General features: G+C 45.7%; 5 protein-coding genes and 1 long non-coding RNA gene across 16 annotated transcripts; 3 read left to right on the top strand and 3 right to left on the bottom strand.

Annotated features, from left to right (window-relative positions):
• Positions 1-27379: 27379 nt before the first annotated feature.
• LOC132249456 (uncharacterized) lies at positions 27380-35692 on the bottom strand. Its single transcript, XR_009460930.1, has 2 exons — positions 32176-35692; positions 27380-28966 (listed from the first exon to the last, which is right to left on the bottom strand). It is a non-coding gene; the product is annotated as an uncharacterized LOC132249456 (long non-coding RNA).
• Positions 35693-35789: 97 nt separating this feature from the next.
• Positions 35790-44941, top strand: LOC102573545 (thioredoxin). Its single transcript, XM_006259210.4, has 5 exons — positions 35790-35901; positions 39224-39328; positions 40588-40647; positions 42719-42784; positions 44714-44941. The coding sequence occupies exons 1-5, from the start codon at positions 35878-35880 to the stop codon at positions 44774-44776; spliced, it is 318 nt and encodes a 105-aa protein (XP_006259272.1). The 5' UTR covers positions 35790-35877; the 3' UTR covers positions 44777-44941.
• Positions 44942-45761: 820 nt separating this feature from the next.
• Positions 45762-90956, bottom strand: PTGR1 (prostaglandin reductase 1). Of its 6 annotated transcripts, none has more exons than XM_014596348.3 (10): positions 90854-90956; positions 68178-68290; positions 65610-65655; positions 64399-64458; positions 62494-62661; positions 60826-60943; positions 60120-60275; positions 49918-50023; positions 47804-47922; positions 45762-46439 (listed from the first exon to the last, which is right to left on the bottom strand). In XM_014596348.3, exons 2-10 carry the CDS (start codon positions 68281-68283, stop codon positions 46329-46331), a joined length of 990 nt encoding a protein of 329 aa, XP_014451834.2. In that variant the 5' UTR covers positions 68284-68290; positions 90854-90956; the 3' UTR covers positions 45762-46328. The 6 variants fall into 6 exon arrangements, with proteins under 6 accessions (XP_014451834.2, XP_019346257.2, XP_019346258.2 ...); XM_019490712.2 differs by lacking the exon at positions 90854-90956 and adding an exon at positions 73605-73760; XM_019490713.2 differs by lacking the exon at positions 90854-90956 and adding an exon at positions 73387-73534.
• Positions 90957-111295: 20339 nt separating this feature from the next.
• Positions 111296-152775, top strand: SMC2 (structural maintenance of chromosomes 2). Of its 3 annotated transcripts, none has more exons than XM_059724627.1 (25): positions 111296-111522; positions 112509-112750; positions 114009-114158; positions 115509-115631; positions 117841-117879; positions 118104-118214; positions 119491-119535; positions 120019-120252; positions 121849-121998; positions 124127-124360; positions 126772-126931; positions 129433-129550; positions 129941-130079; positions 130677-130796; positions 131898-132102; positions 133157-133292; positions 134994-135118; positions 141949-142142; positions 143303-143446; positions 143734-143928; positions 144415-144615; positions 145435-145551; positions 147945-148105; positions 150345-150492; positions 151535-151814. In XM_059724627.1, exons 2-25 carry the CDS (start codon positions 112583-112585, stop codon positions 151709-151711), a joined length of 3594 nt encoding a protein of 1197 aa, XP_059580610.1. In that variant the 5' UTR covers positions 111296-111522; positions 112509-112582; the 3' UTR covers positions 151712-151814. The 3 variants fall into 3 exon arrangements, with proteins under 3 accessions (XP_059580610.1, XP_006259270.1, XP_019346335.1); XM_006259208.4 differs by lacking the exon at positions 151535-151814 and adding an exon at positions 151830-152775 and having other exon boundaries at positions 111297-111522; XM_019490790.2 differs by lacking the exons at positions 111296-111522; positions 151535-151814 and adding exons at positions 111570-111649; positions 151830-152775.
• Positions 152776-159371: 6596 nt separating this feature from the next.
• On the bottom strand, positions 159372-250244 carry ECPAS (Ecm29 proteasome adaptor and scaffold). Of its 4 annotated transcripts, none has more exons than XM_019490725.2 (50): positions 250132-250244; positions 232224-232354; positions 223936-224052; positions 222111-222229; positions 220773-220922; positions 217956-218124; positions 216645-216784; positions 213420-213501; positions 210718-210837; positions 208343-208428; positions 207930-208008; positions 207086-207106; positions 205543-205592; positions 204910-204976; positions 204679-204801; positions 203403-203506; positions 202495-202618; positions 201302-201382; positions 200271-200496; positions 199589-199680; positions 197868-198002; positions 196416-196578; positions 194474-194646; positions 193730-193831; positions 190969-191092; positions 189566-189711; positions 186547-186601; positions 185657-185771; positions 184942-185007; positions 184504-184621; positions 183040-183207; positions 181225-181304; positions 178275-178380; positions 177562-177609; positions 176544-176665; positions 175037-175187; positions 174433-174498; positions 173303-173392; positions 172371-172437; positions 171778-171869; positions 171617-171683; positions 171124-171315; positions 169480-169688; positions 168664-168707; positions 167717-167909; positions 166788-166932; positions 166023-166128; positions 164774-164862; positions 163168-163239; positions 159372-162303 (listed from the first exon to the last, which is right to left on the bottom strand). In XM_019490725.2, exons 1-50 carry the CDS (start codon positions 250151-250153, stop codon positions 162164-162166), a joined length of 5547 nt encoding a protein of 1848 aa, XP_019346270.1. In that variant the 5' UTR covers positions 250154-250244; the 3' UTR covers positions 159372-162163. The 4 variants fall into 4 exon arrangements, with proteins under 4 accessions (XP_019346270.1, XP_059580608.1, XP_019346271.1 ...); XM_059724625.1 differs by lacking the exon at positions 250132-250244 and adding an exon at positions 249874-249950; XM_019490726.2 differs by lacking the exon at positions 250132-250244 and adding an exon at positions 234464-234700.
• An 11800-nt stretch (positions 250245-262044) lies between these two features.
• Positions 262045-273165, top strand: DNAJC25 (DnaJ heat shock protein family (Hsp40) member C25). The gene is made up of 4 exons (XM_014596328.3): positions 262045-262355; positions 266807-266959; positions 270872-271342; positions 272299-273165. Exons 1-4 carry the CDS (start codon positions 262080-262082, stop codon positions 272419-272421), a joined length of 1023 nt encoding a protein of 340 aa, XP_014451814.1. The 5' UTR covers positions 262045-262079; the 3' UTR covers positions 272422-273165.
• Positions 273166-288358: the final 15193 nt, after the last annotated feature.

Below are 288358 nucleotides of genomic sequence, written 5' to 3'. Positions count from 1 at the left end.
GGGATTTCCAACAGATACCAAGGAAGTCAGTGTGCCCACAAAAGATTAACTGTATATTCTACTGTCCCCTCTAAAAGAGCTGAGGCTTTATGTTCCATGGCGTGGCAATATCTTCTTTGGTGGACAGGTGAGAAGCATGGACATTTTCACATCAACACACAAAAGAGCTGGAGAGCAACAGCACCTTCCAACTATTATGCATACCAAGTGGCAAGACAGAATTTCTGAATAGTAAGGTTTTTACAAAGAGCCAAGGATTTCTTATGGATGATATCTTTTTATTTGGACCAACTATGTAGGTGGGATAAATTTAGACAAGATTTCAAATGCAAGATATTCTCAGGACCTGGTGAAGAATACCTGCTAGAAAGGTTGGTCCCCACTGGTTTAGACTGAGAATTCAGACACTGGACAGTTTCTATCATAGAGGTCACCAGACTTCCAAAGAAAATGCTGCATAGTGCACTTCCAGGGTCCTGCACCCATGCCCAATCTTGTGAATCAATGGGGTTCTTCAGATATCTCCAGATGTCATGTTGCCTCGCAACATAAGACAATGACTGTATGTCTTTATTCATAAGTATAGAAGTAAAAGTTTTTAAATTGCTCTGTCTTAAGTCTTAATGATCATCTAGTGCAATGGTGTTCAATTTCCACCCATGGGCTGGATCCAGCTGTGTCAAGCACATAGGGCTCCAGTGGTAATTGCTATGGCAAAGCCTAGAGCAACAGCTATTAACACAGCCACCGTTCCCCCACCACCAACCTGATTGCCTTTTACGATCAGGTCACAAAAGCATTGGATGCAGATGTCGCCATGGATGTAGTCTTTCTGGACTTCAGCAAGACCTTTGACACTGTCGACCACCCCATCCTCATTAAAAAACTAGGTGACTGTGGCATTGATGCCTACACAGTCAGATGGATTGCTACTTGGCTGAAGGGTCGTACTCAGAGGGTGGTGGTGGACGAGTCATATTCGACCTGGGGGGAAGTGGGCAGTGGAGTCCCCCAGGGCTCATTCCTTGGGCCCGCAGTGTTCAATTTCTTTATCAGCGATTTGGACGACGGGGTGAAAAGCAACCTGTTCAAATTTGCTGATGATACCAAAATTTGGGGTGAGGTGGGCATGCTAGTAGGGAGGGAAAGACTGCAGAAAGACCTGGATAGGTTGCAAGGGTGGGCTAACAAAAACAGGATGCGTTTCAATACGGACAAGTGCAGGGTGCTGCACTTGGGCAGTAGTAACCAGCAGCACACTTATAAGATGGGAAACTCCCTTCTTGAGAGCACGGAGGCAGAAAGGGATCTTGGAGTCATCATTGACTCCGAGATGAACATGGGCCGACAATGCGAGGTCACGGTCGGTAGGGCTAACCGGACCCTATCATGCATCCACAGGTGCATCTCAAGTAGGGCCAAGGAGGTGATCCTCCCCTTCTACGCGACACTGGTCAGGCCACAGCTGGAGAACTGTGTCCAGTTCTGGGCACCCCACTTCAAGAGGGATGTGGAAAACATTGAGAGGGTCCAGAGGAGGGCCACCCGCATGATCCAGGGACTGCAGGGCAGACCCTACAATGAGAGGCTATGGGATCTGAACCTGTTCAGCCTTCACAAGAGAAGGCTGAGGGGGGGACCTGGTGATCGTCTATAAACTCACTAGGGGGGACCAGAAGGGTTTGGGGGAGACCTTGTTTCCCCTAGCGCCCCCCAGGATAACAAGAAATAACGGTCACAAGTTGTTGGAGAGTAGGTTTAGATTAGACATCCATAAGAACTACTTCACAGTTAGGGCGGCTAGGATCTGGAACCAACTTCCAAGGGAAGTGGTGCTGGCTCCTACCCTGGGGGTGTTTAAGAAGCGGCTCGATGCCTACCTGGCTGGGGTCATTTGAGCCCAGTTTTCCTCCTGCCCAGGCAGGGGGTCAGACTTGAAGATCTACAAGGTCCCTTCCGACCCTACTTCTATGATTCTATGATTCTATGAAATTCCCAGATCCTGGGGGAGCCCCATGAGCTGGATGACATGTCCCCACATATCAGCGTGCAAGCTGGGCTGGTAAGTGGGGTTGCAACAGTGGATCAACCCTGCACTCCTATCCTGCATTGGATCAGGCCCACAGACCAACCCCATGTTCAGAATCCAGCCCAGTGACTAGCCCTATGTCATTCAGTCCATCCACAGGGCCAGATAGATTGAGCACCACTGGTCTAGTGTGAGTGCTGGTTCAAGACAATTTCTCTGAAACTCCTGCCAATATTTCATTGAGTAAAGGGTTTTATTTTCTTTTTCTGAATATTTCTAACTGTTGTGTAAACTAAGTGTAGGTAGGACCTTTTGCAAAAGAAAAGCAAACCTGCAGGGTTTCAGCCACAAAATCAAGGTCCAGTTCTCAATTTGTCCTACATTTGGGGAAGTTTAGTTCTCTGACTCAATTCAACACAGTTAAGAGTTGAATCCAAAACCAAAAGTCTAGAGATTGCAGAACTAGATTTTCTTTTGGCCTGGACTAGTCCCCAGTGTTTGTTTTAAGCCACCCATCCCTGGGCTCTGCTTTGAGTTGTTTTTTTCAATCCAGTGTGTGTATGGCACCCCCAGCAACTTAAGCTGGACTTGGTAAATGAAGAAGTACATGAAATAATGAATGGTAGATTGAAGTTGTTCTCTTGATCCAATCATAAAATACAAGGTCACCAGAACAGTGGATTCAACAAAAGCCTGAAATTGCACCTAAGGTTTAGGGGAGAAGGGAAGGGCTGGGTAAGTATAATATGCACAAAAAGTACTTTTGCAAAGCCAGATTGAGCCAAAGGCTGTGGAAGTCAGTGGGAGAGTCTCCCATTCACTTTAGTGCGCTTGGAATCATCACATTTGTGTAAGTAACTTTGTGTGTGAGTAATTTTTGAGGAAGCTTTGCACATGTTGGGCCAAAGGGTTTATTTAGTTCAAAAAGTACAAATGTAAAATAATTCTTCCCATGTAATTAACCTGTTAAACATACAGCCACCACAGGATATTATTGAATCAAGTAGCTTAGTGAGATTTTACAAGTGAGTAAGTCTGTTATCTGTAATGATATCCTGATGCTGCAGGGCTTAAGCAGCTTACTAGCAGGTGTCAGGTCAGAAGCATAGTATGATGTGCTCTGCTCTGCTTTGGTAAATTATTGTGCAACTTGTTAAATGAAACACAAGAATGGAATAGTGTGTTTTTTTCAGGAATTTCCAGTTTGACTAGCCACCCTGTGAATGTCCCAGCTAAATTATCATTTTTGTCCATCCATCCTGTCTGCACTGGGATATCATTGCAGGTATCGATGAGTTGAACACAGCTCTGGTTGCTTCTCTGGGACTGGTCATAGACCCAGGACAGCAGCTAAGGCAGTGAGCACAGCCTATCAAGCCCATGGGGGTGCAGGGAGTGGGGGGGCAGGGGCAAGGACCGTGGTCCTCTGCTCCCCTAGGTGGCTGGAGGCTACCTCACCCCAGGAGCTACACCCAGCTGATGTGCATGTAGCATCAACTGAAGACAATCTGTCTGCCATTCCCTGTTTGGGGGTAGAGGGAAGCAATGGAGCAGCTCCCTATTGCCTCTTGGCTGGAAAACACACCTTTTGAGGCAATTATATTACTCTCCAGCTAGGTATGCTTCCCCTCTTGCCACATCTGCCAGCACTGGATATTTGGAATTGAATGCCTGTCTTGTTGCATCTATTAGACACTTAAATCCACTTGGATACCTAAGTGTGATGCTATTCACTCTTGCTTGAGTGCCTGAAAAACTGTTAATACAAAAGGTGAGTGGGTCGTCATTTTTTCCTCACTGCTTTTTGCTCACCGTTAAAGCTAAAATGACAGAAAGAAGAAAAGAAAAGTAGATATGTCCATGGATTTTCTGAAATTCAAACAGTATGGAATAAGCACCTAAGTACATTTAGATATCTCATGGATGAAATAGGATTCGGCCCTTCATGCTCAAGTTGTGATTCTGTGTAAATGCATGATGTGTATAGCTTTGCACATGGATTTCCTCCCACTGAACCCATTTTCAGTAGATATTTGGACTTGATCAAGACCACTAACTTATCTAAAGATATGTGCAGATATCTGCAGGATCAAGGCCTTATGACATAAAAAGCAGGTATGCATGGGGGTTTATATACAGGAAGTGGTCTAATAGAGGCAAAGGTCTGAGATTTTATCTTCTAGGATATGATTCAGCCTAAGCATGTGCTCATTTTAAATGGGTGCTTCAATCTAATGGACTTTGAAGGAACTCAGACTCTTGCTTAATAAGTGTTTTGCTGAAGCAAGGCCGAAATTCTTTACACAATGTTATTCTTTACTGGAAAGAAAACCTTTCTGAATTGTGATTTGCTGCTTTATCTCCTCACAAAAGAGTCTGCAGATTAATCCGTGTCCCCTTTTATTTGCAAGTAGATTTTTCAATTATTGGCACTGACACTGGAAAATTGGAAACAAAGATTAAAGAACTCATGTAGTCCTTGCACAAAACAAAACAAAACAAAACAAAACAAAACAAAACAAAACAAAGCATTCCAGACAAAGAAACCTTCCACCATCTCCTACATGTGTTCTTTGGTACAGTTATTCAGAAGCAGTGTATGAAGAGGTCCATCTGCGTGGGAGTGATGGACTTGTGTTTTAGGAACTGAAGTGGAGCTCTGGAAGTGAAGGTTCATTCTCAACTCTGCCAGAGGTTTCAAAGTAAAATCCTTACTCCCACTGACTTCAGTGGAGTCAGGATTCCAGCCTTCTTAGCTAAGTACAGCTAGTCAGAAAGCCCGAGGCTGAATCAATCTGTGCAGGTTAATCTATGCTGTGTAGATTGAACTGATAAACAAGTGAACAAACATTCACTTTTGATTCCAGAAATATAGCCACAGCTGCACTGGCTCAGGCCAGAAGCCAGGAGGCACTAGCGCCTGCCTTCCTGCTCAGCTGGAGCAGGCAGCTTGGGCCAAGGGTAGTCTGCTCACCCTGTGAAGAGAGGTTTGTGGGGGAGGTGCAAAGCATCCTGGGAGGCTGGGGGACTGTGAGCTACCTTGAATCTGGAGAGGATCTGGGACAAGAAGTTCAATAAACTGATTTAACCTAAATCAGTTAAGCCTGATACTACATCCATCCAGGTTTATCTTAAACTGGTTTTGACCATTTTGAAAGTGGTTTATGTGCACAGAACTTCTGTTGTGTTACAGATCTGAACTGGTTTCTGATCACTTATACTGATTTATGTGTAACTTCTGTCCCTAGGCCTTGTGGCCTTCTGCCAGTCATAGGGCCAGACTTTCTGAAGAACATACGGGCTCATTTTTGAGTACTTCATGTTCAGCATTTCATCAGGAGCTCAGCACTTAGCAGCTGCTCCTGTGATTCTTACGGCCAAATTTTCAAAAGAGCTCAGGATTTCAGGTATTATCGATGAAAACATTGCCATTTTTTTTGGCTCCTAATGGAGAGCTGAGCTCTTAAAAACTCAGTCTTAAACAAAATTAATTAAGTAAGGAAAGAGGAGATCCTATTGTGACATCTCAAAAGGCCTCTGCAGTCAGCGTGCAAACAATGGCTTTTTATTTTTGTCCTCAAATGGAAGCTGAGTCCTTTTAAAAGAAAACAGTTGCCAGTTTTGGGTATTGAGTCCTTTTTGTAAAGCGGGACGTTAATCTCCCAATTTCTGTAAAATAGGGATAACAACAACTCTTCTGTACATCACAAAACGACTCACAGGACTTTTCAATTGTGATAAGCACACTAGTAAAGCATTTAAATACATGTCATGAAAGCAGCACACTTTCTCTTGAGAAGACATGTTAGCAAGTTGTAAACAGACCTTTTCCCCTTTCTGTTCCCAGTGCCCCTTCGTGTTCCCCTCTGGTCCTCTAGCTACAAATACTTTTCAATTTGTTCTCCTTGGTTTGCTGATGGAGAGCCTTGCATCTGCCTTGTGTGATAACCTTTCCAGTTTCTCTGCTTCATTCATCTCCCTCTCGTAGGATTGCACTTTAAATTACTCTTTTCTTTCCTGGTCAATGCCCCTTAATTTAACTTTCCCTCCATTTCTCTAAAGCTCCCTTTATTTCTGCCTCGTCTCTCCAAGCTTCCTGGAAGCATCCCAAAGACAGGGGAGCAATGACAATGTGACTCTAATGAAGCCCTAGTGCCAAGTAATGACACCTGGGCAGAGACACAGGGCTTATGCCTGGATAACCCCATGTATACTTTCCTCTGTGGAAGTAAGGATACTCTTCCCTATTGTCCCTCAGTAGAAAAACAAAGAAGTAACTCCACAGGGAAATCATAAGAGGCCCAGATCCTCTGCTGGCATGAAGTGATAATAGAATCCAAGGGAGTGATGCCAATTAACAACCCATGTTTGGGCCCACAGTTTCTGCCCTTCTGCATGGGTATTTCTATGAAATTCTGTCTTTCTCAACCTGGGTTTCCTCTACCCTAGGTGACTATCCATCTGGCTATTGGCAATTCTAGGGTGTCTTTTTAGGTTTAGTAAAAAAAAATAATTCTTTTAATTATGCTTCCTCTTACAAAAGGAGCTGATTTCTCCCTCCCACCCAAAGATCCTCTGGATCATCGTTTGAACATGTGAAGTAGAGAGGAGATTTAGCTGTCTGCTTTTTATAAAGCTATCTCTGCTATATACCCAGTAGCAGATATGGTTTTAAAAATCTTCCAAGACTTATTTTAGTAAACCACACAATGCATTTTTAAGAACAAACAAAACACTGGCAACTGTGGAAGCCCCAAACCACTGCTTTCTTCATGTACCAGTCCCTGACATGCATAAAGAGAAACGAACTGTAATATGGTTTGGACTTCAGGAAGGCCTTCGATACGGTATCCCACCCCATACTGGTGAACAAATTAAGAGGCTGTGATGTGGATGACTGCACAGTCCGGTGGGTGGCAAATTGGCTAGAGGGTCGCACCCAAAGAGTCGTGGTAGATGGGTCGGTCTCGACCTGGAAGGGTGTGGGCAGTGGGGTCCCGCAGGGTTCGGTCCTTGGACCGATACTCTTTAATGTCTTCATCAGCGACTTGGACGTGGGAGTGAAATGTACTCTGTCCAAGTTTGCAGATGACACAAAGCTATGGGGAGAAGTGGACACGCCAGAGGGCAGGGAACAGCTGCAAGCAGACCTGGATAGGCTGGACAAGTGGGCAGAAAACAACAGGATGCAGTTCAACAAGGAGAAATGCAAAGTGCTGCACCTAGGGAGGAAAAATGTCCAGCACACCTACAGCCTAGGGAATGACCTGCTGGGTGGCACAGAGGTGGAAAGGGATCTTGGAGTCCTAGTGGACTCCAAGTTGAACATGAGCCGGCAGTGTGACGAAGCCATCAGAAAAGCCAATGGCACTTTATCGTGCATCAGCAGATGCATGACAAATAGGTCCAGGGAGGTGATACTTCCCCTCTATAGGGCGTTGGTCAGACCGCAGTTGGAGTACTGCGTGCAATTCTGGGCGCCACACTTCAAGAAGGATGCGGATAACCTGGAGAGGGTACAGCGAAGGGCAACTCGTATGGTCAAGGGCCTGCAGACCAAGCCCTAAGAGGAGAGACTAGAGAAACTGGACCTTTTCAGCCTCCGCAAGAGAAGGTTGAGAGGTGACCTTGTGGCTGCCTATAAGTTCATCACGGGGGCGCAGAAGGGAATTGGTGAGGATTTATTCACCAAGGCGCCCCCGGGGGTTACAAGAAACAATGGCCACAAGCTAGCAGAGAGCAGATTTAGACTGGACATTAGGAAGAACTTCTTCACAGTTCGAGTGGCCAAGGTCTGGAACGGGCTCCCAAGGGAGGTGGTGCTCTCCCCTACCCTGGGGGTCTTCAAGAGGAGGTTAGACGAGTATCTAGCTGGGGTCATCTAGACCCAGCACTCTTTCCTGCTTATGCAGGGGGTCGGACTTGATGATCTATTGAGGTCCCTTCCGACCCTAACATCTATGAATCTATGAATCTATGGTCACATGATTTCAATGCTCTGATTTTCTACCTGTAACCAAGTTGCCATGCTTAAAGATAATATCCCCTTGGCTACAGATTTCCACCCTTTTTATAGACTGCAGCTTTTCTTTTTATTTTATAGCTGTTTAAAATCCCAAAACAGAAAGGGAAGTTTTGTATTAAATCCAATGGCCTTTGGATCTGCTTTTAAACAATGTATAATCTTTCAGTGACTTATTAAGATATTAAGTTCACGTTTCCATTTTTCTCCTACAATTATTGTAGATACTGTAAACACCAACATCAAGGCAGGGGACAGTGTGTTGCCAGCTTCCTCCTTTCACTGCTTTGAGTCACCAGCTTTTATTATTTCCTCTTTGGTTCTGCTGGCTGAAATGAGCCAACTTGCACCAACCTAAAATTTAGAAAGGTTTAGATTCAAATCTGGACTTCAAAGATACCTCCCCAATGATGGAGTTTAGATCTGGGGTCCTTGTTATGCCCATCTCTAATAGTTTTTCTATTTTAATTACTCCAGGTTTGATCATAGTTATAATCTGAAGATAAAGCATTTTCTGGCAATTAACAGCACAAAGCCCAAGTGATTCTCAAACAGGGTATTGTGGCACCCTTGGGTGCCTTTCAGATCCTTTCAAGGGTTCTGTGGGGGTGCCACACAAAAGGAGCTCACAAAAGGACTGTACCTCTATTGTGATAAGCATTTAAATACATTTCATGAAAGCAGCACTGTTAGGCATACAAACATGATTCACAAGATAAACCCAAGGATTTCAAATGGGAAGCCATAGTATCAAAACCGTTCTGACCTGTTGTGGTCTTTCTGAGTTCTTCGCAACAGAAAAATTGCTCTATTATTTTTCTGTAGTCAACAACTGAGTGAAAACTAAGAGCCGGCATTTTTCAAGTCTAAGAAGGTTCCCAAACACTGCTCTAGACAGGTACAAAACAGTTTCTGATGTAGAAGGTGCACATAATACACAGTCAATCATAGAAAACACTCAGATGTTTAATACCAATCAGGCCTGTCATCCGCTACAAGTATTTCCAGACTTAGTTGATTATTCTAGCCTCTGGTTAATATATAACTTGTTTGTCATGCAGTCTTCCACAGCCATTCACAAATTGTGAAGAGGAATTGTGTAGCAATTCAGAACAGTAGCTGGCTTTAATTAACTGATAGCAAGGTATATAAAAATTAACTTTGCTTGCAGATGATTACCCTGTTCAGTTCCCATCTCAGAAGTCAACCTTTTTTGAGGTCCTGATTGTACAGCCTTGGCATCCAGCAGTAAAAGTTGATAGCAGCAGTTGCAACCTTTTAGACTCCTGGCATCTCTTGGTAGACTCAGTTGCTGCTGGTATAGGCTGGATTTGAACTGGTCATGTAGAAGTGAAAGGCTCAGTATGGTTTGAGTTTTGTATCTGTTCACAGATCCTGTCTGTGATGACATTGTGCTTTGAACAGTTCATCAGCACATACAGGACTGTGGAAGAGAAAAGTCTGGGTGGTTTATTGACATGAATTACTTTAATTTTAATGTGACCACTCCTTTTCCAAGAAGCATCTGTTATTGCATTTCCAGCACTTGGTCAGGAATCCTGCCAGGCCTCCATGACTTTCTGACCAGGTCATATGGCAAATCTAAAAATAATGCAACTGTAATTTATGAAGAAGAAATTACATTATATGAAACTGGGGGAAAAAAGGAATATTCAAAATGGATCCAAAATGTAAGGCCTAATTTTTAGGAAGGCTAGACAGACAAATGTATAATATTGGGTGCTTCATCTGCACCTTCAAATAACTTAGAATCACATATAAATCAGGGACTAATTCTGACTGACGTCCACCTCAGAACAGGGAGTGGCCCATAAACTCAAGAATACCACTAAGAAAGAGATAGTGTAGTTCAAATATACACCAGAACACTCTTCCTTCTTGGCTGTCTCTCCATTTAGTTAATATGGTACCTATTGACTATTAACTTGTACCAATACAAAATTATTCTTGCCCTATTCCCATGTTGGCTCATCTACTATAATAAGTAGGGAAAGTGGAGATAAAAGTTCTGCCCATTCCACACATTCTTCCATGTACTCTTTGCCCACCTACTCTATTTTCACCTACAGATCTGGAAATGAGGGTCAATATACTGAGTAGAAGCCCAAGTCAAATTGTGTTCTTAGTCCCTCTTAATCATCTGAATGGATTTGCAGCTTAGTTTAAGCAGTCATTTGTGTATGTAGATACCCTGGTGCATAAACTGTATGTGTGAGTTAGCTAGCAAATGCATTTTGTACCTACATTTGCCTGCCCAGAACCCATCTTGTCTGAACATCTGACCCTTTGAGTGTGTAGAAATAAGTTTGTACAAGCCTAAGCTCAATATAGATGTCCCAGTAATGTTTTTAAACAGAGAAACGCTTCACGCTGTCCCATGGCATTTGCAGCCAAATCATTGCAGGGCTGACAGCTTAAAAGAGAAGGTGATTAAACAAAGATGAAATGGTTATACATGAATTTCATGTGAAAAGTTACAAATAGCAAATTGGATTTTTTTTTAAGTTTCAGTTTTAGTAATGGAAGATGTGTTTAGTAACATAAGTGAGGAAAATAGCTTGAAAAACAGGGCCAAACTTGACATCCAGCATATAGTCATTCAGTATTTTTATGTAGGCTTGAAGGGTTGGATCTTCAGTTGGTCAAATAGAGAACTATTCACAAGATCTGAAGATCTGTCTCTTCAAGTGTAATTGAGATAATAAAAGTCACCCCAAGATATTTTAAGAGATGATGTCCCTTTAACTGTAGATAGGACAGAAGCAGAGGAAGAGGACTTCCATGTAAACATGCAAGAGAGTGGCCATGATTGGAATGACATCAGTCATCAAAAAAATGCTCTGCATACCACAGGTTCTTCTTAGATGTATTAAGAATATTTTAAAGGGCAGATCATTAATGTGATGGTCTACGTGACTCCTTCCCATACATAGCAGGGAAGATTAATACGAAGAATGTAGTATTATGTTAAATAGGGCAGTGTGCCGGATGAAAAGAAAAAGAACAAAAAAGAGAACAACAATAAAGAAGAAAAGGAAAAGGAAGCCAATAGGAAGCAATGTTGGTTGTGTGTTGGAAGACAAAGGAGTTAAGTTTGTAGAACAATAAAGCTTGTTTATTCAGGAGCCCTTTTAGCCTGTTGATCTGCTGTTGCCTCTCCTCCTTTCCTGGGCCAATGTAACAACTTACACATAATACTCTTAAAGGTATCTAGTTTTAGTTGCTGTTTATGGAGCTTTGACCCCAGCTTTATCCATTCAAAGTCAGTTGCTTTTGACAATCACACCCTTTCATTACCACTTAATTCCTGAAAGAGGGCCAATTTTCTTTTTAGCACACAGGCTTTTTGAATTCCATGAATAAATATGTGCATCCAGTTGCAGCCTGACCTTTGCCTATGTGACTGCAAAGCTTGCAAGTCGGGTGACTACATTAGTTACAGGATGGGTAACTGATCAGTGACGTATCCACCCTCTGTAGGTGGGAACTTGCATTTTATGTCTACTTTACGTCTATTTGCATAGCATATGAGTCCTACATTTTTACATGTGGGTAATGATTTTGGATGCCTCCATTTTCAAATGCTTCCCTAAAGATGCTTTAAAGGAGACTGATTTTTCTCAGCGTATGCCCCATGAAAAATCAAATACTTTAAAGCATCTCCAGTGGAATGCCCAAAAATTCAGACACCTAAAAACCACGAATCACTTTTGAAAATGTAAGCCTAAATACTTTTGCAGTTTGCTCATACAGCATTAATAACTGTACACTCTAAGGCAGATGGGCAGTAGCATGAGTGTTCTTGTTTGTGGATCTTGGACCTGGGTCTGTATAAACCTGTATGGATGAACTGTATTTTTCTGAACAAACATTTCCACAGACCTTTTACAGAATGGACTGTATTTTTCAAACTTTTTTTTTTTAATCTCCGTACAAAGAAACTAAAATCCACACTAAAAACCCTGATTCTGTATGTGGCCATGTGGCTGCCTTTCAAAGGCCCCCTGTACAGGTGCTGGAGCAGGAAGTATGTGAGGGTCTGGGCTGCGAGACACAGTATTGAAGAGGTCCAGCAGCAATATAATCTAGAGGGCAATCCCAGGAGGCCTGAGTTTGGACCTTAGATTGGACCCCAGGGCTGCCTAAATTATGATGTGGTTCCCTTTGCAGTCAAAGATCAGGAAACTATAAATGAGACTGCAAGCTACTACAGCTCCACTTTATCCAGCTACTTTGAGTTCTTCATTGCATCTCTCAGAATCTCACCTTGTGTCATTTGTTTTCTCCAAGGCTGCTGTTTCACATTGTACCAGCCCTCCACTCCAAGTACTGCTGGGTCCAGCCAGCCTTGCTGAGCTGATCATTTTATCACTGTGGTGGTGCAAAGAATCCACAACTTTTGGTGGTACATTGTACAAGCTAAAATGCAGTCCTGATAAGACCAGAGACAAACTGTTCTGGTTTCACTGTAAGAAAGGAGCTGAGTATTTAATTAACCCTGGCAAACACGTCACTCCAGAAGGTCAAAGTCTCTGGACATTCCCAGAACATATGCAAGAGTCCCAGAAGCTAGTGCTGGTGTCTGCAACCGTTACCATGAAGTTCATGCAGGAAAGTGGCAATCCACTTCTCAAGAAATATCTAGGCAGAGGGGATGATCTGTTAAGCAAAGATACTGCTCTAGAGAGAAATGTTAAACATTTGAGTCTATCTTCTTTGCAGATATTAAAAAAAAAGAAAGAAAACTGGGGAGAAAAGTAAACTAAACCAAACCAATAGAGAACCAAGTGTAACAAGAGAAGAACAGAGTGAGGCAGTTGTGTCTAAACAGGCAATTTTCTGGCTTTCAGGGCAAAGCTATTACTGTTTCATAATCTGAATATGATGTGGAACAAAAAAGTATAGCAGACATGTACTAAATGAATTCTTTCACTTACAATGTGGCTTCTTGCAAATACCACCTCATACTCTGCTGTGCTGTCCAAGGGGAAATAATGTTAATTCTGAAAAGCAGGTCAGAAGGCACTAAGCAAATGTAACTGTGGGATTTATCTTAAGACATTTTACTAGTAAGAGTCAGGGAAAGCACTTACTGAAGCTACATTTTCCATGCTGTGTGGTTTAACAAAATCTGGCCAGGTTTTTTCAACTTCCTGTGATTTTTAGTCAATGGTAAGAAATCGTGCCTTATATTTAATGCCAATACAGTGCCCTCATCCCTATGCTGCACCTCCCTTTTCCCTGTATAGTTATATACAGTTACATGCACATGTACCAGAGAAGGGAATGAACCAAAACCCTGGAAATAAACACCCTGAATTTTGGGGACATTCCAGGCTGGCTTTAGATCTGAATACATTTAAGATTCAGGCCCATTTCTAATATGCATAACTGTTGCTTTGTATGAGCCTTTAGTAAAGACTACTTTAATTCATGTTTGAAGCTTCCTTGCATTCCCTCATAAAGTTTCTGGGTATGACTTGACTCTCACACCACTTTTAAGCACTATTTTGAACATTCCTCCTGATTTTCACTGGAGGAAGCAAGACCAGAATCAAAAACCCTTGATTTAATTCACAGAACTGGGGTTCTACTATCAGGGGAAATTTAAAATGGGACATAAGCAAGATTCCCATAGTCTGGGCTGTAGCTGAATAGCACATTTTCTGAGACTTGCCCTATGTAAGATTCTCTGTGTCATTATCTGTGTTACGTTTTCTTAGGTCATGGATCTGACTCTACAGCCTGTTTAATAACTGTAGGTCTGATTCTTCCATGGCCTGCAGCATGTGAAGTCATTCACAAGGTGCTAGCACACCAGCATTCTCCACTCCTCATGGGGATAAAATTTTTCATCTGTTTTGTGCAGGTACAGATGGACACACAACATTCAAGGCAGCAGAGAACTTGGTTTGTAAGATCTAGAATCCTGTTTTTTCTGTTTTTCACCATTCTCTTGAGCAACATGAAATATCCTATGTGTATCTTATGAACAGACTGTACCAGGATCATTTTATTGCTTTCAATTTTACAAGTCATATGCGTTATTCTGGAGAAGGGGATCCTATTTTCTCCACGGCATATGTTGGCTTTAGCATGAAACATAGCTATATCATTGTTAAACCAGGGGTCAGCAGCCCCCGGAACATGTGCCAGAGCATGGCACATGAAGCCATTTTGGTTAGCACGCTACAGCCACCCTAGGTCTGGGCAGGTGCCTATTACCAGCTACAGAGCCCAGGCTGCTCACAACAGGTGGTGGGGAGGCTGCAAGCAAGTGTATCAGGGCCCATGGAGACCCACCCTGTTTCATTGTTGGCAACAGATACATGCATGACTTGGAGTGGACGGTGGGAAAGGGGCCAGAACTGCGCTGCCACAACAATGAAAGAGTCCCTCGCAGCTTCTCCACCATCCACCCCTGGCATACCAACATCTTACAAGCCCAGGTTGTGGGGTTTTTTGGCACTGAGCCCCAAAACGTTGAAGACCTTTGTGTTAAACTTTTATTGCAAATGTTATAGATCCACTTAAAAAAAGCAAAGAGCAGAGGGGAAATGAAGCTTCTCAGCAGTGCCACAAAGCAGGGTATAGTACACACCCAATGGGGCTTTTCTCAATTATGTTTAGGGCACAATTAAGTCATCTATGCTTTTTAGCAAAGCTGTTATGTCTGTTGATATAACCACTGCCTGCGGTAGCTTTTTCATTGCAACACCTGTTTGTGCTATTGCAGAAAACCGGAAAAGCTTAAGCATCCACAGTGCAAATATTGGTGACATGTTTGTTTTAGAATCCCATTCCATCACATATTTGAATGTTCAGCTGAAAAACAACCTTTAGTTCCATATGCATTTCTTGCTAATTGACTTTGACATCATGATATCATCATAGAAAGCAGAAGAATTGTGGTGTTGTAAATAAAGATAGCATCTTGCTATCTGCTTATGTATCCTAGTTGTTTTATAGTGGTGTATAACTTTACTGACTCCTGGTTTACACTGGTGGAAGTGGAAGAAGAATTAGGTCCAGAGTTTCATCCAAATAATTGTGCAGAAATAGTAATGAGAGTCAAAGGATTCACTTGTTCCCATTTACATGTGGATATACATGTATATCAAATGGATAACAGCATGTCACTAGAATTACAGCCTTTATCCTCTTGTTAGGAGCCTAGAGATCATTGATTCTGAGAGTCTGTTGCAGAACCTCTTGCTTAATATGCTTCAGTACCAGTAAAAGTTTGTGAGCTGTGCTGATGTGGAATGGGCTGCTGAGCTCTGATCCCACAGTGAAAATAACCAAGGCAGATTCTTTCACCCAGGTAGGTGAAAGAACCATTTCAGGGTTTCTGCTTTGGCCAGAAGCATCAGTTGGTTCAATAAACTGGACAGAACAGACTTGGAGACACGCCTATAGAATGGATTCAAGAGCCTGTCTTCACTGTCCTTTCCTAGCAAAGACAAAGGCACAAAAAAGGCTGGGAGTTATGATTTGCCTGTATGCACTCTGCTTGTAGGAAAATTACACAATGCAGTGCCATGATGAGAAACCTGAGCTAACCCTAAGGAAGCTGGCAAGTGCAGGAAGCAGTACATCCACATCAGTACATTACTCCATCCGGCTAATACACCCTGCTTCTCCTTGTGCTTTTCTGCTTCTGCTCTATATTGTGCTGTATAGATGTACTCATAGGCTTAGCTGAGAACAAAGTGGATATTACATTGAATCAGGATGGTGTCATTTCTAATGCTTTGTGCTTCCATGATGCTATCCATCCTCAGCTTTCAATGTATATTACAGAAATAAATTAATCAGGCTGCACCAGAGGGCATAGATCCCATTGAAGTCAGTGACATCCCCTCCACTGGTCTTAATAGTGCAGAATTAAGCTCCATGTCTTTCTAGGTTGCTGTAATTTTATAGATAAAGGAACTAAAAGCAACAGAGTTGAGATCCAGTATTTTGTAACTAAAATGCCTTAAAGTTAGATATGTCAGGAATCAGAGCAGCGGCCGGTCAGCTGCTTGCTGACTCCCGGAGCCGGGCAGTAAACCTTTCGCCTCAACAGGCGGGTAGTGATGGATGGGTGAAATTAACCAGGCACAGACACGTGTAGGTTACAGGAGTTTGTTTACTTACGTCGCCTAGATAGTGATGACGACGCAGGCGAGCCTTTGTTCCATTATAGCTTCGGTTACAGAGTTGAGTACACGCATTCAGGTTACAGCAAAGTAATGCCGGACGTGGCGCCGGAACGCTCGGGCTAGCAAGACTTTTTACGTCAATATTTTCCGATGACGGGGAGTTTATTGGGAATTGATCAAGTTCCCAAATCTCTCTGGTGACGAACACAGGTGTCTCTCCTCTGAAATCCCCAGAGTTCTCCGCCTTGGGCGGAAACCGTTAAACTATTTATAGGCAGAGGTGTTTGACAGAGATACCCAATCGTGAACCGTTATGTGGAATCTTTAATTTTTTGGTAGGTAGCAGCTCTTTGTCTCCTCAAGTTACAAGGTAGTGGGTTAGGTTTCTCTACCTGTTACGTGTGTGCTACGTGTGAGGAGCTTACGCTTATTTTTGACCAATTATATATAGTTTCCCCTAGCATTTTATTTCAGGGATTTATGGCAGGGCTATCCCTTTTCACCCTGACCAGTCTTAAGTTTCGTTTCTCGTTTGTGACGTGGGCATAAATTTAAGTCTCTTGCTTGGATTTTTTTTTCTCAGGAACTTCTGGACAGAGATTTCTTTAACCCTTAATTGACTGCTGTGTGCATCTCTTGCTAGTGACATGGGCACTGATTAATTTGGTTGTGACAAGATACAAAAATAAGACTAGGCTGATGTTGCTGGGTACTGGCACTGATGTCTAGGGGAGCTATAAGTGCTTAGCTTCTTTGAAAATTAGATCTCTTTTATTTTGGTTCCCAAATACAGAATTAATTACCTAGTTTAAGTCACCTTAACTTTTTTAAACAGTTAATTTACAATTGTTGACTCACTCTCCCACAGTTTTTCCATTTGTCAAATGGATTTAACAAATCTTACCCATACAACAGCTTTGTGAGGATGAATTAGTATTTACAAAACATTTTAAAGATGAAATTCACTCTGGAATAACTCCTAAGGTGTTTGCTCAGTTTTTACTCTGCCTAACTCAAGCAAAACTGCTACTGACTTTATAAGTGCTAAGTAAACATTCTTCCTGAGCAAAACAGGAATTCCTTTGAAAATATCAGATATGTCATGGTTAACTTTTGGTTTAGACCTTGATCCTCATTTGAGACCTTGTTGAGTTGTCATCTGTCTGGTCGTGAGACTCATGAAGTTGGAGAGAGTCCAGTGTAGGGCAAGGAAAATGGTTACAGGGCTGGGGCACATGACTTAGAAGGAGAGGCTGAGGGAATTGGGCTTAGTTAGTCTGCAGAAAAGAAGACCGAGGGGGGATTTGATAGCAGCCTTCAACTACCTGAAGGGGGGTTTGAAAGAGGTTGGAGCTAGACTGTTCTCAGTGGTGGCAGATGACAGAACAAGGAGCAGTGGTCTCAAGTTGCAGCAAGGGAGGTTAAGTTGAATATTAGGAAAAACTTTTTCACTATGAGGGTGGTGAAGCACTGGAACAGGTCACCCAGAGAGGTGGTAGACTCTCCATCCTTGGAGGTTTTTAAGGCCCGGCTTGGCAAAGCCTTGGCTGGAATGATCTTGATGGGGATAGTCCTGCTTTGAGCAGGGGGTTGAACTAGATGACCTCCTAAACTAGAGGACCCTTCCAACCATAATTTTCTATGACTCTATGATTCTATAATGCTGCTGAGAGGTCTGCTTCAGGTGCCTGATTTTTTTTTGTTTCAAACTTTCCCAGGATCTCTTAATCTATTCTACCTTTTCCACTTGATGTTATTTTAAATGGCTTAATTCCTTCAACATTTTCAATAATTTAGAAAAAAGTTGCACCATTTTTTGCTCATGCAATATGGAAGCTGTTATAAGAAACCAGTGACACAGCCAAAACATTATCTGCACAGACAGCTGAGTTATTTATCTGCGTAGACAGCATGGGTGAATAGGTAGATGCACAAATGCTTCAGTATTGTTCATATAAATAGTGACTTGCTCCATAGAATTAGAAATAGATGTAAATAACAAGACAGCACTTTTCCTAGCTTAAGGATCCAGTTGTATAGTACAATGTTAGTGTTATATTGATTACACAGCTACTCTAAGCATACTCTAAGCATAAAAGAACTGTCGTAGAGCAGTTTAATCTCTATCTCAGTCTTTCTTATAGTATCCGTCTCCCTAATATTTTGGACCCTCATTCTCTCACACACATAAGCTTGGATCTGACTTTAAGCATGTTAGTACATTCATTACAATCAATGGGACCTACTCACATGCTTAAAATGAGGCACACATTTTATCTAAAATAACCAGATGATCTGGGACCTTTGTGCTGAACAAACAAGTCCATAGAGCCCTTTTTGATGTTCTGATGCTTCACCTCTCCCAATTTCTAGGATCCTCTTTTAGGGTATTTATTTTTTCTTGTTCACTCCTAAAGTCCTACATTAGCATTGCATAGATAGAAGTGTACTAATGGAGTTGCCTAGCCGTATATTTTGAAGATGTCCAAATTTCAACTGAACTTTATCTTCTAGGGTAGTTTCCTTCAAGTGCCCTTGATTGATGATGCTTTTTTGCTGACGCTCAGGAGATTCATCCTAGATCTTAGGAGCTACATTGTCCCAGAAAAACACAGCTGTTTGGGAGGTTGTAAATGTAGATCTCTGATGTAACTGGGTTCTGAAAACTAAGATCAAGGTCTTAAATAAACAAGCAAAAAAAAGGAACAGAAACAAACGTAGAACAATGGAGGGCGTTGACCTCCAAAGTTATGTTCCCTCTGTGGCTTTAGCTTACAAGAGGAAAAGGGTCACAGCAGTGTTTTAGTGTATTTCATAGATTAAATACATTTCATAGACATGAGGGCTGGGAGGGACCTCGTAAGATCATCAGGTCCAGCCCCCTACCCGAGGGGCAGGAAGTGAGCTAGGATCAAAGGATCCCAGCAGGATAAACGTCCAAATGTTTCTTGAAAGTATCCAGGGTAGGTGCTTGCACCACCTCTGGGGGGAGTTTGTTCCAGGCCTTGGGGGCTCAGACAGTAAAGAAGTATTTTTCTTATGTCCAGCCTAAAACGGTCTTGCAGGAGTTTGTGACCATTGGACCTTGTCATCCCCCGGGGTGCTCTGGTGAGCAGGCATTCCCCCAGATCCTGATGCACACCCCTTATGTACTTATAGGCTGCCACCAAGTCACCCCTGAGCCTGCGCTTCTCCAGGCTGAAGAGTCCCATGGCTCTCAGCCTCTCTTCATAAGGCCTGTTCTCTTACCCTCTGATCATGCACATGGCTGTCCTCTGCACTCTTTCAAGCTTCTCCACATCCTTCCTAAATTGCGAAGTCCAGAATTGGATGCAGTACTCCAGTTGAGGCCTCACCAAGGCCAAGTACAGTGGGAAGATGACATCCTGGGTCTGGCTCAAGATGCATCGGTAGATGCAAGCCAGAGTTTTATTTGCTTTGCCAGCTGCGGTATCACATTAGTGGCTCATATTCATCTTGTGGTCTGTCATGACTCCCAAGTCTCTTTCGGTCATGGTGCTAGCAAATGTGGCATTGCCGGACCTGTAAGTGTGATGTGGGTTTTTATTCCCAAAGTGGAGAACCTTGCATTTCTCCATATTGAATGCCATCAGGTTTTCATCCACCCACCTGGTACGCCTATCGAGGTCGGCCTGGATCACCAGCCTATCCTCTAGTATGTAGACTCTTCCCCAAAGTTTGGTGTCATCAGCAAACTTGGCCAGTCAGCTTCTGACACCAGTGTCCAGATAGTTTATGAAGATATTAAAGAGTACAGGTCCAAGAACAGAGCCTTGGGAGACACCACTAGTCACCGAGTGCCATGTTGATTTGGTTCCATCTACTACCACTCTCTGGGTCTGACTTCGGAGCCAGTTCTCCAGCCATCAGACTGTGGAGTAGTTGAGGCTACAGTTGCCCAATTTTTCCATGAGGACATCATGGGACACCAGGTCAAAGGCTTTTTTAAAGTCCAAATATATGACATCAACCACTTCCCTTTTGTCCAGGTGATATGTCACCTGGTCATAGAAGGAAATAAGATTGGCTAAGCAAGACCTACCCGCAACCCCGTGCTGGCTATCCCTCAGAACGTTACCTTCTGTTAGCTTGTCAAGAATGGTTTCTTTGATAATTTTTTTCAAAATCTTCCCAGGGATCGAGGTCAAACTGATTGGCTTGTAGTTTCCCAGATCTTCTTTCCTTCCTTTCTTGAAAATGGGCACCGCATTGGCCCTTTTCCTATCTTCAGGTACTTCACCTGAGCACCATGAGCTACTGAATATCCTCGCCAGTGGCTGTGCTATGAAGTCTGCTAGTTCCTTTAGCACTCTTGGGTGCAACTTATCCAGACTAGCTGATTTATGGGGGTCTAGCATCTCAAGATGCTCCTTCACAAAATCCACACCAATGGTAGGCATATATTCATTTTCACCCTGGTCATACCGCATTATGTTAGGCAGGGTGGTCCTTTTGGCCTGGTGAAAAACCAACGCAAAGTAATCATTAAGCAGATTGGCTTTTTCCTGGGTGTTGGTAGTCAGCTGCCCCAGCTGGTTTGGCAGGGGTCCAATGTTGCCCTTGCTTTTCTTTTGACTCCCCACATATCTGAAGAAGAACTTCTTATTGTCCTTGATTCGTGTAGCCAGATGGAGTTCAGTTGCAGCCTTGGCTTTTCTAGTTCGCTCCCTGCAGGTGCGGACTAGTGCAGTATAATCCTCCACAGTGGCATTTCCTGTCCTCCATCCGTTATCCTCTCTTTTTAGACGTAGGAGGTCCATGAGATCCCTGTTGAGCCAAGGGGGTTGTTAAGCCCTTTTACCACCTTTCCTATGGGTGGGGATAGACTCACCTTATGCTTCTAGGAATGCTTCCTTAAGGAGCAACCATTCATCATAAACTCCCTTCCCTGTGAAATCATGGCCTCCTTCTGAAATCATGGCATTTCCTAGAGTAGGTTTATTATAGAGCTCAAGCTGCCATTTAAATCTATCATCCCCTAGCAGAAGTAGCAAGGAAGTTGAGGGAATAAGATAGCAGTACTTTTCTGATATGAATTGCACTTATAGCGCAATCATAGAATCATAGAAAATTAGGGTTGGAAGGGACCTCAGGAGGTCATCTAGTCCAGTGGTTCGCAACCTTTTTTGTACTAGTACCCATCTGTAAACATTGATGGCCAGTCCCAACCCAATACCCCTCACTCCTGATCTGTTGCCCCAGCCCTCCTCCCCCAAGTGTGTAGGGCAGGGTTTGGATGTGTGGGACAGGATAGGGGGGGTGTAGAGCATGCGAGGGGGTGGAGCTAAGCAGCCCCTGGCAGGCTGGAACTCTGCCAGCCTGCAAGGGAAAAGCTATGCTTTCCCATGTTTTTCTCCTTTAAAGGAGAATCCAGTTTTAAAGCTTGTTCACAACCCTTTCATATATTCTTGCAACCCACTTTTGGATTGTGACCCATGGGTTGAGAAATGCAGATCTAGTCTAAACCCCTGCTTGAAGCAGGACCAGGCCCAGGTAGATATCCCAGCCAAGGCTTTGTCTAGCTGGGTCTTAAAAACCTCCAAGGATGGAGAGTCCACAGTCTCTCTGGGTAACCTGTTTCAGTGTTTTACTACCTTTGTAGTGAGAAAATTCTTCCCAATATCTAACCTAAACTTTCCTTGCTGCAACTTGAAATCAGTGCTCCTTGTTCTTCCATCTGAGAACAGTTTACCTCCATCTTCTTTCAAACCCCACTTCAGGTAGTTCAAGGCTTCTATTAAATCCCCCCTCAGTCTTCTCTTCTCTAAATTAAATAAAACCAGTTCCCTCAGCCTCTCCTCATAAGCAGGGATCCTAGTTTTCTGATAAAAAAAATCACAAATTCTCTGACAAAAAATCACAAATTCTCTGATAAAACCCCCCAAATCCATTATTAAAATTAAAAGCCCCCTGCAGCAACCCCCCCAGCCCTGCTGGTGCCCCTCTCTTGCCCCCCAAGGACCCCCCAGGCCTACTGGTGCCCCTCACTGCCCCCACAACAGCCCCCCTGCCCTATTTGTTCCTCTTGCCCCGACCCACAGCCCCTGCTTCTCAGCCCTGCCAGAGGAGGCCCCCAGCTGCCAGTGCTATGGGGCCAGGGACCCAAGTCTGCAGCTCCCTGCCCCCAACAGCAGGCACTCACTGTAGCAGAAGCAGCATGGAGCTGGCTCCCCCACTACTCTGCCTGCTCAGGCGGGGCCAGCTCCTGGCTCCCCCCCCCCCCCCCAGCCCTGCCAGTGGCCCCAGCCATGACCCGCAACCTCCCAGCCCCGCCAGAGGGGCCCCCAGCCTCCTGCAAGCCCGACTTACCTCAGGCTTCAGAAGCAAAGAATGAAGATGAGCTGAGCCCGGATCTGTGGCTGACTGAGCAACTCAGACCCTACCCTTCCCCCTCCGTCTTGGGCAGGGCTGGGGTTTCCCGCCCTGTTTGCAAAAGGCTCTTGCAGCCTGGAGCTCAACCAGTCCACAAAGCTCTTTACAAAAGCAGGGAACCCGCAGGTTTCTCTGCTAAAAGGAAAAATCCGTGTTTTCTCTGATAAAAAAGGGAAATCCAGTTTTTTTCTGTTTTTCCATGGGAAACAGAAAACCCAGATCCGTTCTCATAAGTCATGTGCCCCACCCCCCTCACCATTTTTCTTGCCTTTTGCTAGATTCTCTCCAATTTGTTCACATCCTTTCTGTAGTGGGGGCCCCAAAACTGAACACAGTACTCCGGATGTGGCCTCACCAGTGCTGAATAGAGGGGAATAATCACTTCCCTTGACCTGCTGGCAAAACATTGCTACCAATGCAGCCCAGTATGCTGCTAGCAGTCTTGGCAACAAGGGCACACTCCTAGCTCACATTCAGCTTTTTGTTCACTGTAACCCCCAGGTCCTTTTCTGCAGAGCTGCTGCCCAGGCAGTCAGCCCCCAGCCTGCAATGGTGAATGGGATTGTTCCGTCCTAAGTGCAGTACTTTGCACTTGTCCTTGTTGAACCGCATGAGCTTTCTTTTGGCCCAGTCCTCTAGTTTGTCTAGGTCATCCTGGGCGCATCCGCATGAGACGCTTTACTGAACCTTAGTCTAATTTACTGCACAGTATGAGTGCGTGTCTATATATGTGAGACCTTACTGCACAGTAAAAATGGCTAATTGTGACTAAATTTGATCCCTGCCAAAGCAGGGATCAAATTTAGGCATGATTAGTTAAAGCACAGTAACGCACATGTAGACATGACCCAGCACTAACTTTAATGCTCCGTCTGCCCAGCCACTAGGGGCCCAGCTTGAGCCGAGCCCCAGGGCTCCTGACTGGGTGTCTCCCAGCTGGGTGCCTCCCCTGCCCCAAGGCTGGGCTCCCTCAGTGACAGCCCCTAGCTGCAGGCTATAAAAGTCTGCACACACAACCAAGAGCTTGGGGGAGCCTGTGCTCTGCACAGGAGCACTGCAGGCCCTGTGTGCCCCCTGGACAGGACACAGGCAGCCTCTGCTCATCCTATCCCCTAGCCAGAGCTGTTGCTTGACCACTGGTGAGTGTTGCAAAAGGCTGCATCCTGCTGCACCCCCTGCCCAACCCTGAGATCTCCCCTGGGCTCCTGCCTGGCTGCCTCTGGCAGCAGGGTCAGCACCTGCTCCCTGCTGCTGCTCACCCCCAGCAGCATCTCTTGTGTTTACAGGTGCTGTGGCACATTTGCCTCTGCTGCAAGGCTCCTAGGCCCTGGCCGTGTCCCTCTGCCTAGCACTGCTGGCCATTGTGCAGGGCCAGCCACACAGGGACAGCCGTATGGGGGCCCAGAAAGCTGTTACAGGACTCACCACCATGTCCTCCCCACCCCTGCCATTGAGGCCAGGCCTGGCCCTGCCCACATGTACACACTTGAGTCCTCCACTTGGGGACCCAACTGGAGCCAAGAGGAGATTGGCAACCTCATGGTGCTATGAGGCAATGTGGAGGTGCAGAGGCAGTTTGCATGGGGTGGGCATTCAAACACCCATATTTCTGAAGCTCTGTCAGGCAGCATGCAGGAGAGAGGGCACACCTGGATGGTGTGGAAGTGCTGCATAAAGATCAAGGCCTTGTGGTCCCGTTCTGCCTGCAAGACCATGCCCTTTATGGGGCAGCTGACCAACATTTTGGTGCCCCAGGACCCAGGCCACATCTCTGCAGTTTACACCAGCGGGGGAGGCCTGCCTGAGCCCCTGCCCCACCCTGACTCCTCCAGTGGTAACACCTCCCCAGAAGAGGGGTCTTTGGGTGTTCAGTACCCTGCCCCACCCACCTCCCCAGCTGCTGCATCCAGTAGCAGCTTGGGGAGCCTTGGCCAGCAGCTGCTTCATCAGCTCCGCATCCCCAGACTCCACCATAAGGAACAGCTGGCCATGACATCACCAGCCACTAGCAGTGCCAGCTCCTCCCCAGGGGGGCCTCTGGCTGGACACCAGCTCACCACACACTATGGGCTGAGGACACTGGGTGCAGTCAGCTGCTGTTGCTGACAGGGAAGCCCACGCTGAGCCACCAGCCTCACCAGGCCCAGACATGTAGTAAATCCCACACTGAAGGGAGGGCCCTCCCAGTCCCAACCCCTCCCCCTGTGCCCCTGGCCCCTGGCCCCAGCCCCTGCCCTTCCTTCCCACCCAACCTACCTGTGCTCCCCTGGCCCCATGTTCTCCCACATAGTACACAGAGAGGTGGGACATAGTTCAAAACTTTATTGAGCAGCCCATGTCCTCACAGCTGGGCAGGCACAGGCCTCTCACACACTAAGGAAGGCACCAATGCTGGCAGCTATGTACTCCTCGACAGTGAGGGCTAGGGATGTGTAGCACTGCCACAGGTAGCCCTTCAGGCAGCAGTGGAGGGTGCAGGGCAGCTCAGACTTACCCCTTGTGCTATTGTAGCTCAGGGTCCCAAACTAGGAGTGCAGGTGTGCCCAGGGCACCAGGAGGATCATCAGCAGCAGGGCATAGTGGGTCTGGCACCTCTCAGCCCACACAAACAGCTCATCATGTACCATCCAGAGCACAGACAGCAGGGGAACACTTGGGGCACAGCAGTAGTATGGTTGGGGGCCAACCCCAAGGCACGTCCCCAGGGAGACCCCCAGTAGGGAGAGCAGGGGTGTGGCACACCCCTTGCCCCAGTTTTCTGGGAGCCTCGTGTGCCCCGAGTCCAGGCACTGTGGGCTGGGTGACAGCACAGCACAGTGGACAATGAAATTAGGCTAATGAGGAGGAGTGGGGGAACAGTGTCTGGAGCCATGGCAGCAGGTGCTGCCAGCAGCCTGGCCTGTCCAACCCTGGGAAGTGGGCAGGGGAGTCAGGCTGCCTGCGGCCAGCACCCAGTAGTCCACCAGCCCCAGGGAAGCAAGCAGAGATGGGAAGCTCAGCTGGTGGCCTGGTCAGACTTACCATGGTCCCTGGGCACCCATGCATGATTGACTCCCGATCGAAGGCTGCGCAGCGCACAGCCCCTGATGCAAAGAATCTTATTTCTGAAATGTTGCGAACTCTCACAAAGGCTTCTGTTTCTTGCCTCCGCAGGGCTGACATCTGGACACAGGGGGAGCCCACAGGCCCTGGTGGGGATGCAGCCTCCACCTTGCTGTAACCCAGTGCTGGAGCCTGCTGCATGCAGTGGCTGCAGCAGCAATGGACTCAGGACCAAACCCTTCTGCTCCAGCGCCTAGTGGTGGTGGTGGAGGCACAGGAGGCACAAGAGACACAGGCAGAGGCCTGGTGGCAGGAGGACCTGGCCCACCAGGAGAGGTAGCAGAAGAAGGACATTGCCCAGAAGGACACATGGGACTGGGCACAGAGGGAGCACTGGGTCACAGTGGAGCACCTGGAGCAGGAGTGGATAGAGCAAGGGGGCCAACCAGGCCCGGGTAGTGGAGGCCATGGATAACAATCGCCAGACCCTGGACACCCTCCTTGGCCTGGCGGTTGCATGCATGCCTCCCACTGCCTAACCCCTATCCCAGGCCCCACAGGACCTCTTTTTCCTGCCCACAGCCCCACACTAGGCCCCCACCTGGACCTGGGAGAAGGCCTTCTGCCACTTCCTGCCTGTTGGAGCCCCTTGCTTGGCCCCTGCCCCAGGTCCCCCATTACCCACCTGGGCCCACGCCCTTGCTTTCCCCTAGCTCATGTGCCCAAGGACTCAGAGGGGCTCTATTTGTTAGAAAGGGAGGGGGAGGGGGCTCTGTTGGTTGAGGGGGGAGGGGCAAGAGGGCTCTATGTGTTGAGTGGGGAGGGAGAGGGCGGGGTTGTGGAGGGAATAAAGCATTTTGTTTCAACCATGTGCATGTCCTGAGAGTGGTGCTGGAGGTGTGCAGGGGGTAGGAGTTGTGTGGGCAGCAGGGCATCAAGGCTGGCAGGCTAGAGGGGGGAGTGCTATAAGAGGTGGTCCGGCAGGGCCTCCCATACCCAGTGCCCTTTCCCCCACTGGTGGGTGCATGGCTCACCTGGGGCCTGGCTGGTAATACCCACTGCTGGCACTGCCACTACAGGATGTATTCTCACCCCCAGGCTGCCTCTGTCTGGTGTGCCTCCTTTGCCCAGGCCTCCCTGAACGCCTCTCCCCAAGCCTCGCAAATATTGTACAGCATGCACATTGCAATGATGACCCAGGGGAGATTGTTCTTGGCCATCTCGAGGTGGGCCATGAGGGACTACCAACGGGACTTCAAGTGACCGAAGGCACATTTGATGAGGGTGTGGGTTTACCCGAGGCACCATTTAAAATGGCCCTGTTGGGGGTCCAGGGGGCTGGTGTGGGGCCTCATGAGTCATGGGAGTAGTGGGTAGACTGGGTCCCCGATGAGGAGGGGTGGGATGACGGCAGTGGGCCAGCAGGACAACAAAGGTGGCCAGAAGGATCTGAGGACCCTGGCCCTGGGTGCCAGGGCTAGGGGCTGGGTAAGCCATGCCTGGTAAGTGCAGCTAGGGAAGGAGTAGAGCGGCCACAGGGGACATAAGAGGCACCTGTTTACACTGTTACCAATGTAGACCAGTTTGCCACTAGCAGTCTTGGACAGATTGGAAAGGAAAAAGCAACATGGCAGAGGTCTCCCAGTAACAAAAGGAAAACACAGTCATACAGGAACCCAGAAAGAGGGAGAGAAGGAAGGCACAACGGGGTTAGTAAAGACAATCAAGAAGCCACATGATTTTTATTTTTGTGTTGAGGATTAAGGAGTGGAGCAGGTATCATCATGAGTTAAACGTCCATTGTGTTTTAAATGTCCATTGTGTTTTGAATGTCTTCTACAGAAAGATAGGCAAGGCCATAGATAATGGATGGGACAGCTGAGGCAAAATATACATTTTTAGTTTCATGTGATGGAGGAAACTTCTTGCTTCAGAATACCCATAAGCCAAAGACAGTCCTCTCAGTTCACTTACATCCAGAGAACTAACCCTCTAGCCACCCAGAACTGTTAAAGCTTGCCTAGAAGTTAAGTGTGTGTTAACCTAGTAGGATTGTAACCATTAATATGATGTCAAGGACTGCAGGCATGGCAGTGCTGCATGTCCTTGAAATTGAATCTGAGTTTCAGTTTCCCTATATTCTCTAGTAAGTTACATGAATTGCTGAAAGATGAGGCCTGATTCTGACTGAAAGCTGTTCAGCACCAAGTGGAAGGAAAAGAGAGGCTTTATACCACCTTCCAGGCTTCCCTTTATTTTAGTCCTCAGTAGGCATATCTACATGTGCACATTAATGTGATGCAATAAACTCTGGTACTTAGCACACCAGAGTTCATTGCTCCCAGACACACATTCCACATGCACCTGGGATCACAGCATGTTAAGTCGGGTTGGAGCATCCCCAAATGGCAGGGGACCCAGGAGGTCATCCTGGCAGCCCAGGGCTAAATCCCCAGCTCAGTGTGCTGCAGAGAGGCTGGCTGGTACACAAGGTTGCTTCGGTACAAGGCAGCAACAGTAGTGCTGCTGCTGTGCTGCTTACAAAGTCACTTCCCAGTCTGTAGGTGTGTTGGTGATCCTTTTTCTCTAGATGCAGCACTTTGCACTTATCTTTGTTAAATTGCATCCTATTTTTCTGCCCACATTCCCAACCTGTCCAAATCTGCCTGAATCCGCTCCTTACTCTCCACTGTTTACTTTGCCCTATTATTTGGTGTCATCCATTAATTTAGACAAGGCAAATCCCCTCAGTTTATTTATAAGGATGGTATGGGATACCTTGTTAAAGGTCTTCTTGAAGTCCAGATAGATAACATCCACCTCGACTCCTGCATCTAAAAAATTGGTGGCCTTGTCATAAAAGGAAACTAGGTTAGTCAGGCAGGACCTACCTGCTAAAAACCCATGTTGGTTACCCCTCCACATCACATTAGCCAGCAGGCTCCCACAGATGTGCTCCTTGATCATTTTTTCTAGGACTTTCCCAGGGATAGAGGTAAGGCTGACTGGTCTATAGTTCCCTGGGTCCTCCTTCCTCCCCCTCTTAAAGATTGGGATGACATTGGCCCTCTTCCAATCCTCCGGAACCTGACTCGAGCACCATGAGTGGAACGCTCATATATCCTTGCCAGTTGATCAGCTATGACCCCTGCTAATTCCTTCATTACCCATGGGTGGAGTCTTTCTGGTCCTGGTGATTTGAATACATCCAGTCCCTCCAAGTGTCTTTTTACCGTGTTGGCACTGACTGCCGGTTGGCTGATGTTCCCTTTGTTGGTGTCCGTGATGTATGTTGAGGGTTCGTCTAGATTCCTATTTAAGAAGACAGAGGCAAAAAACTCATTGAAGAGCTCTGCCTTGTCCCTGCTATCCGTCACTAAGCCCCCCTGCCCATCCTGTATGGGTTCTATGCTACCCCGCCCCCTCTTTTTGCTCCCAACTTACCTAAAGAAGGACTTTTTATTGTCCTTAATCCCTGATGCTAGCCTAACTTCTAGAGTTGCCTTGGTCTTCCTTACCAACTCCCTGCAGTTCCTCCTATCTGTTACCAATTGCCCTAGTCTGTCCTGTAGGGGTCCTGTAGGGGTCCATGCGCCTTCTTTTTGCTCCCTATATGCCTGAAGAAGGACTTTTTGTTGTCTTTAATTTTTGTTGCCGGCCTGAGTTCCATTTCTGCTTTGGCCTTCCTCACTGCTTCCCTGCAAGTGCGAGCCAAGCAGGTATACTCCTCCTTGGTGGCTACCTGCTGCTTCCACAGTCTGTATGCCTCTCTTTTCCCTCTAGGCTCTCCTGGATTTCCCCGCTCAGCCAAGAGGGTTTTTGGCTGTTTTGCCTCCCTTTATGTGCACTAGGATGGTCCCCTTTTGTGCCTGAAGCATCATTCCCTTGAGGAACGCCTGTCAATTGGCCTGAACACAAAGGAATGCTTTGAAAACTGACAGCAGTCAGAGCACAGCCTGGCTAGTCCCCTAGGACACCACCTATTACTTCAGAAATTTCAGAGAGGGGGACTTTGTTCCTTTGCTGGAAAGGTGTGGGTGTGTTACTATGAAGTACAGTAACCCTGGGTGCCTACAGACGAGGGAGGAAGCTGCTTTGGCACACTGTAATTACAGTGTGTCAGAGCAGACTTGATTGAGTCAGCTGGAGCACAGCAATTACTTCCACCAGGGCCGCCCGCTCTCCCCAATCCTTTTTATCAGCACCATTGAACCCCTGGCCCACCACATCAGGCAGGACCCCAGGATGCATGGAGTCCCGATTTTTGGAGGAAGCAAAGAAGAAACCAAGGTCCTGGCCTACATGGATGATCTGAACATCTTGTTCTGGAATAAGTGTGCTGTAGAGAGAGCCCGGAGGTACACATGGGTCTACAAGGCAGCAGAAGGGGCCAACCTTAAAGTGAGCAAGAGTACCTGCCTGGCTATGGGCGAGCTCAGGGATCTGGAGTCCCTGGGATCTCAGTCCCCCATGAGGGGGCAAAGATCCTCAGGGTGGAGTTTGATCCTGAGCTGAGTGAAAGGAGGGCCTGGGAGAAGAAGGAGGACAAAGTGAAGCAGAAATTGGGTCTGTGGCACATGCGCTGCCTCTCCATGGGGGGCATGTGGCACTCATGAAAGCAGTGTTGCTACCAGTGCTTCTGTACACCGCACTGGTCTTCCCTACACACAAGTGTGTCACCCACAGAATCCAGAGAGTCACGTGCATCTTTTTCTGGGGATCCAGAATGGAGAAGGTGGCAAGTAAGACCCTGTACAAGAAGAAATGGGCCAGGGGCAGGGGGATGCCTGACATCCATGTGTTCCTGTTGGCAAGGTACACAAGACAGATCTGCAAGCTGGCAACTCGGCCAGCAACCAAAACAGCCTGTCTTGTCAAGTATTTTACAGGTCATCTCCCGAGACCGTGCTGGGTGCATGCACCAGCCAGAGGGAGTCCGTGCACCATGGAGAGCCCCTGGTTCTACAGTGTGCTGAACGAGTTCTGGAGCGAGTATGAGCTACCGAAGGAAAGCCCAGAGACCATGTTCAACCACAGGAAGATACAGAAGGCAAGACCATGGAGCTGCTCCATGATGACTACTGTCAGGCCATCTAAGACCAGCTCTTCCACAAAGACCTAAGAAAACACCACAGAGACCTGAACTGGCTCATAGCTCATGGTGTACTCCCAGGGAAGGTGTGGAGGCGCAGAGCGAGACGAGAGTCTAGAAACAAACTGCCCCAGGGGAAGCTACCAAAGTGAGAATGAGACCATCGACCACCTCCTTTGGCTCTGCCCCTATGCCAAGGGAGTGTGGAAAAAGGTAAGCCAGCTCCTTGAGGAAGTGACAGGAGTCAGGTTGATGACAGGGGAGGCAGCGCTGTACAGACACCTAACTAAACATCAGGGGTCCCAGACAACCCACTTTGACCAGTTTGTATCCTGCATCAGGAGTGCCCTGTGGCAATGCAGGAACCTCCTGATGTACAGTCACACTAAGTTCGAGCAAACGGATTGTGTTAAAATGTTTCTGAACGAACTCCAGTCCTACTACCAGAAAGTGGTGGGAGAAGATGCAGCCAACTCCACCTGGAAAAGGGACACATGGCATACATAGGCTGTTCAAAGTCCTCCCAGGAAGGGAAGTGGATAGGGAGAACGAAGGGGACAATGACACAACTGGACCTGGAGATAGTGAAGAGGACAACAGGATCAGCAACAGTGGAAGCGACAGCGGCATCTACACCGATGAGGACAGAGAATGAACTGAGGAGGGAAACCCCAAGTCAGAGCCTGGACAAAGGGACTGTGTTTAGGTTAGGGAAGGGCAGAGGGTGGGTGGGTGTGAGCACAGGGGAGCAGGTGCAGTTATTGTAACAGGTGCACGGCTTTCTTAAGGTGGTTCTAAAAAAAAGGTGCGATGGAAGTCTATGATATAGTTATAGATATAGATTTTAATTTTTAAAAAACCAAAAAAAGTAGTAATTACCTAGGGTTGCCAATTCTGAATCTATTCTGGGGTGTTTCCAGAATTCCAACGTGCCCGTGAGAGACAGAGCGAACGTGCCTGCATGCTTGCATATATCAGTTAAAGATTAGTGTAGACTTTACATCAGGAAGGCAAATGCACATTACAATTACATTTTAAAAACCCACTGGATTACTATATATATACTAGATTCAACATTTAATATTTATTTTAATGAATGCCCTATCATTTATCTTCTGGGTGACTCTCAGCAGTATCCTGGAGGTTTATATCTAATTCCTGGAGACTCCAGGACAATCCTGAAAGGTTGGCAACCCCATAATTACTGCACTCCAGCCAGCTTCCGCATCATGTGTATCAACATCCCGTGCTTCAAAATGGCAGCGGGGGTGCTTTATCTAAAGCTCGTCAAACAAACTTTATATAGAACGCCACCACCTCTATTTTGAAGCTTGGAGATGCTGATACACGAGACACTCTCGGCAATTTAATTAGAAGGCTTGCTCCACCCCACCCCTGGAGCATGTGTATGGATGCCCTCTGAGCCTACCTGATAGAGACTTCTGACCCTGGGAATTTCCTGAAGCTTGACGAAAGGTGCTAACTGCCTGCACTGGAACACGCCATGCTGTATAAGAACTGAACACAGTTTTTGCCCCTTATTATCACAATGAGGTTTAATTTACTCCAGAATTTTTAACTACAGAGCAAACACTGAAATACAGGTGATGAGCCCCAAAATATATAAAATACACCAAAAGGTACCAGAAAAAGAAAGTTTCATGCAGAGTTGCATCTGATCTGGAAACTACTAATGGAAATTTTCATGCAAATATAAGGAATATGTCTGGATCCAGCAAATCTTTCAAACTGGTGAAACTTTTTAAGGGTGATCACTGTAAAACTATTAGTGTTATTTTAAATATATATAAGATTTTAAATATATAACCAGAGTAAATTTAACTTATGATACGTGACCACTCAAAGTTTCATAATTTCAGGAAGTATAATAGTTGGAGCTGCTAAACTAACATAAACTAGCTGAACCTTTTCTATTTATACAAGCTATAAATAATTTTACGTCACTTCACAAGCTCCAGTATCAACAATGAAAAGCTGGTAAGGAAACAGAGAAGGAGGAGGGAAAGCAGTTCTGGGGGAAGGGACTATGCGTGTTTTCTGTTCATCATTACACAGCACAGAAATACTTCCCCCTCATCATTACACAGCATTTTTTCCCAGAGTCTCTGAGGAAAACCGAGGACTCATTAAGAGAGCTTAGGCACGCCCACAGCTGTGACTAATACCACAACATCGCATATACAAGGCTGTTTCTCTATTTAATCAGAAGAAGATTTAGAGGCAACATTTTAAAAAAGCCTTACCTATTCACCTCTTTTCCCACCCAGATCTGTCATAGAATATGGTGGAAATTCCTTTTATTTATCTTAACATCTGTTTTCAATTTTCCTACAAGTCAGAGTGCATTTGCACTTCTTTCTTATTACATAAAGTATTTTTATTCAAACCTCAGTGTTCTTTATTTTGCTTGGTTTCCTTAACGGCAGAGGTTCCCAACCCCCGGGCCATGGCCTGGTACTGGGTCACAAAGGGTGGCTGCCGGTCCGCAGGAGGGTTGGCTGCTGGATCGGAAGTCCAGAAGTGATCAGCATACTGCAGACTGGCAGCCAACCCTTTTTTATACTGAGTATATACTCAGTATAAAAAAAGGTTGGCTGCCAATCCACAGTATACTGGTCATTTCCAGTCTCCATTATGCTGGTCCACGGTCACTTCTAGTTTGCAGTCTAAAATGGTTGAGAACCACTGCTTTACAGACAGCATAAACATACCTATGACAGTGCCACAGTTTGGGATTTGCATGATTATGGGCATGTCTACACATGCATTTATACTGGCTTAAATTTACTACACAGTAAACCAGAATAGGCCGGCATCTACATGTGTGGGCATTATAGTATGCATTAACACTGTATGTAGACTGACTTGGGACTAGTTAGTACCAAGTCAGTCCACACACACAGTGTTACTGTGCAGTAAGACATCTACATCTGCGTTACTGTGCAGTAACAAATTGGGTGTAAATTTGCAGGTATCAAATTTACATTCAAATTGGCATAAATTACCACATGTACTGCGCAGTACAGACACAACTTGACATATGCATGCCCATACTGTGCAGTAAATGAGTTGTGTCCATACTGTGCAGTAATTTCCATTACTGAGCAGTAAATGCACATGTGTAGAGTGCCCTATATTTCTCTGAACGTTTATCTGCAGTTTGTCTCTGGCCAAGGTCTTCCCTTCTTTAGTGCAGTATGTATTGTGACATAATATTTATACTTTGATTATTTTGTGGCTTCTGATGGGTCTTTTATTTATTCATTCAGATTATTCTAAGCAGCACAAGCATCAGGTTGGCACATTGTATATGTCAGCATTTTCATCATTATTTCATCTTTGTGTATGAAAGATTGTGTATTACCTTTTAGTGCAACGGATGTGTGTTGTGCTTTCAACAAACCATAAATTTGAGGATTTCAGGAGTTGTGAAAATTTGGGGGATGATGTTTTGTGATAGTTAGTACGTTTGTATGAGGGTGCTCCAGAAAGAAACAGCATTTTTCAAATAAACCCACTTTCTATGCAATGAGTGGGAAAGTACACAGCAGCAGGGCACACTGATAGTGTTGTCAAAGGCACCCAACGTTTACAACTATGTAGAGAAGTGATGTTGTCCAGTAGGTGATCATTGTACACAAAATGGTTTTATTTTAAAAGCACTATTATTTTCTCAAACACCCTTGTGTTCTGTAATTTTAGAGCTCTGTGTGCACTTGGAAGTTTTTGGGGCACTGTAAATATTGCAGATGTTCAATACATTATGTGTGTTTTGTTGTTCTGGTGTGTACATGTACATTTTGGAGTACTAGAAAGCTCTGATCAAGGCTGCTCAAATTCTTATCGTGGCTCAGTTTTTCAATAGAAAACCACAGCTTTGCCTAAACACAATTCTTCGTGAAAAGCATCTATCTGTGCTCATACCTGCTTTCCATAGACAAACAGAATGTCAGTTGAAAAATAAGCACCTGAAACCCATTTATTCCCAGTCAAAAGACAGAAAATGTTGAGCTTTGAACATCCTATAAAACATCTACATATTTTTTGGGGAAAAAGGCCATTTTTGCATGGTATCTAATTTTCATGTCTCCTTCGGATTTGGGGGCTGTCCTCCTCTCAGGGCCGTCTTTCAGCTTTGCCAACGTGTTTCAGTCATTGCCTCACTTAACTATGTGTGCATGCAGAGAACTGGTTAGTGGGCAGGCAACCAGGAGAATTGCCTGGGGCCACGTCACCCAGTGTTACTGCACACCGGCTCCGTCTGTGCACGTTCGCCACCCAACTGCATCAATAAGCAGCTCTCCAGGAGAGGTCTGTAAGACTGCTGTGCTGGGCCTGTTTCTCCCGCGGGGCAGAGGCCCAAGCGTGTAGGACCGCAGTGCTCAACCTGGTGCTTCTGCTGGCCAGGAGGTGTGTGGCCAGTCTGCGGGCCAGATCAGACCCACCCACTGCCACGACTGGGGCCGGATGCACCCAGTCCCCATGCTGCTGGACCAGACCTCTGCTCTGCCCCTCAGCCAGCCCCTGCACGTGCCCCTGCTCTGCTCCAGCGGCCTCTGGCAGCCCCAGATACCCAAATCACCTGAGCTGGCGCAGAGGGGCTCCCCGCGGGTCCTGAAACGTGGGCATTAACCCTTGCACCACTGCCCTGCCACCAAATGTGAGGGCCCAGTGGGCCAGACGGCACCAGGGCGCGGACAGGGGCTGTCCTGACCCCTGCCAGCCCCATGCAGGCGGCACGGGGGCACTCGGGATTTCCTGGCAGATCTCTCCCTTTACTGGGGAAAGGGATTCCCTAGCTCCCCACCCCCAGGGAAGCCTTTTTTCTTTTTTTTCCAACCTTGTTACCCTGTCGCGTACAGCAAGGGAGAATGAGAACAACCCCTGCACGCATGCGCTAAACTACACCCCACCCCTGCTTCCGGCTCCCTGGACCAAAAAAAAATAAGGGCCGGGAAGACGACTGGCTGAGCCGCGCATGCGCCCATCTGGCCACGCCTCCTCCTCACCGGCCTATATAAGCTGACGGCCGGGCGGGCGGCTGGCTATAGGTGCCCGTTTCACGTTAGCAGTCGGCAGAGTGTGCGCGAGCGAGCGAGCAGGCGGCACGATGGTGAAGAGCCTGGGGAGCCTGGTGAGCGACCGCTGCGGGGGGGGAGGCGCTGCGGGCAGCTCGGCTCGTTCCCGTCGGGGGGCGCCTCGCAGGCAGTGCTGGCTGAAGGCGGGGCAGGAGAAAGGGGGCTGGGGCGGAAAAGGGTGGACACGCATGTCCGCCTTTTCCTGAAAAAGGCTCCCTCCCCCCCCATTGGGAAAAAGTCACCCTCTCCACACACCTTCGTTCCCCCCCCCCCAGCTGCAGGGCGGGTCGCCTGAGCTTCTCTCCTCCCCCTGACTGATCTTCAGTCTCATTTTCTGCCTCCATTTTTCTACCTACTATGTAGACTAGTCCCGTTTTTTCTTAAAAATTTCCTTTTTTTCTTTCTTTTTAAAAAGCATGCTCTGAGGGCTCTTGGGCTCACTGAATAACTGTCCTGCTCTTCCCTGAGGATTAGGGAGAGCAAGGCTCTTATTTTTCCTTGCATAAAGACAGTAGTGTAGGCTGGTGCAGCACGAGGCAGTCTGTTTTAGTAATCCTAATGATCTTGGAGCTGTGGGAGCTTCCAGGCGGGAGCTCCTTGCTGTGGGCTCAGGTGTGGGAGGGAAGGCAGGGCGGCGCATCTTGGGGGGGAAGGTGAGGATTTGGTTCTGAAACAGCAGAAGCTTTTGGCTTGATCTTGGCAAGTGTCACATGAAATAAATCATAATTCAGAAAAATGCAAGCACAGCTAATGTTAGCAGCCAGAGTTGCTGCATGATTAGTGCTCTAGATTAAATTCCTCCTGGCACTTGCTCCTACTCTGTAAGGCCTCCTGCACTGCTCTAATTGGGGCAGAGAGGAAAAATCCCCCTCTGCTCCCAGCTATAAAAGACAAATTTAATCCTCCAGTCTTTGTAGTTGACATTCTCTAATTTACATCATAACCTCTGACTAGTGGAACTGGGTCCTAGTACATGAGTCATCCTCTGGTCACATGGCAAGCTACTTACTCGCTGTTATGCATCTGAGTATGGAGTTAAGGGCCACCCATGCCAGCAGGTAACTGGCATTAAAGGGCTTTTGATTTGGGACCAGAAGGAAACTGGTAGATGAAGATGCAGGATGGTTGCTAATTCCACTAGCTGGTTAGCTAAACTTCGTTCACCCATACACTCGCATCTCAGTCTAAAGGAATGCACTGAGTAAGCTGTCTTCTGCCCCGGTAAATGTACACTAGTAATGCCTGAAGATGTAGAGAAGGCAAAAGCAGGGGTGGGTATTAAATATACTGTGGCCCCTGCTATTTGGCCCCAGTGCTGCCCCTGTGTCTGATGCCCCATGTGGGTCTGGTTTCCCATGGTATGGGGCTGGACTGGGCCCATGGACTTCCTTTCCTCCCCCAGCATACCTGATCCAGCAGATGTTCCAGCTGGTCTGTGACCCAAGCTGCATTCAGTGCAGATCCCAGAATGCATGCTGGGTATGGCACAGTCTGGCCAAAGTGGCAGCTGCACTGCATGCAGTGTATACCCAGCCTGTGCCAGCAAGGTGCAATGTGCAGGCCAGATCCTAGACAGGCTGAAGCAGGTGCTGCATGCAGTGCCTAGCCTGGGGTGGCTATCCCTACGGCTCTGACTGGACCATGCATGCCACACAAATCACTTATTCCAGCTGCGCTAGGATCTGAGCTGCAGAAAGTGCAGGTCCTGGACAAGCTGGAGCAGCTGCTGCAACAGGTATGCTGAGATGGGGCCAGAGGGTCAGGGACAAAAGGGTGAGGGAAGCCAGATGAGTTTGACTCCCTGGGCTAAAGGGAGTGGTGAAGAAACTTGCTTTCCTGTGCATAGTTACTCAAGAGCATCAGTTGGCATGCATATACAATAACTTGCACAGTTATGACTCTGATTACTTATATCAGTTTGAACTGTGTATTATCAGGGCACTGATGTAGATACCTATTACTCTGGTATACAAGGTCAGTGCTTTAAAATACTGTATGATCAAAGAGCTAGATTGTGGTGCATTTAAAATTGCACTTTCAGGAATAGCTGTGTGGAAAGATCTGGTGTACAAAAAGAATCTCTGATACAGGAAGTCTGTGTTTTTGCTTGGATTATACCAGATTGCCTAGAATAAAGGAGTTCACTTAGGCTCTGAACTTGTCAGTGTATAAAAAGAGCGGCATGGGGGGGAAGCCCTGCTTAACTTGTTAGATCTGTCTGATGAAGCCTGACCACTTGTACTTTTTCCTCTACTGGTAACCTGTATGCATTATTTATCAGGAACATGTACTATAACTCAAGTCTAGAGCCTAAAGTGGCATCTTTTGATTGGCTGCAGTTTCTGCCAAGACACCATGTCTGCCATTATAATTTGGTGGGGAAAATGGCTTGACTCCGAGTTTAGTCACCTTTTTTTTTTTTTTTTTAATTGGACGAGTGGTGGGAACTTCTTCAGAATTGATGATAGTGCTTACATTTAGTTCATATTGGCTTCCAGTTTTTAAATAAGGTTGCCAGCTTCAAACTGCATTTAAGGCTTAAATTTATGGAATTAAAATCACTTGAATACTTTTTAGGAGCAAATAATGTACTTTCACTTAAGACTGAAAACTGTTTGCTAAACATCTGGCATCACACTTTAGTACTAAACCATCTTCTTCGTGTGATATTGTCTTGGACCAGCTAGTTCCTTTAATTTTAATTTCTTTCAAAGCTGAGACACAAATTTATTGAACTTTAAATGCAGGAGACTTCTCTTTCCCACCCCCACTTTAATAAAAGCTAAATGTGGAGAATGGAAAGCTACAAGTTCTAATACCTTGATGTGGTAGCCAAGTTAATTCACTAACTGAAGATAACACTTTACCTCCCCCATTTTTGACATTTTATGCAAAGCATATTTTGCTAAACACTTTTCTTGTATATCAGCACACTTAAAATTGTGTTGCCCTATTAGTTAAACATGTACTAGATGTGTTAATGGAAATTTGAATTAAAGTTAGACTTGTATTCCAATACAGCATAACATAAGAGACATTTAAGAAGACATCATTATTTCCTGGGACTTAATCTGAACAAAAGTAAAACTCTAGGTGGCATGTCTACTCTTCTGTTAGTAAAAGGTATTAAATTAGTTACAAAAACATTTTATTGTTAAACTGATTCTCATTGTGGATGAGGTAAATGTCTTATTTTGCATTTGTACAAAATGTTGACACTACTTCTTTCTTCATAATGAACTCTCAGCTGCTCTAAAAAGAATTCTTAAGCTCAAGAGCACGCTGGTCGTCAAGAGGCAAATGACTTGTATTCACTTGTAGGAATTGAACTTAATGTTTTTAATTTTTATTCTCTTATTCTTCCCTGCCCCCCCCCAGGCTGAACTTGAGACTGAATTGAAGGCAGCTGGTGATAAACTTGTAGTTATTGACTTCTCTGCTACATGGTGTGGACCGTGCAAAATGATCAAGCCTTTTTTCCATGTAAGTAACTGGCAAACAATACTCACTTCACTGATTTTTTTCAATGGTAAAAAAACTAATGTAGTGCTTCAAAACTACTTCATTATGAGAGGTCTGACAAGTCCCCAGCTGACATAGTCAAGAAGACCTTTGTGCAGTTTGTAACCACATCCCTGACATGGTAGATGGTTTTTAAGCCATTTTACATGGAATAATTTTAAAGAACATGCATCAGTGAGACTTTCTTTTAACTGCACTGTGGCAAATACAGGGTCCAGAGAATGTAAATAAACCTGTTCTATTTGATACCAGAGTCTTGCATCGGCTGCCTTCAGAAGCCCATCTGAAATACTGATGTCACTCTGAAATTGTAATTAAGGCTAAAATGATATCAATGTTTTATATTGCTATATGGTCTGGGTAGCTGTTCAAATCTAGAATAAGTACCTTGCATTTTGATTTCCCCTAAGACAGTGGTGTCAAACTTGTCCAAGGCCTTGGACTGAATCAATACTGCAGGGTGTACTTCTGGGCCAGATCTGTAGGGCCAGCAGCAACTGCAGTGTGGCTGTTTGTGTGGCCCTACATGCTCCCTGGCTTCAACACAGTATTCTGACAGGGTACTGGATTATACGCTTTCCCAATCTGCAAAATTGTAAATGCACATGGAAAAGCAAAGCAGCTCTACTGTATTAAGTTTGGATCCATTCCCTTTTTGAAATGGAGATGGACTGTCTCAAGAATAATCCAATTAAGCACTCTTGCTCAAAAGAAGAAAAAAGGAATACAATGTTAACTTTAAAAGCAGTTCAGTAGTAGGGAGACTACTATCTTGCAAACTAGATCAAACTAGAGAAGAATATGTGTACAGCTATAAATCCTCAACTGACCTGCCTGTGTCTGGAAGGTTCTAAAGCTTAATATTTGTGTGTCCCTATAGCCATCATAATATTTCCAGAGCAAGTTGTTGTGAGACTTAATGATTTGGAGGCAGAGCAGGGAATGCCCAAATAAAATCCTCCTCCTAATCCGTTCCGATTGGAGATGGAAAAGTAAAGTCATGGATGCTTTGGTGACCATCACTGACACTATACTGTTAACTGAACTCTGGAGACCAGAATTCCAGCTAGTAAAATAGCACTAATGGAAATGGGACTTCATTTTTTTTTTTTAAGTGGGGAGGGAGGGGAAATTAGTCTTTCCCCAAAATGACACAAAGCTTGGGGGGGAGGGTAATAAAGCTGCAGCTAGAACACTAATCTTTGGTATTTAAATTTTAGGAACTTGTGGAAAAATATAATAATGTAGTATTCCTGGAGGTTGATGTGGATGATGCTCAGGTAAGGTCTTGAATTAATACAGTGGAAAAAATAATACTATTGGTCATATAACTCCTGACAATAGAACTAGATTTTAACATGCAGTGTAATACTTTGTTTGCTGAAAATGGGTAGTGTTACTCTTGCTCTCGTATTTTCTTAGCTTTACAGAGCAAGAAAGCTAAGGACTGACTGACCTTTCAAGAGTGGGGGTGTCTTATGTCCTACTGGGGAAATGTTAAATTATTATAGTGGACTTATACTTGTGCATTTGAACTTTAATCAATCTGGCTTTGTACTACTGTCTGGCAGACTCCATAGTCTTCACTGCAGGCATAGGGAAGAAAGGTGCTAACAAGATGACTTTAGCTGCTTTACCAGGACTGAAAACTCAGATTTACACTTTAAGATAGCAAGTCTTCAGTCCTGGTAAATCAGCTAAAATTTGCTTGGCCCTTACAAGTGTAACAGCACTCATAGAGCCTGCCATGCTCAGGCCTTGATCACTTAATCTTCCCATGAACTTTGGCATTACTGGACCAGTACTGTTTCCTTTTTGACTTCAGTACAAATAAACTGATGGCATGTCAAAAGGCAGGCAAGTTGTCTAGCTACTGCTCTGAAACGGAGTACAATCACTTTCAGGGATTGTGAGTTCAAGAGCCAATGTAAATTCAACTTTCTCCTTGCTGCTGTACTCTGTTAGGATTGTCTAACTTATCCCTGCTTCTCCCTGACAGCTGTTTTTTTGCCAATATCTATTAAATTTAGAAATGTTCTTTAGTGGGGAAAATAGAGTAGGAATGCTGCATGGCTTCAGCTTTTTTTTTTTTTTTAATTGTATCAACATGAGAAATCCTCATTTGGTAAGATTACATGTTGAGAGAGTTCTTACAGTACATGTTCTGATATTTGAACTGCTGTAAACAACATTAGTCTGTCAAGTATGCAGTCTGACAAGTGCACATACGACAGGCAGGCACTCTAGCTTGCAAGTTAACTTCATAGCCAAGACATGATACTGGAAAAAATAATCTATGCTGTTTTGGCAGGAGCAGTTCTATGTTTTTACACATAGGATTAGCTTCTAATGTTACCAGATGTTTGGCATTGTTGTGGGTGGTGCCCTTAGATGGGGAGCTTTCTTGAGGCTTTTTTTTTTTTTTTTTACAAGGTAATGGTGTGCATTAATTGGCTGTCATGCAATCACTTGAAAGGGCACTAAATACCTATGTTGTTGAGTCTCACCTGACCTCTGCCAAAGAATACATATTTCTCAAACTTTCTCTTGTATCCATTCCCCTTGCTGTTAAGCAAGAGCTTACCCAAGGGTTGTGTCCCAACTGCCCCTAATGGCAGGAATTTCTTTTCCTGTTATTGCACCAGTTAAATTTGATTGGCTGAGACACATAATTGAAATAATGAACGCACTGCCGTAAGCTTCAGTGTTTAAGGATTCTCCTTCTGGCCTCGGACACACTTGAGCAACAACTTCTTTAGCAGGAACACTTCTTGGAATTTGGTAGCTCAACCTATCGGTGGAGTACATCCTCACAACTTGCTTGGAATGGGACCTGACACAATGAGGCTTCCTAGTAGCTGTGTGGACTCTAAAATCCTGGGTTTGTCAAACAGTCCCCCAGAGGAAACTAGAACTAGTGCTTATACTTCAGTGAGTGAGATCGTCTGAAGGGTGCTGCAGAAAGTGCAAGGAGATAAGTGGATAAGGGCAGGCTCTGGCTTTGCCTGCCTGGACACTCTCCTGCCCCTATTACCTGGCTCCTTTGCAAAGAGGAAAGCACTGTAAGTCTCTGAAATGGGGGTACTGCTCAATTTGGATAAACTTGGAGGTGTGCCTTGATTCTGAGGGGTGCCTCTTTACAACTTAAGAGCCACTGCTCTAAATCTAGAAAAGATGAGGAGACTATAGCTTTTAGCTGACTAGTAGACTCCACTGGAATGTACCGCTTTACTTGGTAGCAAGTACATGCTTGGCTCCAGTCTGTCCTCTAGCAGTTTTTAGACAGACTGCTTTCTAGCTGTAACTAAAGTTTTATATCTTAAGATTCCAGTGAAACTTCCTCTCTTCTAGGATGTTGCTGAACATTGTCAAATCAAATGCATGCCGACATTCCTGTTCTACAAGAACGGCAAGCGGGTAAGTTTCCACATTCCTGGTGGAGCAGGTGTGGGGAAAGTAGCCCAGGGAAGGAGAGCACTGGATGCTGAAATCCTTGATCTGAACCCAGATCAATAGTAGCTATGTTTAGGCCTAGAAAGGCTTAGAATCTTAAAATTATCTTAAAATTTAGATAATTGCTTTGCATGATCTTTTGGGGGTAGGGAGGAAGAAGAATGGAATCTGGCTTTGTACCAGGAAAGTCTTCCAAAACTAAAGATGCTCATGTTTTGTAGAGCTTGCTAGCTAGCCTACTTGTCCATGATGCAGATGACTTTTGAACTAATAAAGCACAAGGAAGTTAATATATCCTGAGACTAGATTTTCTAGCCAAGAGTAATGGGTTGCTAAAATATACTTAAAAAAACGAAAACCAACAAACATTTAATAGCCACCCCCCTCCCCCCCCCCCCAAAAAAAAAGCAAACTACCTGTTGAGTCCTGGACAGTTGTCTGGCATGTTGCCATTTCAGGGAAATACCTGAAATGTATGCCCCAGTTCATAATCCTCACTAGTCAGAGTTAGGCACTCTTCACTTTCGCCCCAGGACCCAGACGTTTGTCAGCTGGCTGTGTGCAACTTCTCTGCCTACCCACTGCAATAGGTTAGCATTTACCAGTTACAGTAGTAACTCTCCTGAAACATTATGAAGCATGTAATAAAACAAAAGTCAAGGTAGCCATTGATTACTGTCCATCTTTGTAGAGAGGCTGAAGTAACAATTTTTCACAACGACCAAACTGATGCACCATATTTTCTCTCAAACCCCCAAACAAAAACACGTCTTCCTCTTCCAGAAGGCAAAATGTTAAGGAGTGTGGAGGGAGACTTCTCCAGAATCATGGCAGACTGTGACACAGTAAATCCTCGTGGAAACAGTGTCCAGAAAGTATGGCACTAGAATTTTTCCTTTGTTGCATGAGGCTAGGCCCCAGACCCTTGCAAAGGGCAGTAGAAGGACTACTACTTGTTTGTTGCAAGTAGTTCGTTATGGAACTTCTGTAAATTATGATGTGTTTCTACAGCACGGGCCTCATCAAGATGCTGATAATGGCTCCCTTGCTGCTTTGGGCAGAAGCTGCAGTACTTGACTGATAGCTATGGCTATGGGAGGGCTGACAAGACTGCACCTTCAGTTTTCTGAGCAAATGCAAGTGGTAGCCATCTTGACAGCTGCATGGCATGCAGTGTCTCTAGCTTTGCCCTTCTTTCCAGCACAGGACCTTTTTCCCAAGCTTAAGCACACATGTTGGGGGGAGGGGTTGGAGAAAAGGCATTGTTGTACACTAAAGCCTTTTGTGATTTGGCTTTTAAACTCAGCTTAATTGGCCCTTTGGTATTAGGTCTTTAGATGTTGTGCATCTCAAGCCAGTGGCAGTTAACTTTCTTAAACTGGTAGTGTCTTTAATGAATCTCCAGCAGCGCTTCCCTAAAATTAATTTCTGTAAACAAGCAACTGCCTCAGTAGCTACATGCAAGTTTTTGCTGTGTTAGCTAAACTTCATACATCTTGATGAGTTTTGGTCCTACTGTGTGATATCATGCACTTCCTAGTCAACACATGGGCTTGGCAGTCCATTCTTTGGATAATGACAGTTTGCAGTGTAAGGACACAATTGAGAGCAGTGGACTTACTGGGCTGGGAGTTGCAATGGGCATGGAGACATGGTTCTTAAGAAATGTTTAACTTGGTGGGTACCTGTTTAAAAATGCAACCAGACTCTAAAGTGTCCAAAACCTTGAAAATGCAGCTGGAAAGCAGGAATAGCCATATTTCCCCATCCACCCCCAAGGGAGTGTAATGTGGTATAACTGGAAGTGATTTGGTATTTGGCATTAATTTATCTTTTTTTTTTAATTTAATAATAGAGCTAAAATGTATAGCCTGAAACAACTTCTCGTTGCAGGTGAAGGAATTTTCTGGAGCAAACAAAGAGAAGCTGGTAGAGAGTATTCACGAACTAATGTAGCAATGGATCCAACAAACAGCGTGAACAAATGTTGACTGTTTAAATTATAGCACGTAACTTTTTCTACTTAAAGACTGATCAGGTTAGCTTGAAAATAAATATCAAAATAAACTGTCCCTTCAGACTGTAAATGAGTACAATAAAATTATCAATTCTTTGCCTTCAGTTGTTGTGTGTGGTACTTGAAGCTCATATAAAAGCCTGTCTTTTACTACAGTTTCCAAAGGATAAATTGGATGACATTGCCCTAATGTGCTATCATTTCTGGCGAGTGTTTAAGCCCTTCAAAATGTCTCCTACCATGAGGAGATTAGGGAAAGAGGGAGCAGGCACCCTGACCCTTATACCTCTGTCCCCTGGCACTTGCTTCCACCATTCCTGTGCTTCTCACCTGCACTGTTACATGGCTGATCTGTGCAGTACCAATACCCATACAGGCTGGTGTCTCACTGTACTTGATCCCTGCTGCTGTCCCCTACCCCCTCCTTACTATACTGCTGTTGACTCCTTCTCACCTTTACAGCCTTTCTTTGTTGAGAGGCTAGTTAATTCAGCTGAGTATCTGGCCAGAGCTGCAGTTCATATGCCCTGTCTTGTACAGCTCTATTGCCGAGCATAGTAAGAGGAGCTTCAGCAGTTAGTAACATAAATCAACCACTAAGTTTCCTCTAACCTGTTAAGACGTAACTGTTCAAGTGCCACTCTTGTACTGAGGGACCTGGTCCAAGCCTAAGATTAGATCAAGTTAGCAAAAATCTGCCCTGCCTGTGGGACAACTATACCTTTAAGCCAAAGGTATGCTAATATGTAGTTGGCCCTTTGATAAAGCTAGATTGTAGATCTCCACAGTAAAGAAGAAAAGCCTAAAGAACAAAGATCACTCTACTCCACCAGCCTCTTATCCCTAGATGAAAATGCAACTCTGCAATCCATAGTTGATAGCTTGGAGGCATTTCATTAATTGGTAATTATAAACTTAGTAAAATATTTTTAAAGTATCCAGTTTATTTGTTTATCATGGGTACAATGCAGTTTGCTCAAACAATGATGTCTAAAAGACAGAACTGTTTTAACAACTTGGTTAATATTTGGTACTATTCTTCCCCATATGTTGTTCCTGAAACTAAATGAATTGTTTTAGAGACAGAATTTTAGAAGCTTCCTGCTTTTGCTGTGATCTGTGGTAAGCCTGTTTCAGGTTTGCCTTGGGATATTTGCCAGTAGGCTTCTCAGTGCAAACCCTAACTCACTGAAACTAAGGGTACCTCTGGTTTAGCAATTCTGTATCAGCAGTGCAGTCCTGCAAACATCAGATAAGCAATTCAGTACTGCTAGGCAATTAGTTGGATTACAACTACAAAAATGCTAGCTTATAAGGCTCGGAACGGTTTAATGAATTTATACATTACTGGCAATTAATGGTTAACTATCTGGTAATAAAACTGAAATGTCATTAGTATAATCTCCCTTTAGGTTGTAAATCTTACTCATATAAAATAGTAGTATAAAAGTATCTACATTGTACTCCATGATGAAACAGATCACATTCCCTTTACATTTTCAGTATTGCTTTTCCAAAGTTGTCTCCCTTTAGCATGCCCATGAAAGCAGCTGGCATATTTTCAAATCCTTCAGTGACGTCTTCATGGTACTTAATTTTTCCCTATACACACACAAAAAAAGGATTTTACTCCAATTTCTAGTCATTTACTTTTAATGGTAGCTTAAACTGTTCCCCATTCTACCTTCCTTTGCCTCCTTCCCTGTATTTTGTATTCAGATCACATGGTATTTGATATACTGCTCTGTGCTTTGCCTTGCACAGTATCTGATGAAGTGAACTCAAGTTCAGACTCTCAAAAGCAGATACTATGCATCTAATTTACCTACTCTATAAGATGCAACTCAATCCTGCTTTCTGCTTGACTTCAAACTAGCATGACTAATACCCTGTCTTGACTTAAACTATTGCCAGATCTCTTTGCCTTGCATAACCACAAATTTTAAAGCAAAGGGAAGGTGATAGCCATGTTAATTTGAAGCCAGGCAGGAAGTAGTGAAGAGTTGTACCTTGTAGACTAATTCAGGCATCTCTAGCCTTCCTTCTCTCAATTTTTTTTAATAATATGTTAGATCTGTAGCTGGTATATCTTAGGGTACTGGATAGTAAAATTAAGTTATATCAGTATATTGTCTAAGAGTTCTGCTTTTAATGGCATGTCTACTGCTGTTTTTCTACCTGATGCCATAGTTCTTTTTGGAGTGACAGGCATTTCTAGAGAGGCCTAGAAGAACTGTCTTCAGGAGCGGAGTAAATATTAAATTCTACAGAGATGCACTTTGTCCCTCTGCCCTAGTAATACAGCAGACCTCAAGTGTTTCTAAGTCTTGAATCAGGCCCTCTGTCTAAAACCATGAGGCTTGAAATAATCTTTGGGTGCTTTTTGACATTTGCAGCTTTTACAGTTCAAACTTACCAGCTTTTTTCAGTAACCATGAGGACTAGAAACTTATCTTTCATTTAAAGTACTGCCTGAAGGAGTTGGGCTTTCCAAGTGCCACACAGCATGAAGCTTCAGATAAAGCTATACTATGTCTCATCATTTTAAGAGGAAAGAAGAGTGTAAGAGAGAAATTGTATTCTCTCTAAACAGAACATTTTTATTGGCCAGAGGCTAAATCAAAGCAGAGCATGTAATGTAATTGTAATACAGTATACTTGCATGCATACTTAGGGATGTTCCTTGCTACCTACTCAGCCTCCTTTTTCAGCTGGTGGCCCCTCTAAGAACCAAGTTGTATTTGACGCTTGGTTTCTTATTGGCTGCAACACATTTTAGTTGTAGAAATCATTGTATTTTCCACACTGACTGTGCAGCCTGGTTTGGCCCTACTCTCACCTATGCTTGAGGCATGGAAAAACAGCTTCAGACATGGTTCATCTGTTACAAAAGACAGAGTCTTTGCACAGAAGAAAATGTCAACCTGAGCTGACAAATTGTACTATGAGAAACCATCATCCCTTACCTCTACAACCCATTTTAACAGTGCCTTCAGACCTTCCTCACGCCTGTTGTTCCAGCGTGAGACAATAAATCCTTCCATGCAAAGCTCTTGATAGATCATTGGAACTTGCACATAAGGTCCTGAAAGAGAGAGGAACAAGTAAAACAACAGTGGTGTTACTTCTGTTTAAAACCCAAATAAACATGTAATAAGGAGAGACCTTTCCAATTCAGACACCGATAAAGTGAGGCTAGTCAATGAGTAATCAACTCAAGGCTGCATGCTTGACTTATTCAGTGAGATCATTCAGTATTTGACACTAAAGTTTTTGGGGGTATTTTTTACATGGAGACAGGAAATTTAAAGGCAAAATACCTAAAGGTGTGAAGTTAAAAAGTGCATTCAAATCTGCGTGAAGGATTCATTTAGGAGTAAAGTGGCTTTCATTTGCTTTTGCTTAGCCCTAGGGAGATTTAAGGCTATGTTTCTTGCATAACAGCTCAAATGCTTAATTTTTTTTGAGGGGGAAAAATCTTACAAATCTTGCTTTTTAATGTGATGTACATATATAAACCCAACCTGTCCCCAGCAATAAAGGGTTACATTTTCAACAGTGCCTACATGACTTGGGAGCCTTAGAAACCCAAGTCTCAGTGAAAACTGACAGGATTTGTACTTCAAGGCACTTTTGAAAGTGATGTAGGAAGCCTAATTTTCACTCCCAACTCCTACTGACTTCACTGGGGGTTTCACAGGGCAGGAAGGAATCTCCCAGGTCAGCTGGGGCCAACCTTTTTGACAAGCATACCACAAGCTAGCCCCATACCAGCCCTGGGTGCAACTCCAATCCCCTATCCCTGCCTGATTTGCTCTTCTGCTTTCTGCTCCCTGTCCAATCTGCTGCTGTACTGCCTGTCCCCTCCCTGATCTGCTGTGTGGCACACAAAGAGGCTGCCTGTGCCACCTGTGGTACACATGCCACAGGTGGGCCGCCCCTATCCTCAGTCATCAAATCTAGTCCTTGCTGTTGCAACTGCATCAGGTGATCACTTCCATAAACTGATCAAGCTCCATTGTAACACAACATAAACTTATCTTGCAATAAAAGTAATATGGAACCATAGCATAAGCAAGGTCTAGTATAACAATTATGGGCATGGATTTATATTAGTGAGATTCCATGTCAGCTTTAAAGTATTCTAAACAAATATTCTCAAGGTTCAATACATAACAAAGGGACACAAACAGCCATGTTTGCTCCACTGTAAATTACTGTTGGTCCTCAGCGGTGTTCGGGGGACTCAGGAAGGTTTGTGGAGCTTGTCCCACCCAAATCAACTACTCATTCTAGTGAGTTTAAATACAAACAGTATATGAATAATAGTTTGGTATGGGTAAAACATATCAAGTCAAGTAATTAAATCCTCATTATTAACAAAAGTTTTAATATCTGAAATAGAAAGAGGTTAATCTTGAATTTACTAAGTCCTAAATTCTCAAAAGCCTGTAATAGTTGACCAGCCTGTCAGGGAAAAGAACTTCTTAGCTAGGTTTAAAAACTAAGTTTCAAAGAGAAAACTTAATTTTCTTGGTTAATCTGCAGCTAGGCCATTTAGTAAGAGCTGTAGTTCAAAGCTGAACAGCAAAGATTTTTAGCTGAACCTGCATTTTTATACTCAATTACCAGGCTCAACTTCAAAAAGCTTGTTAAATAAGGCTAGAAAATAGAAATATGCTTAATAGGTTATTTCATCACTAATATTAACATGAACTCTATTTTGTAGGGTTATTGGGTGTAACTTGTTTGTTATCAAGCAGAAATGCCTCTATGTAATCACCTATATAGGCTGCACTTGCCCTAAACGAGATCTAGCTGGTAAAAACCACTAAATGTCATTAAGTGACCCTGAGCCAATTTCTCTTAGCCTGGCTTTCTCTTGCCTTGAACTCTTCTCACATACTATATTTTATTTCCTGCTCATTTCCATTGCCTCTTCACTTACCAAAATCTGGTCCAGCAGATGCAAGCAAATGCTATAATATATCACCAGTCTTAAACAGCTTAGGGCCTATTGCGCCCCCCCCCCCCCCCCAAAAAAAAAAAAAACCCTGATAGACAAAAATGAGATGCATACCTTTCTGGAGCTCTTCGTCATTGTATAGAGAGATGGCTCCACACACTGCAATCCTCCCATATTTCTTCATCTGTCTGAGAGCAATGTCTGAAAACTCTCCACCCACCTAAAGTAGCCAGAACATATCCAGCACACAAAAAAACACAGAAACACAGAAAAACCACATTGATCATGCAAAGACTGGTTCGTTAAACACTTCAGCATGTAAAATGGACCCAGTGAGCAGATGGAGGTGATTTAGAAGCTTCTGACAAGCTAAGTTAGGTGTTTGCAAGATGAGGCGCTTGGTCAATGTCTATCATATTCTCTATTGTATTTGGTCTCCTCTAAAAGCCAGGGACTGACTCAAGTGGCAAATTTCAGCTCCAGATCTTAACTTTCCCAAACTTAGGGAATTTGGGGTTTGGAAGTACAGGCCCAAACTGACTTCTGCAATCAGTTGTCACAAACCCTATTTTTGGCACCCAGATTACTGCATCATACTTTGTAGAATTATGACATAAGTCTTGTTCTGAAGGGTAAATCTAAATTAAATAAACATGTAAGACAGGATAGGAAAGGGACTTACTGTCCAAGCAGCAAGATGAGCATCTCAGTACTAATATAATTAACTCCTATTCATAGGTTGCATCTATATAGATCTATATCCATATATTAGTGGTGTTTAATTTTAATCATGGAAAAATGGATTTTGGGTTACTTTTTTAAATCCAAAAATTGGTGATTTTTTTTTTATCAGAGAAAACCAGGATCCCTGCAAGTGGCACTCTTGTTAATAACCCCAGTACACTGTTGGCTTTTTTTGGTAACAAGAGCACACTGTTGGCTCATATTCAGGTTATGGTCTACTGTAACTACCAGGTCCTTCTCTGCAGTGGTAGTCAGTCATTCCCCAATCTATATGAGTGCACACAATTATTCCATCCAAAATGCAGCACTTTGCACATGCCCTTGTTGAATCTCATCTAACTGATTGCGGGCTATTTCTCCAGTCTACCCCAGTAATTCTGGATCCTAGCCTTAGGGTGTCCCCAACACCACACAACTTGGGGTCATATACAAATTTGCTAAGCTTGCATTTGATATCATAATTCAAATCACTAATTAAGATATTAAACAACATGGGACCCAAAACAGACTCTCAGGGAACCCCACTTGATACCTCCTCCCAACTATACATCAAGCTATTGATGACTACTTGTTCAGTATGATGACCCAACCAGTTATATATTTACCTAATGGTATTTTGTCTAGTCTGTATTTCCTTAGCTTGTTGAAAGCAAATGTCATGAGAAAATGTCAAAAGCCTTACTGTGGTCAAGGTATACCACATTGACTTCTCTCCCCCCATCTACAGAACCTGTCACCTTGCCATAAAAGGAAATCAGGTTGGTCAGATATAACTTGCTTATGGTGAATCCATGCTATTTCTGATCACTTTGTTCTCCTCTAAGTGCTTCATAATAGCTTCCTTGAAGACCTGCTTCATGATCTTTCTAGGTACTAAGGGCAGGCTAACTGGGGCTGTAGTTCCCTGGTTCTTCCGTCTTCTCTTTCTTAAAGGTGGACACTATACTTGCCCTTTTCCGAGACTTAACCCAACCTCCACAAGTTCTCAGCCAATGGCTCTGAAATTATCTCAGCCAATTCCTTCAGTATCATTGGATGTATTCAATATGACTTTGCCTCCTTGACAGCATCTAGCTTCTCTAAGTAATTCCTAACCTGCTCTGCTGTTACTCTAGGCTATTTGTCTCCTTCCCTATATTTGCTGCCAAAGATCATTTGGTACCTTCTTCGTGAAGACTGATGTAAAATATGCATTAAATACTTCAGCCTTTTCTGCTGTCTTCCACATTCTGTAAGAGTTTATGGTATTTCTGCTCTTCCTCTTATTTTTGACATACTTTTAGAACCACTTTTTACTGCCTTTTATGTCCCCTGCCAATTGCATCTCAAACCATGCCTTGGCCTACTTAATCTTCTTTATGAATGCCTGTGTGAAATTAATACTCTTCTCTAGTAGTATGACCAAATTTTCACTTTTCATAAGATTCCTTTTGGAGTTCCAGCTCATTGAAGAGATTGCTATCTAGCCTGACTGGTCTCCTATTGCACTTCCCATTCTTCCATCACATCCGGATAGCTTGCTCCTGTGGCCTTAAGAGGGCATCCTTAAAGTTCAGCCAGCTTTCCTGGACTTCTTTCCCCTTAGACTTGCTTCCCAGGGGATCCTGCCAACCAGTTCCTGATGTTTGCTAAAATCTGTTTTGCTAAAGTTCAGTGTACTTATTCTGCTGCCCACCTTCCTTCCTACCCTTAAGATCTTGAATGCTATCATTTTGTGATAGACCTCTTCAAGATCTAGAGGTCTGTAAGAACCTCCAACAGTTTCTCTCTAAAAAGTTCTCTGCCCTGTCCACAAATGAAGGCAACATTTGAAGAACTCTGAGAGGTTTAAAACCACCATCCATCTGGCCTGTCCTTAATTCACTGGATATCCAAGCCCTCCTTAACCAGAAGAGAATGGTTCATTCTGCTCAGCAAGATGATACCTCATCTCAGCAGAAGCAGATGTACGAGCTCCTCAAAACTGAAGTTCAAAGGAAGATCCAGGAAATAAAAAAGCAGTGGTAACAAGTTAAAGCCAAGGAGATGCAGCTCTATGCTGACAAACATGAGATGCATAGCTTTTTCCGGGTAACAAAAGCCATCGGTGGCCCAACTTCCTACGGTTCTACTTTCCTGCAATTGCAGAATGGCTCAATACTCCTTAAAGACAATGAAATTATCCAAGCTACATGGAAAGAGCACTTTAAGGCACTCCCATCAAGTCCATCAACCAGCACCCTGGAAGGGGATCCCTCACCAATCCTCCTATTCTGGAAGAGGTCTGGAGTGCCATCAAGGAAACCAAGAACAGGGCTACTGAACCGGATGGCACACCTGCTGAAATCTACAAGGCTGGCAGTGAGGAACTGGTACGGAGAATGAATTTATTCTTGGAATTTGGAACAATGAAGAGGTTCCTAGGGACCTGAGGAATGCCAACATGGTGATTATATTCAAGAAAGAAGATAAGTCTGTGTGTGGGAACTATCAAGGTATTGTCCCCATTTTCACAGCAGGGAAAATGCTCACTTGCAAACTCCTAAACCATCTTCTACTTCTTGCTGAGGAAGTCCTGCTGGAATCTCAGTGTGGTTTCAGACAATCCTATGGGGGCAACTCACATGATCTTTGTTGCCTACCAGGTCCAGGAAAACTGTCGGGAACAATGTCAGAACCTGTACATGGCTTTCATTGACCCTGCCAAGGCCTTTGCTCGCAATATCGTGAAGCCTTGTGGAAAGTACTGGCCAAATTTGGATGAACTGAAAAGAATATCAAGGTCTTGGGGCCTTTCCATGACCAATATGACTGTAACCGTTTTATGTAGTGGATCAGAGACAGATTTGTTTGTCATCTAAACTGGGGTCATGCAAGGGTGCATCATCACCCTAACTCTGTTTTCCACTTTTTTTGAGTCATCCTAGTTCTTGTTAAGGACTGCCTTTCTCCTGGAATTGACACTGAATATGGAATGGATGGAGGGCTCTTCAATCTGGGTCATTTTCACTGAAAGACCAAAGTAATTAATACTATAAGGCCGCATTGAAGGCATACATCAAGAAAACAGATGCCAACATCAAGAGCTGGGAGGTGCTGGCTGCCAACTAACTCCAATGGCACCAAAACTTCAACCATAAAGAATCTCATTTTGAGGTAAAGTGCCTTGCCCTTGAAGCAGAGAAGAGAAAGCAGAGAAAGGAAAAGGAGAGGAATCCCAGCCTGCGGCCTGCTTTCTCCTGCAGAAAGAGCTACAACTTCTGTGGATGGAAACTATGGCTCAAGGATTGGACTCTTAAGTCATCACAAGACCCACCAATGAACCATGGTAGAGATCATCCTTAAATCAAGGGATTGTCAAGGAATTGTTCCTTCCTACCCTTAAGATCTTAACCTCTATTATTTCAAGGTCGTTGTCACCCAAGTTACCTTTCACCTTCACATTTGCAACCAATTCCTCCCTGGTTGTGAGCAGTAAGTCAAGAGCTTCCCTCCTTTTTAGCTTCTCTACCATCTCTCTCAAAAGGTTATCCCCAACACACTCCAGGGAATTGCTGCACTGCTGTGTTTCTTTCCCAGCTGATGTGTGGAGTCTTGTGTTGGAGTCTTGGAATTGTCATTGACTCCAAGATGAACATGGGCCGACAATGCGAGGTCACAGTCGGCAGGGCTAACCAGACCTTATCGTGCATCCACAGGTGCATCTCAAGTAGGTCCAAGGAGGTGATCCTCCACCTCTATGCAACACTGGTCAGGCCACAGCTGGAGTACTGTGTCCAGTTCTGGGCACCCCACTTCAGGAGGGATGTGGACAACATTGAGAGGGTCCAGAGGAGGGCCACTCGCATGATCCGGGGACAGCAGGGCAGACCCTACAATGGGAGGCTACGGGACCTGAACCTGTTCAGCCTTCACAAGAGAAGGCTGAGGGGGGACCTGGTGACTGTCTATAAACTCACTAGGGGGGACCAGAACGGTTTGGGGGAGACCTTGTTTTCCCTAGCGCCCCCTGGGATAACAAGGAATAATGGCCACAAGTTGTTAGAGAGTAGGTTTAGATTAGACATCCATAAGAACTACTTCACAGTCAGGGCAGCTAGGATCTGGAACCAACTTCCAAGGGAAGTGGTGCTGGCTCCTACCCTGGGGGTCTTTAAGAAGCAGCTTGATGCCTACCTGACGGGTCATTTGAGCCCAGTTTTCCTCCTGCCCAGGCAGGGGGTCGGACTTGAAGATCTACAAAGTCCCTTCCGACCCTACTTCTATGATTCTATGTTCCAATATTTAAACCTCCTATGACAACCAAGTCCTGAAATTTGGAAGTTTCCAGATGTTTAAAGAAGGCCTCATCCACTGTCTTCTGATTAGGAGGCCGTAGCCAACAGCCAGCCAGACATGCCCCCTGGCTGCTCTCTCCACTGAGATGAAGGTAGAAGGATGTGGCAGCCTTTGGGCACAAGAAAGGAGGCCCAGAAGATGATCAGTACTGAGATATCAACTGGTCAAAATCTTGAACATAAAGAACAAGAGTTTGAGATGGAAGGAAAAAGGTGGCAAGAATGAGAGTCAAGGAAGGAGAGACATGATTAGAACAAAGGACAGGGAAGGCAACTATGACAGTAACCTGGTGAAGGCCCTGCAGAAGAGGCTGCACTAGTTCAGATGAGAAATGAGATTAACAGGTGGGTGCATTATATAGACACATCTAACAAGAATCCCTTCAAGTCTGAAAATACTAGCTTGGGTTACTGGTTCTAGATGCAACTGTTACTAAAGGGTTCAACACAGGGACTGATTCTTGCCTTTTCAGTTACACTTACTTTTCATAGTTGTTAATGGCTATTAAACATCCTCAAATCAGACTGCCAGTATTTTGCTTTCACTTTGTATGGTTGTAAATTGCTACCCAACGTGACAGGCAGTGGAAAAGAAGACCCTAAGACCAGCCAGCGTGATAGACTAGTATGAAAAGAATCAGGAATTACTGCTGATATTAGTTGCAATCTATACCAGACATAAAGCACTGGAATTATCATAGTTTCAAATTACTCAACAGATAAAGGAGGGATAATTATTTAAACACTGAGAAAAAAAGGGCACGCTAGTTTTCCACAGCATTCTCGGTATTATGTAGCACTCTTTCCAAGCCCAGTTTTGTAACGTGCTCTGTGAAGCTTGGCAAAGTTTCATTGGCTACATCCTCTTTTTCCATTTGATTGGCAAACATAGAGGTTTTTTCCCTGTGTTTCTAAACAAAGATTTCTTCATTTTTGTTAATTTGTGCACCAGCTGCACTAGTGTCAGCTCACTTTGGAGCAAAAAAAAGATTGAGAGTACTGTTCCAAAACTAAGCAATTTCCAAATGGCATTGCTCAGTGCTTCAGGAGAGCATTAAGGGTACAGGAGTTCCAGGTTTCTTTTATTCTTACTTCCATTTTCACCTTTGTGATTTTCAGGCTTTGTACTTGAATATCTAATGTTACAGGCTTCTCCCCCCAACCCCTCACATTTCGATTTTGCTGTCTCATGGCTTGCTTCCTTCTGCATTTTACAGGCCGCGTGAGTGGTAGGGAAGCTATCAAGTTTTACACTTAGTCTTGCGAAAGAGTGGAAATGCTCTGCTACCAGAGGAATGCTGAATAGCACAGCTATTGTTCAGTAAGATAGACTTTAATAGAAACAAAGGCTGCTTGTCTTAAACATTCATCCAACAGCTACTGAACAAGTCAGGAGATAAAAAGTAAAACATTGCTGACAAGAATTTAATGATGTGATGTGAGATCACATAAAAGGGAGCCTGGATTTTAAGTTAGCCAGTTTAGATGCACACAATAACTTGACTTGTCCTGACTAGAGCTTTAGAAGTTACTAGTTTATGGTGCTAAAATGATCTAGCTCCTATGGCCTAACACACTTTAAAATCCTACTCTAGACAAAGCCCAAGTGGTTGGAAAGAGCTAAAACAGAATCACCACTAATGAGATCTTGGAATTTGTGATTATTGTCCTTCCCTGTCCCACCAAAGAAAGGGAAACATCTAAGATACCACTGTTGGAGGGGAAAGGGAAAGGGGCAAGTCTTTAGCTCGTGTAAACCAGTAGAGCATTGCTGAACTGAATGCATCTACAGCCATTTACTTTATCTAATCATCAGACCCAGACTGAATTCTGTAATTATCTCCTGGGATGAAGCCACAGTCCTTATAAATAAGGATTTGTTATCGCTGACATTTTAGGGACTCTGTCATGTGGCCTAGAGCGGGAAGGGGAAGTGGAATGTGACAGCAATAGCTGAACCATTTCTCCTTAGCATGTTGAGTGGTGCCAAAATAAAAAGGGAGATGGATGGGAAAGTGAGTGAGTAAGAAACTCTTTAAAGGGCTACTAACTGCCATAGATTCTGTGAGTTCACTGTTTTTCCTGGGAAAAGGTCAGACCCTCATTTTCTTAAGAAAGGCAGCCTTTGCAGAGACTGAGGGAGGCAACAGTATTGAGGGAAAGAAAGGAGGCATGGAATCTGCCTTTTCAAGTCAGCTGGTACTGGAAGAGATGTTTTAAACACTCATTCACTTATTTAAGAGTTTCACATAGGTTTTTGTAGTAAAATTAAGGGTATTTTGATTTTTTTGAGATAATAGCTTGCTATTTCGTTCTTTTTTTTCTTACCTTGCTCTATTGATGTATACCATGGTACTACATGCTAGCCAAAGGTGGGTAAAATATGGCCTATGGGCCAGATTTGGCCCACCAGGCCATTCTATCCCTCCCACAGGGCACCTAAAAAAATTTAGAAAATTAATATTTATCTGCCCCAGCTGCCTGTCAAAGATGACAGGAGACAGGGGCAGTAGGACCCAGGGGAAAACATGGCAGACTTCTGCAACAGCAAGGCCTACCCAACCCTGCCCCCCCTGCAGCTGGAAACCCTTGCCTAGCAGGGGCTTCTGGCCTGGGACCATGGAGCTGTTTGTGCCTCCCTGTATCAAAGCAGGAAATTCAGGTAAGGGCAGGGGAGGAACAAGGGTGATTGCCCCAGTCCTTGGGGCCAGGTCAGCTCCTGCTGAGTCTTGCAGTCTGACCATGCAGCCAGGAGCTGCAGGGTGCAGAGCAGCTGGTAGGCAGGTAGGAAAGTGGGCAAAGCGGTGGGGGCAGGGGGGGAGTGGAAGTGAGTAGGCGTGTGGGAGCACAGGGCCTGCACCAGTGTCTCAGAGCCAGCACTGGTGGGGCCTAGAGTAGGGCAGCAGGAGCGTGGGATGTGGGCTGGCAGGGGTCTGTGGAGCCAGGTTGGGCTGCAGCAGCAGAGAGAGAGAGGGGAGTCTGCCCGGCTTCATAGAGCCCCTGCTGGACGGAACCCCATGCTCCTGCCACCCTGCAATGGGCCCCACCAGCGCTGGCCCCAGGACACCAGCATGGGCCCCGCGCTCCCATTCGGTTGTCACTGGCTTCTGTGCACACACTCATTCCCAGTCCCACCCACCCCAGCCCCTCAGTACAGGCAGGGACAAGCACGCACAGCCCCGACCCTGCAAAGCCATGCTTGCCCGCCTGGGCTGAGCAGTGGCAGCACAAGGCAAACCGCTGCTCAGCATGAGGGAAAAGCAGCCCCTTCCTCTCCCCATGGCCAATACTTCCTGGTGCAGCTGGCCAGAGCCCACACAGGGTGTCCTGTGCGTCTGCTGCATCACTGGTGCCTCTGGGCTGTCCCACAGGGCAGCAGTGGCAGCAGAGAGCAGGCACAGGCAGCATTGTGTAGGCTCTGAGTGGCTGAACCATGGAGCGCTGGCAGTAGGAAGGGGAGGGGCCGCTTTTCCCCTGCGCTGAGCAGCAGTTTGTCCCACACCGCCGGTGCTCAGCCTGGGCCCCGCTCCAGCTCCGAGCTCACCCATCAGGGCTGAGCAGCAGCAGCAGCTGGGCAGAAACTGCTGCTTGGAATAGAGAAAACCACCCCCCCGCCTCGCCGCCAGAGGGCAGTGTTTGCTTCAGCAGCCTGGAGCCTGCACCACGCTAGGCTGCAGTGTAACTCCTTCATTGCCACTTGTGAGCTGCCCAATGCAGCTGCTGCACACAGCAAGGGGAGGCTCTTTTCTCCCACTCTGAGAAGCAGTTTGTCCTGCACCACCGCTGCTCAGCCCAGACGGGCGAGCATGGGGGTGTTTGGGGTTGGGGCTGCATGCACTTTTCCCTGTTTGTACTGCAGGGCTGGGGCAGGGGGAACTGGAAGTGAGCAGGTGTGTAGGAGCCAGCGACAGCCGGATGGGAGCACAGGCCCACGCTGGTGTCCCGGGGCCAGCATTGGCTGGGCCCAGAGCAGGGTGGCAGGGGCTCTACAGAGCTGGGCCAGCTCCCCTCTCTCTCTGCTGGTGCAGCCCAGCCTGGCTCCGTAGACCCCTGCCTGCCCATGCCCCGTGCTCCTGCCACCTCACTCTGGCCCCCACTGGTGCTGGCCCTGGGATACTGGTGCGGACCCCATGATCCCACACACCCACTCGCTTCCACTCTTCCCCATCCCTGCCACTGCTCTCCCCATTTTCCTGCCTACCCACCAGCCACTCTGTACCATGTGGCTCCCATACCCACAATACCATACTCACACATCCCTACAAACTCCCATACCCATCCACCCACAGGTCCCCACATACCCCACACCCACACATCCATACCCCACACACACACACCCCCGACAACACTGCACACCCCACACAATATACTAGTAAGACTGCATTTTGAGCTATTATGCAATCATTTCTACACATACAGCACAAACGCGCACAAATGCACACAAAGGACAATTTAAAAAAATAAATAAATTAATATATATTATTATGGGTGTTTGATTTTTGGTATATAATTTGGGTTTTTTTCCCTAAGGTGACAAACCCACTTCCCCAAAGGAGTACTTCCAGGGGAAAGGGAAGGACTTCCAGTGGCAAAGGTCAGAGGTTAGGAGCAGGACTTCTGGTCCCAAGATGGCAACCAAGGAGCGGTGCTACTCATGTGGCCCTCAATAGCTTGCCAAAACTCGGTAAGCAACTGTCCACCCAAAATAACTGCCTGCCCCTGTGCTGGGCAACGAACAGACATGGTAAGGGACAGACCCTGCCTCAAAATGCATATAGTCTGAATGGACAAGATAGACAAAGGAGCACAGGAGAAAGGTAGGGGGAGTACTGCTCCAGACCAGGAATCAAGACATCAAGAGGGGAAGCGATCTGGCCATGGCTGCACAGGAAGTTTGCAGCATGACCAGGAATAAAACTTCAGGATACCAAGTTAGAGCCCAAGACATCTTATTCCCACAGTGGCCCCATGATCAGTCATGGACAGTCCAGCTCCTCTCCCCCTCCTCCAAACAGGGAAAAGTAAAAATGACTGTAAAAATCAACTCCTTTTTCAGGAAGCTCCCAAGCCAGCACCTTTGGCTAGTGAAAGAGAGATGTGAACAGGAGGTCTGAAAAAGAGGGCTTAAGAACAGAGGGTCTCTAAGGGGACTGGTTCTCAGACAGCCTCTCTTTGGTGCTCCCACTCTACCTGCGAAGTGAAAGCAGTGGCAGAAAGCTGTTCATTTGTCCCCTCCCCCTACCCATTTGAGCTTACATTATCAAAGTAACAGTCGTAGCCACTGGGGGAGGCCTTCCGAAGGGCTTCTTCCAAGGATCCTACAGTCTTATAATTAAAAGCTTCATCAAAGCCAATTTGTTTCAGATATGCAACCTTTTTATCTGAGCCAGCACAGCCAACTACTTTGCAACCCTGTCAGAAAAGAAAATATACCTTAGCCCATGTGTGACTTCAGCATAAAAATCTATGTATAAATGGATGTTACATTGCCTTCAGGTAGTGGGGATTTAAAACCCATGCCTCTCCTTGTTTCAGACAGCTTTTGAATGCTGCAGGGTCCTACCAGGGACCATTGCTCTGAACCACCCCATACAAGTTAGCAGTTTGGGTTCCTATCTGTTCCCTGATTCTCTGTTCTGCCCATATCACATCACAGATGGGAGGAGAGCACATGCTGCATCCCTGGCAAAGGATATACAGCCCATCCAGGTCCCTGGGTAGATGCTTATGTAGTCAGTTCACACTGAGCTCAATGCTGCCCTGGTTTCTTACTGGTACCCAAGCTAAGTAATGTATGGCTACATCTCAATCCCAAGGTATGACTGCAACTCAAAAAGGTATTGCAATGTAGAGAGACCCAAAGAGACATCTCATCCCCCTACTCTTATGCATTTCTGCCTCTTCACCCCTTCCCTAACTTGGCCATCTGTGGTATTAATTATGAACAATTAAAGCCACTTACTCCAATTTTAGCAAGTTGTCCCACAACTGCGCCCACAGCCCCTGCTGCTGAATTAACCAGCAATATGTCTCCTGGCTTTATCCTGCAGATCTCGAAGAGGCCGAAGTATGCAGTGAGGCTGTGAGAAAAGGAAACCATATGCCATGTGGATTAGTAAAGTGGTGACAAACACAAAGGTGTAATGTGGTCTCCTGTCTAGGTGGGGATAATTCATTCTTTCAAAGGTTCATCTTCCCCATTCTGTAAGAAGTACTAAAGTACTTGTTAAAATAGCTTGTGTTTTTAATTAAAGGGCTTTTAATCTCGTAAGCATATGTGCTGGATTTACAAAGACATAATTTGTCCTGGAAAAGCAATTCATCCTCACCTCTCTGAGGACAGTCAGATTTCAGAATCCTCATTTCTCTTGTAACAGTTAATGGAGCTAATTCTCCCCTTGATTCCTGCAAATTCTGATCTCAGTAACACAATGAAAAACCAGAGTAGCTCCTTGGCTTTAACTTAATTACTTTCCTTTATACTAGTGAAGTAATCTTAGACTTGGATCTAACAGAGATAGTTGTATCCTGTAAGGGAAAATCAGGACCAGGGTGGCTACCAGCACCTCTCTGCTTCAGACATCTTCAGGGTCAGCAAAGTATAGCATTGAAATGTAACCATTTGGGGTAGTCTTTTGGTTAAAAGTAGCCTGGAAATGCAAGGGACAACTCCATGGCCCCGGAGGCCCCTCCCAGTCCTATGTTACTATGTTCACCTCTAGCTTCGACCGACAAGGGAAGCTTTTCCAGGTACAAGTTACTTTTCAAAGTAAGCAAGTCTGCATGTGTAGCATGTAAACCAGATAGCACCTTCTCTGCTATGCACAAATAGGTCCTGGGTAGCAAACTCCTCCTAACATTACAAGCTGGCTTCCATTGGAGACAGAGGTTCACACATTCAGGTCCTCAGAACTTCACCCCAAGATCTTTGAGCTCAAATTTCCCAAACAGACTCAGCATAAAAGCTGATCTGTTTGTAATCTGAATGTGAACTGCCCCCATGTGGGAAAAATACACATCTTGCCTGCTTTTAAAATAGTTTTTTAGAAACTTGTTTTGTACTAATAACCAAGTTGAAAGCTTGGATGGTGCTCAATAAGGCATCATCTTGCTAAAAAAAAGAATTGGAGAAAAGCAAAAAAACCCACCAAGTTGTGTTTTTTGTTGCCTGGTTGCTGTGTAAGTGGCATGGCCTGTCTCCTGCCTCTAGAGCAGGGGTGCTGCTAATGTGGATTTCTCTGAGAGTTACTCTGTAATTGTTTTTGGGTCTGCTCAGTCCAACTACCTTTGAAGTCTGCAGGAGCCTTTCTATGGACTTCAGTGTACATTGGACTGAGTCTCTGATCTTCTTTTTATTTCCAACCTCTTAGCAGCTCATAACCCTGTTCCTAAAACAGATGGCTGAAATAAGACTGCACTCTACAATGTGGGTAGAACAGTTTCAAATGAAGGTGTAGATAAAATTTAAAAAACCCTCCCATCCGGAGGATAGAACAAAATTCAACCCCTTTTCAAGGCAAGGACCATCTCAGACTACTCACTGATTCAACTCAAGTATTGTGAAGTGACACTGACAATCCCCCATGCAGCAAAGTTTAGCTGCCCTCTGTCTGTGTGCCCTGTAACTCACCCTGGCATACCAATAGTCCCAAGAGCCAAAGATATGGGGAGTGTCTCTGGCCAGGGAGTAGGCAGCAGCTGCAGGTCCTTCCCATCAGAAATGAAGTGGGTTGTCCAACCTCCATTAGCCACAGCAAAGGCCCCTATATGGTAGGTGGGATTCTTGCTTTCCACAATCCTGCAAAAACAAAAAATCACATGTCACAAGCGTTTCCCGTTATTGGGCACCAACAGGCACCTCCCCCCCTTCCTTTACCCGAGTTGTATTACATTTTTACGTAAGGATAAGTTGCACCATATGGGTATTAGGAGGAAATGCTCTGTGGAGTTGGATTTAACTGGAAGGACATCTGGTTAAATGAACCATGGGTCTTATCCATTATGGCAATTCCTCTGTTCTGAATATACTGTATTTTCTCAGATACAACACACTCCAGAATATAATACATGCAATTGTGTTTGAAAGGTTGAATGAAGAAAAAAAAAAAGTCTTTTCCAGAGTTAAAGCTGCATAGAGTAGTGGCAGAACCTAATCTTCAGCTGATTCCCCCTCCTTTTCCTGCTTAACTAAAGCTGTAATGCTAGCCGTTGCTAAAGACTGCTCTCCATGGATGGGCTTATGATTTTGAAAAGTTAAAGAGTCTTTGTGGTTGTTAAATAGGAAGAGAGCGACCAGAAGCAGGTAGCAGACAGGAAAATTGCCTGAAGAAAAGTTAGCTTGATTAGTGGAACAAGGCCATTAAAAAGGAGAAATGATTGTTAACACCTTAGCTGCCTGAATAGTAATGCAACTGCACTGTGGAACAGGAATCAAAACAGGGTGCTTGTGTTTTGGGCAGAAAATCAGTTTCCCCACTTAATATATAGCTGCCAGTTTTAGGGGGGAAAGTGTGTCTAGTATAAGAGAAAATATGGTATGTTAGAAAAGATCACGTGAAATGAATAGTTCCCTATTCAGAAAACCAAGTCCTCACTCAAATGCTGAAGACATTTCACTCCATGGGGCTGTGGAGCCGCTTGGAGTGCAGTCCGGTGGCGGGAGGCAGGGAGAGCCAGGGCTGTACTCCAATCCGTTCCGCCAGCCCCATGGAGCTCAGCCTGGCAGAGGGAGGTGGGCAGAGCCAGGACTGCGCTCTGCCTCCCCTCACCAGGCTGAGCTCCATGGCCTGCACCGGGCCGGATGACAGGAGGCTGCTGCTGCTGCCTGGGGCCAGCAGCAGTATCAGCCTTCCCTGGCACTAGGCAAGGGCTGTGCCCAGCACAGGTCCCAGGTGGCAGCAGCAGCAGCAGCCTCCTGTCATCCAGTGCAGATCCGGGGGCCTTCACCCCTGGGACGAGTCTGGCACAGCCCCAAAGCCTTCCTGGGGCTGTGGGCTCCTGGATCTGCATGCTGGATGACAGGAGGCTGCCGCTGCCAGCAAGTGTCACCACTTTTGCTTTCTGAAGTTTGAGGTGCAGTTTCCAAGAAACCTTTGCCCCTATCTCTTTGAAACTTGGCAGGCTTCATGCCCTCAGAAAAGGGCTAACATCCCTGCAATTTTCATCCAAATCAGGCAAGAAATAACAAAGTTTTAGGCATTTTCATGATTCCCCACTGTAGCCTATGGGTGAAACGTTGAAACAGTGAAACAGTTTCAATTAAACGAAATGGGACAGTGCTTCGAAACAAAATGAAATGACGAAATGAATCACTGTCCCTTCAAAATCGTGAAATGGACGTTGAAACAAAACGATGGTGTTTCGCACAGCCCTGTCATGAAGGTAAGGATTGCACAATCAGACTTAAGCGACCTCTAAGCAGTAGTGGGAAAAGGTAATGTAAGCTACAAGCAACCATTTCTAGGCCTTCAAGTCTCCTATGCAAAAGGATAACAAATTAGGAAAAAATGAAGCAACAGACTAATGAAGACCTTACCTAGCAACTTGACTGCCCATCATTTTGTCCCCTTCCTTCAAGGACTTTTGACTGTAAGGCCTAAAACAGACCAAATGGAGATACAACATTATAGTAAGTGCCTGAAATGACACTCTACATTCACTACAGTATATTACCCATTTCCTGGCTAAGACATGGTGCATCAAAGGTCCCACTCTGCAAAGAGAACAATTAGGCTGTCATTTGAAAAAAGACACAACAATGAAAATGTTCTTGCTCTCTCACGCAACTACTATACTGGAATAACCAGTTACAGAAGGGTACCCCAGGCAGTTACAAGGTTAATCTGCAATTAAAGAACACGGTTAAAGCTGTCAAGGTAAGGCTGATTCTCAGAAGAACTGAATTCATTTCCTGAGTCTACTACAGTGTCCTTTGTGACCTCTATGTTTTAATGCCCCATTAATACCATGGGGATAACAATATTACCTTTCTCTCACCTGTCACCTGTCTACTTAGATTATTAACCCTTCAGGCCAGGGGTTGTCCTTGCTGAGTACATAAGCAACACCTGACATAAGGGTGTCTTGATTTCAGCTGAGGCTGCATGGTTCTATTAGAATGTGCTAGAGTTAGAACTTGCAGACCACTGGGCACATCTACACGTTCATTAATGCGCCTTAGATACTGCATATTTAGTTTAGCACTTGCTTAATATAGTATTAACTGAATGCACAATAACTAGAGTTACTGCACAGTAGCACCAGCACACAGTTACTTAGTGACGCTTACTGTGGATTAGACTAATAACACTGCACAGTAGGCTATTAGCACAGTTTTTAACCACCATGCTACCGTGCAGGGTATTAGGCTAATGCGCAGTGAGCACCTCATGTAGAAATGCGCACTGTGTTCTGTCCTGCATTCCCAAACTCTGTTAGAGCCCAGTGAAATTCAAGGGCTGTAGCATGGTTGTCCAGCCTACTCAGCATGACTGAACTGTGTTCTAGCTCTATGTTGTAGAAGTCGAGGGGGTACTGTATTGTCACTAGGTTCATCAGTATGATAGCTGTTGCGGAGCAGTGAAGACACAAATAGGGCTCTGGTGCTTTTTATAGGACAATTAGCTCCCTGAAAGATCTGGGGAGAGCTAAATGCTAGAAATGATCAGAGCTTTTTTGATTCTAATAGTAATTCAAGAGAAAAAAACCTGACCAATGGTTAGGGATAAAGGGATAAAGAAAACATACCTCATGTAAGGATCAAGGCTGAGGAATACAGATGCAAGCAACACCTCTGCAATAGAACAGGGAAGCAATTACATTGAGACCTGCTATAAATAAGACATCACAAGCTACAAAGCAAGTATGCTGCTCCTTCAGGCACTGACCACATATCATATAATTAGGGACCTACCAAATTCATGATTTCGTGGTTTTTGCAGAAACCACAAATTTGCTAGGTCTCCTGCGAAAAATCCTGGTCCCTGTGAAAAAGCATGGGAACTGAAAAAATGTGAAAATGGCAGCAAACCCGTGGGGGAAAAGAAAAGGCAGCTGCAAACAGAAAGTGGCGGGAAGGCCTGGTGTCCTGGAGAGAGGGAGGGAGAAGTGGGGAAGAGGGAGAGATTGGCCCTAGAAGAGAGGGAGAGAGGGGCCCTAGAAGTCCCGCCCCACCCAATGATTGACAGATGGCCACCTGTCAACCTCCAGGGAGAGGTGGGAGGGCACCCCAAGTCTCTGATTGGCCAAGGGGCTCTGGAAGTCTGCCTTTCCCCGGAGATTGAAGTGGCCACCTGTCAGTCTCCAGGTGGGGCAGGACTTACGGGACCCCATAGCAAATCAGAGGTTGGGGGGCTGTGCTCTACCACAAAAATGGGGCCCAGAGCCACACCAGGACCACAAAATCTGGAGTCAGCATCCGTGAATTAGGTAGGTCCCTACATGTAAGCAAAATTACATCAAATCAGTCAAGTGTGTTTGAGTTGAGCTGTTAACAAACAAAGCATGTACACATGACCCAGGCTGTGAAAGAAAGCTTCTTGGGTCGCATTTTTCATTCTTAGTGGGTGCGTCTACACATGCAATTAGCACGATGCAATACACTCTGGCACAGTTCATGCCGGAGTTTATTGCTCCTGGTGCACCATTTACATGTGCGCCCGGGACCACAGCATATTGTTGGAGCAGCCCCAGCTGCCAAGGGGCCCAGGGGGTTAGCCTGCCAGCCCAGGGCTGCTCCAACCTGGCTCAACATCTTGTGGAGGGGCTGGCTGGGGCACGAGGGTGCTCCAGTGCAGGGCTACTCGGCAGGCAGCCCCCACACTGAAGCACCCACGTGCCCCAGCCAGCCCCGTCAGTGTCTACATCTGTTACAGTGAATTAAATAATGCTGCCACAAGACAGTACTGGTGTTGACAAGTACTAAGCTACGGCAGTGTCTCTTAGTTTACTGCAACCTAATAAGGCCACACATGTAGACACTGAGACTTTACTGTGGAGCTAATTAGGCAGCTCCACAGCAAACGTCTTGTGTAGATGCACCCAGCTTCTCTCAATAAGAAGCTTTGAAATCCTGACACCCAAATGAGGGAGCTGCTTCCTTTAAAACCCAAGACAAAATGCCTTTTCCTTATTCAACCAGCAGAGGGTGGTGATAGACCACAAATATTCTGAATTGGCACTGCTGTGGGAATAAAAAAAAAATCCATTTGAAAACTCCTCCATGTACCTCTCCTTCCTTTAAATTTTGAAGAGAGATGTTGGCTTGGGTAGTTTAGATCAACATTTTTGGTTTATTTTGTTTTTAATAAGTTATTTGCCAAAAACTAAGTCTTTAAGAAAAAGGTATTTAAAACATAATTCATCCTAGTTTCTTCAGGAAGATTAAGAGCAAGTGGGTATGTTAACAGACCCATGAACAATTCTGTTATGTTTACAGTTGTGTCACTGCAAGTAAGAGAGCCAGAAAGTTAAACACACCTGTCACTTTTCATTACTTAAACTCTAATTGAGGAAATGCAGAAAGCAGGCAGCACCAGTTTTCCAAAGCCAATTCAAATTATAATCAAGTGGTGAAACAGAAGAGCTGGCTTTTAAAAAGCATTACTTTGACCAGGGGTATCTCTGGCAGTTACTACGCAGTAAGCAGGAATAGGCCAGCATCTACACGTGCAGGTATTAAAGTGCATTAACGCTGTGTATGGTCTGACTTGGGACTAAAGTTAGTCTCAAGTCCATCCACATACACAGTGTTACTGCGCAGTAAGGCGTCTACATCTGTGTTACTGCTCAGTAACTAATCGGGCGTAAATTTGATCTGTGCATGATACAGGGATCAAATTTACACTCAAGTCAGAGTAAGTTACCATATTTACTGTGCAGTACAGGTGTGCATTTGTAGATATGTGCCTGTACTGTGCAATAATTTTGGTTACTGTACAATAAATGCACACGTGTAGATGCGCCCTGTGAGTAGTTGGTTCTGCCTGGAGCAGACCCATAGTAGTAAAGCTGGGATTTTTAAAAGCTCCCTACCCAACTCTGGAGTTGATGGGAGTTTTGTCACTGATGTAAGTGGGAGCAGAGTAAGGTTTGAAAATATTCTCCTAAAAATCTGCTTCTATACCTGAACACTGTTGAGTTTCCAGCATGTGGACCTCAGAGGATTCTCTGTGGGAACAAGAGAGTCCATCTCTTGACCAAACCCCCTGGCTGTTTGTACTTGGTAAGACTCTATTTTGATATAGATTTATAAATTATTAGTGAAGGATTAAAATACAGTCACACCACTGGCCTCTGAAGGAACACTCTCCTTACCTCCATCCTTCAGCTTTGGCAGCTCCACCTCTTTCAGCTCAAAGTCGCTAGCTTTGGGGAATCCTTGGAAGTGATTCTTCAGGGTCCAAACCTTGGCCTTCACCATCCTGCCGCTTTGTAATAAAAGAGCACAGTCAAATAGTGCAATGTGATGACTGTGAAACTCATGCTAAGCTGGGGCCTACTCACAAAAGTTAAAATACAAAATACTGATGCTAACTGCATAGTGCAAGAGGATGTGAGTTCATGGCAAGGCCATCTAAGAAGAAATAACGAGTTATCTCTTGCAGCTTATCTTGTTATATTCGTGATGATTTCAAGCAGGCTCCTAGTTGTCTAGCATGCAACTGCGTGAAATGTTTATCCTTGATTAATTAGTATGGTAAATATTTATCTTGCAATTAACTCATGTTATGTACAGGAAGAGTCATTCTCCATGTGTGATAGATATCTTCTCCTGATTTATTTCTGTTTTGTCTAGTGGTTCCCTTGATTTTCCAAGGACACTCCCCAAAACCTTGTGTTTTTCCTGGTTGTTAATCTGTTCCTTGATATGTTCTACACTTAGTAGAAATGGATAACCTCTTGTCAGTGAGGAAGGTAATGCATTCAAATTTAAACTTTCTGGTAACCAATAATGAGCAGTTTGATTAACAGGATTTTCATATTAATTATTGCTTGGGACTCTCTCTTGATTTACACAACTACAAGAACACTTTGAAGATGCTGAACTAAGGGTATAAAAAAGAAGTGGAACAGCTAACAGCACGTGCTTCAGGAATGAAAGATCTCTCTGACAAGAACTGCTGCTGTGCCCCAGCTATCTGGAGATGCTAGAAGAAACAGCCCGTCTCTCTTGTTGCCTGTTTGGTGAGAAACCACCACCTTATAGCTCAGGGGCAGGCAATTATTTTGGGTGGAGGACCGCTTACTGAGTTTTGGCAAGCCATCAAGGGCTGCATGACAGGCAGCCAGGAGCAGATAAATATTAATTTTCTAAATTTTTTAGAGGCCTCGCAGGCTGGATAGAATGGTCTGGCAGGCTGCATCCAGCCTGTGGGCTGCATTTTGCCCGCCCCTGTTATAGCTAATTTCTAGACTTTGCTTTGGTTTGGGCTCATTTAACTTTGAATACTTGTAGTTAAATAAAGCCTTTCTGTCACTCATCGAATGAGGTGTCATGTCAATCCCTTAGGCTAGTCCGGAATCCTAGGTTTTTTATTTGCTAACACAATGCAAATGGCAACAGAGTAACTCCACAATGCTCTGTTGCAAGTTTAGTCATCCTGAGGCATTGTAACTTGTAACATTTTATCAGATCTAATTTAAGGATTTTAGATTTAAAATTGAATCCTGGTAACTTAAAGGTACCAAGTGTGTCTGTGTGTGTGTATATATATATGTGTGTGTATGTGTGTAATTACAATGTCAGCCAATTACCAAGAACAACAAAATCAAACATGAAATCAGTTACAAAAATTTAAGCAATATTCACACCACACTTGGAAAACTAACTGTAACTTCCTTCCTAAATTTTAACCCTGACACAGTGGCTAACCCTTCTAACCCAGCGTGTGCTGCAACACAAATTTTAAAACATGCTAAACATGGATTTGAATCAAATGCATCAAGCCATAAAATCAAAGCTTCTTGTGTATGTAACAGAGGTGGTTAGCCTTGTTGTTCTGAAATCAAACAAAAGGAGGGTCGGGTGGTACCTAAGAGATTAACCGGTTCAGAGAGGCTTGAGGAAATGATCTACTTTTTCAGAAGTAGATCATTTATACCTGGAACATGCTCTTGGATGTTTTCCTTAAAATATCTCCATATTTCTGGCCTTCCCCTTATACCCTTAAAAACCACTAGAAAGGCAAAAAAAATAATAAAAAAGAAAAAAGAAAAGTTGATACTTAGAATAGGCGTTGAAAATTCTTCAGCTGCTGCTGCTAAAGGTACTGCTGCTGTTACCAGGGTTGTAGCAGAAAAGAGGCTGTAATAACTAAATTAGCAGACCTTGCAGCACATAAATCTCCTGTGCTCCTCCCAACTGTATCCACCCTCAAAACTACTGCCAAATCAGCAGCAGAAAGCCATTTCATACAACTCATGCAAGGGAAAGTCATAACTAGAGATCCTCATTCCTGCTGTTTAAACATACAAATTCTCTGATAAAAATCCAAGATTCTCTGATTTAAAAACCCCCATATACATGTTTTTCTGTAATTAAAATCAAACACCACTCTCTCTCTCTCTCTCTCTATGTATATAGGTAGCAGTCAAACACAATGTTTTATTGCTATAAAACATGCTATAAAACATTGCTCATGTAAAACAGGCTGTGCTGCCCTGACCTCCTCCCACTGCCAGCTGCTTATATGCCAGGCCATAGCTCTATCCTGCCACCATGGCCTGTCCACCACCGCTGCTCCCCTCAGGCCACCCATGCTTCCCCCAGCTCCCTTCCCCTCCAGGCTAGAGCTGCAGCCCAATGTGCAAGCAGCTGGCAGCAGGAGGAGGTGAGGGCACTGCAGCCCCCCTGGACTGTTACTCCTTGCACTACTGGCACCATGGCATTACTTGCGTTGTAGAGATAACCCCGTGCTGGTTCGGCCAGGCTAGGAATGGACCAATGAGGAAGCCCGAGGGGTTAGTTCCTTCTCAGGTCCTCTCTTTCACCTCGCTCTCGGGTCAGGGCGGGGCTTCCTTTTGCCTTCCCCTGATTGGTGGGGAAGGAAAAACTGCCTCCACCAATGGTGTCCGAGCCCTTCAGGCTCAATCTGGGCTGCCAGTGAGCCCACCAGCCAGCCTGCCTCATGTAAAATAAGCACAAATGGACCCCTTCTTCACTTAGGGCCCTAGGCATGTGCCTGGTTTGCCTATGTGTTAATCCAAACCTGCCTGAACTAGTTAATTAAGATAAAGTGAGAATGTCTACTCTACACAATCCCAATCACTCCTCTGACTCCCCGCCCTCCCCCCCCACCGAAATAGTCACAAGCCTTGACATTTCACCCCCTCTGCATTAATGAAAAACACTGCAGGAGAGAGGACTTTGAATAGCAGTCACCTCTTATCCTGGACTTCAGTCTTCCCTATTGTAATCATGTTCAGGCAGAATTTAAAACCGGTAAGAGAATTAGCACCAAGTGTCAGGAGTTAAAGTGGCACACAAGCCCTGAGCTGTCTTTGATTGTCCTTGGCTACCAGTGCTTTCAGCAGATGTGGTGCTGCATATAAGCAAAAACCTTTGCAAGTTTGCAGAGCACTGCAACAAGACAGGTCCCCCTTCTGCCTAGCCCCAGTGCCCTTGGTCCCTAGTCTGGCTGTTGATTCCTTGTCCCCTGCTCCCTTTACTGAGGTCAGTGGTTCTCAACCTTGCCAGACTCCAGACACCCCCATTAGACTCCAGACACCCATCAAAAATGCCAGCTCTTAGCTTCCACTCATTTCCTGATTGCTGAAAAATAATAGAGCAAGTCTCCTGTTACAAAGAACTCAGAAAGAACACAACAGGTCAGAATGGTTTTGACATTTCAGATTCCTATTTGAAATCTCTAGATTTATCTTGTGAAGCATGTGTAGGTGTCTACACACCTAACAGTGCCAACATTGCATGACACACTTAAAAGGGTCTCAAGGCATCCCCAACATGTTGTGGCACCCTGGCTGAAAATTACTTCAGTGTTGCCAATCCCACTGTGTCAAAAATCATGAGACAAACTCTTAAAAATTAAGAGCTTTGGAATGTAAAGCATGAGATGCTATTTTTGAATTGTGTGTGTTGCAGGGGGTGGGTATTTGTAAAGGTATGGAGGGCAGTGGGTGGGTGTGTGTGGGGGGGTTGGAGCCCAGGCAGGGGAGGTCCCTGTACACCCTGGCAGGATGCAGGGTACTGTGTATCAGGAGTGAAGGGCAGCAGCAGGGCTGGGGGAGGTGTGGCTTGGAAGTGAAGGGTGCGCGTGCGCGCGCGCGCACACACACACACACACACACACACACACACACACAAACAGCCACCCATGGCTCTGTTGCATGACCCACCCAGCCCTGGAGCCCCATTCACCCCAGCCTCTGCCCCACTCCCTCCCTCACCATGGGGGGGGGTCTCGATCTGCCCTCCTCCCACCCCTTCCCCTCCACAGACTTACCAACTTGATGCTCTCTATATGTGACAAAAGAAAAAATCCCGAGATTTGATTTCTCTATCAGGAGACCATGAGTCAGAGTTACTTTGACTTGGAAATCAGGAGTCTTGATTTTTTCATGAGAGCTGGCATTACTGTGCCCTAGAGCCTGGTCTCCAGCTCCTGCCTGCATCCCTGCCTAACTCCTAGTGTTTGGACTCCCTAGCTCATGACCCTTGGCTCTTGACTACCCAGTCTTGTAACCCCTAGTCCCCTTGAGCCCCAACCACCCATGTCCGAATTGTGCCCATGACACCAAGCGCCAGGCTTAGGAAGGTGGCAGCACTGATTGATAATTAGGACCTTGCAAGACAAAAGGGGCTTAGCACCAATTTCAGATATTGATGGCATGTCAGTGTGTTTGTGTTAGCCCACTGAAGAATACAAAAAAGTTAAGCATTCTTTTGTCTCACAAAAAAACCCAGTCCTATGATACAGGGGTATAGGTTGTAGCCATGTTGGTCTAAGGACATAGGCAGACAAGGTTTTGGGGGTAAATCTGATATCTTTTATTAGACTAACTCAAAATGGTGGAAAAATTTCAAAAGCTTGAAAGCTTGCAAAGAAGAATTTTTCCAACTATTTGAGTTGGTCTAATAAACTATATCAATGCTATGATACACACTATAGTATCTGACAGCTGTAAATGTTGCCCAAGAACATTAGCTGATTTGGTAAAATAACTGGCAACTGTCACCAACACACCACAAAGCTTGGAAGCAAACCCTATATTTGTAGTCAATCCTGTTTACCCCCTTTACTAAGTTCCCTTTTTTACATGCTTTTGGATACCCAGAATACCCGCAAAAGCCGTGCCACATACCATCTCCTCAAATGCTCTTTCCCATATAGTAACTAAACTTTCATTATATCAAAGCATCGGAAGTTAAGAGCCAACTAAAAACCCAGCTCACCATAATCATTACTGGCACGATCACAACTGGAAGAAAGGCCAGATAAACTCATTTATCAGCAATGGGCATTCAGTCACGAATACAAAAGTACAAGAACAAGCTGTGACACACCTACTCTTTGTATTTGTAGTTAGGAACAGGTACAGTGTAGCTTGGTAGTAGAAGTAGACAGGTGCACCACACCTCTAACTTCAACAGTAGCTCCTTGTTCAACCTCCAAAGGACACTAGATTCATTTCACTCGTAGACTTTGTTCAAAACCGACACGTTTGAAAACTACATGGGCCAGACTTTGTCTCAACCCCTCTGCATTCTCCCTGAAATTGTACCTTTGACATAGAATTCTTGTTCGCTGTATCAGCTTACAGGAGTTAATTCAGTAAATGTGCCTCTTCATTTAAAAATAATCAGTGTCCATTTCCTCTGTGTAGGGCTGACCAGGTTCATAGGCATGCTGCTCTCGCTTCTCCTTACTCCAACCTCAAGCGTCTCTTCTTTTTTCCCTTGCTCACCAGTCCCTGGGGGTTTCTGAGAGTTGCAGTCAAAATTAAGAGTCAGCACAGCTCTGCAAACACTCCCCTCCCCCTGTTCCGCCTGCTGTTCCTCACATCACATTCACATTACTGCCCCTTTTAACCGGATGTGCTCATGCATCCAACTGCAGTTACACCATCTAGTCCCAAAGCCACATGGAAGGTCTCCACACCCACTGTGGTCTACCTGGGGATTCAGAGGTGTAGGCCCTCACTGGCTCTGGTAGGTTTGGGGTATCCCCTGTTGTAGCCAGCCTTGATTCTACCCCAAATACTTGTTTGTCCTCACTTTCTTCATTTTCGTCAGTCCATGGATCCCACCCTATATTTCTTGATCCAGAAGCATCCTCTGGCAGCATCCTACTGGACCTACTGGGGGCTGTATTGGTGAGGGTTCTGTTGTGAAGCCTTTGCCACCATCTTGACTGCTGATGAGCAGCCCTCCTAGCTCCTTTGCCAGGACAGTGTCTCTGTCTTGTGAACATACATTGGGTTTTATCCAATTATAGTGTACTACAAATGTTTATCTTCTTAGCCTGCTTGCCAACTCACGTAATACCTCCGACAATTTTTGAGGACTGTATAAGAGCCACTGATTCTCTTATGCAGCTTTTGGCACTGACTCCTTCTCCTGGTTTGATTTCGTACTAACACCAACTCTCCTGGTTCATTCACCCGTCCAGTGACCCTGAGGTCATAGTACTGTTTTTGCCTTTGTGTGGCTGCAGCCTGAGGTCTCTTCACAGCTTAGCTAACTAAACTCAGGTATCCTGAATTCTTTGTAACATATTCAGATGAATTGTTAAATTCTTCTGATAAATTTACTCCAGAGACAATATCACCAGGTATGCAAATCTCCCATCCAAACAACACAATATATGGTGTATATCCTGTAGATGACCGCACACTGCTCCGCTAGGCCACTGTGACATAAGGGAGAACACTGTGACTCGACAGTAATAATCATAGACTTTCTGAGGGTGCTCAAAAGCCATCAATGAGGGGAATTGTTAGGCTACAAGCCTCAGTGTCCCCAGCCTTGAGCTTAACAGTTGTGCAAGCTCATCAGTGTTTGGTTCAAGAAGGCCCCAGAAAGTCTGAACTATTGAACTGTCTCCTACTTTCTGAACTTTGAATGTGCTCAGTTGGCACACAGGTGATAAACAGATTTAGTGCTAAAGTTGCAAAAAGACATGAAGCACCCCTTCTGAGCTGATTGGTACAATGATTGGATAAAGCCTGAGAGACTGATAAATGTGTATCAAAGTTTTGATTAACATGCACATCTGTTGGTTGGAGAAATGATTGACATATCTTCTAAGAGCCGGGTTGGTTCAGAAATGCGGCACAACTGAGGGCCATAAAAGGGCTTGTACCCAAGGCTCAGTGTGTGACTGGGCTGCTGGGTGGGTGATTGGGGCAACTGGGTGATTGTGTGTGGTGTGCAACCTGATAATGGGTGTGGGACTGCATGCAACTGTGTGTATTGGTGCGGTCTGTCCGTTGGTCATTGTTGAGTCTGGAGCGTCTCTGGGGTCTGTGGGTAAGAGACTATGTGAGTGAGAGTGAGTCTGGGGCTGCGCCCAAGACCGCACCAGAGCCCGCAGTTGAGTCTGTATGAGTTGCCTGGTGAGTGTCACAGAGCGAGGGTTCAGGGGACCGATATCTGCAGTGTGTGGATCTGCGTCAGTGATGAGTGGTGCTGTCTGCAGTGAGCACTGGCTACTGCTATTTAGCACCCTCTTTTGAATCTAGCATTGGCACTGTTGTTTGTTGTTGTTGATATTGGGGTTGCTGTTGTTGTGTATATTGTTTGTTGTTGAATACAGTTGTTGTTGTTACCCCTCTGTCTTGTGGTGGTGTCACTGATTCAATAATTAATTATTTTCCACTAACTAGAGCCAGGCTGCAGGCTTACGGTTAGTGAGAGTTGGGGCTCCATCCCTTTCACTGTGGGGTCCTTAATTGGGATTAAGAACCCCATTTGCTTAAGGAATTTCCCTGTTCAACACCTCTTCTGTGGTACTTATCTTCCCTGATCAAATGCCCACACAACAAACAAAATCTACACACTCACTGCAGCAGTCTGCCCTGTGCCTTATGGCCTGTGACCACCAATCTCCATTTGCCTCACCTGTGGGATAGCCCCCTTCAGAATCCCACCCTACCACCAATTTGTGCCAACCCTGCAACCCCATAAACTGGCACAAAAAGCAAGGGGGAGTTCCCACTTACATATAGAAAAGCATAGGGTTTAGGGCCGAGATCAGCAACATTTTTGGACAGAGTGCCAAAAACACCCGCAACCTTAACTTGTAAGATGTTGGCGTGCCAGGGGCAGATGGTGGGGGAGCCATAAGAGGTCCAATCGTTGTTGTGGCAGCACGGCCCTGGCCTCCACCCCAAGGTGTGCATGCCAAGCAAAATGCCTTCACATGCCACTCTCTGACACTAGGGTTGCCAACTCTGAATCTATTCTGGGAGGTTTCCAGAACGCCAGTGTGCCCATGACACAACGTGAACGTGCCTGCATATATCAGTTACAGATTATGGTGTGTAGACTTTACATCAGGAAGACAAATGCACATTAACATTACATTTTAAAAACACACTGGATTACACCAGATTCAACATTTAATATTTAATTTAATGAATGTCCTATCATTTATTTCTCGGGTGACTCTCAGCAGTATCCTGGAGATTTATATCTAATTCCTGGAGACTCCAGGGCAATCTTGGAGGGTTGGCAACCCTATCTGGCACACATACCAGAGGTTGCCTACTAGACCCATGGGAATAGGGAAGTATTTGATTCAGATTTGGATTTGGCCAATTTGGAGGACAGTGATATAATTCGGTGATTCAAATCACTGTCCCCATTCGATTCAGCTGAATCAGCTTCGAAAGATTTGGCACTGATTTGGAGAGATTTGGGGATTTGAATCGGCTGGGGAGAAGCAGGCACAGCTGGGCGGCAGCAGGCTCTTCCATGGCTCCTCTCACTGGGTGGGGGGAGCCATGGGAGAAGCCCCCATGATTCCCCTCCCTGGCCCCGGCCTCCTGGCACTTAAAAAAAACACAAAAAAAGCTCCGCACTCACTGTCTGCAGCAGCAAGCAGCAGCGACCAGGGCCTCTGGGAGCTCGTAGCAGAGTGTGCCCCCCCTATGCAATGCAAAGCAGCAGGGATCACCTCCCCCACCTGGCACCCACATGGCAGCTGCCTCATGGCACGGGTGCAGTGCGGCTCGGCAGGGCTTTGCGCGTTGTCTGGGAGGTATGGCTGCTGGGGCTGAGCACTGCCAGGTTCCAGGTAACTGCTGCAATCAGTGAGTGCGGGGCTTTTCTTTTTTTTTTGGTGCTGGGAGGCTAGGGCTGGGCGGCTGATGGGGCCAGGCAGGGTAGTCAAGGGAACTTCTCCCCCCACCCAGGGAGAGGCAGGCATGGCCAGAGGAGCCGTGGGAGAACCTACAGCTGCCAAGCTGTGCCTGCATCTCCCTGGCCGATCCAAATCTCCGAATCTTTTCCAAATCTTTTCTGAATTGACTCAGAGCTTTTAATGGGTCTCCTGATTTGATTTGGATTTGGAGATTTGGCCCCTGAATCAGGCCGACTCTCCTCCAAATCTAATCGAATTGGTGACTGAAGCTTTGCACTGTCCTATTGCCTACCCTTGGGTTAGGGTCACAAGTCAATGGGCCCAAGGGTGGGAACAGGTAAAAAGTAAAGAGACATCAACACTGTGGTAACATACACTCAGCAATTTAATTTCCTTCCCCCACCCACACACCTCCAGAGGTGGTCCCAAACAAGCCCTTGGTTCCTAGAGCACTCAAACAGCAGCCTGCAGCTGCCTCCCAAGTTTGAGTCCAGGTCCTTCAATCCACAGTCCTGGCTGATCAAGCCAGTAAGATCTCCAGCTCCACTGTGCACTCCTCTGTATAGGGTTGACCAGACTCCATATGCACACTGCTCTCTCTTCTTCTTACCCCAGCCTCAAGCTTCCTCTTCCTTCTTCCCTTGCCCCCCAGCTCCTGGGAGTTTCTGGGAGCTGCAGTCCAAATTAACAGTCAGCACAACTCTGCCCCCTGGTTCTACCTGTTGTTACACACATTACATTCACATTATACTAGTTTACTGTTGAATGAGAGGACTTTGCTTCAAACACACACACAGTTCAGTTTTTATTACAGTGCCATTAAATCTATAGACAAGCATTTTCTTAATTACAATATACTAAAGATCTCTTGAAATTAGAGCACAATGCTAGCACAAGAAGAAACAGTTGTGAATTAACCAGAACTCAGGAAGGGCACCTGATGCCTGAACACCTGATCAACAGTTGGTTTAGTAAAAGATATGACAAAAAGCCCTAACATTTTTACCACCTGTAAGGCACTGACCTAAAAGAATAAGGACTAGGCCAGTGGTATTCAATTTTTTGGCCAGATGAGTGGCTGTTTCTGCCCCACCCTCCATATCAGATGGGGTCCTGCACCACCCCCACCCCCTGGGATTGGGCCCTGCATGTTGGAATCAGGTCCTTTGGCCCCACACTAGCCCTGCACACAAGGATTGGGACCCTTATGCTGCTCCTGCCTAGGCCTGCCAGCAGAGTGCCACAGAGCCATACTATCTAGCCTGCAAAGCTCCCCATAGGTCTGTAAATTTGGCAGCATGGGAGTGGTGCCACTGCTCCCCAACCAGCAAATTTTGGGATATGTGGAGAGCTCCATGGGCCAGGTGACCCACTGCTGGGGTTTGGATGTGGCCCACAGGCTGGGGGCTGAGCACCCCTGCACTGGGCTGTACTATCAAGAGCTTACATCGGGGACCAGGCAATATCAGGCACGAAAGGATCTGCTCCTGGCTCTCCAACAATTTGAGAGTTGATTTTGGCTGAGTCATGTACATAAGATATTTTAATAGATGCAAGCCTCCTCAAAGCCTATGTATATTTCATGTTCTGCAGCTGCTATAAGGAGAAAATAATGTTTTTCCCACATTCATAAAGAACTTTGTGATTCATGGTGGAAAGATAACATGTAAGTCCAAACTGTTATTACTGCTCAAATATTTACAGGATAAGTTCCTCAAGTTGCATCATCAAATCTAAATCACTAAGGTGGTGTGACACAGCATAGGCAACAATGACAAGGTTGAAAGGGAGACAAGATAAAGAGATGCAATGTCATCGCCTTGTAGTGTTGTACTTCAGCGTCATGATGTTGTAATACCACAGGAAACTCAAGCCTCCTTTAGGCTGTGGACAGAAAGAACCCCTAGAACAATGTAAGTGCATTTTAAATCCCAAGAATCTCAATGTACAGGACACTTTGTACTGGTTTAAGCTTCCTGGAACATTCCAAAAGCATGCAGGGCAGTGGGGCTACTCTGGTATGCAACCAGGACTCTGCTGCCCAAAGATCTATCGCCTACAGCAGTGGTTCTCAACCTTTTTGGACCCAAGGGAAGGTGCCCTGCATAGACTCAAGGCATCCCTCAGAAAATGCCAGCTCTGAGTTTTCACTCATTTTTTGCTACAGAAAAATGCTAGAGCATTTTTTTCTGCTGAAAAGAACTCAGAAAGACCACAGCATGGCAGAATGTAAAGTTTTACCTCTGCCCAGCCCTGCAGAGGGTAAGGGTGCACAGTCCAGCTCTGACAAGCTGTATGGGGCTTGGGGTTTGGGAATTTGGCAGAGCAGGGAGGATGGCCATATTAATGGCCACTGCTCCCCCACTGCCAAATTTCCTGACCTGGGAGAGCATTACCCTCAACAGTGTAAGTGTGGACACTTCTGTCCAGAAACATTTGTGAACTGGTTCCCTAGCAGTGACATTCTTGGAAGGTTCAATTGTTATGCCTGCCTGCAAACCTATCACTGTTTTGCAGGGGAAGCTCATAAAACAGAGGGCACTGCCTATGAAAACTGGGACCCATCCAAGAATTTTGGAACATTGGGCAAGAATTCAACACAAAATACAACCTAATGACAGGTGGGATACTAATTAAATAAGGAGGGAAAAAATCAACCCTTTTGCTGGAAGTTATATACTAAGCAAGCAATTCTAGATATCTGAGAAATCCTGTTCATTACAAAGTCTAATCTTCCCTCTACACTGCTCATATCAGCTGGGGCTCTGTGAACTTGGCAATTCAATGTGCCATAGAATTTAGTATTTTTGACACTGAATTCTTCATTTTCTTACAGCTAAAAATCCAAGATTTTGCTTCTCCTTGTTCTACTGGAAACTGCCTGTAGATGATTCCTTTAAAAAGTAATCTAGTGACCCTTCAACTTTCAATACATGAACCCTGAACTCCCCCCTGGAACCAGGCAGCAGGTCTATTGTAACCACTCTTTTTCATTTGTCTCCAGGAAAGATATGACCTGGGTTCTCCACCTAAGGATCAAAACTCCCTGTAAGACAACAAACAGGGCTCAGGGAGTTGCAACTACCCCAACCATATTCTACGTGGAAGGTAGGATACCAGCTAGTAGGAAAAAGATTCCTGAGTTGACCCTAACATAAAAAGTGAGTTCTGATATGGAAAAAGCCAAACTGACCAGGAAAGATCATTGTGCCTGACTAGAATAGTTGCCTTGCAAAAGATGATTTCATTGCAGTTTCACTGCCTAGAAAATATTCACAGAAGAGTATGGCAACTTTCAGGAGTGATGGTTTAGCTGCGTTGGTCTAAGGACATAGGCAGACAAAGTTCTTGGATCTTTTATTAGACCAACTAAAATAGTTGGAAAAAATTTTCTTTGCAAGCTTTTGGGTACAAACACCCTTTTTCAGGCAGAGGAAGAGACAAAACAACTGCAGATACTGCCTCTGCCCGAAGAAGGGTTGTTTGTACCCAAAAGCTTGCAAATAATGTTTCCAACAATTTTAGTTGGTCTAATAAAAGATATCAGATTTACCCAAAGAACCTGGCATCTTTCAAGACTTTGGAACAGACCATAGTAAGATCTGGTTAATTAGTCACTGGGATAACTTGTCTTTATAACCTTATTAGTCAGTGCCCTGATTTGTGCACAAAACCCTCTAGCTAAGTCATCATCAGCTAAAGTTTATTTAGTCATTTCCAGATGTATACACCCTAATCCACAATGGAATTTGCTTCTGATAATTAAGCACCTAGCACCTGTGAAGAACACTGTATGTTCTTCAACTTTTCTTGTATCATTAACTGTTTGTTTGTTGCAAAATCATCATCCATTGTGATGATGAATGCATGTCAGGGTGCAAAGCAAAGTCTTTGTTCCATTTAATCCTTCATAATCCTGTAATTTTTATATTGCAAATGTGCTGATATTTTTAAGTAAGAAAATGTACCTTAAACATTTATCTGTATAATAATATAATCTTCATATAGTGAACCAGAGCTCATGCAATTTATACTCAGAATTTTTGTAATATATCATTTTCTTTATTACAAATGTCTCGATATGGCAGGCAAAATACATTTTACAAAAAGCTGTAAACAGCTTCATTATTACTCATTATTGTTCTTTCAAAGGGATTGGTAAATTAACCAGGTTTTACTGTATTAGGAAATGTTAGTTTAATTTTCTCGCCATTTCTAAAAGTGTTTCACACAAATTCAAATCCTCAGTAGGCTGGTATCTAATGATTTTTCATAATTTTAAAATAAATTGTACTTGTGTAGGCCTTGCTAAAATATGGATTAATATAACCATAGGTCAGTGCATAAATGAATTAAATGGGGGCTCTGCTAACAGCCTGAACCAAAGCGGATCCCAATGAATACAAAACCAAGCACACCATACATAGCTTGCACAGGAATGCTGATGAAGTACCATATTTACTTAAATATAAGAGAACCTCCCAAATAATTAGATTATATATAATTATTACAGATGTGAAAGTTTAAATGTTTAAACGATAAATATATTGATACTGGTAATGCATTACCACTTAACATTTAGCATGGGGTACAGTCCACAGGGAAGGGAAGTGGCATGGTGCCTCAGGAATGGAAAGGCAATAGGACAGATTGGGGAAGCAAGGAGGAAGGGGAGAGGTGAAGGGAGACTAGTACTGTGGCGGAGCACAGTTGGGGTGCTCGCCACATGACTCAGACAGCAGCAGGCTGGAGAAGAACCAGCAGTGAAGGCAGCCAGGAGATACCCACAGGGTCATTTTTAATGGGGAAGGTGTGTGGCAGAGCACCAGCAGGGCTGTTACTCTGTGGGAGCTTGCTTGTGGAGCAGTGGGGAAATGACTCCCCCAGGAACCATTTTAAGGGGGAAGGTGGGTGGCAGAGCACATCTGGTGTCTGCCACTTTAAGAGCTGGCAGGAGGTGATGCCACATCTCTGATGAGCAGCCATTTTTGATCCAGACCAGCAGAGCTTGAGGCAGCAGTTTGCTACCTGACCAGGTGGAAGCTGGTGGAGCTGCTGCTCCTGCAACAACTAGGAGGTAAGGGCAGGAGCTTATAGGGATGGCTCCTGGTCCTGGGCATGACTTGAAACTGCACCCTGCTGGGGAAGGGTGGCCTGGTGGGACTTCTAGTGGCATGGGAGCCCCACCCAGTTACCTCCCCAGTGAAAGGCGAGGAGGGGTGCCTTAACCCCATCCCCTGCCTTCAGGTGGGTTATTTAACACCAGAGGCAGTAGAGGGCCAGGTATGCCCTGGTGTGGCACCTGAGTCTTGTGGGGTGCAAGACTCCAGAGTATGGGTAGTGGGGCCAGGTACGGCTGCAGCCACCTGAGCCCATGTGGGGTACAAGACCTGGGAGAGTGTGATTTGGGGGTCAGGCATGCCAACGAGTGGCACCTGAGCCTGCAGGGGTGTTTGACCCCAGGCCTCAGAGTAGGCGGCAGAGGTACAGAGTGAGGTGCAGAGGGGCACCTGAAGGCCTGCACAAGAGTGGCAGCTATGAGGCTATTGAGTAGAGCGTAGTAATTGTGAGGCCCTGCAAATGTGGGGGCACGAGATAAGGCCCTGCAAGTAAAAAGGCATGAGTTGGGCCCCTGTGAGAAGGGAGCTTGAGGGTAGGTCTGCTAGCATAGGGGCTGAGTCAGGTCCAGGTTAGCCTTCGGATGCCTGAGGCTGCTAGTGGGCCTGAAACCAACTGGGAGGAGCGACAAAGGATGAGCCACAAGTAAATAGGGTGAGTCAGGAGACCCTACTTGAGAGCAGCTGGGTGAGTGACCCAGCAAGAGACTAGAGGCAGAGTCTGGTTGGGGACCTCACACTTCGCCACAGTGCTGGTCTCCCACTGCCTCTGGGGATGCCACCCGCCTCTCTTTCCTGCCATGCCTTGCTGTTCATTAGTTGGTAATTATGTGGGAGCCTGCCTTTCAAGGGCCCTGATGTCTAAGGGCCAAAAGTACATGCTCCTACTACCCCTTAATGTGTCCCATGCCTCGCAGATGTTTCTAACAGCTGTGCTCTGCTCTGGCCTGAGGCCAGGCCCAATTCAGCACAGAGTTAGGCCTCTCGTGTTCTGTCCTATTACGCGGCCATACTTGTACCACCTCCCTGTCACTGAGGTCTCTCTCACTCCACTGGCTCTCACCTGGTCTTTTTCATTCTACCCTTCCTGGGCCTTACTCATACTGCCCCTCCTTTCCCTGGGGCCACACTCACCCTACCCTATCCTGGGGGAGTCCTCAGGCTTGATTCCCTTCACTCCCCGGCCAGCAAGCGCATAGCCTTTTAGGCATCTCCTGCTACCCTCATCTGAGCAAGTTCTGCATGGTTCACAGAATACTGGTCTGACTCTGCCTCTGGTCTCTTGCCGGGTCACTCACCCAGCTGCTCTCAAGCAGGAGCTCCTGACTCACTCCATTGTTTACCTGCAGCTCCTTCTCTGCTGTGCCTCCCAGTTGGCCTCAGGCTCACTTGCAACCTCAGGCACCCAAAGGCTTACCTGGACCTGACTTGGCCTGACCCATAGTTCCAACCTGTAGGGAGCTGGGAGGGAGCAGGAGGAGGATGATGAGACAGGGGTGCCACATACATAGACATGCCTGCAGAGCAGCTCCAGCAGATAAGTGGGGGAGAAGGGGATTGAAGCCCCTGAGAGAAGGAGGGAGCTGTGCAGGGCTGGGGAAGGGGGGTCCCCAAGCCGGTGATTGGGGGAGAGGTCCCCCAGCAGCCAGCCAGCAACATGCTGCCAGCAGACCCACTTATGGGGGGGGGAGCACTAGCACTCTCCGTGCTCTCCTACCCCTACCAGCCAGAGCACTCACTGTCAGGGGGCATCAGTGCTCTCAGTAGGGGCATGTGCCCTCCTAGGCATCACCTATGATGGGCATGGGGTGGGGGCAGGGGAGTGAGAGGCACAAGCAAGGCCAGGGGGCTGTGGCTGGGGAGTGAGGGGCATCATCATGGCCAGGGGGCTGTTGTGGGGAAGTGAGGGGCACCAGTTGGGCTGGGGGGCTGTTGTGGAGAAGTGAGGGGCACCAGTAGGGCCAGGGGACTATGGGGTGAATGAGGGCACCAGTAGGGCTGGGAAAGGCTGTTGAGGGGGGAGTGAGAGTTGCCAGTAGGGCTGGGGGCGCTGTGTGGGGCCTTTAATTTTAATTACGGATTTTGAGGATTTTAATCAGGGAATTTGTCATTGTTTTGTTATCAGGGAAAACCAGGATCCCTGCTCATCAATTTACATGTTAGCTACATGTTCATGGGTGGGGGTAGGAGAGAAGCCCTTAGAAGGAGACACGAGGCCTGCTCCCTCCCTCCCAGCTGGGAAAGCCCTTTGCCACCTGCTGCCACCCATGGCTTCATGTGGGCTCTGTTTTCTGGCAGGGCTTGCTGCTGCATCTTCTCCCCACCTCTGTAAGAGGCCTGGAGGGACAGCTCCAAGCTGTAAGTGTGTCTGTGTGCAGTTCCCAGATCCCTGCATTGCTCCAGGCAGGCAGGTGTGGTACCCTCCCCTGAGGCAGGTGCCAGCCTGGGGCTCCGCACCCCTCAGCTGGGACTAGATGTGTTATCAGTTAAACAGTTAACTGATATAATTACAAGAGATTAAACAGATATTTTAAAAATAATTATATCCCTAATAATTATATTTTATAAATGGAAAATTTATAAATTTGTTATAGTGTTTCAGGTACAGAATTCAATTATTGGAGGTTTGCCTTGAATTTGTCCCTCTCCCACTGCTACAGCATGGAAACTAAATTGGGAGGGAGGAGGGGAGTTGTGGTCTCCTTGCCCTCTGCACCCCAAACTTGTTCCCCCTGCAGCCCCTTCCTCCCTCCTTACTGTCAGTCTCTTCTCTCCCCGAGTACATGGAAGTGAGAGGTAAATCTGAAAACGCTGACTTTGAAATGAACGTGCCTGTAGTAATTTAATTCATCTAGAGCTGATGCATTATACCTTTTTTGAAACTGCTGCAAGTTTTAGCACAGGGACTCCATAAGCACACTTTTAGGCAGCACTTTTATACCTACATATATATAGTACAAACTATCTATCTATCTAGCTCAAGGCCAAATCAGTTCCAATTGGACAAAGTTCAATAGTCAAGTTCCAAAATTTGGCTAAGCAGAGCTCAATCATCAAGTCTGTGTTGCTCTACCACCAGGCAAGTACCCTCCATTACAGACCCATTGGTCAGGGGCTTTGGATACTCCCCAAATCCAGACAAGTATCCTATGTGGACCATGGGTATAGATGGCTTGTACAGGAGAGACTGAATAGATAAAAGGGGCGGGGGTGTAGCTCTCTATGTTAAGGAAAGCTATGCATCCCTGAAAGCTGATGTTGGTGACCAAGGTGGACGACTGGAGACCCTCTGGGTTAAAATCCATGGGGAACACAGCACAGGGGACACAACGGTGGGAGTCTACTATAGACCTCCCACCCAAAGTCAAGAGCTTGACCAGGAGTTTGCCCGGGAACTGGCTGAGGCTGCATGCTCCAGGACCGTGGTTGTCATGGGCGACTTCAAGTACCCAGACATCTTGTGGGAGGATCACTCAGCAAAATCTGAGCGGTCGCAAAGCTTCCTATCATGCGTGGATGACCTCTACCTGACTTAAGAAGTCTACGGGCCAATGAGAGGTAAAGTGCTGCTCGACCTGGTACTGGCTACTGGGGATGACCTAATCGGCGACTTAGTGATTGATGGGAAGCTGAGCGACAGCAACCAGAAGCTAATCACCTTCACCATCCGCCATAAAGCTTGCAAGTCAGTCAGCAACACAGAAGTCCTTGACTTCAGGAAAGCCGACTTTGACAAAATCAGGAGGCTTTTCGGTGAGGCCCTAAGGGACCACACCCCAGGGGAAGGGGAGTTCAGGAAGAGTGCTTGCTCCTCAAGGGAGCGATCCTCAATGCACAAGCTAATTCTATTCCATCTCAGAGGAAAGGCAGCAAGAGGGCACAGCAGCCCCCCTGGCTCTCCAGGGATCTAGCAGACCTCCTGAGGCTAAAAAGAAAGGCCTACAATAGATGGAGCATGGGATCCACATCCAAGGAGGAATATTCTGCACTGGTCCAGTCCTGCAGGGAGCGAACCAGGAAAGCCAAGGCTGTGACGGAACTCCAGCTAGCTACAAGTATCAAGGACAATAAAAAGTCCTTTTTCAGATATGTGGGGAGCCAAAGGAAAAGCAAGGGCAACATTGGACCCCTGCTAAACCAGATGGGACAACTGACACCCAGGAAAAAGCCAACCTATTAAATGGGTACTTTGCATTGGTCTTTCATCAGTCCCATGGGATGCTCGTGCCCACTACGGCACAGGGAGGTCTGGGTGAGGGAGATCCCCTGCCCTCCATCAATGCTGACCTCGTAAAGGAACACCTTGAGAGGCTGGATACCTTCAAGTCAGCTGGCCCTGACAATCTACACCCCAGAGTACTCAAGAAGCTGGCGAGCATCATAGCCCAGCCTCTGGCATGGATCTGTGAGAACTCCTGGTGCTCTGGTGTAGTGCCCGAAGACTGGAAGAAGGCCAATGTGGTGCCTATCTTCAAGAAAGGGAGGAAAGTGGCTCTGGCAAACTATACGCCCATCAGCCTGACCTCTATCCCGGGGAAGGTCTTGGAAAAGTTTATTAAAGAGGCCATCCTTAATGGACTGGCCGACATCAACATCCTGAAGGATAGCCAGCACGGGTTTGTTGCGGGTAGGTCTTGCTTGACCAATCTCATTTCCTTCTATGACCAGGTGACCTATCACGTGGACAAGGGAGAAGAGATTGATGTCTTATATCTTGACTTCAAAAAAGCCTTCGATCTGGTATCCCATGACCACCTCTTGGAGAAACTGGCCAATTATGGCCTTGGGTCCACCATGATCCACTGGCTGGGAACCTGGCTCTATGGTCAGACCCAGAGGGTGGTAATTGATGCAAGTCAATCATCATGGTGCCCTGTGACCAGTGGGGTCCCCCAAGGCTCTGTCCTTGGACCCATATTGTTCAACACCTTCATTAATGATGTGGACATTGGAGTCAAAAGCGGACTGGCCAAGTTCGCTGATGACACCAAACTTTGGGGCAAAGCATCCACACCTGAACACAGGAGGGCGATCCAGGCTGACCTGGACAGGCTCAGCAAATGGGCGGATGAGAACCTGATGGTGTTTAACACTGAAAAATGCAAGGTTCTCCTCCTTGGGAGGAAAAACCTGCAGCATCCTTATAGGCTCGGAAGCGCTACGCTGGCTAGCACTACGGAAGAAAGAGACTTGGGGGTCATCATTGACCACAAAATGAACATGAGCCTGCAATGCGATGCTGCGGCTAGTAAAGTGACCAAAACACTGGCTTGCATCCATAGATGCTTCTCAAGCAAATCCCGGGACATCATTCTCCCCTTGTACTCAGTTTTGGTGAGGCTGCAGCTGGAGTACTGCGTCCAAGTTTTGGGCCCCACAATTCAAAAAGGATGTGGAGAAGCTTGAGAGAGTCCAGAGAAGATCCTATGACCCCAGCTGACTTCTTGCCCTTCGGTCGGGGGGGCTGGACTCCGAAGGGGCTGGTCCCTTCCAGCCCTAATGTCTATGAAATCTATGAAATGTGCAAGCCCCAGGCCTGGAGATGTTGGAGTACAGATATCTTCAAGTCTTGTTTGATCTTAGCCAAAATGTTTTTTATTAATATATATATTATATACATACATACACACCCATCCTCTATCATAGACTTCCATTGCACCTTTTTTTTTTTGACCCATCTTAAGAAACCTGCGCACCCATTACAATAACCACACCCACTCCCCTGTGCCCACGCACACCCTCCCTCTGCCCTTCCCTAACCCAAGCATAGTCCCTTAGTCCAGGCCCTGGTTTGGGGTTTCCATTCTCAGTTCATTCCTTGTCCTCATTGCTGTCGCTTCCACTGCTGCTGATCCTTGTCCTCTTTGCTGTCTCCAAGTCCAGTTGTCTCATTGTCCCCTTTGTTCTCTCTGTCCACTTCCCTTCCTGCGGGGACTTTGAATAGCCTTTGCCATGTGTTCCTTTTCCAGGTGGAGCTGGCTGAGTCTTCTCCCACTGATTTCCGGTAGTACTGGTAGGACTGGAGTTCGCTCAGAAACATTTTAACACAATCCATTTGCTTGAGCTTAGCGTGACTGTACATCAGGAGGTTCCTGCATTGCCACAGGGTGCTCCTAATGCAGGACACAAATTGGTCAAATCGAGTTGTCTGGGACCCCTGAAGTTTAGTCAGGTGTCCGTACAGTGCCGCCTCCCTTGTCATCAGCCTGACTCCTGTCACTTCCTCAAGGAGCTGGCTTACCTTTTTCCATACTCCCTTGGCATAGGGGCAGAGCCAAAGGAGGTGGTTGATGGTCTCGTTCTCATCTTGGCAGCTTCCCCTGGGGCAGCTAGGTCTAGACTCTTGTCTTGCTCTGTGCCTCCATGCCTTCCCTGGGAGTACACCATGAGCTATGAGCCAGTTCAGGTCTCTGTGGTGTTTTTTTAGGTCTTTGTGGAAGATCCGGTCCCAGACGGCCTGGCAGTCGTCATCAGGGAGCAGCTCCGCAGTCAATAGCCTGTCTCTGTCTCTGACTGCCTTCTGAATCTTCCTGTGGCTAGACATGGTCTCTGGGCTTTCCTTCTGTAGCCCATACTCAAAAGACCAATGTTAGTGCATATCCAAAAGGCTCATGATTTACCATATAGTTCATTGAACTAGGCCCCAGCAGAGTCAACAGCATTTCAAGCCATGGCAACTCCACAGCTCAGCATTGCTCAGTATGTGTGTAAACTAGACACCCCCCCCCCCCCCCCCCCCCCCCCCCCCCACAAAAGGATCCATGACTCATGACTGGAACATAGTATTCTTGTCATGAATCCTGGGAGCTTCCAAAAAATATTACATGAAGATGAGGCACAGGACAACCTGGTCCAGGTCCACCTCATGGAGGCTTGGGCCACACGAATCATATGTGACAGGCTGAGAGAGGGGGCAACGGAGAGATTCTGGGTGAACTGTTTGGGGCCCTGTTTGGTGATGTTTGCCAGACATTTAAAGCTGGTGAAGAAACAGGAACTACTGGAAATGGGAAGGGAAGGCACAGCTCAACTGTGGGAGTGAAGATGAAATCAAAATATATTCAGTGTCTTCCTGACTTAGCAAGAACCTCAGAGACAATTTCCTGGTACATTTTCTTAGTGATCTGCCCATTCTTCCATTGCCTGTATGCTTTCCTTTTGCATTTGAGGCATTTTAAAGCTCCTTGTGCAGCCACATTGGTCTCTTTCCATTCCTCTTGTGCTTCTATTGTGTCAGGAAAATTTTTTGTTGGGCTTCCAGTACTATGCCTCTTAGAAACCCCCAGCCCTCCTGGGTGCCTTTATCCTTCAATCTATCCTCCGCTAGTGCCAGAGAACACCACTTGTGCTCCAGGCTTCTTAATCCTCCTGCCAAGAGCCTCAATCACCTCTGATCTGGTCAGTGTTGTTGCTGGCAGTATCACTGGTGCCTATGTAGACAAGCAGGAAGGGGTAGTGGTCTGAAGAGTGGAAAAGCTTTGGCAGACTGTCTGTGATGTCCTGAATTTAGCTCCAGACACGCGGCACACCTCCCGGGCCCCCAAATCTGGATGACAAATTGGTGCCTCTGTCCCCCTGCAGAAGGGAGTCACCAACCACCACCACTCTTCTCTTTCTTCTTGGTGCACTGTTCTAGAGCCCCTGTCCTTGAGGCCTTACACTTCCTATCTCTAGGCTGCCTCATGACTGCAGATGTCCTCTCCTCTGCTTCTTCCTATGCAGTTCCACTGCAAAGTGCTTAAAGGGGCTGCTGACTTCAGCCTGCTCCTCTTTGATTCTGTGGACTCTCCTTCTTTGAGTAGTCACATGCTGCTGCTTCTTATTGCCCTTTGGCCCCTCCAGTACCAGCTTCTCATAACCCTTGTCCAAGTAATCTTTCTGGTCCTGGATGCAAGAGACATACCACAAAAACATGTATACCAAGCACCTTTGCCCACACTCCCAGTCCCGTACTTCCTGGCTCCCTCCTGGGGTGAACTCTCTAGGCAACTTCCTCTTCCGTTTGCTGCCCTCTGTTAGCTGCTTGGCTTTCAAGAGAAATACTTTGTTAACACACTACATATTTGTTTTAAAAAAGCATATTTCCTAATTAATATGATACCAATAGACACAGTGTAATCAAATTAAACAATAAAAAATGCCAGCTGTAAGTTTTCACTCGTTTTTTGACTACAGAAAAAGACTAAAACAATTTTTTTCTGTTGCAAAGAACTTAGACTACAGCAGGGCAGAACAGGTTTTAACATGATGGATTCCTGCATGAAATCTCAAAGTTTATCTTGTGAATCATGTCTGCACACTTAACAAAGATAACATTACATGGCACCCTACGGCACTTTAAGAGGTTCTCAAGGTGCCCGGGTTGTGAATCACGGGTTACAACAAGCAGACAGTTATCCCTTCAGGAAGAGCTTTAGACAAAATACAGAAAGAATCCAATCAACATTTTAAGTGTGTAAGAACCCGCAATGATGCCCTTTAATTATTCAGAATACAATAAACTCTATTCCAAACTTATTGCATTCATTTATTCCCAGTTGCTATTACTCACCTGCACAGTACTACCGGATCAGTTGCTGTCTCCCAGGCACACAGAAAGAAATAAGATCACTCCGCTCTGCTGATGAACTGTTACAACTTTGAAAGAAAATAGCGAATACTCTATGGATCTACATTTCCTTGGATGGCCACCTGCTGTATCTTTTTAATACTACAAGTCCAAACTCTAGTTTCATAGTTTCATGGTTGGTAGGGTCGGAAGGGACCTGAGCAGATCATCAAGTCCGACCCCTTGCCATGGTAGGAAAGAGTACTGGGGTCAAACGACCCCAGCAAAGTGTTCATCCAGCCTCCTCTTAAAGACCCCCAGGGTAGGAGCCAGCACCACTTCTCTTGGAAGTTGGTTCCAGATCCTAGCTGCCCTGACAGTGAAGTAGCGTCTCCTGATATTTAGCCTGAATCTGCTCTCTGTCAGCTTGTGACCATTATTTCTTATCACTCCAGGTAGTGTTTGGGGGAACAGGGACTCTCCCAATGCCTGCTGGTCCCCTCTGACTGGTTTGTAAATGGCCACTAGAATCCTCCCTCAGCCTTCTTTTGCCGAGGCTGAACAGGTTCAGGTCCCTTAACCCCTTCTCGTAGGGCCTGCCTTGCTGACCCCTGATCATGCGGGTGGCCCTCCTCTGGACCCTCTCCATGTTGTCCACATCCCTCCTGAAGTGCGGCGCCCAGACTGGATGCAGTACTCCAACTGCGGCCTGACCAGTGTCGCATAGAGGGGGAGAATCACCTCCTTGGACCTGCCTGAGATGCATCTGTGGATGCATGACAAGGTACGGTTGGCCTTCCTGACCGCATCCCCACACTGTTGGCCCATGTTCATTTTGGCATCAATAGTGACTCCAAGATCCTTTTCTACCTCTGCACTGACGAGAAGGGAGTTCCCCAGCCTGTAGGTATGCTGCTGGTTCTTTCTCCCCAGGTGCAGTATCCTGCACTTGTCAGTGTTGAAACCCATCCTGTTCTCATCCGCCCACCCCTGTAACCTGTCTAGGTCTGATTGCAGCCTATTCCTCCCTTCTAGTGTGCCCACATCCCCCCCACATCTTAGTGTCATCTGTGAATTTGAACAGGGTGCTTTTTACCCCCTCGTCCAAGTTGCTGGTGAAGATGCTGAACAGTGCAGGCCCGAGGACCGAGCCCTGCAGAACCCCACTGCCCACATCCCTCCAGGTCGAATAATTCCCGTCCACCACCACTCTCTCGGTGTGGCCCTCCAGCCAACTAGTGACCCATTTGACTGTGTAGGTGTCAATGCCACAGTCTCCTAGTTTTTTAATGAGAATGGGGTGAGAGACAGTGTCGAAGGCCTTCCTAAAGTCCAGAAAGACTACATCCACTGCTACCCCTGTGTCTAAGGATTTTGTGACCTGGTCACAGAAGGCCACCAGGTTAGTCTGACAGGACCTGCCTCTAATGAACCCAAAGTGTCATACCTAAGAACCTACCCAAATTGAGGCAGCACACGGGTAATTTTGTGGGTTGATTGGAGTGCTGGCTGCCATTTTCATGGGCTTATTGCAGTGGCCCCCCACCTCCACTGCTGATTGGCTGAGGGCCCCCAGCGGCCCTGCCCCTCATCACTGACTCATAGAAAGGGATGCTCTTTATGCTGCCCTGTTCCTCCCTGCTGATTGGTGGTGAGGTGTAGGGCAACACAAAAGGCAGCCCTCTCCACCAATCAGCAGTGGAGGGAGTGGCCACCACCTTGGGAGCTCTCCTTGTCAGCAGCTCCCCCCACCCCCTAGGTTGCGAGGGGCTGGGAAAGCTGCCCGGGCCTGGGGAGCCTGGTGGTCCCAACTGGCCCAGAAGGGCCCAAAGGTTCAAGAGGGGCCAAAGCAGGAGACCAAGTCTGGAGGTCTCAACTAGCCTGAAGCAGGGCTAGAGCCCAGGAGGGACTAAAGGTCCAAGATGGGACCACAGTCAAGGACTGCCAGAGTCAGAGAGCCTGGATATCTCTACTGGCCCAGAAGAAAGATCCAAGTGGGACCACTGCCATGGTCAGGGAGCCACAGTCCTGACCCTGGCAGTGGTCAGGAGGCAGGAGCCTAGAAGCCAGGTATGATATCATGGGCATGGGCTAAAAGGCCCCACAAGAGCATAATGGGAGGAGGCTGATAAGGCCAAGACCCCTATAAAGTGAATGACTATAAAATACTACCTGCAAGGCATGATGTAGGGGAGGATTCAGCAGGAAACAATATGACAACACAAGACAGAGGAGCTTGACAGACAGGAGAAGCAGCTGTTGGAGGCCAATGTGAGAAGCAAAGCTAGCTATATCAGAAGATTTCAGAAGAGCCCAAGCAAGGATACAATCTTTAGAAGAGGCAATGGAGAACTGGAGAAGGGAGTTGCAGAGTGCAAATGAATTAAAGGAACATGCATCTCTTCTGGAAACGCAGCTCACCGAACACTTAGTGACAGCCAGGGCAGAACACCAAGACCACCTCCAGGAACTAGAGGTATTAGCACTAATATGAAACCAATATGACTCCAGATGAGCAGGACAGATGCTCCTCACCACCAATGGTAATGGGCAAGAAATGGGACAGAGGCCTGGAAGGAGACCTCAGATATATGTAAGTAACCTCCCCAGTCCAGTTAAGTGATGGACCATTAAAAGACTATTTGATGAGAAGCCAGGGGAAGTTGCTTACATGAGGTTGTATACTGGTGCTGGAGTAAGACCTATGGGCCATAGGAAGGCTGAGTTTCGCAACAGCGCACAAGAAGTCTTGAGAACCCAATGGGAACTTAGGGGAAGACTTCTGGACCTGAAGGGAAGCCAGCAGAGGTGAAGGGTCCCAGGAATTCCCCAGAAAGGGAGAGAGATAGGGTACCAAACTATCTGGTATAGTTGGACCAGGGGGAGGAAGAAAGCTATACTCCTGGAAGTAGAAGAAGCTTGGTGTACCAAGGTGGAAGGGAACTTCTCAGTTACCAAACTGAAGGCACCAGCTGAGGGAAAAAAAAAAAGCCTGCAGGGGTCAGCTACAAAATCCGAAGTCCTATGTCCTATGCCAGGGAGGTGGTATGGGCGATGAGGGAAACCCACTGGAGGAGTGTCAATGGCCAGAACCCACTGCGGGGACCAAAGAGAGGGCATGTGAGGCGCAGGAAATAAGACACCCACAGGTAGCCACAGAGGACTCCATCGAGGATGCTTAGGACACCCAAGAGAGGGGATCATGTTGGTCCTGAGTAGGTCCTAAAACTGCACCTTACTGGGGCTGGTTAGTGTGGTGGGACTACTCATGGCAAGGTCGCCTCTACTAAATGCGACACACTGCCACCCCAGGTAAAGGTGAGTATGAGGCACCTGAAAACCTCCGCTCCCATTGCCTAGTGGCTTATCCTGTGACAGGAAAAGTCTAGGGGAACACAACCCTAAGAAAAAGCACTTCTCAGTCTAGTCGTGAGAGCCAAGATACAGGGAGCTCCTGGCAGCCGAGCAGCAGGGCTCCTGAAGTGGCCTGGGAACAGGAGAAAGCTGCCTGGGGCAGGGAGAAAGGTTTGTGTACAGGCAGGTGTTCCTTATTTGATGTTAAGCCCTGAGAAAGTTTGGGTATCTGCTAGAGGGCATAGGTGTTTTAAGCTATACCAGTGGTTTAGCCTTGAGCCCTGCTAGGGCAGGATTAAGGCTTACTCAGAGAACCAGTAGCCCAGGAGAGGCTTTAGACAGGGGCTGCCTGGGATTGGGGAGCCTTGTGGTCCCAACTGGCCAAGGAGGGCCCAAAGGTCTGAGAGGTTAAGGCAGGAGAACCAGTCCAGGGGGGCAAGTTGGGCCAGAGAGCCTGAAGGTCTCAACTGGCCTGAAGCAAGGCCAGATCACAGGAGGGGCTAAAGGTCCAAGATGGGGCCACAGCCAGGGACTGCCAGAGCCAGGGAGCCTGGATATCTCTACTGGCCCAGGAGCGGGGCCAGGGCCAGGGCCCGGGCCCCGGGGGTGCCAAAGATCCAAGAGGGACCACTGCCAGGGTCAGGGACCCACAAGTACGGAGACGGGAGCCTAGAAGCTAAGTCTGATACCATGGGCCTGGGCTAAAAGGCCCCACAAGAGCATAAGGGAAGGAAGCTGATATAAGGCTAAGACCCCTATAAGGTGAACTAGAGAAGTGCCCATCAAGAATGACGGGCAGGTGGCGGAGACGGAGTGCCACCACCCACTGCTGCTGCAACTCCACATCCAGCTGTGCACAAACCACCCAACCACACACACCTCAGATACACACACCCACCCAACCACACACAGACCCACCCACCTGCCCAGCACACCCACAAGCCACACCCACCCAGCAGCCAGAGGGTGCTCCCGGTGCAGGGAGGGGCATGGCGCATGGGTGTAGGGGGATGAGCGGGGGATGCGCCCCACCCTACAGTCATGTGCTGCAGCTGGCAGGCACTGCCCATGCTCCCCTGCCCACTCTCCTCGTGGCATCCTATGGCCCTATGGGGCATGGCACGAGGGGTGGGTGCACAGCTGCAGGCCTGAGCAGAGCAGGCAGGGGGACACGGGCAGTGCCACCAGCTGTAGTACCCCTCCCCACATGGCATCTTGTGGCCACGTGCCATGCCCCTCCCATGTTTTAGTGCTTCCACTATGGGGGGGGGACATGGCATGCAGGGGGGAGCATGGCACGTGGCCACAGGGTGCCATGTGGGGAGCAGGCATGAGGGGTTGCGCCCACCCCTGCGGCCATGTGCTGCATTCAGTGGGTGCTGCCCGCGACCGCTTCCCACTCCCCTTGTGGCACCCTGTGGCTGTGCGCCATGCCCCCTTGCTGTGTGCCACACCCCCACCCCATTGCAAACCACGCCCCTGCATGGCCAGTCCCCACACCAGGGAGCACAGCCTGGCCCTGCCTGCCTTAGCCCCTACCTTTGCCTCTGCCTGTCTGTCTGTCCTAAGGCTCTGGGCATGCATGCGCGGTTGGCCCGGAACATTACAGACAGACAGACAGAAGTGTTAAGGCGTTTATTATATTAGATTGACAATAAATTAATACCTGCAAGGCATGGGCAGTGCATGGTGTAAGGGAGGACAGAGCCACTCAATGAGCCCTTAAGGCTACAGGTGCCCTGGAGGGGCAGAGATGTGCAATTAGTCCTTAAGGCTACAAGTGCTCTGCAGGGGCATGGACAGGCCAAGAGGGTCCATTGAACTAAAGGGGTTGGGTGGGACTAGTGGCATTTGAGAGGGACTTAATTGGACTAAGGCTCACTCTAAAGCCCATGGGCAGCCTTCCTTATTTAACCTTCATAAAGCAAACAAGGGATAGCTATTTTAGAAACAGAGCTGGACAGGAACCCCACAGCCACCAGAGGAGCATCAAGGCCCCCCTGGATCCCAGTCCTGCCACAGTGCCCAAAGCCCACTCCATGTCCTGGGCTCCTAGCCCCTGGTGGGCTCAGGACACCTGTGTGCCCTCAAGCACTGTTGGGACCTCTGCCAAGCCAACAGTCCCAAACACAAACCACTAGTCCAAAATTCAAGGAGAAAAAGCACACTAGCTGTAACAAAATAACCTGCTCCAGGCATAGCAAATGACAACAATAGCTCACTGTTTTGCAGTAAGACTTCTCTTTACCCAGGGTTGTGTTCCTCCATAAAGCACCAGTATTCTGCTGGCAGTCATTAGAGCATCTCTGAAATCAGCCTGGCATCCCCCTGAAGTCTTCCTGGCCAAGAGCTCTTCATCCAGTGGCTTATAGGGCCAGACTCTCTGGCTGGGTTTAGTCTCAGGCTTATATGCCACCCAAGCCATGTCCGCATTCAGTCAAGTGGCCAGCAGCTGGCCTGACTGCAGGGCTGTTTATTAACCCCAGCCTTGCCAGCTGCCTCATAGATTTCATAGACATTAGGGCTGGAAGGGACCTCGGAAGATCATCGAGTCCAGCCCCCTACCCAAAGGGCAGGAAGTCAGCTGGGGTCATAGGATCCCAGCAAGATAAGCATCCAGTTTGCTCTTGAAGGTGTTCAATGTAGGTGCTTGAACCACCTCCGGCGGCAGGCTGTTCCAGACCTTGGGGGCTCGGACAGTAAAGAAATTCTTCCTTATGTCCAGCCTGAAACAGTCTTGTAGTAGTTTATGACCATTCGACCTAGTCGTCATCCCTTGGGGCGCTCTGGTGAACAAACATTCCCCCACATACTGGTGGTCACCCCTAATAAACTTATAGGTGGCCATCAGATCACCCCTGAGCCTGCGCTTTTCCAGGCTAAAGAGCCCCAGGGCTCTCAGCCTGTCATCATAGGGTCTGCTTCCCTGACCTCTGATCAAGCACGTGGCTCTTCTCTGGACTCTCTCAAGCTTCTCCACATCCTTTTTGAATTGTGGAGCCCAAAACTGGATGCAGTACTCCAGCTGCAGCCTCACCAAGGCCAAGTACAAGGGGAGAATGACGTCCCGGGATTTGCTTGAGAAGCATCTATGGATGCAAGCCAGCATTTTGGTCGCTTTACTAGCCGCAGCATCGCATTGCAGGCTCATGTTCATCTTGTGGTCAATGATGACCCCCAAGTCTCTTTCTTCCATAGTGCTAGCCAACATAGCACTGCCGAGCCTACAAGGATGCTGCAGGTTTTTCTTCCCAAGGTGGAGAACCTTGCATTTATCAGCATTGAACATCATCAGATTCTCATCTGCTCACTTGCTGAGCCTGTCCAGGTCAGCCTGGATCACCTGCCTGTCTTCTGGTGTGGATGCTTTGCCCCAAAGTTTGGTGTCATCGGCGAACTTGGCCAGTCTGCTTCTGACTCCAGTGTCCACATCATTAATGAAGATGTTGAACAGTATGGGTCCAAGGACAGAGCCTTGGGGGACCCCACTGGTCACAGGACACCATGATGAGTGACTTCCATCAATTACTACCCTCTGGATCTGACCACAGAGCCAATTTTCCAGCCAGTGGATCGTGGTGGACCCAAGGCAACAATTGGCCAGTTTCTCCAAGAGGTGATCATGGGATACCAGATCGAAGGCTTTTTTGAAGTCAAGATATATGACATCAATCTCTTCTCCCTTGTCCAGGTGATAGGTCACCTGGTCATAGAAGGAAATGAGATTGGTCAAGCAAGACCTACCCTCAACAAACCCATGCTGGCTATCCCTTAAGATGTTGGTGTTGGCCAGTCCATTAAGGATGGCCTCTTTAATAAACTTTTCTAAGATCTTCCCCGGGATAGAAGTCAGGCTAATGGGCCTCTGTCTGGTTCACAAAAAATCTTCCCTTAAAGGGCTCATTCCCTTGTCCATAATAAGGTAAGGGTTCCCTGTTATACTGCTGTGTTTTGCGGTGTTCACGGAAACTGCCATTTTTCACAGTTTCCATGAAAATCGCAAAATCAGTTTGAATAGGTCCCTAGTCATAGCTGGAAAGCTGAGATCCTTTACTCCTTGTTTTCTTTGCAGAATATTGCACTCTCCAGGATTTCTCTTGCTTAAGGTGGAAGTATTTCTGCAAAATGAATGCACTCAGTGGTATACACTATGGGGTACCCTGTAGGGGGTATGCAGGCATGCATGTGCACCTCCTAAGAGCATTGGTACATCCCCTGACAGGCAGCATTCCTTGTTTAGGCAAAAGGCGGGGGGGTAGGCAAAGTGCTGCTGCCCCCTCGAGAGCACCAGCCGGGGAGTGTGGGTGCCAAGGGAAGCACCCCTGGCCCTTCCGGGAGTGCCGCTGGCACTTCCAGGTCAGCATCTCCCTCCCCCTCCCAATTGGCTGCAGGGGGACCCCCACACCTCCCGGTCACTAACTAGCCATTGTGGGGGCAAGTGCCCCCTTTGACTCAGGAGGCACCAATCGCCCATGAACATACCTAATGTCAGTATGTTTGTATAATAGAGAAGATTGTTATTGTTACAATACAGCTGCACTACAGGGGTCTGAAGAGATGGAATGAAAGATGGAATGGAATGGAAATAGAGCAGGAAAAGAGGAAACACAGAGAAAAGTGATTAACTGCAGACACTTATGAAACCCTCATCCTCTGTAGGAACTAATTGCCCCTGTTTACTGTAATTTTCCAGCAGTGTTACTGCAATGGTCTGGGTCATCGTTGTAAGAAGTCTGTCATCATCCAGGTGCTACAAAAATGGACAAATCTATTGCCACTAGGATTCCTTTTACCAGAGGCCCCCAAGGGTTGACACAGCCCCTCATCTGATTTGGTATCAAGTGAACTTTAATAGTAACCCCTAAACTTTATTACAAATTTCCTTCCTGTAAGACAACCTGACAAGTGTTTCCTTCAGACATTACAACAGCAACCTTCAGTGGTACTGGCCTCAGATCCTCTGCTGGGTGCATGGGGTGTTAGTTTCTGGATTTCCTGTTGTTTGAACAAGAATTCCAAGGTTGCTCCTGTCTGCCCCGGGTAGCAATGCAAACACACAACTGTCCCTTTGTTTGTCCACTACTTTTGTAGCCTTCTTACCCCAAGCTGTCCAATTCTCAAGTTTCTTACCTCATCTTTTTAGATAAAGTACTCCAATCCTATTTTATTTTTTGTTTCCTTTCTTTTGGAGAAACTGCTATACCTGGTTTCTGCACCATGCCAATCTTAGCTCTCACTTTTCCCAATTTAATTGCTTAGTTCTGGGAAGGTTTAAGCTCTGGTGATAAAGCATTAGCATAATTCAGTTTACCTGCTACAACATCTGTTTTTTGGGAAAAGCCCTGGTGAAAAGCCCAGTGAATTCGGCAGTTACAGCAAGGATGAAATTAGCCCTTTGAACTTAACAAGTCTGCAAATCCGAAACTCTAAAAAGAAGCAACTTGCAATTCCTCTCCCTGCTCCCCACCCTGCTTACCTTCTGCTCCGTTCCAAGGTAGTCAGCAGCAGTGGTCCTGGCTCAGCCCCAGCCCAGCCCAGCCAGGGAGAAGCAACTCAAGGCCCCTCTTCCCCACCACATGAGCCACCTTGGCCTAGGACAGGTGGTGGCTCAGCTCCAGCTTTCAGCTGACTCACCTGAATATTTATTTTCTGTCTCTCTTAAGTTCAACTAATGGAAACCAGAAATGGACCCCTCCAGAAACTAAAACATCTTCTTTTTGTCTTGCACTGAGACTGATTGTGAATCTCCATGTGAGCCCTGAAGAAAATGAAGGTTCAGTCTCAAAGGCTGCCTATACACATGCTCAGGAGTTGGGGGGAGGGTATTTGAATTAGAGCTTGAATTAAAATGGTTCATCATCGTGTGTATTAAGCCCCCATGCATTTTAAAATGGCTATAAGATTATCTAGAAGTTCATTCAACAAGGTTTAGATAAAGCACTCCTGTGGCCATTTTAAAATGTATTGGGGCTTAATTCATGTGACAGTGAAGCAATGCTGGAGTGTTCTAATTAGAGCTGTCAAATGATTTAAAAATGTAATCACGATTAGATGCACAATTAAAAAAAATTAGTCACAATTAATTGTGATTTTAATCACACAGATAAAAACTCAAAATTATGCACATAAAAACTCAAATTTATGCAGGCACTTTGTATGGTTGAAGGGGTTGGTGTGGGGAGAATTGTGAAGGTGTGGGGAGTTGTGGGTGCGTGTGAGGGGGTTTGGAGCCCAGGGAGGGAGAGGTCCCTGCAGGGGGGTCTGGAGCCTGGGAAGAGAGAATTCTCACATGCCCTGGCAGGATGTGGGGTAGTGTGGGTCAGGAGTGAGGGGCAGCAGCAGGGCTCTGGGGGCTGTGGTTTGGGACTGAGGGGAAGGGGTAGGGCATGGGCATATCACTGCCCGCCACAATTATATTACGCCCACCCCCCAAACAGGTGTCCTTTTTTGAAACTGGAAATATGGTAACCCTAGAGGAATGCAGCCAGATGGCATTTAAAGCAGCACCCAGCAGGTATGTCTGTGGAGGGGAAGGGGCAGGAGGGGAGGGAAGGGGCAGGGCGTGCAGACTGAGGCTCTCAAGGTGAGGGACTGAGGCAGGGGCTGGGGTGAATGGGACCCAGGGCTGGGGCAGGGAGAGGGACAGAGCCATGGTGGGGAGGGGGAAGTGGCTCCCTGCTGCTTTGTGCACCCCCAGGGGCGGCATGGGGGGCAAGTGCCCCCTGGATTTGTGTGCAGGGCAGAAGCAGGCTGCCTGCTTTGCCCTGGGAGCTGTGCCCCGCTGCCTGGCCTGCAGCAGGAGGCACAACATGGCATCATGTTGCTCCTGGGGCAAAGGCAACAGGATGCAGAGCTCCAGCCCACAGAGGGCAGACTGTGTCTTCCCTGCGCACAAATCTGGGGGGCACATACCCCCCGATGCCTCCCCCAGGAGTGTGTGCAACAGCAAGGAGCCGTCCCCCTCCCCACCATGCCCCTAGAAGAGCTGCCCGTGGCTACATCCTGTTGTGTCCCTATGACTAGGCAGGCCCTGCAGGAAGAGCCATGGCCGCTCCGCGGGGGCCCCTGAAGCATGGGGCCGAGGATGGTCGCCCCCATTTGCTCCCCCCCTGGGACATCTCTGCTCACAGCACTGTTACAGTATTAAGTAAATTAATGTTACTGGTAAAAGTAAAATAAGTCAAAACAGAAGCATCTTTTCCTTCCTCAAAACATATTTAGCAGATTGTAAAAACCCAGATGATTGTGATTTAACTGTTCTAAATTTTACTAATGCTACCACTAATATTAAATCTTTACTACTGTTCTAGACCTATAGAATCTGGAAGAAAGGGGGATTCAAGCAATGAGTGCACAAGTTCATTGTTCGTGTTATACTGCTTGACTGCACCTCACTGCTACACCTAATGAACTCTGTGGACTTCATCCATCCTGGACTCTTCCCCACCCTCACAATTGTATCCTGTTTCCTACTACCTATAACTGAGCATGTACTTTTGTAAACCATCTCTGAACCCAAATGTGGCATCATTTTGTGGGGTCTTCAGTGTACTGACTTTATAAGCATTGCATCCCCACCCCACCCTGACCCCTGTCCTTTCCCTACTTCCCACTCTTGGGCTTAGTGGGCTGCATGCTCTATATGTAACTTAGGTACATTCCCACCCCTACTCCTATCCTGCACGAAGTAGCCCCTCGCTCAGGTCCTCAGTATTTCCTTCTACCTTGAACTTTGTAACTTGAACTTTAACATTCTCTAATAAAGAAAATCTGTTCTAAGTGATATAAAATAACTGTAATTTATTATAAATTGTCCTTACATTTGCAGATAAAAAGCTATACATCAGATTGGAGGAGGCTAAAATGCAAGTTGTTTCAGTGTTGAATGCTGTCAGGTGGCGAGGTTGAGTGTGCCCACAGCAAGACCTGGTGCAGGCCTGACTTCATTACTGTGTTTTTGGGTCAGGCTGTGTCAGGCCTTCTGGAATTGACACAAAATACCAAATGGATGGAGGGCCTTTCAATCTGGGATGTTTTTGCTTAAAGACCAAAGCATTCAAAATAATCATCCTTGATCTTCGATATGCTGACAACTGCACCATCATTGTACACACAAGAAAACCTCTAGACCATGCTAGGTCTCTTTGCAGAAGTTTACCAAACTTTGGGCCTTTGTCTCAACATTAAAAAGACTCAAGTGCTCTATCAGCCTGCTCCAGGCCATGGATATGACCCCATACCCTTTCCCCCTCAAATTACCATTGAGGTAGATCATGGAGGTAGTCTAGCACTTTCATAGATTTCATAGATTTCTAGGGTCAGAAGGGACCTATTAGATCGAGTCTGACCCTGTGCTCTGGGCGGGAAAGAGTGCTGGGGTCAAGTAACCTCAGCCAGGTGCTGGTCTAATCTCCATTTAAAGGTAGGGGAAAGTACTTCCCTTGGAAGTCCATTCCATATTTTGGCAACCCTAAACATAAAGAATTTTTTCCTGATGTCTAATCTAAATCTGCTCTCCTTCAATTTATGCTTATTGTTTCTAGTAACCCTGAGGGGCGCCCTGGTAAACAGAGTATCCCCTATTCCCTGCTGACCTCCCTTATGAGCTTGTAGACAGCCACAAGATCACCTCTCAGCCTTCTCTTGCGGAGGTTGAAGAGATTCAGGTCCCTCAATCTGTCTTCCTAGGATCTTATCTGCAGGCCCTCACCCATACGAGCAGCCCTCCTCTGAACCCTTTCCAGGTTATCCCCATCCCTCTTGAAGTGTGGCGCCCAAAACTGGATGCAGTACTCCAGCTGCGGCCTCACCAATGCCACATAGATGGGACGTATAACCTCCCTAGACCTGCCCACGATGCACCTACTAATGCAAGAAAGAGTGCAGTTAGCCTTTCTTATTACCCCATCACATTGGCAACTCACGTTCATTTTTGTGTCAACTATGACTCCAAGATCCCTTTCCACGGCCATGGTACTCAGAATAGTACTTCCCAGTCTATAGGCGTATCGGAGATTCTCTCTCTCCAGGTGCAGTACCTTGCTCTTATCTTTGTTAAATTGCGTCCTATTCTGATCAGCCCACTTTCCCAGTCTGTCCAAATCTGCCTGAATTCGCTTCCTACCCTTGAGTGTGTTTACTATACCCAATAGTTTGGCATCGTCTGTAAATTTGGACAGAGTGCTTTCTACACCCTCATCCAAATCACTGATGAAGGTATTGAACAGTACTGGTCCAAGGACAGAGCCGTGAGGCACACCACTGCCCACATCTCTCCAGGTAGAAACCTTCCCATCCACCACCACTCTCTGGGTGCATCCCGTAAGCCAGTTTTCCACCCACCTGACTGTGAAAAAATCCATGTCACAGCTACTTACTTTATTTATAAGAACTGGATGCAACACTGTGTTGAAAGCCTTTTTAAAATCCAAGTAAATAACATCTACCTCTACTCCTGCATCTAAGCACTTTGTGACCTGGTCATAAAAAGAAACCAGGTTAATTAGGGAGGATCTGTCTGCTATAAACCCATGCTGGTTGCCCCTTAGCATTGTGTTACATGCTGGCCCCCCAAAAATGTGATCCTTAATGATTTTTTCTAAGGTCTTGCCAAGAATAGAGGTGAGGCTAACTGGCCTATAATTACCCAGGTCCTCCTTCTTCCCCTTCTTGAAAATAGGGACCACATTGGCCCTTTCCCAGTCCTCTGGAACCTGCCCTGAGCGCCATGAGTGCTCAAACAGTTGCACCAGTGGTTTCACTATAACACCAGCCAATTCCTTTAGTACCCTTGCGTGAAGATCATCGGGGCCTGCCAACTTAAATATGTCCAACCCCTCCAAGTGCCCCTTCACTAGGTCAGCGCTGACCGTTGGTGGATTGGTATCTCTTTTATGCCAGAGTAAAGTCTCATTGGGAGGTGTGTTTGTATCTGCGTCCAGGAACACAAATGCAAAGGAATTGTTTAAGAGCTCAGATTTGTTCATCCTATCTGTTATGAGTTGCCCTAGTCCATCCTGTAGCGGCCCTACGTTACCGTGCTTTCTTCTTGCTCCCTACGTACTTAAAGGACTTTTTGTTAGCTTTAACCTTTGTTGCCAGCCTGAGTTCCATTTCTGCTTTGGCCTTCCTCACTGCTTCCCTGCAAGCATGAGCCAAGCATTATACTCCTCCTTGGTGGCTGTCCCCTGCTTCCACAGCCTGTAAGACTCTCATTTCTCCTCTAGTCTCTCCTGGATTTTCCTGCTCAGCCAAGAGGGTTTCTTGGCTCTTTTGCCTCCCTTTATGTGTACCGGGATGGTACCCTTCTGTCCCTGCAGGATCAGTCCCTTGAGGAACTCACACCCTTCCTGGACTCCCAACTCACTGATGTTATTACCCCTCAGTCCCACTCTAACTAATCTCCTGAACTCGTTAAAGTGGGCCTTCTGGAAGTCTAGCCCTACTAGTTATCTTTCCCAGCTTTCGCTAGATAGTGAATCCTACCAACAGGTGGTCACTATCTCCTAGATTACCTTGCACCTGTAGATCCCCCACCAAGTCCTCCTCTGTGGCCAGCACCAAGTCAAGTACCTCAGTACTTTCCTTACCCCAGTAGCCACCTCTGAGAGCCAACATTGATGGAGATCCAGTACAGGATCTGGTGTGCAAGTGCCTCCTTTGGGAAACTGCTTTGGCATATTTTTATTGATTGCAATCTCTGGAAGGACACCAAGATCCAGGTCTAAAACACAGTCATCATCTCCATTCTCCTCTATGGATGTGAAACATTCATGATGTCATCTCAAGAGCCTGAATAGGTGTCACCAATGCTTCTGGAAAATCCTCCACATCAGCTGGGAAGATTGATACAAATGCCATCATCCTTGCTGAAAGATTACTAATTTCATAGATTTCATAGATTCATAGATTTCATAGACATTAGGGCTGGAAGGGACCTCGGAAGATCATCGAGTCCAGCCCCCCGCCCAAAGGGCAGGACGTCAGCTGGGGTCATAGGATCCCAGCAAGATAAGCATCCAGTTTCATCTTGAAGGTGTTCAATGAAGGCGCTTGAATAACCTCCGGCGGCAGACTGTTCCAGACCTTGGGGGCTCGGACAGTAAAGAAATTCTTCCTTATGTCCAGCCTGAAACGATCTTGTAGTAGTTTATGACCATTCGACCTAGTCGTCATCCCTTGGGGCGCTCTGGTGAACAAACGTTCCCCTAGATACTGGTGATCACCCCTGATAAACTTGTAGGTGGCCATCAGATCACCCCTGAGCCTGCGCTTTTCCAGGCTAAAGAGCCCCAGGGCTCTCAGCCTGTCATCGTAGGGTCTGCTTCCCTGACCCCTGATCATGCGCGTGGCTCTTCTCTGGACTCTCTCAAGCTTCTCCACATCCTTTTTGAATTGTGGAGCCCAAAACTGGACGCAGTACTCCAGCTGCGGCCTCACTAAGGCCGAGTACAGGGGGAAAATGACGTCCCGGGATTTGCTTGAGAAGCATCTATGGATGCAAGCCAGCGTTTTGGTCACTTTACTAGCCGCAGCATCGCATTGCAGGCTCATGTTCATCTTGTGGTCAATGATGACCCCCAAGTCTCTTTCTTCCATAGTGCTAACCAACATAGCACTGCCGAGCCTATAAGGATGCTGCGGGTTTTTCTTCCCAAGGTGGAGAACCTTGCATTTATCGGCGTTGAACACCATCAGATTCTCATCTGCCCACTTGCTGAGCCTGTCCAGGCCAGCCTGGATCACCCGCCTGTCTTCTGGCGTGGATGCTTTGCCCCAAAGTTTGGTGTCATCGGCGAACTTGGCCAGTTTGCTTCTGACTCCAGTGTCCACATCGTTAATGAAGATGTTGAACAGTATGGGTCCAAGGACAGAGCCCTGGGGGACCCCACTGGTCACAGGACACCACGATGAGTGACTTCCATCAATTACTACCCTCTGGGTCCGACCCCGGAGCCAATTTTCCAGCCAGTGGATCGTGGGGGACCCAAGGCGACAATTGGCCAGTTTCTCCAAGAGACGATCATGGGACACCAGATCGAAGGCTTTTTTGAAGTCAAGATATATGACATCAATCTCATCTCCCTTGTCCAGGTGATAGGTCACCTGGTCATAGAAGGAAATGAGATTGGTCAAGCAAGACCTACCCGCAACAAACCCATGCTGGCTATCCCTTAAGATGTTGGCGTCGGCCAGTCCATTAAGGATGGCCTCCTTAATAAACTTTTCTAAGATCTTCCCCGGGATAGAAGTCAGGCTGATGGGCCTATAGTTAGCCGGATCCACTTTCCTCCCTTTCTTGAAGATAGGCACCACGTTGGCCTTCTTCCAGTCTTCGGGCACTACACCAGAGCACCAAGAGTTTTCAAAGATCCGCGCTAGAGGCTGGGCTATGATGCTCGCCAGCTCCTTGAGTACCCTGGGGTGAAGATTGTCAGGGCCGGCTGACTTGAAGGTATCCAGCTTCTCAAGATGTTCCTTCACAAAGTCAGCATTAATGGAGGGCAGGGGATCACCCTCACCCGGACTTCCCGGCCCTGTAGCAGGCACGGGCGTCCCATGGGGCTGATGAAAGACCTACACAAAGTACCTATTTAATAGGTTGGCTTTTTCCTGGGCGTCAGTTGTCAGTTGCCCCATCTGGTTCAGCAGGGGTCCAATGTTGCCCCTGCTTTTCCTCCGGCTCCCCACATATCTGAAAAAGGACTTTTTATTGTCCTTGATGCTCAAAGCTAGCTGGAGTTCAGTTGCAGCCTTGGCTTTCCTGGTCTGCTCCCTACAGGACCGGACCAGTGCAGAATAATCCTCCTTGGAGGTGACTCCCATCCTCCATCCTTTGTAGGCCTTTCTTTTTAGCCTCAGGAGGTCTGCTAGATCCCTGGAGAGCCAGGGGGGCTGCTGTGCCCTCTTGCTGCCTTTCCTCCGAGATGGAATAGACTTAGTTTGTGCATTGAGGATCGCTCCCTTGAGGAGCAACCACTCTTCTTGAACTCCCCTCTCCCTGCGGTCACAGTCCCTTAGGGCCTCACTGACAAGCCTCCTGAGCTTGTCAAAGTCGGCTTTCCTGAAGTCAAGGACTTGCGTGTTGCTGACCGACTTGCCAGCTTTTCGGCGGATGGTGAAGGTGATCAGCTCGTGGTTGCTGTCACCCAGCTTCCCATCGATCACTAGGTCGCCGACTAGGTCCTCCCCAGTAGCCAGCACCAGGTCGAGCAGCGCTTTGCCTCTCGTTGGCCCATAGACTTCTTGAGTCAGGTAGAGATCATCCACACACGAGAGGAAGCTCTGCGACCGCTCAGATTTTGCTGAGCGATCCTCCCACGAGATGTCTGGGTAATTGAAGTCACCCATGACAACCATGGTCCTGGAGCAAGCTGCCTCAGCCAGTTCCTGGGCAAACTCCTGGTCTAGCTCAGGACTTTGGGTGGGAGGTCTGTAATAGACTCCCACCATTGTGTCCCCTGTGCCGTGTTCCCCACGGATTTTAACCCAGAGGGTCTCCAGCCGTCCACCCTGGTCGCCAATATCGGCTTGCAGGGACGCGTAGCTTTCCTTAACATAGAGAGCTATACCCCCACCCCTTTTCTCTACACGATCCCTCCTGTACAGGGTATAGCCATCTATCCCCGTGGTCCAGTCACGGGTGGAGTCCCACCAGGTCTCTGTGATCCCTATGACATCGTAATTGTTTGCACTGAGCAGGAGGATGAGCTCCTCCTGCTTATTCCCCAAGCTCCTGGCATTTGTGTACAGGCAGGCAAGCGCCCCCTGGGGGGCTCCTTCCTTGCCCACAGATTTTACCAGGGCTGGGGCTGGGGAGGGCTCCCTTGAGTGCCATGATCCGCTGGCTTTGCAAGATTTGCTCAGCGGGCCAGCAGTGGCGGTCGTGCCCCCGTCCCCCAGCGGGCTTAGTTTAAAGCCCGGTGGAGCAGGTCAGCCAGTCTGGCTGAGAAGAGCCTCCTCCCTAGGGGAGAGAGGTGGAGACCATCTCTTCCCAGCAGCTCGCTGCCTCTCTCGCCAAAGAGCGGGCTGTGGTCATGAAAGCCAAAGCCTTCCTGACGACACCAGTGCCGCAGTCTTTGGTTGACCACATAGATCCTCCTGTCCCTTCTCAGCCCATAGCCTGAGACTGGGAGGATCGACGAGAACACCACCTGTGCCCCCAGACCCTTAAGCCCCGCTCCCAAATCCCTGTAGCGCCTCATGACCTGGCTGGGAGTGCTCCGAGCCGTGTCATTGGTGCCCACATGAATAAGGAGCATGGGATAGCGGTCTGTAGGTTTGAGGAGCTTGGGGATCCTCTCCGCAATGTCCCGGATGCGGGCCCCCGGGAAGCAGCAGACTTGCCGGGCTAAGGGGTCGGGGTGGCAGATTGGCCCCTCCGTCCCCCTCAGGAGGGAGTCTCCCACAACAAACACCTTACGTTTTGTCTTGGGGAGAGCAGGGGCGGGAGCTGCAGTTGGGCCCATGTTGCCTGTGGGGGCCGGCAACTCAGCAGGCTCTGCTGGGGCAGCAAGAGGTGCATACCTGTTGCTCAGTTGTGGCGGGGGTGGGGCCTTGGTGCGGCGGGCCTTAGGGCCCTTGACCACCTTGGTCCATGCCCCTGGCTGGACACAGCAGGAGGTCCCAGAGTCCTCCTCTGGCCTGGAGGGAGACTGTGATCTACCCTCTGCCTCCCGGGGGAGAAGGGCCTGGCAGTAGGAGTCTATCTCCTGCTCGCAGTCCCTGATGGCACGCAGTCTGTGGACTGTGGCCTGGAGCTCCTCCAGCTGGCGCACCAGAGACCCCAAAAGGGAGCAGACCCCGCAAGGGGAGGTCGCCATGCTCCCAGGCCCCAGAGCCTGAAAAAGGGACAGGCAGCCCCCGCAGCCGAGAGCCAGGGGCTCCGTCTGCATGGAGCCCGGAACCAGGGGCTCCGTCTGGGTGGCCGTCTCTGAGGTGCCAGAGGGGGGGGCCGCGGAGCCCGAGGGGACCCTCGGGGTGCGGCGCTTGCCCATCCGTGTCATGCCTCTGGTAGGCTGGCTACGGCTGGGACTGTCTACCCTGCGGGGTGCGCAGGCAGGGTCTGGCGCCCTCCCGCACGAACTCCGTGCTAACTCACGCGCCGGCAGAGAAGCGCGCCTGTTTGTGCAGCCTGTTCGCGCGGCTCCGATCGTGTGGCTCCCTGGGGGGCTGGGCCAAGTAGGGGCCTGGGCGGGGCTTGACCCGGCCCGGCTCCACTCAGCTGCCGCCTCACACACACACACTAAGGGGTTAGCCCCTTCTCTCCACGGGCCCCGCTTACCCCGGCTGCGCTGGGGGTCAGCGGGGGGCTCCGCGGCTGCTGGAGGGTTTCTGGGGGGCTTCGGGGGAGCGGGGGCACAGCGAGCTTTCACCCGCGCGTCTCTTGCCGCTCCCGCGTAATATTGAGGTGGCAATCATCAAGCACCAACTTGCTGGACTGGACATCGTATGAGGATGCTCAACTCTAGACTTCCAAAACAAGTGCTCTACTCCCAGCCTAGTTGTGGCCTGAGATCTCACAGCAACGAAGAAAATGCTACATGGACACACTGAAGGCATACCTCAGGAAAACAGATGCTGACATCAAGAACAGGGAGGAGCTGGCTGCTAACTAACTCCGACAGCACTGCAACCTCAACTGAGAAACACCCTGCACTGAAGTAAATCATCCTGTCCTGAAAAGAAGAGAGAGCAGAGGAAGGAAAAGGAGAGGAAGCCCAGACTACGGCCTACTTTCTGCTGCAGAAAGACCTGCGACTTCCATGGACACGTCTGTGGCTCAAGGGTTGGACACTTAAGTCACTTCAAGACTCATGAAAGAGCTGTGGTAGAGATCATTCTCGAAGAGAGGGATTGCTAACTAGATCAGGTCTCCCTGTAGCGATGGACAGTGATATTACTGCTCTGGCTAAAGCTAAGCCACATCCATGAGTCACTGGCCACCAAAACCAAACCAAACCAAACCAAACCAAACCAGCCTTGCATGCAGTGCTGGTAATAATCACTTTGCAGATTAAACAGATGTAATGAGATTGCTGTTTCTTTGTGTCATTGTGGTTAAATACTTGGCAGAAATACTCATTTCCTGAATTCTAACAAGTTATTGCTGTCATTTCGTTATGGCTGTTTGCTCTGTGATTATTCCTGGCATTGTACAGGGCTCCATTGTCAGCATTAGTGCTCAGGATGCAAGACTACGATCACTGCAGTGCTGTCCTGTGCTACCATGGCAGTAGCACATGGATGGAGCCAGCTACCTTCTTCAGTTTGAAGTCACAGTAGATTTGCACCTTACAGACTAGCTAAAATCAGTGACATATAGCACGAGCTCTGAAATGAGCTCAGGCTCACAAAATCTTATGCTGCACACATCGTTTCTAAGGGTCAACCCTGTCCTGCCTTCCGTAACCTATGGAGTACTGCCCTAATGGCTCAGCCTTGCGCTCAGGGCTGGGATCAATTCCCTCTGCTAACAACCCAGAGGAGACCTGCAGCGTGAATATTCCCACCACCTTTTGGCTGCTTATCTTGCCAAATCGGCTGCTTCCTGTGGCCAAATACCAGTTTCCAACACCCGTTTCCTCAATTCTGTCTTCTCTGCGCTGCCAGACGTGGCTATGCCTTGTTGAGCATCAGAGCGCTGAAACCTGAGCAGGTTTTGCCAGAAAGCTTCCCTTGAGGGACAGGCCTAAACTGTGGCACTTGCTTACGAACTAGGCCGCGCAAGGCCGGCTCGCTACAGGGGCCCCTGTGGAGGGGAAGGGGAGGGTGGCTACACCCTAGCAAAGCTGAGGCAGGAATGGGCTTTGCAGGCCGCTAGCAGCTCCGCAGCGCGAGGCTGGGGCGCTGCGGCTACATCGGCCCGCGCACGCCCTCAATCACAGCACCAGCACTGCCCCATCCCCCGCGCACGCTTCTATTCTATTCTACCCTACCCCGCCCCGCTACTGCTGTTACGTCATCCTCTTGCGCCCGCACAGCGACGGGCTCTCTCAAAGGCCCCACCCACCTGTGTCCCTAATCAGAACGCTGAGCAGGGGAGAGGGAGGGGAAGGGGGTCCTTGCTGGCTATGGCTGACACCAGTAGGTGCCTGAATCGACGGTTGTTTTTTTAGCCTTAAGAATCGATTAAAAAATTAAAAAAAAAGAAAAAAGAAAACGTGCCGAGGCGGCGGGTGGCCGCGGGAGGGAGAGGCGCTAGGGGCGTAGCTCGGTGGCCAGTTCGTCCGGCAGCGCGCGGGACAGCCGCAAACGGTCGCCTCCGCTGGGCGCCAAAATTTGAGCGAGGCGACGGACGCTGGCGGTGGCGGCGGCAGGTGAGGGGGGCTGGGTCCGCGGGCAGTGGGGTGGGGGAGCCGCCTCCGCCTTGTGGACCCCGCGGGGCTGCGGCCGCCGTTCTGAGGGCGCCCGTGCGCAGCCGGCATTAGCCGTGCACGAGTTGAGGTGCGTGCAGGTAGGCAAGGTCCTGTGGGCAGGTGTGATGTCGTTTATCAGAGCAACTAAATAGTTGGGAAATTGCTGTTTGCAAGCTTGGGGCATAAACTTCCTTCTTCAGGGTGTGTATATCTATGTGCTTGTGTGCGTGCGCATGTTTATGCGTGCGTGTGTGTGAACCCGAAAGCTTGCTTAATAACTATTCTCCAACTATTTGGGTTGGTCTAATAAAAGATATCAAATTCACCCAAGGAACCTTGTCTGCCTGTGTATATAATATGCATGCATACGTGTGTGTGTGTGTGTGTGTTTCATTTACAGCGGTGTAGGTTGTAGCCGTGTTGGTTGAAGGACATTGACAGACAAGGTTCTTTGGGCGAATCTGATATCGGAGATAACAGATTCACCCAAAGGACCTTGTCTGTCTGTTTAATTTATGAACTTGTTATTTCAGCAAACCCCTAACCATGTGTAGAGTCACGCTGCGCTCTGAATGCAGACAGGCGTCCACAACATGCACACTGTTAAAGGAAAAATAAGTCGACTTTGCCGTCTTCAGGAAGATGATTGTCTTGAGGGGTTTTTTTCCCCCAGTAGCTGTATGTCTTTGCTGAGAAACATTCATGAGGCATGAATCCATACATATTTTATTGTAAATAACAGCTTGGGGGAGAGGGCCTTTGCCCTTTGTTGGACGAATGTCAATGTAATGTTTGGGCAGCACCCTGATGACTTCCCTGCCTGAGGGAGCAGCTACCATTGTCTGTTAGGGCAGCATTGTAACCTTTTCCATTTGCTTTGTGCTTTTGATTCTGTTGAATGCACTCTGTTTTGATTTGGTCTGCTTTTATTGTTTTGAAACCTGCAGCACTATAAACTGGAGAACTTTCCTCATCCCCCTTGAAGGGAGGCTTGGCATGGTCCTTCCGAGAGACCAAAAAGATGCATGTCAAGTCAATTATCCTTGAGGGATTCAAGTCCTATGCCCAGAGGACAGAAATCAATGGCTTTGACCCACTGTTCAATGCTATCACTGGCTTAAATGGCAGCGGCAAGTCCAATATCCTGGATTCCATCTGTTTCCTGTTGGGCATCTCCAACCTATCTCAGGTAAAGAGCAAGATGAAACACACGGTTCTGAATGACCATGAGCAACAATAAAATTTCTCCCTGTTGAACAGGATCATCAGGCAGCATCCTTTTCCCCCTTCACAGAATGTGTGGCTGGCTTTACTGTTTTGTTTTGTTTTTTTAACTAAAATGAGGAAGATTGACACTTCCTCTTCTGCACTCTGTGAAGATTAAAATTTTTCAATCCAAATCGGAGGATTCTATTGAGAAGTAAAAATGATGATGTGATCATTGCTGATGCCTCATTAGCAAGATTGCTTTACAGTCAGGCATAGAGTGCGTCCTTATCAAGGAATGTTGCAGCTGCTAACAATTCTTTTTCAGATGTTTTCCAGTTTGATAAACTAATGTGAATATATAGCTTTTGTAGTTGTACTAACAAAGCAATCCATTTCTCACACCATCAGGTATGATGTTTCGCCTAAGGCAGAAGTCATTTTTACCAACCGACTGTAAACTGAATGGTGGTCCCTTTTACTTCGCTTAGTTTTTTAACATGTAAAAATAATATAATTAGCTTGTAATAATGATAGCAATTAATTAGTATGCAGTCTGCAACCTAGAGCCATGGGACAAAAGTAGCAGAAGATTGAAATCATAACGTTTTTATAAAATAGAAATACAAAAGCAGATTAGGATGCTAACTCATTTCCTTATTATGCATGTGGGAATCTCTGGAGAATACTGTTAAATGATGATTTTTTTTATTTTATTTTTTTTTTTTTAGCAAAAGAGGCTTTTTATTATTTAAAAGCAAAGAATAATAACAATATTTAATAAGTAACACTATGCACATAGTACCATTTACGTAAGTAATATGTATGTTTAGGAAGATCTGTATCTACTTTTAGAATTGCTTAAAAGTGTGGTTTAGACTCAGTAATCCATTAGAACCTCAATGAATATTTAGTATAACATCTTTACAATCTCATATAGATGCCATCATGAAGAGAGCAGTGTTTTAGACTAGACCATCTTGCTGCGTATATTTATCCATTTAATTTTTTTCATTAATTTCTTATAAAAATCTTTAATTGACATATTAAAATTGGGCTGGTCTTTTGTATATTGTTTTATACTGCAGCCTTTTTTATACCTCCACAGTTTGTTCGTTCTTGAAAGTTACTAAGGTACATAAATCTATAGCATGCCTACTTGTCAGACATTTCAGTTGACTCCCCATTTGCTATTAATACAATGACTTTGTTAATCATTCATGTCTCTTCCATATTTTCAGGTGCGAGCATCCAATTTACAAGATTTGGTTTACAAAAATGGCCAGGCTGGAATTACTAAAGCAACTGTATCAATCACCTTTGATAATTCTGACAAGAAACAAAGTCCTCTGGGATTTGAGGCTCATGATGAGATCACCGTCACCAGGCAGGTAAGCTTTTAGCCTTTATTTGTTCAGAAATGCTTACAGATTTTTTCATTCTTCTTGATAGAAACTGAATTCAAGATGCAAGTATTTGCTCTTCGTTTTAGCCACTGCATGTTATACAGCAGGGATGTGCAACTCGCAGCCTGCAAAGGTTTAAGTTGCAGTTTGCAGGCTTCTGTCTAGTGGCTTCTCCCCTGCATTGCTCCTAATGCGGCCAGAGAATGGGATAGGCTGGTATGGCCTGTGGCGGTCAGGGCACCTGCCACATGGTAGACTCATGCGTGGCCCAGAGACTTGCAGCATGAGACTTCCAGCTCCTTAGAATTTGGAGCATTGGCATATAGTGCTGGGGTTTTTTTTCTTTTTTTCAGTTTCCTCCACTTCACTTTTTCATGCTGTTTTGCTTAATCATAAGCTTTTGTATTACAGTCTAGTCAAGAAGACAGACTGTAGCCTAGACAAGCGTTTTTAAAATGTGTTTCTGTTTTCAAGTTCGTGAACTTGTGCAATTAACAATATTTTCAGAGTGAATTTAGTGATGGAAACGTAAAAAAATTAAGCTAAAGAACTAAAGAAACATGGTAACTCATTGTCTATTGTGGACTTTACATTACAACATTTGAATTACATTTTATATTAATAAAGACTTCACTTCCTTAAATAAAATCATACCTAAGCTTCATAAAGAGTATTCCTTGAACAACCTTCATTTCCCATAGAGGAAATGAAATGTTCTCTTTTTTGCCTCTTCCTTTTCCCTTTTAATTTTTGTAGCTGTGGTAATATAGTGAACTATCCACTTAGTAGGCTGAATTGACTTATGCACAGAATAGATGAGGTACAGACAAGAGCACAACAAGCTTTCCTACTGTCTTGGTGTTCTTTGACCTGACCTGACCTGACCTGAATGGAATATTTGTAGAAGGGATTTGGTCTCTCTGACCTACATAAATGCTATCTGAAAAACTGTTGGCCAGTTTAGTTAGTTGTGGTGATAGTAGTGTGTGTTTTTCTGGTATGATGCTTATTCTTTAGAACGAAGAAGCTTCATCTTGCTTTTAACTGAAGAGATATTGCAGAATATTTATCTTGGTGGTTTGCTTTCTCTCTCACTCTTGGAGTTAGAAGACTGGTAGTTAGAAGAATTTCAAAATGCTTCTTCCTACAGTTGGTAGGGTATGTTTGATCACTGTATTTTGTAGTTTCATTAATTCCCTTGCAGAGCATTGAAACTTCAATTTTCTATATACTAAGATTCTCTTTCTCTCATGTACTGTGTTGCAATTGATAGTCTCAAATTGTAAGGCCTTTTTTATTCATCCTTTCATTTTCTGTCCCCCTCCTTTCCTTGAGGTTGTCATTGGAGGCAAAAATAAGTACCTAATCAATGGTGTGAATGCAAACAACACTCGAGTACAGGATCTCTTCTGTTCTGTGGGACTCAATGTCAACAACCCTCACTTCCTCATTATGCAGGTATTGTATGGATATTCCTAAAAAACTTTTGTTTCTACATTTGGAAAATTTGTTGTACTTTCAGAACATTTTAAGGGCATTTAATTTTCCAATTCAAATTTGGAAGAGGATATGCTTGATCAAGTGGAAAACCACAAACGTCCAGTAAAAATAAGTATTGAAACCTTACCTGCACATCAGAGCTTGCTTGCAGCTGCCAGTCCATCTCTCCCTAAGAGAGTTCATTTTCTCATGCTTTTAGAGAAGATCTTATATATCCTTGTATTCCCTTAAAATAAATGTCTGCATTCAAGCCAGATAGGCAACTCCTAATTCAAATATTAGCTTGATTGAGCAATCAGTAGGGCCCGGTGTAAATTGTAGACCCAGCTTGCTAGTATTATGGCGGGGATCACCATTTTTGTACCTAGGTTATGGCACCCCTTCCCCCACGATTGGGCCACAATACTAATGATCAGGCGGGGCTGGGGAAGCTGGACTCACCTGGCATTGCATCTGGCACCTAGCAGACCCCAGCCCAGGCTAACTTGCCTAGCATCGCAGTGGCTCAGTGGTGCCCACAGCCAACAAACTCACTATGCTAGGCAAGTTCAGCCAGACTAGGACCCCTCATGCTCCAGTTCCTTCCCCTCTCCCTGCCCGTTTTGCAACCCTTTGTTGGGTGTGGGCTGCTGCCACTGCAGTACATGGCGAGTTCAGCTGGGCTGGGACCCGCCGCATGTGAGTGAGGCAGGTGGGTGGGGCTGGAGTGCAGGCGGCATTGCTAGCATGTGGAAAGGCTACGGCCCAGCTGAACTTGCTTGGCATCATGGTGGCTTGGCAGCGCCCACAGCCAAGGGTTGCAAGGTGAGCAGCAGAGTGGGCTGAAGCACAGATGGCTCCTGCCCCTGTCCCCCATTGTGTTCCCCACACAGGAGCCCCACTGGACCAGTGCTGGGTAGGAGTGGCGGGGACTGGGTGCTGCTCAGTGGGGTAGGGACTAGGGCACCCCCACGACTATGGAGGCATTGCATTTTGCAGCAAAATGCCATGATACAGCCGTTTGCTGGGGAACTTCTCAGCAAGTGGCCATATCGTGGTATTTCATTGCAAACCACATTTTTCATGAAAATAACTTAATTTCATGATTTTCACAAAAAATGTGAAATTGGGATTTAAACCAGGCCCTAGAATCAATCTCAGAGATGATCGGGGTATAACAAGGAAAGGCTGAAAAGGCAAAGACTCTTCAGTTTGGAAAGGAGAAGACTCATGGTGAAGGGAATGAGAGGAATATGAGCTCCATAAATCATGAAGGGTGTAAAGTGAATGGGGAATTGTTATTTCTCAAGTCCTAGAATAGAGAAATGAAGGAATCCCTACTGCAATTATCAGGAGGTGGGTTTAAAACAAACAATAGGAAATACTTTCTACATGGTGCATAGTTAACTTTTGACATTTCATTCATTGCCCCAAGAAGTTGTGTAGGCAAACATGTAACCAGGTTTAAAACATGACTTAATTGAAATCATGGAGGACAGGTCTGCTGGGAGCTATTAAACAGAATACTCAAGAATGTATCCTAAAACCAGTGATGGGTGATACCAGGGAGAGTCTGACAGGGAATGGATCGCTCCAGACATTTTCTGTTCATATCAAGGACACCTCCTTGTATAGCCAATTAGCAAAGCAAAAGCTGACTAACTAAAAAGACAGTGATAAATCTCAACAAAGAGCAAAGAAATGCTTCCAATGCTTTTTAAAATAATTACAAAAAATAAAGTAGTAACTGATTAAAAGCTTCTTTTTCAGGAAATACAATTGTTTTGATTTCATTTAACACCAATATGCAGCTTTGCATAGACTACACTTTTTATTACAAAAGCTTTCATATGTTGCCTGACACATCTCTTTACAATCAACATGTGACCCCAAAACTTACGCTGAATCTCTTAATGACTAGCTGATTTTGAACAGAGAGTGAGCACAATATAACTAATCATTGTAACTGGATATAGGCTAACAGTCGAAACACAATTGTAAAATACAGTATGTCAGGCTTAACAACTTACAGGGCACCAACTGATTGAGATTTGTATTTAAACATTTTAGAATGGTATGTAACAGGAGGGGGTAGGAAGGGGTTATTTTTCATAGAAGTTAGTTTATTTTTAAAATGATTTTTCTACCTTTAGAAAGGGTCATAATCATTTTCCCTTTGTATTACTAGGGTCGAATTACAAAAGTTCTAAATATGAAGCCTCCAGAGGTAAGAACTCCACAGACATGCCTTTTTTCACTCCCTTCCCCTTTTCTTGGTATCTTCTTTATATCCGTCAGATTATGACTTTACTGCTTGCTTGGGACTTCAGTATCAGTATTTTGAAGAAAGGTGTGGAGTGAAGCTATATATGAATGAGTTAGTAATTTAGCTTTTTTATTAGCAGTACACTAATGGTTTTGAAGCTATTTCATAAAACTGTTTTATTTCAGATTTTAGCTATGATTGAAGAAGCAGCTGGTACCAGAATGTATGAATGCAAGAAAATAGCTGCTCAGAAAACCATAGAGAAGAAGGAGGCAAAACTGAAAGAAATTCAAACGGTACTCTGTGTGTTGCTCGAGGTTTTCTTAAGAGTTTTACAACAATTGAATAACTTCAATAATGGCATATTTATAATCTGTGGAACATTTTCCTGTTCTATCCAAAACTGTACAGGTGTTCAATTTGGTAATAATTCTAATATAATAAAAGCCTTACCACTTCTGTTTGTCTGTCAGTAATGCTCCAGGCCAACTGCACATGTGTGGCCCAGAGCCTTAGGACAGGCAGAGGTGGAGGCTGAGGCAGGCAGAGCCAGTCTGTTCCCGGTGTGGCACCCTACAACTGCATGCCACAGCCCCCCTGCATGCCACTTCCCCCGCACACCCTCTGCCACACCCTAGGGCCACGCCACACGGTTGCAGCTGGCAGGCACTCCCTGCACCTTGGCCACTTCCCATGCCATGGGCTTGCCTTGCCACACATCCATGCACCCTGTGCCACAGCCCAGGGCAAGCCCCGTGCTGCGTGACTGCAGCTGGAAGGCATCCCCCCTGCCATGGCCATTTCCTACGCCAACCCCTGCAGCCGTGCATGCCATCCCTTGCACACCGCACCCCCCCTGCATGCTCCACTACACCCCGGGGTCAGTCCCCATGCCACATGGCCACAGCTGGGGCACGTCATGCTCCCCATGACACACCTCGCTGCCACGGGACAACACCCCCCTGCCTTCCCCCCACAGCCTCACGCCACACCTCCCTGCGTGCTCTGTGCTACACTCGAGCTGCTTCCCACACCACACGGCCACAGCCAGCAGGTGCTCCCCACACCATGCCCCGTGGTCACACACCACCTTCTATGCAGCCATGTGCCACACCCCCCATGCACCCTGTGACACTCTGGGGCTGCTCCCGACGCCACGTTCTGCCCCACGGCTGTGTGCCATGCCCCTCGCTCGCCCTGCGCCACACCCCAGGGCCACTCCCCACGCCACCTAGCCATCGAGCACTTCCTGCGTCATAGCCACTCCTTGTGCTACACCTAGTGGTTACATGCTACCCTATCCCTATGCACCCTTGTGCCACACCTCGTGTGCAGACTGGTGTAGAGCTGGGCTGCACCCAGAGCAGCAGCAGGGGGGTGGAGGAGCAGGACAAGTCCCAGAGTGGGGATGGGAAGGGTGGGGAGGGGCTGGACCCAGAGCAGTGGGGGAAGGGTGCAGGGCCAGACACTGGCCTTTGTCCCCGGCCCCCCACCCTGTCATACATGATGGGCATTTTGCTAGTTTAGAAGAATTATTAAGAACTGCAACAAACATTCTGTTTTGTGTTTCAGATTTTAGAAGAGGAGATCACACCAACCCTCCAGAAACTGAAAGAGGTATTGAAAATACACAGGAAAAAGGAGGCGGAGGTTGACTTTTAAACAAAATTAGTTAGGGTGGGTGAAGTTACCCTAAAGGCTGGTTTTTGGGGTACTGGAAAATGGAATAACTCTGTTGATTAACCTGTTTTCAAAATGAATGGAATGTGTGTCAACTGTATTTCACATTAAAATGTATTCATACCAGTAGTGTGAAGTGCTTTAATGTGTTAACCATGTTGTAGAGGTCCTGCCTGGTTTTTGAATGTCTGATTATGATGTGGGCCATTTAGGGCCTGCCAGAAATCGCGAAAATACTAGAACAATATCGTAAGATGAGGCAGTATATTGGCCTTTTAAAAAGATAGCTACACACATTGTTAACATAAAACAGTCTGTTCTGTTAGCATCTTTTACTAGTATCTTGTTAAATAGGCTTGTGACACTTATTTTTCCTTAAAATCTTAATATCTTCTTTTTACTGATTGCCCTTTCTTTCAGGAACGATCATCCTATTTGGAATACCAAAAAGTAATGCGAGAGATAGAACACTTAAGCCGCTTTTATATTGCATATCAGTTTGTTCTGGCTGAAGAAACTAAAGTACGTTCTGCAGAGGAGTTAAAGGAAATGCAGGCAAATATAGCAAAACTTCAGGATTCAATGGCTGAAAATGAGAAGAAGATAAAAGAACTTAACAAAGAAGTAGCAGAGATGGAAAAGAAAAGAGATATGGTAAGTGGGAAAATTCAAAGTGTGCTTACGTTCAATTAGATTAATCAACTATAATAATATTTCTGTGGATGTTCCTTTCAGCTATGTTTATTTTTGGATTGCATACCATTGACTGTAATCTTTAGCTATTACATGAAAGGGGCACTATACATTTCATAATTATACTCCCATCTGAAACATTTTTACCTGCTCTTGCTACAAAAAAATACCTAGTAGACCATTTGAGAGAGAACCTTTATTTATTTTTTTTCTTTGTGATTTGGTGATAGTCTTTTTCATCTTTTTGTTTTGTGGGTCTTTCAGAAGACTTCATTTAAAAAAGAAAAAAAGGAGGTTATAGACTACAAAAAACTGACAGATGGATTTGCTTTGCAGTGCTTAAAATAGTTTTCCCTTACATCAGCTGACTAGATCTCTATGTAATGAACAAGAATGATACTGTTTATAACAAGGAATAAAATAACTGATACTTAAGCTCACAAACACCTAGAACAGGAATAAGTAACCCCTGGCATGGGTGCCAGAGCATGGCGCACGAAGGCATTTTGCTTGGCCCGCATGCCTCGGGGCAGATGGTGGAGAAGGGGCCAGGGCTGCACTGCCACAACAAGGATTGGGCTCCTCCTGGCTACCCTGCTGTCTGTCCCTAGCATACCAACATACAAGTTAAGGTTGTGAGTGTTTTTGGTATTCTGCCCAAAAAAGTTGCCAACCGCTGACCTAAAATATTTGGTTAGCTCAGTAGTCCTTAACCTTTTTAGACTCGAGACACTCCTCCATAACTTTTTCGGAACTAAGTGGCATCTCGTTTCAAAACCTGACTTTTACTTATAGCAGTGCTTGCCTCCTTGCAGAGTGGCTGGAGAGGGGAATAGCCAGGGAGGGTCTGAGCATGAGCCTGTGCTTATCTGCTTATCTCATACATTATGGCACCTCTGAGTGTCCCAGTATCCCACTTGAGAATCACCGAGTTACACTAATGGCCCAAAATCTGCGGAAGAGTGATATTAGGTGCAGACTCATTCTTACAATTTTCGTTCTGCACATCTGTTCCAAATAGGAACATCAGTGTTAAATTAGCATTTATTCAGCGAATACATGTAAATACGTTTACTTGCATGCATAAGTCATTGTGGAATTAGAGCTTTATTCAGGAGGCATTCATATTCAAATACTGCAAAAGTGTTTTGATTTATAAGACTGATTATTCTTGCTTCTATGAAAGAAGAGCTGCCCAACTGAGCAGAAAATGCCTGAAAAGGATTTTATTAAGGGAAAGAAATGTCACAGTGCAGAATAAACAAATGAAAATCCTTCTTGATCCACTGGAAAATAAGTAATTCTCTAATGTACCAGTCCCCATTTGTATTTATTGGGGGAGGCGAAGTATTTGTTTACTTTGGCTTGTAATGAATAGGAACTGAAAGTTTGGACAAATATGACATAGCAGCTGATACACAGCAAATCCTTGTTTCCTTTTATTTTACAGCAAATAGGTTTTTTGTTGTCCCTCTCCCTCACCCACCATTTGTATTTTGATAGCCTTTTCTAAATATCAATTGCATTTTCCTATGTCTCCTGTTCTCCTGTTTGTAGGAAGTTGGTGGTGTACTTCGCGCACTAGAAGATGCTCTTACAGAAGTTCAGAGAGTTGATACTAAAGCACAAAGTGCCCTTGATCTCAAGAAGCAGAACTTAAAAGGTGAAGAAAATAAACGCAAAGAACTGGTAAAAAGTATGGAGGAGGTAAGCACAAACACAAAGACCTCTTAATTTACCTAACATTAGTACACTGCTTTTTCAGTGACCCTCTCCCCCACTCCTCCAAAAAACCCAGCAACTGCAGGTGAATGCTTTTTATACTTTTTGTAGCGTGTATCCAAGAGGTAGAAGAGCTTTGATATCGGGTTCGTAGTGTGTTTAACATAAGGGCCATAGTAGGATACAAATATAGAATAGAGGGGGCATTATCTCTTTACATTAAACTAAATTGTATATATACAATTGGCTAAACTTCTAAATTTGCCATTTTGGGGTTTATTTCCTCCCAATATTTCATAGATTTCACAGACATTAGGGCTGGAAGGGACCTCGGAAGATCATCGAGTCCAGCCCCCTGCCTGAAGGGCAAGAAGTCAGCTGGGGTCATAGGATCCCAGCAAGATAAGCATCCAATTTACTTTTGAAGGTGTTCAGTGTAGGTGCTTGAACAACCTTCGGTGGCAGGCTATTCCAGACCTTGGGAGCTTGGACAGTAAAGAAATTCTTCCTAATGTCCAGCCTGAAACGGTCTTGCAGGAGTTTATAACTGTTCAACCTTGTCATCCCTTGGGGCGCTCTGGTGAACAAACGTTCCCCCAGATACTGGTGGTCACCCCTGATAAACTCATAGGTGGCCATCAGATCACCCCTGAGCCTGCACTTTTCCAGGCTAAAGACCCCGTAGCTCTCAGCCTGTCGTCGTAAGGTCTATTTTCCTGACCTCTGATCACGCATGTAGCTCTTCTCTGGACTCTCTCAAGCTTCTCCACATCCTTTTTGAATTGTGGGGCCCAAAACTGGATGCAGTACTCCAGCTGCAGCCTCACCAAGGCCGAGTACAAGGGGAGAATGATGTCCCGGGATTTGCTTGAGAAGCATCTATGGATGCAAGCCAATGTTTTGGTCGCTTTACTAGCTGCAGCATCGCATTGCAGGCTCATGTTCATCTTGTGGTCAATGGTGATCCCAAGTCTCTTTCTTCCATAGTGCTAGCCAACGTAGCACTGCCAAGCCTATAAGGATGCTCTAGGATTTTCCTCCCAGGGTGGAGAACCTTGCATTTTTCAGTGTTAAACACCATCAGGTTCTCATCCGCCCATTTGCTGAACCTGTCCAGGTCAGCCTGGATCGCCCTCCTGTGTTCAGGTGTGGATGCTTTGCCCCAAAGTTTGGTGTCATCGGCGAACTTGGCCAGTCCGCTTTTGACTCCAATGTCCACATCATTAATGAAGATGTTGAACAATATGGGTCCAAGGACAGAGCCTTGGGGGACCCCACTGCTCACAGGGCACCATGACGATTGACTTCTGCCAATTACCACCCTCTGGGTTCGACCACGGAGCCAGGTTCCCAACCAGTGAATCGTGGTGGACCCAAGGCCATAATTGGCCAGTTTTGCCAAGAGGTGATCATAGGATACCAGATCAAAGGCTTTTTTGAAGTCAAGATATATGACATCAATCTCTTCTCCCTTGTCCAGGTGATAGGTCACCTGGTCATAAAAGGAAATGAGATTGGTCAAGCAAGACCTGCCCACAACAAACCCGTGCTGGCTATCCCTCAGGATATTGGCTGGGAAAGATTTCTTTTTAATGTGGTTAATTTATTTTATTGTATAAACATTTATGTTCCCAGTAGGAGGCTGGTAGGTATATATTTGAAAAGAACAGGCTCCTCTTTGCTAAATTTTTAATTGAGTTTAGTGAGGATCACAATAACTTAACGTTGCTTGATAAGGTGTGGATGTTCCAAAGTTCAAATGAAACACTGTCAGTATTCACGTTTTGTCACTTCTTTTTTTACCTTGTTACTGCTAGTAGTTGTTGTTAAGAATGTTATAATTGACAGAGAATGGAGAGAGAATATTTTTCCTCTGTCTTTTGCATTTGACCTGCACTTGATCCACGTCCCCTGTTTGTGTTGATCTCTTTTATAACGGGAGCAAGTAAACATTTAACAGATGTGAAGATGTGACTTAGTTCAAAAACTGGCAAGGGGACTTGGGAACTGAAGATCTGATGCTAATTGTAATTGTTTTTTAAATGGTCAGGTTTCAAGTTGATCAGTACCATCTTAAGTGTATTTGACAGATGTTTTTCTTTTTTTGCTCAAGGATTCCAAAGCTTTAGTGGCAAAGGAGAAAGAAGTAATAAAGATGCAAGATGGGCTTGATGCTCTTCAGGAGGCAAGTAAAAAAGACACAGAGGCTCTAGCTGTGACACAACAACATTTTAATGCTGTGTCTGCTGGTCTGTCCAGCAACGAAGATGGTGAAGCAGCTACTTTAGCTGAACAAATGATGACCTGCAAAAATGATATCAGTAAAACGGAAACAGAGGCTAAACAGGTAAGAATAAAAGCTGAGCCTGTCCCAGGTGAGCATGAGGGCTTTTATGAATCTTGCTGTACAGAGGTTTTCCAGCAACATTAAGTTTGGGTTATTAAAAAAGGGCTAGGAGAGATGTTCAGCAAAAAGCTTTGCATGTTAATATGTACCATTATTTCAACTGGTATTTTGCCACAAACTGGGAGAAAATCTGTATTGGGTGGGGTTTTTTTTATTATTACAATATTTAGCTTAAAAAAGGAAAGGTTGTGATGTTCCATGTGTTTGTCACCAGAAACATGAGATGTGTTTGTCTTCAAACTGTTTTAAAAACACTAAATTTTACCATTTTAAACTGCTTTTAAAATCCTTTAGTCCACTGCATGTATGAATTTCAAACTTGTAAAAATTCAGTGAGTGGCCTCAGTCTGCAACAGGCCTTTTTATTGATCTGAGTTCTTAATTAAGGATGGAAGAAACTCTGAATGTCATATTTTGGGTCAAGTCATTTGGATTTATGGCAAGGGCATGTTTTCATTTTTCTACTTTAATAGCAATTGGTAGAAATGTAAAGCTGGAAAGGACCTCAAGAGTTCACCTAATTCAGTGGGGGCCAACTTCTTTAGTTAGACAGGCCACAAGTTGGCTCTCCACCCTCCCAGAGTGCCATTGTACACCCCTTCTGCTCTGCTTTCTGCATCCTGCCCCATCTGCCATTGTGTTGCCTGTTTCCTCTCTAATTTGCTATGCTACACACATGGAGGTGTCCTGTGGTGTGCATTCTATAGGGTGGCCACCCTGTGTCATCTATGTGCTCTGTCAGGATCAAATATACAGATGAGATTTCCACAGCCCTGCTAGGTAGCCTATTCCAGCACTTAACCTCAGGGTTAGAAAGGTTTTCCTACATTGTAACTTATGGCTAGGTACATATGTTACACTTAATGTGCGTTAGGCATGTAGAAAGCACTTTAAAGCCATAACAACAGATGTTCATAGCATTTAATGCACTTGAAAAATGGCAGATCCCATTAAGTTAACCCTCAATAGATGTGGTATTAGACTAAAGCACATCAGGTTAGAGCACTTTTTTGAATGTCCTATATCACATCCATCATGCTTCAGTGTAGATTGCATTCTGCCACCATCTTAGGGGCCCCTCACTGGGCTGCTTGCTAGCCTCAGCCAGTTCTTGTCTGTTCTAGGCAGGTACCACCCCAGTCCTGCCCCCAGGTTGTTGCAGAGAGGAGACAGAAAAGGCTCTGCACAGGTGGGCGGGAGGTTGAGGCCCCTTCCCCACAAGCTTGTGGGCTTGGGTCTTGGTGGGGACCAGGCCAGGTCCGCACAGCAGAGAGGCTCTGTTTCCCACCCACCAGCCCCATTTTTTTTAGCATGGTGAAACCTGGTTGGACAGCCCTTGTCAAGTTGCTGGTGTGAGGGGTGGGGAAGGGAGCTCTCCCAGCTGCAAGGGCACCCCCCCACAGCTTTCTGTCTGGGGTTTTGGGGGCAAGATGAAGTCTGGGCTAGGTCTGTGCGGTGGGGCTCCCTACCTTCTCCCCCGCCGAGTTCCTGGCACATCAAAAAGCTGGCTGGGCAGTTCTGCACTGCAGTTGTTAAGAAGTGTGGGGAGGGGTGGGGGGGAAGAGGGGTAGATCGCCTTTTATTTATTTGTTGATTCAATTCCTATAGATAAGGGGGTGTCAAAGATCTGGGCTGTGGAGCCCCATCGTCTGGCCCCTTGAGCTGGACCTGGGAGTTGGGTCACGCATCAAGTGGGCACATTCCACGTGTGGCACCTGCTCTAGGACCCATTCTGCACGTGGCAACCATACAGGGCCAGTCCAGGGACACACCCTGATCCCCACATGCTCAGTCCAGTGTCTGCTGCAGCTGGTCTGGGACTGTGACTTGTGCCCCAGAATGGGTCCCATGCCATTCATCCAGCCTGCAGGGCCAGGTCAGTTTAACACCCCTGCAATAGATAAAGTAGGAATGCTTTCTGTTTTGTCAGACTTCACTTAGCATTCTTCACTGTTTTTTAATTTAATTCTTCACATGTAAGATGTGTCTAGTCCTTAGTGCAGAGTGTGTCCCTAATCTCATCTGAAGAAATTTAGTTTTGAAAGACCTTAGTAGAGGTCTTCCCTGCTCTATGTCCATTTATTTTACTCCAAGTCATTCTTCCTCTGTCCTGCCTTTTTAGATGACCCCATGCCACAAAAAAATTATTAATTAACATTATCTCCAGATTGCTAGTGCTCTGCCCTGCAGTCTCTCTAATCCACCACTGCACTACTCTTGCTGCTCAAACAATGCTATTTGTCACTGTTCTAATAACTTAAGCACACTGATTGATGTGAACATTTTAAATCTCTATTGCCATTCGGTTGCCTGGAAAGCTCCAGTTTCTACACTTGTATATTTCCCTGTAGGCTCAGATGAAGTTGAAACATGCTCAGGAAGAGTTGAAGACAAAACGAGCTGAAGTAAAAAAGATGGATGGAGGGTACAAGAAAGATAATGAAGCATTTGAAACTGTCAAAAAGCTGAAAGATAAACTAGAAAATGAAATGAAAAAGCTAAACTATGAAGGTTTGTGCTGACTTACTGGTAGAATAACATATGGGGGAATGAAGGTGGAGATGCAAGATGACCTGTAAGAAACTTTTTACAAAGAAAGAGCTGGAAAATGCATTAAATATGGCTGGAATTAAAATGAGTACCTCTCCCATCTTAGTGGCAGTGGAGACTACACAGTGAAATAAGACAAGGAAAAGTATGTAGTCTTTTAATTTGCAGGAAGTTGATCAGTCACAATTGCAGCTCTTAGAATCATAAAAAATGAGGGTTGGAAGGGACCTCAGGAGGTCATCTAGTCCAAGCACCTACTTAAAGCAGGACCATCCCCAACTAGATCATTCCAGCCAGGGCTTTGTTGATCTGGGCCTTAAAAACCTCCACCACCTCTCTAGGTTACTTGTTCCAGTGCTTCACAACCCTCCTAGTGAGAGAGGTTTTTCTAATATCCAACCTAAACCACCCTGGCTGCAATTTAAGACCATTGCTCCTTGTTCTGTCATCTACCACCACTGAGAACAGTCCAGCTCCATCCTCTTTGGAACCCCCCTTCACGTAGTTGAAGGTTGCAATCAAATCCTCCCTCAGTTTTCTCTTCTCTAAACTTAATAAGCCCAGTTCCCTCAGCCACTCCTTGGAAGTCTTGTCCCCCAGCCCCCTCACCATTTTCATTGCCCTTTGCTGGACTCTGTCCAACTTATCCACATCCTTTCTATAGTGGTGGGTATAGGCAGTGGAAGGCTTAGCCGCCCCGCCCCCCTTCCCCCTTCCCCCCCCCCCCCCCCCAAGTGGGTCAGCGACAGTGGCTCCAGCACTGCTGCCCAGTGTACCCGCCTGTGCTCGTTTGCTGCCGTGCATGCAGCACCAGTGCGTGCCAGCCCTGGAACAGCCCTGTGGGAGGGAGGGGAAGGGGCAGGTCAGGTGGCTATGCTGTGCATTGCCCAGCCCCCCAAATAATATTTTTCTAGTGCCACTAATGGTGGGATCCCCAAAACTGGACAACAGTACTCTAGATATGGTCTCACCAGTGTAGAACAGGGGAATAATTACTTCCGTCAATCTCCTGACAACACCCCTACTAATGTAGCCCAGCATGCTGCTAGCTTTCTTGGCAACAAGGGCACTCTGTTGATTTATATCCAGCTTATTGTTCACTGTAACCCCCAGGTCCTTTTCTGCGGAGATGTTGCTTAGCCAGTTGGTCCCAAACCTGTACTGGTGCATGGGATTGTTCTGTCCTAAGTGCAGGAGTTTGCACTTGTCCTTGTTGAACCTCATGAGATTTCTTTTGGCCCAATCCTCCAATTTGTCTGGGTCACCCTGAATCCTAGCCCTACCCTCCAATATATTTACTACACCCTCCCAGCTTGGTGTCATCTGAAAACTTGCTACAGGTCCAATCTGTCCCATCTTCCAGATCATTAATGAAGATATTGAACAAAATTGACATTCACTTGACATTTACTTTTTTGTGTTGAAGGTAAAAAACAGGCTAGTTTTTAAAAAAATGATAGGACTTCTTCCCCTGTGCCCTTCCCCCACCCCATCCTGCCCCAAATTTTGGGTGCTTTTAAATTTAGGTCCTGGAAGATTATTCCTCCCCCCACCCCCTGCCTGCCCATCCCCCCCACACTATTCCCCTAAAATGAATCTCATTTATATTAAAACCACTTCACTCTGGTTTGGCAGGATAAATGCAATTTACACCCACTTGAAGGTATATAAGCTGTTTACAGTCCAAAGTAGAGCCATAGTCTGACGGGTAAATGAAAATCCAGTCTAATGGTGGATGTATGTGCTTACCACTTCTGACATTCTTATTACTTAAATAAAAACAGAAGTGACACCCAAGGTGTAAAAATATGTCTTAATACAGAGAGGCTTACAATATTTGCATATGCCTTTTGCTTCAAAGGTGAATTTATCAAGCCAAAAGAGTTGTAAATTGGTTTTCTATATTAATCTTCATCAGAAGCATGTATGGTGCCAAGCTCCAGTTATTGCTCTAATTACTGAATTTTGGAAGAGGGAAGGATGTTTTCAGTTAGTTCACAGTATATGAAATGTGCAGTTCCTAATATGCTTCATTTGCAAATGCTTTAAATTAGTGCCCCTGATTTAGTCTAACTCTTCCCGCTCTGGATCAGAACTGGGGCTTCTCGCAGGCCAGGTCCATGGGGCAGGTGGCTATGGCCGTGATGCAAACAGCAGCTACAGTGGGGCAAGCACCTGCTTTCCATGGCAGAGGCCCAAGCACAGGGTGACCACTGGTGACCTGACCAGCAATGGCATCAATTAGCTGCAGGACTGGGTTGGCACAGCCCTCACTTGCTAGCTTTCTGCTGATGGCAGTATCCAACAGAGCCCTAGATTCTTCAGCCAGCCCCACCTCCAAATTCTTGCCTGCCAAAGGGGCACTGCAGGCTGGATGGAATGGCTCTGTGGGCTGGAGCCACCATATAGGCCGTACCTTTGATGCCCTGGACTAAATAATGGAATTTGTTTGGTTCTTTTAGACAAAAAAGAAGAAACTCTTTTGGTGAAACGGAAAGAATTGTCCTGCGATGTCAATCGGATGAGAGAGTCTTTTGAAGCTTTAATGGCCAAGTTCCCCAGGCTACAGTTTCAGTACAAGTAAGGCCTTGGAACTTATCAATGCTCATGAAACATCTGCTTAAAAATTTTGTCTTCAGAAACTTTTATGAGTCAGTGTGAATTGGGCAGGACATTTGAGTATTTCTGTTGTTTCCTCTATTTCCAGTTATGAATTACATGCTCATTTTACATGACCCAACCAAAACTGACATGTCACTTAAAATAGCTCCTCCTCTCCCCCGTTTTGTCATAAATTTTCTAAATAATTAATTCACCTTTGGCCCCTAATGTTGTAACTCTCTCTATTGTTGAATTGTCTACATGAGAGCAAATGGGATGGTGGAGGGGAGTCCTCACATGCTGTATATTTCTAAAGATAGTCTGAGGGGGGAACTAGTAGACTATAATGTTGTTCTAATTTACTTTTAGAGATCCAGAAAAAAATTGGAATCCAAACCATGTAAAAGGGCTTGTTGCATCTCTTATCACTGTGAAAGATGTTTCCACAGCAACAGCTCTAGAAGTAGTAGCTGGAGGGAAACTCTATAATATAGTTGTGGACACTGAGGTATGTTTCTTACTGGTCTGTATCCAAACTTCCCTGTTAAGGGGGTATGCACAACTCTATTTTAATTCAACTTCTGTCAGCACTCATGGGAGATAAAGCCCATTGCATTAACTGCCTAAGACAATAACATATTCTTTAACAGATATCTTAGGCATCTCAAGTGGGCATGGCCCAACTTAGATCAATAAGCAGGACTCCTGCTTACACCAACAGTAAATGTGTTTTATCATTTGCATACTATTCCTATTGTTTTAGTGTTCACAATTTAGTCACGTATTTTCATAGAATCTTAGAAAATGAGGGTTGGAAGAGACCTCAGGAGGTCATCTAGTCCAACCCCCTGCTCAAAGCAGGACCATCACCAACTAGATCATCCCAGCCAAGGTTTTGTCTAGCCGGGTCTTAAAAACATCCAAGGGTGGACAGTCCACAACCTCCCTGGGTAATTTATTCCAGTGTTTTGCTATGCTGATAGTGAAAAAGTTTCCTAATATCTACCATAAACTTCCTTTGCTGCAACTTGAGACCATCACTCCTTGTTCTGTTAGATACCTGTAATGTAGGCATTTTGGTAGATACCTGTTAACTTTATTTTAGGTTACTGGTAAGAAACTCCTAGAAAAAGGAGAACTGAAGCAACGATACACCATCATTCCACTGAACAAAATTGCAGCTGAATGTATTGCAGAAAAAACTGTGAAAGTGGCCAAAAGCTTGGTATGTTATATTTAAATAAGCTATTTTGCCATAAGTATGTTGTTTTTCTTTTATTTTGTCAGATCATTTTACACTAGATTACTGTTGCATCTGTCCACATTCATAGTACGACCACTAATTTTTATGAAATAATGGTACTTGTTACTGTGTCAGAATTAGAGAGATTAATATTTTCTGGAGGAGGGATGGTTTAATTTGAAGTTTTGCAGAATCCACATTTACTGGAATTGAGGTAAAACTATGATGGAAAACAGAGCACTAAATGATATACAGGTACATATTACATAGGATAACAGAATGTTGCCCACAACCCACTGTCACTCATCCATGGGCTTCCAAAATACTTAAAACAGCCTATGTATTGCTTATGAAGCCCATCAAACCACAGGTGCTACATGGGTGGAAGAGGCATAGTTACAGCTGCTTCTTTTACTCTTAGGCACACTTCACTCCTGTTCTGTGCTCTCCCATCTCTGACAGTAGCAGTCACAAGGCCTTCTATATTTCATGTTCTCAGAGATTTCTTTTTTTTATTTTCATGAAGGGGACTGAGATGCTGCTTAAAACCTCCTTGCCTCACAGTGAGGGGAAAAGTCTTATTTCCCAGAAGCATGGGGCAAGAGGAGGGGCTGTTTAGAAAAGTTACATGTCATGTTTCTTCCTTGCCAAATCAGAGAAGACTGGGAATAGCCTGAGAAATAGGCAAGGTAGCATTGAGCTATCAATTGCTTGGATGGGTAGTCAGAAGGGTTGGGTGGAAAGGGGGCAAAGAGAATTGAATCACTTCATGACTGGAGGAAAGAGTGGTGGGACTGAGCAATAGAGCTCTACTGCCAGTTAGAGAATAGGCCCTGGAAGTACATTGCTGAATCTGATTGATGGTGTAAACTGCTAGTGCTATTACTAGTTAAGCCAGATTGGTCTGTTTTTTCAGCTGTAATTGGGTATTTAAAAGATACTTGCTTCTTATAATATTTGGTAATGAGAAGGCCCAATATTATTACAAAAGCTCTAATTGCAAGGGTGGTGGGGAACTGGATTTAAAAATTGTTTTTTTAAATTGCATTGTGACATACCAATCCTATTCCCTTTGACTTTTAGGTTGGTGCTGACAATGCTCATTTGGCCCTTTCACTGGTTGGCTATGAATCTGAGCTGCAGAAGGCAATGGAATATGTTTTTGGAACAACACTGGTTTGTGATAACATGGATAATGCCAAGAAAGTGACATTTGACAAAAAGATAATGAAAAGAACTGTCACACTTGGAGGAGATACGTTTGACCCCCAGGGCACTCTAAGTGGAGGTCATTTTTTTTTTCATATGCTAGATTTCAGTTGTGTTGATGTAACCCTTGTAATGATTTAATAAATGTGAAATATAAAATGGCAAGTGGAACAAGTTAACTTTGAATCTGTTTGACTGAATATGTATTTCTTCAGTAACAGGGAGCAGGCTTTCAAACAGCCCATCTAGCAGGGGCAAAATTAATTGGATAGTCCCTGTTAAGATCAATAATTTAAGTACATTTAAACTCTCAAATGCATTCATTATCTACTCTGGTAAATGTGAGTACTTCAAAATCGTACATATTCAGTCTAACATACCTTATTTATGGTCAAATCATTAATTAATTAAATGAAAATTTAATTTTTTGTACTTAAAAAAAAAAAAGCCAGTACAATAATACTAGATTTCAGTAATATTTCCATTTCAAGAAATTTGAAGGAAAAGGTAGGTTCTGCTCAAGTTTGCATATACCTGAAATACAGGGGAGGGATAGGAGTCAAATTCACCCTCGTTGTTAATTTTTTGGGTTTTTTTAAGGAGCAGCTGAGGTTGGTAGCCAGAATTAAGCAACATTTGTTTTTGAGGTCTCTGTGTTATGAAAGTGTCCTCTATGGCATGTACTGTAACAATGTAAGAATGAAAAAAAATGTACATTGGAAACTATTGTTTGTTTTTCTTTACAAACAAATTATTTGAAACCTTGTTTCTAATTGTTAAAACCAAATTCAGCAAAAGAATAGCCAGAAATTTGAATGTACACACTATTATGTATACACTATTAAGCAGGTAACTTTTTTATTAGTTCATTCAGGTTTCACTTTTTTTTTTAAGAATATGTCTGGCAAAATTTACAGAGCTATGATGCAGATAAATGAAATGTCTTAATTCAGAACTAAGAACAGTTTTTGCTTATCTTGAACTCTTACATTCAATTGTGGCTGTCTAAAGAACATTGGGTTCTTATTGTTTGCAATGTGAAAATGCCTATATTTTATTTTAAACTTTGTTTGCCTATGCTTTCATTTATATAGACTCATCATGTTAGCTTTACTTTTTCTTTTGCTAACCAGGTGCACGGTCACAGTCTACCCCTATATTGTCCATAATTCAAGAACTGAAAAGCATTGATGAAAAGTTAAAAACTAAGGAGTCTGAGCTAGAGACAGTAGAAAAAGAGCTGGCAAGTTTAAAGAACATTGCTGAAAAGTAAGAGTTGCATCTAAACTCATGTGTCTGTATATATGAAATATGCATAACTTTTACTGTATTTACTTGTATACTATACTCACCTTTAGCTCTCCAGAACTGGGATGCACGTCTGAAGCTGATCTCGGCATTGGCATGGCTGCTGGGGGCTGTGTTTCTCTCCCAGCCAGCATGCAATAGGCACAGAGTCCACTTTCTATTATCATAGCTAGAGTTTTTAACTCTCATAGCTGGTACTTTTTGGTAGCAGCTTTTGACTGTGATATGACTCAGGAAAACATTTTTCTGCTTTTGCAAAACAATGTAGCTGCTCGCAGATTTAAAAAAAAATTTTTTTTTTTTTTAAATTAAAAAGCACTTTACAGGAAGAAGTAGCGCATTATTTTGACCCAGCCCCGCAGCGTCTGTCTAGATCAGGTGCTTCATTGGGGCTTTTTAGCACTTTTATCTGAGCGCTTTTAAAGTCAATCAGTTATTCAGTAGAAGTGCCAAAAAAGCCCTGCTGAAGCACCCAATCTATACAGACATTGGGCGAGTCAAGTCACACTGCCTTTTCTGGGTATGTGCTGGGATAAGTGCAGGAGCACACCGACCTTTTAAGTAAAGTGCCGTTTGGATTTTCTTTTCTTTTTTAGCATCTGTAAGCAACCTGTGTGTTATCTGAGGACATGTAGTATGCTAGAAAATATGGCATAAAAAAGCAGAGGAACAGTTGAGGTGTAATATAAAAGACTTTAATGGCAGTACACTGGGACTAGCAGTTTCTGGTCAACACCCTATAGGAAAATAGTAATAAGAGCTTTTAATGTGAATATACTTGGGGAAAATGACATTTGAACACACTGATGTTTTTCTGAAACATCTGTTTTCCTGCCTTTTAGTTGATATGAATTTGCTTAAATTCTGTTGTGTAACTGCCAGCCTGAATTTCAGCATCTAAGGAGTAAAGTCAGAGCTATGAATTGCTGTAGAAAATACCAAAACTGAAACAATAGCTTAACAATATTTACTGTGTGTAGATTTTTAAATTAAATTAGATTATCTTAGAAAAAGAAGATTTATCTGCTTTATGGACCTTTATCTACCAGTTGCAGTTAAAAATACTGGTCTGTTAAACCTGTGTTATAAACTATATGGAGGCAAATGAGGCCTAACTCCAAATCCTTTCAAAATAAAGAATGATTATATATGGTACTATTACATGTACTAGTTTGTCCTTTTCTGCCACCAGTAAAAGGAGAAAAGAGTATTCAGTTTATTTTTATTATTTCTAGACTTTCACAATTAAAAAGATGAGCTCTAAAACGCAACATCTCCACCTATTTGCTTCCTGTAGATAGTGTCGATGCTACATCTCCTTTAAGAGGAGTCCATTTAATTAAGCAAATGGTTTGCAGCACTTGTGAGGATTATCTGCCTACTAATGTGGTATAAGTATGTGTTTCTGCTCAAAACTGATGTCAGTGAGGCAATACAGGTTATAAATGTCATTGTCCCAGGAGGTTGTATATGAGGCTTAGTTAGCAGCTGGACCACTGGTCCATTTTATCAATATTCCTCATTCTAAAATAAGCAAGTACTTGTATTTCCCAACTGTTCCCCAATATGCTTTGAAAATATTAAATGTTTTATACTTAACGCAATAGGTATGTAAGCTATTTACACATGAATACATCTAACTTAATTTTGCTATAATCTGAGGTATCGCAATCTGAAACAACAGTGGGAGATGAAATCCGAAGAAGCAGAACTATTGCAGACAAAGCTTCAGCAAAGTGCCTATCACAAACAACAACAAGAATTGGAAGCCCTTGAAAAAACCATAGGTGAGACGAACATGTTATGTTCAGAAGCAAGTTGCTGAAAGTGTGAATTCGACTGCTTGTAATAGAATCTCATTTGTTTTTGAAACTTCAAGCTAAAATGTGTTCAAAGTTTAATGAGGCAAGGATTTCTCAGGGTGATATTTTTTTATTGGACCAACTATGTAGTTGGGATAAAATTAGAAAGGCTTTTGAATACAAGACTTTCTTCTTCAGGTCTTTGATTACAGGGAGCCAGTCACAGCATAGTGAAAAAGAGAGGGGAGAGGGTGAGAGAGATTTTCAGGGGTAACGAACACATAGGTAGCTGACATGCATGCAGGCCCCCGCTCAAACTCATGGCACTTTACATGAAGTGCCATGAGTTAAGGCGACACCTTGACCCAACAGACATTGGCCTGTTGGGTCAGAGGTGGAGGAAATCTGACAGCTGTCAGCAGGAAGGGAGGGGGAAGCCAGCAATGAGCTGCCAGCTGAGGTTTGTCCAGCCTGAGCTGGAAGGGAGGGCTGGAGTAGAGCTCCCAGCCTTGTGGGTCTGGCCTGGGTTACTGCATCAGCCCAACCTTGTTCATGTGAAAAGTTTAACCCTAGGGAACACAAGTTCCCTAAGGAGCTCTGAACTAGCGCCTTCATCTGATACCTCATTTGAGGAAAGTTTAATTTTCCTTGCAATTGGCCACTTCTAAAAGCAGTCTGCAGCCATGCATGTGTGTCACAGCACGTCTGTAAAGCGCTTTCAGGGGCCCAGTTACATGAAAAATGTAACTTCTGTCTGCGCCCACAATTAGCAGAAGAAAAGATGCTGATTGCTGGAAGATCAAGGCCTATCAAAAGGGCGGAGGGTCATTCTCACCTTTCCTGTGTGGAAAGAATTCAGAAGCTGGGTAAAACATAATGTGCCCTAAACCTGTTAGTTTAGTCCATGGTTTTAGTGTCCAGGTAGTATATGGATTTTTGTTCCCAAGTTCAGCTTTTAAAGGTGTTGGGCAGATTTCCCTTGAGCATGAGGATAGTGAGGTCAGAGACAGATTGGTTGTTCTGTGAGAAATGTGCTCCTAATTCCAGTTAGACGCGGGAGCGGCGAGAGACGCATGGGTGAAAGCTCGCTGCGCCCCCGCTCCCCCGAAGCCCCCCAGAAACCCTCCAGCAGCCGTGGAGCCCCCCGCTGACCCTCAGCACAGCTGGGGTAAGCGGGGCCCGTGGAGAGAGGGGGCTAACCCCTTAGTGTGTGTGTGAGAGGCGGCGGCTGAGTGGAGCTGGGCCGGGTCAAGCCCCGCCCAGGCCCCTACTTCGCCCAGCCCCCCAGGGAGCCACGCGACCAGGCTGCGCAAACAAGCGCGCTTCTCTGCCGGCGCATGAGTTAGCGCGGAGTTAGCGCGGGAGGGTGCCGGACCCTGCCTGCGCACCCCCCAGGGTAGACAGCCCCAGCCGTAGCCAGCCTACCAGAGGCATGACACGGCTGGGCACGTGCCGCACCCCGAGGGTCCCCTCGGGCTCCGCGGCCCCCCCCCCTCTGGCACCTCAGAGACGGCCACCCAGACGGAGCCCCTGGTTCCGGGCTCCACGCAGACGGAGCTCCTGGCTCTCGGCTGCGGGGGCTGCCTGTCCCTTTTTCAGGCTCTGGGGCCTGGGAGCATGGTGACCTCCCCTTGCGGGGTCTGCTCCATTTTGGGGTCTCTGGTGCGCCAGCTGGAGGAGCTCCAGGCCACAGTCTAGAGACTGCGTGCCATCAGGGACTGCGAGCAGGAGATAGACTCCTACTGCCAGGCCCTTCTCCCCCGGGAGGCAGAGGGTAGATCACAGTCTCCCTCCATGCCAAAGGAGGACTCTGGGACGTCCTGCTGTGTCCAGCCAGGGGCATGGACCAAGGTGGTCAAGGGCCCTAAGGCCCGCCGCACCAAGGCCCCTCCCCCACCAGAACTGAGCAACAGGTACGCCACCTCTTGCTGCCCCAGCAGAGCCTGCTGAGTTGCCGGCCCCCACAGGCAACATGGGCCTAACTGCAGCTCCCGCCCCTGCTCTCCCCAAGACAAAACGTAAGGTGTTTGTTGTGGGAGACTCCCTCCTGAGGGGGACGGAGGGGCCAATCTGCCACCCCGACCCCTTAGCCCGGCAAGTCTGCTGCTTCCCAGGGGCCCGCATCCGGGACATTGCGGAGAGGATCCCCAAGCTCCTCAAACCCACAGACCACTATCCCATGCTCCTTATTCATGTGGGCACCAATGACACGACTCGGAGCACTCCCAGCCAGGTCATGAGGCGCTACAGGGATTTGAGAGCGGGGCTTAAGGGTCTGGGGGCACAGGTGGTGTTCTCGTCGATCCTCCCAGTCTCAGGCTATGGGCTGAGAAGGGACAGGAGGATCTGTGTGGTCAACCAAAGAGTGCAGCGCTGGTGTCGTCAGGAAGGCTTTGGCTTTCATGACCACAGCCCGCTCTTTGGAGAGAGAGTTAGCGAGCTGCTGGGAAGAGATGGTCTCCACCTCTCTCCCCTAGGGAGGGAGGCTCTTCTCAGCCAGACTGGCTGACCTGTTCCACCGGGCTTTAAACTAAGCCTGTTGGGGGATGGGGGGACTACCGCCACAGCTGGCCTGCTGAGCAATCCTTGCAAAGCCAGCGGATCATGGCACTCAAGAGAGCCCACCCCAGCCCCAGCCCTGGTAAAATTTGTGGGCAAGGAAGGAGCCCCCCAGGGGGCACTTGCCTGCCTGTACACTAATGCCAGGAGCTTGGGGAATAAGCAGGAGGAGCTCATCCTCCTGCTCAGTGCAAACAATTACGATATCACAGGGATAACGGAGACCTGGTGGGACTCCACCCGTGACTGGACCACGGGGATAGATGGCTATACCCTGTACAGGAGGGATCGTGTAGAGAAAAGGGGCGGGGGTGTAGCTCTCTATGTTAAGGAAAGCTACGCGTCCCTGCAAGCCGATATTGGCGACCAGGGTGGACGGCTGGAGACCCTCTGGGTTAAAATCCGTGGGGAACACGGCACAGGGGACACAATGGTGGGAGTCTATTACAGACCTCCCACCCAAAGTCCTGAGCTTGACCAGGAGTTTGCCCAGGAACTGGCTGAGGCAGCTTGCTCCAGGACTATGGTTGTCATGGGTGACTTCAATTACCCAGACATCTCGTGGGAGGATCACTCAGCAAAATCTGAGCGATCGCAGAGCTTCCTCTCGTGCGTGGATGACCTCTACCTGACTCAAGAAGTCTATGGGCCAACGAGAGGCAAAGCACTGCTCGACCTGGTACTGACTACTGGGGATGGCCTAGTCAGCGACCTAGTGATCGATGGGAAGCTGGGTGACAGCGACCACGAGCTGATCACCTTCACCATCCGCCAAAAAGCTGACAAGTCAGTCAGCAACACGGAAGTCCTTGACTTCAGGAAAGCCGACTTTGACAAACTCAGGAGGCTTGTCAGTGAGGCCCTAAGGGACTGTGACCGCAGGGAGAGGGGAGTTCAAGAAGAGTGGTTGCTCCTCAAGGGAGCGATCCTCAAAGCACAAACTAAGTCTATTCCATCTCGGAGGAAAGGCAGCAAGAGGGCACAGCAGCCCCCCTGGCTCTTCAGGGATCTAGCAGACCTCCTGAGGCTAAAAAGAAAGGCCTACAAAGGATGGAGGATGGGAGTCACCTCCAAGGAGGATTATTCTGCACTGGTCTGGTCCTGTAGGGAGCTGACCAGGAAAGCCAAGGCTGCAACTGAACTCCAGCTAGCTTTGAGCATCAAGGACAATAAAAAGTCCTTTTTCAGATATGTGGGGAGCTGGAGGAAAAGCAGGGGCAATGTTGGACCCCTGCTGAACCAGATGGGGCAACTGACAACTGACGCCCAGGAAAAAGCCAACCTATTAAATAGGTACTTTGCATCGGTCTTTCATCAGCCCCATGGGACGCCCATGCCCGCTACAGGGCCAGGAAGTCCGGGTGAGGGTGATCCCCTGCCCTCCATTAATGCTGACTTCGTGAAGGAACATCTTGAGAAGCTGGATACCTTCAAGTCAGCCGGCCCTGACAATCTTCACCCCAGGGTACTCAAGGAGCTGGCAAGCATCATAGCCCAGCCTCTAGCGCGGATCTTTGAAAACTCTTGGCGCTCTGGTGTAGTGCCTGAAGACTGGAAGAAGGCCAATGTGGTGCCTATCTTCAAGAAAGGGAGGAAAGTGGATCCGGCTAACTATAGGCCCATCAGCCTGACTTCTATCCCGGGGAAGATCTTAGAAAAGTTTATTAAGGAGGCCATCCTTAATGGACTGGCCAACGCCAACATCTTAAGGGATAGCCAGCACGGGTTTGTTGTGGGTAGGTCTTGCTTGACGAATCTCATTTCCTTCTATGACCAGGTGACCTATCACCTGGACAAGGGAGATGAGATTGATGTCATATATCTTGACTTCAAAAAAGCCTTCGATCTGGTGTCCCATGATCGTCTCTTGGAGAAACTGGCCAATTGTCGCCTTGGGTCCTCCACGATCCACTGGCTGGAAAATTGGCTCCGGGGTCGGACCCAGAGGGTAGTAATTGATGGAAGTCACTCATCGTGGTGTCCTGTGACCAGTGGGGTCCCCCGGGGCTCTGTCCTTGGACCCATACTGTTCAACATCTTCATTAATGATGTGGACACTGGAGTCAGAAGCGGACTGGCCAAGTTCGCAGATGACACCAAACTTTGGGGCAAAGCATCCACACCAGAGGACAGGCGGATGATCCAGGCTGACCTGGACAGGCTCAGCAAGTGGGTGGACGAGAATCTGATGGTGTTCAACGCCGATAAATGCAAGGTTCTCCACCTTGGGGAAAAAAAACCTGCAGCATCCTTATAGGCTTGGCAGTGCTATGTTGGTTAGCACTATGGAAGAAAGAGACTTGGGGGTCATCATTGACCACAAGATGAATATGAGCCTGCAATGCGATGCTGCGGCTAGTAAAGCGACCAAAATGCTGGCTTGCATCCATAGATGCTTCTCAAGCAAATCCCGGGATGTCATTCTCCCGCTGTACTCGGCCTTAGCGAGGCCGCAGCTGGAATACTGCGTCCAGTTTTGGGCTCCACAATTCAAAAAGGATGTGGAGAAGCTTGAGAGAGTCCAGAGAAGAGCCACGCGCATGATCAGAGGTCAGGGAAGCAGACCCTACGATGACAGGCTGAGAGCCCTGGGGCTCTTTAGCCTGGAAAAGCGCAGGCTCAGGGGTGATCTGATGGCCACCTACAAGTTTATCAGGGGTGACCACCAGGATCTGGGGGAACGTTTGTTCACCAGAGCGCCCCAAGGGATGACGAGGTCGAATGGTCACAAACTACTACAAGATCGTTTCAGGCTGGACATAAGGAAGAATTTCTTTACTGTCCGAGCCCCCAAGGTCTGGAACAGCCTGCCACCGGAGGTTGTTCAAGCGCCTTCATTGAACACCTTCAAGATGAAACTGGATGCTTATCTTGCTGGGATCCTATGACCCCAGCTGACTTCCTGCCCTTTGGGCAGAGGGCTGGACTCGATGATCTTCCGAGGTCCCTTCCAGCCCTAATGTCTATGAAATCTATGAAATGGTATGTGTATGTCCCTGTTCTTTTTTTTCTGCAAGAGTTCATTGCTTCATTCTGGTATGTACTTGCTGTTTAGTTTCACCCATACAGTTGCCATGAAGGCACTTAGTGCATTGGATCAGGTATATCACATTTAGGAAAGGCATGCGTAGGAACCATGGATTCTGTTGTGTTGTTTTTATGCAGGGGTGTTGATAGTAGTGACAGGAGAGATGTGCTGACAGGTTAAGTATTTCTTGCCCAGGCAAGTCTGTGTCCCACTTGATGTCTGTTGGGCAGCAGAGAGTTTGCTTTTGATGATGAGTTGGGTAAGGTTAGCAGGCTGTTTAAAGTGGAAGGGCTGGGAATGTTTTTCTCGGGGTCTGATCCTTGTTGAGTATAGGCTAAATTACTGATTTTTCTGATTAGTTCGAGTATGGGGTAGTAGGTCTTCAGTCCAAATAATTAAAATACCTGTGTAATGCAGGTACAGTGAAGGTTTGGTGGTACGGTTTTCTAGAAGTGTTTTCAAAGTTTAAATGGTCTGTTTTTAAGTTAAATTACAAAACAAGAAAAAGGTTAATGGAAAAATTTAAATGGGAATTTAAATAAGATTGACTCCCTTGCTATCTAATTCTCTTATTTGTAGAAGTAATGTCTTTGTTCTGTGTAAAAAATAAAATACAATTCAAAACTTTCGAAGAAAGATGCTTTTTCCTTTTTTTAAGAAAACTGCTATATAAAAAATCCATATTAATAATCTCAAACTTATTGGTTATGAAGGAGTCAGCTTGGTTAAGTATATACTTGTTTTATACTACAGTTTAAAATATGAGAAATCATTAGAAAAATGTAGGCATTTACACAGGTAAAGGAGATTTAAGAAAACACAGCAAGAAGAAAAGGAATAACAAACATAAATGGATCTAAGGGGAAGAAACAGGCAGATAAGAATATCGCAATCCTGCTGTGGGAAGGGACAGATCTAGACTAGTTTGAAGTTTTTTGCCATATAGCTTATAAAGAGTATACTTTCCTTCTTGTTTAAAAGGAGAGCTTATTTAATCTGTGAAACTTAATGGAAGATTTTCCATTGTGCTGGCCTTCCTCAAGTGGATTGTCTTTTCCTGGACAATATTCTTTTCCTGAAGGGTTTTAGAAGAGGAAGCATTGAAATGGTTGACTATAAATCCATACTACGAACCTTTTCCAAGGGAAGCCATCGTATAATGTATGTATAAAAATGTTAGTATGGGGCAGGAAAGACTTACAGTTCAATACTATTCTTTTTGATTTAGAGGAAAGTCAAGGGATACTAAAGAAAACTAATGAAGTAAAAAAAAAGGCAGAAGAAAAATACAAAGTACTAGAAAACAAAATGAAAAATGCTGAAGCCGAGCGTGAGAGAGAACTGAAAGAAACCCAGCAGAAGTTAGATGGTGCTAAGAAAAAGGCAGATGTATCCAGCAAAAAGATGAAAGAAAAGCAGCAGGTAAATCTTACTACTGGTAGCAATTTTAACAATGCTGAAAACAGCAAAACTTGATTAGCAAATCCTTATTGTCCATTTTTGTTACATAAATATTATTTCATAGTTACTGACACATACAAATTGGCAATGCCTACTTCGTTCTAGGTTAATAAATGCATTCCTCCTCCACCTTCTACTGTGTGTAATATCACGGTTGTGTTTCTGGTTAAGGAACTGATGACTTACCTGGATTACAGGTAAACTGGCAGGTTGGCTATGGGAAGAGAAACAAGAGACTTGACATTGCTTACATTCCAAAACAAAAACACTTACCCCAAAGTCACTTAAGACAGCACAACACAGATTCTTAGCTACGCAAGCTGGGGGCATTCAAGAGGGGGAGGAGGATGGCATGCAGACTGGTCTTTTTGAATTTGCTGAGGTCTCCAGTTTTTCCCTCCAGCCTGAACCCTGTATTTATAGATGGCTTATTTTAATGAACATTCTCCGATTGGTTTTATTTAAATGTCTTTGTTTTACTGAAACTTTCAGGATTGGACAGAGCTGACTTGTAAGGTGTCAGTTAGTTGGGATTTATATCCTTGGGAAGGTAGAAGGGAGAGTTTCTTACCTCTTTTTTCCTTCACCATTATGCAATGTCGTTTGCTACAATCCCTAGTTTACATTTTTGACTGACAAGTTTGCTTTGTTTTTACAACTTATCTAAGAAAACAAACAAATATATTTATTAATGTTTTAAAGTAAAACAGCATCCAATACACTTGGTTTCATCAATCACTATTCACATTTTAAGATAATTTAATTTTCTAGTATATTTGGATGATCTAATTTAAGGTCATTTTTTATGTCTCCTTTCAGGCCTTGTGTTCTGTTTTAACTAGATCTTGTTAGTTTAGTTGGGGATGCTGATTACTACTTTTACTTTGACCAAACCATTTGTTTCATCTGCAAAGGTTCATTCTATGGTTACTGTACTCAGAAACAGGCTTTGGGGCCTTCTGCTTTAGCCATGCTTTCACAGCTTGGCTTAAGCCCCTTGAAAACAGCTACGGCTAGCATCATGACTTAGTCTCCCTTTTGAAGCCTCTACAGTAAGCTGAATGCTGTATCTTTCCATTCAAACACAACTTTAATCCATTTTCTACATCTTCCCTGTTTAGGAAGTTGAAGCTTTGGTCCTGGAATTAGAAGAGCTAAAACGAGAACAGACTTCCTATAAACAACAGGTTGAGGCTGTTGATGAAGCTATCAAATCTTACCAGACGCAGATTGATGCTATGGCATCTGAGGTGTCCAAGACCAAGGTAGAGCTGTGATATTGTTTTCAAATACGAAAAGGTCAGGTTTGATTCTTTCCATCTGTGTGTAGCTGAGAACAGAAATCCAAAAGCTTGCGCTTTTTATCATTTTATATTTTCTTTTAGATGGCTTTTCATGCTAACGTACAATTTGTGGGCCTTTATGTAGCCTTTTTAACCTCTAATGAATCTTGTCCCAGGAATATTTTTGCTGGACTTTTCCTTCTTTCATAATAAGTGCAGCATAAAATCTTTAAAAGAAGGTGTTGCATAACCATCCTTTTGCATTTCAGGAGTCCGTAAAAAAAGCTCAGGAGGAGCTGGCCAAGCAAAAGGAAGTGATCATGACACAGGATAAAGAAATTAAAGACAAATCTGCAGAGGCAGCAAATTACAGAGAACAAAATAATGAATCTCAGCTTAAGGTTAAAGAGCTGGAACACAACATCAGTAAACACAAGCGAGAGACAACAGATGCTGCTGCCAAGGTACCCTGGAACTCTGTAGCTCTTCACCTCCAGTAAACACAGATAGTTTCTTCCTTGGTCATCTCCTGACACTAACAACTCCTTTACTTGTCCCATAATGTAGCAAGGCAGACAACATATAGGTTAATGCTTACAACCCTCCATGAGAATTTGCCAGTAAATGGTGTTTGTCAGATAAAAGGGAACAATTTTCATTCCTTTCAGTGACAGAAGTAACTAAGTACCTCTTAAAGATGACTAACCTAGAGATATAATTGTAGAGTCTTATGCTGTCCTTTGGTGTGTTAGAATCCAAATCAGAAGACTAATTCATATGCTAAGCATTTCCCTGAGTTTTGGTCCCCCTGATTTGCACCACTTGATTTGTGTTCTTTTGATTTCAAAGATGGAAAACAATATCGTATTTGTCTGCTGAGATTTAAGGTATAAAACATTTTTTTTTCATTCATGTAGATGGTATCAACAACTCTTTTTGTACGTTCCCAGGTGACCAAAATGCTGAAAGAGTATGAGTGGATAGCTTCAGAAAAACAACTCTTTGGCCAGCCTAACACAGCCTATGACTTTAAAACTAACAATCCTAAAGAAGCAGGTCAAAGGCTGCAGAAACTGCAAGAGAAAAAGGGGAAGCTGGAAAGGAATGTGAACATGAGAGCTATGAACATGCTTTCGGAGGCAGAAGAGAGGGTAAATGGTTTTTTGCTTTCTTCTCTACAGACTAGACAGTATCTTGTGGATTGCCATGTGTGTGGAACACATGAGTCACCTATGAACCGTACTTCTCTCATTCTCATTTGGGGCATTGAGAATCTTCCTAAAGCTTTTTACATTTTCTAATTCGGAGATGTCAGTAGCAGAATTCACTTATATTTATTCTTGGATTCTGATGCATTGTTTGCTCGTTAGTTATCGATGTGGGAGAAAGTCCTAGCCTTTGTTGGCAAAGGATGAATTTCTTTCCAAAAGTCCATTTATTCTTGATTAGCACTGAGATGGTATTACACTGGCCACTGCATTGCTGGATTGTGTTTTCAGGTTTAAACATTTTGCAGATACAAAGAAACCCTCATGAAAATCTTGAATAATATAACTGTATATTTTGAAGAATAGATCTTCCAGCTAACATATTGCTGTTTCCTGGCCGGAGCTGGTGTGTTCTGTCATGCTGGGTACAACACGGTCATTTCTCATATTAAAAAGTAAATAAAATGGCTGTGTATATATTATCAGAAATATAATATTATGAACCACTGTTAGCATGAAGAGGGAGGGAAGCCTCTCCTTAAGGTATTGTTAGTTTTACCTCTTTAACATTACAGGAAATTCCTAAAGTATCAGATACCCTACTATTGGCAAACAGTTCATTGTATGCTTTTATATTTTTAATCTTCTGAGTAGGATTATTTTCAGACTTGCAGTTACGGATGTTTTATGTTTGTACTATTAAATACAAAGATGCCAAGTACAAAATTAATGGAGACCTATCTTCTGTTCTTACTATATCAGTACAATGACTTAATGAAGAAGAAGAGAATTGTAGAAAACGACAAGTCTAAAATTCTTGCAACGATTGTAGAACTTGATCAAAAGAAAAATGAAGCTTTAAATATTGCTTGGCAAAAGGTATGTTATTGCAGATCTAACTTCTAGTAAGATATGAATGCAAGATTTGATGTGGAGGATCAAGCTTGATTTCATTTTGTTTTTTTCATTTGTGCATGTCCCTGCCAGTGCATTAGGACCCTTTCCTAGTGCTTGTTTCCATCCCCCATTTGTTATGTTTTCAAGCATACACCTACATGCTTTTTTCTTTGCAGATGTTTTGGAAACCTCTCAGCAGCAAATTAAATCTTCCTCACTCAAAATCCACCTTCTCTGCATTTTTCCATAATGCCTACAAGAGAAACTTAACATGACACTGCTGATGTGCTGAAACAACTACCTGTCATAGAGTGCAGTACTAGTCTCCATGTTAGCTTACAGTGTAATTAGATTGATTCCTGCCCCAGTTAGTTTACATCGTTTTGTTTTGTCAGCATGCTGCCTAGTACAGTGGGGCTCTGGCCAAGGACTGGAGCTTCTAGGCATTATAGTAATATAAATAACTTAGAGCAGTAGTGCTCAACCTTTTGGCTCTGTGGGCCAAGTAAGTGGTATGGGGCCTGTCTGTAGGCCAGATTGGGCCCTGGGGCCCAGCACCACCCCCTCCAACTCCTGGACACTGGGATTGGGAGTTGCCCCCTTTATGCTGGGTGATATTTCTGCCCAGCCTGTTTGCTGGCATCAGGTGTCAGATCCAGTACGAAGGGCTCAAGGCTCCCCAGGGGCTGGACTTTTGGCAGCAAGGGAGCTGGGGCACTACTCCCCTGCTGCCAAATTTCCAGACCCGTGGGCAGCCCATGGGTCAGATGACATGGTGCCATGATCCAGGTCTGGTCTGCAGGCTGGTGGTTGCACACCCTTGACTTAAAGGATTATTTCTGTTGCTTTCTGTGTAAGCCTGTAATCGGCTCTACCTGTTCTATTCAGTAATATCATGGGGAAGATTCTTTATCTGGAATGTTGGTCTTTCCACATGGGAGAGCTTGAGAGAAATTCTAATGACACTTCTTTTGATGTTGTGATAGTGCTAGAGTGGTGATGTGTAGCTATGATGGTCCAGGAAACATGCAAGAGGCATGGGTTTTTATGGGTAACAGCTTTTATTGGACCAATGGTATGGTTGGGAGGGATTTAGGCTGTCTTGGGGTACAGGGCACCCTTCTTCAGGGTGCCTGCAAAGTTGACTTAGACAAATCTGTGAGCACCTTGAGGAAGGTGCCTTGTGCCCCAAGACAAGTCTAAATCCCTCTCAACCATGCTGCTGGTCCCATAAAAGATACCACTCATAAAAAGCCTTGCCTTGGCTTTGAGAGCTTTCATTTTGTGAGCTTTATATACTGAAGTTTTTAACTTGGCTTATGAAGCTATAGTGCATTTACAAATGCAGTATCAGAGTTACATTTTGTAATTGCTGCATCAATTTGATATGGAGCAGAAGCTTTTGATGTCCATGTACGATGCCAGTGGGAGGAATAGTACTGGGAAGAGCATGTTCCTGGCCCAACAGACTTCATTAGCTAGGTTGTAAATTTGTAATCTGTCAGCAATTTTCCCGTTACAGTGGTTTTTTCCCCCTCCCTTTGAAATGTAGTAAAGGTATGCACATGTGCCTCTGATGGGGGCTTGCTATTCTTAACAATTTTTTATCCAGAAAAAATTCCTGGGCACCAGACTAACTCATGAGCTCTACCAAGAGTACGTATTTAATCCCCTGACTGAAACCACAGTCTATAGTTCTTTAAATTTTGCACCTCAGCTGTTTACTGTTTCTACCTCTGGATCAGGGATGTTGAGATCTAGCCCATGAGCCAAATCCAGCCCCATTATCCACTCCCTGGTGCTGCCTCTGGATCTCTAGTTGACCCACACATGGTATGTGCTAGACTGGCCCCGTGACAGTGTTTGCCCTGGGACACATTGCCACATGTGGTTCCCGTTCCAGGCAGCCTGCACATGGCATTCCCCCTGGTCACTCAGAGGTAGTGCCAAATGCAGCATTGATCCCAAACCAGCTGAAGTGGGCGCTGTGTGCAGTGAATCCCAGACTAGTGGGAGCAAATGCTGTCTGCGTTGGATTCGGCACAGGGGGAAGGTCTATGTGCCTGATCTGGAGCACAGGGCTGGCCATGTGCCATTCATGTAGCCCATGAACTGGCCCTACACCACTCATCTGGCCCATGGAGCCAAAACAGTTCAACACCCCTGCCCTAGATCATACTTTGCCCTTCACTTCCAAAATAGTCTATTCTCTAGCATTTTCTCAGCATCTAATGTGTATTAATATTCTGGACATCTAACTGGGTGAGTCAGGATGTTAAAGGAAGCATTTGTAATGCTATTTATTAGTTTATGTATTCAGCAATTGTTATTTGTGATTCAAAGATCTTTAGAAAATATTTGGTCCGATTTTCTAGGTGAACACAGATTTTGGCTCCATTTTCTCTACTCTTCTACCTGGAGCCAATGCTATGTTGGCAGCCCCTGAAGGGCAAACAGTCCTAGACGGCCTCGAGTTCAAGGTTGCCTTAGGAAACACCTGGAAGGAAAATTTAACAGAACTTAGTGGAGGTCAAAGGTTGGTGATCTTTTTAATGCTTATTTTTCCTTTCTACCTTGTGCCCATAATTCTGTGAAATAAGCCATTCAGATATAGGCTCTTCTCTGGGTAAGTTTGGTCTTGTATGCCTAAAGTAAGTTATGGCCCTGGGTTACGTCCCTCTGATAGCAAGCCTTCAGTGCTTTCCTTATTTACCAATTCCCCATTTTAATAGTCAGCATAAATAAGGTGTAGCAATTTTGGGGGGCTCCAGGGGTGGCTATGATGGTCCCGGGTGATCATGCTACCCTTGCCCTGCTCCAGCTCTAGGGTACCCTCCCCTTTGCACTCACCTGCCACTACTTGATGCATTTGTTTTATTGAAAGGACACTGCCTAAGTGTCCTAGAGCAAACTCCAGTTCTTCTTGCTGCTAGCAGGTCTCTCCTGGACCTTGTGGGTGTCAGTTCTGCCCCTCAGGCTGAGTTGGGCCCTCCTGACCTATCCATGACCCTCAGGGCACCTGTAGCCTTAAGGGCTACTCGCAGCCTCTGACGTTCCGTACAGCCATGCCAATGCCTCGCAGGTGTTACTGTACCATTACTCCCTTGTTGGGACCTCAGCCTTCTCAGCCTCCACCCCTTTTCTCTAGCTCTGCCTTCTAGCCCAGGCCCACTGTGTTGGACTTGGCTTCTGGGCTCCAGCTCTTGTCTTGATAGAGAAAGAACCAGGACCAAGCTGCCTTGCTTTGGGCAGTGAGCCCACTTTGGCTTTATCTGGGTCCCTGGCCCCTACTTGGCTTTAGCCTGCACTAGGCTACCATCTCTCTCTAGGCTGTACCCTGCCTTTGGGCTCAAGCTTTCTCTGTGTCCTGCACCCCCTCAGCTCTTGGCAGGCTCAAGACACTCTGTTACAGCATCAAGCACTGTTGGGACCTCTACACCACCCCTAATAATCCCAAACCCAAACCACCAGATTAAACTGTAACGAAGGAATAAACACACTCACTGTAACAAATTTAACCCACTTTAGATGCAAACATCAACATTAGTTTGCTGTCTTGCAGCCATACCTCCCCTTCCCCTGGGTTATATCCCTCTAATTGCAATTCTTCAGTGCCTTACTTGCATACTTAGGGGATTCCAAGAGTCAGTAGAGCCCCTTCCTGCAGCCTGTGGCTGGGAGCTCTTCTGTCTGCAGCTTGCTATGCCAGCCTGCCTGACGTGACTCAGCCCCTGGGTTTATATGCTGCCTAAGCCCTGCCCTTTCTGGTCAGGTGGCACTCCAGCTAAGCAGGGGTTTTTCATTAAGGCTGGTGGCCGTGGCAGCTTATGACTGCTGCTCTAGCAGCCTCCCTGCTGCACAAGCGAGGCTCTGCCCTACTAGCCTGTTTCCTTAGCTGCCTATTCCATTGCAGCCAACTTCCCGCAGGCAGGGTTCTCCTGACTGGCCGCAGGTGCTCCCCTTCCCTCTAATGGGCAGCTCCCTGCCTAGGCAGCAGTGTTTCTTTGCTGCCTTCCTTCTTGTGGCTAGCCCTTGCTCAGCTGTCTCGGCTATTGTCTTCTGCCTTTTCTCTCCTTAAAGTAACAGGAGCCCCATACTTCCTGTTATATAAAGTAAAGCGCTGAACTAATCTTATGGTACCAACACAATGGAAACCTTCAAGAACAAACTGAGTGCATCTACATGTTCATTAATGTACTGTAATTATGGCACATTAAGTTTAGTAGCTGTCATTACAGGTACTAAGCTTAATGCACCATAATCGGTGCTATTGTACATTAGCGCAGAAGAATGCTTCTTTTGTGATGTTAATACACATTAGACTGTCTGCTGCGCATTAGTGCATTAGCATGGTTTTTACCAGCCGCATTAAGGTGCAGTAGAATTAATCTAATGCACATTAAGTATCCTGTGTAGACATACCCACTGAAATGTAGAGAAGTGACTATAAATTAAATGAATCAGAGGAGAGTCACAGCAGCTCTAAATAAAGAGCATCTATTACCATATTAAAGACTTGTATGTTTGTTTTATTGTCTCCAGCTCTGGATTCCTCCTCTGGTTCACAAGTGCTACCTCTGACACTGAAAGCTTTGTCTCCATTTGTGTCTCTAGCACAAGAGGGATGTTAGCTGCTGTGCACGTAATACTTTCTGCCAAAAGCAATGTAGGATCTTTAGGTTAATCTGAAAATGATCTTGCAGCCAAACTGCAATTCAGTGGAATGGCCAAAGGAAATGGGAAGGCATTCTTTTAAACTTTGTGTTTGGTTTTAGGTCTTTGGTGGCTTTGTCCCTGATCTTAGCCATGCTGCTTTTCAAACCTGCTCCAATTTACATCCTGGATGAAGTAGATGCAGCTCTTGACCTCTCCCACACGCAGAACATTGGACAGATGCTTCGTACTCACTTCAGGCATTCCCAGGTAGGGTCCTGCGCAGGTTTCCATGTGTAGCTCATTTTCAGAGGGCAGGTACACAAACTAGGGAGCTCAAGGTGCATAAGACACAGCTCATTCAGGTCATGCTGAATATTTTCCAAACTATGAAACCTTTTAAAGTTGCATTGCAGTATTCTGGCTCATTTCCTATGATGTGACTTATTTGCATAATATTTTTTTCTTATGCAAGCAATTATTGTAGCACTATGGAGCTGTTAAGTAAGTAGAAGGGATGACTTCATTCCAAATATAAGGGATGTTGCCAGTCTAGTAAGATGTGGTTCACATCTTGAAGAGTTTTGTCCCCTGGTTTAAAAAATATATTTCTAATTTGGGCCCTGGCATGAAATGTGCCAGGCATGAGTAAGAAACTTCCAACTTGAGTAGGAAAATGTACACCACTGGAGGAGTTAGTTTCTTCTGGTGATGGCCTCTTGCTCGTGTTAGAACTCAGGTGTTTATAAGCAAACCACTGGTAACTGGAATACTGTTGGTTTGGTTGGAATAATGTCCTCTCACTTCCCAGGCAAGTCTGCCTTCTTCCTAAGTTTGAAACTAAATTTTCTTTTTTGCAAATTGGAGCTTTACTTACCTTGCAAGTTCACAAACAGATGCAGTAAAATTTCTGCCAGGTACAGTGCCCAGAGCACCCATTGCTATGTTCCTTTCTGACTTGCTAAACAAATGCTTATAGAGACGGAAGGAACTAAAAAAGAGCTGTCCCTCCCTGACCTCATGAGGGGAAGGAAAGGGCCTAGACCCAATATGTTGGCTGTCAAGAAGAGGCGTCTTTATAGTTTCATATGGAGTGAAGGAGCCTGGTTTCACCATAAAGCACATAGTTTGGGAAGAACCAAGACACAGGCTTAGTGGGGCTTCTGTTGGTGGTTTGTTGGCTCCAGTTCCTCCCAAACAAAAAATCACAGCATCGAGAATAGGGGGTGTGTGCAAATGCATGTACATGTGAACTTGAATTGGGGAAAGACTACCACTTTTTTCCTGTGGCTTTGTTGATGCTTATTACTAGAGCCGGGCTCGGCAACCTATGACCATTGGCATTTGGCAGTGTTCTACCAGTGGAGAGCCGGGGGACCTTTGCCAGTGGCTGGGCAGTGGATATAAGTGGCAGTGGCTGGCTCCTGGCACTAGCCTGTCTCAGACCAGAGCTGTGTCATTCTGGAACATTGCCAGAAAACATTGCTGACTGCTGCACTAGAGAACAGGTGCCCAGGACAACAGCCAAGTACAAAACACAAGTACAAAAGTGCATCCATATGCCTCATGACTTCATCCAAACTGTACCTCACTGTCCTTCTTTTTAGTTCATTGTGGTCTCTCTGAAAGATGGGATGTTCACCAATGCAAACGTCCTCTACAAAACCAAGTTTGTAGACGGGGTATCCACTGTTACAAGATTCGCTCAGGCACAGAATGGAAACAATGCACCTCGACAGCAAAAAGCTGGTAAAACAAAACCAAGGGAGAACAGACCCAGACCTTATGTGGATGCTTGACAAGAAAATTCCACCTGCATCACTCTGGAATCACCTGCATTTCAGTCTCCTGGTTTGAAATGAGCAAGCGGGAGTCAATGAAGTACGCTGGCCAGTTTTCTGTAATGTACTCTTTCCAGTTGTATTTTATATTTACATACTTCATTATACCTGTGTTGTTTTTCAGAAAAATCTTCAGTGACTGTCGTCTGATGTTTGTAATTTTTTTTTTTCTATCAGCACCTTTTCATTTCTTTTCTTGGAGGTTTTATTCTAATTTCTGCCTTTTCTACCACTTCTGGAAGAGCATTGCCCTTCAGCTTAGCTCAACCTTGACTGCCACTGTACAGTTTGTTGGCTTTGTATTTTTCCCACAAATAATTCTGATAGTTTTCCCCCCCCCATTTAAAATGGCCTTTTTTTTATCATGTTTTTTTTTTAAAGCGAGGAGGGCGTGAATGTTTTCCTTTATTTTGATATGCAAATGCATGATGAAACTGTAATACCCATCCTTTAAGATGGGTTCTTTTCCCACCTGTTCCAAGAAATATGCATGTCCATTGGGGGATAAATGGGAATTCATAAAGCTGGTATCAAAATCCTAATTGCTGAAGAACACCGCCTAAACTGAAATGCAAACATGCTATTGACTTCCATTTAAAAGCAGGAGGAGGAAGACATTGATATTTTTTACCCTTCAAAGTTATAGCTATTTGTACAGTTGCTAAATATTTTTTTATTACATTGTCAATAAATAAATAATTTTTAGCTCAAATGCCATGTCAAATTGATTTTTGGTTTCTTCACTCACAAGCAGATAGATACCTATAAGAACTGTGGCATATGACCAATAATTGAACACATTTAATCAAGCTTAAACTTCAAGCTTCATTTCTTAAACTTTTAGTCATGAATTTTTTGGTGGCACAAACTGGGCATGTGATTTACATGGACTGTGTAGGTACTGCAAAGCTGATGTAATACTGATGCTTAAAACCATGGTGGCGAGAAGGGGGGAGTAGCGAGTAAAAATCAAATAACCAGTGCTATTGCCATTCCATAATTCTGCTTGTTAGTCTGCTACCCAAACACAATTTCTTAGGATTTTTTTATTATTTATTTATTTTGCTCTCATGTAGAAAAGCTGAAAATTATTCCTCAAGCCAGCAGCCAGATGGCTGCAGCTTGACACATTTGACTCTTTCCCCTGCTTCATCTAACTGCCATGAGGAGCTTCTATTTTATGACCTGTGTTCTTGCTGGTTCTTCCCTTTTTAGAGAGAGTCCTAAGCAGGTAGTAAGACTGACTCGGTTAGGTCTTCACTTTAGGTTTCTTATTGCAGTCTGGGATTTTGTCCACATCACTCCGGCGATAGCCTTACTTTATCAACACATGGTTATGATGTCTCTTCCAGGTACAAAAGACATGTTCCAAACACATGATCAATAATCCTTCAAAAGATCCACAGCTACTGTGAACCTAAAAACATAAATGCCATACTAAGTCAAACCAATGGCCCAGTATCCTATCTCTGATGGTAGCAGGGGTGGATGCTTTAAAGGAAAAGCACTGAACTAGACCTAACCAGAGCAGTGATTCTCAACTAAGGTGCTGTAAGATCCTTTTGAAGGGTGCCACAGAATGTGTGAGAAGATGAGCAGGTAAAAAGGGCAGGCTTAGATTCTGTCTGACTTACTGCGATCCCACTGCATGGCCCCTCTGTAATAAATCAAAAGTAATGGAGGGGTATCTTGAGCCTAAAAAGGTTGAAAACCACTGATTTAGAGTGATCTATCCCCTATTCATTACACTCCCTGGCATCTACCATTATTGGTCTAGAGATGCCAGAAGAAACATCTCCAACCATTCTGTTCAATATCTATTAATAGAGCTGTCATCCATGAGTTTTGTCTAGTTCCTTTTTGAACCTGGCTAGGCCATCTGCTTCTACCATCTCCTGTGCCAATGCATTCCATAAGTGAACTACGTATGTTGAATAAAAAGGTACTTGCTGGTTGTAGTTTTTTAAACCTGTCTCCTGATTTTAGTGGGTGTTCTCTATTTCTAGTATTTTGGAACTTGGTGAACATCCCTCTTCACTTAATCTGTCCACACCTTTCATGATTTTATAGACCTCTATCTTCCCTCTCGGCCTTCTTTCTTTTCAAACTCTAAAGAGTCCTAGCCCATTTAATTTCTCCAGGTATGGCAACTGTTCTATACCCCTGAGCATTTCCATTGCCCTTCTCTGGACCTTTTCTAATTCCCCTACATCCTTTTTATGATGCAGGGATCAGAACTGCATGGTATTCAAGATACATGATGGATTTATACAGTGGCATAATGATGTTCTTCTCTGTGGGTTTTTTGGGTTTTTTTTAGTTCCCTTCTTAATGATGCCCAACACCTTCTTGGCGTTTTTGGTCACCTTTACACATTGAGCTGATGTTTTTAGAAAACTGTCTACAATGACACTAAGGTCTCTTTCCTGAGGTGTAACAGCTAGTTCAGAACCCGGCATTGTGTTATGTATAATTGAGAATTTTTCCCAGGTGCATTACCTTGCTCTTGTTGATATTGAAATTTATCTGCCACTTTTTTGCCCACTCACTCTGGTGAGATCTTTCTGCAGCTTCTCTCAATCAAATCTCAAGATGACAATCTAGAATAACTTGGTGTCATCTGCAAACTTGGGAGATTTCATCATGCACCAGATTATTGATGAAAATGTTGCACAGAATTGGGCCTAATGCAGATCCCTCCAGGACTCTGCTTTGGACCTCCCTCCACCCTGAAAAGTGACCATTTAGCCCTACCCTTCTTCTATCTTTTAACGAGCTCTTGGTCCATTAAAGAACCTTCCCTCCAACCCCATAGCAGTGCAGTTTTTTTAAAAGCCTTTAGTGAAGGACCTTGTGTTGAATGCTTTTTCATAGACCATATATATTGTCAGCTGGATGCCCCTTGTCCACGTGTTTGTTGACACCCTCAAGGAACTCCAGCAAATCAGAGAGGCAGGATTTCCCTTTACAAAAGCCATGCTGACCCTTCCCAGGGGATGTTTGTCCATGTTACTTGATTTTTATCTTTATTATAGATTCTACCAATTTGTGAGGGACAGAAGTGAGACTCACTAGTCTCTAGTTCCCAGGGTTGCCTCTGGAGCCCTTCTTGAAGAGGGGCGTTGTGCTGACATCCTGCCAATCCTGTGGCATGGAGGCCATTTGAAAGGGTAGCATCCATGCTGTTGTCAGCAGTTCAGTTTCACCTTGGAACTCTTGAGTGAATGCTCTCCAGTCCTGGTGACTTCTTAGTATTTAGTTTTATCAATTTGTTCTAGAATTTCTGTTTTCACTTCAACTTGATTCAGCTCTATAGACCTATCTGCTAGGAAGGATTAATCTGGCATGAGAATTTCCCCACTATCTTCTGTGATAAAATTCTGTACAAAGAATTCATGCTGTAAGAAGTTGAGAGTTCCCTCCTATGAGGCCCCTCACTTCTACTTGAGATCCAGGCTTAAGATCTTTGCAGTGCTAAATGCTTGACTCTGGATCTCTGTTGAACACTACATTGTACAAGCCCCTTCCATGTCCAGAAAGTTGTCAGCTTCATCATTGGTTTGTGATCCACAGCTTCCCATCTTGCTTATCAGTTCCAAGGAGGCACCCTCTGCCCCAGGCATATTTGACTATTTGCTGGAGCTTAAGCCTACAACTCTGTTAGCTACATTCTCTAGGTCAGAGAATGACCTAGACTCAAACTGTGGTCCATGGACCACGAGCTCCATTCAGGTGGTCTGCAGAAAGGTTGCAGAACAATTGAGAATATCTGTACCTGGCTCTGCACTTGATTTTTTTTCTGACGACGGAGATTAAATGGTCTCCCAAGACTGTCAGCAATTTTCAAGTGGTCTGTGGAAAAAAAAAAGTTTGAGAGCCACTACCCTAGATGTAAAATGGACTCCAGCTTCTTCTTTGCGCAGGCTGTGTATCTCCTTAGTTGAGAGTTCCAGAGGTGCAGTGTTTTTAGCCCAGAGCTTATCTAACTCCAGCCTATTGAGTTTCACACCTTTAGTGACAACTAAGATACTAAGTGCTTGTCACTACGGATCCTGGTTTTCTCTGGCTAAAAATCACAAATTCTCCGATTAAACCCCCCAAAATCTGTGATTAAAACTAAATGCCACTATATGTACATATAGGTATCAGTGGAGCACAATGTTTTATTGAAATATTTACAATATTAAAGCAATTTGAAAGTCTATCAGTGCCTCAATCACTATAGTGAAATAAATTCTAAACACCTATAAACTTTGGCTATTGATTTGGGGTTTACCATGAAAAATCAGAGTTCTCCCTGCCCCTTTGTTCACCAGGACATGGGTCTAGCTGCGGCTGTCCCCCCCACTGCTTTGTGGTGCTAAGCAGCCCTAACGTGCTGGTGACCTGCCTATGCCAGTGCCCCTCACTCCCCGCCCTTCCCTGTTCAAGGGAGCACCCCAGCTACCAAGACTATGGGGCCAGGGACCCAGATACACAGCCCCTGCCTCCCCCCACAAGTCCCACCTACCACCTATGGGAGGTGGCAGCTGCTGCAGCAGAGCAGAGCATGGAGCCCAGCTCCCCCCTCCTTCCCAGGTGGCATGGCCAGTGCAGAGCCTATGGTGGGGCACAGGGACAGGCTGCCTGCTGTGGGCTCTGGCTCCCTGCCCTGCTGCCCCCCTCCTGGGGGCTCCACAGCCCAGTGGATGGGACCCAGCATGGCAGAGCAGAGTGGGTTGGGGAAGCTTTTGCCACTGCTGGGAGCCTTGTGCTGCCATGGCAACCCCAAGCCCCAGACCACCCTAGTTGAGCAGCAGCTTCAGCTCTAACCCTGCCCAACTCCCTCCCTCACTACGGAGGCCTCAATCTCCACCCCGATTTACCTGCAGGGAGCTGCTCTTTAGGCTGCCTGGTTGCCATGTGCATGCCTAGGTATGCACATGCACATGGTGCCCCCTACCCGACCGCTCTCCCCCCACTCCCTCCAGTCCCCTGCAGGCTGAAACTCTTCCAGCCTGCAAGGGGAAACCCGTTTCCTCCTTTTTTTCCTTAAAGTGAGAAAATCCATAGTTTACCATGTTTTTCCATGGCAAAGGAAAAACCCAGATCCCTGCTCATCACCATAAAGGCAATGATTTGCCCTTGGATAAGATGAGAGGCAAAAGCAATCTAGAAGGATCAGATTAAAATAACATTCATTTACCAGGGCTCATTACAAGTTTACTCTACTAGGAGGAATACGGTGTGATTTCCTTGTAGCCACACAGTAGGCAGAAAGAGGTAAAAGAGTTTTGAGTCATTTTTGCAAATGGCTCTTGGCATACAGGCCCAAGTGGAAACCTTGTAGCAAAGGAAGATTTAAAAACAGACTCAGGAAATACAGTAGCAGACAGGAGCAAAAGAAACAGGAGATCAAGAACTTAAGACTCAAGTTTATCCTGCAAAAGCCTTACCTTTTCCTTAAGTAGTGAGCACACTATATCTACAAAGTCCCATAGTAATGGCTGCAGAACAAGTAGAGAGAGGAATTGTTATTATGGAAGAGATATTTACCAAAATAGATAGCAGTGGGGATGCATTGTTTTCAGTAGGAATATGGACAGGGACACCAATGAAGCCTCATATAGGAGCCAAGGCTCAGGCCAGAGCTCGTTCAAGTCCATGGCTTCATCACTGTAATTTTCCCTCCTGTGTGAGAAACACCTGAGTTCCTGCACCTTCAATCAGTCTGCAGCCAAGCTAGAGATTCTCAAACTATGATCAGTCTTTGAGTGCTTTTGCTGATTGTTGCAAAAAGGCCACTTTGTATTTTGATTCCATGGCCACAGAATTCTCCCTTTGCAGAAATGTGCTCTGTAAGTGCGCTGGGAACCTTTCTAGCCCTCAGAGAGAGCAGTTTTAATTTTGAAAAAGAGAGACTGTAAAATAGTGCTTACCTGAATTTTATAAGACAGTGTGAACTGTCCCATTCATCTGTCTTGTGCCCTTGCACACACACACAGCTGTGGGATTTGCCATTTTTTCCAAGATGCCACAATTCAGACTTCTCTGCAGTATTTAACATCTCAGGGCTGATAGGGACTTAATAATTTTTATTGCTTGTTTCTTCTGGACCATCTTGTCTGCTGCCTCTTGCCCTCTGGCCTTCCCAAGAGGGGAGACATTATTGGAATATACAGTGTACTCTCCCAAATACTACATGGAGCCAGAGCTGGGGCAAGAACAGGGGAAAACCATTAGTGTAGTTGGCCATTTAGGCCACTTGGGGAACAGGCAAGGCCCAGATACTAGCAAGATGAGCCACTGAAGATAACTACAGACTCCTCATATTTCCTATACACAGGAAGAAAATTATTGTGACAGCTGAGAGCCAGTGAGGTGAGGAAAGAGAAACTCGATAGCTACTGGCTGCTCTTTGCCTTTGGTGGACATTTGACTGAATTAGGTATCTGCAGGCAGGTTGGCTGCAGACTTTAACTGCACAGCAGAATGATTCAAGCTGTGGGGGCAGCAAGTACTAGTTTAGTCCTGATCAGTCTGTTAACAGCACTAAGAGAAAATGAAGGAAGGTATCCAAGTGGCCACATGTATCCTCTAAATGCTTTTCATGTAACCAACTGGCCCCTGGCATACCAGGAAGGGTGACAGGATTCTGAAGTCTCCCACCCAGGAATGTGTTTAGGATAAGAGTTGATTGAACTAAATACCAGTTTAGTTCTCTTGGGGCTCACTGCTAGCGGAGGAGATAGTGTTGTTGTCTGTACACCCAAGCCCTACTGATAAGCAGTTCAATACAACTACCATAGATACAATTAACTGTTTTGCTTAGGTATTATTTTCTACTGCAACAGACAAGTGCTTCATCAACTTCTGCTCTACTGTTTTCCCCTGTCTTATGAAAACCTTTGAGAGGAAGGTCCCTTGAACTGCATATGGAGTGTAACAGTGTACGTGGCTGTTGCTTTAACAAGAAGCTGAGGGCTAAATTCCTTAAATAGCAATTAAGTGATTTTCAATGTTTTGGTCTAGTCCTGCCTTCAGTTGCACCTACGCAACAAATCCAAAACTGGCCCATTAGCAGTTTCAGTGCAGGCTAACTGATAGTGAACTACCAAGAGGTGCCATGGGCTTGGAGCAAAGCAATTATGTGGATAGCTGACATACAGATCCAGTTGTCCCTTCAGCTGAATCAGACATACAGTAGAAGTAGTGAAATCCATGATAAGTGCCTAGTGTGTAACACTAATGCCAGCTTGAAACTTTGCAAGGCAGTGGACAGCAAAAACTGACACATGAATAGGGAAAAAATTGCCAGTTACTTCCAAGAACAGGTCATGCACTTTTATTTAATGTTACCTTTTTGGTAAGTGGGAGAGCATTTTCTTTCACTTGATTCATTTACATACTTTGACAGCTGAGTACAGATTGTGGTGAATTCGATGGAGACCTTGCAACATTAGAAAACTTTTCTTAATATACATCCATTTAAGCAACAGCTCACAGGTTAGAACGAGTGCTAGTGTCAAACTTGCACGCCTCACTCCTGGTATACAAAGCAGCATTGCAGCAGCACAAGAAATGCCCGAGAAGGGCAAAGTACAGTGTTTTACATAGTGCAATCACTCTTAGAAGAAAAAGTCTAGGAAGGCCACATCTCTTTTTTTTTTTCTCGTCAAGTTTACAAATGAAAAAAGAATTGGGAATCAAACCTGTTTCAGTTAGCATCAGCTTTGTGCAGGTAGGTTCTGTGTATAGGCACATGCTCTAGAGGAACTCTGAATTGGTTCTTTAATCATTAGAAAACATATTGCTTTGTGATTCAGAGAGGAACCGTTTTACCATCTCTAACTTCCCAATAATCTTGGCCAGAATTGTCAGCCTAGCTGTCATTAGAATTCCTAGAACATGTTCTTCCATGTACTATAAACTACCTAGGGGAAAAACGTGTTTGTTCTGGCAACTAGTACAGTTGCTCTACTAATGGCCACTCAATCATCTTAGATTCTGCTTCCAAATACTTGAGTCCCTGCTGAAAGCAGCGCATTGGAGATCAGAACCTCTTAGGTTACTGGAACTATCTGCCTGTTCCTCGAGCTGTATGAAAAAGACCAAGTCGGATAAACAGTCACTGCAGCAAAGTAGTCGGGACGTTTCCTCTCATCAAAAATGAGCTCTTGTGAAACAAGATTTCACAGAAGGCAAGTTCTGCATTCATTTAAAAGGTGCCTTCATCAAGAGATTTGCCCAATATGCTTTTAAAATTTACAAATGTGCTTGGTACTCCGAACGACATGTAAACAAAGAGCAGCTCCCTGCCACGAGATCATAGATAAGCACCTGCTCTCAGCACCAAGGGATTGCCCGATGAGAAGGGCTCATTTGATGCATTAGTGCTTGCTGAGGTTCCTGAAAGGCTGGCGGAGTCATCTACATCTGCTGAGAATTTCTTGCCAGGCACGCACTGGCTGCCTTCCTTCCTTCCTTCCATCAGCACATCAGACTGTTAAGGTGAACCAGTGCCAAAAACATGGACTGTTAAAGAACACACAGCACCCAAGGGAAAGGCGAGTCCAGAATACTCACTCCCGACCGTGCCACCTGCTTGGGGAAAAGGTGGGTGCTTGGTTGGGTTATCCAAAAGATTCTCTCCTCTTAGTTGATCGTGTCAGGAGCGGACAGGAGAGCACGAGGGAGCAAATAAGGAAATAACAGGCCTTTTCTTACTGAAATCTGTGGCAGTGGTGTCACCAACATCAGCAAAGCAGCATCCTCAGAGAAGCTGTACATATGCTAAACAGATTGAGTTATAGTGGCCATTTTACACTTCTCAAACCTGTTGCCACAGCAGCAAATTTTATGCCTTCTGTCTGTGGAGAGGAAACGGGGAGGGCACTATGGCTAGGTATCAAATAGAGGTTTTACTTCACGTTAATGCTGATAGTCTTTCCGAAGTGCAAATTAAAAGGACTTGCTGGAAACCAGTCCAAGCTGGTGCCTGACAGAGGAGCAATTATGTCATTCGTTACAAACACTGAGAAGTCTAAATTGTTACAGGTTTCCAAAGCAAGAACAGGGTTATGAACAGGAAGAAAACAAGTACGACTACAAAAATTTGTCATTGGCAAACTTTGAACGCTCTTGAAAAACATCTCTAGAACAGGTTTCATTTTAACTTTGTTTTCTGCTGCAGTTGTGGAGTGTCATGCAAAACAACTTTGAGAAGAGCAGTGTTCCACCTGTCAAGGTTTGCCTAGTTTCACAGACTCAATCCACCTACCCCCCATGGCAACTCATTAAAGTGCGCTCTCATGTGCATCCTTTGGGGAACATAGTGATTGTTGAAAATTTGGGAGACTGGAATCTGAGCTGAGGGGAGAAGTAGGATATGGACTCACTCAGTCCACTTTGAGGTCAGAGGTGGAATAAATAAGTCAAAAGTACTCTGCCTTTCACAACCAACATGGGCAATGGGAGGGCGTGCAAAGGAGGAGGACCAGGCTGGACTAGCAGAAGGTGGAGAGCTGGGGTGAGACCCTGGCCCCAGTGAAGTCCATGGGTGCTTTGCCACTGACTGCAATGGAGACAAGAGTTCAACTCTTGCTGATGCAAATATTAGTTTCCCCCTGTTCTCCTGGGTACATCCAAAGAATCACTGTTTGGACATCAAGTATTTAATCTCCATGCACACGCACACGCGCGCGCACACAAACACACACACAAACACACGATACAATGAAATGAAATTTAAGCATTTCATTTTCCAGTGCTGGTTTTTCCAACCACCTTCAACAACTCTTGTCGGGACAACAGGGATCTAAAGTAACTCAAGTAAATCCTTGCCTATTTTAAAAATCAGATGCATCTTACACTTGGCATTTTTTTTTTCAGGTCACACACCTACAAGCCCGCAAGGGCAAATCATTAGAGGTATTTACTGATACAACATTACCTAACCAGCAGCTTAAAAACAGTAAAAATAAAGTTAATGGGGAACAGAATTTAAGGCATTTTTATTTTGGCCAAGGAATGATGCATGCTACAGATTAATCTTCATTTTCCCACTTGGTTTTCAGATCACTGCACTGTGTGTTTTACATGGCACTTCGTTTGTTTTACAATTACTCAAGATTTTCAAGTGTTTTCTTCAATAAAGATGCTTTCTCTTGCAGTTCAGGTCTGCTGTCCAATGCCATGGTAGTTAACGAGCCCATGAGAAGCTCCCTGCTTTGTGGGGTCAGACTTTCCCACTGTTTAGACTCTAGGTGGAGAAAGAGAGACAAGGCACATTTTGGTGTTATTTTCACGTGAATGCTAGAGTGGCCTTAAGTAACAAGGCTCCCTGGATGAAGTGAAGAGATTCATGAAGGGCTCTCTATTGTGTTGGGCTAATTCAACCTGACTTACAAAGATGCACAGGCTTCAAGGAAGAGCAGCGGTTGCTTAGGCCCAGCTATACTAGGTCCACCATGCTCAAGCACAGGGGCAGTCACCTCACAATGGCTTCAAAAGAAGGGAGAAGAACACGCAGCCACCTCCTGCTACAGTAAAGGAGGTGCACAGGGCTACGGGCTGGAGCCTAAGAACTTAAAGGAGAAATTTGCTAAACAATGACAAAGAGCAGCCACAGCTGCACTGGATGCTGGAGAGAACACGCCTGTTTTAGGTCTAAGGGTGGTTTTTCAGGGAATAAATCCTCAAACTGAAGCTGAGGGGCTAACTGCAACAGCTCCTCCGCCCCACCAGAAGGCAGGCTGTTTCCTCCATGGGGCACTCTGCAAAATCTGAGCCCACAGATTATCCAGAGAGTTGGAAACAGGCCTGCGTTGCCTACACAGAGCTCTTGCTCTCCCCTCCAGGGGAAGAACTCACATTTCAGACCTCAACTTTACCCCTATCTTCTCCAAGACTGTCCCTCCATGTCTCCTTCCTGCTCCCATGTACAAGGCTGCACATCATACATCATGACACAACATGCATTTCCAGGAAGGAAAAGCACCATTCGCTGGGTCACAGTGTTGCTCCTACAGCATCTAGTGGTGGCACTGCAAGACACTGCGTCTCTACACTTCTAGGCCTCTGAGCCATGCACTGAGCTGGACTCCCGAAGCCCAAAGAGCCTCACCTGAGAGTTTGGTGAGCAGCAGTTCTATCACAGACAAGGCTTCTGTTCTTATGGAGGTGTAGCTTTTATTTTCTGAGAAAGAAAGAACATATTCAGAGTGCACAAAGACAGCATTAACTATTTAATCACAGAGCTCGTGCAGTTTAGAATGCTTCTAACCCTCACGTAACCTGTACAGAACACCCCACACATCTTCACAGCACTGGGCTCTACCCATACAGGCTCCTTATGCCCTGTTACTGAGTCCACAAAAGCATCAAGCAGGACCTTCCACCACAGACCCCACGGTCCCTCTGTTTCACAGGTGAGAGGAACTGGAAAGTGACAAACCTGGTAAACACAGCAGCACCATCAGATTGCTACCCAGGAGCCCTCAAGAAACAGCTTTTGTATGTAAAGGAATCTCTTTGCCAAGAACTCTGTGTGGTCAATGCTTAAAATAATCATCTGGGGATTTTCTACTTCAGCAGAAGGTAGGGCAGGGTGGCCCCTTAGAGACTACCTAGTTCAGAGAGGCATGAGCTTCTGTAGGCGACAGCCTACTTCACAGATACTAGGAATGGTCCTGCTCTTCGTTCTGCCTGACTCCAGGGTAACAAGGCTAACTACCTCCAAACAAAGATGAGGCTGCAACAGCAGGCTTCCACTAGTGAGCACAAGGCAAAAACCGCTCTGATCAAGTTGTTTTCCTGAGACCAGTCCGCAGCACAAAAGCCTGTGTGGGCCTTAGCTACAGAGGTAAAATCCTCACTCCCGCTTCAGCCTCTTTATGCTGGAAAGAGCTGTATTGGCAGAAATCCCTGGAAGTATAAGGTCAGGGAAGAGTCTGCTTGGCACAGCAGATGGCTGTAATGTTCATACTCGGGACTGAGTCTGAAGTGAGTGAGCACTTTGGGGGCAAGGCAGCTGCATGGATTGCCATAGAGATTCTGGGCAGTTCTGCCATCCACTGGGGAGGCTGGCATAGATTAGACAGGCTTCTCTGTCCCTGGGAACAGCCTGTATTGTGGAAGGGCACAGCAGTCACCTAATACACAGGTAACTTGAACCCTCTCCGATGCGCAGCGCAGAATATCTGGGGAAACCGTAGAGGGATCTGTGGTTAAGGATAAATGTGGGCTACAGGTTCTGACATGAATTAGGCCTAGCTTCAAAGAATATATTTACTCCGTGCCCTGCCTCAGGCCAGCTGTGAACAAGCTGGCAGGGTAAAGCAAACCAAGCAGAGCTCTGTGTTACAAATGCCTGAGCTAACCACGGGTCTCTACAGTACCCTACAGAGTGGAACACGGACATAGCAAGGAAGTCTGAATGGAGAAGGGAAAATGGATCTCACTAAGCATCAGTAGAGTTTGACTGTATGGGAGAAAGGAGAAAATATGAAAGTAAAAATGCCTGCCAGGACAGTTCTTCATGTACCTGTATGGAAAGCTATCTCCCCTCTCCTAGAAGTCAGGCATTTATAGGAGATTTCAGGGGTTTCCTGCTCCAGAGGAGTTTGATGTCCCTGGGCAAAGTACCATGGGCAACTCCACTTTCAACAAAAAAAACCCAACAACATTGAAATAAGCAATTCATTCCCAGCCACCTGTTGGAAAATATTTACCTAATGAGTGTGTGATAGATGAGCAGGTTTCCAAAAGTATGCCTCTCAAAGCCCCAGGGTCCAGGTGCTCCTCATCAAAAAGCATCAACCTAGCAAATTGGAAAGCCATGTTAGATTCAGCTTGCCAAAGGCAAAAGGGGCCAGTCCATGGGTTGATTTGGGAGGAGGTATAAAGTGGGGTCCTGGATCTAGTATTAAACATTAACATCTTCATTAATGATTTATATATGATAGAATCAAGTATACACTTGGCAAACGTGCAGATGACACCAAATTGGGTGGAGTTGCAGACATTCCTGAGGGTAGGGCTAGGATCCAGAATGACCTGGATGAACTGGAAAACATGGTCGAAAATTAATCAGATAAAACAGAAGGACAAATGCAAATCCTGCACTGAGAATGAAATAATTGCATGCACAAATACAGACTGGGGAATGATTGGCTAGGCTGCAGGACCGCAGAGAAGGACAGGGGGTTACAGTTGACCGTAAGCTGAATATGAGCTAACAGTATTGCAAAAAAACCCAACAGCATCTGGGGTAGTATTAACAGAAGTTCACTTGCAAATCAAGGGAACTGATTCTTCTGCTCTTTTCAGCACTGGTGAGGCCTCACTTGGAGTACTATGTCCAGTTTTGGATCCTACACTTCAAGAAAGATGTGGGCAGATTGGAAGAGTCCAGTGGAGACTGATAAAAATGATTAGAGGCCTGGGAAACATGACTTATGAGGAAAGGCTGAAACAACTGTGATTGTTTAGTCTGGAGAAGAAAAAACAGAGGGGGGACTGGATAATAGTCTTCAAAATACCTGAAGGGCAATTACAAGGAGGATGGAAATGGGCTTTTCTCTGTGGCTTTAAGGAACTGAACTAGGAGCAATGGTCTCAAGCTGCAGCAGATGAAATTTAGACTAGAAATTAGGAGGAACTTTCTAACTATGAAGGTGTTAAGCACAACAGGGTACCTAGAGAAGCAGCTATGGAATCTCCATCCCTGGAAGTTTTCAAGGGCAGGATGGACAGACACTTGGCTGGGATGGTTTGTTTAGTCAGGGATGATCCTGCCTTCAGCAGAGGGCATAGGCAGATGATCTTGGGAGGTCTTTTAAAGCCCTACTTTCCTATGATCTACTGAACTGGTTTTGAGCAATTATGACGGTCCCAGTCACTGTGCAGTTGTCACAAAAAGGATCAACATGCCAGAGCAAAATGTGTGCAATGGAAGCAAAGCACAGGCAAGAGAATTACCCTTGAAAATAGGCATTCATTGCCTGCAGGACTCCCAGCTGCACTTTCCACGTGCTAAGTTTCAGACGCTCGCACATTAACTTGCACAGCTCTTGCCGATAGCAGCCTGCAAACAAGTTAGGGTTTTGTTACATCAACAAGCAAAATTAGAAGCGAACATTTCCCACTTGGCAGAGTCACAGTCTGCACCAGAGCTCCCAAACCCAGCTACCATCACAGCCTCCTCCCACAAACCACACTGAAGCTCTCCATGATTCCAGGCAAGACAGCACATTTCTTTCATAAGTGGCTGCAGACAAGCAACTCAATCCATATCCTTCAGAGGTTTTATTGGCTTCAATGGAAAATTGAGTACTCAGTGCCATGGACAGCTTGTTGTCTTATGTCTGGCACCCCAAGGTAGAAAGTGTTGGCCCAAGTGAATCATCACAGTGCTCCCCACTTGTTAACAGTGTAGCTAAGGGAGCTTGGGACAGATGTAAATTTTGGTAACTTTCATGAGTGAGGAGCATTGGGAACAGCTGGCTGTAGTGACTCAGTGAGCACTTGCTGCAGTGGGAAAGGCAGCTCTGCTTTTCCCTTCTTGGCCAGCAAGGAAAATCTAACCCACTGTAGCCAATTACCTCCAAGGTGCTGAAAGGACTTTGGAAAACTCTTGATATTCCTACCCTTCCCTCAACGTGCTTTCAGGCTTCCCTTTTAACATGGATACTCTTTGCCCCACCTACTGCTGGCCTTGTCTGTTATGTGCCTGACCCGACTTACGTTGCGTCTCCAGGCTCCTAGGCCAGGCCTTGCCCAGACTCTCAAAGGCACAGAGCAGAGTTTCCATCTGTAGCTCCTTTTCCTGTTCATTCTCATCCTCATCGTCGCCCTTTGGTGAACTGGCTCCCATGCTCCCATGAGAATTCTGCAGAGGTATCAGGATGGGTGGGTCAGAAGCGGGGTGTGAGAAGTATCAGGGGTGTTGACAAAAGAGAAGGAAGACCAACTGTAACATTGCTTACATTGTGCTACATTTGTTTAACAATACCTTGAGCCCAGCAGGCCCTGTACCTAGTCACTGTATCCTTGACAGCCACTCAGTTTACTGCATTGCTGTTGCTATCAGCAACAGTTGCAGAAATTAGTATAATTTATCTTTCATCCTGCATGACTCTGGAGGGCTGTAATGACATTACGGCCCAGGAACAGAGGAGCAGATGCTTGCCATTCACACTGACATCATCCTGATTTGCAGATACACAGCACCTGAAAATCACGTCCTGAGACTCAGGTGGAGGCAGCAATCAATGGGGACACACACATCACATGCCAATAGTGTGGTTGAAGAAGTATTAGGAAGAGACAGTGAGAAAACACTGGCTCCTACAAGTGCCACAGGAGCTTCTCTCTGCTGCGGAGTAGTTATGCAGAGAGGCCATCAAGTGTTCTTGGAAAACACTATATCCTCTGAGTTGCACAGACCTCAAATTCAGCTTCCTTCCCAGGTCAATCTGAAGGGGAGTAGGTATCACCAAGACTCCCCCACTGTGAGGCCTGATGTACAGCCCAAAACTGGGCCAATCTGTATGAGGAACATGTCTCACTTACATCAGCAGGCACCAGGAAACAGGCCAGATTGGGGCAGAGGCATATGAGTGCAGCCCTCGGGGGGGTTCAAAGAAAATAAGCTCTGGAGACAGAAGGGTCACCTTCTTTATCATAGGGAAGATGATGTCAGCCAGCTCCTGGAACCGGTCCTCCTTTGTCACCTGCAGCACCTCTGCTGCACAGCGGAGGGCAACGATTTTGTACTTGAGGTTCTCTTTGCGGCACTCCTTCAGGATGACCTGGACAACGTCACTGACACTGGGCTGGTTCGGCACTGGTTTCTGCAGCTCAGCACTGAAACACCATGTGCATGGATGGTCAATGCCAAGTGACATCCTCATGGACCCAGCAAGTTCAACAAGGCCCCAGACCCCAAAACAATTCCAACACTAAGACTTCAATTAGGAATTTTTTTTTTTGTGTCAACAGCGGATTATTCCAAGTCCCTGTGCACCCTCTCAGTCTCGTGGGTGCTGAGAAAGGGCTGAAACCCTGCCTGGCAAGTTCAGTGCTCTAGGCTTCCCCAAGACACATGGGTGATAAGCCAACCCATTCACTTCAGAGAGCACATTCATGTAGGGCAGAGGATGCATGGGCATGTCCACACACTTCGCTCTGTTTTGCCATTCAACTCTCCCCTAAGCACCATGCCAGTGCATCACACTTCATCTCTGTAGCTTCCTTCTCATTTTTTAAATACATCCTTTCCCTTATTATATTCCCTCTTCCTTCCACCCTTATCTGCTTTAGTATCTCAGTCCTGTGCCTTATCCTTCCTCAAAGAACACACACCCTGACCTCTACCTCAACAGATCCCAGCCCTCTCCTCCCTTCCATCCCAGCACCCCAGATCCAAGGAGAGGGGAAATAAAGTGTTCATGTCCACTTGGAGACTTGGGCAGTGCTCAGATCCTACCATCTCCCACTCCTCACTAACAGAGCAGGGGGCAGTGGAGTTTCCCCATCTCAGATCTGGCAGGCAGTAGCCATGTGTGGCAACCCTTGCTGGAGAGTCTGAAGGTACAGCACCTTCACTGGGAATAGTTACCTGCATGCAGAGACCACGCTGGCGACAGCTTTCAGCAACTCCTCCTGTGAGCATTAAACAGAAGAGAGTGCTCGTGAGCATCACTGCAGTAGGGTGGTGCCCTCCTGCTATGTGATACTTTTCCAAATTCCCCTGAGTGCCGGTAGCACCAACAGACACTGCAGTAGCCCTCAAATGCCACTCCCCTCTACCAGAGACAAGCTCTTCCCAGCACTCTGCTGCAGGACACACTTTTTTTTGCTCTCTTCCTTCCCATTTCAGCATCCTTTACATTGTATGACAGTCCCCCACTGGACACTGATGCATGGAAACGTTACACGCCCCATTCTTGTTTACACGTTTACACTGACCTAGCAGTGTACAGAGGCTGTCCAGTCTGTCCGCCTGCAAGTTAGTCCCCTTTAATGGGTAGAGTAGTGTAAAGTGGTCTTAAATGAGAATCTGACTGCAAGGTATTCTGAGTTCTACACTCTTATTTCCATGAGGCATTGGACACAGCAAGAAACTCCCCATGGTACCACCTCTAGTTTGCCCTGCCATTTAAAAAATGAGGGCTTGTGCCACCTGCCACCAGTCATGGACAAAGCAGTGCAGGTATCCAATTTGTTAAAACTGCAAGAACCAGGGCCAGAAAACCAATGCCTCCCTCTACATCTGAGAGGCATACAAGACAGATGGTCCAGCAAGCACCATCCATTTTAAATCATCCTCCCTATACCACGGTGAACATCAGCAGCTCTGTATGTTCCCTCCCTAGCCTCAGGGACTGAACACTTGCACCTCTGTGGAACCATTTGGTGCTGGCTGCTCCTTTACCTTTCCTGTCCACGTCCTTCCTGGCAAACCTTGAAGTAGTGCAGTGAGCACCATTCCCAGATGGGGAGGTGCCAATGAGCTAGTTTGCTTGGCAAGAGATGCCATGGCAGCTGCTCCCTGGGCTTTCATTTTCCAGGACTGGGACTGTAAAGCCTTCTGGGTAATGGCTATCAACTCTGGCATGTAGAGCCTGATACCACCATGGGTACCTGTGTATGAAACAAAGACAAACTGCAATTTTTTTATATAAAAAGAATACAAATGTGATCCAGTTAAAAACATGGCTTTAAACAGCAATGGGAACCTCCTCTTTTGGCTGGGAACTGAGTCAGTAAGTTACTCACAGTTTTACCTTAAGTAAACCATCATATGGAAAAAATGGGGGTCATTCCCAACCCATGAATGAAAGATTTTATGTTCCCTAGATCCTTCAAAAGGGACGTAAGAGGGTGTGTCTAATTATGCTAGAGAGCTCTCTCTCTCACTCTGGTGGGAACAGGGGTATTTCTCTAGAAATGTCTAGATTTCCTGAGGAAAGCTAGTTTTTTTTCAAAACGCACTCATTAAAAACGTCTTATGACAACACATTCCCCCAGTCCCCAATAAGACATCACTGCCTAGCAACCTCCTGCCTGGTGGGACATTTGAAACCAAGCCGCTAAATAGAGCTAGCAAGTCTTTCACAAAGGAGTATTATACTGATGAATCTTCTTCCACAGATGTAAAAAGATGGCTTAATATGTATCTCTAGATTTTCTTAGGTGATTTCTGCTCCTTAGGGTGAGAACTACAAATGCCACCTAGCATATCTCCAATTAAATGAGATCCTTCACATTAATAAGGCTATCCTGTACACTGAGAATCACCCTTCTTCCCCCTTCCCTGCCAATATCAGAAGTGCCTGCAGAGAGCATAGGATTCATTTCCCTGAACCCTCCTCTCCCCACAGTGCTGGCCAAGATTTTCAAAATTAGCCACTTAAGTCATTATGTGGGCCATATTACCATCATATCTGAGCAACTCACACTCTTCAACATGCTTCTCCTTACACATTATATATTTTAGCAGATGGGAAGCTGAGACACAGAGTCTAAAGGATCTGCCCAAGGCCATACAGCAAGCCTGAAGTGAAGCAGAAAACTGAACCCAGGTCTCCTAAAGCCCAGGTGTGTGACCTAAGCATTAGTCCTTCCTGTGTCTAAAATGGCTGCCTAACAAGAGCCAGCAAATTCCAATTCAGGCACCTAAATAAGTAGCTCTGTTAAAAAAACAAAACACGCCCCCCCCCCCCCCCCCCAAAAAAAAAAAAAAAAAGCCGTGTCAACATCCAACAACTCTCAAATAAGTCATCTTCTCCTGCCTTCCCCCAAGAAGCAACAGCTCAGAGCTGGAGAAATGGAAAAGGTAGAAGGTGGCCCTGGCAGGAAGGGAAGTTTTCTTCTAAGAAACTTCAAGATCAGGTTAAACAACAAGTCCCATGTTTCCACAGAGCATTATTATTTTTATGCAATTTGATTTGTAAATTAGTTTAAAAAAATCATTTTAAGGATTTTCTTAAGATTCAAGTTTTCTGAAGAATTTCGGGTGCAAGCTGTCTAAACATCCCCAGTAGCCTCACATAAAACAATCCCTGGGGCAGCTTACCTGGGACATTTTCCTGCCATACTTCAGTCCATAAATTAGAATCGTCTTTCTCTCCTTTCTCTTCATCAGGGACCTCATGCATTCCCAGAAATGCCAATGGCAAGACCTGTTTGGCATGGTTCTTCAAAACATCTGGACTGTAGCGTCCAATGGCATGAACAGTTAAAGCACAGCCTGTCCTGTAGACAGGTTCTGAAGGGGAAAGAAAAGAAAACAGTTATCTGGTTTGAGCATTTGAAGTCAGATTTTTCATGGAAAGACTGATAGGAAGAGTCAGAAGTAATTTCATGAAACCCAGTAAAGAGAGTCACAGTAATATGAAGGAAAGAAGCCTCTTGCTTTATGCAACATATCCATCTAGAAAATCTGTAGGCCAGCAAGTTATAAGTGTGGGAACAGACAATGCTAGAGTGAACATTCATTGGCTTCTTCTAGCTACCAGAGCTGGTTCCTTACTGAAAACAAAAAACTGAAAATATAGAAAGTCACCTGCCTTCCTTCTCCATGTACCAGCTGCCAAGCTTCTGCAGTAGTTTCTCAATACTACTGTCCCGAGAGGTCTGAGAGAAAAAGAGAGAGAGAGAGTTATTTAACACACATTAAAAAAAATGAACTCCAATGAGCTAAATGAAAAGACACCAAAGCCTGTCTCACCCTAACAAGATGCCCCATTGCAAAAGCAAATGACTTCTGCACCACACTGTTGCGATCTGTCAGGCCACTGAGTAAAGCACTCATGAGTTTACCTGTTTGGAAAGAGAGAAAGAGTCAAGCCTTGAAATAGCAGAATCAGCCTTTTGTCACAGTGGGAGGCAGAGTCTTGGGTTCACTAGATTATTGGTGTTAATGGATGAGTCTATGTGCTTAGTTAAGTGTACATGGCATGTGGGCTTTAAACAGGAATATAATGTGGTTTGGCCCCAAAATATACCCCAAACCAGAAGCAGCTGCAAGACAGCTTTAACTACACGGTAGGTGGGACACTGCTGTTCTGTAGACTTTGATATCTGCAGTGCTACTTTCCTGAGGCAATGATGTGGGTTAGTGATATACATAGCCTAACTGAACAGGAACAACCCCAAACACAGACTATGCTCCAAGGGACACAGCCTTTAGAAATCAGGAAATATGAATACAGAAGAGCTTCCTGTGATGGAACTAAATAGGGAGAATCGAAAACAAGCTATTTACAAAGGACTGAAAAAATGAACTTAAAAAAAAATCCCTGTGTTAAAAACAAACCTTACCTGAAAAAGGTGTCAAATCTTGGGGACACTGAGTGGTTAATGATACTATCACACTAGCACAGCCTCCCTGGAAGAGCAAAAGGGAAAACAAAACCCATTATCAGCTAATTCTAGCTATTGACACGCTATTGGCATGCAGTGCTGTTGGGCCAGAGGGTACCTGTCAGGATCAGAGCTCCATGGGACTAAGTGCTCTATATGCTGCCCCTGACCCAAACAGTCTACAAGCAAGTTTGAAACTATTCCTCTCTTTTAAAAGCAAAAAAAAGCCACATTAGGAGAAGGAAGCTACAAAAGCTCCTGGGTCCAGTCTCTGGACCTGGCCCACATGCCAGACAGAGGCACATCAAGCAGTATTCTGCAACCTACTCTCATACAGTGTCTTTACACATGGTCTCTGGGGTGGAGGGGGAGGGCTCTTTAGTTAAAACAGCTCCAAGACCACTCTAATTAAAGCACCTGCAGTGTCACGTGTACTGAGTGTCCTGCACTTCAAAATGACGGGAGAGGCGCTTTAATTAAAGCTTGTTCAACAACCCAAACTTTAGTTAGAACGCCCCTGCTGCCATTTTGAAGTGCAGGGATGCTGAATACACATGACACGGAGGCTGCTGGAGTGTGCCAATTAGCATGCCCCAGCAGACTCAATTAATCAAGTCTGTTCCATTGTGTGCTAATTAGCACATCAGAGCAGATGTCCAGCACATGCCCATAGAACCCAGTAGCCATCCTCCGCGTCACTGAGGGAGGGGTTACTAGTGACACTCCTGGAGAAAAAAAGAGAATTATGGGCAGACAGATCCAGATATGAAACATTTACCACCTTTGCTGGTGACGGCTGCAACTTCAAGCTCAGAGCAGCCATGATGCAGCCACCCTTTCAAGCTGTTCCCTCTCCCACTTCCAAAGACTCATTAAAATAGCCAGCATACCTTTGTGCCCAGGCCTACTCCACTTTTAATCAGCTCGCAGAGCCTAGGGACCAGCTCACCCAGAACCGACACATCCAGGTACTGCAAGCACTGTGGAAAAGACAAAAGATTGTAAATCTTGAGGAAGAAACACAAGCCTGTGTCAAAACAGGAAAGCCGCTGCTGGCTTATACTTCTCTGTGCCAGCATTTCATTGCACTTACAAATCTATTGTACTATGAACACTAATTTGAAAGAGGCAAGACCAGGAAGGTTAGACCCCATAAAGAGATGGCTAACTTGTTACACCAAGTTACACCAATTTTATACGGTGCCACCCCCTGCTTGAATCAAAACACATGTATTCAAGTGCTAAACAGGCTTTTAAATATTTTAAAGAAAATATTAAATTAAACTACTATACAGGCAAATCAGCGTTTGGAAAGGAGAAGGAAAAATTTTGGTGCAGACTTAAATTTCGCAGAAGGTGAGCAGAAGGAAACCCTGATGGAGCAGTGATAATATATCAGTACCAGACACCAAGAAGCCAGCTGGGCAAGAAAACTGGTACTGGATCTAAATGCCCAAAGCACCAAAAACCACTGGAAAGAGAGAGGAATGGACAGAAAAAAACAGAGTTTTGAGCCAGTGTTCAAGAGCAATTACTTCAGCCTCCCTGCTTGGGAGGCCTACATCAGGAGCAAGATAAAATGTGTAGTTCTAAGGTTGATAGAGATAAAAGGTGATTAGAGAGAAGTAATTTGCTTCAAAGAAGTTGAGAAATCCCTTCTTTGTAACATTCAATCACCCCTGTGCCATCTGTGGAACATCATAAGTATTCACCTTTATGAAGGTTCTCACCTGGAGTTGGCTATCATAGGTCATGATAGCTCACCCCAGGTGAGAATCTGTCCACATGTCTGCATTTCGGTTACTAAGGATGGCAGAGGGGGCGGAAGAAAAAGTTTGGGGGGTGGGTACATGTGTACTAGGGAGTGAAGACAATAACTAAAACAAATATATGAGCAAAAGACTGCACTGCAGGAGATATCTGACAACCTGATAAAAGCATAAAGAAAAACTTCCCATCATGTGGCTACTTAGGTTATTACTAATCTTTACTCCAAAATGGGGTTAAATCAAATACCTACCATATTGATTGTTTCCATCATGGGAGAGGATTTAGCAGCACTGAGTCTTGCACTATCCATTGCAGTCTAAAGAAAACAGAAAAGACCAAGCAGGTTCAAGGTGGAGACAGCAGAAAAGTATTCCACTAGAAATGCCCCCAGATTTCAACCTCACATGGAAGCTGCTTCCACACTAACTTAGATGAGTGTGCATTTCCAGACAAACACAGGCAAGTTGTAATTTTAGCAGGCTAGGAATTCTTCTTAAACTAAACCACATCTACTGCAGGGAAGGTGCAGGGCATGGGGACACAAGAGGATGAAGCATCCCTATTTTGGGTAGTGTGTAGGGCTCATGCCCAGCTTGCCCACCCATTGTTACTTTTCTGCTTTATGCATTGTATGTTTTAGGAACAATACTTGATCTCTCTCTTGTTCTTCAAATGCATATCAACAAAAGAGGCAGTAGATTTGTTAGCTAATTCCCCTCGATACCCTGCTATGTCTCTGCTTCAGAGCCACTGATTTTTGGTTTAAGGCTATGGAAGATTCTGGTTTAAGGCTGTGAAGCTATAAATCTTTGACATGCTACTTTGAAAACATCTTTCATAGTTGTGCCACTTACCTTTTCCTGCTCCGTGGCACGGAGACTCAAATAATTGAGAACCTGGGGTTCTAGCACGCTCAAGGACTCCAACAGGGCAGGAATAAGTTTTGGTGCATGAGGTTTCAGCATAGCCCCAGCACTTTTGCTGATCTTCACAAGAGTGTTAATGCTGGAAGAGTATGGAAGAGCATATCACTACAGAAGCCTGCAGAGCTAGTGAGTTAAGAAAGCCCTTTCATCAGGGGTAGCTTGTACTCTTTACAACGCTAAGCTAACAAAAGTCTGAATTCAAATCCAGGTCTCAGTTTCGAGTGTATCTACAAAATGGAATTTTTCTGGCTCATTTTTTGATGCAATCAAGATTGGAATTGTCCTCAAGCCTGTGCTGATACTTCACACTGTTCACAACATTTTACCCTACTATCTAGCACATCCAAAATGCTGCAGATAGGGAACAACTAAATTATGAAGTTAAAAAGAGAAGCTACATGCCATGTCAGTTCAGAAATACCACACATGCTGTCTCTCAAACACGTTCAGTTTGCATACCCTCCCTCAAAACAGTTATTTGCCAAATAAGGGTGAAGGCAATGTCACTTGAGAATCTGAAAGGCAAAGTACTTTCAAAGCTTCCCCAGCAGGGGGAGGAGGGGGGGGGGGGAAGGAATCAAAGATTTTACATTTTGTTATTTCTTAATCTGGTCAGATGATAATACTGAGCAGCATTAAATTATGTTTGCAAAAGGCAGCTCTACTTGAAACCAGATGCCTGTTTAAGGCTTCATTTACTCTACTGGCAGAAAAATTACCAAATGACAACATTTAAGTGCATGAAGTTCTTTTGTCTCAACAGATCCTGGGCTGTTACACACATTTAGATGGAAATGCAGATACCCACGAGATATGCAAAACTAGCATAGGGAAAACTACAAGACTATGATTAAGAGGAAGGAGCCACAGTGGGCATGAAAACACAAGGATAAACTTGCACGCTTATGAAAAACGATGCGACGCAGTCTTTAGTATGCATGCAGAACAGACATATTTGCACTCTGTAAGGTCCTGTGGGGGAGTCTTGCACACAGAAAACTGCACCAATGTCAGTTTACTTCCTGCAAGAAAGGAGGAGAGACCCCTCCTCCCGAAACCTGCTAATATTTGAACCTGTGCTTCTGATCCCCTTCACTGGTTCTCTCCAGTGTATTTTCACAACCATTTCCTGGTCTTGCAGTGACAGGTCTTCATCTCCCTGTTTTACCTGTGGCAGGTTATGGTGTTCTTGATCTTTTTGGACAATGGGCCTGGGAGTTGTGTAACAGGGCTGTTCATCTAGTTTTAAGAACCGGCTGTACAAACACTTGCACAGAATGGTTTAGATAGGGATGATCCTGCCTTCAAGTAGGAGGTTGGACTAGATGACCTCCCATGGTCCCCTTCCTACTTTCTCTGATTCTATGATCTTCAGAGAGACTAGAATGCCTAAATTCAAAAGAACCCCAAAGGAATCACAAGCTACAAGACAAACCTGAGAGCCCGGACTTCAGACACTGTGCTCATCATTCCTTTGTCTAGGAGGCAAGGCAGCAAAACAGCTATTGTTTTCTGGCCTGCGGCTCCTTTGGAGGGGTCACACATTTTCACACATACCTGATGACATGTAAGAGGGAGTCAGTGACACACACCAAAATTTTCATTCCAGATAAATCTAATGCCTCTCTCAGAATTAAAAGCAATATGGATCAACACCCCCCTACTCCTGCACACACACAACCGAACTCAGACTGCCTGTACATTTCTGTAAGAGAAAACACTGAAGGCAAATTCTAGTCAAGCACTCTACCTATGTTCTCCCTTAGGGTCACGGCAGGCAGGAATTGTATTTTTGCCCACATGCAGAGATGGTGCTTCACAGACCCTCCACAGCTTGATAGTATCTGATGAAGCAGGCTGTCACGTATGAAAGTTTATGCCTTTCTAAACCAAATAGTCTCTAAGGTGTTACTCTCTTCTAGCTTCAGCTTGACTTAGTAATGGTCTGAATGAACAAACATCTGCAGAATAGACTGGGTCAAATGTTCAGTGAGAACACTAGCATGTCCACAACCAGAATAGCTTCTGGAACCTTAAGAAAGGGCAGCAAAACCCTCTTTGGCCAACTATACTGGTGCTAGGCAAACATGTACCACATTCTGCCCATAACACCTCCCGTTAAGTCTGATGCTCACAGAAAAAATAAGGACCCAAGGAGGAACAGAATTCAGTACTTTCCTGCAGCAGCTGTGTAAGACTTAAAATGTCAGATTGGTTCAATCCTGGTTTCCTCAAACAGAACTCTGATGGATTTCAACAAGCCCACTATATTTACTTTGACTAGGTTATAAAGTGCAACATTGTACCTTAGTACAATCACTACTCATCTGAGAATAACTTGTAAACAAAAAGTCACTCTTCAAAAGGTGCAAACTAACTATAGTATAACACTATGTAAACCGCAGCCCTATATGCAAGAAGTAGCTTTTTTTTTTTTTTTTTTTTTTTTTTACCTTGCTTAAAGTTTTCAGGGCTAATTCTGCAGCCTTTCGTACAGACTCCTAAAAGAAAAAATGCCATTTTTATTTAAACGTATTTTGCCATTATTTACTTTCATGTTTGAAAGTATATGAATTTTTAAACACAAGTATTAATATGTCTTGTCCGCAGCCCATAATTAGTTACCTTTAAAAGGCCCATCTGTGTCTGGTCAATCTATCATTATCTGAGCATTTAGTTACTACAGTGGTAATTCATAATTGTATCCCACATAAGGTTGTCTTGTCATTCTGGTCACCAAAAGTATTTCCCATACTCCAAATGACCCATGCCATTAACATTGCCTTGTGTCACAGTGAACAGGTACATCACCTTAAAGCATCTGTGCAGCCCTGAATGGACTGCTCCATCTACTGCAGCATTCTGCTGGATCAGGGCTGCAGCATTTTATAAGGCCAAGTTTAATAGGAATGAAAAGCAACATCAGCTTTACATTCAGCTTCAAACCCACCAAAGATACATATAGAGAATTTCCCAATTCAGGGGCTTGAACTGGACCACTGTCAAGGATTTGAAACTCCCCTAGACCTCAGTGGAAGCTGAGAGACTTTGCTAGCTATCAGGATCAGCTTCCAAGCCAGTAAAAGATTCTTCTAAGGAAATATTTTCTTACCACTTTCTTAATAATTCTGTATTTCACTAATAATCCAACAGGAAATCTGATTACCTTAATGTCATCTTGCACTTTAAATAGCGTTTCCCAGATCTCTGGAAGTTTGTCAATAATGTCATCCAGCGGTCTTCCTCTTAACAAATCATTCAGCGCTAGACAGCTGCAGACAGTTTTTTTTTTTAAGACATAAATCAGTTCAACAAGGGCATTTCAGTAATTCAAAACATACCACCACCACCACCAGAAATCTCACATGACTTTTTGTTTAAACCTCAAAACAAGGCATCTTAGAAAAAGGGTTGGTCCTTGGAAGAGAAGGTGCAATTCCCAGCTACACTAAGGCCCATTTTTCACTACTATGAAAAGGAACTTGAAAGTCAGTATAAATACAATTTAAACCTCCTTCAAAGTCCTTTTCATGGTCAGGCCAGGGTGTAACAGTCTTAGTGTAAAGGAAATTCAGGCTCCTCCAACCCCCCCAGGATAACATACTGAATCACAGAGCCCTGCCTCATTCAACAGATATCTTCCTATTCATCACTCTAAATTTCTTACACCCTTAACTCCATTGGATCTGATTTGATTTGACCCTCACTTATAACTAGGTAAATACAGTGGTGAATCAGAGCTGGTAACAACTATTTGCTTCTTTCTCCACAGCACCTAGCCCTTTATTCAGTATGTACCTGCTACACTAGGCATTTATAAAACAGAGCACATACTGCAGTGCAACACAAAAGCCTAGGCAGTGCAGCCTACTTTCAGCTAGGACACAAGGAAACTTTGATTACAGAAACTACCATGTGTGTAAAACTGAAGCTTCAAATCCTTGTAAATCACTTGGATCCCAAGTGAGTCCTTACTCAGATAGCAAGAGACACTGTTCTTTACCCATAGGTCAATAATTTAAGCATCACAACTCTTTACAAAAGACTGCAATCTTATGTAATATAATATTTTAAAATGCATACAATTTGGGAAAGCATGGGATATTTATGAAGATGGGAAGAAGTGGGATTATTTAGTCTAGAAAAGAGAAGACTAAGGGCAGGATTTGATGACAGTTTTCATATACAGTTGTTATAAAGAGGATTGTTGTAAAGAGGATGGTGCTCAACTGTTCTCTGCATCCACTGGAGACAGGACAAGAACGGCCTTAAATTGCAACAGAGGGAGATTAGGTTGGATTAGATTCACAGATTCATAGATGCTAGGGTCGGAAGGGACCTCAATAGATCATCAAGTCTGACCCCCTGCATAGGCAGGAAAGAGTGCTGGGTTCAGATGACCCCAGCTAGATGCTCATCTAACCTCCTCTTGAAGACCCCCAGGGTAGGGGAGAGCACCACCTCCCTTGGGAGCCCATTCCAGACCCTGGCCACTCTAACTGTGAAGAAGTTCTTCCTAATGTCTAGTCTAAATCTGCTCTCTGCTAGCTTGTGGCCATTATTTCTTGTAACCCCCAGGGGCACCTTGGTGAATAAAACCTCACCAATTCCCTTCTGTGCCCCTGTGATGAACTTACAGGCAGCCACAAGGTCGCCTCTCAACCTTCTCTTGTGGAGGCTGAAAAGGTCCAGGTGCCCCAGTCTCTCCTCCTAGGGCTTGGCCTGCAAGCTCTTAACCATACGAGTAGCCCTTCTCTGGACCCTCTCCAGGTTATCCACATCCCTCTTGAAGTGTGGCGCCCAAAACTGCACGCAGTATTCCAACTGCGGTCTGACCAGTGCCCGATAGAGGGGAAGTATCACCTCCTTGGATCTGTTCGTCATGCATCTGCTGATGCACGATAAAGTGCCATTAGTTTTTCTGATGGCTTCGTCAGAAAAGCTAATGGCACTTTAAACGATTAGGTTGGATATTAGGAAGAAATTCCATCTATGAACGTGGTGAAACACTGGTTACCAAGAGAGACTGTGGTATCTCTGTAATTGGCAGTTTTTACACCACATAGGATAGACAGAATTTTGTTGGGGATAGTTTAAATAGGGATGGTACTTCTTTGTGTAGGGGTTGGAATTAGATGACCTGTAAGAAGGGTGTTCAACACTTGGCCCCTGGTGCTGTGTCATCTGTTCCAAGGGGCTCTCCACAGATCTGAGATGCGCTAGTGGCTAGAATGGGCGTGCAGGGTAGCACAAGGCCTGATCCCCAGTCATGTGGGGAGACAGTGCAGTCCTGCAGGCCTGATCCCATTTATCTGGCCCATGGGGCCAAAACTATGAGCACCACTGACCTTTAAGATTCTGTAATTCATAATTTAATTCACATCTTATCATTTTATATATTGAAATAGATACTCTGACTACTTCCCCCAAAGCTACAAAGCAGGTTTTGTTCAAACTTTCAAGAACAATGTAAGTTTATCTCTTGGCAGATAAAAGACCTGGAAAATTTCACCCAGAAAGGCAAGAACTGGGAGTTATACGCAATTAGAAAAGACTGTCTATGCAATCCCATCATAGCTGCTGCAAGTATTCCAGCTACACTTATTCTAGACAGGATACAGTATCTTACTGAGTCTGTCAAACAGGGGGTAGATCAGAATCAAGGGATCAGGTCTGAGGTTTGGATTAGATGGTGTATTTGGCATTATAGTGAAAGTATTTAACTAAAAAGAGTTTATTGCCAGAGCTGTATCTAATTGCACTGTTTTGTCAGCAAGTACTTGTACTATACACCCAAAGATGAGCTATCAATATTCTCTCACCACAACACTAAGCAACACTTCAGGCCACGGACAGCCAAGATCTGCAATCAAAAGTCTATATTTTCAAATAATTTAGCTGTGGCACGACAGAAATCATTGAGACCCTTGAAGGCATGTGTTTGGGACTATGTCATGCCTCAGCACAGTACCAGGATGCTGGACTCTCCAGGAGGTAGCTGGAAGAAACCACCTTAATTTTTCTCACTCCATTCAATAGGAAATAGGATTTCTGAGGTTAAGAATAACTTTACTGCTTTGGTTTTTTTAAGAGTAAAGATTACTCCTCAACAATACCTGGATTCCCTGATCCTCCAGAGGTTGCTGGTCAGGTTGCCAATCAGATCCTCAAGGATTTCCTTCATATACTTATCCACCTAGTAGGAAAAAAAAACCTTGAATATAGAGCTTACAGAATGCAAGTTCTTATTTCCATGCAATTGGTTCTACACACACAGCAGCTATCATGGACTGCAGGATTTCAGCAGTGATAAACAGCTGTCCAGGTCTTTACTTAGTATGTACCCAGATTGAACACCTCTCAAGCATGGTCTTCAGGGAGAAGACAAGACACCTGGTTCCCTAGAGGTTCTGGCCAGAACAGAAGAATACATCCTTGCTGGAGCTGTCCCTGCACAAGTCAAGCCCATCTGGCTTAAGCTGGCCCCAATTTGTATATCCTCTGCTTCAAAGCCTGGAACCACAGCAGCCTATATGGTAGAGGGAAAGGCGAGCCTGCAACCAATTTTCCAGCCAGAATATGGTAGGCAGGGGCACACATGTCTGGATATAGTGAAAGAAGCCTATTTTCATGTCTGAAAGCCCCTCCCAGGATAAATTGACAGTTTCTTATCATGAAGCCACTGACTCACAGCATAAGATTGTGAAGAAGACCCTCTTAAGTAAGACTGTAGTTGCAGCTGGAGCGGGGAGCATGGCTCCCTCCCCCTACCCACAGACAGCACAACTGGAGCCCATGGGAGGTGGGGCAGATGCGGGCTGCTCATTGTGGGCTCAGAGTTCCCTGCCCTGCTGCCCTTTCCCTGGGGCCTCAGGGGCCCAGCAGGCAGGATCTGGTGCTGGCAGACAGGGAGGCTTGATGCCATTGCCAGAAGCCCCATACCAGTTGCTCCGCCATGGTGATGCGTCCCCTGCCCACCTGTCATCAGCAGCAGTGCAGAGTTGTGCCCCCCACTGCTACCAGGTGGGAAGGAGGCACCTTATCATGGTGGCACAGCCAATGAGGGGCTCCTGGCAGCAGCACTGAGCCTCCCTGCCCCACTCTACTGTGGAGGCACCTGGGAGAAGGGCAGCAGGGTAGGGAGCCTCCAGCCCGCAGTGGGCAGTCCGCATCCACCCCCCACCCCACGCACAAATCTAGGCGGCACATGCTCCCCCATGCCTCCTTCCCTGGGAGTGTGCACAGCAGCAAAGAGCCAGTTCCCCTACTGCCCCACCCTGGGATGAGCCACCTGTGGCTCCATCCCACTCCCTGGCCGGGCCACACATTTCCGTCCCAGCCCCAGGCCCCACCATCCTGAGTGGTGCCCCCAGCCCCAGGCCTGCCCCGCCCTACTCTACTCCCTCCTTCACCATAGGGGCCTCAATCTGCCCCCTCCCTCCCCCTCACATAGACTTACTGGGAAGAAGCTGCAGGTGCTGCTCTCCATGCTGTCTGGCTGCCATATGCACGTGTGCGAGCACACATGCACATGGAGCCCCCTGCCCTCGATCACCCTCCTCCTTTCTCCAACCACAAGCAGCCCCTTGCAGGCTGGAACTATATGAAGCTGCAAGGGGAAACATGCTGTTTCCTATGTTTTTCTCCCTGACTAACAAACCACAGGCAGCAACCTTTACTTTTTTTTTTTTTCTTTTAAACAGGATGTTACATGGGTGTCAGTTGTGTGCTGATTGGGCTGCATGTAGCCCACCAGCCACAGGTTGAGAACTACATAGCAACAGAGGATTTTCTCTTTTACATACAGCAAAGAATGCAACTGCCTCTTGAGATTTTCCTCAGCTATTTTCCTTGAAGGAATTCCTTTTGGAGACTCATGGCTGGCAGAAAGCAAAGGATCTTGCGCTCAAACAACTCTTGCATGTACTTACAGCTGATTTGTCAGTGACAAGCGCATTCCAAATGCTGGTCATAGCCTGTCGAATACCAAGGTTGGGATCAAACTGGTAACGATAAAGACGAGGAACCAATTGGGGCAAAAATGGAGCCAGTTGTTCGCCAGCTTTCGTAGCAATCACGTTGAAACCAAAAGCTGCTCCCTAAAACAAAGAACAGACATTTCCTGAAGGAAGTGCAAGCCTGTCTAGCTACCCACTGAGAGCTCAATTCTCTGATCCCATTGAAGGCAACAATAAAGCTCCCACAACTTAATAACATGGGATCAGGCCCCTGCTGCATTGCTGATCCTGCAATTTAGAAACTGTAGAGATAACACAATCCTCCTCTGCTAGCAGGTATTCAAAACCTGTATAAGCTTGCTGAGTAAGTCCTGCTGACTTCTCCTTATAGTAAAAGGTGCCAGCTTGTTAATTCCACCAGGCAATGACAGTCGGGTTGACCAGGGCTGAGGGTGCAGGAGGGGGGGAAGGAGAGGTTGGACCAAGAAAGAGGGAGAGGTGCAGCAATCTAGGGGCAGAGCTAGCAAAGTCCTTCAGGAAAAGCTATATCATGGTCAGGCCTTGGAAAAATGTTTAGATTGGGGCTTGTGTTCCGCTATAAATGACATTTCCAACAAAGCCAAACTCCAGGAAGACGGCACGCATGATCTTGTGCAGAGCACAGAGGGTCTCTGTGAGATAGGACAGAAGCACACCATCTATTCAGTTACTTAAGTACATCATGCTATTTTTAAAGAAAGCCAGTTGTGGAACAGCAGAATTAGAAGGGGCCCCAAGGGCCAGTTAATCCAACCCCTGGCATAAATCAGAATATACAGGGAATAATTAGTCCTCAATCCCTACAAAAAGTTAAGAAAATAATGTATTAGAAATAAAATTAAAATGGCCATGATGTTGTTCTATTAATAGGAATTGTGGGGTTGAAAAAGGGTCTAGTGGCTGTAAGCCAGAGTTTCTTTCTGTAAGCAGAAACATGAGTATTATTTCAGTGAGACTGGTTGACCAGCTAGTGTGCTGGGACCCCTGCTTATCAGTTATCTTGCAACTCATCCCTCCTGTTTAGTAAACTGCTGTTCCATCTTCAATTTTAAGATTTAAGCACTTTGTCCTAGCACAGCAGGACTATAGCTCCAGAAATAGTCAAAAGACAAATAAAACACATTTTAACAATTAGCTACAGAGTGGAATGGAGTGATGATTTAAGCAAATGCACAGACTAGTAAGGATTTGTTGCAATAATCTGGTTAAATCTATCATTCATTTTACTTGCTGGTGAAAGCACACTAGAAGTGGCAATAAAATACAAAAACAAAAAAGCCTTCCTACCCACTATGGTCCAGGTAGAAATTGCACACCAGTTGTTAAGAACTGCAGTTTTCTGTTTGGGTGCTTTTAATCTATAGTTGACATAGGGTTTTGTACTGAAAATCAAATTACCTTTCGGGAATTCCACATTGCATGGTGGTTGGCCAGATTCATGAATTTATAGACCAGATCTGGTTGGCTAAGGTCACTAGCCAGTGAACAAAGTTCCTTGTATGTAGAAAGACCCTGACTTGGGAAGGCAAAAAGGAAAAAAAATAGTATTACTAAATTTTGGTCACAGAAACCACCATAGTAACCAATAACTACCACAGAGCCAAGTCATCAAAATAACTTGGATCAAAAATGGATCAACATACAGTACACAATTCAGATACAATATAAGTGAGCTTTATATCAGTGCTATAGGGAAACAATTACAGTCATTATTAAGGAAGAAACAGGATTCAAGCAATCAAAAGGAGAAACCCAGGAAGGTAAGGTTTAAAAGAAAGGTATGAAGATCTAGGCACAATCCTCGCCTGCTGTATGGAATATCATCACTGAACTTACCCATCCGGGGTTTTGCCAAGAGCTCCCTGAAATACAACAGTTTCTCCAGTCACTTCATGTTTGATCCTGGGAATAGAGAGAGGCTCAGCATTAGCTTTTTCATGCACTGTAGGCAAAAAGGTCATATTATACACAGTGAACATTCAGAAACAAATGAATCCATTTTGCTCTATTAAACTAAGAAATTACTTATACTTGGGTCATAATGCCATAGATATTTACAGGTATGACCAATGCACACCACAAGGAGTCCATTACCTTTAGTTATGTAGAACATTAGGTGCATGTTTGAGAAAGGTCAGGGCTTTACCAAGCAAGTTAAAAACAAGTGAAAACAGATTGTATATGGTTGCATTTTAATTTCTCCCAGGATCTGACTCCACTTATCATGGCCAAGTATACACTTAGGCCAGGTGACTATCCCCATTTTAGAGGACCAAATACCATTTCCATTTGCCTCTTGGTCCCAAGGCACCAAGACAAGCCCCCTCATGTACCAGTGTAACATCTATACCACTCAGCACTGCTTAATATGCTAAGTACAAGAAGCTCCTGCTATCACTCACTGCGATACATATATGGAGCAGATGTGAGCTGACTTCCACCACTCCAAAAAACTGATCTTCTCTTACATAAGAAATGTATTTCTGTGTCCTGCCATGGATGCACAAGTGCAGAATACTTGCACAGCCTTGAAGTTCTGAGCTCACTGTACCTTTTCCCGGTCATAAGTGTATCGACAAGCGTAGTGACTAGCTCCTGCTGGTCTTGTTCGTTGCCTAGTTCATACACTAGTCCAAGACCTTTTGAAGCAACATCTTGACTAAGCTCTGCAATAGATTTTATAAAATACACACAAAATAATAAGTATGAAATATTGAGAGCCAATTAAAAGTAGAAGTTATAAAAACATGAATTCCATAACATGGTTAAAATGATATCACTACTGCCAAAAACACCACTGGAAAATAGCTGTAGCCTGGCAACATATGAGCTCTATCCCTGGACAGGATGACATGTTGCATGTAAGTTTTCCCCGCTGGCTGTTCTGTAGCAGGGAACATTCCAAGGGTTGCCTATATCTTTCTGACATCAAAGAAGCTGGGACCTGGTCCAGAGCCCAAAGTTAAAAGAAAGAGTCCCTCTGGGCAGCATTCCTTTAGCTGACTCCGTGTGCACAGATGGACCTTGGAGCAAGGCCTTAACTGACTGACACTGGGATCAGCCAGAGGTTTCATCTATCTGGATACAAGTAGAAGATCAAAGCACTGAGCTCAAACCAAAAAAATAAGCAGGACCACCACAAAAGTCTCCTCTCTTATGACTTGCAGGGGAGGGGGCAAATGCATGACTTCCAAGGCAAAGTTTCTTGCTGGAATGCTGAGGTAGAAACAAAGGTACTATTTCAAGTTTCTACAAATAGAAGCATTGTAAGACACTTGCTTTTAGAGCAAAAATAACATTTCCACATATGCTTTTCACTGATGAGTGATAAAGAAGTGTTAAATTACTTTATGCAACTAAAGTTGCATAGCAAAAGTCTTGGCTCTTTTTTTTTTTTTTACATTACTAAACAAAGACCCTCATGGATACCATACTACTTACCATCATTATCAGACAGAACTGAAACAAAGGCATTTTGAATCTCCTTGAGATGAGACTGAAACAGAAACAGACAAAGCATATATTTTTATTCCACATTTTGCCTCCTTTCAATTTTGTCTAAAAGGTTCCCTAACAAAACAACATAGAGGCTATTTTATCTCTGTTTAAATTTGAGATAAAGAGACACCACAAAAATTGCACATATTGTCTGAGATGTCAGAAAAGGTCAGTCTTAAGTTCAGAGACAATACTAACTTTTGTAGTTGCACAGCACCTTTTTTCCAATCTCAAAGCAACATACAAAAGCAGTGTATTCATTGTTTGGATAGAGAAGCTACAGGAATAGGGGAGTTAAGTACCTTATCTAGGACCACTCAGAGAGCAAGTCAGAAACGAAACCCGCATCTCCAAACTCTCAGCCCTTGTGCTCAAGTTGCCTCCTTCACAATCCAGTATAGGAGGAGAAGTCTTAGAAAACAACCCCCAAGGCAGAGTAACTTCCTGGGTTTGAAACTTAATAAAACTTAGGACCAAGTAGCACTTCTCATCTCAAAGCACTTCAACCATCATATAGACAACTTTGCTTAATTGCAGACTCCTCTGGATGAAAGATGGTAGCCAACTGGCTCATCCACACAGATCTTGGTTTTCTCTGCTTAAAAATTGCAAAGTCTCTGATTAAAAACCCCAAAATCTGTGATTAAAATGAAATGCCACTAATTATATAGGTAATCAGTTGAATACAATGTTTTATTGACATATTTACAATTTTAAAACAATTTGTAAGCCTACCAGTGCCTCAATCATTATAGTAAAATAAATTCTAAATGCCTATACATTTTGGCATTTGATTTTGGGTTTTTATCATGGAAAAATCAGAGCTCCCCATGCCCCCTTCACTCACCAGGATGCAGGTCCAACTGCGGCTGTCCCCCGCCCATGCTTTGTGGTGCTGAGCAGCCTTAATATGCTGGTGCCCTGCCCATGCCATTGCCCCTCACTCCCAAGCCACAGCCCTGCTGGTGCCCCTCACTACGCCCCCCCACTCCCCAGCCCTGCTGGAAAGGGCCTCCAGCTGACAGGGCTACGAGGCCAAGGACACAGGTACACAGTCCCCTGCCCCCTACAGCAGTGCCTGAGCCCTGGCTGCCACCCGCAGGAGGCAGTGGCTGCTGTGGCAGAAAGGAGCGTGGAGCCTGGCTCCCCTTCACCCATAGGCAGCATGGCTGAAGTGAAGCCTGTAGGGGAGGTGGGGGGGTGGATGTGGGCTGCCCACTGCGGACTCGGGGCTCCCCACCCTGCTGCCCCACCTCTCCGGGGCAAAGAGAATCTCTTTCACAAGAAGAATCCTTTAAAAATTCTACTAACACCAATTTTCCTTCTCTCAAGGTAACAGCTAGTTGAAGCCTTTTCCTCTAGCTGTTATGCAGACTAAACTCCCACTGACTTCCGTCTAAGTCAGGCTTGTCCAACATGCGGCCCGCCAAGGCATTTTCTGAGGCCCGCAGTGCTACGACAGGAAAGGAAAGTAAACACTGTTTACTTTTGTTCCCACCCCTTGTCCCTTCCCCAGCCCCTCAGCAGCTTCTTCATGGCTGCTGAAGCGCTAGGGAAGGGACAAGGTTCCCACACTCACCACATCAGCTTGATGTTGTTGATGCGGTGCGTGTGGGAAGAGGAGTAGCCATGTGCCTCTTGGGACAGGATGAGCCCAGCTGGAGCAGCAGGGGGCTGCAGCCCAGCCGGAGCTGAGCCCAGCCAGAGCAGCACTGGCCAGCAGAGGCAGCGGCGGAGCCGTGTGCCGCTCAGGACGGGACAAGCCCGACCAGAGCGGCAGGGGCTCAGCTGCATTTTCCCCTGCCTGCACTAGTCAGTCCTGAGCAGCACAGCTCCGCTGCCAGGTTGGCACCAGACAGCAGAAGCGGCGGTGGAGCCGTGTGCCGCCTCCCGTCCCCAGCAGCATGTGGGAAGATGGCTTCAGCCGCATGCCGCTTTTCCTGGCTGGTGCTGACGTGGCTGGGTCCGTCCCATCCGGAGCAGCATGCAGCTGAAGCCAGCTTCCCACATGCTGCTGGGGACGGGAGGAGGTCGGCCAAGTCTGCACCAACCAGCAGAAGCAGCAGCAGAGCCATGTGCTGCTCGGGACGGGACGAGCCTGGCCAGAGTGGCGGGGGCTCAGCTGCATTTTCCCCTGCCTGCACCGGTCAGTCCCAAGCGGTACATGGCTCCACCGCCGCTTCTGCTTGGTGATGCTGACCTGACCAGCCTCCTCCCGTCCCCAGCAGCACGTGGGAAGCCAGCATGGGGGGGCCTCAGCAGGCGGGGTCCTGGCGTGACCTCTGCGGGGTGAGGTGGCGGGAGCCGGTGTCTGCCAGACCACATGTTCTGGGCTCACAGCGCTGAGGCCACCGGGGCTGCGTGTGCAGGCGGCCAGGCACCACGGTGAGCAGGGCCGTGCGGGTAAGAGGCTGCGGTGCAGCGGCTGCCGTGCTCCAGCCCCGCTCAGGCAGTGCCAGCTTGTGGGGCTGTGCTGCTCGGGGGATGGAGATGTGGAGCTATTTAATTCTCCCCTTCAGTCTCTGGGGCAGTAGCTAGCTGGATGCAGAATGGGTCCCTCCTGCCCCTGCCCACCAGCAGCTACCATGAACCTTGCAGTAACAGGCAGGTGCAGTAGGGCTACATAGGCAGGGTCTCTTTGGCCCAGGACAGCGGGTGTTTGAATATGGCTCGCCGGCCCACTGGGTGATAAAAAGTTCATGATTCGGTCCCACATTCAAAAAGGTTGGACACCCCTAGTCTAAGTTAAATGCCTGCAAAGGAAGGACTAGATCGCCAGTGGGCAATACTACCCCAAGAACATGGAGCAAGCAGGTGTCACCTGGAAATCTTAGAGCTATACAGCTGAGGCACAGTGAGAAGCAATGAGATGAGGGAGAAGGAGAAATGAGGGGATAAGAGGAAAGACAGAAGGCAAGAAAGAGAAGCAGAAGCTGAAAGTAGGAAAGAGGTAGGTTTTCACCTTAATTTCTTTGTGCGTGCTCAGCTTCTTCACCATTGATAGCAACCAGATGCAGGCTGCCTGCCTGACATGTGGGTTAGGGCTGACAATATGCTTATTCAAAATGAGGTCTAGAACCCAGGAGACCACGTCATTTACTTTCACATCTGGAAAAAATAAAGATGGGAAAAATGACTTTAAAACCAAACCTCACATGCAGTTTCATATAAATCAACATATAGACAGTCCTTTCTTATACAGGCAGTCCTCGACTTGCAACGTTTCGAGTTACAATGTTTCACACTTAAAACGTTTATAAATTGACACCGTTTCAACTTTACAATGTCAATTTTGATTTAAAATGCTTGATCCGATGTGACGCCACGCCAGCGAACAAGTTCGCTGTGTCGCTCATCTCCCTGGAGAACATCTGCCCAAACTTGCTTAGACATTTTCTTTAAGAAAGCAGACAAGACTCCAGAAAAACCTGCAGCCAAGACTCCTGAGAAGATTCCAGCCAAGAACCCTTCAAAAAGTCCAACCAAGAGTCCTTCAAAAAGTCCAGCAAAGTCACCTCAGAGAAGTCCATCTAAATCAATATGATTGCTATTTACAATATAAATGCATTAATGTAGCTGTATTACTCATCTATAATTGATTACAAAATTATGGGGTATTTTTGGTGAAAATAGGGTATCAGGCCTTGGTTCAGGAACCTCCAATCCCCCATTTATAACATTATTTCTTATGAGAAAATTGGTTCCAAGTTGCAACGTTTCAACTTAAGACATGGTTTTCAGGAACCAATTGTGTCATAAGTCCAAGGACTGCCTGTACTGTAAATACCTAGTCTGAGTCTTCAGTACTCAGACAAAGCTCTCAGAGTCATGGGGAGTTTTGCCTGGATAAAGATTCAATTTGGAGAGATTCAATGATTTGGCCATAGACACAGCTTTATATGTTTTTTCTACGTACCTCGGGTACCAGCCACAGCTTGTGAACGCTGAGCTGGTGTGGTGCATCCCACAGGAGCGCAGGGGGGTCCCCCACACACTCAGCGGCAGACCCAGAAGTACTTCCGGTCCACTTGTGGGTCCGCCACCAAGCGCAAGGGGACCCCCTCGTGCTCCCATGGGACGCTCCATCTGCCCCACCATCTCAGCTTTCACAAGTCACACCTGGTACCCTCAAGGTATGTAGAAAAAACAAATAAAGCTGCATCTATGGCTGAATCGCTGATTATCCAAATCAGAATCTAATCAGGACAGTGATCCGAATCAGCAAATTGAATCACTGTCCCCCCGAATTGAGCCAAATCTGAATCCAATAGTGCCCGCTTTGCATACCCCTATACAGCACCTTGAAAGCCTGGGCTGTGTAAGTCCTCCTTCCATCTCCAAATCTCCCACATCGGCTGTGCTTACCTGCTGGGGGAGTATATTCTTCCTCTGTGATCATCCAAGCATCACGAGCAGCTACTGAGCTGGTTCCAATTGCAGCACTGGTAATGGCTTCCCCAACTGTGAACTGGAGTTCTATTTGCTTGGCCTGAAAAATATAGCAAGACCTCATTCACTATGTTTTTTATAACACACCATTAATTAGAAAAGCCCTGCAATTCTCAACTCTCAGCTCAATTCTGCATGCAGAACTACAAGGATGCTATTGCTAAGATTTTAAAAAACCTCCCTGAAAGAGTTTTATGTTTAATCTTTTAAAAAAAATGAAGGGCACTGAATATCCAACCCCATGGGTGGTTTTGAAAATCTGTCTTTTACACTGTTTGCTGGTCTCTCTATAGTGCATCACTAGAAATTAGAGAGGCACTAATAGAGATTTTGTGGGCTGATACCAATAGCCAGTTTTTAAGGAGGCATATCAGCCAATACCGATCCAATGCAGCTGTGTCCAGCTGGTAAGTTGTTATGGTGGAAGGGGAGTGGGGAGGGAAGGGGCGTGGAGGGGCAGATCAACGTGTGCCATGGTGAGGGAGGGAGTAGTGCAGGGGCAGGTGCTGCCCAGCTGGGCAGGGCAGGGCACGGGACAGAGCCACAGCTCATTCAGGAGAGTGAGGGGACCGCACGGGACAGGGCAGGCGGGCTGGAGCTGCTGGCTGGAGCCGGGGCTGCACTGGGCTCTTCTCAGCAGGGGCTGGGCTTGGGACAGGCGGCAGCTGCACTGGGAGGGGCTACGGGGGGCTGCAGCCACCCCAAATTATGCCGTAGCCCCCCAACCCCCCATCCCAGTGCTGCTGCCGCCTGCCTGACAGCCCCAGCTCAATCCCCACCTCCACCCACATGCCAGGAAGAGCCAGGGCTGCACAAGGTGGGCGATGGCAGCACTGGGAGGGCTAAATTTTGGGTGGCTGCAACCCCCCACATAGCCCACTGCCACCACCACTGGCCCTGAGCCCAGCACCTGCGAGGAAGAGCCTGGCGCAGCCCCAGCTCCAGCCAGCAGCTGCACCCAACCTGCCCTGCCCCCACACCCTTCAGATGAGCTGCAGCTCCATCCCATGCCCTGCCCTGGCTGGGCAGCACCTTCCCTAGCCTCAGCCCTACTCCCTCCCTTACAGCAGGTGCCATTGATCTGTCCCCCCCATGTCCCCCTTTCCCTTCCACCACAATAGACTTACCAACTAGACACAGCTCTCCAAGCTGCCAGGGTGCACTTCTCACTGCCTGCATGCTGTGCTGTGGCTGTGTGCACACATGGGCATTTATCAGCCAAATTATTGGTGGCATCGGGCCAATTTCCAATATAGTAAATTTTCTTTATATCGGTGTCAATCCAGTATTGGACCAATGCACCTCTACTAAAAATCATCAGGTCTGATCTGCACACGTTCATTTCAGGAATCAAGGCGCATATAGTGATCCAGCATCAATGAAAAAATGTTCATTTCCTTAATAACTATGGATCTGACAGTCATTAGCAAGCGTTGCTGAGGCATTAATGGACTGAAATGTAGTAAAAATAAATTCCCCTTCCCACAGCACCTGAAAACAAAGTGTTGTTAACTTGCTTTCCAGTTTGGCTGAACAGCCAAGTAGTATCTTCTAAACTGAAAAGATGCAACAAATTTGCCCTCCATTTACAAAGGGCCACTGAATAGAATTTAGCTGTGGTCTGTGTCCCTCTAATACCGCCTTCTCTATTCCCTTCACCTGTATGAAAAGCAGAATTGCTCATGCTTTTCCTGCTACTTCTAGCTTTAGGGTCCTATCATCAAATATGCTGAGCACCCTTAAGCTTACCACTGACTTTCTGGGAGAAGCTTGGCTATTGGCAGAATCAATGACATGGCTTTGTTCAAAATAAGCTTCTCAGGCTAAGGTCAGCACTTTCCTAAAGCAAACATATTATTTCCCTCTTTCGAACTTCCATTAGGATGATAGAGTTGCACTGGAAATAATCATTGTGAATATCTGAACAGGATGTCCTCATCATTTTTTATGCTTGTTTGGTTACAGAGGATTAGAAGAATCAGCAAAACTAGTCTATCTGATATTCAAGAGTCATTTCAGTATTGGCGAATCCTATGTGAATGTGATCAAGCGAAAAAGGAAGAAACAACTTGCAAGCACAGAATGCGCTATCCTAACATTCAAGGAGCTTTAAATTCTGCCTTCCAGGATAGTGCTCTGCACCCAACTAAGTTCTGAAAAACGTTATGCAAACCAGAAGAATGTACATTTACAACAAGCAACTGTGGCCCAAAATTAACATAAAACATTCCCAAATCATTTTATACAATGCTCAATTCAAGTGAGCCACAATAGCTAATGTATTTCTGAGAAAAACAAGATATTTTTATCCTGCCTCTTTAAAATATTTTGGAAAATCATATTTTTAAAAGTGGCCTCCAAGGCCCAGTTACTGAAAGCACTCGTGCACTTGGATAACTTTACACGCACAAAACAGTCATTAGTGGAACAACATACTATGTAAATGTGGGTAGGACTGGGATCTAAAGCTGTAAATGCATATTTAGCTTTTCTAGAAAGTTTTACAGTAGAGCTTTACAGCCATAAACTTAGTGTCACCACCTACTTTAAAAACAGGAAAGCTGATTAAAAAAAAAAAAAAAAAAAAGAGATTTAAATGGCCCAGGGCCTTTAGAAGATGAATTTTAACAGAAACTCTCCCAAAATAATAAAGGATAACATAATGCAAGTGTCTTACCTCCACAGAATCCATGAGTCCTTGCAACAGTAGTTTCTGGTGGAGAAAGTCTCCATCTCCCACTGGAAAGTAACCCAGTGTTTGTATCGCTCTTTCTTTCAACTTAAAAGAAAAATAAATCACTAATTTTCCCCCCACAAATCCAATAGATGTATATTCAATGTAGATTGAAAACCACTGTTTTTACTCTTGCTCTTTCACACTTCCTTACTAGTTTAAGCACAAGATATCCATCTGTAGGGTACTGGACTCCTAGTAATCAGATATAGAAAAGACCTATTGGGGTATTCAGGCCATCACCATGACAAGGCATGACTTTTCCTGGTACAGAACAAAAACCACACATATTGGAAAGCACCCCACTTGCTGCAGTTTGTTCTCCCTCCATTTGAAAAGCATTGTCTCACTTAAAATACCTTGCTGACAAAAGTTCTTCCTAATTTTTAGTCAAAATTACATCATCTTTGCTTCATCCCCCCCATCCTCCTTTATAAAGCACAGGCTATTAATATTTACCCAGGATGGGCTTTGGGTAAATAACAATTCTGCTCCTACTAAAGTCAGTGATAAAACTCCCATTGAATTCAGGAGGAATAGTTAAACCAGGGCTGTGTACTTTGTGCTTAAGGAGTGACACTGATATTTTAAATTTGACTCCAAAAAATCCAAGATTGCCAGTTTCTCTTCCTCACACAAATGAACTCGGAGAGAAATAAACATGGATCACAAAAAAAAAAATCTTACCTTATTAGTTTCCTTGCTAGAAGGGATTCTGGCCAACAGGCTTTCCACAAGATGGAGCTTTGTAAATCCACTGCCTTCATTGGGGATCGGCAAGGGGCCATTCCGACCAATCTCCCCAAGGGCTGTACAAGCAGCTACTACCAGGAGCGGGGAGGTGCTGTCCAGAAAGGAACCTATGAAGAACCAACAGGATATCCTCATTTTTGTCTTCACTATTGTCAAGTACCTAAGCTTCTTGGAACAAAGATTAGGTTTTCTTCTCTTTTATAAGAGAAAGCATCAGGAGTAAAGTCAATGGGATTATATTGAAATAAAAACGGTATTACAGAAAGGAGACTGTACTAGAAGTACACACCTGTACTGTGAAAGGGTGGGAGACTGCCAATGGGGTTTTTCCTCACTCTCCCCTTCCCACGTTGGCAGGGGGAGAGAGGCTGGCTCTGGCGTGACACCTCCAGAGCAGCCTGAGCCTGCAGATTGCAGGGAGAAGGAGGCGGGGCCCAGAGAACAAACGGGCAGGAAGAGGATTGACACAGCGTGCATTGAGAAGGGAAGGCTTGAGAAGTGGCGGGAAAATGCCACAAGGGGCAGGAGAGCCGGAGAAGAGAGATTTGGAACAGCTCGCTGGGAAGGTGGAGCTGCAGGAAGATGCCAGACAGGCAAAGGGCAGGCAGCGAGCTGGACAGCATCCAGCTGGAATGGCTGCAAGGAGAGAAGGAGCCTGCAGAAACAGGGCAGAACCAGGAAGCTGCATGTGGCTTGCTCGGAGAGTAGAGCCAGCTGTGCACCCTGGTGAAGAGAGGCAGGAAAGTTGCATGTGGCTCGCCCCAAGAGCTGAGCCAGCTGTGTGCCCCGGTGAAGAAAGGGTCAGAGAAGGGCCCAGAGCCCCAACAGGATGGGCAGCGCTGGAGATCAGAGGTACCTGGTGGGGAAGAGTGGTGACAGGAGCCAGGAGGTGACGTTAGGCTTAGCAGGGAAGCCTAACTGGCCCTGAGGCTAGTCAGAGCCTGAAAGGCATCCATCAGGGTAAGAGCAGTCCCCAGGAGGGCTGAAGCCCTAATGATAAGACAGGAGTCGAAGTTCCAGACAGCATCGAGGCCAGGAGCGGCGGCTGACTGGGCAGGTACCCAGAGAGGATCCAATTGGGTCAGAAGGGCACAGCAAGGCACTGAAAAACCCCTCAACTCAACGTGTGGCAAGACCCAGTAGCCACGAAAGTATACCAGCAGAGGCTGGTCAACTGAACTTTAATTTCCTAAGTTACTGTTGAAAGAACTGTGTTATGCGAATCTGTGACACGGTTAGTTGTGGGGACATTAGCCTGTGCCAAAGAACGGCTGAGAACAAGCTGACGACTGGGGAGCAACTCATACCAACAAGGGACAGCGCGGGTGAGGACCTATCGTCCAAGCAAAGTGAGCTCCAAGGCAACAACGCCAGTTCCGGTCCTGGATGCAGCCGGGGGGGGGGGGGGGGGGGGGTAAAGGGGAGGTTGAAGCCCCACGAAGAATCCAAACGAGTGAGATCTCACAGGATACCTGCAGACGCTGTTGCCCAGGAAGAACATTAAGACATGGCAGGTGAAAGAGAACAAGCAACTGGTCCTGCAAGTAATGCTTTTCTTAAGATCTCACCCTGACATTGCAAGGGGATAAACCACTAGGCAAGAGAGGTTCAAAACCCTACAATACCTACCAGCAACATGTAGACATATAGTAGTCTATCACATATGACAGACTTAATTATTTTGAACAGAGAGTATTGTTTATATTTGTGCACTCTGAACAGATAACAGCCTAGGAGACATTTCTTCAGACCAACAAGTCCATCAGACAGTTATTTGGAATCAAGATGATTGTCAGTCAACAACACCAACTTTAGAAACATCCTGAACCAGAAGCAAAGTCAATCTGTCCACACAGTACCCAAAGTGTTAAGTTACCTATTGTTTCTGTTGTAGTCTTTATGAGCTGTTCTTGTTCTGGTATGACATCAGTATTTGGCTCCATATCCTGTAGCTCCATCATCCCGATTTTCTTTTTAGCCAGGTACCTTCCTACTGTGAATCCCAAAGCCAACAAGGCACCATGCTGGACCTCTGGGTTCTACAAACAATACCAAAATTCAGTTTACTGATGGACACAGATGCAACCGAGTATTTGATATAAAACAGATGTATATAGAGTCCTAATGGATTGATATACTAAGGCAATTCTGAGCTATTGCACAGATGTAGGGGCCCTGGGGATTTGGGGCTCTGCCAATGTTACTTTATAAATACAAACTTTCAGCAGCTATTTTCAAAAGCATCTAAGCAACTTAGGGGGACAAGTCCTTTTAAAATATTTATTGGAACCTGCTTTCCTAAATCCTGTAGAAAGTTCTGAAAATCTCCTCTTAATTTACTGTAGATAGAAACATGTTTAACACTGATTTATACAGACCACATACTTTCTGAATGTAAGCCAACACAGTGCAATGCCCAGTCAGGGCTACATTTTGCCAAATGGCTGTTAAAAATATTATAATATCTTTTCAACAAATTTGTATGGCTAATTTCAACTGTCCTACAACAGGCTACTGAGCTTATACAGCTAATAAGATTTTTATTTTTATATCTATATTTGGGAAAGCTTAGCTTAGGAAATCCAGTTCTTTTCTGAGACTCAGGTATGCAAACCACATCAAAAATTAAAACTACCTACATTCATTAAAGAAGTGAATTTAAATCCCTTCATTTTGTTGGTGAAGAGGCTCAGATAAGATCCAAAGAAAAAAAAATGAGGGACCAGGGTTCCAGGAAGAGGGAAGAAAAATTCACTTTGTAGTGACAGCAGTTATAGGAAGTGGAAGGCTGCTGACTAATCCACCGTGAGGAGGGAAGGAAGCCAGGCCTCATCTAGCATAGGATACTGGGCTGAACAAACTTTCATTGCCTTCTGGTAAAGGGAAGCCAGGACAGTGATGAGTAATAAGTTAAACATTTTTCTTTTGTGGACACCTTTAATTGCTCATGAATAAAGAATTAAATAGCTTCCTAAAGTAGCTAGTGCAACCCATCATCATTCAATAGGATGATGAATATTCAACTGATTAAATTATTAACAATTGTTTCGGACTCTACTGATTAGAAAATGCCATGACATGAGAAATGTCAAAAATAGATTATTTGACCAAACTGAGCAGAACACCAATGATTCATTCACTTAGGAAGATGTTCTGCTCCTGCATAACAAACTCTTTCCCTACCTTTAATTAGAAACCAATTAGTTCAACAATGTTTTTTTGCCTTAAACAAATGATAAGGCTAGTATACTCAGGATATACTGTCAGCATAATATCTTCAACTATTAAAAACTGACCAAAAAAGAGATAGAGAGACCATAATTATTACATGATTGTCTTTAGCAGTCTTGATCAGTTGCTGTACAGAAGACTTGAGTTCATTTCCAGACATAGTTGACAACACAACAGAATAAAACAGTGCTGCCAGCTCACGCATCTCTTCCTTGCTTGTGTTCATCAGGCTCTGTAGAATTTGTAAAAATTATCACAAACATCAAACCTACTACACTAATGCAACAGCACGAACACAGTTCTGATGCAGCTACTCACCTAGTAATCCAGATTTTATTCTTAAACCTTTTATACCCTTTAAATATTATTACTTATTACCATATTTAGGACCCATTTCATATTTACCACCCACATTCAGCTAAAAAAACAATGACATTTTACAAGACAGTTCTTCTGTTCTGTAGTGCTGCCAGGTAGGCTTTAATGCAAAGGTTTTAAGGATAACACACAGAACAGTTGAGAATGCACTGTAAGGATGAACAGTTTAAACACGCACACAAAAACACCCCACAGTCCTCACAGTTAAATTAATTCACCCACATTGTATGTGTGTAAGTGATATCTTTACCATCCAAGTTGTTAAAAAGTTAAGATTATTATAACCGTGTTAGCAAGTGTAATATAAACATTAATTTTTTATTTTTAATTTGTAACCTTGTTTACGCAAAAAAAATCAACCGTTGGTGCATTTTGTTTTACACAGAAAAACATGCATATAAAATTCAAATTAAAGGCCTCAAGGAACTGGATCACCAGGAAAAATAGTCACCCTAGTGAGATTTATCACAGAAGTCCCAAAACTGGAATTACAGGTCAATTCAAAACCTGCATCAGCATAATGAAACTGCCTTCCTCTAAAGAGCTGCTTGAGCAATATCTCTTTGGCCAAATCTGAAAAGGTAACACAATCACAACAAAAGAGGAATGGAGCTACCCTGATTTATGTTAACAGAGGATATGGCTCGAAGTCTACTAATATAAGGAAAGTAAATGGCCTTAGTTCCTGCCTAAAAAGTAAGATCCAGCAAATCTGTACACCAGCAGAAAATAATTCAAAAAGAGAAAGAAGACTCAGTGTAATTAGATTCAGAACAGGTTTAGGAAATAAAAATGCTGGTAAATAATCTATTCTCTCACTAGCCAAGATAAATTTCCAATTAATGAGCAAATGGCAAATAGGACATCACTTTTGAATGCACTTCTGCCAATGGGTCTAAAAGGCCTGGAGTCAGAACATAACCAATTGTTAGCAAGCAAAAATCACATAAACCATTTCTGAAAACTGGGCTCGTATTAGGTATTCAATCTTTAAATCAATAATAAAGGTATTACATTCTGTACATTCATGAGGAAAGTTGGAGGGACACTTGCAATTTTCTTCCTTTCTTTTTTTTCTTTAAACTTGAATTTTATAATAATTGCATTTCAGATAGATCATCCATCAAGGTAAAGGCACTGCAGTCTGTAAAATGTTAACATGCCACTTGAGGGGATGTGTGAAAGAAGCTGAATTAAGAGAGAAGTTGGGAAGAACAAGTTTGGCCTTTGGAGATTATTCACCAGCATTTCATTTCATAAAACTCTCATTCTCACTTCTTTCAGTGTCACTTTAAAGATTTCCTCTAACAAGTCAGTAAAATAAAATTAGATGAGACTAACTAATTTGACAATGTGTTTTTTATTCAACACCCCTCCCTCCCAAAGAAATGTCAGATTTTGCTCATATGACCCAAAAACCTACATGTATATTCAACATACCTTTATCCAATCTATTTTATCTACAAATCTGGCAGCAAGTTTTTCTGGATACACCGAAACAACTTCTAGAAGGCAGTACATGACTGGCAAACCTACACAATAATTAGAGAGTCAGGTTATACAAGATAAAGTTCAGTGTTTACCATTATATATTTACATTAAAGATAAAAAAAACAACAGGTAGATGATGCCTTAATCAGGCAATGTAACATACAGATCCCAGATAACTGAGGCCATACTTAATTTCTGTCTCTTACAGACATCAGTCAGGCAAACGGTTAATACCAGAATCAGTATTTCCAACATGTTTTAAATAACGCAAGGTATTTTTAACCAGTCTGATTTCCCCCCAAAATGTCACAAGTTGAATGAGAAGTTTGTTAAACAAAAGGAATAATTAGGTGACAAACATAATGAACATGAACCAACAGCCTTAAACGCCGACCTCCAATCTATGGATACTGTTAGAGCACCCGCACCCAGTCACCCCTTCACAATGGTGTAGCACAAGGAAACAAGCCTACACCATGAATTGGGTTAGAATGGTTTGGGTTAGTTTATAACATAAACCTGGCTGTCAATGAAGCAAAGTTCAGGGTATTGAGTATGGCTGGCCAAAGCTCATCCGTAAGCTATGGAAAGCCTTTTCTTCTTTTCTTGGCAGTGGCCTAGGGTTCCTCACCTCCAACACCAGATAACAGCTGCTGAAGGAGACCAATATATATCTGTACAGGGTTGGTTTCTCCACTTTTTGAGGAAGATGAAGAGGAGGATATGTGATTGCCAGACATTAGATTTCTAATGTAACGTCCAATTGCTGGAGCATGGTCTTGCATGTCAGCTAGGTTCTGAGAAGTTGGCACCACACCTGCACTGTGAGCAAGACACATTCGCAGGTACAGGACTATCTAAACAAAGAAGAGAAAAATACAGGGCTAGAAATAGCTCAAAGAGATGCAGGAAAATTATACTGAAGTTTGAGCAGAAGAGAAAGCAAGAGGCTGTGCACAACTCAACTGATACAATACAGTTCACTTTTTAACTAAGTTTAAGGGAAAAAACCATGCTACATTACTGAATATGCTCTATAATCTGTTAAAATACATTTTGGGACTGCTTTTTGCAATACAAAGATCAGTCTGCAGGTGCAAACTCAATATTGACAACAGTAGATCTGTTTATTCATAAGTCAGATTATCTAGGTCAAATCCAAATAAGCATTTGAACTGGGGCAACCTGCATCTTTTTCCAAACAGCTGGGCACATACTGCACTCAAAACACAATTACTAACAAGTGACTTACACACCAGCTCTGAACTTGGACCACTGAGTCCCAGCTTCATCACTGACATCTGCTGCCCAACTATCTGCTATCAAGTTGGGAGAAAAATATCTTGGGCAGACAGGTGCATTAGGAACACTGTTGGAAGGAGTTGTGAGGTTTGGATGGCAGGAGTATTTCAAAGACATGGGTAAGGCCCTCTTCATAAACAATAGCCCTTGAAATAGATAGGCTAACGAGCTACTAACCTGCTCTGAATCTCCCTTTTTAAGGATACTGGCAGAGTCCACAGAATTCATTCAAGAAGTGAACCGAGATCTCACAAATCCCAGGTCTAACCCACCATAACCATTGCCTTCTCATGCTCTCCCGTAAGTTAAATAATAACACATGACAAGTTTGTCGCTAGTGAAGTAAAGACAGGTATTTACCTCCCCAAATGTAGCAGGATTGAAAGGCAGGACTGCAGTTCCAGTCATATATTTAGCAGGTGTTTTCATTCGGTGAGAGGCCTAAAGAAACAGGTGGAAAACTTAAATGCTGCAGCTGGCTTATTTCTTTGAAATTCTGCTGCAACCACTAACTGCATTACTACCTTTGTTGCTTTATTTAATTTCAACTGTTGTACTATACATTTTGCCTTCAAATCAAAACAAAATGCCAAGAAAATTCGTCAGGTCTAACGCTCCCAAGCTGGGGGGGAGCCAATAGTCTGACACCTGTGGCTCTGCAGCCCCCTGCACCCTCCAGGAGCTGCTGACAAGCTAGAAGCCTGGAAGAAAGAGCTCTCCAAATCCCAGGCCAGCTAGTTCTTTAGGATGTCCAGCTCTCAGGGAGTCCAAGAAGCTCCTGACCCATGGAAGCCCATCGGCTGGGGAGATTGAAGAGCTGGCAAGAAATCTGCCTAGTTTCAAGTGGAAATTTATCAACATGTTCCCATGCATTTTGTTTTGTGAACTGAGCTTGCATTGCCCTCCCCTAAATTGGCATTTTTAACTGAAAAAATTTGTCAGAATTCTTTCAACCAGCTCTACACTTCATAACGATCCAATAAGATACTCAAGTATTAGCTTATCAGTGTATAACATGGCTCTAAGTTTGGCCTTAGCAAAATGCTTAACTTTAAATGTTTTATGTTTAACTTTAAATGCATGCTTAAATCCCATTGAAATCAAGTCGGTCAAACTCATCACTAAATCTGGGCCCCAATGAATCACAGGGCTGTTAAGCAAATACCCAAGATTAATCAGTAGATGACATCCTGGAGCACCAAGCTGAATGCCAGTCTCCAAACACTACATCTCACTCTTAGATTCCAAGGTCAGGAGTTACAATGTGTGTGCATGTACGAAGGGGAGTATTTCTCATTTTTCACACTTTGATGCAGACCCCATCTAGGCTGAAGGACTCTCTAGATCCCTTGTGAGGTAATAAAATTATGGGAACCAAAGGAATTTTTAAAAAAATTAACTGATGGTGAAAAAAGGGTTAGAGTTTGGTCTTTACTAAGATTTCAGTTAATAATACTTGAAGGGATAGACCCCTGCAATCATTAATGTGTAAGATAGTAAAAGCTGCAGTCTAAATCCTGCCTTAGTGTAACACCAGAGCTGAAAGGCAGTACCTTGTCCTGAATGTAATGAACCATTTCTGGGAATGAAGGCATCTGTTTCCCAGCACTTTCCTTTTCATTTTTCCCAGGGAATGTTCTTAGTACACGCTGTGCTTCTCCATGCACCTCTTCACGTCTTTCAAAAGGGAAAATGAGAAACAGAAACCACTGATGCATCAGGTTAGAATAAGCATCACTTAATGAAGAACAAGAGGGAATTGTTCAGGAAGATGGGGGCAAAGGGAAGAGATTTTAGGGAAAGAGGTTTTCCTAAGTAAAGGTACAACTGAAGATATTAAATAATATTTTGATTCTAGGAGGAAGATGCCATTGTGATCAACCTTCTTTATTTACTTATCATTACATCTTTGTTCTACCCAACATTATCACCTCTTCACCAGGCTACACCATTCATCTTCAACTGTTGGACTTCCTACTTCCCCGGTCCTAGAAGCTTTGTTTTATTTCTCTTCCTCTCCTCCCCCTCATCATTTTGAGTTTCTTATTCATTGCCAACATATGTCCAGCGTTAATCACTAAGCATTTAGGTGAAGCAGCTGCTCCTGAAACAGCACTAATTCAGTCCAATGAAAAACATGCTAGCTGCAACTGATTCGCTACATGCTGGCTGAGTAGATCAAAGTGTGAGCAGTTTGGGTTTTCCTCTTTCGGTGCATCTTAAATTAAAAGCAATGCCTCACCTCACCTTCCGCCATTTTACACTGTTAACTACACAAGATTATTTTTCTCCTGTTCCTCTTTAGCTTGCTTGTGCTGCCTTTTAGCACTAAAACCCTACTAAAGTCAGAGGTACCACTCTGCAAGACTGTCATTAATGCTATAGGCACCATGTCCAAGCCACTGCACTGAATTATTTTATTACAGCCTAAATGTGAAAGTTGACCCTTGCTGAAACTTACGGATCTCCAGCAGCCAGCAGGAGCAAGTATCGGGAAGGGATGTGATCTGGAGGAAACACTGTGCTGGCAAATTTCACAGCCACCTGACGTACTTGGACTTCAGGCTTTAAAAAAAATAAATAAAACACAGGTATCACTGAAGTGGGAATTTAAATTAATATAATTATAGTTCTTTTATGCAATAGTGATCAGCCTTAACAGTATCCTTATCTGGGACAATACTGTGCCTCAATTACTTAGAAAAATCAAGACTACTATCCCCAGGGCCGTCCCCAGAGGGGTGGGGGAGTGCGAACTGAGGCAACTGGCCCCAGCCCTGCACTTTGGGGGGGCCCCGCAGAGCCGGACAGAGAGGCTACAGCTGCAATTTAGGTCATCCGCCTGCTCAGTGGGTTGGACAACTCTTTGTTTGTTCTGGCCACCACCCATCCCGCCACATCCGGTGTGCTGGGACTTTCACTCCCCAGTGTAAGTGTGCCGTGGGACGGGGAGGGGGGCCCCACGCAGGCTGCTTTGCTCCGGGCCCTGCTGGGATTGTCTCTGACTATCCTAAACTGATTCTTCCTGAAAAAGAAAAATGGGGGGGTACCCCAAAATATCACATTTTTTTCTAACATTAATCTCAACATGGATTATTAAATATGTGTAATCACACACACGCACACTTTTAGGACTCATATACATTTGTCATAAAACCTCTTATCTGAGTATTTTCATACAAGCAGTTTTGAGAAGAGTAAAACAGTGCAGGACAAAACAAACAAACAAACAAACAAAAAATCTAACTGCAAACAGGATCAGAGTAGCCAGGTATGAAAAGAACTAATGGTTCAACAAATCCCATCCTCTGTGCAAGGACTGGAGAAATATGTTTTACGACCAGAGGTTTTTCATCTTAAAATGATATTGCCTTTGCCTTGAGGGCCAGAATTTTAGAATGCATGGGCAAAATGGTCTTGTATTTGCATGCCTAATATATATAGTTACTTACACAGTCACTGGCAATGCATACACCAGCACCTCTCCAATCACAGCAACTGCATATATGGAAGCAATTCTAAAAACCCAGGCCTGAGATTTGGAGAAGTGGGGGTTTGAGTCACTAAACATTCTAAAGCGCTTCATTTCATTATACACAAGGCCTCTATGCAGCTCTAACAATGCATACTATGAGAGAGACAAGAATGTCTCTAACAAAACATAATAATGTTCAAGATACTATCAGTATATGCCATTTAAAAAAAAAAGATAAATTATTTTGACTCCAATATAATACCTTTATTAGATATGAAGCCACAAGAGCCTCCATAAGCGTACGCTGTGCTCCTTCTAAACTACTATATGCACCAACCATCATAGACAAGGCTTCCTGAATAGCAAGTCTGGTATCAGGCTCTTCCTGTAATAAAGAAACAAGAGAATTCCATTACTCTGATGTGTATCCCCAAAAAATTAAAGTATACTATCTAAAAAATTAGCCTTTTCCCAGACCCAAATTATCCCCTACCTTGCACAAAGCTTCAAAGAACTGCTGCACAAGAGCTATGTCCTTCGTAAAGAGCTGAGGCATTCGGCTGAAACAGAAATCACATGGTTTAAGTATATATTTTTTTTAATTTAAAAATCAAGAATGAAGCTAAAGCTGTGCTCTGCTATGCATGTCACTCTTTACTTCTTACCTCAGCCTTCACACACACTCTAAGAAGCCTGGTCTTCACAACCAAGCAATTTGTCTAACTAAGCAATTATTCTAACTAAGACTCTCTCAGTCTGGTTCAGAAATCAAAATGTTCTATAGAGAAAGCCAATCTGATAGCCAGCTTGGAGATCAGTTTCTGAACACACGACCTGCTGACCTTCATGCGCAGTGGCACGTGCTGTGCATTTATTTCTGGCACTCTCAAAAGCAGAACACTGTTTGAAGTTCCACATACGGTTTCCTGAACTACCATTGGTAACTCCTAGCTTATCAATCAGGCCCCTATACGTCATTTTACACCTCTAGAGATATCACACGCTTCTACATGCTGTTGTCAGCTACAAACTGCTATGTGGCATGAAGCTTTCATGCTGACAAATTAACAAAATTGCTTTGGAAAAGTTATCTGACATCCCATTACTTAAAATGTGCTTCAGTTACCTGGAGAGTTTTCCAACAGCTGAATATGCCATTGACAGCAGTTTGGGGTCCTTGAATTATAAAAAACAACAGAGTCAAATCAGCAGAAAGAGCCATGAGAGAGATGACATGCAGTCACATCTATCCCTTTATTATTACGCTTGTACTTTATAGCCTATCCCCAAGGCTCTTAAATAGGGTTTCAGGGACCCCATGAAAACAAAATAATCAAATCCTAGAGCAAAGCACCTTGCAACTGAAGAACAGATGGATTTTATTCTTCCTGCAGAAACAGAAAATTATAAGCAGCGACAAAAAAGCCCAGCTCTCTGGCCCCTCTGTATTTTTCAAGGGAGAAAAAGCTGATGGGATTTGGCAGCTCTGTGAAACAGTATGCAAGTGGCAGAAACCTTCTGCTGATCCCAGGTATCACTTTCAAAATCAGCCAGAATTTGTAATCCATCAGTTTCAGGATCCCCAGGATAATGGTTGCTGCATTTTCTTGCATACAAACACATAGCTTCCCCACCCAAAAAACGCCCCCAGCAGCTGGAAATTGAAGTGTGCATTATAGGCGGAAAATACCATATTTCCTTGATATCAGCTAAGTCCCTCTTCCCCATGTTAAATGGTTGGGGAGAGAAAAAGCCCCATGGAATCGAGTATGAGGGGACAGGCTGGGGAGACGGGGGGAGGGAGCTGCTGTGGCTCCAGGCCCAAACCCATGTTGGGGCCAGAGCTCCAGCTGCCGTCTGCTTCCTTCCTGCCTCTGCACCCCCTACCTCTTCCCTCACAAAGCCTGGGCCCCTACCTTCCTCTCCCTACCATTCTCTTCACCCCATCTTCCTCCCATGAACCTTCTGCCCTCACCTCAGCCTTGGGCTCTCCCCCGCCCCCCACAGCCTCCAACTCCTCTGCCCTCCTCATCCTACTGCTTATCCTTGCTCTGGCACCAAAAGGCTCCATTCCTGCTCCAGACTGGGGCACAGAACACAGCCCCAGCCTGGCTTGTAGCTGGAAGGGAGGGGCAAGGGGGATAGGGGGAGAGACTGCAGGGGAAGGGAGTGATAGGGAAAGAGGGGGCAGGGACCACAGACTGCAGGGGAGCAGAAGTGACCTGAGGGGGAAATTAAGAGGGGAGGCACGGCCCAACACTGAGGAGAGGCAGGTATGGGGGGGGGGGGGGGAGCATGAAGGGGAACAGGTGGCAAGGGACAAACTTTCTACACCCCCCCGCAACTGCCTCTCCCTTTACTGCCTGCCCCCCACTTGTCCTACCAGACCTCACTGCCTCCCCCACTGCCTGGAACCCACCACTGCTTTTCCTGATGCAGTAGTAGAGACGATGAATTTAAGATGATCCTCCAATAATTAGATTTCATACATGGAAAATTATAACAAATTCATAAATGTTCCATGTATAGAATAATTATTGGTGGGTCCTCTTAAATTCAGGGTCGCCCTAGATTTGGGTAAATATGGTTCATGAAAATCTGCAGTGATCCACAAGGAGCAGAACAATGAGCAGGCTTGGCTCTCTATCTGCTGCTACTCAGTTACTTACTTCAAAGATCTTTTCTTCGTTCTGCTTTTAAAAAAAAAAAAAAGGTGTATATTATACTCTGGGGCAGTTCTATACGAAAAAATATGGTGTCTTAATTCACTGCAGTGGTATCGCTCTTCCTGAATGCACTTTTGTGAGACCCAAACCTGCTAACACCAACTCAGATCAGTAGATCTCATTCGAGTACCCCACTGAAGTCACTAGGCCAGTCTGCACAAGGGGTTTGTTTTTCCCCAGTTCCTCCCATTCTCCTCATTCCTCTGCCCCCTGCCTTTTTCTTTTTTTTTTTGGCTCTTCTTATCCTCTCCACTCAAATGCAAAAATTCTCTGAGATTAAAAATCTGGGCCTTAAAACAACTCTGAATGAAAGAGGCTGTCATTTATGAAAGCTTATGACTCTCTGAAGCAGTTAGTCTCTAAAACAATGGTTCTCAATCAGGGTGCCGCAAAAGCTTTTCAAGGGTGCCACTGTTGCAACTGGGTGAGACTGCCCCGAGTGCCTCATGCACAGCCAGACCAGGAAGGTCTGTGGAATGAGCAGGCAGGAGCCCCCCATTTTTGATAAAGCCCTTCCTGGTCCAGCATGCTTCTCCCAAAAAACACCGGAGTGAGACAGTTCTACCTGGCTGCAGCATTGCTCGCAGCATCGCCCTGATTGAGAACTACTGATGTAAGCTGAGGCAGCACAACAATGGCTCTCAATGGGGGTGCAGCCAAATTAAAAAAAAAATCTTTATAAACAGACATGCAAAGTATGATTTGAACTGATATGCCTCTTCTACAACTCTTTGTCAGCTTCTACTAGTCAAAGTAAGCATGACTCTACAGCAACCTTTCAACTCACCTCTTTGTATTCGTTGATCAGTTTTGTAAGACCGTTTAAAAGCATTGGGCCAAGTGGTTTTATTTTACTTTCTGGACAACTGGAATAAAAAAAACAAAAGAAAACAAAAGGAAACACAATTGTGTTAATGTATATTTTGCACCTCTTATAAACTCCACTGCCAGAAACTCAGAGTCTCTACAACTGTGTTATGTAAATGGCCCACATTCTCACATCCCTTCTGTTCTGCTGGAATTGCTGCTCAACAGGTAAAAAAAAGTATAAAATACTGCATTTTCTCAAATTAATCTTGGAAAAAGATTGTTACAGGCCCATATCCTTTGTCCTTTCGTATATACCAAGCAAAACTGTGTCTGTGCCAGAAGTTTGAAATAATAATGCCCTTATTGCCATAAACCACCTAAACGACTTACATTATACAAATATGATGCACAAACTGCAAGGACAGAGTTCTCAGTTTTGCATTTGTATTTGCACCAAAGAGTCCATCATACACCACCTGGCAGAAAAGAAGAGAAGATCAGATACAGTGAACATTTAATTTTTAAATATTATTTGGTCACCCTTCCTTCTCTAAGCATTGTTAATCAGTAATTTAAGTTCCAACTCTTACTGAAGCCTTGAAGGAATTGTATCACGCCACATTTACCCGCATACAAGATGACTTCAAAGTTAAGACTACCACAGACAGAATCTACCATATTTACTCAAATATAAGATAACACTGAATGTAACATGACCACCCAATAATAAGATTCTATATATAGAAAATGTATTAATTTATTATAATTTTCCAGGCATAGAATCTAATTATTGGAAGTATGCCTTAAATTCCCACCCCCACTGCTATGGCTGAGAAACCAAATTGGGGAGGGGGTGGGGGAAGAGGTCAAGTAGCCACCCTGCCCTCTGTACCTCCAACTTCTTCCTGCTGCAGAACCCTCCCACCCCATGCTGTCAGGCCCTGCTCCTCCTGAGCACATGGAAATGAAGGGCAAATTAAAAAAAACTGACTTTTAAATAAAAACATGCTTGTAATAATTTGCACATAAGTAAATTATTTTGAGTACCCACAGATTTAGTTCATCCAGAATTAATGCATTTTACTTTAAAAAAAAAAAAAAAAAGACTGCTGCAAGTTTTAGCACAGGTACTCCACAAACATACTTAAGCAGCACTTTTGTACCTACTTATAGTACCTACTTATATACAGTACAAGCTATGCATAATATTAGTCCAAAGCCAAAAGGCTCATGATTTACTATATAGTTCATTGGCCTGGGCCCCACCATAGTCAACAGTGTTTCAAGCCATGGTGACCCCAAAGCTCAGGACTGCTCAGTATGTGTGCATACACCAGATAGCCCCCACCAAGCATCCATGTGCTAGTCAGCCCCTCACTCATGACTGGAATGAAGTGTTCTTGTCACGAGTTCTAGCAGCATTTCCCAACTGGTGTGCCGTGGCATTTAGGGCTAGAGCCACACCCCCCGCCTGCTGCTGCTGCAGACAGACAGACAGGGGGGGTGGCTCCAGCCAGTGATTCAAACACTGCGCCATCCGCTTCCTGCCACTCGCTACCCCCACCGTGCCAGTTTGCGGCATTCAGTCATTTGCCACCCAAACCACCCCCCTGCTCTATGGCATTTGGCTGCTCATTCACGCCCCCCACCCTGGTCGGTGTGCTGTGGGAGGCCATGTAAGTGTACCACAGAGTGAAAAAGGTTGGGAAACGGTACTCTAAAGATTTATATGCAGATGAGGTGCAGGGCAACCTGGTCCAGCTCTACTTCACGGAGGCTGGAGACACACTAACCATATGCAATAGGCTGAAAGGGGGCAACAGAGAGATTCTGGGTGAACTGTCTGGAGCCCCGTTTGGTAATGTTTGCCAGATACTTTAAGGCTGGTGAAGAAACAGGAATCATTGGAAATGGGAAAGAAAGACACAGCTCAACTGTGGGAGTGAGGTATTTTAGCCCAAAATGGGCCATGTGTTTCCATTACTGAGCCCACGCTGCTTTTGGCAGAAGTTTAATGATTGACAATGTATTTAATGAGGTTTCCTCGTATCTGAATGTAAGATGAGGAGCTTTCTTCCTCATGCTGGCTGAGGGAAAGCCTTGTCTTATATTTAAATAAATATGGTAATTATTGGAAGATCATCTTAAATTTATCCCCTCCACCACTGCAGAGGGGAAAGGAGACCTGCACCTCTTGCCCTGTCTGCCCTCCCCCACCATCCACTTGCTCCTCGCCAGTGTCCACCCCCCACATCATGTGCCCCCATCACCCCAGCGCTTGTTCCTCTGCCTCAGCCACTTGGCCTTCCTTTCTTCCCAGGCCACTTATCCCATATAGTGGCTCTAGTCCAGCTCAGGCCAGGGGCACAGAGCATACACTAGATCTGGCTCTGACCTGGCCAAGCATCAGCAACACCAGCAGCGCTTGCCTCGGCCTTAAGCAGGCAGTGGCTACAGCCTCAGACGTGGGTCAGGGCTAGAGCTGGAACCTTAGCAGCTCTGCCACACTCCCACACTACACAGTCTCCCCAGCACTCTCCCTCCAGCAGGAGCTGCCCCTGCCCTGGCTTGGGGCAGACAGTGCTTCCAGCTCTGGGGCCAGAGCTGTAGCAACTGCCTGCCCTGGGTCAGCATTCAAATCCAAGATGAGGGTTTTTAATTCCTCCATTCATTTCCTCCCCCACCATTCAACCTTGTCTTGGATTAAAGTAAATACGGCAATGGTGCATGGGTTATAAATAGTGGCTTTAGAGCAAAGACAGTACCTGAATATTAGCTGGAAATGTTTCTGCAGCTTGCCTGGAACGCAGAAGATGAGGAACGATCTTTAATTTAACCCGGGTGCTGACTGGTTCTCGTTTCAGTTCTGGTTTCAGAACAGCTCCCTGTCAAGTAACAGACATGTTTAAGAAACAACATGTGTTTTGGGCCCCCTATTACAGAAAGAATATGGATATTTAAATAAGAGAGAGTCCTGCAGAGGACAACAAAAATGGTTAGAGGACTGGGGCACATGACTTCTGAGGAGAGGCTGAGGGAGCTGGGTTTATATAGCCTACAGAAGAAAAGACTGAGGGGGGATTTAATAGCAGCCTTCAACTCCCTGAAGGGGGGTTACAAAGAGGATGGAGCTTAACTGTTCTCAGTGGTGGCAGATGACAGAACAAGGAACAGTGGTCTCAAGCTGAAGCAAAGGAAGTTTAGGTTGGATATTAATTAGGGAAAAAAAATTTCACTAGGAGGGTGATGAAGCACTGGAACAGGTTACCCAGAGAGACTGTGGACTCTCCATCCTTGGAGGTTTTTAAGACCCAGCTAGATAAAGCCTTGGCCAAGACGATCTAGTTGGGGCTGGTCCTGCCTTGAGCAGGGGGTTGGACTAGATGACCTCCTAAGATCCCTTCTAACCCTCATTTTCTATGATTAATAGAACACATCTCTGAACACAGCTGCTACTAATTTGGTTAATAACCAGTGTTAATAATTTTAAACATCATACTTGAGAGAGAGAGAGAGAGAGAGAGAGAGAGAGAGAACACACATCAATGGCAGTGGTAGCAGTCCCTTCATGCAAGGATGACAGCCTTCAAATAAATAGGAAAGTCACTGACAAGGTCAGAATTGACTTAAGATGCCAGTCCAAGATCTGCAAGTTCGAATGCAGACATAGCAAATAGTTCCAGAAGAAAGGAGCGAATCCTGGTGATGTTGGGTCACAGCTCTTTCCCTCTGTCTCTCTCGTCTATCCACTTCCATAGTGAGGCAAGTTCACTTGAAACAATCAATGCCTTGTACATCACAATGCCATTGGGGATGATTCAGTGCTTCAGATGCCCAGGTATTGATGTTAATATTGCATTTCCTCAAACTGGCTCTCAAACTGTCCTTGAACCTCTTCTTTTGTTCACTGCTAGAGCAGCGACCATTGATAAGTTGGGAGCACAGGACTTGTTTTGCAAGCTGGTTGTCAGGCATCCTTATGACATGTCCTGTCCAACAAACCTGGTGCTATATAAGCATGGCTTTCATGCTGGTGGCGTTTGCTTGAGCCAGAAAGCTGGCAGTTGTTTTTCTGTCCTTTCAATTGATGTGGAGGATTTTCCAAAGATATTACTGATGGTAACATGCCAAGGTTTTCAGGTGTTTCCAGCATCTCATCCAGGTTTCACACCTATACAAACAAGGTAGGGATGACACAGATGGTAGATGAGAAGTTTGGTTTGGGTCCTGATGTCAGGACATCCCATCAAAACACTATTTCAGAGAGGTTTAAAGGTAGCACTGGGAAATTTTATTCAGCATTGAATATAGTCAGCTATGTTTACTTCTTCAGTAAGGTGACTACCCAGGTAAGGGAAATGCTCAACATTCTCCAAGGACTGCCCTCTAATTGTAATATGGCAGGGAACAGTTTGGTTGGTTTGGGGAAGGTTTGTAAAGCATCTCGGTTTTTGCGAAGTTGACAGTGAGTCCAAGCATTTCTAGTCAAGAATGACTTAGAGCTTTTCAACTGAGTGGGCACATGACGCAATCGTTAGCATATTGAAAAAATCAGTGATGAAGGTACTGGTTATATCTTGGATTTGGAATGTGGCAGGTTGATGTTAAAGAGATTCCCAGCTATGCAAAACTGGATGCTCAGTCCAGATAGAAGTCTAATCAGCAATAAGATGAATAATAGCTGCAATACAGATGGAAAATGTTTTGTGCAATCACAAATCCTTACTTGACTCCAGTTCTAATGGAGTCATTTCCAAGCCACTGCTTAGGATGGTTGCTGTCATGTTGTCATGAACTCTGATGATGGTAACAGATTTTGGCAGGTATCGAAATCTCATCAGGATCTTCCACAGGGTCTCTCTGTTGATTGAATCAATGGCCTTAATCAGGTCAATGAAGGCCATGTACTGAACTCACTGTTGCTCACAGCACTTCTCCTGAAGCTATCTAGCAACAAAGATCATGTCTACTGTACCCGAGTGGTCTAAAAGCCACATTGGGACTCGAGTAGGACCTCCACAGTGAGGAGAGTGACTCTGTTGAGGAGAATGCAGGTGAGGATCTTCCCAGTTCTGGACATGAGTGCAATGCCCTGATTATTGCTGAAATCCAATCTATTTCCATTCCTGAACGTGGTTACAATTTTGGCATCTCTCAAGACACTGGAAATCTGATCATGTTTCCAGATTTTCAGAACAACAGCATGTAGTTGGTAAGAGAGCTTTTCTTCCACAATGTTTACACATTTTAGTGGGTATTCCATCAAGACCACATGCTTTATTGTTCTTCATCTGTTCAATGCCATTCAAGGCCTCTTGATAGAATGGTGGATCTGCAAAGTAGTCCTTAATGGTATGATACAGAATGGCTTTGATGGTACTTTTCCTGACAAATAGACTTAGGCAAATAAAATAAGAGCCTCAATAAGAACCTTAAGCAACAGTACATCTCTGCAAACAAGACTTACCTCCTTGGTCTTCAGTGGAATATCCCCAAGATACACTTTGTACATTTTGTTGATGATGGTGGGATTATTCCAGTCAATTAAGCTAAAGAATTTTAAAGCAACGTGTTAAAAATTACAGCTTTAAATTTAAAAAAAAAGTTGTGCGTGTGTGTGTGTACACATTTTGCACTACATTCTGTCATGTTCTCAACACAACTTGTAGTCATCTAACAAAGCATTAACATCAAATACTAGGGGTACAATGATAAAGATTTTCTTGGCCGATACTAATAGCCGATTATTAACCAGCCATATCAGGTGATACTAATCCAATAACCAATTTATAGGAATGCAACCAAGCAATGTGGAGAGCAGCTCCCTGCAGGTAAGTCTGTACAGGAGAAGGGGCATGGGAGAGTGAAGGAGCGTTGGGGGTGCAGATTGAGGCCCCCACAGTGAGGGAGGGAGAGGCTGGAACTGGGGGTGCTGCCAGGATAGTGAATGGGACCTGGGACCAGGGCAGGGAGCGGGACAGAGCCGTGGGCAGCTTGTCCAGGGGATCAGCATCCCAGCACTCAGAAATGATGGTGGAGGAGGCACTTAAAATAAAGCTTGTCAAATGAGCTTCGGCTCAAGCGTTGCAGCCACCATTTTTAAAAAGTGTGGAGACACTTAACTGGAGCGGAGCTGGGTGGGTGGATGCAGGCTGCCCGCTGTGGGCTCGGGGCTCTCTGCTCTACTACCTTTCCCTTAGCAGCCCTGTGTTGGTCGCACACCCCATCCACCCAGCATCAGGAGGCAGAACTTGCTGCCCCCACTGCTGCTGGGCGGGCAGGGGACATGCGGCTGGCATGGGACTCCTTAGGGAAAGGCAGTAGAGTAGAGAGCCCCAAGCCCAGAGTCGGCAGCCCGCATCTGCCCCGCGCACAAACCTGAGGGAGCACATGCCCCCACATGCCTCCCCGGGGAGGTGCACGCAGCAGCGGGAAGCCGCCCCCTGGACACACTGCCCGCAGCTCAGTCCTGCTCCCTGCCCCTGGTCCTAAACACCGCCCTGGCCAGTCAGTACCCCCAGCCCCTGCCCCACTCCCTCCCTCGCCATGGGGGCCTCAATTTGTCCCCCCCCCACACCCCTTCCCCTCCACAGACGCAGGGTGCTTCTCTCCATGCTGCCCAGTTGCATTCCTGGCCACATGCATGCAGCATTTGGGGGCCCCAGCTAGAAGGTATACTGTATTTATTAGTGACATTAATTGGCTACACCAGCCAAAAAAAGCCAATAACTGATAATCTTAATTTTCCTTTTATAGGTGTCGACCTGATGTACAACTGATATATTGGTGCATCTCTATTAAATACAAGCCAATCCTCACATCCAGGCACCAAAGTGGTGTACGTAAAATCAGTGACGGTGAAAAGATGCCCGAGTGATTGTTCTGGGCAAACACAGACTTCAGTGTAACAACAGCACAGACACTGCATGGGCATCAGGCTGCATAAGCTTCCCCACTCTGCCCTTCCATTATACCTACCTATAGAAAGAGGGTCCTTTTAGATCCAAGGCCATTTTGGGGGGTATTAGATGAGATGACTAATGAGCCCGTCAACTGATTTTAACAATATTAGGCTGTCTAAGAGGGGAAATGGTTTTAAATCTAAATACAATTTCACATGGACAACCAGACCAACAGCTGATCAAGACAACTTTTTTCACTACAGACCTGAGCTGGGTTTGAATCAATGATGGAGGACCATTCACCTTAATATCTTATATTTGGGGTTGGCAAACTTTTTAAGAGTAGTGGGCTGAAATAATGCAACTTGGTCCAAGTCGCGCTAATGTTTCTGACTCGGCTTCCACGGCCGTTGCTTCTCCCCAGCACCAAATTAGTGCTGACATGCATGTGACCTACCCACCACTGACCACTGCAGAAACTCCACTGAAATGCCTCACCGCTGAAATGCTGCCAACATCCAGGCTTTGCAAGTCAAATTAAATTTTTGGTGGGCTGGATCTGGGCCTGTGGGCCATAGTTTTCTGACTCCGTCTTACATTGTCCTTTGAATGGCACTGTCAGCAGCCAAACAAGCGAAAAAAAGGCCTGGGAGTGTTCCTAAGCATGCAGATGACAGAATTCTGCATACAACATGAGGGACATCTAGTAACTGCATACATAACAGGATTTGTTCAAACAACTGCTCTATGCAGAATGAGTTCCTAAGTAACACTATACCACCACAAGGAGACAATTTAACCAGACCTTACTGCATGGAGTAATTTCTGCAACCAGATTACTTTAATTAATCAAAAATAATCATCCTGGCCAACAGCTGAGGTGCACTGACAAAGCTGTGCGGAGACTTCACATCATGTATTTCTGGTATGATTAACTCAAACCAGCATTAACATAGCTGCAATTTCACAAGTATAGAATTCAGCCAAGCCTGCCTATCCAACTCCAGTAATAATGAAGTCTGTCTATTTCTGTACACCTCAATCATAATGCTGCCTGAAAGCCAGGCTGCCTCCTATGAGGGAGGCGTACAGTCTTTGCGCAGCAAGTGACTCAGCAAACAGCACCAGCAGCAATTATCATTAGGCTAATGCTGAATCACAGATGCTCCTTCCAGGGGTATCATTTCCAGATGACATTAGTTGGGTAGGAGATAGTCAGTCACTGTGGAGGGTACCAGGGTTAAACATGAAAGTTGCTGATGCTGCTGTCCAGCAAGATACTGAAGCAACAGAAAATGTGGATTTATCCCACCAGCTGTCAAATAGCATGGCCTTCCTATTTGATAATTCAAGCTACCACAGCCTGCAGAATTCTAAACTGTGCTGCTAAGAGTACATCTCCATGGCACAATGCAATGGTGAGCAGAGAAACTCCATCTAGTTCTGGCACCAAACTAAATTATAATGTCATTAGCAAAGCGCTCCACCCAGGCCCATGCACCCAGGTGGAGTACCAAGCTAATGCAGCAGTACTGCTTCTGGTACCTTAGCCAGCTCTACCCTTAGTCTGCTCTTAGAGCTAGGAGTTATCCCTCCATGACATGGCACCATGCCATGTAGATACACCCTAAAGGTTTTAGAGTGAACTAACCTAAGACAACAACTACAAAGTTTTCCAGAACGGAGTTTACAGTCCACTGCTGGAGTATAATATTTTTGGCCTACTACATTAATTGCGACTATTAATACTAATAATACCAGTGGCAGATTTTCTAAAACTAAGCCATTACCTTTGCTTGCTTTTCAGTTCAAGGTCCGCTGCAGTTGCAACACTGTGTCGTGTGTCACTGGAAGCTACAACCAGGTGTATAACAGCTTCAAGCTCAGGTACCTGCTCAGCTTCAATGAACTTGACTATCCCCAGTTTACACTGCTCAGCAACATAGAAGATAATAGTAAAATTATGAACCAGAAGATACACGCTCTATAAATGTCAAGATTTACAGCTGAGATTTTTTGTAAAGAAAAAATTAAAACAACTTCTACCTCCTCAGGATACACACCCCTCTTGGAAGTTCATCTTTCCAGGTCTCAAAGGCTATAAGCAAACTTTGGGATGTGTCCTGGTACAGCTGATCTGCTTCACTGGGCAACAAAGACCTCACCTGTTGATCCATAGAGTTGGTCCCCTGTTGCTCCAGAGGCTTTAGGGGCCTGATTCTGCAGGACAACTACAACTGAGGCAACTGACTTGGGGCAAATGGGGGAACCCAAAAGCGCCCCTGGGTTTTTCAGGAAGTGCACAAGTCAGGGCACAGCAGTGTAATACACACACCCAAGAATTCCCAGGGCACACCTCTGCAAGCAGGGGAACCCAGGCAGGTGCTTCTGGGGCTTCAGGGGCCAATCTTGTTGACCCCAGGAATACCCCTGCAAGGGAATTCATAGCATGCACAGGATCAGGCACCTCAAGCCCCAGGAGTGCCTGCCAAGGGTGTTAGAGTACAGGTAACTCTGGACTGTCTGTGCTCTCCCACCATAAAGCAAACAGATGTCTACCACAAAAATGTGGCACAAATTTATACTACCTATTGTTGTAGTCATTATTTTGGACATTTGTGGCACAGCAAAGGGCATGGAAGACTCTTTGTTTGGGCTCTGTGTTGCCATCATTTTTTTTTATGGAGGTACAAAGACAACATCTGTTTTTAGCCTAAGAAACCTGTATTAAAGTTGCTCAAGTTTCCTCTAAGACCAAGACACTTGGGCAAAGATAGGATTTAGTTGAATGTTTTCCAGCAAATTCTGAAAATTGTTGACAGAACAACAATTGCAGCACTATAGCCCTGCCCCATTACTTATTTTAAAAACTTCACAATTATCAAGTGCATCTTTGGAAGTAAAATGCATGTAGACAATGATAAGAAGATCTCAGATAATGTTCTTTATATACCATCTGGGTAAGACATCTTTTTTAAAACCAATTCTGCATTTTCTTCCACCCTTGCTTTCACTATAACATAGGCGGCTCGGCTACCCTTAAGTCATTTTAGTGTAACTGAAATGTTATACTTCTGTACTGGTTAAGCAATTTGCAGTACCTGTTCCAGCTGTTCAGGTGTCCATGGGCTATCTCCAATTACCCGTTTGGCTGCATAAAAGCTCATCCCTGGAGGAGGTTGAGGGATCCCAGAACTTCCAGTGCTACTTGATGAAGAGCCCTGTGCTGATGGCACATTTTGCCGACTCTGGGATTCATTCAATACATATCTAAAGGGAAAGAAAGGAACTTGACTAGATTTATAAAACCAGCCTGTCAAATGAAGTGGGGTGTTTATAATGAGGAAATGGAGTAAGTCAAATAAATATAACTCTGCACAACTTTCAATTTTGTTTTAATCATTCATAATACCATCTTTAACACAGCAGAATATCACTTTTTACTAGGGCTGTGCGAAATTTCAGCAGTTGTTTTGTTTTGGAGGTGTTTTGGCCCATCTCGGTGCCCGAAACACCAAATCTGAAACTAAATGGAAGGCCCCAAAACATCTCCAAAACAAAAGGGAACCATCCGAAATGTTTTGGATGTTTCGGAGGCACTCCTCCAGAAGAGTCTGGCACAGCCCCACAGCCCTCCTTTTAAGGTGCCGGGAGGCTGGGGCCAGGCGGGGCAGCCATGGAGGATTCTCCCTCAGCTTCCCCCACTGGGGCAGAAGCAGCCACAGCCAGAGGAGCCATCGGAGAAGCCCCCATAGCTGCCCTGCCCGGCCCCAGCTTCCCGGCACTTAAAAAACAAACAAACAAACAAAAAGCCCCGCACTCACCAGCTGCAGCAACAGTGATCAGGGCCTCTGAGGGCTCATAGCAAAGCCCCCCCACGCAGCACGGGGCAGTGTGGGGCAGCAAGGATTGCCTGGCACCCATGCGGCAGCTGCCCCATTGCGCAGGTGCAGCGCGCCCTGGCAGGGCACTGGGCACTGTCTGGAGGCTGGGGCCACAGGCTAAGTGGTGCCAGGCTCCGGCTAACTGCTGGATCCACCCCAGCTCCCAGACAGCGTGCGGCACCCTGCCGAGTTGCACTGAACCCGCACCATGGGGCAGATGCTGCACAGCTGTCAGGCTGGGGGAGCTATTCCCTCTGTCCCCCACTGCATGAGGGGGCTCTGCCACGAGCCCTTAGAGGCCCTGATCACTGCTGCCAGAGCAGGTGAATGCAGGGTTTGTTGTTTTTTTTTTTAGTGCTGGGAGGCTGAGGCCAGGCAGGGGATGGGGATGGGTAGGACAGCATAGGGGCCTCTCCCATAGCTCCTCCCACCTGGGGAGAGGCAGGCACAACTGAAGGAGCCATGGGAAAACCTGCAGCCGGGCAGCCTGCCTCTCCCCGACTGATCCGAATCAGCATCAAAACTTCGAAACAGATTTGATGGAATCGAAACAGAACAGTGATCCAAAACACCAAAACGAATCACTATCACTATCCTCCAAAACAGCCAAATCCAAAACTGAAACGAAACACAGCTGTTTCAGGCAGTTCTACAATTTATATCAGTGAGCCTGAGACCCACTGCAAGTCCTGGCCAAATACTGTATTCCAAAATTAACTGGGGCCTATACGTTTCTTCTCTTAGGGAAAAATCCATATATGTAGTTGGCCCCATGCCCAAGGAGTTTGACAAACCATGTTCTAGAATCTACACCATGTTCTAGAATCTACACAATCAGCATGAGGGCCACAGAGGCAACAAACATTCTCAGCAGTGCAGATAAATGTTTGCCCCCCAGCCTAAAGTGTTTTCCAGTGCAGACAGAGATTAAACATCTATTTGGATGTTGTAATTTTAAGCCTTTCTGTGAACCAGAATCTTCCAGAAGCTAGCCCACACTAAAATTTAAGGAGACAAATATCGTGCAGCTATGCAACAGACTATTGGGCTGAGAGTTCAGATTCAATCCTCAGCTCAGCAAATCCAGTTCTAACAGAAGTACAGAGTATCACAAATAGGGCATCTTAGGTTAAGAAACTCTGTCTTTCAGTTGCCTTAAGTGAGACATCCAAAAAACTCTGAAAATTTTGGCCAGATCTCTTTGGATGGGATTTTCAAAAACAACACAGTGCATTAGGAACATGACTCTTACTGAAACATAAAAGGATTTTCTCTCCTAACTCATTTAGGTGACTTTGCCTTGACATTCAGTGACTCTCATAAAAAGAAAGAGCAAAAGGCTTGCTTTTACAATAATTTCCTTAGAAATGAATGCTTCCTGAACAATAAATATTTGCCAAACACACAAACTAGACAATGGGAAGTGGTGTATGAAATATTTGCACATAGAGAAAGGAGACAAGTAGGGATCAATAAATCCCAACTACACTGTAAATAATTACTGCCCATAAACTTGCTCTTTAATTTGATGCTCACACCAGTACAAGCCATTAATCAAGATTACACCATCTCCCTTGTCACTAACGCACCAATCCCTTGAAATGTGAGATTTAAGTGTGCAGTAACACTGAAGGGAAATTGAGGGTGCTCAAGACTGCAAGACTGAGCTCAGAAAGGAGAGAGGCAGGGGGAGTTATATACAGATTGATGTTTAGTCGATTTAAAAACTTTTGCGCTTATAAAAAAAAATCACGTGTAAGGGCTTGGTTGTGAACCCAGTAGAACTCACTGGGTGTTTTCCAAGGCCCAGATTCAATAAAACGTTAAAGCACATACTCAAATGTTTTGCTGAATAGGGATGGTATTACTCACATGCTTATATTAGGTACCTTGTGCTGAATCAGGGCCTGACCATTTGGATCAGGAGATAAAGGGGCGTGCTTTTAAAACGTCTTCTTGGGTGCACTTAGAAACATATCATATACAAAGAACTCTGAGCACTGCACAGTTAAGGTGAAATTTCCCCTTACTTACCCATAAGGCATAAGGAGAACATCCAACATAAAGTCCAAAAGCAGCTGTACAGTCTTTGGTTTTTCAGCAAGATTAAATGGGGAAGCTGCTTTCAGTGGTTCAACAGGATATTTCATGTGAAAAAGGGTTGGTATTAGAAGATGCATTAGGCTGAAAAACAATTATATTTACTGCAACTATTTACAAACAACATACTTTGATTCTTAACATTAAGCAAATAAACTGTATAACAGATTTTGCAAGATCCTTCAATTTTAAAAATCTCTTTTACTCTTTCCATATTTTCATAGTCTGGCAGCTTTTTGATACCCACTATGCCCCACTGATGGAGGCGCTCAACAAATTCGGAATTGGTTTTAACAAAATCCAAGGAAATAAGTTCATTATTCATGTCAACATACTTAGAAATATTACTACTTTGTACTTACATGGAAAAAAGCCACATGCATACACACACTTCAGAAATTAAGACTAAGTCGAGGAGGGTCTTGTGCAAAACATTATTTCTCACTAAAAATACAGGGCGACAGCAAAGGGGTGAGCATCCTTCTAGTCCAATTAAAATGGTACCTCAGAGCCAAACTTAGTAAGTACACATGCAGACAGAATAGAGACAGTTCTCTAAGAGGTCTCAGAAACCAGAGGATTCCATTTAGAAACCTGGGGTAAATCACTGGCTCAAGTGAAATCAGAGGGTGTTTAGGCACCAGGATTTTACTCCAGCCCATGATTCTCATTTACAATAAGACCAACTGATACCATTCTAGTAGTGAAAAGGAATGTTCAAGAGAAGAAAGGTGCAATTTCTACTAGTTTTAAGGCTCTGTTCTACTGACAAAACAGTGTAACAGCTTCAGTGTAAACGAGAATCAGACTCATGGATGAGGGGTGAGATTTACAGAAATGCTTGGCATACCACAGCTTCCATGTGTGCCTATTTGTTACTCTGTGACTAGGGATTTCAGACACCTCCACTGCTGAGTGACCTATCTTGGGTGGAACTTTAATGGGGCCCAATTCACTGAGGTTGGTGTATAGCACTTCCTAAATCAGACCCCTTCAAATTGGGAACCCGACTCTGCTTACACCAGCTGCTTACAGAAAAATTAGGTGCGTTTTTATTCCAGACCCATCTGGAGATGCTCATCAGTGTTCGATTGTATGAGACTAACACACAAAATGTGTGTTAACTAGTGGTCAAGCAGTAAAAGCTGGACTGTGATATCTATTACCTAGAAAGATTTGCACACTAGGTAATCACATGACCCTCCAGAAAACTGGACTTTATTTAGCTGTAATGACTTAAAGAGCCTTTATACCTAGCTTAAGAAACAATACCTGTCTTGTTGTGGTTGAGGTTTCCCTTCCATTGCAGTGAGCAGGGTAGGAGCCAATTCACATTGCTTTTCCACAGGTAAACGAGGATAACCCATCTTCACATAAATTATAGTAAAATTCTGCAAGGATAAAAGAAATCAATATGCATAATATTAAAATTGTGATTCTTTTGCAAACTATTTCTGTTTGGTAAGTTTATGAATTAGCCGCATGTAGCAAATTAGATTCTGAAAGACCATGTTATCACCACCAGTGACAGTTTCCACTGCCAAGCTCAACAACACCTACTCAGAATAAGTTCAAGAACTGCTTTCCTTACTCATGGCTAACTTAAATGGGAGTTTTGCATGAGCAAGGAATTCCCAGTTATGAGTCTCTCAGCCTCCTGTTTCTGAAAGAGTGAACAAGAATTACTGGACAGACATGCTGGTAAGCAGTATAGGCAAGAGGCTCTTTGCAGTATTGGCTGATTGTTCTAGTTAAAAACTACAAATGGGTCATGGGACAGGAGAGTACAGGGGATCATTCTTTTCACAGCTAAGGTGGTGGATCAAATCTATCTCAGATTCACAATGTGATGGCAATTTGCTGACTGTTCCATTGCATGGTTAAAGTAGTATGTGAGGGTCAATTCAGTTCACATTGCACAGGTGTTCACATAGCAAAACTACTGCTACCACTGGCAGGCTTGGCAGCCTCAACCAAGTCGCTAAAGACTGAACTCAGGGACTTTACCTCAAGTACCCAAACATGATCTCTCCAAGTCACAGTTCAAGTATAACAGCAAGGTAATTGAGAGAAAGCACTCATGTTCTGCGGGTCAATACATTTGCTGGTTTGCAAGAACAGGATTTTGAATCCTGAACAAGATGTGCCAAAACACAGAACTAGGATCAATAAAACATGACTGAAAATTTAGCCAGATATACAAGAAGTGTTTTAAGGCCCTATTACACATCACTTGCTGTCCAATGGAAATATCTATTTTGGACCTATATTACTGCAATCTATTGAATTAACCATGGTAATGCTAAATTACTATAGATCTTTTGAAATAGTTAAAATACCTCTCCAACTTGCATGAACAATCATGTCAGAGAGATAAAATTTTCAAAATTAGCCATTCTGAAGTTAAAGGGCATTCTGAACTGAATGGTCATGTTTAACACAAATATTCACTACTGAAATATAAACAGATTTTTTTTTTTTAAGAGATGGCATTTGTAAAAATGTCATTAAGCCTACACGTCATTATAGTGAAAAACAAGCATATAAGCACATACGTTTCCTGTTCTTAGCTCCCGATTTGGATGATCAGTTACTTCGAGCACTCCAGCTGAAGCTAATTCTATTTAATGACAATTTAAGAGTCTGAACATTTCCACCTCTGCTCCTGTGGTGACATTTTCCATTAATAACATGCACTGGGTTGGCAGCAGAGTGAGGAGAGGGAAGACAGGCCTTTTCTAACATTCCAAGAAATTGATATGAATATTTACAATCTATGTACAACAGTTCAATTATCTCTGCTAGTTTCATAAAATGGTTAGGTGAGATTTTTTTGGGGGGGAAGGGGGGGGTTTATACATTCTTTAAAAACATACCAAATTTATTAAACTTCCAGACACATAAAATAGAGGACAATATTGTGTCTTTCCTACTCTGTCTCATCTATTTAAACCCTGATACTGAAAACACATGGACATTCTGCTCTCATGTCCACTGACAAACATGTCCACAATTTAAGGCCCTGACCTTGCAAGCATGTATACACTTCAGCATTTCACAAGCAGTTAGCTAATATTTCTGGAAGACTGATACTTACTGTGACAAAGGAAACTGCAGCAGGATCTTGATATTGAACTAGTAAAGTCTCTACTGGAAGTTGGATTTTTGGACGACTTTTGATACGTTTATTCAGGTGAACCAGAAGCTCCATGACCTGAGGGAGGGGAAAAGAAAACAACATTGAATTCTTGGATTTAGGTTCAACATATCCCCCCCCACATACAAAATTGCCCATTAAATAGAGAACCAGCCTCAGAGTTCTGTGCTTCTCCACTCCCAAATCTCTGAGAAGATGACTGATATGACTTATCTTATTATTCAATAACTATGGAAAACCAGTTGGCAGTCTCAAGACATTTGCTGGTAGGCACACTGTTACTTGGATTAAAGGTGCTTGATAGGCTGACCACTGATTTAAAAAAAAAAAAAAAAAAAGAGGGAGGGTCTACAACCTGATCTTGTATTGTTTATATCCCAAAGCACAGAATATTTATCTATTTATACATGGCTTACCCTAGCAAACATTCTCCAATTGGTTTATTTAAATTTCTTTCTTTTTTTCACCAAGACTTTGAGAACTAGAACTAGTTTTCCTACAGGCCTAGGAAGTATCACTTAGATGAGATTTATGCCCTTGTGAAAATTACAGTGGGGGGTTTATCTCCTTTCTTTACCATTATGGAATGCTGTTTGCAATCATCCTGTTTTATTTCCACTTTGATTTATGGTCTTCACTGTCAAGGCTGCTTTGTTTTTACAACTTAACACAAATAGATCTATCACAGCAAAACTACATTTATTACATCAATCACTATTACTAATATTTTTAACCTTAAACTATAATATACTATACCTGGATTATTTTAAGGCGTTCTCATCAATTTCCTTTTACTCTGTTTAATTCAAATCCTACACCTGGTTTAGCTAGACATGTTAACTGCTTTCTTTATGTTGCTAACCAGGTTCATTGTAAGGCTTACAAAGGTTCCTCCTGTGGTCACTCATAAACAGGTTTTGGGTTCAGCCATGTTTCTTCAGCTTGGCCAAGGCCCCTTGAAAATGGGCAAGGCTGGCAACAAATACATCCGCATTACAAAACCCAAAACTATAAACAGAACCCTTGTTCAAAGTACTAACAGAGGTACCAAAGAAAGAATGGAAGTGGAGAGTGGACTACTTGATCAGTGACTCTCAATTAGGGTGATATGGCATCCTTGTGTGTCATGAGATCTTTAAAAGGTGTAACGCAGTACTAGCACTATTCAGTGTGAATACAACTGTGCACCATTCACAAGATAAACCCAGAAACTCCCAAATAGGAATCCATAGGGTCCAAGTTCTTTGCAACAGAAGGATTGCTCTATTATTTTTCCATAGTCAGAAATAAAAGAATGAAAGCTAAGAGCTTGCATTTTTGGAGGGGTACCTTGCATCTAACAAGGTGGAGAACCACTGCTCAGTACAAATGACTGTTGCACCTCAAAGCTCAAGTATTCCAACAGTGAAACGTTGGAAAGTATGTATTGCTACTAAGCTGCACATTATTGCTACAGGCTTACTCCAGTTCCTAATAGCAAAAATCCAGCACTGATGAAAAGTCCCAACCCATTGAGAGAAAAGACAAAGAATGTTTCACAACAAAATGAGACTGAATTTACAGTGCACTGGAATATTTTATAGCCACTTTAACCCCTTTTAAGTGCTTCTTCTGTACTACCTGTTCAAAACCCCAAAAGTTGTGATCTCCTGCCACACTATCTTACAGTGCCTAGGTGTGCTCATTCAGGCATTGCTGTGAACTAGGTATTTTCAATGGGGACTTCCCAGTTCTGAAACTCTTTCCACTTTTATTGGAGCTATTGGCCAACAAGGTAGGTGCAAAACCTATCTTCTCATTTAGACTTTTACTGTGGGAGTGAGACACATGGGGATTTTAAGCTGGCATTCAGTCAGTTTGGAAACTGAAATGGTCGTAACTTTAGATGCTAAATCAAAGCTTGCACTACACACGGAAGTGCTCCTTTTATCCCAGTTCCTGAGATGTTAAAGTCAACACACGATGGGGATCTGATGCAGGATCCCAACAATTACGCTTCCTGACATGCCACCCATGTATGACAGTAGGGGCAACTGCATCCTGCATCAGATGCCATTGTGCCTGATCCCAGGCTTCCCCCTGCACCAGCAAGTAGCAAGCTTGGCTCCCCAGTTGGGAGTGCATCTCTGCACAGTGCATTCCCCAGCTGGGAGTGGCATCAGCTGAGGGACCTCCCAGCCTCTGGAGCACATGGGAGTCTTTCAAGACTGGTCTCTGGCTACACATTCAATTAATGACATGATAGGAACCAGCCACAAAATAATTACACAACCATCAAGCAGGCATATTTTATGTAATAACTTTGTAGAATAAAATTCCTCATTTTATCAGGCCATTAATTAATTGCACATGGGGCCAGGTCACTACTTAAAATGTGATTACCAATTAATCTAATCTTCAGCACAGTATGTGTCAGGAGCCCTATTCTCTGCTACCTACAGTACAAAAACAGAGCTGAGCGCTGCTAATAGAGAACAACAGAAGCGAATCTATATGTCTTTGTAACTATCTTTTAGCTTTAATTATCCAAAAGAGTCCGGTAAAGAGATGCATGGCCTCAATTAAAACACAGGGAAGATACTAGAAATATCAAGCAGGCAGCCACATCCGTGAAGTAGCTTCTTAATGCAAAGTTTATGAAGCTGCAACTAAGGATGCAGACAGAACTCAATTTTCACCTGATCTGGCCCCTGAAAGCACTCTACAGCCATGACCAAACAGAAGTGCATGACTAGAAAGTGCTTTAAAAGGGCCTGATCCTGCAAAAGTCTGAACCCTCATTGCATGAGGGGTCAGATGAAGACATTTCAAGACACAGCGTCTTCGGTAACTTCTGTCTGTGCTGCCTCCCCACCTGTCACACTGTTTTCAGAATGAGGGGAAAAAGGGGGGGGGGGGAGGGGGGAGGTCTGGGGTTTTTTCAGCCCACGCTGGAGGGTGGGATGGGTGGATTGGAGCCCCCTTGAGATGAGGTTCCCCAGCACCAGCTCAGGAACCCCTAGAATGAGCTCCCTTTGTTACCTTTCCCCCACTCCCATTCTGAAAACAAGGACAGGCTGGCAGGGAGGAAGGAAGGGCCATTGCTAGGGAAAACCAGCTGTAAACTGGCAACCAGCAGATAGATTCCCCTCTCTCCTGGAATCAACAGTGAACTTCTGTTTGGACCAGGTGATCATTGTACCTCAGAACACTTCCTGCAAAGCATTCAGAGTTACAGCAGAGAGCTGCACTTCTATCTGTGCCCTAACAGAGCTAAACAAAGGATGCATCCCCAACACAATCCATTAGGGAAAACTGATCCACCACAAAGGGAAGAATGGCTTTTCCAGAAAGAAAACCAGTTCACTCTGAGCAAAGAACAGAAGACTTCTATCTCTGAGTGAAAGAAAAAGCAAAATGGAGGATGCCAGAGACAAGAGGTTACATGAAAAGTTTAAATGTGGAACAATAACGTGCAATTTAGATGATTTAAGTCCACACCCTGACATCAAGTCAGCCAAATACCCAAACAAGATTAACATATCTAGCAAACTTTAAAGCAGTTTATTGTGACTCTCTGTTCTGAAAACATATTGTTGCTATCATACATCATGGGAAGAAAGACTATGCACAAAACCAGTAACACAAGGGAACAAAAGTTTAACTTTGTAAATGATAAGAATAAACTTTGTGGAACATGGTTAAGTCATTCAGGGTGGAAATGGACAACAGAACTTAATTTTAACAGAACGTGTCTAGATTTTCTGGGTAAGATGGTTAAGAAATTATATATGACTTTCAAAGCAAGCAGCTGGTCCCAAATCCCTTACTTGGTCTCTGTATGTTTGGTGGTATCTGAACAATGCAATGGCAGAATGACATCTCCTTGGCAATCATAAAATTCACTAGGGGAGTGAGAGCAATGAAGAAATTTGCTAGTTGAAACAGCAAGAAAATGGATACACAGGGAGGGAGAAATAAACAGCAGAAGCTCAAAGAGAATGGCAAGTGCCAAGAAACATGGTAAACCTCTGTGGTACAAGCAAGTTCTCTTAGAAGCGGCAGCTATGCTATACTTCTAAAACTATACTAAGGTAAGTACTAGACACTCTAGGGATAATTCTAAAACTACTAGTCAATTGCCTGTCAAGAATGATTGGGGGGGGCGGGGGAAGCAGTCTGGACAGAAGCCTATGTCTGGCCCCTGTCCCCCACCCCACGTTTCAGGTCTGGCCCAGCTCCCCCTCCCCCAGGCCAGGCCCCCGCTGCTTCTGGTCTAGGCCCACCCCCCACCTTGGGTCCACCCAGCCCGCATCCATCTGTCTCCCCTCCTCACTCCCCTCCCTCCCAGCTGTTGACAGCCAGCTTTTGACTGTCATGGTGGGCAGGGGTGGAGTCCTGCATTCAGCCCCACTCCCACTTCTCATCCAGTCAGGGGAGGGGGTGAATGGGCCCACTCCCCCCACCCTCACCCCCACTGCTTTGGGGCCAGGCCTGATACCCACCCCTTTGGGGCTGTTGTCAGGGTGCGGCAGTGGCAGCGGGGCACCACTGTGCCCCCCCCCTCCTTCTACCCCTCCTCTCCCAGCTTTTGTCAGGGCCTGGTGGCTCCGTGTCGTCCCCCCCCCCGTCTGGCCCCGCCCCCACTTCCTGTCCTCGGCGTTGCTTGAAGGGAGCAGGGCAGAGGCGGCAAGGCCAGCACCTCCCCCACTCTCCTAACAGTCTTTGCTGTTGCTTCGTTGTCATGGCAGTGCTCCCAATCAGAATGTGAATAAAGTATTAAGGACAGACAGACAGACTAAGGCTTTTATAATATTAGAAGTAGCCAAGTGCCCATCAAGAATGATTTGGGGGGGGGGGGGGGGGGAGCGGGCAGGGATGGAGCCCTGGGCCCCCCCTGTCCAGACCTGCTCCCCCTTCCCTCCTGCTGCTTGGGGTCCGGGCCTGCTCCCAGCCTCCCCACAGCAGCGGTGGGGAGAAGGGCGAAGCGGGCCTGGACCTGATGTGGGGGAGGACTGGGCCCAACAGTGAGGAGAAGCCGGGGAGCTGCCGCGACTTGGGGGTGGGGAGTAGCGGGCCCGGGCTGCCCCAGAGATGGCAGAGGGATGGGAGGAGCTGACTCGGGGACAATCTGGGGAAGCGGGGTGGGGAGGAGCGAGCCCGGGCCCAACAGGGAGGGGAGGAGGCTCACTCCTCGCCTCCCCTCCCCCAACAGCTGCTGTCTTGGGCTGGGGCCAGCCCACTCCCCTCTCCTGCCACTGCTGCGGTGGGCCGGCTTTTCCCTCATCTCAGGCTCGCTCCCCCGCCCCAACACATCAGGCCCAGGCCCAGGCCTCCCCTGGCCCTACCATCATCACCGATGCCATGGCGCACCTGCTTCTCCCCCCACCCCATGCCAATCAGAGCACGAATAAAGTACTACAGACAAACAGATGCACAGACTTAAGCTTTTATAATACTAGAATAATACTAAGGTAAGTACTAGACACTCTAGGGATAATCTATGTTTAAGTTTTGCCAGTATGTTCATTACAGCCATAATTTTTTGCCAACGTATTTAAGCTAGTAAAAGCCCCAGGAAAGATGTAGATCTAATAGTATAAAGTTGTCTTGTGCTGCTATCGTTTATGTAGGTTTCTGAACTAAAATGTGCTAGACCAGCAGCACTTCTTTTGTGTCACTACAACTGCATCCACACCCAGGAGTCTTGCTGGCACAGTCAGTTAATGGAGGAATGAAGGATTCAGCCCTTTTGTGATTCCTTTCATCTGCCTGATTGACTGTTGTTCTCCAAAGCCCCAAATACAGAGAGCCATCAGGCATCTATGTAAGGTTGAACTTGTGCTTAATTCCCATTGACTTGAAGGGGTTTTAAGTGCTGTCCTGAATACAGATGGACCTAAACAGAAGGGGATGATTTCTGCTGTACAAAGGCCAAGTAAGCAGTAATCTAGTGCAGTGGTTCTCAACCTTTTTTGTACCAGGACCCATAAATATCAGTGGCCAGTCCCAACCCAGTGCCCCTCATTTCCAACACCCTGCCCCTCCACCCACAGGCCCCAGCCCCACAGTGTGTGGACAAGGGGTAGGTATGTGGGGTATGGGGGGCCCCCCAGCAGTCCCTGGCAGGCTGGAACTCTGACAGCACACAAGGAAAAAGCCACAGTTTCCCCACTTTTTTCCCCTTTAAAGGAGAATCCACGTTTAAAGTCTGTTGATCCATTTTTTAAGTTTGTTCATGACCCTTTCATATATTCTTACAACCCACAGGCTGAGAAATGCTTATCTGGTGGATAATTTAGAACAATTTTCTTGCACATTTTAAGGTTATAACCTTAAATTGCTTATTCTTTTAATAGTAATAATAAAAAAAAGAATCAATAAAGTGAGCTACACATTCAGATTTGAAATTATAAAAGCAAAATACTGTATTCTCCTTCATTTACTGGTCAAGAACAAAATTCAAAACAGCCAGAGCTGACCTAAAAACATCTAGAAGCAAAAGAAAGTGACCTGCTCTTAGTATTCATGGTGCCATATTGCAGGAGAGAAAAAGTATGGTGTCAATAAATCAGAAAAGGAAAAGCTGAGCATGTTCTGTTTTACAAAACATGTAACTGTTTAATGCTAGGCCTACACACACACACACACACACACACACACACACACACTGTTCTGAGATTCAAGGAAGTCTCCTATGAAATGTTATGTAATTCATGGAATTTTTAAAAGCTGCAAATTTTTGTCCTTTTCCTAAGTGCTGTCCAATTTCTAGGTAGGTGGGGGCCACATGCCCCCTGAGCCACACCAGTACAAGCCATAGGTTCCCTGGGATGCCAGCTATGCAGATGTCCCAACCACACTTTCAATTCCTCAGATGCAGGCTCCCATGTTGCAGTGTACCATACAGGAGCCCTGGGCCACACCATGCTATTCCATGGGGACAGAAAGTGGAAGCCAGAGGAAGGAGTGGGGGGACCTAGAGACTCTAGCTGCAGCAGCTGGAGTGACAGGAGGAAGGGGAGACTAGGTGGGAGCCCAGGGGCCTCAAATTAACTTATTATGGGCACATGAACCCCCAGGGCTGTCTGTTGGACAGTCCTGAACTAGTGTGCTCACAGCAAGTGAATGCGAGCTATGTGAATTTGACATCACACATCCTGTAGAGTCAACAGGTGTCTCATTCACAATATTGGTAATGATATACATCTTAGCACCCACAGCTGGGACTAGATCTTGGTGCTTAGAGGACACTAGCTTATTTGAAAATATGGCTCTGAACACATGCATCTTCTGGCACTAAAGGCACAGCAGTGTCCCCATTAGCAAGATTTGTTAACCTTCCCCATTTATATGATTTTTTTTAAAACATGGAAAATCAGAGGGATTTAAAAAAAAGCCTCAGAGATGGTCCAGTCAATTGGTATTCTAAAATCCAGTGCTTGCACTAGACAAGGGATCTTCTAGATCAAAAGACAAGACAGGGAAGAATTTAATAAGAGTTCATAGACTGGTACTGCTCTGTTCAGCACTGATGAAATCTCACCTGGAGTACTGTGTCCACAGTTTTGGGCCCCACACTTCAAGAAGGCTGGGGAAAGATTAGAAAAAGTCCAGGGAGAGCAAAAAGTATGATCAGAGGTCTAGGGATCGAGACTTATTTGGAAAGGCTGAAAAAACTAGGCTTATTTACTCTACAGAAGATGGAGGGGGGATTTGTTAACAGTCTTCAAATACCTGAAAGGTGATTACAGAGAAGATAGAGATGGGTTTTTCTCTGTGGCTGCAGGGGACAGGACTAGGAGCAATGGCCTCAAACTGGAGTAGAGGAAATGTAGGTTGTAGATGAGGAGGAACTTGATGACTACAAGGCTGGTTAAGCATTGGAACAGGCTCCCTAGGGAAGTTGTGGAACCTCCGTCCCGGGAAATTTTCAAGACAGACACTTGGCTGGAATAATTTAGTCAGGGATGATGCTGTCTTGAGCAGGGGGCTGGACTAGATGACCTCATTAAGTCCCTTCCAGTTCTACTTCCCAGTGATCCTAATATCAGTAACAACTGCAAGTCTCAATGGCTGACAGGAAATAGGAGTGAGCTCCATTCATTACCTCATACATATATCAATGTTTCATAGAAAGATGGGTTTTGCTTAAGGAAAGCATTCAGTAATAGCAAATTACTGAATAAATGTCTACATCTCCCATGACCAAAAGAATTAATAAATCACAACAAAAACTGCCCCCTTACCTTTTTTCGCACTCCTTCCTGCGTACTGGACAGTTTGAGTAGGACGGGTGGTAGGAATTTGGATATAATATTCTGTAACTGTTCATCCGTTTCTGCATGGCCAAGCCGCAAGAACACACGCTCAAGCTGATCTGAAATTTTAAAAAAAAAGTTTGAAGTCATAAATCCAAACTACGGAAAAATCTTTTCCCTGACATACCATTCTGTGTCTGTAATACAATAGCTCAGGAGTTGTCAACCAGGGGCACACATACCCCTAGAGATACTTGCAAAGGTGATAGGGGGTATGCACAGATGGCAGGGGACGGAACAGGACAGGGGGGCGAGGACAGCAGCACCCCTCTGCAGACGGATGTGGGGCAGGGGGCCTCGCACGCAGCAGCCACCAACGCCACCTACCACCCCACGCCGTCACCTCCCAGGGGGACCAAGGGCAGCATTACCCCCCTGCAGGCCACACAGGCACCGTGCGGCTGGCAGCTCCATGGGCTGCTGACAGGCTGCACACAATTGGCTGGGCACGAGGCCTGTCAGCAACCCTCAGAGCCACACATATGACTGGCCATGGGGAAGTGGGCTGCAGCAGTTCCCTGGGTGGACGCAGCAGGGAGGGGTGTCTCGCACGTGGTCGCCGCCACCAGAAGGGGTACACTTGTTAAAAAACATTGAAACCCCCTGCAATAACTCATTCCTTAACATGCTTTCATCTCAGAATTTTCAAAGCTCTCCTGCATTAGTAAAAGCATTGCCAGCAGATAGAGGGAGTGATTATTCCCCTCTATTCAGCACTGGTGAGGCCATATCTGGAGTACTGTGTCCAGTTTTGGGCCCCCGCTACAGAAAGGAAGTGGACAAGTTGGAGAGAGTCCAGTGGAGGGCAATGAAAATGGTTTGGGGACTTCTGAGGAGAGGCTGGGGGAACTGGGCTTATTTAGTCTGTGAAAGAGAAGACTGAGGGGGGATTTGATAGCAGCCTTCAACTACCTGAAGGGGGGATCCAAAGAGGATGGAGATAGACTGTTCTCAGTAGTGGCAAATGACAGAACAAGCAGCAACTGTCTCAGGTTGCAGCAAGGTGGGATATTAAGAAAAACTCTCTCGCTAGGAGGGTGGTGAAGCACTCACCCACAGAGGTGGCAGAATCTCCTATCTTGAGGGTTTTAAGGCCCAGCTCAACAAAACCCTGGCTGGAATGATTTAATTGGGGATGGTCCTGTTTGAGCAGGAGGTTAGACTAGATGATCTGCTGAGGTCCCTCCCAACTCTAATTTTCTATGATTCTATGAAATATGACCTTCTATTTTTATACTTCATGTAAACTTAGAGTTGATGATAGGCGCAAGATTTCTGGCTTACAGCACTTGAGCCCTCAGTTATCCACAGAGCAGCTCTATCATTCAGCTTCTCCACATTTCCCACCACTGTGCCTCAGCCCTACCCCAGAACACCTCTTAAGGGGAGGCAGTAGTCCATCCTCTGCATCTTAGACCCCCCAGTAATGATGGCTTTTAAAATATAAACATTTGTTGGCTGGGATCTTGACTAACACAAGCCACAGGACAACTATCAACCAGAAACAATTTTGGGTCAACTACTTTTATAGATACATCCTCTAAAGTGTCCAGTCATGGACAACAATCACATTATGCTGAGCATCATACAAGACTGTGCCTGCCCCAAACAGTTTCTAATCTAACCTGAGGTGTCCAGATCTAGTAACCTTGAAGGGAACCGCTCCATAATTCTGTTACCAAACTATCAAGTCACTTAGTCCTCCAATAAAATGTTTATGAAGCCAAACAAACTTTGTGTGTATTCACAGTTAATTATTATAGTGTTAACCAAATTTTCAATTCATCAACAGGATTACATGGAGGCTTTGAAAGACAGCAACAACATGTGATGTAATTTAGAGTTACTGCACACAAGGAAACACTGGAGCACTTACACAACCTCACTCCACTTTCAACAGCAACTGATAGCAACCTTCACTTTCACTTTCTGCCCAGCCTAGAAATGTAAGTACAGCCGGTCCTCAGACTTACAACACAATTGGTTCCTGAAAACCGCGTCTTAAGTCGAAACGTTGCACCTTGAAACCGATTTTCCCATAGGAAGCAATGTTATAAATGGGGGATTGGTTCCTGAGGCCCAATACCCTATTTTCACTAAAAATAATGAAGAATTTTGTACTCAATCAATTATAGATGAGTAACATAGCTACATTAATGTATTTATACCATAAATAGCAATCATATTGATTTGGAAGGACTTCTTTGAGGTGGCTTTGCTGGACTTTTTGAAGGGCTCTTGACAGGAGTCTTCTCAGGAGTCTTGGCTGCAGGTTTTTCTGGAGTCTTGTCTGCTTTCTTAAAGAAAGTGTCCAAGGAAGTTTGGACAGATGTTCTCCAAGGAGATGAGCAATGCAGCAAACTTGTTCACTGGCGTGGCATTGCATCAGATCAAGCGTTGTAAAGTTGAAACTGACATCAGAAAGTTGAAACAGGGTGTCAATTTCTAAACATTTTAAGCCCGAAACCTTGTAACTCGAAACACTGTAAGTTGAGGACTGCCTGTAATGATTAAGTACCCATTTAAACTCCCCTAATGCTATCGGTTAAACAGTTAGCCAATAACACACATCTACCAAGGCCCAGTCCCCACCTGTACTCACTTGTTGTCCCGGCGGCAGCAGCAGGCTGGGAAAGTTCCTTGCCTGCTGCTGCCACCCGTGGCTTTATGAGACTGTAGAAGGGCTCGCAACTGCCTGCAGCCCCAACCCCAAGGCAGTCAGATGTCAGTGGCAGCAGCAGACTGGAAAAGCTCTTCACCTGCTGCTGCCGCCAGCACACAACTGCCAGGGACCAGGGCTAAAAGCCATACCAGGATCTGCGGAGCCCGGGACCAGCTTGTTGCAGGTAGGTGGTGCATGTGCACCTCATGGCTGATGAAGGGGGAACTGAGAGGGTCCCAATCCTTCTTGTGGCAGCACAGTCCCAGCTTTTTCCCCCACTGTCTACCCCAAGGCATGTGTGTACCCACTGCTGGCAATAAGCCAGGCTGGGGCTCTGCAGACTCCAGTTCAACGGCTTGCAGACTCCCTGCTTCCTGACATGATCAGCTCAGGCTCCATGGCAGGCAGCACAGGCCTACCTAGAGCTCGGGCCAGCTGTGGCAGGCAGCCAGGAAGCTGCAAGTGGCTGCACTGGGGTCTATGGAGCCCTGGCCCAGCTCACTGCCAGTGGCAGGTACAAATGCACCTTGGATAAGATGTTAAGGGGCTGGGGCTGTACTGCCACAAGAAGAATCAGGCTCCTCGCGGCTCCCTCCTTCCTGCCTAAGTAACAGTCCTCCCTCCCTCCTGCCTGCCCTGCAGTCTTCAGGGGCATCAGGCTGCTTCCCTTCCCTGCTGGACTGCTTCCCCCACCCCGCTGCTAATAATAATCAGAAAAGTATTACCACTTATCAGTATGTGAAAGGTTAAACAATTAAATGTTTAACGGTTGACATCCTTAGCCTAACCCAGGCAGGCATATAACCTAATAGCATGAAAATCATTTTTTTTAAAAAGAGAGTTGCAAAAAGATATAAAAATCAGAAGAGAAAGGGGGAAAAATGCAGGAAACATCTGTTCTCATTACTAACTAGCAAAGGATCTTTTCAGGAACAGACAGGACCAAACCTTCTGTCATACATTTGAGCATTTGGATTGAAGACCACCTGTCTTTATGCTAAGAAAGGAGAGAGTCACTATTTTAAGCACTAGACTGTAGTTACCCTGACAGCTAAGCTAAGAGAAAAGCAAACAGCTACATGGCCAGCAGAAAACCTCAGCACCATTCCCACTGCTCCAGATGGTTCTTGGAGATAGGGGCAGTTCTTTCCTCCTTGTGTCCTGTCATCAAGTTCAAATTTGGAGTCCAAAGACAGGTATATATTATTGCTCAGTCTGCAGCCTTAGTTCAGTCCTCCTGGATTCATGGCTCCCCCACACATGGGGAGGCCAGCAAGTGTTCGATAATCTGGAAGCTTCCTCCACATTTACACATGGTGTTTGCTTCTTTGGAGTATTCACAGTGGCATGTTATTGTTAATCTTACCAACAATTGTTCTGAAGCAATTTAGGCTTCTTCATGTTGGCTAATCAAGCTCTGCACCTGCAAGGAGATGTTCAGCAGTTTCAATAGTCATCCTAAGTCCCTTCTGGGTCATCTCTAGTCACGATTTCTACATTTTTATTCATGTAGCTGTAGGTGTTTCATCCAGTGGGTGCACTGTAGAGAGAAGACTTTTCTGTAATTCTAAGTCTACTGGGAGCTACAATGTGGCTATATAGTTGGTTTAAGGCAGTAGTCCTCAACCTTTTGGCCCTGTGGCCCAGATGAGTCCCAGGGTCAGTCTGTGGGCCAGATAGAGCCTCGCATGCCAGGGTCAGGCCCCAGAGCCCCAGTAAGCCACCCCCTCCTGCACTGGAATTGGGCCCTGAGGGACCTGGTACTGCCCCCTCCCAGGCCCCCACACTGGTATTGGGCCCTAGGGCCTGGCACCAGCTCCACCCAGCCTTGGGCACTACCATAAGGCACCTGACCCAGTACACAGAGTCCAGGCATCCCCATGGGTCCAGAAGTTTGGCAGTAGGACAGAGATGACACAGGCCACGGATCAGATCTGACTCGCAAGCCAGGGGATGAGCACCTCTTGCTGAAGGCATCCAGTAATGCACCTGCAACTTTTATTCAACGCAGTATCCCATTTCTTTACGTGTATCTATCTTTCCCAAACCAGGCATGTGTATTCAAGCTGCCAAATAACAAATTGAAAATGTAGTAGTTCATAATGTTGGTGGATTAGCCCCCCATTTGAAACTGATGATCTTCTTTAACATTTGTTTGACGCAAATATCATCAAGGCCCTCAGCTTTGCTTTCTTTAAGAGTGTTTATTGCAATTGTTAATTCATTCATTGTAAAACGTGTCCCAAAGTGATGAACAACCTGGTCTTCTTTTCTCTTATTTCAAACCTTGGGTCATCTATGTGGTGCTCTACCATTTTCAGTAAGCTTATGTGTAACCTGATTTCTTGTGACATTGTAATGTTGTTTTTTGGATCATTGGTAAGTTTCCAGATAGTTGTCCATAATTTTTGTTATTATGTGTCATACAGACACAAGGTTAGTACTGTGAAGGATTACAAGCAAGTAAACAGCCTACATCAAGGAGGCCAAACTGGACTAAGCCAAACTGTTTTGCCATTAAGTCAAGTGAAAGGCAAGACAAAGGGCACTTTTCCTCAACTGATGGCATTTGCTGGACATGGGAGCATGCTATATGCATCAAAGCAGCCTCACAAGAGAATGAAAATGCTTTGTTAGGTTATCCCTACTATTCATTAAAAGAACATGACAGGATGTAGCCCCTTGAGAACCAGATGGAGCCAAGTGCCAGCCCTGTCAGCATTCCTGGAGAACGAAGCAGAAACAGAAGAGTTAAGGTCTGTCCACAGCTGGACATGATAATCTATCCAGCTCTGCTGCTACATACCAAAGACAACAGCTGCAGAGAAGGGCCAATGTAATACAGACCAAAATCTAGTACAGAGAAAGCAGTGCTCTTCTGACAGAAATGACAGTAAGTGAAGATCTTTGGTTATACCCTACAAAAGAGGAGGGCTTTGGTAGGTTTTAAAGACAGGTTGTTCAGACATGGGGAGAGAAAAGCTCTTCTGTGAGGAAAAAAGGGTAACCTTGTGTTCCTTGGGAAATGTTAGTCGCCAGCGACTCGCCACTGGGGGTGTCTACACATTCCTTAACATGTTGTAGTTACTGTGCATTAGGTTTAGTACTTGTATAACCCAATACTAAATCAATGCACAGTAACTTATGCTTCTGTGCAGTAGCACCAGCACATGGTTTTTTAGTGATCTTAACTGCGTAGTAGCCTAATACTACTGCACAGTAGCATATTAGCATGGTTTTTCCCCTGCACAGTACTGCACAATAGAATTAGGCTACTATGTAGTTAGCGTTTCATCTAGACATACCTACTGAAGCTAATAAAAGCCTTGGATGAGCACATAATTTGGGATATGGGGCTAGACCCTTAACATGCAAGATGGATGTTCAAGTACAAATCCTGCACTAGAAGATTTGAAGCGATTTTGACAACTTTCACTATTCAGATGTGAAGGCCTTTGATGCTTTATCATCTCCAACTTTTTCTGTCCCTTTGTTAGTCCTCACAGCATCCCCCCTCTGCAAGCAACAGACTATGCATATACGTATCCCTCCTAACGTTTTATTTCCAGTTGAACAAAACACTGTAGACAGCTGAAAAGACAAACGACTATGAAATTTTAATGTCAACTGGATTACATGCCAAAACCCACCACTGTTTCCAGAACAAGCTGACCTTGTTAGTGAATCTCTCATCTTATTGGGTTTCCACTGCACAGGCATGGTATCAAGCTGCATCGGAAAATCCAAAATTTCTAAATGTTTATCCCAGTGGTGCTCAGCATTTTTGGCCAGTGGGCCAGATGGGCAGTACCTGGTCAGTTCACAGACCAGATCCAGCTAATGGTCCCAAGCCAGTGCCCAAGGTGGTCTCAGCATTATACCACCTGGCCCTGGGGGGAGGGGGAGGGTTGACCCAGCCCCAACCTAGCCCCATGGGGGGAAGTGGGGGGGAAGAGCGAGGGAGAGGGGTGCAGCCTGGCCCCACTGCACTGGGTGGGGGGGAGGCATGTCCCAGCCTCAATCCAGCTGCATTGCTTGGAGTTTGGGAATTTAGCAGCAGGGGAAGAGGGTGACTATATACTTACCACCACTTCCCTGCTGCCAAACTCCTGGACCCAGCGGGAGCCCCACAGGCCAGATATTACGGCTCTGCAGGCCACATTTGGCCTGCAAGCTAGAAGTTGAGCACCCCTGGTTATCCTGTTCTCTTTAAAAAGCCTTCCTTCCTTCCCTGCTTTGTTCTTTCATGTTTCGCTTCCTTAAATTATTTCCCTCCTGAGTTATCTATATTTCATGAACTGATCAGCATGGGACATTAAGGGCATCTATACACATGCTCCAGAGTGGAGGCACTTTAATTAGAGTGGCTCTCAGAGCCACTCTAATTAAAGTGCCCACAGCATCGCATGTATTCAGCATTCCAAGCTTCAAAATGGTGGCAGGGGCACTTTAACTAAAGCTTGTTTGATGAGTTTTAGTTAAAGCACCCCCACCACTATTCTGAAACACAGGTGCTGAATACACATGACGTGAAGGCTGCTGGGGCATTCTAATTAGCACACTCCAGCAGACTCAATTGAGTCTGCTCTGACACATGCTAATTAGCATGAGTCAGAGCAGAGGTCCATCATGTGTATAGGTACCCTAAGAGCCTGATGCCAAAATCACCTGCAATATTAGTTGACTTCAATAATCTGAACAAAGCTATCAACTCTTCCTCCAGTCTGTACTGAGTGATCACCAGTCACAGTATACCTAAATGCAATCCACCTCCAAGCAAGTCTGGAATGCTTTCCCAGTTCCATGTTCCTTACAGTATATCTCAAAACAGAGTTGAGCATAGTAAAAAAGACAGTTAATGGATTTCATAATAAATAATTTCCAGATAAACAAACTACACAGCTTTCAATGGCACAGCTACAGATTAGAGACTACAGAGAATACAGCAATTCAGTGAAACAGTATTCAAGTACAAGGCATGTTAAATGGGACACCATCAGTTAAAAATGTAAGCTTCTGCTCCAGTTTTCCCCTTCTCTATTGTTACAGGTAACATACAATATTACAGTAATAATGAAAGAAGCTAGAAGAAAAAATTATTTCCTCTCTCTTTATAAATGTGGTCGCTTGCACTGGACACACTCATCAGCTGCACAGATTTCTGCTATAGGGTTAGTTAGGCCCCAATCCTGCAAACAATTGTCCGTATACTTAATGTACTGACTCCAATAAAACTTCACACATTTAACATTAAGCAAGTGGATAAATGTTTGGAAGACTAAGGCCCTGCTCCCTTTCATCAATTGGCACTGGCTTTTTACACATCCATAGAAGAACAAAACATAAGGAAACATGATTATAAAACCAGGAACTGCAGCAGAGGTATAGTATCTGAAATTACTTTTAACCCATTTATTTAAGCAGACATTTCTCAAGCTGCCAGAATTAATTCAAGGTGCCCATCCCCCAAGAACCAGGAAAGCAAAAAGAATATACCTGTTACAGACAGAGGTAGTTAGATGCGTTAGTCTCAAGTCAGGTAGAAGGCAGAGTAGAGATGAGCCTTATAGGCTAACTGAACCAGAGATGCATAAGCTGTGGTCAGCAAGAGCTCATGTCATTAGACACTTGTTACTATAAGGTCCAATGAAAACAGCTTCAGACAGGGAACTGGAGAGCTGGGTTCTTTTCCCAGCTCAGCCACTGACTGACCTGATGTGCGACCTCACCTCACTGTACTCCTGTTTCCCTTCAACTAATTTCTCAGGCTTATCCATTCAGCCTATAAGCACTCTAAGGCAGGGAACTCTCTCTTGCAAAGCACAATTCAGTTCTAATCTGAGGTAAGCCCTCTTGATACTATTATAATACAAATAATTAATAGCAATTATAAGCCTGTTCTGCTTTCCTGTTTACCCAATTCAAAGAAAAATGACCAGACCCATTTGGAAAAAGCCTTGACAATTTAAATAGCTTGCAGAGCAGGTTGCTGGAGCATCTCCTCACAACCTAACAATTACTGTAGTTCATTAAGGGGGGGAGGGAAGGAATACTCAACACACACCACTCTGTCCCCCTGCTGAATGATCCTGACATTTTTAATTCAGTCCACTGCCACTTTCCATAACCAACCTGTAAAAAAGAAAAGGTTATATATCTCAATGTTCTATTAATAATAATTTGTAACGTTTTTTGGGTTTTTTTAAATAATCTTTGGATTAAAAATGCAATGGAGGTATGAACCTTAGTTAAGCATTACTTCATTCATCACCAAAACACTATTAAAACAACAAGATTTGGAGATTCTGCAATGTACTCTTTATTTCCTAGATCTCAAACACAGACACACACACTAAATTTAGGACCTTAAAAAAATCTGCTATTCCCACATTCCTAACTATATTATTTTGCTAACCAGTAAATACAGAGAACTGACTTCTATATTCAGTATGGCCATGATGGTCCAGGAAATGTACAAGAGGAAAGGGTCTTTTTGTGGTACTTTTTGTGGGACCAACTGTATGGGTGGGAGGGATGCTGAACAAGCTTCCAGGCAAAAAATTTCCTTCTTCTGTTCCACCTTCAACATTCAGTCTTTCCAGTGTGTATAAAACTGGTGAGCATAGTGATGCAGGAAAGAGCATACTGATAGACTAAATTTATATTCAACCAAGGGCATAAAATGAACTTTCACGTTAAACCATCTCACAACAGATACGATGTTCAAATGGAAGGGGGGGGGGGGGAAATCATGGGAAAAAATGCTAGCCTAAATCAAAAGGATCACATCATGTGCAGCTATTAAACAAGTCAGCCTGAGCAATAACTATGCACTTCTATGCTTCCTAATCACTATCATGGACATTAGTTACTGGGGCCCCATCATAGCACCGTGGGTTCATAAATTCACTTTAGAAAGTGAGCCACTCCAGGCACAGGACACTACATTATGGCCATGATCCCCATCTAGGGCAAGTGACAGAGGTTACCTGCAGAAGAAACATCTGTTGGGCTAAAGAGACACTGACTCCCCTTTGAGAGGAGTAGGCCTTCCTGCTCCACAGGCTGTCTCACCCTTCCTTCAGGTAGGCTGAAGTGCATCCTGGAGAAGGGGTATTTCACCTTCACCTCTGGGGCAAAGGACTACGTAGATAAGGAGCTCTGCCAACTCTACCCGGGCATAGCCATAATGTGCCATGGCAGCAAGGAACCTAGAAACACACATAGTGGGTGCTCAGGTAGTGTTGGCTGGTCCCTCTACCCAAGCATATCTTTAATTTTAGTTGGTTTTTAATTCTGAAGTGAGTTATTCACTCTCAGAGCTTTTGTCTGTGCAGTATCCCAAACGTCACTGAACTAGTCATAAGTGGGACGCTTGTATTCCTCCATCTCTTTGCCTTTCTGCACAACCATGTGGGCTAAGACCAATTTCTTTTTAAAAATGAGAGCTGCCACCCCATTACCCAAATGGACTCAAGACATGCATCTATTATAGTCCTAGTCAATCTGGCCACAATTTTCCCCCCACTAGAAAGCACACTACTAAAAAAAAGTAGTCTCACCATTTCTAATTGTGCTCTAGTTATCATAAACACTAGAACTACAAGAATTAAAAACTATAAAAAACTCTAACATGTCAAGATTTAAAAAGGTTGGATTAGTTTAGAGGATTTAAAAAACAGCTTTTAAAACAAAACAAACAATTAAATTAAGAAAGGTTTACTAAAAATGTACAACATCAAAGGATGTGGACAGATGAAACAGATGCACAGCTTTAGAAGGCAAGGATGGGGTGAATTATATTAGATCAGCTGTGCTGTGATAACTCTTTCAACTGTCCATTCATAACCTGCAACAAAGTGAAGTTAAATTACAGTAAGTTACCACATTCAGGGGGAAATCACTGAGGTTCACTTCATGCAAATAAGCCAGAGAGGGTTTAACAGTTTTACTGCATCAATTAACACATGCTTCTGATAGTAAGCCCCAGCATCTCTTTAAAACTGTGTAACTGTACATCTGTCCATCCCTAGAAAGACTGCATAACATTCAGTTTGTTATTGCAAATTTCTGTACTTTGTGTCTCTGATAGGGCTTCTAATGCAGTCAGCTTTACTCTCAGTCTGCAGCACAGTGAGCCCTAGACCTACCCAGTGAGTTACTGACATGCACATGTATTTTTTTTCAAAATCACAGCCTTACTTTTGCTTGCTGGCACAAAATGTAAGGGAGTTTTGTTTTGTTTTTAAAAACAATGCATATGTGAAGCCACAAAAATTAGGTAGGGGATTCAGAACAGGTGTCCTACCTAGAACTAATTCATTTTATGAAACTGACATGCCCCTTTATATTTATTCATGATCAAAATAGCAGAGACACAGAAGCCAGCTTTTGGCCACTGCTTACAGCACAAAGGTCCAATTTGTGTCTCCATCCAGATGGTATTTTTAGAGACAAAAATTCTTAAGTTACCATGGAAATACAGTTACCTATCTGTAAGAACATTTACAAGCCCAAGCCCTTCTGATTATTTTCTAATCAGCATGTTAAAAATATGTGAAAGAATATCAGTTTCAGAGTTGATGGAAATACTGCATCTCATGAGACCGTGGGGGGGCAGTAAATTTCAAATTGCTAATAACATGCAATATACAAAATAAAAGTATTACAGCAAAGGCAGGCTTATGGCAAGACCCTGAACCTGCAATGCATTCCTTTTGCCATTGTTCTTGATGCCCTGGAATCCATTTCAAAGAACTGCTCCAAATGGCATTGGTTGGTATCAGACACAATAATCCATGAGGACTACTGTATTTAACACATATAGGACCCAGACTTCCATAAGATGGACTGTAATAGCATCTGATCACATGCTACATTATGATGTTTAGATCTAGTCCCTGCATCTCTATAGTCTCAGAACTGGATCCTACAGCTACTGAAGTGAGTTAAGTTTTGACATTGACTTCAGTGGGCTGACAGAACCTTTACTTTAATGGTAGTTTGCCATAGGGCACAGTGGAAACAGAAAACAGAGGATAAAAAAACAAAACAAAACAAGACTGTTTAATATTCTGCCTACCTGTCGCATGTTATGTCTTTGATTAGAAACAGTAAAACAAATGTTTTGGATATTTGGCTTCACCATTGTAGCTAGCTGTTTATCCATTAGTGCCATTAAAAACATCTGCTTTCCATTCAACTATTTTGGGATTGTCCAGCTTCCTCTCCATTCACTTTATGCCAGGTAAAGAATGTGCTCTTAAGCGACATTTACAGCCATTATAAACAGCATGCCAGCCATTCTATACAGAAGACTCTGTGATATGTATACTTGTAACAGAACATCAAATATGGAATGCGTACTTCTAGTTATGAAAGCAGAGTCAAGGGACTACCAAGGCTGGGACATGTCAAACCAGAAGTACTTGACAATGATCTAGTCAGCACAACTGTGGAAACCAGCCAGAGAGTTTAGGCCTGTAGCACAATGAACTGCCAGGGTTGTGACCGCAGCTTTCTGAGAGACTAAGCAGAAGCCTATCTTTAACCCATAATAAAACCAGACTCAGTTTGATGGCAACAGACCCTCACGTATTTGAACCCCACAGGATCATCTCCTGTTCACCTATAAATATTCACATAAGGTAGCTATAATCTAAGATGGCATCAAGAAGAAAGAAAACAAAATAAAAAACCATGCAACAGTCCAGAAACATTATTACAAACCCTACTTAACCGTGTATACGTCCATATATGTATTTGCATACATATATACAGGTATTCTTTTTTTTTAATTTCCAGTAACTAGGGAATTCATATAATCTGAGTGCTTACAAAAAAAGGATGCGGATAAGCACAGGTATATTCTACATTACAGTTATTTCAGGGGATGTATTACTTCATTTTTAAAAAGCAGGAAGGCAGTGCATGCAACTTTAACTGTCTTGAGGCTGTTTTATAGAAATATCAATTATAATGTGAACATGTCCTGAAATTTTCATCCAGAAAGACCTGAATCAAATTAGTCTATACTTAATAGATTCATAGATGCTAGGGTCGGAAGGGACCTCAATAGATCATCGAGTCCGACCCCCCTGCATAGGCAGGAAAGAGTGCTGGGTTTAGATGACCCCAGCTAGATGCCTATCTAACCTCCTCTTGAAGACTCCCAGGGTAGGGGAGAGCACCACCTCCCTTGGGAGCCCGTTCCAGACCTTGGCCACTCGAACTGTGAAGAAGTTCTTCCTAATGTCTAGTCTAAATCTGCTCTCTGCTAGCTTGTGGCCATTATTTCTTGGAACCCCGGGGGCGCCTTGGTGAATAAAACCTCACCAATTCCCTTCTGTGCCCCCATGATGAACTTATAGGCAGCCACAAGGTTACCCCTCAACCTTCTCTTGCGGAGGCTGAAGAGGTGCAGGTGCCCCAGTCTCTCCTCATAGGGCTTGGCCTGCAAGCCCTTAACCATACGAGTGGCCCTTCTCTGGACCCTCTCCAGATTATCCACATTCCTCTTGAAGTGTGGCGCCCAAAACTGCACGCAGTATTCCATTAGCTTTTCTGATGGCTTCGTCACACTGCCGACTCATGTTCATCTCGAACTTCCGTGCCACCAAGCAGGTCATTCCCTAGGCAGTAGGTATGCTGGACATTTTTCTTCCCTAGGTGCAGCATTTTGCATTTCTCCTTGTTGAATTGCATTCTGTTGTTCTCCGCCCATCTGTCCAACCTGTCCAGGTCTGCTTGTAGCTGTTCCCTGCCCTCCGGCGTGTCTACTTCTCCCCACAGTTTTGTGTCATCCGCAAACTTGGACAGAATACACTTTACTCCCTCGTCCAAGTCGCTGATGAAGATACTGAAGAGTATCGGTCCAAGGACTGAGCCCTGCGGGACCCCACTGCCCACACCCTTCCAGGTCAATACCGACCCATCCACTACGACTCTCTGGTCTCAGAAGCACTGAATACAGCCACTTAGCTTCTTTCCTTGGATGACAGAGGAAGGACTGGGAAGCCAAAAGTAACAGAATTAAAAAAAAAAAAAAAAAAAAAAAAAAGGCATTTACTTCTCCAAAAGTTAAGCAAGTTTTCTTGCATTTCCTGCACTACTCTGAGCTGAAGGCAAAAGGGACCTAAGTTTGGGAATCTGCTCCTATTTCCTTAGATTTTATTGCTATTAAAATTAGAGGTACACCAATATATTGGTCACATATCGGATCGACACCAATAAAAGTAAAATTAACAGTATCAGCACTCAGCTTTTTTGGCTGGTGTAGGCAATAATGTCATCAATAAATGCCATGTGCATATGTGCAGTTGCAGCATGCGCATGGCCAGTAATGCAGCAGCTTGGAGAGCAGCATCCCACCAGTAAGACTATGGGGGGTGGGGGAAGGTGCAGGGTGAGAGGGAAGGGGTGTTGCGAGGATACAGATCGAGGCCTCCACGGTGAGGGAGGAAGTGGAGTGGGGCAGGGGCTGCCTAGCCAGGGTGGTGAATGCAACCCCAGGAGCAGGACGGAACCACAGATGGCTCTAGGGGGTGTGGGAAAGGCGGGTGGCTCCTCACAGCTCCACGCACCCCCAGAGAAAGCATGGGGAGCCTGGGTCCCCCAGATTTGTGCATGGGGTGAGGGTGGGCTGCTGCTGCAGGCTCAGGGCCAGGGGCTGCACTGGCCTCTTCCCAGCAGGGGGGCTGAGCCAGGGCTGCGCTGTCACTGGGAGGTGTGGCTACAGCAAATTCTGTGGTGGCTGTAGCCTACCCTGTACCCACCCCTCCCAGCAGCACTGCCACCACCCACCCTGCTCCTCCCACCCTGTCCTGAGCAAGTGGCCCTGAAATCACAGCAGGCAGCCCACCCTCACCCCATGCACAAATCCGAATGGCACATACACCCCATGCCTCTCCCGGGGGTGCGTGCAGGAGGGAGCAGTGCCCCCTCCTCGCCCCCTCCAGACGAGCTGCCTTTAGCTCCATCCCACTCTTTGGATTGCATTCACTGCCCTGGCTGGACAGCATCTCCCGCTGCCTCATTCCCTCCATCACTGTGGGGTCCTCAATCTGCCTCCCTGCATGCCCCTTCCCTCCCACAGATTTAACAGCCAGACACTGCTCTCCAAGCTGTCGTCAGGCTTGCATTCCTGTAAATCAGCTATTGGATTGGTATCGGACAATATGGCTGGTTAATAATCAGCTATTGGTATTAGCCAGAAAAATCTGTATCAGTGTACCCCTAGTTAAAATGAGGCAAAATCTTGCAGGTATGGCCTTAGACATGGGGTGGGAGCACATCTAGAATAGTTATAGCAGCAGACTGGGAGTCAAGATTTGTTGGTGCTACTCACTCACTGGGTGAGTCAGGCAAATATCTTCAAGAAACATACCTGTCCAAGTCACTCATCAAGTTTACAAAAGTAATATTTTACCATGAACAAGCAATTTTCCTTTTATCACCATGTTCCTTCATTTCAGGCAAAGATATGAACAATAAAAGTTTGAATTTCAGTGAGCAGTGTCAAGTTTAGTCTCTCTCCAAAAATGGCTTTCCCCTATTTTGCATCTCACTGCTTACAGTTCCAAACCCTATTTGTTGATTTTACATAATGTTTTAAGATATGACTAGTTTTAATTATTCATCTACTAAATGCAAGTATCCTTATAAAAGTTTAACCAAGTGTGTTTTTCCTCATAAAAAAAAGCAGCTACAAAGTTTATTGTAGCCAAGCACCCACAAACAGGAACAAACTGGCTTTCTAATCTAAAAGGAAATAATCATTGCTCCCTCAGGAGTTCGCACTCTCCCAAAGATCAGGTTCTTTTCAACAACACTGCAACTAGACTATTTTATAAACACGCATACTTCTGAATCGAAGAAAAAACTGGGGAGATTCCCTGCATTCTGAATTTCTTATGCTTCTGATAAAGCTCACCTTTGACACTCCAACCTTTCCATTCTTGAAAAATGAGATATTAGAAAAAATCTCTGTCCTCTCTCTCCACAACACACACAGAAACCATATGCATACTTCCAACAAAATCCCTCAAATTCTGAAGTCCATACTGTATGTTTTCTTTCGGTACAGCTTACAGATAACTAATTCTCTTAGCAATGATTTAGATTGCCTGAGATCTTCAATTAGTGCAACATCGGATTGCTAAACCAGAGTCTCACCTACTAGATATTCTTCCTGTCCTCCTTCCAAGCTCTGATTTAACTTACATGTGACCAGCAATCCAGTGATAATAGCCACAGGACACTGGAGTGAAAAAAAACCCAACACCCAAGTTCAAATTGGAGGCTAGGAAGACGAGACACTCCATAACGTGGAAAAAGAAACGTGTCCATGAACAGGAATTATTATACCAAGAATCTCAACTAAATGAATAAGTGAAGACATCAGAGTTGTAAAGTGGAAAGAGGAGGGATTTGATAAGCGTCTGTGATCAATCTTTCTATACTATAACATGACAGTGTTATAGTATGACAAATGACTCCTACCAACTGTCAATGGAATAAGCAGGCTGGGATTTAGGGTGATCAGTGAATCCTGAAGGTAATCAATCCTCATTGCTCCTCGAGATTCTGGTTCTTTGGCAAGATCAGGAAAACACAGCAAAATCTTGGTGTGCCAAACTCCGCTCACCTTATCCATTTGATAACAGAATTTCAGCACACTAAAGGGGTACTCTCCAGCAAAGAGAGCAGGGGACAGAGGGCCTAAATTACTCCTTGTGCAGTAAAGCACGGTTTAATCCTCAAGGGCAGTAGACTGCAAATATGTCAAAACTGCTCTTCCTCTTACAGAGTTTCTTATGGCGATGCCAATCCCTCACTTTGTTCAGCCCAGCAATCCCCTGGCAGAGTTCAGGAACACCAGGCTGCCAGCTGGGTTCTTGGTCTTCTGTCCGCATTTCCTCTTACAGGGTTGTTACATGACACGAGAAGCAGGAGCACGGTACAAAACACTCCTTTAAATCTGGAGCCTCCTACAGACGCAGGCCTAGCCTTTGTCATACCGGAACTGGTGGCAGAGTTGGAAGGTTTATTTAAAAAAAAAATAAATAAAAAAAACAGGTTTCCCTTGCCAACCATGAGGGTAGGTTCTTGAAAGATCCCATGGCTGGCAAAACTGTGGTTGGCAAAACCAGCAGGGCTGGGGGAGCAGGGGCCGTGGGTGGGGGTGAGTGGCACCAGCAAGGCTGTGGGGACAGGGGAAGTGTGAGAGGCATGAGCAGGACTACAGGAGTTGTGGGGGTATTTTCAGACTGTACCCCCCCTTCTCTGAAGCGTGGATACTCAAAACCGTGGCTGGTGAGGGAAACCTGTACAAATAAAAAGCCACTGTGCTAGATACCCTCTGTGGGCAACAACTCAGACCTGTGCCATGTCACTCAGCCTCTCCCTACTGGCCTCATCCTGCCCAGGGCCCCGCGTGGCCACAGGATCTGCACACAAGGGTGCTGGGGGGGGGGGGGGGGGGGCGTAATTTGCAGTGCATCATTAGCTCAGGAAATACCCAACTTTCCTCACCCCAGGATTTCCTCTTCTACCATAGGGCTGGTTACACAGGCGCAAATGGACCAGGCCTGCCCAGGGACGGGTGCGGGGCTGCCTGGGCGACAGTGCCAGCGCTGGGCGGATTACACCCATACCCAAGATGGGAAAACTGAGCCTCCAGCTGGGGCGGGGGGCAGAGGGCGCGGCCACCTGAGGTGGGCCTGGCCGGGGCAGGGGACACCCGCCGCCTGTGCGCGGGCCCGGCCCGACATGACTGTGCACAGCGGAGGCCCCGGACCCGCCGCGCGCACCCGGCCCGGCCCGGCCCGGCCCGCGGGACCCCCCGCCCCAGCACGGCCTCCGCCCGCCCGCCCGCCGCCCCGGCCCGGCCCGCGCCGCCACCACCGCCCCACTCACTCAGCTCGTCGGAGGCGGCCGCGGCCATGTTGCCGGCGGAGCGGGAGGCGTGTGCGTGCGTGCGCGTCTCCCCCGGCGGGCGCCCCCGGCCCCGCGGCTGCACAGCCGGCCCGGCCCGGCCCGGCCCTGCCCTGCCCGGCTCGGCCCGGCCCGGTCCGGCCCCGCCGCTCCTCCCCCCGCGCTTCGCTTTCGGTTTATATTTAGAAAGAGCTGAGCCATCGCCTCCCGCTCCCCCGCCCGGGCCCGGCCGGCACCAACCTGAGTCCACTGTGACCTCCATGCCGGGGGATGCGGCGGCGCTGCTCGCAGGGCCAGGCCGGCCCGGGCCGGGGCGGGCGGCGGCGGCGGGAGTCCTTGCCCCTGTCTGCGGCAGGAAGGTGCAGCTGGCGGAGGCGAGCTCCTCTCCCTCCGCCCCCCGCCCCGCCCGCCTGCGGCACCCCGGGCCCGGGCCCGCCAAGGGCGGCGGCGGGGCTCAGCAGGCCCGGGCCGGTGTGGCGGAGACCTCAGCCCACACCAGGGCAGCACGGCTGCAGCCCGGCGCCTTCCCCTCGGACATCTCCGAGGTACAGTCAGGGAGAGGGGCCCTGCCTGAGGCCAGCTCATCTCCAGCCAAACTGCCCCATACGTGACCCCCCCAACTCTGACAAATTGCAGGCCACCCATTTAAAATGGTACAACCTACAGGACCACCAGCACGTTTTTCAGCTCAACCTTAAGTACCACCAGCATATTTTTGTCACGTAAAGCAATGGTGGTCGATCTGTTAACGTGTACCACTGACAGGTTGTCTATGTACCACTGGGGGTACCTGTACCACAGATTGGGAACGGCTGGTCCAGGGGATGGATAGGGCATCCCTATCCATGCTGCCCCATCATTGCACCCTGCATAAAACTACCCTCAGCCCAACACCCCCAACCCTGCCACAGGTAAAGCGGGGGAACCATGACAGCCAACCGCCTGCTTCTATAAAATGTCCGTATGAGTATGGCGAGAGGTCCCGGGTAGAGGCCTTAAGTTCCTGGAGCTTAAAGAGATTTTGAGGAAGAAATATTTTGGTGTAGGCAGCCTGCCTGCCACCTGATAACCCCAGACCTGCGTGTTGTACATTGGCTTCTGTTCCACCATGGAGAACACGTGTCACCAGGATACCCTCCCTATGCCTGAAGAAGGGGGTTGGTGCCCAAAAGCTTGCAAAGAACAATTTTTCCAACTATTTAGTTGGTCTAATAAAAGATATTGCATTTACCCAAAGAACCTTGGCAGCCAAAGAGTGATGTTGCGGTCATCATGGGCCAGAAATTGTGTGACAGGCAAGGATTTCTTACTATTGAACCAACTAGGTCGTTGGGATAAAGTTAGGCAAGCTTTGGAAAGGGAGATACTCTTCCTCCAGTATCACCTGCATGAGAATGAGACCAGTCTTACATTGGAAAGCTTGTCTAAGTTTATCCCAACAACTTAGCTGGTCCAACAAAGGATATTGCCCTAAGAAATCCTTGTCCCTCTCATTTCACTGTAGGGCTGCTTTGGCCCTTGAATGACTGCTACTAGTAGAAGTGTTGCACATAGCTGTGCCAAGAGAATCCTTCAAGGAACCATCAGTCTTCAACACATCTGTAGCTTCAGAACAAAAGAAAGTTCAGATCATTACAAAACAGTTGAAGCTGCCTAATTTCAACTTTTCTGTCATGTAAAGTGATTTTTACAGAGATATTAAGAATCAGCCACAAAAAAACACCACCCCGCCCTCCAGGGCTTCTCACAATGCCCATTACCAATCTGAGCTACATTAAGGATTATGCTGACAAGTGGCTCCTAGGAGAGCGATACATTCGGTCTCTTGTGCTGTAGCATAATTTACAGCAGACCCCACGGTGCACATTTGTCAGCTTTTTCTAACAACTGAAGGTTCTTGTCATAATCTTATAAGACATGGCATTTATTTCCTCTGTTAACTAACAAGCAGGTGGATTGGAGATCTCCTGCCATTGACCCTATTATGAACCAGTCTGAATACCTGCAGTGTGTGTCTTTGTCATGGGTTTCCCATGTTAGGACTTTGCAGTTTGCTTTGAGAATCCACATGGGAGCAGATGAAACACAAAACACAGATCCTGCACCAGGAGGAATGAGTGTGGGGGTAGGAGAGTGTAGGCCCAGCAGTCCCCCACCCCCAGGTTTCCCACATATTTGCTACACTCATTCAAGCTGTAACCACAAGCCAAGTGTTGAATTTGGTGAGGGTAGGTAAACCCAATTTCTTCCATAAAAAAAACCAACCCTTAAGGTGATAAAGGACTGGACAAGTCAGATGCCAGGGCTCTCAGTGAGTTATTTGATTTTGTAGAGAGATGTGAACAGACCAAAGAAGAGAAACCACATCATCCCCCCCTTAACATCAGAACTATCAAAGAATGGGCTAGAAAGAGTTGAACAAGTTGGACTCAACTCTTAGGTTGTGTTCACCTATTAAAAGAATTTGTGGACTTGGGAAAAAGCCAGAGAGACTGCCTGCTAGCAAAGAAAGAGGAGCGAGGTATATCAGAGGCCTAAGCGAGAAGCACACTCCAGGGTGGGACTACTGTTTCAGTGGATAAAAAGCATCACAGCTCCTACTGATGGGCAGAGTTTTCTGTGACAAATAATTTCCTTCATAAAAATTAGGTTTCAGTTTACTGGAAATGGTCTGTCTTTGAGAGAATGCTGCTGTCAGTTCTCCTGAAATTAAGAGTTATCTTCGGTCTCAAATCTTCCAGGTAACAAATTTCTGTACCCTAACATGCAATGGATTATTCAGGGTTTAAACCTGGCCTTGTGGCATTTAAGTGAGATGTAAGAAGAAATGGAGGGAGAAGGAAGGTCAAGAGTTTTTAGGCTGTGAAGAGAGTAGTGAAAAGGAAATACTGAAAAGGCATAGACAAAGAGTTTTCTATTGCTTTCATAATGATCAGAAATTCAGTTAAATGGATGTTAGCTAGTTTGACGGTTGGATATAGCAGACCACCTTTTTTCTGGGGCTCTTGAAGGAATTCCTCATGCTTCATACTATTTTTCACAGATCATCAGTTATCTCCTGGCATACCCACACATACATGCACATCATATTTGATTCTCCTGTGCAGGGGTGGGCAATTATATGGATTGGAGGACCACTTAAGGAGTTTTGGTAAGCTGACAGCAGTCTACACCTGTTTACAGGCTGTTTACACTGCCCAGCATGATGAACAGATGCCAACTGATCCTATCAGGGCCCACCTACCCTGCACCCACCACCAAGGCTACCAGGTGGAGTGGTGGGTGGGGTCTCCATGGAGACTGGATCAGGACCCCATGGGCAGAGACCAGTTGCTGTCCATGGAACTGGCGCCCATCACAGGGACATGTGGGGAAAGGATCACAGCTCTGCCCTGGGCCTTGGTCCCACACTGTGCCCACCCCGTGATCCCAGCCCTGGAGGCTCCAGCTGCCTGTCCTGCTCCTGGATGCCACTCACCACCCAACTGTGGCCCCTCCCATCAACCCAGCAGAGCACACTCTGCTGGCAGGGGTCCCAAGCCAGTCTCCATGGAGAATCCCTCCTGTCTGCCCACTCCATCCAGCACCCCTGGCAATGAGTGCAGGGTGGTTGGGCTGGGGTGCACAGGCAGCAAGGCCAGGTCTGGGGATGGTGGCAGAGACACTGGCAATGGTATCCAGAAGGAGCCACCATCACAGGGGATGCCAGGAAGTCAAGCCCAGCTGCCACACTGCCCCTGCACCATCCAGACTTGCAGACTACAGATGCTGGCATGCCCAAGAGCCCCACATGGGGATAGGGTGGGCTTTGCTCTGCAGTAGGTGGTACCTCCACACCCAGGGGCAGCAGGACCAGCTGCATGCACCACAGCCCAAGCTGTCCCTTGAGCCTGGGCCAGGCAGGGCCAAGGGACCCGCTGCGGGCTGGATAGAATCACTTGGTGGGCTGTATTTTGCCCACCCCTGCTCTTGTGGCATCATAGGCTTAACAAATTGTGACAGAGCAGAATTTGAAGAAATTAGAAAAGCAGACTGGAAGTGTATGACTGGGCTCTAGACCTGCCTTAGCCCACGTGTCAAATTAAAATGTTTAAACCCTTCCTAACATTCACAGGAAAGTTTTCCTATGTGACTGCATAGTGATCAGAGTGCAAAGAAGCAACTTTGAGAGGATCAGTCCTATTCAGTTAGATCAAGGTACTTATTTATCAGTAGGGGCTATAGAAAAAAAACAGCAGGAGAGTGAAACTTAATAAGATCCTAAGAATCAAATGCACAAAACTAGGAAAAAGGGTAATCAGGTTAACTAGTTGGTTCTTCTTGCAGAGGGAAACATGAGTCAGAGTAATTGCTGCAGGTCTTACATTTCCCCAAAGACACAGATAAGTAGAAAACCAAGTTCATCCCAATCAAGATTTTCTGTATAGAAAAGGAGCATAGTTGTCAGCAGGGGCTACATGCATTTATAGATCAAAATTTGAGAGAGAGAGAGAGAGAGAACAGGTTTTAAAGTTAAATTTTCATTGCTTTGAATTCAGGAAGAGGAGCAAGGATTGAATTATTTTAGCAGCTAGTCCTAAAGAGAAACAACAGTTGAAAAAAAAAAAAACAGTCCAGCAAGGTGTTTAGTGTCAAAATATATATGGAATAACCAGTCTTCAACAGAAGATGCTTATTAAGAAAAATATAGACAAAAAAAGTAGACTTCTACACAGCTGTACACTAGCCTCCACCTCCTTTGGCAGGGACCACACCCTGCTTGAAGCTCTCCTTAGCATACAGAGACATCTAGTGGTTAAATAAAGTACACCTCCCCATCCTGACTGTGCTTAGAAATACATTATAAGCAGCCTCCCCAGTGATCTCACGCCCCTCTCCCCCACCCAACACTTTTCTATCTTCTATGGGGCTCAGAATATTATGTCCCTCAAGGAAGGGTTTCCTTAGTGACATTTTACAATAATATTTTACAGCTTTATTATAAACCCTGCTCGGTTTAGCATCTAATAAGTAGTTGCTTCTAAATGTTGCTGGCTTAATTCTTCCTATATCTCTGCCCATTGGAACGTCCTGACTTCAGATTTATGTTTGCGAGTATTTCAACATTATAATTAGGCTAGGAATTGAGAGAGAAAGACTAGCTGGAGGAAGGTGAACATATGCTAGCATGAATATTTTGTCTTACAGTACTCTGCTGGAAAAAGCCACTAAGCCTTCTTCCAGAGGTTTAATCCTCCCACATAACACCAATAACAACCACACTAAACTTGACAGCTGTCTCAGGGGCCAAACCCCTCAGGACAAGTCTTCAACTTAACCTCCAAGTTGGGAATACAGTATTCTGAACCTTGTCATAACCCCTTCATCCAAAATCTTCTCTAGCTCAAAGCTCAGTGCCAAGTGGTTCTTTGCATTTCTTTTTTTTTTTTTTTTTTTTGCCTTATATTCAAACAAGTTATGCTGGAATACTGGAAGTTACAATGGGAGAAGAACAAGGAGTGGAAAATTCTGGATCTGTCCTATTCATCCTCCCACTCAGCATTCATTCCCTGCCACTGTGAGACAGCGTATTGAGCTTATGGTTTTTGACCCAGTAAATGGCAGCTCTTATGTGCTTAATACCTGTGTATCCAGCTGGACTGTAAATTAAAACGAACCATCCTTCTACATTTGTACAGAAACTATCATAATGGGGTAATGGTCTACAGTTAGGGCTTACAGACACTACAGTAATACAGATCCTTGTTGATGACAACATCATGGTCAGCATAGCATAGATTTAGTTATACACTAGATTTATAGCCAGTAGAAACTTTATCATTACTAAAACTCCATCACACACACCTAAGTCTTCAAAAACCTGAACAATAACTCTAGATTTTGAGTAGGGTGTTCTATGGTTTCTTCAACCATATTAGGAGCTGTAATTTATGTTATTCTTCATGCTTTACAGTCCTGATCCTTCATTATGGTCCTGATCCTATACCAGGATTTTATCAGTTCTCACAGCAGGTTGGAGTAAATGGAAGGCTGTATTCCCTGTCCCCTCTCAATCAGAGAGAGACATTTAAGGTATTTTAGCATAATGAATGGTCATTAATCATGTAGCGCTCACAAGCTAGAGGTCAGTAGTCAGAAAGGCCAAGTCTAGGGCAAGAACAAGAGGCCATTACAACATATCAAAGTTCAAACCTAGGTCAGTTGCCTCAGGTCAATAGCCAGAACATCAAGCCAAGGGGTCAAGAGCCAGAAGCTCCAGGAGACAATCCAAGGTCAGGAGGTAAGGACCAGAAACTAACTGATAAGGTAGCAAGGGCTAGAAAACAGGATATGAGCAGTAGACAAGACTAAGAGGCACAGCCAGAGCAAGAACTGTTGCCTGGAAGCCCAGCTTTTTGTACAGCCAAAGTCAAGTAGTAGAGTGGCCCCTTAAATTAGGTGCTGGAACAAACCAGGCAGCTAAGCAAGGGTGTCTTGGAATCCAGCTGTTCACCCCCAGCACTGTGGTAAATTAATTACAGGAGACTTGGAGCTGTTTGGTAGCTAGTTTACACCAATTAATAAGGTGGCTGCTAATCATCTGCTGATTGTCCTTGGAGATCAGACTAATTATGTGCAGCTGTCTTTCCACCTATTATATCACCGTAAGACAGGGACAATATTAGATACCATCATAATTTTAGTATTTAATATAAATAATTGCTATATTTGCCTCAGGGATGGTAAACAACTGTGAACAGAAGCGGAGGAAATCTGTTTGACTGAATAGGAGAAAAGCTTGAGAACACTTGATGTAGAAGTGCTGTTACTTTGTCTGTATTGGCAGTCACATTAAATGCTGCAGCTATAAAGTGCTGAAGGCAGAAAAAATATGACATAGGGAGGTGGAAAGAGGGACTTGATAGCTGGCTTTTTCCAGTAGGGTATGTTTAGGTACTGAATGATGGCTTCCATCAACATTGCAACATTCAATAAAAGTATATTAAACACTCTCTTCAAATCATTATGTAGGTTGACAGTTTGTCTTAATTACTCCCTATTTTGTCTGGCATCACCTTCCTTCTGAAACCAAAAGGAAGCTGCAAAAAAAATCAAGGCTGAATTATTTCAAGCTTGAGACACAGAAACAAATGAAGCTATGCATCATGTGAGTGACATGCAAACGTTCCCAAAGCCAACGCCAATGGCCCATCTGACAGAAGTAGCATCTGTAAAGATGTCTGCACTTCACTTTGCATAAGCACCATGTTGCAACTGGTCAGCAGAGGGTTTATGAGAGAATTTACAGGTCTAAAAATATAATTAGTATCAGTCAAGACCCAAGTGTACAGCAGAGGGCCGCGCCACCTTTCCCTGTGGCCTGCAAAGAGACATTTACAGGAAGCCAGATGCGCAAGGTTGGTTTCAAAGCTTGTCCATGGTCAAAGAGCACCAATAGCAGGGCAAAGCAGAGCAAAAGGCAAGGGAGGGTAAAGACTAAACAGAGGCATGAGCTTTCCTGGGCAACACCATAATTTATCCTAAATTGTTTTTCAGATATATAGGGAGTAAAAGAAAGGCCCAGAGCAGAATAGGACCGCTACTGAATGGGCAAAAGCAATTGGTGACAGACAGGGGGGACAAGGCTGAACTCCTCAATGAGTTCTTTGCCTCAGTGTTCCTAAACGAGGGGCAAGACAAGTCTCACAATGGGATTGTAGAGAGACAACAGCAGGGCACTAGACTACCAAGCGTTGATCCTGAGATATTGCAGAGTCACTTGGAAGAACTGGATGCATTTAAGTCGGCAGGCCCAGATGAGCTCCATCCGAGGGTACTGAAGGCACTGGCTGATGTCATTACACAGCCACTAGCAAGAATATTTGAAAGCTCGTGGCGCACGGGCCGGGTCCCGGAGGACTGGAAGAGGGCCAATGTGGCCCTATTTTCAAGAAGGGGATCCAGGCAACCCCAGGACAGTCAGTCTCACCTCCATCCTTAGTAAAGTCTTTGAAAAGATTATTAAAGCTCATATATGTGAGAGCCCAGCAAGAAAAATTATGCTGAGAGGAAACCAGCACAGGTTCGTAGCAGGTAGATCATGCCTGACTAATCTAGTCTCTTTTTACGACCAGGTTACAAAACACCTGGATGCAGGAGTAGGGGTTGACATCGTCTACTTAGACTTCAGGAAGGCGTTCGATATAGTATCCCACCCCATACTGGTGAACAAGTTAAGAGGCTGTGACTTGGATGATTACACAGTCTGGTGGGTGGCAAATTGGCTAGAAGGTTGAACCCAGACAGTGGTGGTGGATGGGTCAGTATCGACCTGGAACGGAATGGGCAGTGGGGTCCCGCAGGGCTCAGTCCTTGGACCGATACTCTTCAGTGTCTTCATCAGTGACTTGGACAAGGGAGTGAAGTGTATTCTGTCCAAGTTTTCGGATGATATAAACTGTGGGGAGAAGTGGACACACCGGAGGGCAGGGAACAACTACAGGCAGACCTGGACAGGTTGGACAAATGGGCAGAAAACAATAGAATGCAATTTAACAAGGAGAAATGCAAAGTGCTGCACCTAGGGAGGAAAAATGTCCAGCACACCTACTACCTAGGAAATGACCTGCTTGGTGGCACGGAAGCGGAAAGGGATCTTGGAGTCCTAGTGGACTCCAAGATGAATATGAGTCGTCAGTGTGATGAAGTCATCAGAAAAGCTAACTGCATTTTATCATGCATCAGCAGGGGCATGACAAATAGAGCCAAGGCGGTGATACTGCCCCTCTATCAGGTGCTGGTCAGACCGCAGTTGGAATACGGCGTGCAATTTTGGGCGCCACACTTCAAGAGGGATGTGGATAACCTGGAGAGGGTCTAGAGAAGGGCCACTCGTATGGTTAAGGGCTTGCAGACCAAGCCCTACGAGGAGAGACTAGGGCACCTGGACCTCTTCAGCTTCCGCAAGAGAAGGTTGAGAGACGACCTTGTGGCTGCCTATAAATTCATCATGGGGGCGCAGAAGGGAATTGGTGAGGCTCTACTGACCAAGGTGCCCCAGGGGGTCACAAGAAATAATGGCCATAAGCTAGCAGAGAGCAGATTTAGACTGGACATTAGGAGGAACTTCACAGTTAGAGTGGCCAAAATCTGGAATGGGCTCCCAAGGGAGGTGGTGCTCTCCCCTACCCTGGGGGTCTTCAAGAGGAGGTTAGATAGGCATCTGGCTGGGGTCATCTAGACCCAGCACTCTTTCCTGCCTATGCAGGGGGTCGGACTCAATGATCTATTGAGGTACCTTCCGACCCTAACATGTATGAATCTATGAATTATCATGAGGTAGCCTCTGGCAAAGCAGGTGGCTGCAGTGACGTACTGATGTACAGAGGGTCTCCAGTGCCCAAGAGCAATGCTTACATTTGTGCCCCCCCCCCAGCACAGACCCGGGGTTGGCAGACAGAACCACCAGAAACCAGAAGTGCTTCTCCATGCGGCTGCCCCTGCCCTGCTTCCAGTTTCACAGCTGGCTGGCCCGCCCCCCAGCCCTATGCCGGGGGCCATGGCCCGCTACCGCCCCCTGCCCATAGGTACGCCACTGGGTGGCTGCCTAGGAAAGCTCAGGCCTCACTAAACCGGCTGGTCTGTCAAGGGCTGCCTGGCCCTGCCCCATGCCTGGCTTCAAGTTAACACAGCTACCCGCTTCTCAAAGGCAGGGATGACCAGCCTGGGAGGCTCCCACAGCATGTTTCTAACAGGCTGCAGCTAGGAAGTGCTGGGGGCACAGCAGAAACAACCCTCAAGCAGCAAGCACACCAGGACTCCTCCTGAGACAAGCAGCCCCGCAGCAAGTTCACCTGGGAGCCAGCATTGCCAGGTCTTAAATATGAAATTATTGTATTGCTTAAAGCTCAAAATTGTATTTGTTGAAAAAGATTGTACGCTGAAAAAATATGCAAATCAGCATGCAAATAAGCCTCTTCTTATTTACTTTATGACACTCCCTATAAGTTGCCAGTGAATGAGTGAGAATTGGACCATCAAAATTGAAGCATTTCTTTATTTCTTCATTCTTCTTAGTTATTTATTTCTAACCATGGATCATGGGCTCGCTGTGGTTCTACGAGATCCTAAACCAGTGCCGCAACTTGTACGGCCTGCAGAGTGCAGGCCCCACAACCATAAGCAACCACAAGAAGATCCAGGAGACAGTGAGGCTGAGGGACACCACGTTGCCTGTGGACCTGCTCCCGGGTGACACGTACCATGTGGGAGCTCATCGACCAGAAGGACCTGTGCAAAGATCACAAGGGCCTGAACTGGCTAAAATCCCACTGAGCCCTACCAGCGAGGGCCCAGAGACATAGAGAGGATCACCTGGGAAGACCCAGCTGCCCGTGGCTCAACTGCCATGGAGCTACCGAGACGATCAACCACCTGCTCTGACTCTGCACCTGCGCCAAAGAGGTATGGAAAAGGATGAAGCAGCTCTGTGAAGCGGTGACTGGCATCAACCAGTTAACCAGAGAAATGGCGCTGTACAGGCACCTCGCCAAACACCAGGGGAACCTGTTGCCCCATTTCGACAAGTTTGTATCCTGCGTCAGGAACGTCTTGTGGAAAGCCAGGAACCTCCTGTTGTACAGGCACACAGACACAGAGGTAGTAGGCTGTGCGAAAAGGGCTCTGAGCAAACTCCAGACCTACTACCAGAAATCAGTAGTGGAGGATGAAGAGGACGCAGCCTAAGCCACCTGGCTGGCACAGAGACGTGGCACAGGACTTCCAACTTCCCCCTAGTGGAGAAGGGGGCAGTGACAGGGAGGAAGAGGATGAGACAAGTGGAACCGAGGATAGCGACAGTGACAGCAGCAGCGGGTTGTCCAGCGGGAGCTGGAGGAACAACAACACGGGCGACAGGAGAACTGAATATGTGGCCCTGCAAGCAGGGCGGGGATGAAAGAAAAGGGTTGCTTGGCTGAGAGACCAGAAGTTGCTTGTGTGTGTAGCGCGTGATGCAGATGTTGTAATGGGTCTGGGTGGCCAGCGGGCCTTTGTACAGGTGTGTGGGCTGCGTGGATGTGTTTTTTGTAACAGGTTAAGGCTTTTTTGTGTAGTGATACTCCAGAGTGTAGATATATATAACCTCATATATATATATAGACATATATTTCTACCAAAAAACCCCAAACTTTTGGCTCAGATCAAGCGTGCTGTAGTCCTATGCTTGCCTGGCGAGGGAAACACCATGACCACTGAGGCGGTCTTCCCAGTTGCACCTGAGGACGACCGCTCTCCTGGCACAGGGATAGTTAACCTGCTAAGGTAATGTATAATAAACCTCCCACTTAGCTGCTGGAGTGGGAAGGTCTTGCTTTATGCCCACTTTATGGAAAGGGGACACTCCTCCCTGGCTTGCTCCTGTGGCCTTATGGCTGGGGGCAAGCAAAACTCGGGAGCATCCGCATGCCAAGCCTCGGGCAATTAGGATGCCCGCCAAAGGATTTGGAAATATCTGAAGCCCCAGATGGGCGTGGAGGATGTTTGCCTGTAGAAGGGCCACTTGTGGTTCTGGACTGACTTGTGGATTTGGAATTTGTTTTGGCTAATTTGACTTGGAATATGGAAAATTTAAATAAAAAAAAATTCTGTCTTTATTTATTCTCTGTATTTTATTCATGTATGTATTTCTTCATTTCGAGGCAAGCAGTCATAAGAAAGTGCTGACAGCAAACCCAGAAGTCAGTTCAGAGTCCCTGAGAGTGACCTGGGTTTTGCATCAATGAATGGCCTCAAAAACGATCAGACACTTCGACCACTTCATACCTGTCGCTAACACCACACCGCGCCCCGCAGCAGCACGGGCCTGCCCCACCCCTTATGACGCTACTTCCTTTGGCTCCGCCCCACCACAGCTCGCCCTGCCCACCGCCGCCGTCTATTCTTCTGGCTACGCCCCTGTCCCCTACGCCCCGCCCCACACGACGCGTTCCGCCCCCAGCTCTCCTCGGCTCTTTGGCCCCGCCCCCTCATTAACTCCTGTGGCCATGCCCCTCTCCCTCTAAGTCCCGCCTCCTACGCCTCTTGGCCCCGCCCCCGGCGCGGCCGTTTCCGCCCTTCAGCGGCAGCCACGTCTCGCTGCTCGGGCCCTGCCCTGTGCTGGCGGCGGCGCATGCGCGCAGGGCGGCGGCGCATGGCTGCAGGCGGGCGCCATGGCGGCGGGCGCCGCGCGGCTCTTGGTGCTGCTGCTGGCCGTGGCGCTGGTCCCGCGGCCGGCGCGGGCGCTGGTGGAGGGCCTGTACTGCGGGCAGCACGTCTGCTACGACGTGCTGGGGGTGAGCCGCGAGGCTAGCAAGGCGGAGATCGCGCGGGCCTACCGGCAGCTGGCCCGACGCTACCACCCCGACCGGCAGCACGGCAGCGCCCAGGACCCGGACGCGGCGCATGAGACCTTCCTGCTTGTCGCCACCGCCTACGAGACCCTCAAGGTGAGCGAGCGGGACCGCCGCCCCGGCCGCAGCCGCCCCGGTAAGAGACACCGACGGGACGCGGGGCACGCGGGGCGGGGCAAGACAAGGCGGTGCCGGCTCTTCCCTCCGGGGGGTCGTGTGTGGGGCCCCCCCCCCCCCGCCGGGGTGGCTCCGTCTGCGGAGGACCACGTGTTCCCCCCTTCCCCCGCCTGCTGAATTGGTTCCTTCTGGGGGGCCATATGTGAATCCTCCCTCCCCTGCCTGCTGAGGTGGTTCCGTCCGGGGGGGGAGCCATGTGTGACACCCCTGCCCGCGCGCCGTCCCCCCCCCCCCTCCGCGGAGGTGGTTCTGTCCAGAGGCCAAGCTTCTGCCTGGGGTATGGGGGCAGGGGAGGGTGCATAGGCCCTGGCTGGGCCCCTCCCATCCCACTGTCCTGGCTGCGGGGGGAGCCCAGTGTCTTGCTGGGGGGGTGCGGGCATGGGGAGCAGGCAGGGCTGGAGGGGGCAAGTGAAGCTGGAGTTGGGTGGACACTGGTGCTTTGGAGCTGCCACTGGAAGTCAAGTCCACAGGCAGTGCTAGCTCACTGTAGCCTGCAGAAAAGGACCAGGGGGGTGGCCACAGGCTGAGCATGTGTGGCCAGGTGCTCTAGTAGTGAAGAAAAGTCTGTGGTGTCTTGGCAGCACTTAGGGCGCTGCAGGCAAGTTGCAGAAAGCATTTCTGCTAGCCTGTTCACCTGGTGCGCTGGGCCTGGGTTTGGGCCCCACACTTAAGGGAAGGCTGGAGAAATTGGACAGAGTGCAGCTGTGAGTAAAAGTCTAGAAAATGTGATCTCCAAGGCAAGGTTGGGAGAGCTGGCATTATTTAGTCAAGAAGGAAAATCTGGAAGAATGTGATAATGGTTGTCAGATGGGAGGCAAGCAATGCATTTCTCTCTTCATCTGCAGGGACAGGGAAGACATTACAAATGTACCTTTTGAGGTTCCTTCTAATCCCATTTTCCCACAGGTCTATGAATAAATGACTGTCTTGGACTTCCAAGAGCCACTTATAAAAGAAGCCCCTAGAAGCACAGCCCCAAGCATCCTTTCTTCTTCCTTTGCAAGGCTTTCTCCTCACTGTAGAGGAAGGAGGTAGACTATGAGGCACACTATCACTATTCCTCTAGTACAGGGTGGGCAAAATACAGCCTGTGGAGGGATTTTTTTTTCTTTTTGCCTGGCCCAGGTGTGAGGGGCGATGGCATGTACACAGCAGGGCCAGGGCAGCATGGCAGCTGGGTTCTGTTTCCTTGCAGTAGTGGCTTCTTCCGGCTGCCCCTGCCAGGCCCAGTCCTGCTGCCTGGGTGCTTTGGCCCATCATTCCACACCCGCTGCCAGGGTGGGACCCACACGGGCAGAGTGTGCAGCTGGGTGGCTGGCATGAGACCATGGGCCAACAGGGAGTGGCATCCGGGAGCATGACAGGTGAGCAGGACTGGGGAGACCCTGGGATCTTGGGCAGTGACAGTGCAGAGCTGCGCCAGGCGTGGGTTCTGTGGATAGGGGTGTACAAGGAGCGGATCACGGCTCTGGCCCGGCCCTTGCCTGGCTGTGTGCCCTGCCCGCACAGCTTCTGCCCAGTCTCCATGGAAGCCCCAGGATCATGGGGTGGTGACAGAGTGGGGCCGGGGCCCAGGACGGAGCTGCTATGCACTCCTTGCATGCCCCTGCCTGTGGAACCCGTTTTGGTCACAGGGGCATGAGGGAAGTGGATCGTAGCTCTGCCTTGGGCCCTGGCCCCATGTTGTCACCACCCCGCTTCCCTGCCCTTTTATCCCAGCCCCGCCTGCCTGTCCCACTCCCAAACACTGCTCCCTGCCCATGGCTCCATCCCACATAGGGAGTTTTGGTGAGTTGTTGTGTTGTGGGGAGGCGTGATGGGTGTGCTAACCTGGCCTGCAACTGCATGGGCCAAGTCCCATCCACTTGTGCCAGGGCACCTGTGCCAGGCTCCCACCAGCGCTTGCCAGCATATGCAGCTTCTGGGGGGGCTGTTCCTGGTGCAGCTGCAGCTGGGTGCTACTCTGTGCTCCCTGCCTCTAATGACAGCTCCTGTTCCTGATCTTGGCTTTGCCAAGCCATGCTGCTCCGAGTGAGCAGCTTCAGCTGGGCAGTTCCGGCCCCAGCGTGCAGGGCTTCAGTTCCGAGCAACCTTCCTGGAGCTGGAGCTCTGCATGCCTGGACAGGAGCCATCCGGCTGAAGCTGCTCACCCAGAAAGGCGTGATGCGGCAGTGGCAAGATTGGGAGCAGAGCAGCACCCAACCAGGCTGTGGGCACCAGAAGACTGCCCCAGTGCAAATTAGTGGAGGTCAGCCCCATGCAGAGTGCTGTGGAGGCACTGCAGACCTCAGTGCCTGGGCAAACTCTGCTGCATGTGCCCCCAGCCTGCCCCTCCCCCCATAGTAGGCTTCTGGGGACCAGCACCCAGGCAGCCCCCTACCTACACACATGCACATGCCCCTCTTTCCCCCCACACACTCCCCTCACCAGAGGCCAGGGGTATGTAGGGGGTAGGCCCAGGCCTGAGCCCTGGCCCAGAGCTATCACTACTGCGCAGCCCAGTCCTATGATTCCAGCCTTGCCTGTCCCTCCCATTCCTGACCACCCACAGACCCATAGGTAGTTTTGGTGAGTTGCTGGTGAAGTGCTGACCTGGCCCATGACAGCTTATCAAAACTTCCCATGTGGCCCTTGGGCCCCAATAATTGCCCACCTCTGCTTTAGGGCATGGTTTTTTTGCATTCGTTGGTCCTGTGCTATATTTGTGCATGTAGTCTGTTTCTTAACAAGTGATTCATCTGTGTGCACCTGGAAGTGGAATCCCTCTCTGTTTCTTTTTTTCTCTAGACAAGCGATTCTCACCTGGGGTGCTGTGGGACCCCAGGGTACTGCAGGGACCCTTCCAGGGGTTTATAAGTTTGTGGGAAAAACATTGGTGAAGAAGTATTCTGTTTCTGTTGCAGTTCCTAGTTAGTGGCTCTTTGCTGTATAGTGTGCATGCTCATATAACGAGCTTAATGAAATGTCAGTGCTTGGCCTACAATGGGATAGTTCCCACAAAAATTGTAACTCAAATTTCCTGATCCTTGTGCATTTAACATTGTTTAACGTAGTTCCTTGTTTCATAAAATTAAAGAAAAATGAAAATTTTATTTTTTTCAGCTTTGTTAGCTGTAATATATTTAATAGCTTGTCCTCTAATAGTTGTTCAAATAGGTCAGTTTTCTTCAAATTTTTAAATCCCCCTTTTTAGAAAGAAATATTAACTAAAATAAATCTCAGCCCAAACAGTTGCAAAATCTGGGAGGAGAAGGGGTGAGGAGGAGGGAGTGGGAATGGGACAGGACTCCCAAACCTTGTAAATAGGAGAGGAAAATGGAAGTATCATTTTTAGCTGTCATTAAAACTGAATTTTGTCAAAAATAAATACAGGCAATTTTGACACTGCAGACTATTCAGTAGGATGTCCAAGTAAGCAAGCATGAACTGAATGATTTATCTGTGGAAGCCTGTTCTAGTAAGTAATTCAACCAAGAACTTTTTTTTTTTTTTTGAGCAGCAGAAGGTAGCTTAATCCTTTTGGAAGTGGTCTGTTTTCCCACTGAAGTCATGCAGCTCAGGGCTTGTCAGCAGCTTGTATGATACACAATAGTCTTCTCCATGTTTTTAGAGGGTTTCCTCCTCCCATTATTATCCACAGCCAGTTCTGCTTGGCTTTCAAAACTAGATAGATAAAACTGACCACATTCAGATTAGTTTCTATGGTTTTGTAAATACTAAAAGACTGCCTTTCAGTTAAAACTTCAGAAAACTCCCACCATTTATTCATCCTCAGATAGATAGTCAATATATCACTACATGAATTTAATAGTGTTTATTTGAAAAGTTTTTAAGGTGGTCAGGTACAAAATTAAGGAAGAACTCTTGCTAAAGGAAGAATTAAAGAACTAAGTATTTAAAGGGCATATAATCTTCCCTGTATGTTATCCTGGAATCCCTATCTCCTGTTGTAAAGAAAGTGAATATTTTCTAGACTCCACATTTAGTGCACACCTCAGGGGACACTGTCAATTTAAGAAGAGTTCTTCTGTTTTAACGCTATTGTTTTAGGTAGCATTCTAGATAGTTGGACTGGGGGTGGAAAAATTTTAGCGAAATATCTCTTTATGATTTATTTGTGCTAATTCGGGTGGTGGGGCTCAGTATGCCATAATAAGGTCCCACTGGACTCTGCAAAAATGTTCTGACCCTGTTGTTATGTTATACCATTCATTGCTGTGAATAGTGTAACAGTACTGTGGTTGATCAGGTTTACACCTCGGGTGTGAATTTGGTAAATTAATTGGCTACAGGACTGTTTTCTGAAATGGTCAAGGTAACAGTGACTAAATCTGAAAGGATCTGAACCTTAAAAAGTTGTTATTCTGCAGGATGAAGAAACACGTAAGGATTATGACTACATGTTGGATCACCCTGAAGAGTATTACCGCCATTATTATCACTACTATAGCAGGAGGCTGGCACCTAAAGTGGACGTCAGAATAGTAATTCTGCTTACAGTATGTGCTATCTCTGTGTTTCAGGTAAAATACATTTATACTTCCTCTTGGATTTCTAAACTAAAAGATACTGCCTCCTATTTTTACTTCCCTAACTGCCACTGTTGCATCTTGTGGTTTTTCATTTAACTGCACGAGTAGATGGCTTCATTATTTCTGCTTGGGATAAGTGCTGTCTGCTATCTTTTACTGAATATCTATTCAACAGATTAGATCTTGGAGTTGATAAATTCTGTCTCTCGGACCTCAGCCTATTTAGTACTATATAGTTAACACGTAACATCTTGTACTGTTAGAAATAATCTAATTTCATGGTTCATGAAATGAAGGGCTAAATGCTTTAGAGTCTGTCCAGGCATGGGAACTAGATTGTTAGACAAGGTTAGATTGAATCAGTTAAGAAGAATTTTGTTTATTTGAAACAATGGTCTTAATGACTGACTGTATTTCAGACCATTGTAATTATTGCTGAACTGTTGTTTAAATGTGTGTGTGTGGGGGGGGGGGGGATGATTATGGAAATCCTAAATGTTTATATACTAGGGGTGCGCCAATAAAGATTTTTTGGGCTGATACCGATGGCTGGTTATTAACGAGCCAGTTGCTGATATGTAGCCTGGTAGCTTGAAGAACAGGCTCCAGCTGGTAAGTCTGGGGGCAGAGGGAGCAGATTGGGGCCCATGTGGTGAGGGAGGGAGTAGGGCAGGGGTAGGCGGTGCCCAGGTGCTTGCTGCGGCTATGTGCATGCACACGGCATTTTTTGGCAACACTATTGGCCACATCAGCCAAAAAAAGCCGATTGCCAATAATGTCAATTTTTCTTTTATCAGTACCAATGTAATATGGACTGATGCATCGGTGCACCTCTATTATACTGCCCTGCATCCCGCTTCTCATCACTGAGACATCCTGCATTATTTTTGTGAACTGAGTGGCACCCAATTTCAAAAATGAATGTATTGATTACAGTGTTTACTTCCTTGCAAAGGAGCCTGGTATTGGGAATGGGGGATAGTCCAGATGGGCCTGGGCCTGTACTTATCTGCTTAATTTTACTGCTTATCTTCTGGCACCATGGTTGAGAATCACTGGTCTGTATGTGGAAGGAATGATCTCAGTATACCATAATAAGGTATAAGGACTCTTCTATTACCCCATTGTCATGACCCTGTTGCTTATGGAAGTATATAATCAAAGAAGCACTGAATGCTAGTAAAACTGGTGTATAGGTTGAGTTTATCTTTATTTTTTTCTTCTCTTAGAAGAGAAGCATTTTCTTAACTATTGTAGTATTTTTGTAGCAAGATACAGTATCAGTGTATAGAACTGATTCTCTTTTGGGGTTATGCAAGATCCTTTGCAGGGTGTCCTGAAGTATGAGTGTTGGCTACAAATGTCCAACTTGGGATCCTTAAAATTCTAGTTTATTAGGCGGATTGAAGCACTGTAATCATAAACCTTGGGGCTGGTCCCCGCACACGCATGCACACGCACGCAGTAGCAGGCTACAGAGTCAGGTATACCTATCCTATAAGCGCTGGAGTCTGTCGTTGAGGCTTCTTTCAGTGTGGTATCATCTTCCAGAAGGGGGTCGCCGGCTGGTCCTTCTGGCTGGACAGGTCTGGTCGAGTTGGAGATCAAGAGGACGCCACTGAGGGTCACTTTTCACTGCCTTTTATCTGTCCCTGGCAGACTTTGGTGACTCCCCAGTTTTCAGGTTTGCCCAATCCAGGGGTCATTGACCCTCGTGGGACCCCCCCCCCCTCCCTTCAGTGGCTACTGGACTGCATCTGTCAGCCCCAGGGGTCATCCGCATGTACGTGCAGGTTTGGGAGTCCGTTGATGAATTTTGAATAGGGCTCTGGGAGCAGTTGATCTGGAGATACTCAGCCCAAAAGTTGGTCCCTGGCGTTGATTAACTCAGGCCAGGGCTTCCTAGCCCTTGATCAGTGAAGTTTAGAGATTTTCCAGTTGTTACATTGTCTTCTATTGAGTTCTTCCCTTGGTTGATCTGCAGCTTCCAGGTGGTAATTGCTGTGTGCTACCTTGTTACACATTCAATCACTGATTCACTTGCTCTTTCAGGGGCCAGCCTGATACAGAGAAGGACAGTTTGATTCCTGCCCTTGTTAACATTGTTACAATGTATAACTTACTAAAACACATTAAGTTGAAAGGTGAGGAGTATAAAATATAAGCTACAAATGCCATGGTGCACACACAGATAAAAATACTAAAATACAAGGGGAGATACAAAATGCACACACACAAATTTTAAAACACAATTCCTTATCTTAAAGTGAAAGAGAGAGGAAGGAAGAAAAGGTAGAAAAAGAGAAACATATCCAAATAGAGGAGAGCAAATGCAGGCAAGAGGAAAAGGGGGCTTTCTGCTACATGAGGAGATAAGCAGGTAGTCACAGGCTCGGGCTTGTCCCTGCCTGGCTGCTCCCCTGCCCCCATTACCTATCCCCTCCCACTCTGTTGCTGGCTGGAGTTGCTACTGTAAACCACGGGATAAGGCTCCAATTTGAAAATGATTTCATGTAACACACAGTTAAGAAAATTTTAATCCAACATTGTCTTAGTGCTGTGGTAAACTAGCTGTTAATTTTTTCACTGAAAAAAGTAAAGTGAAATACATTTTTTGCATACACTGTGAAATGCACTCCTTAAAAGTGAGCCCAGGACTGAAACCCAAGAAGCATAGTACAGAGCACTTCTGTCTGAGGAGTGCTAACACATTGTGGTACTTTACTCCACACCTGGTGACTGACTGGCCAACAAAAGTTTGTCTCCACTTTCCTTGAAAATAAGGGACTCTGAGTCCTGCAGTAGAGTCTCATTTAGCAATTTGGAAACCCTTATTCATAGATTCATAGATGTTAGGGTCGGAAGGGACCTCAATAGATCATCGAGTCCGGCCCCCTGCATAAGCAGGAAAGAGTGCTGGGTCTAGATGACCCCAGCTAGATGCTCATCTAACCTCCTCTTGAAGACCCCCAGGGTAGGGGAGAGCACCACCTCCCTTGGGAGCCTGTTCCAGACCCTGGCCACTCAAACTGTGAAGAAGTTCTTCCTAATGTCCAGTCTAAATCTGCTCTCTGCTAGCTTGTGGCCATTGTTTCTTGTAACCCCCGGGGGCGCCTTGGTGAATAAATACTCACCAATTCCCTTCTGTGCCCCCGTGATGAACTTAAAGGCAGCCACAAGGTCGCCTCTCAACCTTCTCTTGCGAAGGCTGAAAAGGTCCAGTTTCTCTAGTCTGTCCTCGTAGGGCTTGGTCTGCAGGCCCTTGACCATACGAGTTGCCCTTCTCTGGACCCTCTCCAGGTTATCTGCATCCTTCTTGAAGTGTGGCGCCCAGAATTGCACGCAGTACTCCAACTGCGATCTGACCAGCGCCCTATAGAGGGGAAGTATCACCTCCTTGGACCTATTCGTCATGCATCTGCTGATGCACGATGAAGTGCCATTGGCTTTTCTGATGGCTTCGTCACACTGCCGGCTCATGTTCATCTTGGAGTCCACTAGGACTCCAAGATCCCTTTCCACCTCTGTGCCACCCAGCAGGTCATTCCCTAGGCTGTAGGTGTGCTGGACATTTTCCTTAGTTCAGTCCTCATATATGACTGTTCCAGGGCTGGCATGGTTTTTTATTTCCTTTAACCATAATAAATTACCTCACCTCTAATCTTGTTTTCTTAGCAGTAGAGTGGGGTTACTACCTACCTTGCCTGTTTGGAGAAATAGATATTTCCATAGCACTTAGATTATAAAGTATAAAATGTAATCTGTTTTCAGTTTTTAGCGTTGGTGGTATTTAACTGGTAGCTTAATGTCCAGGAGGCAATGAGCTCTGTTTTTTCCTTTGCTTTCTTTCCTGAAGTTACAAATGGAAATTAGAATCTGTTACTTTTTCTTTTTATATTCTAGTTCTTCAGCTGGTGGAGTAGCTACAATGAGGCTATCAACTATTTAGCCACAGTGCCAAAATATCGCATCCAAGCTACTGAGATTGCAAGGCAACAAGGCCTACTCAACAGAGCTAAGGAAAAGGGCAAAAATAGGCGGTCTAAAGAAGAAACTCGCAAGGAAGAGGAGGACATCATCAAAAACATCATAAAAAATAAAATAGATATAAAAGGCGGCTACCAGAAACCTAAAGTATATGACATTCTCCTATTCCAAATCCTCTTGGCTCCTTTTTACGTGTGTAAATACATAATCTGGTATTGCTGGTGGATTTATTGTTTCAATATTAAAGGTCAAGAGTATGGAGAGGAAGAAAAACTATACATAATACGTAGATACATGAAAATGTCCCAGTCTCAGTTTGACAGTTTAGAAGATGAGCAGAAAAAGACTTTTCTTGAACGGCAATTGTGGATGAGAGAGAACTACGAGGCGAGTAGTTTTGACATGATGTGATGATAAATGCAAAAGAGAGAACTTTCCTAAATGCAAAACTACAATTTCCTACCATGGTGTTTGTATGTAAAAGTCACTTTGGCGCTAGACATTGCAGCTTAAACTGGAGACTGCTGGCAGTAGATGGAAATCCTGTAGCCAAAAAGCAGTTTTGCCATCCTGTGGTATACTTGAATACAATAGTAGGGTGGTGGAGCTAGCTAGATCTAGTACACCAGTGAGAAGTGCCCTTGAAAAAGACCTGATAAATCATTCACAGTAATTAATCATGTTTATCCAGATCAGTTGAAGTTCCTGTTTTGCAGCAGTCTATCAGTTTAGCCATTCTCTATCTTCACTGATCCAGGATATGACTTCCTTATTGCTGTATGGCAGTATTAATATGTTGTTTGTTTAATGCTGTGTATGCTGTTGGAATTAAGTGTTGCTACAAGGAAACTGGCCTGTTTAGGTTCAGGTAGAACACGTGCTGGAAACTGAACGGCAAAAAAACAGACTCGGAAGGGTGGGAAAGTTTGTTAATAGAAGAGTGAACCATGTGGCATACTGCCATGTGGAGTAGCTTTTTTCACGATGATACTGAGGAAAAGCGTACAGTTGAGATCCAAAAGTTTCTCCTATATCTTTGAAACTGGAGTGTGCAACGATATATCAGTTCCATATGAGATCGGTATCGATATTAAAAAATATTAATATTGGCGATCGGCTTTTTTTGGCTGATAATGTCACCAATAAATGCCACGTGCATGCATGCAACCATGGCATGTTCACAGCCAGGAATGCAGCCTGGAGTCCTTTTTAAAATTAACAATAGTCTATAAACTGTTTGACTAATGGATAGAGTAGTCATTGGTTCATCTTGAGGGCCTATGTTTTCTTGGGCTTTAAAGTTGTTGTGTTTTTTTTTTTTTTTTATCTCTTTCCCTTTCCAGGTCTACAAACAAGAGCAAGAGGAAGAACTAAAAAAGAAGATGGCCATGGACCCACGATGGAAGAGATATCGTAGGTGGATGAGGAATGAAGGACCTGGAAGATTAACATTTATTGATGAGTGAAGGCTGCTAACCAATACATTCAGTGTTGAAGCTGACTTGCAAGACTTTCATAACTACATTTTCAGAGTTTGATCTGCTGTGCCTCAGCAGTGATCTAAAACTCAGGAATATTTCATCAGGCAGAAAAGTAGTACAGGTTTACCATTTTTATAAATAAAAACAAATCAATTACACAGAACTAGCTCAGTGTATATATCCCACTTTTTCTTTAGCAACTTTCACATTAATCACCAGCCCAACCAGACCCTATGCCCTTCTCAAAATGTCTTTGATAAAGTCTCCTTTGTTGTGTTTTTATTGTTTGGTTCCCACTTATAAAATCACAAGGCTTTGCATTTGGTCCATAGGGATGTGTAAATGCTAACATAAATGCTGTCAAGAAGGATAATTTTTAATTTAACTCTCCTTTGTCCAAAAGCTTCCAAAATTAATAATCTTGCCTAATAACGTTTTTGAGGCAGTTAGCCCAATGGCCTTACACTTGGGCGTTACTGTTCTTAGTCCAGTGGGGAATATGGACTTCTTCAATTATTCTGATAAGTAGTGCATAACTGTTCCTCAGTGTTAAACTAATGGGCCTTATTTTTTCTTTGTTCTACAGAGTGAGTGATGCATTAAGATGATTATATTAGAATCTGATGTTTGGTTTTTAATCTTTGTACAATGAACTGCACTACTTGTTTGGAACAAGTGTACTGGTGAATATGTTGTTGCTATTAAGGCTATAAACAGATATCACCTTTGTCCCAGGAGAAAGTATTTTGTCCTGCATCAAAGTGTGCACTTCCAAATATACAAGTCCAGCATCCTGGGTTAACTCCTACTGAAGTAAGTGGCATAAAATTCTGTCTGCCTCACTTTCTCCCAAGACATTGTGGAGAGTGTCTGTGTGGTTATCTTCAGACAAACTGACCACATGGTTCTCCATGCATCCCACAATGATTTCCGTTTGGAGAGGTGGAGAACCAGGAGGCGCTCGTTCCAGCCACCATAATCGAGTGGTCTTCAAAAAGGTTACTGCATAAATGTCAGTCTTCAGGCATAAATGCCATGGGCAGCAGATGCTCAAAGTCTTAAGGCAGCAGTCTCTGAGGGCCTATGACATCAGCTGTTTCTGGAGTGCCCAGAGCAATATGCACTTGCAACAAGGGGTTGTCCTGCATCCTCTCACTGAATGACATAGCTTTGTGACAGCCCTAATTTCCCAGACTCAGACAGTGACTTGGATTCACTGTGGCTGTGGTTTTTTACTGAGTCACACCCAGAAGACTACCATGATGCTGAGCCAGGCCAAGGACTTCCCATCTCTCTACAACTGCAGTGTGGCTGTAGAGCTGAAGTGACTGGCCCCAGTCTTCTGCTTGTCACCAGGCTGCCAGAATGGGCTCTCAGCCCACCCATACCTGTTCAAACTTTCCTGGCATAGTTCCTTTTCTCCCAGCCCCAGGGACCTTGCCAGTGACAAGGAACACACACAATGGCCCTGTTGACATAGCTTTTGCTGTCCTGGCTTGCTGTTATGCATGAATGGCATGGAAGGGGGGCCTCTAAATGGTTTGGTGGGGGGGCTTGAGTGGTGCTAGCTGGAGGTGATCATTTGGCTCCTCAGTTCTTGGGGCACGTGTCAGGTGACTCCAAGGTCTATGGTTGCTGTGATTGTGTGCCAGTCTATTGCAAACATAACTAATAGTGCTTAATATAGCTCATGAGTTGTGACCTCATGTTCCAGGGCAGAGCCTTCCTCCTTGAAGTGCTGTTGTAGGTGGCACAACCCTCCCATGATTCATAGTCATCTGGGACCACCATGTCCTCCAGTAAATGGACAGCAAATACTGGTGGGTTTTCCCAAAAGGCAATAAAATAGCTCTTGCCTTTGTCGTGGTATCAGGCTTATTAGAGTCACATTGGCCAGGTTGAATGGGTCTTTCAAGCAAATGTGAGAGAGAGTTCTTTGACCTCTCTCCTGCCTCTCCCACAGCCTGCTGATTACACTTGGTGGTATTGGAGCGAGTGTACTGGTGAATATGTTGCTACTGAGGTTATAAATAGATGCCACCTTTGTCCCAGGAGAAACTATTTTGTCCTCCATCAAAGTGCACACTTCCAGGTATTCTGGGTTAACTCGCACCACAGTATGTAGGATGAAATGCTAGCTGCCTCACTTCCTCACAGGACATTGGCTTGCGTGACTGGGTATTAACAGAGATCCAGGGGTTAATTTCCATGGCTTAGACTGGGTGGTGTTAACTGGCAGGCCCCCTTTGGATTCCTGGGGTAAGGATAGTGAGCTTAGCATGTTGAGCGAGTAGGTGAAATACTAATTCCTGCAGGCTGGATGGCCTTGCAACTGGCAGCGTTTGTTGGAGTTCTGCATGCTGTCTGGACAGTTGGGAGCTAAACAATGGATGCCTGATTTGTTCCCTTTGCAGGGCTGACATCTGCAGCTGGTGGATCTGGCATCTACAGGTCTCAGGATGCCCACGAGTGCTTGGTAAGGTGGGCACAGAGAGCTGCACCTGGGCAAAGATGCTGTTCTCATCAGGTCCCATATCACATAGACCACTGAGGCCAGGGAGAGGTGGGAGGAGTTTCAGAGAGTGCATGGACATGGTCTATCATGGCATCAAGTAGTCCAGGCAGACAGACAGCTAAGTGGCTTGCCAGGAGAAATGCCCAGGTCTGCCCACACCACTGGGTGGACAACAGATGCTCTGCCTGTGTTTGTGGAGGCTGACTGTGTTGTCTTGTGGCTATGCTAAACTTTAAGTTGGAGGCAATCCTGGCCACTCTCCAAATGGCCCACAATATTCCAGACTGCTCAGGCAGCCCCAGGGTTCATGGGGCACATGCACCTGCTGGGCTTCCAGTTCCCCCCAGTCCTCAGCAGCAGTTAAAAGGCAACTGTCAATGAGCGCTGGACATGTCCATGCCACAGCCCACTTCTGTTGGCAGGTGCTGACAGACCCCTCTGTCACAGGTACACCATAGACCTGAGTCTGGGGAACTGGACATTTCTTTTCATGTGAAGTTTTTGATTGTATTTTTCTCACTTCTCCATTTTAAATGAGTGCCCCTTTTATGAGAGACCTGTGATTTTCCTTGCTTGCCTGGGGGGGGGAATGGGCCTTTAATAGGTTGGGAGATTTGAAGCAACCATCTTTCTGCAAGAGGGGAAAAACACTTGTTTCTCAGCTAGCCCAAGTACTGGGCTGTGATCTGTGTATGGAGCATCCGTTCCCTCCATCCTAGCATGCATACCTCACAGCCGGCCCTGACACTGCGGCTCCCATCCCAACTCCCATTTCACATTCCTCCAACATCCCAAAGCTCCCAGTACTCAACTACCAATGCTGGAAGTTGTCACAGGAGAGGTCAGGTTTGGTTTCAGGAGTTTTAAGAGGAATCAAAGTTTGATAGGTTTGCAGAATTTAATAGTGGGGAGGGGGAAAGCACAATGTTAAATAGTTTAATGCAGTTTAATAGTGAAGGGGGAGGATGCTTTCATGCCTGGCTTCCCTTCCCAATGTGGCATTGCTCTGCTTCCCTGGCTGGAGTCATGCAAAGGGGTCTGCCAGAGCCTCCCCCACACAGTGCCTTGCAGTTGGTCTCCAGAGGCCGCTCACATGCCATGGTGACACCTGGGATAACCATAGGGCATTCCACTGCCCATGCCTCAGGAATAGCCTCCACTTGGTCTCACAGATATTCTACAGGACACAGGGAGACTAGGAAGCAGGTCCTGTAGTGGTTGTTGGCATCTATGTGGGTCCTCAGGGACCTCTAGCTTGCATTAAGATAACCAAAAGCACACTCCACAGCCATTCAGCAACTGCTGAGGTGGTAACTGAAAAGCTTCTTGGTGGTATCTGTCTAACATGTGAAAGCCTTCATTAGTCTGGCTTAGCAGTGGAGGCACTGTCACCTGCTCCCCTTTTGCTGGGTATGTCAGGGACAAACTTCACCTGTTTCTACAACTTAAGGTATCTTGGAGTTTTGGAATACCCTGGGGTCATGGCACATTACCAGACCAGCCAGCATTGATGTGTAAAATGGCTGTGGTGGTCTACTGCTGCCTACATCACCACAGAGGAAAATTCCTTTCAGTTGAGGAAGTCCTGGCCACAGTACACAGGGGAAAGGATGTTGATGTGGGTCCCATCAGTGGCATCAATGTAGTTTGAGAACCCCAGTTCTGTGAAACTTCATGGCTTCCTACGGGTCAGCAGGGCATATAATCAGGGGCACCGTTCCCTCCTGGATTGCCAAGCTGACCTCCCATACTTTTTTACCCATTGTGGACATGCCAACACTGAACTAGCTTGCCATGGACTGGAGGTTGTTGAGGGTTGCAAGCTTTCATAGTACAATAGCAACAGGGCTCTGGGGGCGAGGCTTAGGAAGTCGGGGGCGCAGGTGGTCTTCTTGTCCATCCTTCCGGTCAGCGGTCGCCATCAGCATCAGGATGCCTGCATGAGAGAAGTCAACCCGCAACTCCGGAGTTGGCGCCATCATGCGGGTTTTGGCTTCTACAACTACGATCTGCCCTTGCATGAGACGGGCATCCTGGGACAAGGTGTTCTTCATCTCTCTTCTAAAGGTAGGAGTCTATTCTCTTACAGGTTGGCTGATCTCCTCCAAAGGGCTTTAAACTAGGTTCGTCGGGGGACAGAGAAGCAGAGGATAAGGAGAACCTAGGATCAGAGAGACACGAGCAATACACTGGATCAGCCCAGGTAAGCACTAAGGGGACTGACAGACATCAGGACAGGGGGGTAATGAGGGAACCCATCATGGGGTTTAAATGTCTCTATACTAACGCTAGGAGCATGGGGAACAAGCAGGAGGAACCCGCACTCCTGCTTGCAAGCAACAACTTTGACCTGGTTGGACTAACTGAAACCTGGTGGGACCCTACTCATGATTAGGCAGTAGGCATTGAGGGTTACAGGTTGTACAGACCGGACAGAGTGGGGGAAAAAAGGGGAAGGAGTTGCTCTCTATGGTAAGGAACAATATACATCCTCTATAATTAAGATAGGATCAGAGAAGGGCCAAACTGAGGTACTGTAGGTCAGGATAGAAGGGGGGTGGGAAGGGACTTGGTCTACTATAGATCGTCACACCAGGAGGATGAGCTAGACCTGGAATTCTCCAGACAGCTCTCAGAGACCGTAGGGTCAAGAGAGATGGTTGTCATGGGTGACCTAAACTACCCTGACATCTGCTGGCAGGAGCAGTCAGCCAAATCTAACCTCTCACGTAGGTTCTTAACCTGCATGCAGGACCGCCGCCTAACGCAGGAGGTATACGATCCCACTAGGGGAAACGCCTTGCTGGGCCTGGTGTTAGCTACAGGGGATGACCTGGTGGGGAATCTGCAGGCACAAGGTAACCTAGGGGATAGTGACCATTGATTGATTGAATTCACTATCTGGCGAAGAGTGCGTAAACTAACTAGCAGGGCTGAAGTGCTAGACTTCAGAAAGGCTAACTTCAGTGTGCTCAGGAGATTAGTTAGTGAGGCATTAAAGCTCAAGAGCATTGGCGAAATGGGGGTCCAGGAAGGGTGGTTGTTTCTCAAGGGAGCGATCCTACAGGCACAGAAGGAGACAATTCCCTTGTGTATAAAAGGGGGCAAAGGGGCCAAGAAACTCTCTTCACTGAACAGGGAAGTCCAGGAAAGCCAAAGGGGAAAGAAAGAGGTATACAGGCTGTGGAAGCAGGGTAGCTACCAAAGAGGAGTATACCTCCCTGGCTTGCACTTGCGGGGAATCAGGAAGGCCAAAGCAAGATTAGAACTTAGGCTGGTGACAAAAATTAAGGACAACAAAAAGTTCTTCAGGTACATAGGGAGCAAAAGGAAGGTGCAGGGTAGCATAGGATCCCTACAGGACAAATTCGGACAAACACCCATATTTGTGGGAGCCCAGCAGGGGAAATAATGCTGAAAGGAAATCAGCACAGATTCATTGCAGGTAGATCCTGCCTGACTAACCTTGTTTCTTTTTATGACCAGGTCACAAAATGATTAGATGAAGGAATAGAGGTAGATGTCATCTACCTAGGCTTTAAGGAGGCCTTTGATACAGTATCTCATTCTGTTCTTGTAAATAAACTGGCAGGCTGTGATTATATGGTCAGGTAGGTGGCAAATTGGCCTAAGGGTCGCACCCAGAGAGTGGTGGTGGACAGGTTGATATCGACCTGGAAAGATGTGGGCAGTGGGGTCCCACAAGGCTCAGCCCTTGGACCAGTGCTATTCAATGTCTTCATTAGTGACTCGGATGAGGGTGTGGAGAGCACCTTGTCCACGTTTGCAGATGATACTAAATTATGGGGCAAAGTTAACACACCAGAGGGTAGGGAATGGATCCAAGTGGATCTGGAAAGGTTGGAAAAATGGGCAGAACAAAATAGGATGCAGTTCAACAAAGACAAGTGCAAAGTGCTGCACCTGGGCAAAAAGAACCACCAACACACTTACAGACTGGGGGATGATCTTCTCAGCAGCACAGCAGCAGAAAGGGATCTTGGAGTCATAGTTGACTCCAAGATGAACATGAGTTGTCAATGTGACAAAGTGATCGATAAGGCTAACTGCACTTTATCATTCATTAGCAGATGCATGATGAGCAGGTCCAGGGAGGTGATGCTTCCCCTCTATGCAGCACTGGCCAGGTTGCAGCTGGAGTACTGCATCCAGTTTTGGGTGCCACACTTCAAGAGGGATGTGAGGAATCTTGAGAGGGTTCAGAGGAGGCCACTCGTATGGTCAGAGACCTGTAGGCAAGGCCCTACGAGGAGAGACTGAGGGACCTAGATCTCTTCAGCTTTTGCGAGAGAAGGCTGAGAGGTGTTCTTGTGCTGCCTATAAATTCATCAGGGGACAGCAGCAGGGAATAGGAGATGCTCTATTTACTAGGGCACCCCCTGAAGAAACTAGGAACAATGGCCACAAAGTGATGGAGAGCAGATTTAGGTTTGACATTAGAAAGAACTTCTTCACAGTAAGGGTTGCCAGAGTCTGGAATGGGCTTCCAAGGGAGGTGGTGCTCCTCCTACCGTGGCAGGGTCTGTTAGAGGAGACTGGATGAGCACCTAGCTGGGGTTGTCTGACCCCAGCGCTCTTTCCTGCCCAGGGCAGGGGGTTGGACTTGATGACCTACTGAGGTCCCTTCCAACCCTAACATGTATGAATCTATGCTTCTCCACAGTCTGTGGTGCTCTCAGTAGTTAGCCACTTGATAGGAGGCCAGCTCAATGCAGATCTCCATGAAGGTAGGCTGGAACATGCTCATCGTCCCAGATGGCCATCCCAGCGACTGCTCCCACCAGTCACCATTCATCCACCTGGCTCAGAAATGGTCCTTCATGGTTTGGAGACACCCCCACAGTAGAGCAGGAGCATTATATGTACATTGTGGCCGTCACTTCAGAGCAGTCAATGCTGGCAGCAAGAGAAAGCTGGATATAGCTATGCTTCTGCCTTTCTGCGGACTCCAGCAAATTCATGGCCACTTTCCCATGAGATGCCTGTTCATTTCATGGACCGCCAAAGTCAAGCTGGCCTTTCTGACCCGGGACTGGCACCTTGCCACGTAACTCAGACTGCAGCCTCCCAACACTGGGTGATGATGGCCTGCAAATCAAGGAACACGTACAGGTCCATTCAGGTAGTAGCACACAAACAGCACTTGTAGCACAGGACAGTGGCAGTGGCTGAAACAATGGGCAGTCCTCACACATGAATCTGGCCTGCTCCTACCCAGCTGGTCAGCTAATGGCCACTATCTGCTATATTGGGGAATCCCTAGGGAAACTCTGGACACTAGGCATGTGTGAAGTGGCTAGTATTTGCTTCGGATTTGGTGATTCAAATCACTGTTCCAAATCAATTTGGCCGAATCTGATTTGGAGATTTGGCTGCTGTCGAATCTCCAAATCAGTCAGGCCCATCTTTTGCCCGCTCTCCCAGACTGGCAATGGCTGCCCCAGCTTCTGGCTCTTTGGAAGAAAAAAAGCTCTGGCTTACCGGGTGCTTCTGGGTGGGGGGGTGGTCCTTGCTGCCCCCCACTGCCCCACGCTGCATGGAGGGCTCTGCATGAGCCCCCACGATCCCCCCAGTGGGTGCCCCACCTGGGCCAGCTCCGTCCCTTAAAGAAAAAAAAAAAGAGACAAAACCCCCAAACTCACCACTCCTGCTGGCAGAGGGCAATCCCCGCTGCCCCACGCCACGTGGAGGGCTCAGCACAAGCCCCCTCCCTCCTGAGATCACTGCAGGAGCCGTGAGTCCTAGGGCTTTTCTCCATTTTTTTTTTCCTTAAAGGGCCAGAACTGGCCCGGGTGGGACACCTGTGGTGGGGCTTGGGGAGTGAGGAGAGAGTCGGGGGGCTTGTGCAGAGCTCCCCATGCAGCGTGGGGCAGTAGGGGGAAGCTGGGATTGCCCCCCCCGGCAATACCTGGTGAGCACCAGGGCTTTTCTTTAAAGGGCCGGGAGCTGGGGTGGGCAGAGCAGCCCGGGGGGGGGAGGGGGGGAGGCACTGGCAGGGGTCCCCCCCATGGTCCCCTCTCCCCTCCCCTAGCTCCCCATCCCCCTCCCCCACCCCCTACTTACCAGCTCGGAGTCCAGCTGCAGCTCATGTCTGTAGCTGTGACAGCACATTTTCCAGCCATCAGAAAGAGACTTGATATTTCAAAGATAAAAACAATATAGAGGAAGAACTTCTGAAAGCTTTTATCTTTGCCCATCAGAGTTCACTATTTGTTTAAAATTCTTTAAAGGCTACCTTCTAAAAACATACTTCACATGATGTGTGACCATGCTAAAGAGTCCTATTTTACAGATACTAAACTATTAACAATTTATAATTTGCATTTATAAGCTTCAGAGGCCTTTCTAGGAACATGCTTCACCTTTGCCACTGTTGCACAGTGTCACTGCAGATGCAACCTTCAAAGTGTGTGCGTGGGTATGTGCATAAGTCGGTTCTAGCTGAACACTAATGTTTTAAACCTTCAATCTTGTAAGGAGGTTATTTAGGTCTGCTAGCCCTCCTGGCTCCCATTATCCTAGAGGGGACCAGGGCTGTTGAAGAGTAATAAAATAATAAAGGTATGAGGAAGAGCTTCAGGAGAGCCTATAACTTTGTGGGGGCAGGGGATGGTATGTTCCTCAAAAGACAGACAAGCTTGCAGAAGAGAGAAACTATTAAGTGCCTCTCCCTTGCAAGAAGCAAGTATGGTTGCTGTGAAGGAGATGAGGATAGAGGCAGGAACAGTAGAGAGAGGTAGTGACCAGCATTAATCTTAAATCAGGAGGAACAAAGGGTAGATATGCACCTTGCGGAAGAAGAAATCATCCGCAGACTGGATTGCGTTAAGTATGGTTTAAACAGGGACTATGGATTCTTATCCCATTACCTGGATGAGCTTTTGTTCCCATGGATTCTTTGCTTGTTTTCCTCTCCCAGCACTGCCGTCTTCTCCCTTCCCACCTTTTGTATTCAAATCACTCATTCCACTTTATAAATGTTGTATTGTCCTTTCACAGCCCCTGAAAAAACGAGCGGCAATTCACAAAAGCTTATGCTATGTATGTATCTTGTTTTAGTTAGTCTATAGGGTGCATATCCACTCTACCTTCTGCCTGAGAGTAGAGCTAATGCCTTACTTATGTAAAAAGCTGAGGGGTGGGGAGAGGAAGAAAATAATATAGCCCTCATTTCCCTATTGCTATAGAGAGAGTAGGAGGGAAGTGATGGCAGGAGCTGTAGTAATTCTGGAACAAATCACCTACGTTAAGATCTACTCTCAAGGCTTGACTGCTGGTTTCCATTTTTTCCTGCCTTAACAGCCCTTTGATGTCATCCAGAGGTGGGCAGCAGTCAGGTTCTAGAGGCACTACTGTCCAGAGTCACACCTCAGAGAGAAATTTTAGAAATAACACATACATTTGCAAAGCTCTGTTGTATTGCAGTAACAGTTTTCCTCACCTGAATTCTATTTTCTGTATTGAATAACTGGCGTTTTGGACTGGCATTTTCCAGGCCCAGTCTTGGCCTGAAAATAATTTTGTCCACAAAATACCAGTGTGTATTTGTCTGGGGGGGAATCTCTGAATATGTGGGGGGAAAGATTTTGTTTATAGAGGAGCATTGGTATGGGTTCTGGGCATAAAAGGAAATGACCAGCTTCTATTAAAGTAAGTGTGAGTTGCATCAAGCCCTTAAATTCAAGTCAGGTCATTAGTTTGACTCCATAACAGTAGTTCTCAACCTTTTTAGACTCAAGGCACCCCTCATTTGACTTGAGGCACCCCTTGGAAAATTCCAGCTCCCAGTTTTGACTCATTTTTTGAGTACAGAAAAATAATAGAGCAGTTTTTTGTTGCAAAGAATTCAGAAAGACCACAACAGTTCAGAATGTTTTTAAAGCTATGAATTCCTGTTTGAAACTCTGGGTTTAGCTTGTGAATCTTGTTTGTATACCTCAGTGCTAGCGTTGCATTGCATCCTGGAAAGGATTTCAAGGCACTTCAGGCTGCTGCAGTCCCTTGGTTGAGAATCACCGCTCCATAGAAACAGATACCAACAGAGCTAGAGTCATCTTTGTCAAAGTACATTTGAAGATAAATCCATCCATTGAAACAGAAAACTGCAACAAGATCAACATCTGCTACTTTGAAAAGGAACATCCCTGCCTCAGCCCATAACACAAAAGGAATCTGTTAGTAATCTGTTACCTGTGAGTGAAAATAATTACAGAAGATTGACAGGTGCTGGGCTTGACTCTGATCCAGTCCACTCTCTGGTCCATGGGCATCTTTCCTCAACTTCAACAAGCACTTAACTTAGTTGGAATAAGTGTAAGTATGGTTTAAATGACCTACATTCGAGTTACCTGCTCCCAAGTTGGCCCTGCCTAAGTCAGAAAGGGCAGGCTGTAAAACATTCATTCCTCACTGAGTAACTGCAGGCCCACTGCCCTGCTAGTCTTGAGCGTTCTCCATGTTTGACCTTCAGTCCCTGTCCTTTGACTGGCCAGCAAACTAGGCATAAAGCTCCAATGAACTTGAGGTAGAGTTATTCATGTGTGTCATATTGAATGAAATAGTTTGAATGTTTGTAATAGTTGCCCATTAGCCAGTTTAGGAAGAAGACAAGATTTATCTTCTTATCTAGGCCATTGTTTTGGTCTACGTGCGGAAGGTCCTGACTTTGCTCAAAGTCTTAACTTTTGAATGTTATCTTTAGAGGCCTTTAACAAAGAGAACCTAAAAATGACCCTTAAGCAAATATCCCAAATTCAGAGAGATCAAACCCTAGGGCCTTTTGACAAGATGAACTAGTGCTCCTGCTTGCACAAAACATCTATGACTTAGTAGGGCTAACAGAAACCTGGTGGGATTCATCCCACGACTGGGCAGTACATATTGAGGGTTATAGATTGTACAGAAAGGACAGGGTGGGGAAAAAAGGGGGAGGGGTTGCGCTCTATGTCAATGAGCAATATACATCAACCCTCATCAAGACAGAATTGAAGGATGAGGAAGTAGAAGGATTGTGGGTTAGGCTACATGGGGGGCAAGGAGAAAGGGATTTGGTGGTAGGGGTCTGCTACAGACCCCCACACCAAGGGGAAGAAATAGATTCGGGGCTCCTGAGGCAGCTCTCAGAGACCATAAAAACTAAAGAGGCGGTAGTTATGGGGGACCTAAACTACCCAGACATCTGCTGGGAGACGCAGACGGCAAAGTCCCACCACTCACGCAGGTTTCTAACCTGTGTACAGGACCTCCACCTGACACAGGAGGTACACGGTCCCACTAGGGGGAATGCCATATTGGATCTGGTATTGGCAACGGGGGATGACATGGTAGGGGACCTACAGATCGGTAGCCATCTGGGGGACAGTGATCACCTAATAATAGAATTCACCATAAGACGTCGAGTGGGTAAGGTAACTAGTAGGGTGAAAGTGCTAGACTTTAGGAAAGCTGATTTCAATGAACTCAGGTGATTAGTCAAGGATGCACTTCAGAGTAGGAGTTTTGAAGTGACGGGAGCCCAAGAAGGGTGGCTGTGCCTTAAGGAAACAATCCTTCGGGCACAAAGCGAGACAATCCCGATGCAAGGAAAAAGAGGGAAAGGGGCCAGGAGGCTTCCTTGGCTGACCAGAGAAATCCAGGGCAGCCTACGGGCCAAAAGGGGAGCACATAAAAAGTGGAAACAGGGAGAGATCACCAAAGAGGAGTATACCTCCTCTGCTCGTGCTTGTAGGGAGGCAGTTAGATGGGCCAAAGCTACCATGGAGCTGAGGATGGCATCCCAAGTAAAGGACAACAAAAAATTGTTTTTTAGATATATAGGGAGTAAAAGGAAGGCCCAGGGAGGAATAGGACCCCTGCTAAATGGGCAGAAACAATTGGTGACGGACAGGGGGGAGAAGGCTGAACTCCTCAACGAGTTGTTTGCCTCAGTGTTCCTAAGTGAGGGGCACGACAAGTCTCTCACTGGGGTTGTAGGGAGGCAGCAGCAAGGTGCCAGACTACCATGCGTGGACCCTGAGATGGTGCAGAGTCACTTGGAAGAACTGGATGCCTTTAAGTCGGCAGGCCCGGATGAGCTCCATCCGAGGGTGCTGAAGGCACTGGCCGACATCATTGCAGAGCCACTGGCGGGAATATTTGAATGCTTGTGGCGCACGGGCCAAGTCCCGGAGGACTGGAAAAGGGCCAATGTGGTCCCCATTTTCAAGAAGGGGAGGAAGGAGGACCCGGGCAACTATAGGCCAGTCAGTGTCACCTCCATCCTTGGCAAAGTCTTTAAAAAAATTATCAAGGCTCACATTTGCGAGAGCCCGGCAGGACAAATTATGCTGAGGGGAAACCAGCACGGGTTCATAGCAGGCAGACTAATCTAGTCTCTTTTTATGACCAAGTTATGAAATGCCTGGACACAGGAGGAGGGGTGGATGTCGTATACTTATACTTCAGGAAAGCCTTCGATACAGTATCCCACCCCATACTGGTGAACAAGTTAAGAGGCTGTGACTTGGATGACTACACAGTCCGGTGGGTGGCGAATTGGCTAGAGGGTCACACCAGAGAGTCGTGGTGGATGGGTCGGCTTCGACCTGGAAGGGTGAGGGCAGTGGGGTCCCGCAGGGCTCAGTCCTTGGACCGATACTCTTTAATGTCTTCATCAGCGACTTGGACGAGGGAGTGAAACGTACTCTGTCCAAGTTTGCGAATGACACAAAGCTATGGGGAGAAGTGAACACGCCGGAGGGCAGGGAACAGCTACAAGCAGACCTGGACAGGTTGGACAAGTGGGCAGAAAACAACAGAATGCAGTTCAACAAGGAGAAATGCAAAGTGCTGCACCTAGGGAGGAAAAATGTCCAGCACACCTACAGCCTAGGGAATGACCTGCTGGGTGGCATGGAAGTGGAAAGGGATCTTGGAGTCCTAGTGGACTCCAAGATGAACATGAGTCGGCAGTGTGACGAAGCCATCAGAAAAGCCAATGGCACTTTATCGTGCATCAGCAGATGCATGACGAATAGATCCAAGGAGGTGATATTTCCCCTCTATTGGGCACTGGTCAGACTGCAGTTGGAGTACTGCGTGCAATTCTGGGCGCCGTACTTCAAGAGGGATGTGGATAACCTGGAGAGGGTCCAGAGAAGGGCCACTCGTATGGTTAAGGGCCTGCAGACCAAGCCCTATGAGGAGAGACTAGGGCACCTGGACCTTTTCAGCCTCCGCAAGAGAAGGTTGAGAGGCGACCTTGTGGCTGCCTATAAGTTCATCACGGGGGCACAGAAGGGAATTGGTGAGGTTTTATTCACCAAGGTGCCCCTGGGGGTTACAAGAAATAATGGCCACAAGCTAGCAGAGAGCAGATTTAGATTGGACATTAGGAAGAACTTCTTCACAGTTCGAGTGGCCAAGGTCTGGAACGGGCTTCCAAGGGAGTTGGTGCTCTCCCCTACCCTAGGGGTCTTTAAGAGGAGGTTAGATAACCATCTAGCTGGGGTCATCTAGACCCAGCACTCTTTCCTGCCTATGCAGGGGGTCAGACTCGATGATGTATTGAGGTCCCTTCTGACCCTAACATCTATGAATCTATGAATCTATAAGATTGGAAATAAAAAAATCAATTCAGTGATATGGAAATTCCCCAAAGTAATTACAATAGTCAAGAAAGAAACTAATTACAAAGCAAAAGAATCTGTAAAGTAAGATCCGAGCCCGAATTTGGGAGTAATGACAGGTTTGGGTAGGAGGGGCCCAAGACGGCAACTCACTCAATAAAAACTGTAACCTACTGTCCCAATTTGGAGGTAATCTCACTTGCAGAACAACTAAGGAAGAATTGCAAGTGTAGGCCGGATCAGACTGATCACCTGAACCACCCTCTCTGTGAACACGAATCTCTTAGTTCATGCTGAAGCTGCAGAGCACCCGAAAGGGACTGAAGGAAGGGGACTTAGTCCTATCACTGCTGAGGCCAGCCCATTGAACCGTACTACTGAGGCCAACCCATTAAATTGTACTACTGAGGAATGAAACCATATTTAGGTGTTTGGCTTCTCGGAATTCTAGGATTGTAAGTATATTATGAAAAATAATAGTATTGATTCAAATGTAACTTTTACTTGTAATTGTAGTTGTTTTTGTAATACTAATTCTTATAGCATTGCTTGGGAAGGAAGTGAATTCGGAGCATTGTTTCTGATATATGTAATTATTGTGTTCTTAATGTTTGTGGTATTTCTTAAAGCTAAGCAGTGTTATATGCGTAGCAAAGAATTTTAAAATAAAATTGTGTTGTATGAATTAAGTGTGTAATCATTGTGAAATCGTGCAATCAACTAGATACTCCCCCAGCCAGTGCATCAAATGAATCAGTAAGTTGTGTGGGATTTTCTCTATTCCATAACCCACTAGAGACAATGTGTGGCCAGGAACCAACACAGGGGCACTACTCAAATTACAGTCTGAGCTGTGTTGAATATAAACCCTAAGAATTACAGGGATGATTGGTTACTGTGCTAGGTGCTTTGTGGATGCAGTCCTTGCTCTGACATATAATCCAAGGCCCTGATTCTGCATACAGATCTCTCAGACAGCCTCTTGCACTTGATATCAATAGGTGTTGTGAAAGAACAGGAGCTTGTCCATCTCAAGTTGGTTGCAAAATCCAGGCCTGAAGCAAATAGCAGCTTGGAACTGCATTATCTTCCAGGGCTAAGATTTTCTTGACATATATTTGGTCTATTTGCCCTTGGAAGAGTTTTTTTGCATACTTTATACAAACTTCTGCCTTGCTTAAACACCAGTACATGCAGGAACTTTATGTTAGTTTACAGGTAACTAACTATGGCTGTATTGCTAGGGTTTTTAATGCCATTTCTTACTTTAGGATTTTCATCTGTCATTGCTGAATGGAGGGGGGCAAATATTTACATGTCTGTTGAATTGCTGTCTACAGAATTGAATTGGTCATATATGATGAAGTGAACTCAAGTTCACTAAAGCTTGTGTGCTCTCTATCTTATTTAGCACCTCTATAAGGTGCATATCTACTAGGGCTGTGCAAGGCTTCAGACTGTGCTTCGGATCCGAAGAAGCTTTGGACGCTTCGGCATCCAAAGCAGCACATCCGGATCAAAGCGCTGACTTCGTTAGGCTTCCCAAAGCGATTTGGAGCTTCCAAACTGCTTCAGAAAACCTTCGGAGCCACTTCAGAGATCCGGCCATAGGGTATAATGGGGATTCAATGAAATATCTGTAACTTTGTTGTTTTTGACCTCACTGTGGTGTAACACATACGTGACATGAGTTTTGCTTTCAACAATTTGGGGTGCAGTTCCCCCTGAACCCCTGCACCAATCTTCTTGAAACTTGACAGGCTTCATGCTCTCAGCAGAG

Source organism: Alligator mississippiensis, chromosome 3 (genome assembly GCF_030867095.1).
Source record: "Alligator mississippiensis isolate rAllMis1 chromosome 3, rAllMis1, whole genome shotgun sequence".
Taxonomy (NCBI): Eukaryota; Metazoa; Chordata; order Crocodylia; family Alligatoridae; genus Alligator; species Alligator mississippiensis.
This window is presented reverse-complemented; position numbering and strand designations above follow the sequence as displayed.

Bases quoted from the DNA above. Each gene is read 5' to 3' on its own strand.
- LOC102573545 (XM_006259210.4), top strand. From the start codon at position 35,878: ATGGTGAAGAGCCTGGGGAGCCTG. The intron at 39,329-40,587 runs GTAAGTAACTGG...TTTAAATTTTAG, and splicing joins TGATCAAGCCTTTTTTCCAT to GAACTTGTGGAAAAATATAA. The intron at 42,785-44,713 runs GTAAGTTTCCAC...TTCTCGTTGCAG, and splicing joins TCTACAAGAACGGCAAGCGG to GTGAAGGAATTTTCTGGAGC.
- PTGR1 (XM_014596348.3), bottom strand. From the start codon at position 68,283: ATGGTGAAGGCCAAGGTTTGGACCCTGAAGAATCACTTCCAAGGATTC. The intron at 64,459-65,609 runs GTATGTTTTCTT...GGTCTGTTTTAG, and splicing joins AGCCTTGATCCTTACATGAG to GCCTTACAGTCAAAAGTCCT. The intron at 46,440-47,803 runs GTAAGGGATGAT...GTGTGTGTATAG, and splicing joins TGTTAAAATGGGTTGTAGAG to GGAAAAATTAAGTACCATGA.
- ECPAS (XM_059724625.1), bottom strand. From the start codon at position 249,901: ATGGCCGCGGCCGCCTCCGACGAGCTGA. The intron at 171,684-171,777 runs GTGAGACAGGCT...TTTTTCTCTCAG, and splicing joins CAATGGGGCATCTTGTTAGG to ACCTCTCGGGACAGTAGTAT. The intron at 166,933-167,716 runs GTGACCCTTCTG...ATACCTCTGCAG, and splicing joins TCTTCCCTATGATAAAGAAG to AATTCTCATGGGAGCATGGG.
- DNAJC25 (XM_014596328.3), top strand. From the start codon at position 262,080: ATGGCGGCGGGCGCCGCGCGGCTCTTGGTGCTGCTGCTGGCCGTGGCG. The intron at 262,356-266,806 runs GTGAGCGAGCGG...GTTATTCTGCAG, and splicing joins CCGCCTACGAGACCCTCAAG to GATGAAGAAACACGTAAGGA. The intron at 271,343-272,298 runs GCGAGTAGTTTT...TTCCCTTTCCAG, and splicing joins GGATGAGAGAGAACTACGAG to GTCTACAAACAAGAGCAAGA.
- SMC2 (XM_006259208.4), top strand. From the start codon at position 112,583: ATGCATGTCAAGTCAATTATCCTTGAGGGATTCAAGTCCTATGCCCAG. The intron at 120,253-121,848 runs GTAAGTGGGAAA...TCCTGTTTGTAG, and splicing joins TGGAAAAGAAAAGAGATATG to GAAGTTGGTGGTGTACTTCG. The intron at 150,493-151,829 runs GTAGGGTCCTGC...CCTTCTTTTTAG, and splicing joins CTCACTTCAGGCATTCCCAG to TTCATTGTGGTCTCTCTGAA.